This window comes from Atractosteus spatula, chromosome 4 (assembly GCF_055471065.1).
Source record: "Atractosteus spatula isolate fAtrSpa1 chromosome 4, fAtrSpa1.hap1, whole genome shotgun sequence".
Classification (NCBI taxonomy): Eukaryota; Metazoa; Chordata; class Actinopteri; order Semionotiformes; family Lepisosteidae; genus Atractosteus; species Atractosteus spatula.
Genome location: NC_142709.1, coordinates 18,498,066 through 18,750,731, shown reverse-complemented (window position 1 = coordinate 18,750,731; position 252,666 = coordinate 18,498,066). Strand labels below are relative to the sequence as shown.

The 252,666-nt window shown below is 40.0% G+C and overlaps 10 protein-coding genes and 2 non-coding genes across 14 annotated transcripts; 7 read left to right on the top strand and 5 right to left on the bottom strand.

Annotated features, from left to right (window-relative positions):
* Nucleotides 1-15,620: 15,620 nt before the first annotated feature.
* LOC148835998 (glutamate-rich protein 6-like) lies at nucleotides 15,621-29,347 on the top strand. Its single transcript, XM_088914905.1, has 14 exons — nucleotides 15,621-15,673; nucleotides 17,806-18,168; nucleotides 18,530-18,611; nucleotides 19,081-19,268; nucleotides 19,576-19,697; nucleotides 20,951-21,073; nucleotides 22,687-22,773; nucleotides 23,620-23,780; nucleotides 24,567-24,628; nucleotides 25,331-25,470; nucleotides 26,382-26,461; nucleotides 26,919-27,074; nucleotides 28,290-28,518; nucleotides 28,947-29,347. Exons 2-14 carry the CDS (start codon nucleotides 17,847-17,849, stop codon nucleotides 29,202-29,204), a joined length of 2,010 nt encoding a protein of 669 aa, XP_088771031.1. The 5' UTR covers nucleotides 15,621-15,673; nucleotides 17,806-17,846; the 3' UTR covers nucleotides 29,205-29,347.
* Nucleotides 29,348-29,409: 62 nt separating this feature from the next.
* Nucleotides 29,410-51,474, bottom strand: cog3 (component of oligomeric golgi complex 3). The gene is made up of 23 exons (XM_088914904.1): nucleotides 51,298-51,474; nucleotides 50,363-50,509; nucleotides 49,905-49,966; nucleotides 49,166-49,331; nucleotides 48,269-48,343; nucleotides 47,713-47,805; nucleotides 46,997-47,122; nucleotides 46,483-46,563; nucleotides 45,883-45,926; nucleotides 45,081-45,207; nucleotides 44,457-44,548; nucleotides 43,213-43,352; nucleotides 42,623-42,783; nucleotides 42,260-42,368; nucleotides 41,993-42,117; nucleotides 41,749-41,838; nucleotides 38,746-38,866; nucleotides 37,798-37,886; nucleotides 36,263-36,397; nucleotides 35,828-35,903; nucleotides 35,305-35,432; nucleotides 34,950-35,048; nucleotides 29,410-34,224 (listed from the first exon to the last, which is right to left on the bottom strand). Exons 1-23 carry the CDS (start codon nucleotides 51,472-51,474, stop codon nucleotides 34,195-34,197), a joined length of 2,493 nt encoding a protein of 830 aa, XP_088771030.1. The 3' UTR covers nucleotides 29,410-34,194.
* A 2,594-nt stretch (nucleotides 51,475-54,068) lies between these two features.
* On the bottom strand, nucleotides 54,069-67,927 carry LOC148835996 (kidney mitochondrial carrier protein 1). The gene is made up of 9 exons (XM_088914864.1): nucleotides 67,846-67,927; nucleotides 66,863-67,010; nucleotides 65,767-65,861; nucleotides 63,878-63,963; nucleotides 59,104-59,199; nucleotides 58,564-58,688; nucleotides 57,997-58,135; nucleotides 57,571-57,651; nucleotides 54,069-57,298 (listed from the first exon to the last, which is right to left on the bottom strand). Exons 1-9 carry the CDS (start codon nucleotides 67,907-67,909, stop codon nucleotides 57,257-57,259), a joined length of 876 nt encoding a protein of 291 aa, XP_088770990.1. The 5' UTR covers nucleotides 67,910-67,927; the 3' UTR covers nucleotides 54,069-57,256.
* Nucleotides 67,928-74,913: 6,986 nt separating this feature from the next.
* On the top strand, nucleotides 74,914-79,851 carry tpt1 (tumor protein, translationally-controlled 1). The gene is made up of 6 exons (XM_088914863.1): nucleotides 74,914-75,096; nucleotides 75,780-75,853; nucleotides 76,418-76,602; nucleotides 78,363-78,468; nucleotides 78,654-78,770; nucleotides 79,407-79,851. The coding sequence occupies exons 1-6, from the start codon at nucleotides 75,069-75,071 to the stop codon at nucleotides 79,407-79,409; spliced, it is 513 nt and encodes a 170-aa protein (XP_088770989.1). The 5' UTR covers nucleotides 74,914-75,068; the 3' UTR covers nucleotides 79,410-79,851.
* On the top strand, nucleotides 78,514-78,586 carry LOC148835995 (small nucleolar RNA SNORD58). Its single transcript, XR_016091027.1, has one exon. It is a non-coding gene; the product is annotated as a small nucleolar RNA SNORD58 (small nucleolar RNA).
* LOC148835994 (small nucleolar RNA SNORA31) lies at nucleotides 78,934-79,061 on the top strand. The gene has a single exon (XR_016091029.1). It is a non-coding gene; the product is annotated as a small nucleolar RNA SNORA31 (small nucleolar RNA).
* Nucleotides 79,852-81,029: 1,178 nt separating the features above from the next.
* LOC148835991 (general transcription factor IIF subunit 2) lies at nucleotides 81,030-108,713 on the bottom strand. Of its 2 annotated transcripts, XM_088914860.1 has the most exons (9): nucleotides 108,540-108,712; nucleotides 107,740-107,813; nucleotides 106,544-106,562; nucleotides 105,055-105,199; nucleotides 99,593-99,628; nucleotides 85,583-85,664; nucleotides 84,597-84,696; nucleotides 84,163-84,306; nucleotides 81,030-81,765 (listed from the first exon to the last, which is right to left on the bottom strand). In XM_088914860.1, the coding sequence occupies exons 1-9, from the start codon at nucleotides 108,603-108,605 to the stop codon at nucleotides 81,646-81,648; spliced, it is 786 nt and encodes a 261-aa protein (XP_088770986.1). In that variant the 5' UTR covers nucleotides 108,606-108,712; the 3' UTR covers nucleotides 81,030-81,645. The 2 variants fall into 2 exon arrangements, with proteins under 2 accessions (XP_088770986.1, XP_088770987.1); XM_088914861.1 differs by lacking the exon at nucleotides 99,593-99,628 and having other exon boundaries at nucleotides 108,540-108,713.
* Nucleotides 95,419-97,661, top strand: kctd4 (potassium channel tetramerization domain containing 4). The gene has a single exon (XM_088914862.1). It carries the CDS (start codon nucleotides 95,561-95,563, stop codon nucleotides 96,335-96,337), a length of 777 nt encoding a protein of 258 aa, XP_088770988.1. The 5' UTR covers nucleotides 95,419-95,560; the 3' UTR covers nucleotides 96,338-97,661.
* A 528-nt stretch (nucleotides 108,714-109,241) lies between the features above and the next one.
* gpalpp1 (GPALPP motifs containing 1) lies at nucleotides 109,242-118,613 on the bottom strand. The gene is made up of 8 exons (XM_088914348.1): nucleotides 118,418-118,613; nucleotides 117,359-117,524; nucleotides 116,532-116,645; nucleotides 115,386-115,503; nucleotides 113,010-113,144; nucleotides 112,515-112,679; nucleotides 111,623-111,718; nucleotides 109,242-110,895 (listed from the first exon to the last, which is right to left on the bottom strand). The coding sequence occupies exons 1-8, from the start codon at nucleotides 118,500-118,502 to the stop codon at nucleotides 110,677-110,679; spliced, it is 1,098 nt and encodes a 365-aa protein (XP_088770474.1). The 5' UTR covers nucleotides 118,503-118,613; the 3' UTR covers nucleotides 109,242-110,676.
* Nucleotides 118,614-119,057: 444 nt separating this feature from the next.
* nufip1 (nuclear FMR1 interacting protein 1) lies at nucleotides 119,058-134,496 on the top strand. The gene is made up of 10 exons (XM_088914110.1): nucleotides 119,058-119,388; nucleotides 122,114-122,187; nucleotides 122,357-122,458; nucleotides 122,721-122,783; nucleotides 123,148-123,224; nucleotides 124,284-124,376; nucleotides 125,543-125,742; nucleotides 126,937-127,074; nucleotides 127,462-127,697; nucleotides 133,867-134,496. Exons 1-10 carry the CDS (start codon nucleotides 119,151-119,153, stop codon nucleotides 134,188-134,190), a joined length of 1,545 nt encoding a protein of 514 aa, XP_088770236.1. The 5' UTR covers nucleotides 119,058-119,150; the 3' UTR covers nucleotides 134,191-134,496.
* A 17,259-nt stretch (nucleotides 134,497-151,755) lies between these two features.
* Nucleotides 151,756-222,173, top strand: tsc22d1 (TSC22 domain family, member 1). Of its 2 annotated transcripts, XM_088915124.1 has the most exons (4): nucleotides 151,758-151,969; nucleotides 152,596-155,240; nucleotides 219,385-219,436; nucleotides 220,563-222,173. In XM_088915124.1, the coding sequence occupies exons 2-4, from the start codon at nucleotides 152,638-152,640 to the stop codon at nucleotides 220,830-220,832; spliced, it is 2,925 nt and encodes a 974-aa protein (XP_088771250.1). In that variant the 5' UTR covers nucleotides 151,758-151,969; nucleotides 152,596-152,637; the 3' UTR covers nucleotides 220,833-222,173. The 2 variants fall into 2 exon arrangements, with proteins under 2 accessions (XP_088771249.1, XP_088771250.1); XM_088915123.1 differs by having other exon boundaries at nucleotides 151,756-155,240.
* A 4,223-nt stretch (nucleotides 222,174-226,396) lies between these two features.
* serp2 (stress-associated endoplasmic reticulum protein family member 2) lies at nucleotides 226,397-233,001 on the bottom strand. The gene is made up of 3 exons (XM_088915026.1): nucleotides 232,028-233,001; nucleotides 227,582-227,654; nucleotides 226,397-227,138 (listed from the first exon to the last, which is right to left on the bottom strand). Exons 1-3 carry the CDS (start codon nucleotides 232,109-232,111, stop codon nucleotides 227,098-227,100), a joined length of 198 nt encoding a protein of 65 aa, XP_088771152.1. The 5' UTR covers nucleotides 232,112-233,001; the 3' UTR covers nucleotides 226,397-227,097.
* Nucleotides 233,002-252,666: the final 19,665 nt, after the last annotated feature.

Below are 252,666 nucleotides of genomic sequence, written 5' to 3'. Positions count from 1 at the left end.
TGATTTTGGCGTAACTATAAGAACTGTAGTATGATCTGCCAATTGGTAAATTTAGTTTTTTGAAGCGCATCAATAAATTTGTCCAATATTATGTAACTAACACTTTGACATTCTTTATTTTTTTACAGGGAAGGTGGCTTCTTTGCTCAGATGTATTAAATGACAATCCCTTTACCATTTTTTATCCTTGACTATATTTTATGCACCCCTTTAAGAGCAAATATATAAACTTGTAGCCGCAAGATTAAGTGTGATTTGAACTGCTACAAGCCAAGACAAGAGATAATCAGCCTTTTGTATGGAGAATCTGTTTTCCAGCATTACCACTGATGTCCAATTATGCCCTCCAGCAATACTTACAAAGACCTCAAGTTGTAAATGTGATGAATGCTGTGTTAGTCAATTAATACACAGATCAAGCTGCTGTGGCAACAATAGGTCCTTTACATAAGTCATTTTGGAAAAAAGAATCTGTTGTATTGAGTGGTCATGCCCTAGTTTCATAAACCAAAAGTTAATGCAGGTAACACAGATGCATCTGTTGAAAGATGATTAGGACAAATAATCAGTCAGATCTCTGTCAGCACACTAAGTTTGATTCAATAATGTAGATTCTTTGAACAAAGATCACAAAATTCAAGACATTCAACAAGCGCCTTGCACAAATATTGCTTGAGCTAATAGGTGTTTGACAAAATATCATTTCACCCTGTTTTCTAAATTGTGCTTATGTTGTACAGTATCTTGTATGTGAACGGAAATGGAAAGAAAGGAGAAAGAGAAAATACAGAATCCATGTTTGTTTATAACATTTATAAATACTCGTGGATTGACTTGATAATGGTAGTTTTGATTTAAGCTGACATGATAAACTATTGAACCAAGTTGTGCAAACATTTCCCAGTATGCCAAATAATTACATTGTCAAAAATAAACATAATAAGGTCATTCATTTCTCATGCTCAAACTACACGCTTGAGGTATCCATCCATTATCAGAAAGCCGTTTATTTCTTGATGTCATCTTGGAGTTTATCTCCAAAGTATGGAGAAGAGGTCAGAAATATGGTCTGGATAGGTCACCAGTCTATGCAGTCATACAGTACGTCCTTTCATCCATTTTCTCATCATTTTGTCTCATTAAGTTTTTAGGGTAGAGTGGTGGCTCTGTGGCTAAGGATCTGCGCCTGTGGCTGGAAGGTTGCCGGTTCAAATCCTGTGGCTGGCAGAGGAATCCTACTCTGTTGGGCCCCTGAGCAAGGCCCTTAACCCCAGCTGCTCCAGGGGCACCGTATGAATGGCTGACCCTGTGCTCTGACCCCAAGCTTCTCTCTGCTTGTCTATGTGTCTCATGCAGAGCAAGCTGGGGAATGCGAAAAGACAAATTCCTAATGCAAGAAAATGTAAATGGCTTATAAAGTGATCTTATCTGAAGTGACACGTGCAAACACTGGGCTCTTGAGGCAACCCTGGAAAGGACACCAGTCCATCGCAGATTTAAAGTAGACATAAATGCTATGTAAAAATGGTATGCTTTACCCCATTAATTAGGGTAAAAAGGCAGAGTAATGTACAGTACATTCATTATTACTAACAGCCGACAGGTGATGGCAAAACTATTACTGCTATTTTTCCAGCTGTGCTGCTGATTTCAGAGACCGTGGTGATTCTACTGTAAATAGGATTAAATATGGCAGAACCCACCGCAATGAATGTTTATTAATCATCCCTTCACTCCTCCTAGCATTCAGTTTCACTTCATTACCATAGACTTAAAAGGAATTACAGAGGAGATCCCTGGGACAAAGGAATTGGTTTTCTTTTAAACAGAGTTTTTCAAAACATCTACAACCGGATATTCAAAACATGTAAGTACTCAAATTCCATGTAGGACTGCAATGGGAACTTAAGTATTTTGAATTTACAGACTCTACTATCTAAATATATCTTCCTACTTTAGGCTGTATATTTTCAACACACACAAAGATTTTGATTATTAAGCTCCCTGAATGTTTTGAAGTATATTTCAACCAACATAAATTAATTTCTGTAGTTGTTTTTTCTTACATAATCATAAAATCTTGTGAGATACACATGCTAACTACAACACACACAGACTTTGCTGTTTTTCCCTTTTGTGTTTTTTTCAAGCATGAGCATTTTTTTTTTAATTCTTGACACACAAGGACCTTTTGTAAATCAGGCAAGTTTCCTGGTTTCTACAGATACATTAGCCTTTCTCCTCAAGGTTTGTGAAGTAAGTTCCAAACAAGATTTAAATGTGATAAAAAAACAAGCTCTCAAAAAAGGAGTTTAGAGAAAGGGTTTTACCTTTTGTGAACAAATGAAACTTGCCCAAGACATGAGACGCATATGCCCCAGCTGAGATATCGGTGTTACCACTGCCAATCCTGTAAAAATAGGTCACCCTCTTGTTTCATTTATTTCAAATGAACAGTGCCATTAATAGATTTCCCTTGTCTGTACATTGAAACACTTCTTAACTCTAAGAAGTGATAGTGTTACAGACATCATCTTAAAGATATTATAACTTGCAACCACAGCATGTCCTAATTTGAAACCATATACACAGTTTGTCTATAATACCAAAACTTAATTATTATAGGAACATCATTTAAAATTGTATTTTTATGTATTATTATATTATTTTTATTATATTATATTATTATATAAAATTGTATTTAAATTATAGAGTATATGATGATATCCTGATAATTATATACATAGGTAATATACCATAAAACATAGTGTCAGTCTGCCTGTGTAACATTGTTCATTTAAGGCTCTTGCTCTGTCTAGCCAAAATATTGATGCATGCCTTAATCAGGATTAGATTTCTGTAACACTTCACTTTACTAAGGTCCTAAACAGGTCATGAATTCAGCTGCTTTTGTGCTAACTAAAAGTACTCTGCATCATGACATAACTCTAGTCTTTAGCGAATTGCACTGACTCCCTGAAAATGAATGGACTGAAAGGGTTCAACTGGTTCTCAGATCACTGATATTCCCACCTCATCCTGAAGGGATTTCATGCCACCCTGGATTCTTAACAATATGATTGAACCAATCATTTTAATGTTAACCTACTGTAGTTGGCCTACATTATCACTGTTTCCAGGTCTTTACTCAGTAGCCTGTTGCTTTTAAGAGCCTGGTGAATTAGAGTGAATACCATTGGTCACCTCTTAATCCAAGAACTGATGATTCAGGATTTTTTTACATTGCCTAAGAGGGCCACAAAAAGGGCAATAGAGCCTTCTCTTGTGAAAAATTAGGGACACTGCAACTGTTGACCTTTTCAAAACCTGCTTACGGAGATATCTTTTCACTAAATCTTTCTTTGTATGATTGATTTTTACTCTTTTACTCTTCTGATTTTCACAAAATCAGTTTGCATCCTGATTGCTTTTTCCTGCTGTTGTGTATTCCATGTGCACTATTGTACAGCATTTGATGTTTGTTGAGAAACACAAATAAATTCTAATATAAATATAAAAGAATCTTATAGGTGATTTGTATATTCTTGTTCTTTAGGAAATATTAACAATTGTACTTATAAAAAATCAATTCAGATGTGTCTGACAATTACATTGTAGCATGTCACCATTAAACACTTTAAGGTTAAATTTGTAGGTTACAGGTTTCATTTTTTACAAATACAATTACTAATTTTAGTGTAGAATTTGCATTAAAAACAAACGTTTTTAATTTGTTTCCATAATTATATCCAATGTAATACTGTATATAAACATATTTTTTAACTTTATACTTCATACACTGATGGCTGGTCACGTTAATGCATATTTTATTTGGCTATTGGAAGATTGCTTGAATTAGACCTAAATTATAGCCAATGTTACTTTATTATAATTAATCTCAGCCTTCCTGTTATCTTTAAAAAATGTTTCCAGACTTTTCTGCTTCAATGCTTGGTGTCCATGGATCAGTTTTTTTAGCTTTTATGAACTTGTTCTTTTACACTGTTCATTGACCCATGTGTTCTCCCACAGGAATTCAAAATGTGCTATTTTAGGTTCTTTCTTTCTACAACAGACAAGTAATTAATTTAGTGTATTATAGTTACAGCTTCTAAACTTCAGTATGTGGTGTGAAATTAATGTATGCTGTGGTTGTAGGTTATAACCCTCTTCATTCAACACATTTCAGTTCAATTTTTGTGGTTCACTGTTAATAGTTTGGTAAAGTAAAAGGAAGATTTTGAAAGTCTCTATTCTGGACTCTGTGCAGCCAAGTGGTTTCCACAACTATTCCATGTATACGAAAGGTTTTGTTTGTATTTGCTTTGCAGAGTATCTCATTCACGAGCTGACTGTTCGATGGCCTTTGAAGAATTTTCACCCTGTGTACTTTTAAGAAAACCTTTCTGTTGGTGCAGTCCAGCTCCCAGAAGCAGACACAACCCTGATTTGTTCCCATGAAAAAATACTTTCAGGATGCTACCTGATTCCCACAATGGAAATCAATAGCTACTAAAGGAGTCATTACACATTTAATATATATGCACAAATGACCATTCATTTCTTCTTTAAAAAATAAAGACCAAAAAGCTAAAAAAACAGAAATAGAAGCCCATTTGGGAGATGTTGTGAAGATGAGCTTGCCTCATTGGTAAAGGTACCATGTTTTTACCCTGTCTCTGAAATCACAAGTTGGCACTGAGACAAGTACATTTTCGTGCAGGCAGCCGAATTTGTTTCTGGTCCAAGGATTTCGCAGGATGCACAGTGAAATTAGATTCCTTTTAGCATTCCTTTAGAAAAGTGTTTAACAGGTTTTAGTGGTTAGAGTGCTAAGAGCACATGCGACTTTTGGTCTGTCGGGTTTTATATAATGCATCTTTCCTTTATGTCAAGTTGTTATCTTGCTTTTTTGTTTCTGCACGAATTTATTCAAGCTGAGAAGGCAGTTTTTTGGGTAACCACTGAATGAAAACAAGATTGTGAGAATGCTGGGCAGTGTACTGCAGCTGACTAATTGCCTGTGACTGATTTCTAATGACCTGCAGATCCTCTGTGAAAAGAAGTCACTGTTTGTTCTAACTAGTAGCTCCTCAGACAGCTCGAGAGACAAAGGAGCTGTTCCTTCAACTAGAAGACCCTTTTGTTCCTGTGTCGATTTTCCCTTTGCAATAAAAGGTTTTTTGCAGTGTTCCACAAGTAATTTTCTGGACCTGTTTTGCTGTGATAAATAAGGATTCTTTGTGCGCAGTTAATGCTGGACCATTCACGCTTCTCTTGAGTAAACATTCAAAAAGTTTCATTTTGACAAATGTTCTTAAATATAACTTGAAAAGACCTCAAAGGAACATCTCGAGTTTGCACGAAATACAGTACTGGGAGACTGACTTTTCCTCTTTAAGTAACACATACAGTATCGCTTGTGTTATTCAAATCCAAAATACAATGGCAGTTTAAAAATAGTAAATCTGAATATACGTAGGATGTAATATGCAATTCACAGTTTCACTTAGTGTGTTTTAAGCCACTGTGCACAAACATAGAACTGTCAAATATGCCTATGATGCTTACTATACACATTTAAAAAAATAAAAATGAAAAGCAGTAAACCCAGTTAGGCTGTTTGTTTTGTTTTTACCGAATTGCTTTTCAAATTTTAAATAAGGAAAACTACAGAGGGAGAAAACACACTTTTTATTTTACTTTTCTCATCATTGCCCTGTGATGGACTGGTGTCTCCCGGTCAGAGTGTACCCTGCCTTGCGCCCGCTGTTTGACAGGCTCCAGCTCCCCCACAACCCTCAACTGGCTGAAGCACTTCGAAAATGGATGGATTTTGCATCATTGAGAACTATTATATTAAAAGATTTTAGAATAACTGTAATTGAGATACTTGTACAGAAAGTATTTATACATTGAGAAATGATCAAAATGTCTTTTTATTCCATTGCAAATATTCTGTTTAGTCTTTTGAGAACTATATCAGTTTTATCAACATGTTAACTGTTAATTATACAATGTCCTTGGTTTTCATCTCAGTAGACCACAGTTTCCCATACTGTAAAGGAAGTGGTGTAATCCCTTGTTTATACATTACCTGTTCCATAACTCATATTTCCAAAGCATTATCTCTATATAAATATTTTTTAAAAAAAGACTATCATGAATACTTCAGCTGGCTTAATCAGTTGCTTCTATATTAATTTTAGTTATGCTGTACTAATGCAATATATATATATATGCACTATTTTCAGTCTGATTTACCCTAGCTGTTGTGAACATACCTCTTGACCTTGTTTTGAATTATTAATTAGCATGCTTTTAAAGCTTACATCATAGCAAACAGTATACATGTATATGAAGACTTCTAATCTTTCTAGATTTTCTTAAGTATCTTGCCTCAGTGATGTTTTTAGATTTCTGTCCTGCTTTGCACCTGATGCTTGCTGACGTAGGCTCCAGCTCCCCAACGACCCTGAATTGGATTAAGTGGTTAGAAAATGGATGAAAAAATAGATTGTATTTCTTTTAAGAGATACTTTACCCTAATGGAAGCTAGGTAGTAAAGAAAAAGGGACTTAGCATTAACCTGTCAGTTTTTGTTTTGAATTACATCAAAGAATATTTACAAAGTATTTACACAGTTCTTATCTCACACTTAATCTGTGTTTTCCCATTATCTGTACAAAATTTTACCGACAGTTTTTGCTGAAATATTTTATCGTCATATCCTGTGTGTACACATATTTGTTACTGATAGCATATTTTTTTAAGTAAAACCTACAGTACATCAATATCTTAGTTCAACTGGGACGCTTCACTGCTCTAGATTAAATTCTAGACTGGGTTGTCTTTCAGTTGGGCCTTTCTGAGTTGCAACAGAGTACATTATCCTAGCTAACTTCACACTGGCAAAAGAAGTACTTATCTTGGGACCAGACCGTTCTGTTACCATAGTTGGGGCACTCACCAGCTAACCTTGTCCGCTGAAACACTCAGACGGAAAGAGAACACCATTAAAAAAGCAAAGTAAAAAAAAACTTGCACATGTATTGAAACATATGCAACTGCTGAATCAATTTTCCCTCAAATGCAACGTATTATTACATGTAGAAACAACATTTCATTCTTCTGTGAAGAGTTAATTGATTTCTGAAGGCCATAGCTAAGGAGCCTGGTCTAGTCATGTGAGTGCCCCTTGGCTGTTATGGGAAGCAAACAGCTGTCTCGTTGACATTTAATTTGGTTGGTTTCATTCTATACAGATAAGAGAAGACTAATGCCCTCATACATGATAATCCATTTACTATCCTGCATCATCTAAACAGAGGATATCCAACCTACCTTTATCAAAGGGAACAAAAAAAATGCACTAATTTTGTTCCTCCGATTCCCTACCTGTAGAAAACCAAAACAAGCTCAGTCCAACAATAGCATTTACAAACAGTAAACAAACTGGATTTAAAAATGGTTGTCCCTTTAGAGTTAAAATTCATTTATACAAAACATGCATCCATAAAAAATAGTATCTAAGAATTGAGCTGCAAAATGTTTTTTGCTCTGTAGTGCGGTGATATATTTCATGCATTTGGTACTGTTCTTATAATACCATGACACATTGTTTAGCAAACACTATATACTTTATGTCACCACACAGGTTAGCATAATGTCAGTGATCAGTGGCAAAGCCATGACTTATTTACAGGATAGACAAAGACAATGGAAAACAGAAAAGCGTAGCGTGCTGGTCTTGTGACAACATACCACATGTCATCCCCACAGCTTTCTGGGTGACACAGAATATAGTGTTGCATTATTTGGTTTAGAGAAAAGGTTCTCATAGTTTAGCATTAGTTTTAGACAGGAAACTATCCTGCAGGCTCTTTGGTTGTGTAGAAGCCAGAATCACCTCACTAAACTTTGCCACTAAACTAGCCAGCAGCCATATCACCCCGCACCTCACAACTGGCAGCCTGCTGAAGCTCAGCAGGTGTGAGCCTGGTCAATACCTGCAGGGGAGACCTCCTGGAGAAAAACTAAGATTTATGCTGGAAAAGGTATTAGAGGGGCCAGTAGAGAAAACTCACCCCGCAGTCTGTCAGTCCTCTCTGTGGTCATTAAAAATCCTAGGGTGTTTCTCGAAAATTGAATAGTGGTGTTACTACAGTGTCATGGCCAAATTTCCCATTCACCTTTACCAATAATGGCCTCCTAATAATAACCCCTCTATGAATTGGCTTCATCACTCTGTTCTCCTCCCCACTGATAGCTGGTGTGTGGTGAGCGTACTGGCACACTCTGGCTGCCGTCACATCATCCAGGTGGATGCTGCACATTGGTGGTGGTGGAGGGGAGTAAGTGTAAGGAATTCTAATTATTTAGCTACTGCATCTTGGTTGGATATCTTAGCCCATCTTTGAGGTGAATGGCCTGCACGCAGGGGCTCCCAGTAATTGTAAAACACTTGTAAACTGTAGGTTCAGGTTTTAGTTATTGAAATGAAATATTCATTTGTCTTTTAAATTTGTGTCTCCTCATAACGCTGTTAGCACGCAGTGCTGGGCAAACAAGAAGAGAGCACGTAATGACCTTGGTTGGATTTCAGTCCTGATTATAGAGGACATTTTGTCCTGTATTTTATCAAAGATTTTTACCTTCAAATCGTTGCAACACCTTCTAGTTTATAATTTGACTATTGTTGTGACCATGAACATCGTTATCTTCACCATATATCCGTTTTCTCAGCATAAGGGGCATTAGGATTAGCTTCCTTCTCTTGTCGGATAATGGCTTCATCTTCAGCATCAGCTTTAATTGCATCATCAGAGTAGGGCCTGATTCAAATTAAAATATATTTCTCTAGTCCTCTATTCAGTAACTAGAATGGCCATCCTTGTTCTACGAGGAGACAGCCTTATTTTTATTAGTTGCATGCATTCCTAATCGCTTTCCATTAACATTAAATTCCAGTCTTAAAGTGGTTTAACAAATCCCTATGTAATTTTGTTTTGAAGAGAGGTTTCATTTTCACTTATCTAAGGCTTACGGAGAATAATTAATAGTGTCTTTTTATTTAAGTATTTAAATGCTGTCTAAATGTAAAGTCACTTGAATATTCAAACGTGAACAGCCGTTAAAATCTTGTATTTGTAAAACTGTGCATTCAGATGATCTTTGTTGCAGTTTCCATCAGTTAAGAAAAGAGTAAGCACACTGGTAATTCCTGGCGCCTTGTCCTGGCACGTTGATAATTCCTTGTGGAAAGTTCAGTTCCCTTAGGCCAAGAGGGAACAGGATTAAGGTGAGTTTCAGTCCCAGTTTCACAGAAAACATTTTACCTGTAACAGCACTGGTGTTCATGGGAGACTGTACTCCCAAAGAAGGATTTTCTTGGAATACAGCTTCAGATTTGCTAGCCAAGGCATTCTGTTTTTAAAAAGAAAGGCTTTGATCCCAAGATCATTGACTTAGGATTTTGATTTCCACCAAACCTTATTGTATACATATATACGGTATATAGTTGTATTGCCAGAATGTACATATTGCATAAGCCTGGTGTGCTAAAATCATTTAAGGGTAACTAGACCATTGCTAGTTGGCCTTTGTTTTTCTTACTTCATACCTATATTTATAACCACTAAAGCTGAACAATTTTCAGAGTTTCGGGGAACAAGTGTATTTTACTGTTTGACATTGTGACAGAGAGCCTATTTTGGTACTGGAAATTGCACAAAGACCCTTTTTCGTTTCTCGATTTACGTTTGGTATTTCTGGACATACGAAGACATTCTAAATATAAATGTGTTGTATCTTAATAGTAACTGCCTTTGGCCATTTTCTAATTTGCTGATTATGCAGCACTGTAATGACCATCCCATTAGTTTCACTCTGAACTGTGTATAGTCTATGTGCATACAGTATAATCCTTTTGCTCTGTTTTGATCCATTGAGACCCATGTGAGAAAAGATCATTTCCACATAGCAGGTTTGCAGTAAAAGAACAATATACTTGGAGGCAACACTATTTGGAATACGTTAAAATCTACTGACACAGTCAAAAGCTCATCCAATTCTACAAACTTGTTTCAAACTATAACTGAACCTACTAGAATTCCCATTAAGTCACCAAATACAGTAAATCATCCTTGCTTAACATGAAGTTTTAATTAACACTTTTTTATACATGATCTATATGAATAATAGGGGCAGAATTTCCCTCATCCAATCAACTGAAAATGTTTGGACCATTTTAATGATTCTATTAGCATTACTGTTAATAAGCAAGCACAAATTATGACATTCATAGTTAGACATCACAGCAGTCCTTGGTTTAGAGCCCAAGCTAGCTTTAATTAAGCAGAAGAACCTGGGTTGGCGAACTACTAAGGCTGCGTAGAACCCCTTTGGTCAGCTTTTCTTCAAACAAATTAGAAATAAATAAGCACAAGCCTCAGACGTTTAAAATAAGATATAACAACCAAGAATTTCCTAATCTCTCAAATCATCTAAAAGAAAATTCAGAACACATTTCAGTTAAATTTACGGAGGACAAATCATTATACTCCCCTTTAGCCTTTTCAGTTATTTCCAGAAGTAATATGTGACAGGCAAAAAGTTGTTTTTTTGATTTAATGAAAATGATAGGTTTGAAGTTAACAGTAATGCTGAATCAGTTGAGTTTGATGTGTGCAAAGTTCAGAGTCCCTTCGGTTTAAAAGGAAAGTCAGTTGCTGAATCAAAGTTCTAGCTTAGCTTTGTAAAATTAACAGCATTAAGTTTTCTGGTCATTATGTATTGGTGTTGACTGATTTCCAAAATCACTAAAAATTAACTAGCAGATCTCGTCGGCAACTGTATTTTTTCTATGATAGCTTTTGTTAAAACATCATATAAATGGACATGCTACATTGAGAAATTTAAAATTTCTCTCTGATTATTATAATAGGCCTCACTCTTGTGCGACTATCTTTATAAATTTATCTTAGGCGTAACCTTAACCTGTCCATAATCTGCTGGCCTTCCTATTTGACTGGAGTCTGGACCCTGTTTTACAAGCTGATCCTGTTTGATCAGTGATGTTCAAACAAATAAGATTAATGCTTCTGACACAGTAGCAATTTGTTATTTATACAATCTCCCCACAAGATTTAACCTCTTTTTAACAGTGCTGTCTGCTCATGAGACAAAACCGTTTCTCTACTGTAGACGGCTGGAGCTTATTCCTCTTATAACCATGTGTGAATGGTACTTGTCTCTGGTTTGTCCCTATAATGCCCCCTAGTGGTCTAACCAATGTTGACATTTCAGATTCAACTGCTCCTTTGCTTGGGGTATAGCAGTTATGCCAATATGGGCTAAGCTTAGCTCTTGAATAATACCTTCACTGCTCTATTTAGTTAGAACTAAACATTTGACTTCTACCTTGGAAAAGAATATTAGAGTTGATGGACCAGCTTAGCCACATATACTGTACCAATCTTCTTTCCTTTAATGGGACGAAGAATTAGGAGGAGACCTGAGTGAAAAATGATCAAATATACTGACGAAACAGCAAGCTAAGAGGTGCACAGACTGTTTAGACCAGCTCAGTATATCAGAATTTCAGCCATTATTATTCTTCCATCCTAAAGAGCTGAAGAAGCCAGAGTGTCACAGGGGAACTGCACCTTACTGTAGGCCAAACCTTCTGCAGCTCAGGCTACTCTGAGCCCTGAAGAGATCAACTGGAAATTTAGAGGAAAGAGCTGTGTTTTACATGTAAGAGAAAATGTAATTTACTTTTTGTATCCATCCAGCTGAGATTGTGTCTTACAGTTGCATAGTCTAATCTAGAGAATTGGTTTGCATCAGTTTTAGAGATCAGAGTCCTGCAGAGAGTTTCTTATTGTGTAGAAACCATCTACCAAGTCTGTAAACAACTGTGTCTTGGTGAAAACACAGCTTTTTAATTATTGTAAATAAATTGATGTTTATTGTTCTTTACTCTCAAATCATGAGAGCCCCTTGACCACAGTTATCTTTCCCTCACTGTAGGTTTGGTATTTTTCATAAACTTGGTTGTTAAGTAAGCTGGTGTCAAGACCTCATTTCTCAGTTAAATTCTGCCTCATTCATCTACTTCCCTTAGTTTGTTACAGTATGAGAATGTCTGAGAGCATCAGAGCAAGAGCTCTGTGATTCACTGTCATCAGTTCCCACCAGGATGAGGCAACTGTATTTCAAGGCAAAGTGAGATTTAACATCGACATAAATTGTGTTTGATAAAATTACTATATTGCATGATTAAATCCTATTTGCCTGACTTTTGGGCATGTTAACACTTCCATGTCCCACTGAGGCAGTTTCTGTTCTGTTACTTAGTCTTACTGATTGTTCTCCCTTTTGTCTTTTGTGTAACATTGGTGTCAGTATCATTGTCAGAGCGTCGTAGTGAATAAGAATCTGTTCTCTACTGATAATTTGTTTAAATTTAGAAGTATGGCGAATGAAAGTATTTCTTGAACAATAGTTTTACATATTACACAATACACCTTGTTGGGAATCGGGCAACGTTTATTCAGATCCTGCTAAATCCTAAAATGGCACCTTAACTTTTAATATCCAAAGGGTTTATTTTGTCCACATTGTGACAAAACAGCACAGAACCCAATGATCATCTGTACACTCCAAAATCTAAGAATTGTTTAGCCCTCCAAGAACAAAGGTATACCAAATTAAAATTAATAAAAAGATTAATTAAACACCAACGTTTAATATGACATCAGATAAAACATATTTTTGTCTACAATATTTGTTTTCCAGTTAGTCTGTTTTCTGGGAAGGATTTTATATTTTAAAGGCTTCAGTTTCCATGTAAGTAGTCTGTTCATCTTGAGATCATGCTACTAATCCATTAGCTATAGTTTCAACTGGGGTTCTTAATCCCTTAAGGCTTGAACTGATCTCAGTTATTGCCTCTAGCATAATGTTAAGAGAGTCATCCTTTGAATAGAGCATTATATAGTACTTAACACATATCAAAAAAAGACCTGAGATGTACTTGGTTTACTTCAGAGATCTAAATTATGTGAAAACAGGACTTTTGTGAAGGAACATTTTACTAACATTCAAAACACGAGATAATAAAAGGTTTCACTAAAGGGAGGGATTTACATTATAGGTAAAAACATTACATACCTGTACACAGATTCTTTTCACGGGCTATTATTGGCTCACTCTATGATTAGCCTACTATTGTATTGGTTTCTTCAATCTATGCATGTTGCAAATAAAAAAACAGCACAATTATTGAGTTCACTGGCATAAATCTGTATATGGTGACTCACACTATAAAACACAATAGACTATGTTTCGCTCATTTGGCATAGTAAATATAATGTTATTTATGTTTTATATAGTGGTAGATAGGTGTGTTGATTGTATAACAATGAACCCCTTTTCAGGTTAAAGGGCCACAATCATAATCTATTATAGGTATGAATCTTAGGTCTTTGTCAAATGATAATGCTACAGATCACAGAAATGTCTATTTCGCTGTTTATGCTATATAATATCATGTTTCTGAATACCCTGCTTCTGTCTTCTGTAGATCTAGATTAATCTCCTGTAGCATAGCGATTGGACAAAGATATAATTATTCATATTAAGAATCATGTTATGTTGTCTTCTTTCTAACCATTCTGTATCACTCTACACTGAGTCTGTTAAACTGACTGGGAAACATTTACAGGTTAAGATGGACTTAACTTACAGACGGTGACAGATTAGTTTTTGGGGAAATTAGATTTCAATATGCTCAGGCAGGAAGCCCATGTGAAAAGAGGAGGATTTCACGACAGAGTAGCAGGCGAAGGTATCAGTTTTCCAGATACCTAGAGTTTAGCCTATGAGAGAAGAAAAGTGTTAGGCTGACATTTTGTCTGTTTTGCTTTGAATTTGTATCGATTTTGACTGTTTGAGTTGTGACCGTTTTCTAAATTTAATTTATAAATATACTTGAACTAGAATGCACAGAACAAGGTCATCATAGGTTCACTACACAGACTTTTGACGCATCTGTTACATACTCTAATGAGGACAGAAGATGCTGAGCCGGGAAGAGTTTTATCATGTTCAATTTGTTTACAGTGCTTTTTGGATTCCTGCCTCTCAGAATGCAAAACTTCATATCCATATAGTCTGGTCTTAAATAAGCCTTTTCACTATTTTAATAACCACATTCTAGTTAAAATTCATTTCCACCATATAATGCAATGGTTATGTAGAGTACACCAGTACACATCAGAAATCAGTTTTTAAGCTTTCATTCCCCTGGATTCAGTAATTCCATACTGTATAACGCTGACAAGAAATAGTACTGTAAATGGAATGGTGGGTGAATGATAAACATACTGTAAGTCAGCAGTAATTTGCAGTCCAATGCTGTCTAGTAACAGAGGTTGGGGAACCCAGAACCAAAATATAATAAGGATTTTCTACAGCAATGTATCTGGCTTTGGGGCTAATTCTTCAGCAGGCACAAAGTTTGTATATCGGAATATTTATCGGAATATTGAATATCGGAATAATTTCAATATTTGGTTTGGCTGAATAGGAAGTTGTGCTATACTACCTAAGATTCTTTATTTCTTATTCTGAGTCTATATTGTTATTGTTTTAGATGTATTATTATTTATTTATAGTTTTCTTCCTAGATTATTCACAGGTTTCTCCTCATAAAAAAAGCTGTGTTGAAAATCTCCTTAAAGAATTCATGAAGAAATATCCATAAACATAATTATCTACACTTCAATGCTTCTCGAATCATTTTATAAAACAGAGGGTATTAGTGTTTAAAATAGAATTTATTTCACCCCATTTCCAACAGTCATACAAAAAGGAGAGCTTCGTCTTGACAAAAAAATTTACATTCATCCAGACTGCCTATAAAAATTCGGAGGAGTGCTGATTCCGGGTGATACTTTTTTTTTTTTAAAAAAAAGTAGTGCAGTTCTTTAACTGCAATTATAAAATGCTGTCAGACAGCTACTTCAGCACAGAAGAATGCTGTTGGGAGTGTGATTTGTGTGCCAACAACCTCCATACAATAGTGCATCAGTCTCTCCAAGGGCGGAAAATATGCGCTGTGAATATCCATTAAAATCATACAAACTTTTAGTTTCGTAACTGACTAAAACCTTAGTAGCTAAAGAATAAGTCGGTCATATTACATTTGTTGTATACAATACTCACATAACGTATTTTGTATTCAAGACAAAGAAAACAAAAACAACACTGACAACACACATTGAGAACAAGAGACAGAAAGGCATAAGGCATAAGGCATAACTCTAGGGTAGGTCCGCGTGCACGGGTTCAGCTGCAGATAACGAATTTAACTGCGTCTAATTAGGAGATTTATTTTAAAATTTTGACGAATGAGCTGAGCTATTTTAAAAAAACATTAAATAACTGCAGTTAGGTAAACATTTCTTGTTACTGACCGTATTACTACCGCAAATGAGCGCACGGTGTTTTATCAGTTTCTGTTGCTGTTTTAATTGTGAAATGATGACATCCTGGTGACGTAATAATACAAATTATTCTTTCATTGTCACATCAATCCAAACCAACAAACTTAACAAAAGCAATAGTAGCATTTCACTGAATATGAAACCACGTTAGGAAGAACGCTGTAAGTAAACGCCTGTAACACCGTATTATCTGAACGAGAAAGGCTTTGAAATAGGCAAGTTCCACTTCGTTAATTGGTATACTTAACAATGAAGACCTTAGACTGTTAATCTCGCTGTAATTTCTGCCTGAATGAAGGAATGGGACAAACATTTAAACAAATTCGCTGCTCAAAACAGGACAAGGGTCCTTATAAGGCATCCGTGGTAGAGATGACCTCTTCTGGTCCTTTTTTTTAAAAGATGGAAGTTAAGGAACGCTGAGATTTTCCGAAAAAAAAGTTTTAATCCTTCATAGCTATATTAATAGTTTCAGAACTTGATAATCACTTTCGAACTGCACGCGTAAAAGGGTAAAAATGAGCAAAGTAATGCAGCTTTTTAGACTAAAAGACCGATATTTTATGATATTGTACATAATCGATAAAACGTGAATTGAATTGAATGGCATATTAAATAAGGAAAACAACATTGTAAATGTTAACATTTTACATAACATTTTTTGGGTAAAGCAGGTTTGTGGGAACATAGGATTTCTTGCTATCGTTATGTATAACATGATAGTTTAGATTATATTTGTGTGTATATTTATACACGTGTGTCTTGGTTCCTTATTTTCTGTACCTCATCACCTCCAGTACTTTTATCAGGAGATGCCTGGCTACAAGCAGAAATGTCAGTGCTAACGTTCCTTCTCTCTTAGTATTTGTACATCTGCAATGAAGTAGCATTATGAGATTGCATGAGAATACATGATTATCATAGATCTGTTACCTTTCTGTTCTGTTTGTCCATATTGCAACATGGTGGTGCTGACTACTGCTTTGAATCGCACATCATATGAAACAACCTTGTTACACATATAAGTAATGCAGTACATATCAAAGCTAAAGTTTTCAAGACAACATTAAAAAAAATTACAAGAAAAAAGTGAAAACATTATGGAAAACTGCATAATTTTATATCACACTTTACCCTAGCTCACAGACTATATAATGCTAAAGTCATGAGTAAACAGAGATCTTAGAGGCTTATAAGTGTCATATCTCAGAAACCAAAGGAGCCCAAATTCTGGTTTTCTTGACAGAAGAAAGATGAATTGGGAGCTGTTTGGAGGGGTGCAAACTTCATGGGCTGAGTCACGTCGTTCCCCTGAAAGGAATTCCTAATATTTTAGAATCTTAAGCAGTACAAACTCTCATAAAGGAATGAGATCAGTTTGGTTCTCTTGCAGTCTTCTAAGAGTGTGGGAGCTGTCACTGTCTGACATAGAGTATGTTATATCTCAGAAACTAAAGTAGCACAAATGCTACTTTAACTGGCACAAACCAACACAACTGTAGCACAAGCGAGTGATTAGGATGAAATTGTTTGTGCTAGTTGTAGGGGGGGTAACTTCATGGGCTGAGTGACATCACTCCTGAAAAAAGAATGTCTTGTATCTCAGAAAGCAAAGCATATAAATGCTACATTTTATGGCTGAAGTCGGCACAAATGTAACACAAATGAATGAGACCAGTTTGATTCTCCTGCACCGATGTAGGAGGGTTAAGTGATGTCACTACCTGAAAAAAGAATGTGTTATATCTCAAAAATAAAAACTTTATAACGGGAGACTAACCTCACGGATCTGTCTATATGCAACTCATCTTTCATGTAGGCTACACTAAAACAAGTGCGTGTGTTAAAAATAAGGTGCTCATTTCTACTGGAAATACGCTGTGGTTGTGCACTGTAACTAATTTCTTCAGTAAGAACATAGTAAAGCTTAAAAACAATCTGAGGCCATCTGCCCCATGTGGCTATCTAATTATTTAAAGATCTCGTCCAGCCATTTCTCGAAAGAAGCCAGGGTATGGGCTTCAAATACATGTTAGAGTAGCTTGTTCCATACTCTCACGATGTGAGTATCTCACCATGGTAAGTTCCAACACAAGGTGTCTAAGAGACTGACAAACCAGACAGGTGCCTTCTGAATGGTTATTGCTTGGGATCACGTGTTTTCAATTGAGTTTTTTGGACCTAAATGTGATTTGTATCATGTTAGATCTTCTCACATCCTGTAAGATGGGTTCTAGAACCTCTCTGGAAATAATATTGATTTCTGAACTTCTGACTTTATTCGATATTGCAGATAAGAAGATGCCAGTTTAACACATCAGTCCTGAGCCACAGATGTCCCAAGAATCAGTGCAGATTAGTGATGGATGGGAACAAAATGCTACTCTGTCAGCTGGGTTAAGACTTACTGTGGAAAATGTGAAGAGGCTGGAGCAGCAGTTTGAGGAAGATCGGCAGGACAGTGCTTTCGAGAGAATGGAGCGGTACGTCAAGGAGGCTCAACGCTATTGCCCACAGCAAAAGTCCATGGAGAGCTGGAGGGCCGATGGCCCAGCAGTCAGTGAGGACCAGTTAGGTGATGGCTCTACAGCTTTTCTGGTCCCAGGGGCTGCTGGGAAACCAGCCGGGCAAGCAGAAAGTTGTGACTATGTGCTGTGTAAGTCTCTCCTCAGAATGATGCCGCTTTTATGACATTATGTTGCGTCCTTTTGTTGTTGTCTGTTAATCTTCTAAGCCTAATAGCTTTGCAACTGTTTCCAAAAGAGGGTAGCTGTGATGAGGTTGTGTGGGGAAGAAGGTAGGGTTCTGGACTCATATCTGGGTGGTTGTGGGTTCAAATCCCAGCTCACTGCAGCTGGCATATGTATGAGTAAGGTCCTCAAAATATACTGGTAGAAAACAGCAGCAGAATGAGAGCAAAATGCTAAAAACATCAGCCTTGGAATTAATAAAACCACATTAAATCAAGTTTAAATCATAATGGTAACAATTCTAACAGTATTTCTGTTTGATTTCAGCGGTTGAGGAACAATTTGCACAGAGCAGCTTATATGGGTCAGTGTTTAATATGAGCAAAGGATACAGTGACAAGACAACAATGTAAGAAGGCACAGTGGCACTTGACTTACTTCTGTAGCTTCAAAGATGTTTTTCTGAATGTACAGGATTTTACAACAATACTGCTTAATTGTACCAACAGATGAGAAATTACTTCCACTACGGGAATGCAGGGAGTGATGTTTTTCATATACTGTATATGATAGTTTGTTCTATTCAGTATGTTTATATTTATTTGTTCTAATGACAGTTTTATTCTTAGTCACAGTAATGTCACTATCAGTTTCTTGTTTCTGATGGCGATGCATTCATGAGTTAAGTCTTCTTGGGTTTTGTGCTGTTAGACAAGATCATCTTTCACAGAGAGAGTCTTGTGTTTATGTGATCACAGTACATACTGTGAAAAACAGAATACCACCATTCCGAGGAAGCATTTCTGTTGTGGGTATTTGCTTCTTCTAGTTGATCAGATGAGCATTTGACTTGAAGAGATAGTTTTGCTTCTTTACAGAACACCACGCAGAAGCGTGTCCACATCACCTCAGTATATTCAGGGCTGCACTCTGGATGGCAGAACGTTCACTGCTGTGTGTGCAAAAACTCAGACTGACTGGGACTGGGTAGTGAAATCCAGGTCTGAATGGAGCAGAAGAGGACCTCAGGCTGTTTCTTCTGCTGCTCTTACAGATGCAGCTGAAGGTGAAGGTTAATCAGCAATTGAGACCTGTGTAGTTATCAATGGCTTTAATAGCCCCCATCATGTATAACTGGACTTACACTGGAATCCACGCTCAAGAAACTTGCTTTTACCTTTTAAAAAAATGTCAGCTATGTAATTGAAAAGTTTATTAACTACTGATTTTTTATGCACGTACCCAATGTAAAATAAGTAACTTCTTTAAAGGCCTTTTAAAACATAAATCTCCATGAAAGATTTGAGGGGAAGGGGGGCTGGGCTTATCTTCTCAAGAGCAACATATTTGGTGACATTCATTATTTTTGCCAGGGGCACCTGAAACAGAGGATGATTTTCAGTTTGTTCAATTTGGGGAGGTTGAGTCCGAATCGCACCTCACAAAAGACTCACAGAGCTGTCCTGAAGGACTAGTTGTGAACTCATTATCAGAGGTAAGGAAACAGAGCTAGTATCTGCTACCTTGACATTAAACACTTTATGCAGACAGTTAGGCAGGTGGCTGAGAATTAAGCCATGGGCCTGGAAGTACAGTTGGCCAATGGGTTAACTACACTGCTGTGGTGTTTTTATGAACATGCACATTTTAATGTAGCCTCCTCTTGTGTTACTGGATTATTCAGTGAGTTTTGCTGTAATTATTGGAGGCATAAAATCAGATAAATTGAAGCGCTGAAAGCTCATACACTTTTATTGTTTTTATCTTTTTCATGTTTCTCTGAAGTTGCTCTCTGTGATCAGACCTGAACAGATTTAATGAACTCAGCAGTACTTTGCGATTAGAACTTCACTCAAAACATTTTTTGCATGCCAAAGTCTTACTTCAAAGGATTGCTTTTTCCCCTCTCACTGAAAAACAGGTCAATAGAAAAAGAAAATGAACAAAAAGTCCAGATGGAAGTTCTTCCTTAATGTTATATTTCTGTTTAAAATCCTGTTTTGGCAACAGGATTACAATTACCTTCTGCTGTATGTTAAATCAGTAGTTCTCCATCTCATGGCCTGCTAAGATACAGTAAATATACAGTGAAAAATCAGAAGCACACCACCCCCTATCACCGGCCCCAACACATTATCATTGGGGTAACAATACATCTGTTTTTTCCAAGACAAGTCCTTCTTCATGCCCGTAACTCTCCAACTGGGAGATTTTCAAAAAATGTGAAAACATTCCAGATTTTTCCATTAAAAATATTGTTTAATAGATACCGATACAAATACCAAATACCACCACCATCCTTTGACAAAGCATCCTCGCTTCTGAGTGTTCAAACCTGGTAACCTTCAATATTTATTTTGAGTTTGCTTCAAATTGCATAGTCACGTTATCCTGACTGAAATTTATAGCAGTGAAACACAGACCTCAGTTGCTCAGTTATTCTCTGTTCTCTGTTTTTGTATTTTATATACTTCAAACATTATTCACACCATGTGTGATTCCCACGTGTGCACTCTTACAGCATGGATGCTGACTTTTCCAAAATTCCAAGGCACACAGGTTGAGAAATGTTGGATTGGTGAAAGATATACAGTAAATGAACATGGATGAGGTTGACAGGATATGTGAATATTTACAGTCTTAATGTGAGCTGTATTTAGCTTCTTAAACATGGCACTGTTCATTTGCTCTTCCACGTTGTCCCTTTCCGTCAGAGGAGAAACCAGTGTCGCTGTCCCTCTTTTTAAGAGTGAAGACACAGAAATCCGAAACCTGCTAGATGGTGGATTGTATATTTTTCCTGAAGTTGGACCTCCTTGTCTTCTCGCATACAAACCAGAGTCCAAACAGCCTCCACCTAATTTTGATCTGGTAACTATCAACCTGCAAGAACCTACATGAACACACAGCTCAGAATCATCCATGTGTTCTGTGTAGTGTATGGTCCTACTATATGGGCAGATCTCATGTTTCTGACTGCACCCTCTCTTTTCCATTTTCCCCTTAAGCTTTCTACAGAAGGGTATATTATCATGTTCTGAATGAACCACAAAACTTTTCTCTCCCGCACCCTCAAGGTCAAGCTAAATTTCTTCCTTCTCCCTGGCCCTGTCCTCTACGTCCCTCATTGTCTCAGAAATAGTATCAAGTAAAATCGTTTTTAAAAAATCCTCATCTACCACCAGAAAGTTCTCTCTGTTTTTTATAGCCCAGGGGAAAAGTATTTTCTGTCCTTGATATGTAGCTAGATAAGCCACTGAGATGTCTCGATCGTTTGTCCAAGCTGGCTCCAGTATATTTTTCTTTGTTCATTCAAAAACAAACCTCCCTCATGTTGTCACCATCAGTAATTATAGTGTGCTACCCCCAAGACCCCAGGCTACTGCTAGATTCTCTGCCATGTGTGATACTGCCTAGGAAAAGTAGTTGGGGACCCCCTTTTAAAATAGCCATGTCTCAGGAATTAGACACAGCAGCCAAGCACATTCAGCAAAGAATGATCAAAAGTGATGCCTTTATTTCCAATGCAGAGAGGAAATACAAAACAGAACCAAACGACTGATAGCAAGGCAGATAAGCAGCTTAGTGATACTGCCATACAGTATAATAACTTTACCTTGTCTGTATCGCAGTCAAGACTTACACATTCCATAGCACAAGACCTCACTCAGCAATGCAGGACATTTCAGAGTATATTCCTCCTTTTCTCAGAAGGTAGATGCAGAACAGGGGATGTCTTCAGGTCCTGCTTTTTAAGTCATCAACTGGTCAGGTGAAGGTGGAGGAACAGTAGATCATCTACCACAATGTCTCACACAGGACTGCTACATCCTTTGGTGTAAAAATCTGCTTCCTGTTCTTGATTTTAAATGTACACTGCTGTAGTTCCCACTTGTGTCTTCTGGTTTGGGTTTCACTGTTGATTCTGAAGAAGCCCGTTGGATGGACTTTGTTACAGCCTTTGAGAGTTTTGAATCAGGTCCCCTCATAGTCATCAGTGTTCAAGATTAAGAAGATTCAGTTCTTTTAAGCTGTCAGAGTAGGGTGTTCCTTTAAGCCTGGATGTACTGTATCTGGTCTCTCTGAACTGATTCCAGAACAGTAATATGTTATATTATATAATATGAACTGGACTAGTTTGATAGCTATACCAGAATCTAGATACACTGATAGAAATAGTCCCAATACACATGCCTGTAGTACACACACAAATTTTCTCCCCCATATTGAGCACTTACCCAAATAATTATCTGCGCTCTCCATTTTCCCTTTATTGGCCAGTTTTTAATCCACAAATATGCAATACCCTGAATAACTACCATTCAAAATTTGGAGAATTAAGTTTTTCTAAGGGACTTTGTCCCTCGTGTGTTGTGCTTGTGTGCATTGCTGTTGCTTCTTCAAGAATACTTATCAGATTAGTTTAGCAAGACCTGCCTTTTCTAAATCCACGTTGCCTGTCTCTCCTCATGTGTGGCTGCCAGGACGTCGGGTGGTCAGAAAGTGAGGAGGAGCTCCCCGCCTGCGAGTTTTGCCAGCAAGTGACGGCGCCCGTCGTGCCAGGGGAGCAGGTGAACACTCAGCCTGACCCGAGCCGATTGAGAATGCCCCCCCCGTCAGTGTGAAAAACCGTCTAGACGAGCAGAATCACATTAAAGCAGTTTGGTGGGCATGTCTCACACAAACCTTTAGTGAGAATGTGAGGTGTGTTGATTTATTTTTGGGCATGGCATCCCATCATTGAACCTCAGGCACATTTAAGTGTAGAAGCTTCCAGCATTGTGTGGGTGTGTATGTAATGAGAAGACTGTAAGGGATATAAAACATGTATTAAGAAACAAGCAGTAACTAACAGTATTCTATGCCACAATTAAAGAACAATCTGAACTGGCGCAGTAAAACAATTTTTCAAATGACTACACATGACAGATTTGCTGTTCCCAGCTTCATTACACCAGCTTAACGCAGCGTGTTCAGCTGTGATCTGTGATAAAATCTCTGGTCATGGAAACTGCATTTGAACCGCCTTACACCAGAAACAGCTTGAGAGACCCATGCTTAACTAGTTTGCACAAAAGTGGTTGGACATTGGGCTTTCAAGTAAAATGACTTTAGAACAATGGAAAACAGACAGGATACAGGGACTTTGACTTGAGCAACAGGTCTGAAGTAAAATTGACATACTCATGGAAACTCCACTATTGTGACCACAGAGAATACCTTTCTGTTGGTAGAACCATTAATCAGTTTAATTGAAGATGAAAATAGGGTAAGAAGAGAACAAATATTTCAAATATATCAGTACATTTTGAAACCCATCAATTCCTTTCTTAAAGCTAAGACCATGCGTCAGTTCTCAGCTGTTCACCATATGTGAACTGGCACTCAAACCAGTCTCCCTGCTGGTCTGTATTCAGTTGTTCTGCTGTGAAGCACATCAGAAGTTATGTGAATTCATCTTGGAAGAGGAGGAGGCTCTCTCTGCTGCCCAAGCAAAGAGGAAGATTGATGTCTCTCCTCACCCTCCCTTTAAGAGCAAGCAGGAGAAGAAGGCAGCCAAGGAAAAAGCAGCTCAGAAGTGAGGCTCTGAGTTTTTCAACTGTTTGACTTTCTTATTTTTATTTCTAATAATTACTCATAAGCAGTTGATTTACACACTGCAATCGCAACTGACCCTAATTTGCACATGCATTTAGTGCTGTACTTTATAGTTACGCCTGACAATAGATTTCCATGTTCTACGTTTTTATAGAGGCCTTTTTTAAGATTTTGTTCTTTTTGTTTGCATATACTGTAGCTAACTTATTTTTGTTGGATGCAGCTATTTGTATGCTTGAGCTCTTATCTTGTCACATTAATGGTGCAAACAAATAGTGTTGTGTTATTGTTATTGTGTCCTTCTCTACAGGTATGTCGGTTTTCTGTGTAACATTAGTTTATGTCCTTTCTTGGCCAAATTGACATTGTAAATGAGAATCTGTTCTCAACTGGCGTATCTTATTAAATAAAGGATTATTAACAATACAGTTGGAATTGAGCACTGAGAGCGGAAGGTAGTTCTAGACTCAACTATTGATAGGCAAACAGAACAGTCTCCCAAGCTACAATAACGGATTCAGTTCCTTGGGATCGTGCAAGAAATGACTTGACAACGTTCTTGAATCATTAGCTACTCGCAAGCAAAAGAAGAAAGTAAGATGAACAGACTGCATGCTGACCCACTGATCCCACACAAACCGATGACTGGCTGGGTACAGAATGCACAGACACAGCTGGGGAGGGACTGAAGAGGTTTTCATGTTTCATGCTTGTGTAGATGTGCTTTGTCTGTGGCCCTCGGGTGTCAGCTCTGTGTTGTTTTCAGGCTGAGAGAGTGGGAGCTCCAGAGGTTTAAGAACTCCATGACCCAGACGCGCTTCTTTACAAGTCAGTTTTGCTTTGTTCCCCTTTAAGCACCTGGATTTAATTCACCCTTCAGGAATGTTGGTTTCCACAGCCAAGTATTTAAAGATAAAAAAACTAACAGAAAGTTAGAAGCCACTTACAGAATCTGGCTGATTTACAGATTGATTTTTTGTAATGTGATCGTTCTGGGTAAGAGACACACCTGAAGAATGCAAACATTTGTTTTTTTTTGTTTCTTCTTTTACATTTTTTAAGGAATTAACCTCACCTTGTGCCTTTGCATTTACAACTGTCAACAAAACAATGCTCTAGACATAAATTGATGTGCTGAAGATACCACATCAGTTAGAAATGATTATATTTCTAATAATCATTAAATATTATTTATTTATGTAATGTGTTACATAAAGTAAAATACATTTAATTAGTGTATGTCAAGTTGAAATTAAGTTAAAGAAATGTCTTATGACTGAATGAAAAAATCTTTTTTTACCATTATGTTCTGTTGTAAGTAGTTTTCTCTTTTTTCTTTAATTTTGTCAACATGATCTGTTCTGGCCCACTTTGCCTTCAGTATTCATATATAATTAGCACATTTCAGTAATTAAGGATTAACATTTCTTTTGCTTCAGCGCTGACGCAAAATGTTATCCTGAGGAAATGTTTTATTTTGTTAATACTCTATTGGTGTTTTTGTTGAGCACTGTATCCTGTTCAATACAGAAGGTCTCCAGACCAAGACCATAGCCTTCAGGCTGTCTTCTGAGAATCCGGCTGAACAAAAACAGTCCCATTTCCCCACAGAAGAGGTCAAAGACTACAGTCAGCTATTTACTCTCCAACCAGGAGAAGAAATGAGAAAGGTAAAATGCTATTTTTCACTTCAGTCACTCGTATAATGATAAAACTAGCCATTGAGCACTTTCATGTGCAACACATGCACACACAATGTTTTATACATTGCCTGACTGCATACAATCACACAATACGTGTGTTACATGAAAAAGCTTAATGGCTAGTTTTATTATTATATTAATAATGTAATTACTCTTAAGTTGTGACATTATAGAACTTTTGAAGTTGAAAATATTGTGTAAATAATTAGGTAGGAGATTTTTCCTTGGACCTCAAAGGAAAAGGTCCAATTTTGCTGGAGCCAAGAAAAGAAAATTGCCTGTTACAATTTTAATATTGGTAGATGATACAAGTCAGCAAAAACAATTTTTTAGGATTTTTTTTAAAACATAAAGGATTTATGTGTAATATTAACAAAATAGACTGTATGAGCGACACTAATGAAAATAGTTGGATTGGGTCAGAATTGAAGTTATTGAGGCAATATCAATCAATATTGAGGCAATATTGAGGCTGATCAATCAATAAATCGAAGTGCGAAGGGTTATTGAAAATATCCACAAAACTCACAGTATCATCAAAAAGAAAGGCATTTACTCTCCTTTATTTTTACCTAACCATAGCAGGAGACAGAAAAAAGGTGCTTTAATTATATAGGATTGTGTCTTTGAATGAATAAAAAAAAAACATATGGTGTTGGGGGAAAAAGATGTTCTGAACTAGGTTGCTGTGTGAACATCCTGTAATAACTCATCTACAAAACAAACTCGTGTTCCACAATATAACATTCTTCATCCAGCATGTGAGCAGTATTCAATATTTATTCATATCCACCCTATGTGCCTCATCCAACAAGTAGCTGGTGTTAGTATTTATGGATTTTTCAGTTTTCAAATTGCAGTTTCTTCTTGTTTTACAGAGCACGCACGCAGTTAGAAAATTCTACCCCGGAGGCCAAACGTTTCTCACAATGTTCCCAGATGGCACAGGCCAAGCTTTGTATCCATTTATGCCAGGATGTAAACGGCTATGAAATTACTGTTGACATGTTAGTGGACTAAGGAGTGCAGGACAGCAGGGAGGAGGAGATTCACTGCTTGTCTGGTGTTCACTGTGCAGGATTGGCACAGTGGCCTTGCTGCTAATTTTCCTCCTTCCGGCCATTAAAACAGCATTAGCACACTTAATTTCCAACAAGGTCACATAACACCAAAGAGCTCCTGGCATCCTGCCCGTCTTCTCCGCCACATTATGTGCCCAGATATACAGTACACGCCGTTTTAACTGGCTAACAGTTAAAACATACTGGGAGCATAGTCCTTCTTCGTGGCTTGAGTTTCCTTTGTTTAATTTCTTCTCGTATGGCAAAAATGGTGATCATCAGCTGTTATCAGTATAGCTTCTTTTTTATAACTTGTCTCAAGAATTGTAATTATATTCCTTAAAATCACGCAAGCTATCCATCAGGAAGGGTGGCTATCATGATCTCTTCCGTGAATCCAGCGGATTTTACATATATAATTCTTGAAGATTGTGCCATTAAGCCACAAATACAAGCAATCTTCAGTACCAGGGGACAGTCAACATGCTATCGCCCTAATGGAATGATTTGGTATGTCATTTATTAATCGTCGTTCTTTATAAAGTCACTGGTGGATAAAGGCCTCCACGTGATTCAGCTACGGACATCCCTTCCAGGGAGTATTCTTGATTGATTTTAGACTCTTGGGTTCCATGTCAGTATTTCTTTAGTACAACAACAATCTGTTCTTCTTGCTGCGTGTTGATGGTGATCAATTGTCATTTATGTCTCTCTTTGTTATTCCTAATGTACATCATCTCTCCATTCTTTTTTGGGTCATCTGTAGTTTCTGTATCTTTGTTCCACATCCATATACCAGTCAAAGGAGCAAAGCTATTTTTTTTCCTTTAAAATCTCTATACAGTATACTGTAGGTGCAAACAGTAACATGGTTAAAATGAGCACTGAATCTGTGATGTCACTCCTGCAGGCCGTGGACAGCACTGAATTCTTTGGTCGTAGGAGGCCGAATTACTTTAGCAAAGTGGAATTCTCCACTGCTTGAGAGCTGAAGTTGCCCATAAGCAGCAGTGTTCATATAGCAGTGGGGGCTGCACTATTTTAAAATATCCAAATTCCAATTTATATATACAATCTTTAAAACAATTTTTAAACTTTCAGACATTTATATTATGTTAGAAGCATGTTATTAGTAGATGTTAAAGTTACCAATCTTGATTGTTAAAGTTAAAATATAAAATGTTCCCACTGGTCAAAGAATACCAAGGAGAATCATGCAGCTTCTGTACTTCTGTGGACTAATCATTTTAAAAGACAAGTACTTACACTACTGGAGTGAGATCTAAAGCATTTTTAAGATAAGGTGACAGTCAATACAGGCATTTGAGCTGGTGTGGCATAATCTTGGAGAGATATTGCACTTGAATCACAGTGAAGTCTCACCAGTTTTGAATGCAGCTGCCGTATTAGCAGTTTCAGTGGCTGGTGGTAGACATGGACATGTGCATTTAATCAGCTTGTCCCACTAGTGCTCGACTGGGCTGAGAGTGATGCATCTTGTCTTTGGGTAATGTAAATAGTGTTTGCAACTGTTTCACTCATTTCTGCTTTTTTGTACTAACTCTGATGGTCATTCTTCTGGTACTGTATATGGAGTTTTAAACAAATGTGGGAGGAGGTCAAACCCCTAATCTCACCCAGTGTCTACCTATGAATAAATATAACGATTCTCGCTTACCCACGTTTTCACTGATAGGGTGTAACGGAAGAGTGATGTCTTCCCAGGGTGAACCTGAACCAGCTTGGTGGCGTGTGCTGCAGCGAGACAGGAGTCCCGAAGAGGCGCTGGAAGTGGTTGGACTGGGATCCCCATGTTCATGCGCCTCCTTTCCAGCCCATCTGCATGGCTCTGAACCCCCACACGGGCATACGCATCCTCTCGCAGGAACAGATCTACATCACCTTCGCCTTCCGGAGGAACAGCGTCAGGTTTAACGTTGGGGCCAGGCTAAGGGTAAAGTTAAATTCTTCTTCTGAATTAATATTCTCTGTCGAACAGAAAACCTAATGTTCAGACACGGAATCTTCTTGAAACGCTGGTCACTGACCACTTTCTTTCATTTACACAAGATATAGCACCAAATCTAATAATCTTGGAAGCTCAAGAAATGCGATAGTTACTTGCATGTTCTTAATTTAGCATCATAGCCTCACTGCTCTGTTCACAATAACTAATTACAGCTCGACTGCTGTAAGGAGGTTGTGGTTTGGCTTCTGAACAGAAACCCATCAAAATTAAAGTACTGCAGGAACTATGCTGATTTTGTAATTAAACTGTTTGAATGACAAATTCTGTTTTTAACACAAAGAACAAATCCTGACAGAGAATATACATTGGCTCCCTCTGAAGGAAATGGCAACATCTGATGCTTCCTTTGCTAGGTTGAAGACCCCAGGGGACTGAAAAGGTCCACGCCCGATATCCTTAACGAAGACCTTCGAACAAGAACGCTGGAGATCTACGCCCTATTAGAAAAGATCCAAAATTCTGTGAAAGACCCACACTGCGCCCGTTCAGAGAAGATCCCGCCTCAGTTCAGCCTCTCTGGTCAGCTCCACAGGCTGAAGGAACAGCTGGGGAAAGCAGAATGTAAGAAGACGACAAAGATTTGCTCCTCTGCCAAGGAAGAAGAAGAGTGATCAAATGCTGCTCAGCCTTGTGCTCCTCTTTGGTTGTTTCTCAAGTAGCCTTCCACCAATAAAGCAAGGGATTGCTCAATTCGGGTTTTATTTTCTAAAATTACATTTCCAGTGATGCAGCATAATGAATTCCCAATGTAAACAGTAATGAAAATACAGTATTAAGACCCTGCTACCCTAATACAAGGAGTCAAGCAGTAGACAGGGGAGAAAAAAAACCCTTTATTTGAAGGTGATCAGAATCAGCATTCTTCATAGATAAATACAGTATTTCCATTTTATGTACACTGCTTTACATTTTGCGTTTATAAAAATGTTACATATTTAAAAGTTAATATAAACCTTTTTTTAAAATTTACTGCTTCAATCATTTCTGAAGGATAAGGAACACCCAATGCAATCCCTTGCTATTCATAGAAATATTTCTCCTTGAAATCAGCAAATTAGACCAGACAACTGCTGTGTGTGACCAGACAAAGGACAACTGTGACAGACAGAATCACAGTCCAATATTACTTATTTGCAACTTTAGCTCTAATCTTTAATAAAAAATATACAGTTATTTTACAAGTATACAGCAAACCAGTTGTCATGGAGTCTTGCACACACAGAGAAGACTTATTTTACATCATTGACCAATGATTTAGTTACAAACCCTAACACTAGAAGATGAAACAATCAGTTACAGCACAAGCTTTGTACAATTCAGTAATGAAATTTCATACCATAGTCTCTGTCCACTAATGATCATAGTTTAGCTTTGTTTTCATTTTTACCTATTATACCCATCTCGGAACAAGGTAAAGGGTCTTGTCCCAGTAAAGACGCAATAAAACTGACTTAAATAAAGCAGGGGTGGAATGATAAGAGTATGGAAACTTGAGGGTCAAAAAGAGAGCTTCTCAGTGGGCTCAAATATTGCATCTGGGGACGGAAAGTACTTGTGAGTCTTAATTTTTACAGAACCAAGATGCTCTCCCACAGAGCCTGAGGTACTGTTTGGATCAGTGAATGTCATGAATAGAGATATCCATTTAGCTTTTGTATTTTGTAAAATAATATTTCGAAAGCATCTAAGATGCTTTTCATTACCCCTATCAAGCAAGACTCTAGTATAGAGGTTTAAACTCAGGTTTAGAGGATTAACATAAGTTATGTTAACCGCTTATCCAGAGTGGATATTTTTATGCAATAATAAATCTGCACAACATCTTTAATTTGGTGGAAAAATAATGCATTCCTAAATACAACTGTTTTTGAAAGACCATGAACCTCTGCTTTTAGAAAATCTATACATTACAAAGCTGTACAAAAAAAAACAGAGGCAATTTGTCCTACAAATAAAAGACAGAGCACAGAAGTACTAAATTATTTTGTTTCCTCTTCTCACATCTGGACTGAAATCATACTATGTATACCAAAGACTAAATATTCCAATAGAGAAGAATAAAAATAACTAAACAAAAAATACCCACCGTTATTAATCAAAGCAAACGTCGCCCACCCCTGCAATCCACCAGCCACTCTTACTTGATGACCTTTCGAAAGGAACAGCAATGCCTCCACATAATGAATGTGGGTCAATACGTTCAGAAAACACTGTACATAATTTCTGGAAACAATCTCTCCGTATCACTTTAGGGTATAGTTCATCCTTTACTTTCACTCTCTCTCATCAGCCAACATCACACCAGACATCCACAATGACAGGGGTCCCCAGTTCTGGCTGTGGAGGGCCAGTGTGACTGCAGGCTTTCTGTAGAGCCAAGAAAAGTAAAGCTGTTCCAATTAAGGCAAAGCTAGATGAGTGAGGTCATTAGGAGCTGGAATGAAGACCTATCTGCAGACACACTGGCCCACCGGTATCACGACTCCACACCACTGCTCAGAATCCGCAACCCAACAGGCGAATTAAGTACCCTTACATCAGCAACGACTTCAGACCACCACAACACTATTAAATTGGACCAATTAACCCGCAGCCTCAGCTAACTGAATTCTCTGTCTGAGGTCTTGTCTTTTAGAAATTTAAAGAGATCAATACGACCTGCTGGACCACCTGTAGTGCACAATATCAAATCTATGGCCCTTTCTGTTCTTCTTGTTTGGTACATTCATCAGGAACCCAGTCAATAGCTGCCATGATCTCACCTGCCTACCTTGTCCCAGTCTAAAGATGTCCTCTAACTGTGAGAGACAAGAAACTGTTTTTGTTCAGAATCTGATTCCTAAGCTGACAGATTGAAGGAACTGAACTTTTTCGAACCTTTATCATCTTGAATAGAGAAAAAATACAGGGGAACTGTTATTCAGAATCGGCGGATGTCTTCAGAATGAAGACTGAAGCATGAACCAAAAGGACACAAGTAGAAACTACGTAGAAGTGCATTTAAAACTGGGACCAGTAGGCACTTCTTTACCCAAACAGCTGAGGAAGTCTGTGACAAGCTTCTCAGCCATGTTGCTGAAGCCAATACCATGGGTTCCTTCAAGAAAAAGAATTTGGATGACATCCTTGGATCCATTAACTACTAACTACTGAATAGGCTACTGCATGTGGGCTAGATCCTATGTTTCTTAAGAAATCATGTTCCTCAGTTCTAAAGCAATCTTTTAAATGGGTTGTGAAACAAAGGGCCATCTGAACAGCCTGTTCTATGATCATTTGACTCATTAGATGACAGGATCTCAAATGCCACTCTGAAGTTAAGATCTGGTGATGTTATAGTATCAGTCTCGTCTTCCTTGGGTTCTCTACCTCTGTCCAACTGCACAGCTCTAGTTCAACAAGGGCACAGCTTTGCATAAAAACACAGATAAAGAAATAACACCCCAAAATCTGTACATGCTTCCCACTTCCTCGAGAATCCTCCAAATTCTGAAGCAACGCTGAAACTAATGTATTTTTGAGACTCTTGTTATTATTTTACTGAAGAACAGAAAATAAAATGGTATGGTTCAAGTAGGGAAAAGGATATTTCTTCGTAGAAGTGAATGGAAAGTCTGCGTGCTCGATTTGTACAGATAGCTGTTGCCAAAGATCTATAGTACATTTGTAGATGTTTGGCATTTTGTACGGCTGATATCTAGCAAATAGTGTCCCGCTTTTTGATGTTTATTTTCCACCACAGATCGTCCCTTGAACCCTGACTTTTGCCTGTTTCCCAGGTATAGACTAAAACTCTACTAATTACAAGAGATGAGAGGTTTCACACTTATCACAGGCTCTGGGTTATCATTCCCGTATGTCTGTAACTGTAGTTTACCAGTTGATAAACATGTAAGCATCACATCTCGGCTTGTGAAGATATAATGTGTTTCTCAAGTGTAACACATCCTCCCTTTACTCTTTTACTCATGATTCTTTCCCAAGGTCTAGAAAATCACCCAATATTATTCACTGTTCCTACCTTAAGACTACTGGATTGTCAAAATATGAACACTGTTGCATGTTTATGATAATTAACCTATTTAACTTAATATAGTACTTAGTACAAAATATAAAAATATAAAAAATAAACTTTTGAAAACATGGATAACAGGTGACTATAGGCAACACAACCACTTGTCCTTTTCAGCTATTTCCACACTTCATGTCTTACAGCCAGAGGAATGGCTTTCCTCAATTTCTGTGCCTCAGAAGCAATATGTTTTGCTGAAATTATGTTAAAAAATAAGGAGGATGTTCAATAATAAAAATTCCTAATAAATGAGAGCTGTCAAAAGGGAAGCATCTTCAGTTGAAAAAATATGACCTCAGACTGAGAAAACAAGTATTAAAAATACATGCTTCATTGTAGCAAAAATTCAATTACATCGGGATTTCGGATAGCTTGGGGTGGATGTGTTCTCCAGTTCTTGAACGAAATATCTTGACACTTTTCTTCTCAGGATAACAGATAAAACAATCACAGTTATGATATTTTAAATATGGATAATTATGATTAAAACATTCCCATATGTAGAGGGTCATCCAACGACTGTTAAATGCATTTTAAAGGGAGGTATTTCACTGTAAAATAAACACCAAAAATGCAGGACACTACAAATAAAAATATTATCTATTGCTTATGCCTAGTATCTTGAGAATTTGTTATATACAGTCATCCTGTAGTACTTTTAAATACATTTCACAACAAATAAGTTTGACCACCCTTCCATAAATGAGTCTCTTTCAGTAATGTTACCTTTGACAAAGGAAACCCTCTGAATTTTACTCCTAAAGTACAAAACAAAACCGATATGCATATTCCTACCAGTTACTTGAGAGTACTAGAAGAAAATTTTGTGATTCTAAGTGATTATGCCATTTCACCTCAGCTTTCTGTTAGAAAACCAACCTTCCTGGGCCCTATGTGATTACCGACACATTTCTACTTCCTGAATTCATACAAGTGCAGGATATATATTTATTGAAAAACCTGCTTCTGCCAATATCGTCTCCAGAAAAGCACATAAAAGAAGGTGGGCAGGTATTTTCTTCAGATGTTAGTTAAATAAGAGTAACCACACCACTCCAACAAATATACAACTGTGGCTGCAAGCTTATCAACTTATGTCAGCAAAAAAAAACTTGGTAACAGAAAATGGTGCCAAATCAAACTAAGGGGAAGAGGTGCCATTTACATGTCAATAACCACCCAGCTTCACAGAGAAGCTCATCTATAACAAATACTTTCTTCCTGTTTTTCATATTATAACCTGTTTTACAATGTCTAAGAACTTTTAAACAAATGGAAAAACCACAAAATGCGTATGAAATGTTGGCAAACCCAGCATTTTCCTTTGTCAGCATGACATCGTCTTTGGTTTAACTACTGTGCAACGTGTCCCATTCTCACAAGTCCTGGAAAAAAAACCTGCACCTCGAGTTCTTTGAATGAATCTGCAAGAAGAGGTGGCGAAAGTGGAAAACCCGACACCTGCATCCCGACAGCACCTCCAGAGTTAAGGCCAGTGGCTGCCTCTTCAGGACTTTCGCGGCTGGTCGTTATTTGTTTACTGACAGCAGCAAATTGATCTGCAACAGAAAACAGAGCTTCAGATCTGGCGCACTGCTCCCTGAGGCTGTTCAGCTCCATTCAAATCATGTGTCAAAATTAGCATCGCTCAAGTACAATTAACACACAGTACACCAGACAAATGGGTATATTTTGCAAATGTTGTCTAAATACATTTTGAATGCCATCAAAACACGAGATAAAGCATAGCTTGTTTCAAACTTCTGCTGACTTCTCTTCTGACATGTGCTTTGGGGTTTATGGATTCCACATGTTTTCCACACACACACACACACACCAGAAAAAGAAGGGCAAGACTTTGGAGTATAACAGATTTTAAAATATTTTTTTTTCAGCTGAGAAGGTGAGATTGAAGAATCAAAACCTACAGTTTATTTTATAGGGAGGGTAACCCATACCTATCCTATTTTTCCAATCCTTGAATCCAAAGCAGCACAGTGAGTGCACATTGTTACAAAAAAGTATCATCACTGCAGCACTGGACTAAGGCAGTTTCATTAATACACACTCAAGACTTCCAAAAAATTCGTAACAGGTTCACTGTTGTTGCCACTGATGTCCTATGATGTTGCTGTCCTTTCCTAACGTCCTGTCATTCTAGGTGATGGAGTGGGTCTGTCCTAATATTTGGTGTATGGGAACCTCATCATCTGGGAATTTAAAGTCTCCTCCTTACTTGATGCCCAATATTCAAAATGCTAGCAAACTGCATTATAATTAGTACCTGCTCCATAGAGGGACAGGCAATGATCTGCAGATCCTCCCCGCTGTATTCCTCTTGGAGAACTGTGTGGAGCTTCTGGAACACTTGTTGAATATTGTTCTACAAATGACAAAACACCAACAGAAATTTCAGGCTCTGAGATTTTTTCTTGTGTTGAAATGGACCCGGTCCAAGTACAAAACCGAATATGAGAATACAAACAAGTTCAAAGGTGCCATCCGGAGCTCTATTGCGTTTTGACACAACCATCATACTTTATAACCATTTTAATACACAGCTGAGGTATCTGCCCCGGTTAAGCATTCCAGGTGGACTGATGCTTAATTCACAGAGACCCCTCACTCTGGTTACTCACCCGGACTGGCTTGAAAAGGATGAACTCTGTGTCTCTGTTGGCCAGGTACAAAGACATGCTTTGCGAGGTTGTTGGTAGTTTCGTTTTCATGGTTCTGTATGTGGCCGTCACAAGCTCATTGATCTTGGCTGTGAAAGAAAGAAAGGCCCAGGAGCAACATGAGCAGCGCAAACAAGCTTTACAGCTTAAATTTACAGCGTCAATTAGCAATGTATTTATGCAACATGCCAATGTCTTTGTAACACTGGCGTTTCTTGCAATAAGACAAAAAAGCCCTATTTTGACTACTTGACAGGAGGAGGGATTTGGACACATTTGATTTAGGCTTCTGATGTTTCATCCTCTAGAATGTTGTTTTTGCCAGCACCCTTGACATCCTCTCTTGTAACAAAAGTTATGTAATGCTTGCTTTAGTTTTATCATCAGTGGCGGATGAACAGGAATCGTGCTTTGCATCAAACGTTTTAACAGACATGTTTACAAGCCTCATTCCCTCCTGTCTGTGAGCAAGCGGTGGTCTCACCAGGCTGCGCCCATGGCTGCTGAGGAAGATTATAGCTTGGGCCCCCTTGGTTGGCCATTGTCTTTAGTGCCGTCACCTGAAAAACAGCACACCGGTAACCAGACTACGTACTAATGTAAGGCTCCATCAAATTCAGATGCAGCTTCTACAGAGAAGCATACATCCAAAACCTGTACAAATAATTGCAGAAAGCAACACGTGCTGTACAATGTGTCTGCCCACATGAAGACGCTTGTTTAAGGTCATCACACTCAGAAGCTGACTATAATAATTCTGAGTTAAAACTTAGAAAGTGTGATTCTGCTGCATTAAATCAGCAAACCTGCTAAGGTAAAATGTATTACAGTATGTATTACTGGATCTGCATAACATTCTTAAACACTTCTAACATACTGTAGAAAGAATGATTTCTTTTTCTTTTCCGACTTTCCTCACCTTGGTTAGAAATTCCTCCAAGTTTCCCACAAAAAGCCTGGTCTGCTGCTGGATAAACTGTTCGCAGCTGGATTTCAGATGGCGATCGACATCTTTCTTGGAGTCTATATAATGCTCTTTTATCTCGGGCGTCCCCTGTAGCAGAGATAATAGTCTACAGCTTTAAAACGTCTTTGCAAACTCTGTATAACACCTTAAATGTCAAAAATGTAATACCATTACAGAGAGAAGCCAGAATAATCGTAGAGACATTATGGATCTATATAAAGGAAGACGGACAGGTTAATTTTTATTCTGAAAAGCAAGAAGAAAAAACTTTCATCTGTGGAGTCATCTTTGTGTGCAAGTATACCCACTTCATACCTATGAAGGTTCCACAGCTGAACTGTTGTGTTTTATCTATCCTTCTACTTTTCAGCATGGAAATAACCTCTTCATATTCCTTTTCAAGCTCCACTTACTGAGCTACTCATTCTGACACTATACGCATATATTGGGACTATTCCTCTGGACTCTGTCTGTCTGACAGGTCTTGGGTGTGAGCTCCAGCTGCACACACTGCTGGTGTACCTTCGAGTGAGGTACTTTACCCCAGTTGGTCACCCAGCTCTACCAGTGTGGACCAGAATTACTGGGTGGGGGTGGTCATCCCTGTGATGGACAGCTGTCCCACCCAGGGGAGGGGAGTCCTATGCTCAGAAACCAGGATGAGCCTGATGAGCTGCTATGACCCTGGTACACATTTATAACTACGTTAACACTAAAAGACACTGAAAAAGCAACAAGTGCTACAAATGCTGTTCTCACTTTTGTATTTTTGAAGCCTCTGAGTATGTATTTGACAAGCAGCACTGCTGCCTTTTAGCCTGATCTCAGAAGCTAGGCAGGGCAGAGCCCCGTCAGTGACAGGCTGGGAGACCCCCAGGGAAATCCAAGAGATGAAAGTGGTACAATTCCCTCTGAGCCACAGCTTCCAAAACAATGTCCCAATACAAAGGCAGAAACACTGAGTTCTTATGTTAGACAGGGATCCTAATTATTTCTGGTTGTTGGCAAATGCAGGGGTACTAATTCCAGTGTCCTGGCTAAATTCCACTCTGGAACAGGCCACAGTCTGGCCTCTGTAAAGTTTCCTCATAATTCAGCTGGTAAAGTAATTTTTCACAGCTTCTAAGCTGTTGCGCTGTGAGGTAGCTGTCATATAATGGCTCGCTTGCTTCACCCTGTTCGCTTAAGTGGTGAATGAATCGGGTCCACTCTGATACGTAAAGTGCTAAATAAATGCAAGGAGTGATCGTTATTATATACATGCTCATATGAACAGGTAATGGGTTTCCATGCTGAAAAGAAAAGAAAGGAAACACAACGTTTTGGCCGTGGAGCCTTCTTCAGGTGTGTTTCCTTTCTTTTTAGCATGGAATAAACCCATTACCTGTTCCTTTGCAGCCTATGCATGCTGACGCAGCTCCCTACTTGAACTACATGCACATACAGTATGTAATCCAGATCACAAAACACACTGAATCACTCTTTACCTCAAGCAGAAATTGAAGGATAGCATTGTGACTGTTCAGTCGAAAAAACTTAGGAACTGTCCTAGGATTAAAAATTTTAAAAGCAGCATCTGAAAGAAAAATAAGAGCAAATAAAAGCAAGAGTAAAAAAATATAACATCTTACCCTTCCATATTAAAAGGGATGGGGGCTCCCTCTTCTGGATATAGTCTAATACTGCATGTCAATAAACCATCTTGTTCTTTGTACCCACCCACAACTGGAATACAGCTGCATTGTATGTTTCTAATTTTTTTTAATCAAACTTGATCTTTGCTGTGGCATGATGTTTGTATCCCAATTTCTAATCAGTAAATATGAAAATATTTAAAATAATTAAATGTATGAAAATAGGAGGGTCTTCCTTTTTTATACAAAGAGAAATTACTTTCAGCCAAGTTGTTGAGAGTTGGCTTCCTTCAAAAAAAGCCGGATAAGATCCTTGAATTAATTAGCTACTAATTAATACCAAACAAGCAGCATGAACTGAAAGATCTCTTCTCATTTGTATTTTTTTTGTTCAGTATCTATTGTACATTGTACATGTTGTACATACAGCTTTAATTGTAAGAACTAGCACTCTGTATGTAAAAAGGGGGATTTATTAATTACCAGATCTAATACTGTGACATAAACTACACTGCAACGTAAATGACAGATCATTTACATTTACTGTCCACTCCATCACGCCAGCAAGTCCTATTTCAGGCACTGACATGAATTAGAAGAACATGCAAGTGAAACTACAGCATCTAATCACTCTACCATGACCAAGAAAGATGGGCAAAACATACATTTAGAAATCTAAAATAAACATACCAAATTCAAAAGTACCAGTGTTGAAAGGAGTTCTTAAGTAAAGCCAATTGAGAAATTACACGGATCATGTTATGAAGCAGGACCTAGCTACCCAGATCTGGCAGTACATACCTTTAGTTTTTTTGAGATCCAGAGAAATTTCCTTAATGGCAAAGTCAGTGTGGAAGGGAGCAATCTGTTCCCTCATGATCAGCAGGTGCTTGATGAGAAACAGCTGGCCATCGATCTGAGTCTGCACAAGAACAGAGAACATAGTCAAACCCATGCTGCATTATTAACACCCATTGCATACTTTGTTTTTAAACAGACTGTGACCTTACATTGCTGGCATAAGAACAAAAGAAAGGCTGCTGTCCATGAGGGAAAGCTATTTAACCCACCTTTCTCATCTGGTGGTGATAGGAGTCAAGTGAAACTAAAATTTCACCCAGCCATTTCTTGAATGATCCTCCAGTTTGAGACTCAGACACTTGCTTATTAACCCTGTTCCTGACATCCGCAACTCTTTATGTAAACAAGGGCTTCACATTTTTCATCTCGAATGGATTCTCCTTTAGTTTCCAAGTACAACCCTATGTACTGGCGTTCCACTGGTGAGTATAAATAATTCAGCCCTAGGACGACCCTATCTATGCTCTTTACGATTTTATATACTGGTTACAAGTTTGATCTCAATCTCATTCGTTCTACATTAAACAGGTCCAACTCCTTTAACACATCTATATGTAACAATCCACAGAGACCAGGAATATTTCTTGTTGCTCTTATTTTACTTTTAAGGCTATGCTTACCTGTTTATTGTGCGTTCCCCAAAATGGAGCAATTTTTTAAACGAGGTCCTACTAATACTTTCCAAATCTTGAACAATACTTCCCCAGTTTTAAATTGCACACTATTTGCTAAATATGCTAGCAAACTTGCTTAAAATACCACACATGAAATATGTACAGCACAGTGTATTTCCTGTTACCAGTGTGGAGCACTTTGCATTTATTGATGTAAAATTTAATTTCCAAAGGGCCTGCCCAGTCCAGGTCTTTTTCCACAGTTTATGTGTTAACAGACTGCTTTATTTTCACATCATCTGTAAATCTAACTAGTTTTCTAAATATACCAGAACATAAATCACTGAAATAGCTCACGAAAGGTCAAAGAGCCTGAAAACGATGAACAGCTTAGATCGGACTAATCAGAGACTGTGCCCCATAAAATGCTGTGCTGATTCCTGTTTGTTAAGCAGTTCTTCATCACGGTGCACACACTAACTTGGATTCCTATAGCTTTTCATTTCTAAATTAATCTTTTATAAGGGCCTTTATTAAAAGCTTCAATTAAAAAAAACATTTCAAAGTTTTAAAAATATATCCTGGCATATGCTTTATCAACTATCCTCATGGCTTAAAGAATTCTAGCTGTCTCTGAAAATGCCACCGTTTTGGAAGTATTCTTTGAGTTTATCATCTGTAATTGTATCAGTAACAGAAGACATACTGTAATAACTGGCCTGTGGTTTCCCTTTGCAGTTTTGCCCTCTTTTACCAACAAGCTTTACATTTGCAGTGATCTCCACTGTGGGAGCTGATCCCACCCGCACTGCGGGCGGAACAAGGGTGTCAGGGTGTTTGACCGGCATACCACTGGAAAGATATTCAGAGCAGGGAATCCTATCTATTACCCATCCTTCTGTAACCAATTCCACTGGTTGCTTGTGTTTCAGAAGCTGAGTCACCAGTCAAACTCCTCACTAAGCTACACGGCACCAATTCGCTCTGCCACAATCACCGTATATCACTCTTTGATCGCAGGCCAGGGAAAAGCTCCTGCAGAGACACACACAGGACGTCCCAGAGAGCATTCCCAACCGGCAGGGGTCTGGCTCCACTGGCTGAGACACATCTGATAAATGTCTTACAGCCCTAACCTGAGGCAATGCAACTGACGGCCCTTCAGACCTCAGCCCCCACACACCAGAACTAAAGAGCCCTGATTAACACAAAGGAGCCAGGCAGGCGTGACAAACATGCCTCAGCCTGAGGAGGGAACATACAACCTCCAAAGAGAAAAAACTCTTTGCCACTCTGTACCTTTCACAGATGTTACAAAGTGAAATTAACTGATGAAGGATGCCCACACGCATTCTGCTGCCTTGACACATATCTGCTCTAAATCAGCATTTGATAAACAAGTGACAAACCTTTAATTAACATTAAATGTAAACCATGAAAATAATCGCTGTTCAGGCTTTGATGTACAGAGGTCATGTTTCAAATTAGATAAAAGAGCTCTCTGTTACACAAATGAAACAAGTTGTATTTTCATTATAATATGCCACACAAATTAATCGGAAATGAAAAATGCTTGAATCTCAAAACACTAGGACTGCAGTGCACTGGAATTCCAAAAGGATTCCCCCAGTGGCAGGATAAACCAGGACACTTTGCTCCGCTGACACAGCGGCCGATATCCAGCAACACGAATTGAACAGGAACTGCTCTTGTGGTGAAAGTAAAGGGTTGAACTCTGTCATGTAAACTACCGAAGTACCAAGTGGGCCACCATATCAGTTAAGTTACCAAAATACAAAGATGTGAAATCGACTAAATTAAATTAAATACAACACAGACCAGTAAATAATGTTCAAATTAAAAATACAAAAACACTCCCATGCAAAAAACTCATCTCTGTAAATTCAGGATACTTTCTCAAACCATTCAGTGGGTTAAGGAGAAAGCGAGTAGGTGACTACCCACTGCATATGGATGGTATTCTGATTTAATGTGGCATAAACAACCAGTTTCAGTTTTTCCAGTAAAAGAAATGCATTCTTCAGGGTAGTATGAAAAGATGAAGTACATGCTATGGCACAGATCAACCAAAAGCTGCAGCATTTTCCCTGAAGCATGAAGTCCTGCATAACCTTCAAGTCAGAAAATCAACAAACACAATCGAACTCCCAGCTCAAACCTGTGGGTAGGTGAATACTCCATGGGTACTGACTGAGCGGTTTGTAAAATTATTATTCCCAGGTGAGGAATGAACTAGAATTTAAATACCTAAGGAACTAAATCACAGGATAATGACTGAGGCATCATCTTCATTACAGCCACCACTCACCTTGTTCTTAGTGATGGCATCTGTGGCTTTCAGTAGCGACTGGATACATGAAGACAAGGCCTCTTGTGATAAGCCTTGAAAAACTGCTCTCTAGAAGGAGATTAAAACAATCACATCAATGCAACCTCACCGACCGCGGCTTGACAGCCGTCCGACAAAACAGTCCTCTTCGCTTCCACCCTGGCAGTGGGAGAGGTGTTCGATTTCTGCCTCCAGACAGGTTTACCGAAGGGCGACATCTTACATCAATACACCTGTACAGCTTGGACAGGCACACCAAGGTCCTCCTCAGGGTGGGGTACCACATGCCGTGCAAGTCCGCCGGAGAGACGGAGGCGTGCAGCCGAGCTCCGGGAGCTTCTGCGGTACCTGCAGTCGCAGAAAGGGCAAGCCGTCACACACCAGCTCAGGGGGAGAGCTCCCCTCCTCAGGGAGCCAACAAGCCTAATGATGGCCACTGTACAGGGCCAACCGGAGGAGGCTCCCCATGGACCCCTTTCATCCGTTTCACCTGATTTGATGACATTTTTAGAGTCGGCGTCTTCTAGCTGGACATCTGAAAATGAAGAATCCAAGGAAAGATGTTTCTTCTGCTCTTCCTGTAAGCTCTGGGCGATTTTCTGAGCAAAATGGGAAAAAAAAGGGGGCAAAACGCAAGTCAGGTATTTGAAATCGGAGGGGGGGGGATCCTTTCACAAACATAGGCGTTTTCAAAGTAGGCAAACTGTATATTAGCTTACGGAATATTGCCTGAAGACCACTAATCACGCCTATTGAAAGGATTTTGGCCTGAAACTACAACACCTGCAATCCCAGATCATTTGGGTCCGTTCACCGCGATGTGAACTCGAGGGAATGGCAGTATTTTCCGCACCTCCATCATTTCCAGCTTATCAGGGTACGCCAGGTCTCCCGGGGCAGGGTTATACCCAATGATGTCAGTCTGGATGTAGATGTGGGTTCTGTACACAAGTCGCTCTTGAACGTCCTCCAACATCTGCTTAACCACAGCTTCGAAGGCTCCCAGCTGTTGCACTGAAAGGACAAATTTCACACAGTCACAGAGGTGCATGCTACTCTTAAAGGCTCTTCTTTAAGATATAGAGATTACAGGAACACAATCAGAATTAGCCACATTAGTGAATAAGTGCAAACAGTGCCCTGCACGGTTTCCTGAAGAGGCAGAATATACAGAACATGTACTACAAGCCCTACAAGTACCACAAGATTTTGCAAACACAGACTAATGTAATTGAACTGGAATTAACTTTGTGAACTTAGTGAACTTCCTGTTCCACTGCAGGAGTAGTTCTGCACAGTCCAGCCCCCTGCACTGACTGATGAAAAAAAACACTGACAATCATCTGTGATTGTGCAAAGAGCTGAGCTGCCTTTACAAACAAGCAGAATGAATTTCCCCCCGTGAAGAGAAACGGGTCGCATGGCCTTCTGATCTGATCTTACTGTTGTTCTGAACGTGGTCCTCCAGCATCTCATTCTTGAGGATGCCACAGAGCTCTGACAGGGTCTCCAGATGAATGACGTGGATGATGAGCGGCCTTAAGACGTCGTACAGCGACAGGCACAGCCTCTCTAGCAGTTCACTGTGAAAGGAACAGCTCAGCATGACAGTGTGAACCCTGCCTACCTCACCAAGGAGATCGCACAAGATACAGGAAGAGATCGTACAAAAGTAAACTGCAAGACCCATGTAACATCCCAGAACAAGTTCAGCAATACCTCGCCCAATGCGGTTTCTATTAGAGCTAATGCTCCATAGTGCCCATTGTCCTGGTAATTACTGTACTTTAAGTACTCCAAAAAATATAAAACCTTCATGAAATATAAAAGCAGAATGTCTGCGACATGCGTACTGACTAGATGGAATTACTACAGCAAAGTAGTGTGCTACTTTTTTGTGCTAAACAACAAAAAAAACAATCTAGCTCTCAGCCAATCGGTATGAGTGTGGCATAACACTCTTGTTTATAATATGCAATACAGCCTCATGCCAGCTGTAAACGTTCTGTGTCTCTGTGTGTGCACAACTCCACCGTGGTCACGCCTGTTTTTGCATATTAATATTCATGAGAGCCACAGCCTGACCCAGCTGGCTAATGTAGCTCCTCCCCTCAGTCTCTGCCAAGCTGGAGGAGTGAAGGCAGACAGTGGTTAATCCGAGCGAGCTCTGACCTGTATGTATGAATGCATGGCCAATTCTGTTGTTCAAAAACTCTGTTCTTCATAAAATGGACCTACATATTCTGTGATAAAACACCAGCAACTGTGCTCACGGCAACACACCCCTATTAAACACATGATACATTTGTCTCTATTAGCACACATTCCCACAGTGCTCCTTTCTCTGGACACATCTTCAGTGCTAAGTGAGATACTGCTGTGCTGATTTAGATATACTGCATGACTTTCACCTTACAGAAAACAACTTAAATCCAAGTGAAATGTAAAAAGCTAAGAATCCAAGAATGGTCATTTGTAACCTCTCTCCTGGATTAGAGTACAAGTGGTGCAGTGATCAGGGCTCTGGAGAGCCACCAAAATAAATTAATATTTATAAATACTGGATTATCATGGCACTACACTTTGTAGGTATGAACTACAGTACATTTCCTTTTTAACTGCTAAAATGAGGTTTGCAGCAAGACACGATAAAAACTGCGCTAACGATCCACAACAGGTATACTTACTCTAGCTTGACTGTTGGCTTAGAGAAGAACTCGTTGTAGAGCTGGTGCTCGTCCTGACACACATGGACCATGAAGGCACAACCACTGCGCACCTGAATAGCGACAGATGGATGTTAGAGGTTTATTTTTCTCTACTTGATTGACCCTTGTCACAGCTACCCCAGAAACATTGCACCACTCATTTCAAATCCACATGGTTTGCTGGATATCCCCAATAAATCTGTATGACACTCTGGTTATTTATCCACTGTTATGTTGCTTGTGTTTCTTATCCAGGCAGTGAAGGAAAGGATATACGACAAGGTCAGAGGATGACAAGGTTTCTAACCAACATGCACTCAGTCATAGTCCATTCCTTCCTTAAACAATCACTCAATTTCTCCAGGCAATCGGATAAATGAACAAACCAACAAGAGGGCATCAAGACCAAGAAGTTAAGGAAAATCCGAATGAAAACCACCACAGCGAACATGAGTCTACAACGTATACTGTACTACCTGGTGCAATGTATTTATACCCAGCAATGAAGCACCAGATACTGAAGTAGATGCCATGATGAAACTGTAGCAGAGGAACTCGGACAGTGGGAACCATATAAGCCAATGTAAGAGTGAAGGCTCGTACCAGTGCACAGTGGTCCCTGTTATTCTGGCTGGTCAGGTCTGTAATGGTGGACGTTATGCTGGGACTGAGTAACTGCTCTCTCTGATCTAGGTAACACTGGTGAATTTCTCCTAATAGCTGCTGATACCTGCAAATAGAAAAAGGAAATAGAGGTGATTTATCCAGATGCCTCTGTCCCATCGCTGTCTTTTCCAAGAAAAGTGTAGCAGAAACAAAAGTGTCTTTTGCAATGGCTCAGTAATATACTGTACTTCATGAAAAGAAAAGGAACCCAATACCATGTAACATTGGATGCCGTATCAGGAAACATGTGCTGATTGATAGATGTACCAAAATGTAAAAAACCACAGTTACCACAACCACAACCATAGTTATCTTTGTTTTATCTTTATTAAAAGGAATGAATAAGCCCCATCTCAAATAAAAGTACAAACCCCATCTTGCAGGGTCAACAGTCTTAATATGTTTTCTGTATGTTTTTATCTAGAAATTAGAATAACTACATAGATCTTAAATATACATATATGTTAAATGTAAAGAATAATAAAGTTCACTAAACTATTAAATTAAATGTTGAATTTTCACCCCATAACTGTAATAAAATAATGTGTACACCTGGAATTTAAGAATTCATCATTTATATACACACATTTTACAATCTTCATTATACAAAAATCACATAAAAATCTACGTTAACTTTGTAAGTGGTTGAGATACACCCACAACTTGACAAAACATGCAGGCATTCACACAGAAGGGAACACAGCACTAGATCTGTACGTCTTACAGACAGGGGACTTACTCAGGTATCTTCTCAGATCTCTGCTCTATCTGCTCTATGAGTGTCTGCAACAGAGCAAGAAATTATAAGATGCCAGCAAGAAAAACACATTGAAGAAGAGTCAAGGATGTAAGGCATGAGGAAGTCTTTAAGAATAAAGAAACTTTTAATATAAAGAGGAGGTGAGTCTTGCTCAGGAGAAATTGTGAGCTTACATTACATAAGCATCTGTTCACTAACTTCTGAGAAGCAACTGGCTCTCAACATGACCAGAAAAGTCCTTAGGCTTGCATACAGAAAACTGACTGACGTTTCAAAAACAACAATACCAAATGCAGGACACCAGCAATGTGTAGAAAACTACAAAATGATTAGTCTGCTACAATACTGAAAGAGAAATTCAGTTTAAATTTCCAGAATAACACATGACCAGTGAGAAGCAGTTTTCTAAACTCAGTAATAAATTGTTACCCCTTACTCCAAATAATTTCTTGTAATACTCCCATTAGATTCAAATTGTTAAGACTAAAATTATAAAAGCTATGAGACTGGAGTAGAACAGTAAGTGGCTGAATGTAAAGAGAACAAGGTTCACACATCAGAAAAAAAAATCATACTTACTCTAACTTTAGGGGCAGATGCTCTGAACTTCACATAATACAATGTAAAAGCATTTTCAGAACTAGGCACACCCGATGGATCCTACAACATATGGAACACTTATGAATTTGTAAATACATAAAGAAGAAAAATAAATTAAATTATAGGTTTAGCCTTATAGGAGCCTTATTTCTTTAGTCTGAAAACAAGATATAATGATTAGCAAACATGTTTCCTCTGTTTTGTGTTAAAATGCCTTACTCAAAGAAAACAAAAAGAGCTTAATGGTTTTACAATATCTTGTTATCTTGTTTTAAAGGTCTGTTTAAGGCTTTTCTTCAAGCCCAGTAAGTACCTGACATTCTGCAAGGAACTGTCTCACACAAAATGGGTACTGGACATAAACCAATCACTGAAAGTGACCAATCTTCACTTTTCTTTAATCAAGCTGTGTTGTTGTTTTAGGAGGGGTCCCGGGTTCTGAAGTCAAACAAAATAATCATAAACCTTCCAAGTAATTTGTGTGCCCCCTTACCCTTTTTGTTAGCTGGGTGGTGAGGTTCTGTAGCGTGTTCACAGTGTGAGTCTTCATTAAATGCATAGCTTTGGAAAGGCATTGTTTAAACTTGGCTAAGTAAACAGGATAGTCTTTAAAATGTGGCTGGAAAAGAAAAATAAATCAGTTAGGTGTAGAATATACAGTAACATTCATAATATAAACACATAACTATTAAACCTTGAAAGACAAATACCAAATCGACTATTACTCAGGAAAGTGTAATCTTTTACATATTTCCTGATAAAAAGTTTTTTTCTCCACTATACTATGCAGGGAAACAGCTTCCAAATGGATTCATACCTTTGACAAACTAGAACAAAATACTGATTTAACTAAGGAAATAATGTTGTACATTCATACTTTTCAACATTTATGAATTAATGTTTTTATGTATGAAAATGTCTATAGCATGAATGTAATAAAGAATTACTGCATGTAGAAATAAATTCATTAGAAAATGCCCTACCCATACATACCCATACATACTAAATATTTTTTATTTAGATGAGAAATGTATTTCAAAATGTCCTACTGAATGTACTGTATACATACAGTAGGTTTTCATACTAAATCGGTTTTAAGTTATTGTTCATTAAGGGTATAATTAGGTTTAAAGGCAAATGTAAGTACAGTGTGATCACCTCAGTTCAATGCCATTTCTGATTAAAAAAAAGTTTAGGATCACTACTTACATGTGAGGAAACATATTCGATACAGTCGTCCAGTTTAGAGAGCATGGGTATAAATCCGTCACTATTCACAGACAATGTAGGAGAATTCAACTTCTGTAAACAGGAAAAAAATATATATTTTTGCCTTTATAAGAAAATAATCTGTCAAATTTAGAACACTATTGAGTTGATGTAGCCCCAGTTTCCTTATACATGAAGGTCTCTTGCCTTAATGTTTGTAGCGACACATTTCTAATGTCTTCCAACACAACAATCTTTTTTCTACAGCCATATCAGTGGCAGTTCACTAAATCTTCTTTTATTCAAGACTGTCGTCTTTGGATTTCTAACATGGAATCCATCAAAGAAGAATGAGTACTAATACTGCCTTTGGTGATGAGCCTCTCCAACTTTCCTTTAATTAGATAGAACCCTAACCTTTAAAGAAAAAGTAAATCTTTACTTTTAATACCTTCATTAAACAGCTCCACTAGCTCTTTAACTGTTAAATGTTTTTCATACTCTAACGTACACCATGTGAAAGCTGTAACATACTAGTACCTCAAAAGGAACTTACCGCGTTTATATTTTCTAATTCATTAAAATAAGACAGCTTCTGTTGTATGCTCTGTGCCAGGTCAACCAGTTCTGACTGTTGAAAGACAATAAAACATATAAAATAATTCATTTTCTTTGTTACTCATCATTCTATACCTTTGCATCATTCTTACGGCAAAAAGTAAATGTTGCAGTATTTTGAAAAAAACAATCTGTGTGCTGTTTGTAGTGGACAATCCCACACAAACTGCAGGGAAATGCATGTTTTTTCAAACTGTAAATCTCTGCTCTTTTTAAGTGACAACTCCTGCTTCAATTTTGTCTTCACCTACTAGCTGCTTGTCTTCTACAGTACGTGGCTAAAGATGCCCAACAGTGATAGTGCGGTCTTCCACGCTACACTATGAACTGCACTGTTGGGAACTGACTCACTCTGAGTAGGCATCCTGAAACAGCCACTTTGTGAACTTTCACACCCTCCATTTCTAAATCCACTTCCCTGACCACTTCTGTCATATCCCTTTCTTTCTAACAAAGTTGGGGACCCACTTTTCTACCACAACCCCAATTTTAACAAGAGCCCGTGTCTTCACAAAACAGGTCACTTCCTGCGAAGTCAAAACAGAAGTCTCTCTTTCCACTTTTCCCAGGTAAAACAAATCATTTACTTCCAAGGGGATAACCCCCATTGATTGAGATTCCCTCGTTAAAAAATTAACCTGGTTGTTTTTGGTTCCAAGCTGAACAGAGAAAATGAGGTAAGCCACTTCACTGAACACCAGAACTGACTTCTAGAAGCTACCTCTGAGTAACCGCGGCCTACTGAGATCATTTCTTCCAGCTGAGACCATCAGCCACAATACAGCTGATGTTAAATTTAATTCCTGCATAAAATGTTTGAGCTGAGAGACAATACCTGCTCTTTCAGGAGCTGTTCACAGGCCTCGTGCAGCGTTCCTGTCTTGGTAGATACGAACAGGTACTGCTTCTGCAGAGAGTCCAGGTGCTGCAGGGCAGTGTTCACATCATTCAGGATAGCATCGCACTGGTCCTGAAAACCACTCAGGTGATCTCTGGTCAGTCTGCAGGAAAACAATACAGCACTCAGTGGACCAGTGTCACAGCTTTTATTGTACAAAACTGCACTCTGGATTCTGAGCACTAAGTCTGAAAGTCTTCAAGTACAGTTAGGATGGCCATCTGGGTAGCAGTAGTTCAAGTAGGTAGCTGCATCAGCATGCGTAGGCTGCAAAGGAACAAGTAAAGGTTTATTCCATGCTGAAAAGAGAAGAAAAGAAACACCTGAAGAAGGCTTCACAACCGAAACGTTGTGTTTGTTTTTGTCTCTTTTCAGCATGGAATAAACCTTTACTCGTTCCTTCTGGGTAGCAGATTACTGTACTGTTGGTCTGTGCTATGAGTCTCAGGTACTAGGAGATGCTAAAAATGGTCATCTCTCTTTTTAAGCACTGAGAATGTTCCCCCATGTTTGGTTAACTGGCGTTCAGACAGCATATAAAACAGATGACTCTACATTTCTCAGACAAAACCATCTCCAACTGTGGAACATGCTGCATTCATCAATTAGCAGAGACATACTTGCCTAACTTCAGTTCAGACATTTCCAAAATGCATATTTACTTATTCCCACAAACCTGTTCTTTGCACCTTCATCTTGGTCCACCCGTGTCTGCAACTTGGAAAACCAAGAGAAGAACTGAAAAGCAAAGAGGAAAAAAATAAGTAATATTTTACAAACTCTTAGCAGATCCTAGAAAGCACAAATGATCATGGAATAATCAAATTTCAATTCAATTTTGAACTTCTGTGTTTATTTTTAGGACTCTGTCCTGCTTTCTACATGAGACATTATCTGTTTTGATGGTATTCTGTCACCTAGTAGGAAAGCAAAACAGTGCCAGGGGCTGTTTCAGGCCCTGTTCAAGCCCTGTGATGGCAATTAAAAGAAGAAAATGTCATTTTGCCCCCTTGTCAGCTTTGCTGCGTTCCTAGCTAAGAAGATGATACAGTGGAGATTCTCTGGCTTCTCCAAACACTGTTATCAGGACTAAGGATGCCAGCAGTGTCAGAGGCCGTGCGCTCTGGTCAGTACCTGCTGTGCGGTCTCTATCCGCTCATTCTCCATGCCCAGCGACTGGAAGCCCTTGAACAGGACGTCCTCTGTGGAAGCCGGCACCGTCGTGGACAGCGGGGCACAGAGCGAGCGCGACGTCAGGCTGCACAGGTCTTCAATGGGCAACTGGTTCAGGAAACATCCGGCACAAAGCGTTACCCTTTCAGGGTGGGTGCTGAACAGGAAGGCTCACCATCACACTACGTCACTGTGCTGGTTCAAGACAAAATCCCTGGCAACCCAAGCCTGAGTTTAAACAAGTCACACAGTGACACCTTTTACCCTGCCCACCTAAAATTATATACACTCATAGTTCCACAATATTATACGTCAAAATCAAAACGACAAACTGAAGCACAGAGAGTAATTTCTGAGATACAGACACACATGCATTTCAGTCCTTTGATATGCTTATATGTTATCAATGTACAGATGCACTTTTTCCAAGGAAACGTCGGGGACAGAAAAGTTGGTCCGCAGACCGCAGCATACAGGCAAACTGACAGAGCGCATCCAGAGACACTGGTTAGGACCTGACCTCAGACAAGACAGGTCATGCTCCTCTTGTAAGTCGCCTTGTAAGATCTGTCGCCCGTGAACTACATACTAGAAAATCCAACTTCTCAACACAAAAACCGAACGTCCCATTTTGAAAAACAGCCGATACATTTAAATGCATTAAATCAGCGCGAATTGTGCAGTAGAGAGCCTCAGAACTGCCCTATCAGTCCAGGATGTGTTCGAGGACACTACGCACACTACTACGACTCCCCTTCCACCTCTATAGCACGTTCTCATTTAACTACAAAAGCCTTCAAATCACTGAAAATCGCCGTAGACAACTCTTATGATAAGACACTCCTGAGTATCCAGGGCCACGGTGCCGTTTAAATAGCCACTGTATTGGACCTCACCTCAGAAGGGATTGGGAGATTCTCAGCGGCTGCTCGGACCTCCAGAATGGAGTCCGTCTGCCGCTCCGTCAGAGGCGCCATGGGGTCCGATCTGCGGTCCCAGAGAGACAGCTTCTCCCGGGTTTCTTTCTCACTCTGGTCCAAGACGGACACATCCACCGCCGCCATCTCCAACATCAAACGTCAGCACTGACAGGAGATCCTGTTCCGGGGGGCTGGGAGTTCAGAGTCAGACGCCAGCCAATCCATAAGGCACCCCTGTAGCCACGCATCCAGGAAGCGTGCCTTCTTAAAGGGGAAAGCGAGCACAGAGCTTGTAGTGACAAGCTGTCTCAGCTACTGTACGTTGACCTGCACATTTAGCCCACGAGAGATAAGAACGCCAGGATATATTTTTGGTAATTATACATATTGTTTTAGAGCAATCTGAACACTAAGGTGCTGTCTTTTTATTATTGTAATATTAACAAGAACAATAACAACAATAAAATGATTGCTGTCACGTTATAATTATTTTTACAGTTTAACCAATGCAAAGAATTTTAGCTGCAATTTTATGAAAAGAGCCACCAACTATTAAAATATTCCAGTTCAGTGTATGGTTTGGGGAGACAAAGACATTTTAATAGCAACATGATGAGCTAGTGGCAGTAGTGTAATAAAGTTACTGTATTCATTCTCTTTTTCAAGCAACAGAGAGAAGATGAATAAATTATCAGAAATTATGCATGCTTGTTCAAACACCGCAAAGTATGATTCTTATACACAGTACCAACAGTTCAAAACAGGTCATAGTATTTTCATGCAAAGTGTAGTTGCCGTACAGATTTCAAGAAGCTGAGCCAGGCAGTAATTCAGACACAGACAGTCCTGTGAGAATGCTAACAGTGTGACATGCTAGAAACAGCGCTGGGGGAATGTCACCTGAAATTCTTTTGACCAAAATGAGAGGAACACTTTGCGATAGAGCAGAAGGTCACTGGATCTCTTGCCCTTAAACCAACTCAAAAAGACACAACAGACCACATTTACACCGACAAGCTGGTTTTTGGTTAAGGTAGGCCTATACAGTATGATATACCACAAAATAAGTAAATCTAGTAAAGCATTCCTGTCACAGAGTATGGCCCTCCTTCATGCGCCTCTTCGAAATCTGTGACTCCCAAAGACAGACAAGTCACAAATTCTGGAACTTGTGTGAAGATTCTAGCACTTGTGCAATGCTTTATCATAGCTTCTCCTTTTACCACAGTGCTTTTTTACCTATTCATGCTTTTTCCTTGCCCTTAGTCTGTTATAAAAGCTCTTTCACCGGGGTGGTAAGGGCACCTTTTACTTGTTTTGAGATTGTCCAGATGTGGTTGTGTTTTGGAAACAGATCTGCTTTTTTTTTGCCATCATTTTAAACAAGAGTGCTGTTTGCTCTCAGCTAGTGCTTTTCCTAAACAATTACTACATAGCTCATCTCCTCTCGGCAGCAGATGAAAAGATACTGGCACTGCACTCAGAGCCTCTCATTTCCTCCCATGGAATCTTTGAACGCTGTTCTATCTTTGACATTATTTATATGGAGCTCTTATGGCTTATATCCAGGGAGCTGGACACTTACTTCTGTCTAGCCTCACAATTTCATTTTAGGAGTCATTTGATAGGTTATGTACCTCTAATGTAGACTTGGGGATCATAGATGGGGGGAGGGGTATATTTAATTCATTTCATTCTGATTTTGCAAAGTTTGAAAGGAAAAAAAAATGGTTCACCAAAAATAATTTTATTTCTAAAAATGCTTTGTTTAGAAAAAAAAAGATATCTTCCTTTAGACATTTGACCAGAAAGAATAGACTGCGTTAAACGATGTTTTCATTTTAAACAAAAAAAACTGTGCGCATGCCTAGGTAAACCTTCCGACATTTAAGAAGGTAGGATATTTCACATTTCAAGAAGAAAATTAGTATAGTCTTAGTCATACCTTATCCATTAACTTTTATGTTCTTACAACACTTATAGTTATATTTGGATAAGTCAGAGGGAGTTCAATATTTGTCTGGGACAAACAACTAAGAAAACATCCAGCTGCAACACTGATTAAGGTAAGAAAAGAGGACATTTTAGAGAATCAGCCAGAAACCAGAGCAAACCCATGTTTCAATATGCTTTTTTATTTACTGCTCTTTTGTGATCTTGGCAAATGCTAAATAATATCATGAAATGCTTTATAAAACATATTACAGTGTACACTATGCAAATACATAAGACCAGTCCATTCATCACATGTTCACAACAGCAGTACTTATATTACTGAATGCAAAACTGCACATTTCATTGAGATTCTCATCTTCCTACTCTGAATTCCAGAGAATGTGCAGCTTAGAGACAATTCATTCTATGGAACACTTTCACAAAGACAACTATGAAATATCCCCCTTTTTCCACACCACAATCCAGGTAAATAAATACCCCCCTCCCAATTTACAGCTTATCTAAAAGAGTGGGAGTATATATAAAAGAATATCATAGAGAAGGCATACTCATTGTGCATATATTGAAGGCAGTGCAGGAGAAGTGTACCTGGAGTGTTAGTACAAAAATAAAACCTCTCACAGGACTAGTTTAAATTTTTGGTCCTTTCACAGTGCAATGTTTAGATTTCTGTTTTTTTCAGTTCCCCACTGTTTTAATAGTAAACAGCAAATTCTGTTGTCAATGGCAATAATCTTGAAAAAGCTTAGTTATAAAACAAACACTATACATTGTTATCAATAATAAATGTAGGTGAAATGAGATACTGCTTTATTAAAATATATTTTTACATTTTCAGAGGTTTAGAGGAATTACATGAAGTATACTCATAAAAGAACTGCTGTGAATTTGTTCATTACTGCCAAATACACCGCGAGATACACCAAATGCCATAATTCTCTCTGGCCACACTTTTACAACGGCAAACCAAGAAAACAACAGGTTTTTATAAACTCACAAAGCATGAAGAGAAAAACGTTTGAGCGTGCACAGTTTGTCTGTAGGAATAATTCCACTAAGTAAACAAGCTTTACAAACTTGAAAGCTTTCAGAGGTCAAAGCGGAGAAAAATGCTTTACTTGTTTGCCTGACTACAATAATTTCCTTTGGTAACCATTAAATGAAAGCGGCAGGAGGGAAGTTCATTGGCTGAATCCCATTTTGTAAGTTATGTTTGATCAGCTGGTTCATGTCACATTTCAGGTGCACACTCCTGGTACTATAACAGTGTGGAAAAAAAGAAGTATCGTTATATCATTCCAGGTGTTTATCAAACAATACACCTCACTTATAATTGTGATTATTTTTAGGGGGCAAAAGTAACAGTCTGACAACACAATAACCCTTTTCTTCTTTTCATCCGCCTTGAGATATTTTACTTTGTCATGATTTTAACAAAAAAAATGCCTGCCTAGAATTGGCGATTATCTATACTCATTTTTATATATACCGTAGGTATGTTTGATATACTGAGTGTAATATCTACAACATCAGCTGCTCTCCTAGCATTGCCTTAATACATAACTCACCCTCTCCTAACAACTTCCAGAAGAAATTGTGCAGCTTATTCATAAATGTGAACATGACAACATACAGTATGCATAAACAGTTTATGCAACACTGTAGTGAATGATATATGCACAAAAATATAGTGCATGTTGTACTTAAGTTCAACGTCTTTCCTAAACATAGCCCTCAATGGTGTAATGCTTGTAACAGCTTTTAAAAAAAAACAGAAAAAAAATCCTTTGTTCATATGTATGTTTTACAGGAACTTTTTATAATTAAAAAAGTTAGATTAGTTTTTGTAAAAAAATATTTCTTGTTGAAAAACCTACTACTTACTGAATAAATTTCCTTTGTAGTTTCTCCTTAGGTTCCAACTCTGCATGACAGCTATTCAAGTAAAAATGACTTTAGGATGGACATCCGAAGTCTAAATGACTCCGTGACAGATGGGTGGTGGACCATAAGCGAATCACATCTGTGGCCCAATGCCCCATTTACAACCAGCAAACAAGTTGTCCAGGTCTTTTCATAACCTCTCTCTGCTGGAACACTTCAAAATTCATAACACTAGGTAATCATCATGAGCGATAAAGCAAGTCCAATATAGAGTCACCAATACAAAAAGTAAATAAACTAAAAATACTGATATAAACTACATCTTTTTGGCACCACATTCCTTTACCTATGTGTCGCTAACTTAAAATAAAAATAGGTGTCTGCGGACACTAGCAGGTTCTTTTCTCTAAAAAGCTAGTTGGAAATAATAACACTATGCAATCAAAAGACATTAATACACATTGGACTTCCATACATATAAAGATGAACCCACTCGCCAGATTATAAATATTTAACTCAATTATTATTGAATTAACACAGCTACCTGAAGAAGACCAGCCAGATATACAATGTGTCAATTCCAGAATTATTACACAGTGAATGTTTGAAAAGGTTTTAGCTTGGCGTTTTTGCTGGCTCAAATTAACTGAAAAATGAATCGTCATACACCTGATATTATTACACTGTGCTGCAAAGTCATTACAGCAAACCAAAATGAAGAAAGCCCTTCTCTATGGTCATTAACATGAATACAGTTTAATGTCATTGTAAGAAAGCAGCCAAAGAAAGGCAAACACTAGTCCTCTTCTAATAGTCTGCTGCCAGTGTCACTAACGTACACGTACACAGGCAAAAGAAAAGCTAAGATATCACCAGCTCTGACTACTAGTCAGTACAGGGACACTAACCAGCCCTTGTATGATGTATAACTAGCTAGGGCAGATATTATGCATTAAAAGTGTCTGGTGCTTTTGAGGTACAGGATTGATTCAAAATGATTCAGCAGATTACTTTTTCAGACCTGTCAACTCTTAGTGCAAATTAGATTTGGATGGCAGCCATTTATGATCCTAAACTAGATTAAACTTCCAAAAAACCTTTCCCTGCAATTCCTCTAGGGACAAAAAGGTCACTTCTACTTGTCCTGGCTTTAAACAGTCAACAGAATAATTCCTAATTCCTTTTCAATAATTGAAAGGTCCATCTTGGGTCCCAATTCAGAATTCAAGCCTGGGATAAATCCTATATGGTTAGCAGTCTTTAAATATTTATAATAGTTACAAAATTTGACACTTACACATCTGCATACCACCCACATTATAACATATTTTGAACAGTTTTGTTTTTCCTTATGAGCACAGAATAAACATGATGAAAAATGAATCATATCCACATCTACTATGGCAAATGTGTGCTGAAGTTTTGAAAATAAATGCCTTGAATTGCAAAGGAACCTGTTAACTGAATACAAAAACTGTATATATTGCCCTAGGTAACCCTTAGTATCCTTTCCTAACATGAAACATGTACCATATAAACTAAAAGAAGATCAATTAAAATAAAATAAAAAGTATGTTCCCAGAGATACGGGTATTGAGAGATACGGGCCTGAATTATCATATATTTATGTGTAACACAATTAATACATTACAATTCATTTTGTGATCCACATAGTGGGCTGTTACGTTGCCAAGGACTTTTTTAGGACAACCTTACTTTCATTTACCATGTTTCCATATGGTAAATTACAACACATTTAAGGGATTTACCTCTTCACGCATCTCTTTACAAATACTGTATATACAAATGTTCAAAACTGCATTCTCTGCGTCTACATTTCACCACAATCCAGCTTTCCAAATAACATCTCTTAAGGCGACTGAATGAATTGACCCATGTTTTGGCCCCAAGAAGGCACCATCACTTCCAACCATTTCCATCTGTTCAGAGACAATCCATCCATGTTGGGCAACATACAGTAACATGGTCAGAGGTACATACATCCAGGTGCGGAAGTCCAGACAAGACGGAAAAAGCAAAATCTTTGGCATCAGGAGCCAACAGTTTTGAGGTGTTATTCAAACTCAGTATAAACTCAGACCTCAATCTTCTTCAGCTGCTCATATGTTATGAAGAACTGAGACAATAACGTTAAGGGAAAAAAAATGAGAGAGCTGTAAAAAAAAATGCATGCTTTGTGTTTGTTACTTTACAATTTGATTTTTGGACTAATGTTCATTGTCAGCTACAAAACAAAAAATAATCAGCAAAGAAACTTAAGGAAGAAGTAAAATATAACTAGTGTAAATAAAGGGAAATGTCAAAGCAATTGCAACAGAAATAGAAACACTTGAGTATAATGTGCATATACAGTATCTGATGTGCAAATAATGCAAGGAAAAAGGATACAATGATATTCCAAGGACCCAGTCTCAGCCAGTTAGGAAAAAATCCTTTATATAGTGCAAAGAAACCTTCTGACCTCCATGTCTGAAAAAGAAAAAAAACAAAATTCTTAATCTTCTAGACATTTTCTTTTGTATTATAAACTACACTACTCATGCAAAAATAAAATAATAGGCTACCTACAATCTCAACCGTAAAAATATGTATAAATATAAGTCACTATGAATGAAAGCATTGGCTTTATTATTATTATAGTATAAAAAACTTTTTTTTAACAAATTCAGAACTCAAGTGGCAAATATGGACTCTCTGGATACCAGAATCAATCCTTGGAGAAAAACTACCTTAAACAGCACACACCAAAAGGCCACCCAACCATACAAACACTGGGCACCCATGGGCCCAGTGGGCAGTGCCCCCCTGAGGTACCTGCACTAGGCAGTCCAGTGTGCCCTTGTAGCCTGAACACGTTCTGTCAAGAAGCACTCGCTGGTTCATCATGCGGGTCCGTACAACATCGACAGGATTGGACGCCAGGGCTCCTGCCAGCCCACACACAAAGCTTGACCTGGAATGGAGGCATTGTTAGATAGGTGGGATCAGGAACCTTCCGTCTTCAGCCAACTAGGACAGACAGGATCCAATGAGAAAGGCAGTAGTGAAAAAGGAAGCTTGTAGCACAGAGACTTTGATCATAGGCACAAAGAGGCCTGGTGCCCTGCCGGAGCACTGCAGAACAAGCTAGCATTTCCACGGCAGCCAGCCACACCTATACTCTGTCAGTCAGGCCGGTTGCCCTGTATACCTTATTAGATAGCAACCTTGATGAAAGAAACCTCGACCAGTTTTCTTTGCTGGTCACCAGGCTGATTTTGCAAGTTCATTTTGATTACACACTGATATTGAACTCCACGTACAGCCCAGAGCTGAGCTTCAAGAACTTCTGCTCTCTTTCCATCCAGCCACACAGCTCCCTCTCTTATTCAGATCACTCACACAAAGTGCGTGTAGACGGTGTCCCCCATGTAGCCAGACAGGATCAGGTGCTTCTTGGTGAGGTCGTACACTGGCAGCTCCACACCCACCACAATAGCAGCTCTCTGAGCGGTCAAGGAAACCCCCTAAAGCAGAGCAGCACATCTTCAATAGGCACTCATTTACATCCCTCTTCTTCCAGTGATAACAGGAACTTTTTAAACCCATGTATATGTCCTTCGTGAAGTCAAAGTTTACATTGTTCATGCATCTCCTTTACAAATGATAAAATGACATGTACTTACGAAGGACAAAATTAGGGACCCTCACCAAAATAGGGAGCTGGGCCCCTAAAATATGGTCATTATTTTGGGCAGAGAAAGTGACGGAGGTCTCTCTCATGCTCTTCAGGTCAACCTTCCACTGCAAGAGTCTATTCACTTGGACTGTGGCTCCCTAATGTTTTTGCCAGTTTTGAAGGTTACAACGCACGTTGCTTTTACAAAGTGGCCCAGAGTAATGTTAAGCCTAAGATGAGCCATCACAGTGGAGAAAACTTACTTTCCAGAGACCTCGGGTTCCTTCCTGCTGATAGATATTGATAAAGTTTCCGATCATTCCTCCCTGGACCACGCTTCCTTGGGCTTGCATTCGGATCTAGTGAATGAAAAGGCACAGAAAAACACCCTGTAAAAGCCCTGCACAGCATATAGATTCTACAGTGAAGTATGAATCATAATGAAACAATTGAAAACACCAAAAAAATAATATACCCCCTTATAACTGGCTAACACAGAAGGCTTGCCAGCATTTGAAAGTGATTTCTTAATATTTCTGAGATACTATTTACTGTTTCACGACCTACTGTACATGTCAGCCCAGCAGTTCTCAAACGGGGACCCCTTGTGGTCCAGACAGCTAGTACATTGGTCCATGGAAAAGAAAAATCAGATTTAGGGCTGAAACTATCATCGCTCCAACCTGACTTCCTGCCATTGAAGTCAGTGGAACTGCACCAGTTGTCTCGTGAACTTACCCAAGACACACACCTTCACTCCCAAGAACTGCTATGCATCAGAAATACATTTCATGAGGCCCAGATGTTTAGGTGTGTAAATTACAAATGTAAACTGAGCACAGATTATTTCTTTGTTCCGTTAGATTTCTATATATACTGGAGCGTAAAAAAAATAGTAGTGTGTAGTGATCAGCAAAATGTTTGGAAATTGAAAAGGGGTCCACACACTCAAAAAAGTTAAAAAAGCACTGTCAGAGGCTATAAAATGCACAGAAATGTTCTATATTTTAAAATATTTTAAAACATAAAACAGTTAACAAAAGAGAGCAGACTGTTCTGTCAATTTAGTGTGGTTGGTGCCTAGTAACAGACAGATTTGAGAATCCCTTCCAGCTGTTTCCTGAAAGAAATGACGACATAGACATCACACCTTTGAAGGATACTGGAAGCACTGGCATTACTCTGTGCTTGGTGTTCCCTTGCAATAATATTTGAACACATTTTCAAAGCATAACAAAGTCATATTCTGCCACCTGTATAACAGTGCTGGGTAAAGATCCTTGCTCTGCTAACCTGATACTGAAATACTCATACATGCCTTTATTTAATCATGATTGGACTATTGTAACACCAATGTTATGGAGCTATCTTCTAGGTTTCTATTGTCATTGTATTAAGTAAACATACATGGCATTAGCACAGAACTCCCATCCTTAGGGCGCCTTTATAAGGTACAGACAGGTCTTGATCAAGATTTTATTTAGACATGCACGGGTATAATCTCACAACTGATTCAAATTCAAATTCAAATTGATCTACATTCACAAAAATCAAATCACACAACCATCACACACAACATCATTTTTCATAGAGCACTTGCTCTGTTCTGAGACACTTCTCTCATGGTCAGTCACTGATATTGAAAACAATGCATGAAGTAAAGATGACGGTAAAAGCAGAGCATATCACCTTGCATATTAACAAATACTGGACCAGACCTTCACCATTTTAGTGGTATCTGACAGCCTGAACATGTTTGAAGGGGTCAAAATCTGGAAAGCGCTCAACTGTTTCTAGACTCGTTATATTACTATTACTCCTCATAAGACATGAGTATAAGTATTATGTGATGTAGTTCCAGAATAGGTCAATCCAGAATAAGAAGTGAAAGTTCCCATTTCCTTCAGTTTCTGAACCAATAGAACCTTGAAGCCTTGTGGTTTAGCTTTTCCTTATTCCTTAAAGCCGTTATGACATTGACTACTTACATCGCTCCATTCACTTTAAACTAGCTTGCTATTTTTGTATCTTCTGCTGAGATTTCAAACTATTTGGAATGCCAGTGACCCTTCTGTGTCACAGACAAAGCAAATTTGACTAAGGTTGATTTTTAATTGCTGAATCTATCTTTTAAACGCACCAATACATGTGTTTGTGGTTTAGTAAAAGGCAGGGGGAACAGCAGTAGCCATGAGTTCTGCCAAGCATGTCCACATTCCTGTCAGAGCCCTGCAGGTTTTATTGATAGTAGCTGCAGCTGACACTGGCAGCAGACAGTGTGCTGGTTTGCCCTGTGATCTTTACAAGGAACCTTCAAGAGTGAAACATTCCATCACCATTTCGGCTCTGTGTGCCATCAAGTCTTTGAATGACTGACAAGATCTTTTTGCATTTGCCCACTGGAGTCAATATGGCATTTCATTTCCACACTAGCTGGGATCCCAATTTAAACTGCCACTTTAAGGCCAACACACGTGCACACTTGGGTAAGCATTCTAAACACATAAAATTATACTACAACAAGCAAAACTGCATATGCTACAATTGCAACGCACGGCCTTAGTGTTCTCTTCAGATGCAGCTATAGGCCACAGATGAGTTTGGCTTCAGTGGAGTGCATATCCTAGATTGCGCTCTTTCTCTATTATAGTCACAAGACCCTAGGAGAAGCTGCTGTGTGCCAATACATTGCGCCTAGGGCAGGAGTACAGTAATATACACAGATCATAAGTGGTCTGAGCGGGGATCTGTGTCAGTTTACAGGCTACAATGGAGCAAATACTGGTTAATTCCATGCTGAATAGTCAAAAGAAGGGGAAAAAAACAATTTCGGAAACCAGAACTTTGTGTTCTTCCTTTTCACTTTCTTTCAAATGTCTTCAGACCACCTCCACTGTGATCTAAAAAAAAACACTGCAAAATTTCCCTTTACTTTGCAAGCATGGAGTTCACTTCTGCTTGTTCCTTTAAACATCACGGTAAATACAAGCTGCACCGGTTATGCCAAGAATCTCATTGACAAAAAGAAAGAACATCTTAACAGATAGACTGGATATTTGAATCAGAGTCACCAATTCAAAACAAAGTTTCACAAACGTGAAACTAGCATTACAATACAGGTCTAAATGAAGTCTGATTGGGAACAACATGTTTTCTACGCAATGACGAGCGATTCAAAAAAGAAGTACCTCCATGTAAGCGTAACAAATACTGGCGTTCCTTCAAAACTATAGCCATGGTCACTGTGTCTATTTTAATCCATTACCAGACGCACAGTACGAAGTCACAGCGTGACACAGGACAAGCTGTTCCTTTCTGTTCTGAACTCGTTCAACTACTGAACTCCTGGCACGATTAAAAAAAATAACTGACCTAGAAGAAAGTGAAAGCTTTTACTTTCAAAGAAACAAAGGACAAAATCCTGACTTTCAATATTTCTAAATTAATTACGTTTTGCTCTAATAAAATCTAGCACTTAGTGCTACCATGGGGAAGAAAAGGTAATCCTTTTTTTGCTACAGTAATCAAATATTCTGCAGAAATAAAACTTTTAAGCTCCAGAATAACTTTTGCCCAGGAATTTAAAAAATTGCCGAATGGTTTTCAACAATTTACTCTTGCACCACAACTGCATAAACATCTAACACAACCAGAAACTAAAACACCATATTAGCATAATAGTTATTAGCTGTAGGGCTGTAACACACATGCATTTAATTTATTCAGCCCAGAACTACTGCTTTCAACTGAGCACTGCCGTTCAAACATGTGACATACAGTAAGAAAATCTAAAGTCTTTGTTTGTGGGTCATGAAGTTTTTCTTGGTTTATGCACTTGATATCAGGTACTCAGTAAAACAAAGCAGCTAAAATAAATATTTTACAGACTCATTGTTTCCCAACATAATATCGCCATGGTATTTCTCTAATTAAATGGTCAAATAAAATATTCACCCACGACAGTTCATTCTTCCTAACTACAAAGTCACTTATTGCAACATAAGACTTTCTCACACTGAAGGATAGTGGATTTTACAGTTTCAACGTCCCATTTAATGATCTATAAATCCTAAAGTTTGGTTTGGTTTGACTATTGTATTGCTTTCACACTGTGTCAAGAAGAAATAAAACATCAACATAAACACCCTCAGTCTTTTTCAAAATTTGCTTCTTCAAGCTCATGTTCTTCCCATTTTGAATTTTTAGTTCATGTTTTTACTACCTACAGTACAAGAAACATTCAGGACTATCTACATGCCATCTATCATGTTATTTCCCATTTCTACCAGAATACTGCCTAAAACGTTCTGGATTTTCTTTGTATCTCCTGAATTTCCTTTTCTGGACTGTAGGCATCTCAACTATTCACCCTTCTTACCTTGAGCACGTCAGTGGGGTTAGCAATTGAGGATGAGATCACTCCAGACAGAACGCCACACAGCATGTTCATCACCAGTGTCTTTGTTTGTGGGTCATGAAGTTTTTCTTGGTTTATGCACTTGATATCAGGTACTCAGTAAAACAAAGCAGCTAAAATAAATATTTTACAGACTCATTGATTCCCAACATAATATCGCCATGGTATTTCTCTAATTAAATGGTCAAATAAAATATTCACCCACGACAGTTCATTCTTCCTAACTACAAAGTCACTTATTGCAACATAAGACTTTCTCACACTGAAGGATAGTGGATTTTACAGTTTCAACGTCCCATTTAATGATCTATAAATCCTAAAGTTTGGTTTGACTGTTGTATTGCTTTCACACTGTGTCAAGAAGAAATAAAACATCAACATAAACACCCTCAGTCTTTTTCAAAATTTGCTTCTTCAAGCTCATGTTCTTCCCATTTTGAATTTTTAGTTCATGTTTTTACTACCTACAGTACAAGAAACATTCAGGACTATCTACATGCCATCTATCATGTTATTTCCCATTTCTACCAGAATACTGCCTAAAACGTTCTGGATTTTCTTTGTATCTCCTGAATTTCCTTTTCTGGACTGAAGGCATCTCAACTATTCACCCTTCTTACCTTGAGCACGTCAGTGGGGTTAGCAATTGAGGATGAGATCACTCCAGACAGAACGCCACACAGCATGTTCATCACCAGTGTCTCATCTGCACAATACAAAACACTGCATTTAAGATGTGGTACTAAAAATGCACACCTGCTCCCGCAAATCTCAGAATCCGCTCCCCCAAAGATATCACATTTCATCAAGTAACCAATCTCCAACCTCAAACCTTTTCCTTTTAAGCTTTTTGTGAGCATTATTTTCTATGCTCTTTTAAATCCTCTATACTCTCTCCTTTCCCTCCTTTTAAAAGACCATCTTATTACCAATTAGTTTGGATGACAAAATCTTTGCACAGAAGGTTCTTATTAAGATACTTTTTATTTCTTTTGTCTTACAAATCAAAAGATGATATATAATGAATATTTGCTCTGACCTCTCCAAAGAAAAATACCTAATACTTTTCTAAAATGCAGTTCTGGGCAACCTGCTGGCAAAGCAACAAACAGAAACTGGGTTAAAAGTCAGAATACACAGGGAACATCTTACTGGCGGCAGTCTCCTTTGGATTTCCCGGCTACTATCCTATTGCTATTCTTTAACAATTAGAAAAGACTACAGACTGCTTGTACTCATTTGTACAAGTTGCCTGGTTAAGTGCTGTTCTGTCTGATGTTAATAATTCAGTTCTTCACCGAATTTCACAATTTAAGTGATTACTTATTTTCTGCCATATATGTAATCATAACATCCCAGATAACAAGATCAAAAAAGTAATGGAGAACTGCAAACTCATCAATAGAAAATGCAATTTAGTTAAACAATTGGAATAACAGCTTAGCTCTGCACCTACAAGTTAAATATGACTGCATTCTCTAATACATAAATGAAGTCATATTTAAAGTACAGGAGCATCCAACCATCTGATTTTGATTGTTATAATGGTTCAACATTAGCTTGTTTCTCCAGGGCTCAAACATGATTCTTTGTCAAAATGTTGTAATTTCTAAATATTCCTTTCAAACCAATGAAAAAGGCACCTTGCCTTGTGCATGAGAAATGTTATTCTGCCCAAGATCCAAAAAAAGGCCTTTAGTGGTCATGGCACCCTGAAGGTTTTAACATCTGGAAGCTTTATAAACGGTACTGGGTAAATATTTAACTAAATTACTCATTTTCAAAGGGTGTGCACTGTGCATTTGCAAATAAATAATCCTGGTTGTTACTGGCTAAATTTTATCAACCTCTTACAAAGTGAGACTTTGGGTTCCCATCTACAAACTACAGAATTTGCATATTTACATTCTCTGTGGGATAAAAATATTTTTTAAAAAGACTCATTACAAGGTTCCAGATTACATGTCTTAAAGGCTCCCAAACAAGATAAGACTACTGTACATATAAGACCCAAGACCAGCCATCTTATGTCATTTAAAATGTCATAAACTAAAAAAGTAAACTCATACCATAGAACAACATGACTACTTTTTAGGAAAGCAGGTAGGAAGCACATTTAAACAAGAACACAATTTTATGTCTACCAATGCTCACACTGTGTGCTTTAGCACACAAAATGGAGTAAATTAGGTGAGAAAATAGGACAAATTGAGTACATTATTTAAAATAAATGTATAAACAAACATATAAACTACACTTGATAAAAGCGTTTTTCAACCCATTATTCATGCACATATTATTCCATAAAAAAACACAAAACACATAGACTACCATTATTAAAATGTAAAAATATTCCAAGGATTCCAGCCGATGTAGGCAGACCTAGAAGCAAATGAACCAGCAGGCTGAGAAGACTTAGAAGAACACAAGTCCTACTGACTACAGTAAGGCAGCAGCTACTGAGGGTTGAGAAAGAGAGCACTGCTGGTGAGGGGCTTCTCTCACTCACCTTCTGGCCTGTCCACAAACAATCGTTTGAAGCTCTGGTACGTGCCAATCTTGATGGTGCCATAGGAAGCCTGCCGGAGCATCGCAGGAGCAATCCTGGAATGTGCCACACAACCGTGAGAAACCAGGAAAATAACTAGACAGGAGTTAGAAGGACGGTATCTGTATTTTTCCTTTACTGGACACCGTTCCGAATGCTTAATTGTTGTTTTGGAAATGGTAACATGAGACGGGGCTCTTGTCATCTCTTGGCTCGAGAGGACATCCTGCTTTAGGTGACACAGAGTTCAGCACTTAAAAGAAGAAAAGTATTTGTGGAGTAAGTGGGTTTCAACAGCTAGAGGAAAAATACTGAAGCCTAGGGACTCTTCCAATCAGCACTCATCCTGACTTCTACAGCATCCAGCAGTCTGAGAATATGTGACTCTGCACTGGATGAGGGAGTCCACCTCACCAAAGCCGATAGCCATTTGTACAGCTGGGCAGACTGGAGAACTGAGGTGAAGTACCCTGTACCTCACTTACATCTACAGAACCCTCAGGAGAAGACTTGTTATTGCTTGAAAATGGTAAAATCATTAACAAGTAATAAGTAATCATACCTCAAAAGGTACAGAGACTTGAACCCACAGCCTTCCACTAACGAGTCCAGAGTCATAATCACAACTCTACGCATCCTTTTTTGCAAATAGCTAATCACAAATTATACAATACGACTGGCACAATTTTACCATTTTCAATCAATAACAAGACTCATTCTGGGGTTTCTGTAGATGTAAATGAGCTCAAAAAGGGAATCGAGTTCTATCTCACCTCAAATGACCTTACATTTAATAAACTTCTAGAAACTAAAGGGAATAGCTTAAGGAAGCCTCCTATCCAGCAAAAAAGCCAAAGTACAGACTTCAGCTCACAACAAAACAAATGCACAAGGCAGTAGATGTAAATCTAAAGTGTGGTTTTAACAACCAGAATAAAACAAAAACTGTATTAAATAAAAGCAGTTCAACACTCCTTGGATTAGCATCCTTTACAATCCTCATGACATTTGAGTTCTTCTGATCTGCCAGTACCAGTTAAGGCTCTGTCTTGCTTACCCTGAGTATAGTGCCCTGAGGCCTTCCTCTCGGCATATCCGGACAAAAGCATGGAGCATTCCTCGGTACCGAATCTCTCGGTACTTACTGTCGCTGACCTGGCCTTGGACCTGCAAGCGCGTTTTAGTGAGGTCAATGGGGAAGGTTCCTGGAAGAAAAAACAGAAACTGTGGTTATAACAAAATCTAAGCGCTCTGCCAGGCAGTGAGGTAACATGGAAAAAAACTAAACTTAATAAATAAGTGCTAGAGTATGTGTAGAAATATATTTACCCCCCTGAAAATAATTATTCTCTGGTAACACTATACAACATGTATTCTGCTACCCATTTTTCTACATCACCAATCAATTTTATAACCGATTTAAATCAAGACCTCTACAAATTTTGCTAGAATTTGTTCTGTGAACAAGTGATTTCTGCAGCAATGTCTATTTCACATGTATAGTTACAGTTACTGCAATTTAATTGATTAATGACAGCAGTTTTACAACGGTACTTTCAAAAAGCTGTGCCATGTGGCATCATTTAGAACCTTGTACTGGGTAGATCCTGATTAATAACTACTTCCATGTAATATGACCCTATTTTAATTCATAAAAAAGTAAAAAATAACACATTCTGTTTAGAATTAAATTATTTTCTGCGCTCATAATCAAACAGACCCTTAAAAGATGCAACCTAACAGAACAGTTGTGTCCATGAAAACAGTCACAGGAAGCAATAATGAATGCTTTGATATACAAATTCTTGACATGCCTGAAACGCACACTAGTCCCTCCTGAGTACTTTAGCTTCTTGCAAAACTTACTGCTTGCCGGCAGTTCTCCTACCTTCACGGGCCATCAGAGTTTTAAAAACCGTTCCCCATTTTGTGTTTTAATGCAGTCAATGCAGCTTTCCCACTTTAAAAGCCTTGTCTTCAGAAGGATAACTATGCGCATAACATTGATTTTAAGCTTACAAATAAAATACAAACACTTACCACACTCTGCAGTCACAGAAGCCAAGCCTCCATACACAAAAGGCTTCCAGTTCAAATTAGACATTGTGTACGCATATGCTTCCTCACGGACTCTGTAAGAAAAAAGGGTTTGAGCTATAGGCCGTCCCAGCTAACAAGCACTTCGGTACCATGTGTAATTCGAAACAAAGCAAGCCAGTGGCCTTATCTCCAGAGGGTTCGGAGATAAGACACAGTTGTCAGGACAGGAATTCGACTCCTTGTTCCAGGCTAAAACACATCAAGAAACTTGTCAGACCCCACCTACCCCTGCTGTTCCCCTCCTGGCCTCTGTCCAACCTCTTGCATTGCTCAACACTACTGGATGGAAAGACAGAAATGTTCACTCGTGAGATGGGTTTGTTTGTAAAAACAGATGTTTTCTTTGTTTTTGAGCAACACGTGTTGCATTTTTGTGGGCCTTTTTTATCTAGAGATCATATTTGCCCTTTTTTGTTTGGAACTCATTTTGAATTTTTTTGTTTTTTTGTTGGATTTTTTTCAACTTTAAGTTTAAGTAAAACAAAGTTCAAGTTTAAAAATGGTTGGAGGAGTGGTGTCAGTAAGTGACTGGTGCTGGCCATATCAGTTGGTCATTATTATTTTAGTGTCCTCTTACCCTTTTCATTTGAGACCCACTTAGTGCAACTGAATTGAACTAATAAGGTTTGAAAATTAAGGAATGTGCAAATGTAATAATTTCACTTCGTAATTTGGGTTGGACTTGTTTTCAATGGCAGTGTCAGTCTTTCTGTTAACACTGAAACTACAACAACACACATCTATTCTTCTGTGTTTTCTCTTCAAATGTGAGAGCTGCCTTTCCGAAATATTCCAAAAATCCAAACGTCATTTAAGATATTGTCAGCATGTCAGTAGTGTGTCAGTCCTAAACGTAAAAAAAAAAACTTGTATGAAAAAAGGCAGCTAAAGAGAGACCTGCAAGTTTTCATTCTAAATATATTATGCTAAATCACGTAGTTTGGAGTAAAGTGAAGTTTCACTGCTTCAATGACCACTTATTGCTGAGCTTTGCAAAACTCAAAACAAGAAGAACTTGTTTAAGACACAGTGTAAACTTATTTTACTTTCAATAGGTTGTATTTGCATAACTATTTCAAACTCAGCTGTCTCAACTGTAACCATTCGTGGAACTGGCTCCATACAGTTGAAATAGGATGGGGCTGTAAAATCAATGTGAATTCACCACGCCTAAAACAAATGTTCGCAATACTAAGTGGGGGAAAACAGATCGGGGGAAAATTGGGGAATAGCTAAGACAATACCCAATGTGCCTAACAAAAACTTCTACACATTACACACTTAAGAAGTCCCGAAAGAAAAATAAATTAACCTTAATTACCAAAGCTATGTTTTATTCTTGATGGATCAAAACATACCAATTTATGGGACTTTCTGCTAGTTCACGCACAGGCATTCTGTGCACAGACTATTATCACAAAGACTCATGTATACACTTGGTGCATGGCACTTATTAACATAGTGAGAAGTCTTCCCTAAAGAAACCTTAATTAGTCCAAGAACAAACACCGTCTGATTTTATCTATCAAAGAGACTAATAAAGATGAAGTCTAACACAAGTCAGGGCAGATAAGGTTTTGACTGGTCATGAAGGCTAGTGGAATTATTTCATAGAAACAGCACACTGATCTGATCTTCTGTTTAAAGAAAGACAAAAAATTGGTTTGCAACTCTTTAAATCAGCATCACAGCTTCTAGTCCCAGTCAGATAAGAAAAATAATAAAGTCTTAGTATACTATAACTAAATATAATGTGATTTAATACTTGGTTATATCTAAAGTCCATCTATTGTTGCAGAGCTGCTTCACCTAAAGGAAAATTTCAGCAAAATGAGTTCAATCCTGAAAAACCCAATCTGTGACCAACTTTTCTTGGAAAGAGTCCTCAACAGTGTTAAACACAGACCCATCAAAACCCATCAAGAACTCAGTTTTATTTTGGGATAAAATTTTCCGAGAAGCCAGTTAACTCACCAGAATGTGAGGGGAAACTGGAGCACCCAGGGGAAACCGAGGTGAAAAACAGGGAGAACTTACAAACTCCAGATAGATAGCACCCTAGAAATTGAACCCAGGGCCCCAGTTCTTGCAAGGCAGTAACCACTGTATTGCTCCATTATGATACATATGAAAACACAAACTTATATTAATTTAAAGGGCAAAAAGAAGTCTTGACTGCTTCTCCCTTATACTCATAGAAATCAGAAAATTCTGTTCGACTGCAGTGGATGAGGCCTACAGAGGAACAAATGGGGCCAGCCAATTTCCTGTTCCTGTCAACTGAAGAGCTGAGGTCTAACAAGATCTATTCATTCCGGACAGGAATAATAAAATATTTTGTACACTAAAACACTGAGAATTTGCTTTTCTCTGTACATGGAATACATTAATATTTAATATTTGGACAATAACACGCTAGGAATTTGCTTTTCTCTGTACATTCCAATATTGTTGTGGGTTCATGCATGATATAGACAAACAGCCTAGATGTAACTGCCTGTGTTGCTCTGTGTGCAAACAATGAACAGTTTATCTTCTTAAAGTATACAATTTGTGGTTCTCCTTTGTTGCTATTTCTTCCTCTAACAGTCCCGCTTCTGAGAGAATGTCACAAAGACGAGGCGCAAGACTTTATGAAGTAAAAACACATCAGCATTGTACCAGCCTGGTGCACAAGCAATTTAAGGTTTTTCATGCAACTGGAAAACAAGTACCTATCGAATGTAGAGCTACAGTACACCCACATACCATTCACTCTCCTTCACCTTTCAAACAAGTCTTTTCAAGTTCCCCCTTCCCCCAATTGGCCATTATGAAGAATTACGAAGAAAAGCAGTGCGTGCAAAAGCAACAACATGAAAAGATGTGAAACACTAAACAGCAGATATAAACTACTACTTTAAAAATGAGAATCATGACCGGCACAGAGGAAAGCACATGAAAAGCCAATGCAGGATTTTGGAAACTACATGACCTTCTGTGTCCTCTGCCACAAATAAGTATTAATGTGCCCTCCAGAGTCCAACAGACGACAAGAGATTTCATTTGTCTTCACTGTAATCCCTAGTAGACACTGACAGGACTCTCCTCTTTCACCAGCCACTGGAAACTAAGTGAGGCAAAAGCCCTTGAAGTCCGAACATTATACATACAGTATGTGGGTTTCTCTGAACACACAGTTACCTTTATTTAATGATTGCACAGATCTTATTGTAAATGGAATGTTTCCTAAATTTAAGCAGCAGTTTAATTGTACCCAAACGTAAATTTATCAGCAAGGCACACACATTCACAGCTGCTTTCCTAATTATACGGACAAAATATATGTCTGCCATCACTCTTCATCTTTATACTACTGTATATAGAACGAGGGGACACTGGGCTGTTGTCACATTTGGGCAACTTCCTCTGTGTGGTACAATTTAAAAACGACACCATTGAGTCCTAAGGGATGCAAAAGTATTAGAACAAAAGCAGAAACGATAAACTCCCGCTCAATCTTTTTGGTCATGATGTTTCCAGACACTTAAAAGAAGACATATTACCTTAAACTAATCATATTAATAATTTTATCTTATCTTAACAATTAAAAAAAAACATGTTTTGCATTGCACTGATAGCTACGCCTTTATGGGTTGGGGATTTGCCGTTTCTTACAAAAGCTTTCTGAAAATGGAAATTTTTAACATGGAATAAGAAGAAATTAAGCTTCGCATATCAATTAATGCACACAAAGCAGTATGTTTTTAGCTCCATCCATACCAAAGCGTCCACGAATTGTGGGCTTTGCCTTTTAGTGTCAAATAAAAAAAAAAGTTCCATATTATCACACTTACATAAATAGTAAAAACGAGTGTTTGAGCAGTGAAACTGCGTAGCACTTTTAGGATTGTATTATACCTGGAATTTATATCCCCCAAAATTTCAACACGATTGCTACATTCATTAAACAGCTTGTTTATACCGTCTTTCGTTGAAGTTGACAAATAAACACTTCCTGTAAATGTTTTGATGCTGAACAACGCACGCGATACAAAACTACCTCAAACGCAGAACAGTAATACGGGATAAAAACTACTTAGCAAGAGAATACAGGAGAACAGCGGATATAGAAAAGCTACTTACTTGCAATGCAGGAGCTTGCTTTAAAAACCGCGTTTCTTGCCGAAATCGACTGATTCTCCACGTTCCTTCACTCCGAGAAATACGAAAATTCAATAAAGGCACTGACGAGTTATGGCAGAAATAATGAACCATACGTGTCGTTTATTCGAAACGCTTAAAAGCCCTTGCTGCGGTTTGGTTCTACTTAAGTCTGTGTGAAAACCAAGGCTTAATTGTTTTCATGCGTTCACCTTCAAGCACATTTTATGGTCTTTTAGAGCTAACGGATCGGATTAAGGAAGAGACAAGTTCATTTCACTCGTGGTGCGGTGGCATCATAAGCGCTTCTTCCGTCAAGTTCTTACAAATGACATCCAGACGCTCTGCAACAAACCCGCCCAGTAGTTCTGCTCACACACCCCCATCCGCTCAGACCGACAGCCTTTCCCTTGCACAACGAAGTAAATCGATGTCAGATAGCAGGGTGCTGTCTTTGAGTTTTATTTCACGCTTATTATTGTATTAATATTAGAATTATGATAATAAACCGTTGTTTACAGATCGTTGTTTAGGAACTGTAAACAGAAGGCATTGTTCTGTACGCCGGTTACAGCCCGTTTTCAACAAAATACGCCATCCCTTTTCCAGTTTGCAGGCAAAGATACACGGATTCCTCCTTCTGTCACACCGCTTTACCAATGCTGCCATCAGCTTTGTCCACCCCGTCCTGGTCACCTCTCTCAGAGAACATTCTTGATGTTTCCTGAATGTTCCCGTCTGCGGGCCCGCCAAGCTCATTACACTACACTTCACATTCATGTAAGGCCAAGGCACTCGTAAAACTGGCATACTTAATGAAAAACTGTTTTTCTTTCCGATTTCTGGCTATTTAGTCAAGTCTAGTTGTTTGGCGTGGTTAGGATCCTCGTTATCCTGATGACACAGAGGGTTTCACTCGAAAGTTATTCTACTGAGCGGTACAACCCGAGTGCCTAACATCGAACAACACAATGCTTCTCTGTTGCTTAATATTTCCAAAGAAAATGTACACTCAAGGACGAGCAGAAGGCACAATTGCGTAAAGATACAAATAAATTAAATAATGACAATGAATCAGTTGAGTTAAGGTAATTGTAAGACACTTTCAGACACGTACCCCCTAATTTCCACTGGCTCCACTGTCTGCAAACGCATAACCAAGTCGACTACAAGAAACCCCTCCAACGAGCTCTACAGCTGCAGCAAAAGCCTTCGGGCTCTCGGCGTATCTGGTTTTGACCGTAGTTTCAGAGCCAGGACAGGGAAAACAGACATGGACAAGTGACTTATTATGCAAATCCTGCCACAACAAGTGAAACAGTGAAACGATTGAAAGTGCACAATTCTCCCTTTAAGAATGTGTATAACTTAGTAGAAGATTGCATGATGTTTTAGAGTGTGTACTCGTTGTACGATTAGAATACACTGTGGAATAAAGTTTATTTTGCTAAACAAAATCGGGGTCTGACCGATTCTCACTGACTTCACGCTGACTTGGTCGCGGTTTCACCCATTTTGTGACGGGTATGAATCGGGTTCTGTAGGCTAGGCTTTGCAGTTATCAGAGCGGTACTTGAGAAAAACAAAAGTTTGACATGCATACAACACGGGAGCACTTTTGTCTTTAAAACTGCCTCTGAGAGTTTGTGCTTAACTCCTGTACAGGAGACCATGGCAAACCATGCTATTTTATGGGCCTTAATTTTTTTTCAGTCTGTTCGATTGTTTATATCAATATTATTTGCGGAGGTGCGAAAACGGCAAGAGATTTGTTTCTTTACATGAATGCAAGTACATACTTTACAAAATAGTTAAGTGAAGCCTTCAGGTGGTAGGATTTGCCAAATGCGCGCAAAGCGGCAAACAGGTTATGCAGGTCTGCGTTTTGAAAGTACCGTCCGCCCTCTAACTGCTTTAGCCAGTACAGGGTGGAGCCGGAGCCTTATCCTGGCAAGCAAGAGACGCAAGGCAAGATATCACCCTGGACGGGACGCAGGGTACAAACACGGACACACGTACACTAATGTCAGTTTTCCCAGGAGACAATTAACTTACCAGTATGTATGTGAACTGTGGGGGGAAACCGGAGCAAACCCACATGAATACGAGGAGAACATGCAAACTCCTCATAGACAGCACCCCAGGAGCTGAACCCAGGGCTGCGAGGCAGCAATGCTAACCACTGTGCCACCGTGTCTCCTATTTGAAGTACTAATTAGGACTGTGTTTTTGTACAGAAGAAAACATAAAAATTGATAGCATTTAGGGCTTGTCAGGCATCATGCACATAAAAGAAACGAAATAATGAGCATAACACATAGGCAGCGATTAAAACTATAGGCTATCACACAAGGTCATCCGAATATCGGTACTTTGCAAGTTGCCTGCAATATGAAAGCCATAATGTCACAGGTAATTACCTAAAACAAACACCTTTCCCTTTTAATTTAACCTAGACCGTTATTAACGATCGATTTTTGTATGGGTTTGGTCAATACATAAGGGCTTGATATTTAGAAGTAAAAAGGAGACACCGAGCACACGGGCGAAGTGGGAACTTCGAAAAATCTTTCACTATTTTTACCATAATAGCATGATAGTTTTAAAGCTTTACAGCCCGATTAATTTAAGGTGGTCTGTATTAAGAACGAGAATCGCTCGATTTGAGCACTTTTCGAAATGTTGCATAAAGTATTTTAAGGCTAATAACAATTTGGTTATGCAAACCAGGTTTCAGAAATCCGCTCCAGCCTTAGATCTTATTTTGCCGATTAAAAAAAAAGTTTGTTGGTTCTTCGCTTCGCACTTCAAAGACCGTAGAAGACAAGCGATACATTTTAACCCCTCTATATTACCACCAGGGGGCAAATTTGTTTCAAAGCTTGTGGCTCAATGACGTCAACGATGCTGCCAGTATCTAAGCTGGGAAAAAAAGTATATCGCTCCTTTTCAGCCAGATCCGCTAGTGGGGAGAGTAGGAGCCATATTTGAATCAAACCCTTAAAACACAATCCAGCAGAATGATCATCTACAAGGATATCATCACCGGTAAGAAAGCGATGTATTCAGAAGCAGCAGTTTTTAAGATTTAGATTCTGTGTCTATTTCTTACCGTGGAAAGAATTAATTCGTAATATTTCACTTTTTTTATGCCCGTGTTTTATGAGGCCTAGTAGCGTAGGCCCCGGCTTGATACTGAACTCGCAGGATGCTGAATGACCATGATTTTGTTCTTTTTCGTTTAAAAATATTGTCGTGTTATAGGTTTTTAACCAGTCTCGCTAAAGAAAGACAAAAGCGAGTGATTTAATACAATTTCTTAGCTAAGCGGTATTTACGACAGAAGTAAACTTCGGGGGCCGGTTTGTACCCCCCCCCATAAAGGCTTTATTCATGAAATTCCATTAGTATTTTACTTGTATGTGGCAGACTGAAATATTTCTAAATCGAATAGTGAAATCGGTTGCTTATGTATCTTTGTCTTTGTAAAGTAATTCAAAACGCGAAAGAGATTTTTATTACCTTTTTCCCCCAGTTAGGACGCATTTTACGCTTTAAGAGGGGCCGAAGTATTTCTGCTTTTGTTTGTCGGAATGTGGCGGGACCTCTTTTAGAAATATTCAGGCGGGGTGTGAAAATAGCGGAGCTCGGTGGCATCCCGCACTGGAGCCGAGAAGTTCAGTGAGGGCTGCTGGAAGTCGGATTCACGTCACTGATTTTCTTTCCTGCAGGAGATGAGATGTTCTCTGACATTTACAAAATCATGGAGTCGCCCAACGGAATCTTAATCGAAGTCGAAGGAAGGGTAAGGGATTTTCGCAAGAGGCCGAGGTGTGCAGAAACTGTGGTGCTGGGTGTGGGGGGTGAATCAGCCTTGTTCACTGCAAGTGTGTTTAGTGGGGCGCATCTCTGACGTGATCGTGACGAATGAGGGAACGTTTCCGGGTTGAATGGGAGCTTTAGAAATCGGCAGATGCTTCGATTTCCACACGCACACAAAAAGTGCGATGTTAAAAGAATAAAGTAAATCATTTCAGGCTTCTAGGTTATAGTGAAGTAATGGGAAATGGAAGCACATCTTCCATTCTGAAATAACTGAATGCTCCAGATGTGGATTTATAGCTACTAGTCATCCTTTCACTTTTTCCTTTCAATGAAGAGCTTGTATGACTGAAAGGATTCCAACTCTGTTCTGTAGCTGCTGGGGTCAGTGGGAGAGAGTGAAATTGTGCCACGAGGAGGGAGACCGGCATGCCTAGTGGGCAGCCTAGGCTGAAGCTGTGGCCTTTTGAGAACCCCGAGTGAGATGGGTGTCCGCATAGAGTTTGTGTGGCTCCTGTAGGTCCCCCTCCTTTGTTCTTTGTTTTAGGTGGTCAGCAGGTCAGAGGACATTGACGACTCTCTCATCGGCGCCAATGCGTCAGCTGAACTCCAGGATGAAGGCACAGAAGCCAGCACCGTCAGCGGCGTGGACATCGTCTTGAACCACAAGCTGCAGGAGACGGGCTTCACCAAGGACACGTACAAGTCATACATCAAAGACTACATGAAGACGTAAGTGAGCGCCGGAGAGCGGATCGCCGTCCTTGGCTGGCTGCATCGCTTGACAGGCCCAGAGCCCTGGGAAAGTGGCTTGAAGGGTTTTTTGTGTCGATGCAAGAGAAATTTCCTCGCGCTTTCTGTGCATCTTTGTCCGTAGCTGCTCAGATTGAAGAGGGGAAGACACGCCTTTTTTTTCATTTTGATAAGAATTGTTTTATCCCTTATTGGGGGGAAAAGCCCAACACTTTAAGTGTCCATTCACAAAGAGTTTGCATTCATCTGGCTTTGAACAGAAGAACCTTTTAAGATCATAATGTCGTTTCTTGTTTTGGGAAGTAGCTGTTTGTATAACTTTCTATGTTATACTGAAATTCTAATGTGGTAAAAGATTTCAGGTGCTGTGAGGGGTATTTGGACTGTTTTTAGAAGACAGTTTAAGTACAGATTTTCAAGTTGTCATGGTGTTTTGGTATTGGAGTAAAATGGACAGCTGGAGAGCATATATAAAAGTACCGTTAACCTGTTAAATTCAATAACTTCCAAAGATTGTGGTTGGGGCTGGAAGACCAGATGATATTATCCTGAAATACTGTAAATAGAAGGTAAATTGTAGAATATATTTGGAGACCCCTGTTAACCTACCTTATGTTGAAACCTGAGAACTGAAAAGATTTTTCAAAGGTCATTTAGATGCTCCCAGATATGGTTAAAGAATTGCACATTTCCAGATCCAAGCAGAAGGCAGAACAGGACAGTGTTTTGTCTTAAATACATAAACACCTGAATCCCTAGATTTTAGATGATGAAATGGAGACTTTCGGTAAAAAAAGTCCTTGATATGTGCTGGAGCCAGATCATTCAAACCCATTTTGGTTATTGTCTTAATCCTAATCAGCTAACCAGTGCTGGGAAGCGAATACAGGAATAGTACTTTTAGCTGACTCAGACTTGAGCTATTGACAGACTGAATGTCTGTAATGTCACGCTGCAGTGTTCTCATTAATTTTCTAGATGCTGTATCACATACACCACATCAGATAGACTGGTTTTCATAAATAAGAAAAATGATTACTGGTATTTATGAAAAAACCTCTGCCTTAAGACTAATCTTGAATTTTATAGATGCTTTGTTCACTAAACGTCATGTACATTATTCATGCAGACAATGTGGAGGAGTAGTAATACAATCCCATGCTACTGTTTAACGAAAATGCTGACGCTTCCATAATTAATATCTAACCAATCGTTTAACGGTAGGCATGGCAAATGCAGTATTAGATTTAGCCTGGAAGAATAGTTGAATGTTTTCAATATTAAAAACTGATTCCTTAAGAATCGGGATCTGGCTTGAGGATAACCCATAAATACTAGTTTATAAACAACTGGAATCGACCAAGCTTACTTAGAGGCACCAAAGGGAATCAACTGCTCTTCCAGACAGGACCTTAACCACTGGAGCACAATGTAGCAAAGAGCTTTCTCAACCAATTGAGAAGAATATTGTCACTGGTTCATATGCCCCTTTAAGATCCAGAAGAACAAGTTTCACTGAGCACGATTCATTAACATAGCAAGAAGAATGAACAAATGTAGGCAAATATTTTTACTGTAAAATGTCTGGGGCCTGCTCTCTATCTTGTATAAGGTGGATGACAACTGCTGAAAATGGTTAGCAAACTCAAAAGTTAACTTGGGGAAATTACATTGGATTGGACACTTGTTCAATGTTCTGTTGTGTTTAACTGGTCATGTTTCTGCATTCTTTCTGACAGACTCAAAGTAAAACTAGAGGAGACTAATCCTGAAAGGGTAAAACCCTTTATGGCTGGAGCGCAGGAGGAAATCAAGAAAATTATGGCAAATGTCAAGAACTATCAGGTACGGGAGCAGAAAAGGTTGCTCAGCAGCAAAGAACTTAGCAGTGTGCCATGATGACTATCTTAGGACACCTTTGGAGGGTTATATCCTATGAAACGAATGCATTTCTCTGAGCACTTCACCAAGGGAATGTATGTGGAGCATGTCTGCTTTCAATTGTGATCTGAAACCTTTTCCTGTGTCAGTTTTTCACAGGTGAATCCATGAACCCAGAAGGAATGGTTGGATTACTAGACTACCGCGAAGATGGCATCACTCCATTCATGACTTTTTTCAAGGATGGCCTGGAAATTGAAAAATGTGTAAGTACTCATCATTTGCCAGACAAGTGCAATTAGTCCCCAATTCAAAAATACATTTAAAACAGCTTTATTATTGTGATAATAATTGTAGGACAAATTTAATTATTGGTAAACATCCATGTTCACTTTTAATACCTACCTACATCACTCTGTCTCATCACTTTGGCATCCACTGATAGACCTAAAGCAAAATGTATTGGCTTTTTGGTTTGCACTCGGATGCAATATCAAATTCCTTGCACTTTCTGGCTGTCACATTTGGCAGATTGGATTGAATAAAGGAAGACATGATGTTAGAAAAAAAACTTTTGACTTTGAATTCTATCCATGTCACTATTTAAGATCCTTTAGCTTTTGAAAGATTGCATAAATTGCATTTGGTTTTGGTGCTAGAGGTATACTTGACTGCTAGTTATAAGGTGTTGGCCTTAGCTTGGATTACATGGGGCTTACGTTTTGTAGATTGAAATGCAACATTTGTACCAAACAAAATGTACTGATTAAAGTATTGCTGTGATGTGGTTTAAATGCAGATCAGAAGTGCATTTGAATTAACTGTACCCTACCTGTGTTAATTAAAAAAAAGTTTGTATTTCAGGTGATTTTTAAACAGTATTTTGTATCCTTTGTTTTCAGTAATGCTTCAGGATCTAAATCTTCATCATAACCGGCTGCTGCTTCTCATCACAAATTTAACGAACGTGGACTGGACTTCATTTGCTGTTTATTTGGAATGGAAGCATTATTTTAGACTGTAATATCAAAATAAAAATAAAACTTACTTGGTCTATTGATGGCCTGAATCACAGATGTTGGAGAGCATCAGAGGAAGAATTTACATCACCTAATCCCACAACAAAGTCTGAAGTGAATGGTGCGGTATGAAACAGTTTTGTCAAGGGATTATCGTTATGAGCAGGGAAATTTCAATTGGATCTATTTTTTCAGCTCATTAAAACAAATTCTCAGCCTCACCGCTTGCCCCATGTATGCAGCTATATGAGACATGAACTCCCTCTCCCCCAGGATTGATCAGCCCCTGACTTGAGTTGTAAGAAAATAAACCACTGGATACAATTTCTCATTCATTGTTTGGTATCTTAAATGTTCTTGCTTGGCTTCAATGTTCTGGCTTTTTGTACAAAAATGCAAGAGAAGTGAGAGTACGGGAGCCATGAGGTGTTTTGAAGGCCGCTTTGTTGACATTTGGAAGGCAGGTAGCTGAGTTCCAGGATTCCGATTACAAGTGAAGGTTAATGGTGACAGTAGGGACACCGGTGAGCTCTGCTTCTAATGGGTGCTAAATCACCTGTCAGATATACTCCCAAATGGTGGGAGTCAAGTAACACGTCAACAGATCACTATTTCTGCAGGAAAGAACATTGATTACCACCATTAAAAATTGGTGATTCCAAAAATTGGAATACAAATAATTGGTATTTATCACAAACGACGGTTAGAGAACACGGTATAAATTTGAGAAAAATGTAGTAGAACAGAATGTTCACATTCAACATGCTATTCTGACTTCTAAGAAATTATTTTAATGGGTGTTGCTTAACCTTAAAGGAGCACAGCAGAAGTACGGGTAGATGGATGGATTGTGCCACGGGTGCATTTTGTCTGTTGAGAACATAGTCAAGCATCAAGGTGAAGGATGATTCATCTGGATCCATCACATTTCTCTGCGTGGTAGTCCCACCAGATTTTCAGACATTAGTAAAGTGTGATGAGCATTTAGTGCACTGCAGCCCCACTGTGGAGTTCTTGGGTTGAGTGTTTCTCATTAACTGCTTGCTGCCCAAAAATGTTACAAATTGCAATCAATTGATCTGCTGTTACTCTTGGATTTGCCCGACACTTCTAATGAACACTCTTATGATCCTAGGGTATTCTCTTCTGTTCCCTGGTGTCTTTTGACACCGAATCTTTGCTTGGGAATTTCCATGCTGACACTAGCGAAACACCACTCTCACTAAAGCTCCTGCCAAAAGTGTCCCCACAGCCACTCCTCTCAAAGTCACTGAGGTCTCTTCTTACAATGATCGTCATAATGATGAGCAACCAGGCCTGTCCAAAATTTATATACAGGACCCTCAGCATTCTGGGATGTTAGGTGCCGCAAGGAAGAGTAACAGCTGTGTGAAGGCCCCAGGTTTCAATATACAGTAATTTCAGTGGTGTCCCTCATTTTCCGGTTTATACTTTTTTGTCCACTATCTGTATGTGTGATTCTGTGCAAAGAACTGGTTACGTTGATTTTTTTTAATATTCCAATTTATTATTGAGCAGTCCAACCCTGAATTAAAACATGAAAACATTTGACATTTTCACATTTAAATGTACAAAATATGATTCTGTTTACGGGTACAGAACCGGATAAAAATATTTTTCTGACTAGTTCCAGGCAATACATACTGTTCCTCTCAACTGCAAATTCTGCTTGTAGTAGACCATCTATTAAACGGGGGAAATAGTTAAAAGGTATATAACATTAGAATTGACAGACTCAGACTGAATTTGAAAGACTCAAAACTTGAGTAAGCCGATACATATTTTCTCCCATCTAAAAGCACAAATAAACTCATGGTTTTAATCAATATTTTTTCAGACCCTTGGTAAATGGTTACATGGTTGTATATGCATACTGATTGAGCCACTTTGTTTGGCTCCTGGAAACTAGAACAGAAGAAGCTGCTTTGTGAATAGCAGACTTCTAAATCCTTACTCTGGACGGTCGACAGCCCTTCATAAGAAACTACCAGCATTTTTCTTCGGAGCGCTCGTCTGTACCAGAAATATTGGCATAAATAGAAGGAATGCAGCTGTGCCAGGGGGTGTGATGAGGCATCAGTGGCACAGTCCCGTTGCTGTGCTAGTCGCTCTTGTCCTCTCCCTGGTAGTGCCGGTACTCGGGCTTCAGCTCCCACGTGTTCTTGTGGGTGCCTTTCACGTTGTAGATCCCGATCCCACGAAGAATCTCCTTCAGGTAAATCTGCAGCAGGGAGGAAACAAGAGCGTGCAAGCCTGTGGCCCATGGTGGTAATACTGGGAGCAAACCTGCCCTAGGTCATAATCTCCTGAAGGCTTGAGCTGTCCAAAACATGGACAGATAACACTATACACACCCAAAGCCATGGGCTCAACAACTACATGTAGCCTATCCAGAACATCAAACTTGTATGTGGTATGCACACACAAGAAAACAATTGTATAAATGTTTTGGGCCCACTTCTTAAGCACTGGTGTCATGACACTGTTCCACTTAGATTTCTTTAAAAATGATCTGAAAGGAAAAATGAAACAGCTGTGATATTTACAAGCTGTTACCCCTACACACACAATGAATCCCTTCAGCATGTGGGCATTCAGACATACTTAGCATGAGATGTATTCTGAAAACTAGCATTTGGAAGCACAAAATCCAACCATGGATAACAATAACCTGCATTGGAGTCAAGTAACAGCTATTGTGATATATTTTGTATTTTTCCAGCAGAACTGCAAATGTTCATGAACACAACCAAGACTATTAACAGTATTGAACCAGTTAATGGATTAACTAAACCTTACAAACTTAATCATGAAAAAACAAAAGCAAAACCTTATGCTTTTTTGATTCTAATAGCAGACCTGCTTTTCCTCAAAATATTACCGGATTATGTTGACACAAAAATCCATGGAAAACAACACAATGACCACTAGGTGTCTATAGCTGACAGTATTTTAACAGTCAATATATATTTCAGATGACAAAAGATGAGTTTGGCATTTTGCAATGAAGAAGTCTGCACAGGTACTTCTCCAGGTATATCATAGGGGTAGTTAAAACTCTTGACCCAGAGAATCACAATTAATCAGACTGTAAATGCCTAAACACATAAAGCTCTTGTGAGCTCTGATTTAAATTGATTTAAAGTTTAAATTAAGTCAGGAAATGTCACCTATAGTCCTTGAGACCTACACTGTGTCAATATTTTCATTCAAGTTCTCTCTCTATGCTACCTAACACTACAAAATAAGTGGCCAAAACATAGTGAAAAAATCATTTCAAGCCCTTATAAAGTATTGATTTAAATGAGATTCATTGAAGCTGCTGAATTGTTTTTCCAAGGCCAAGGCTGAAATTCTATTTTCCCATGATGATGTGAAGAATATGATAAATGTAGAAAATGGGTTCAGATTCCTCAATCTTAGTAAGATATATTAAAACTGTGTAAAGATGCTGAAAGCTATTGGCAGCTAATGCTGTCCCAAATATATCATTTATGGCATTAGAATAGAACTATGATTAAAAAAGGAGAAGTAACATAAACCAGGAATTAAGTGCAGTCCACTGAGAATAGAAAATAAAAATGAAAAGAACGGGATGCACACTCTACTACATAATAAATGTATCATCTTGAGAGCTAATACATTCTCTGGAGTACAGCATGTGGATTCTGCTCATTTTATTGTTTCCAATATAAAACTTTGACGAAGTATAAGATAAGATCACTTTATTAGCCATATACAATTTCTTGCATTAGGAATTTGTCTTTCGCATACCCCAACGTGCTCTCCATGAGACACACAGGCACACAGACGGGGAGAGAGAAGCTTGGGGTCAGAGCGCAGGGTCAGCCATTTATACGGTGCCCCTGGAGTAGCTGGGGTTAAGGGCCTTCCTCAGGGGCCCAACGTTTATTCCTCTGCCGGCAGCGGGATTTGAACCGGCAACATTCCAGCCACAGGCGCAGATCCTTAGCCACAGTGCCACTGCTCCGCCACATACCATAAGTATGCTTAAGATACCAGTTTACTTTTCAAATCGTTTGATTTATACATTTATCCTAAAAGCAAAATCATTCTGGTGATCAACAGCAGGTCATTATTTACTGAATAAGCTAGAAAGAAATAGACTGTACATGGAAATCACAAATAGGACTAAAAAAAGCTGTTTCCAGGAAATCCGCCTACATTGAAGGTGTTACACTTAAATTCCAATCTAACTCTACAATTGATAAAACACATACTCTGTCTTGCATAATGTCAAATACATGTTTCACACTAAAGTGTTTTAAAGCTTACTGAATACTCAATAGTGAGTAAAGAGGTTGATTACATAACCAAAGTGCTGACAAAACCATTGTTTTACTGAGGGTTTTAAACCATTGTTAGGAAACCAATTCTCACTTTAATACATCTGTGGTAATCCCAGGTATATTTACAACTGAACTGCATTTTTCATCTGTTTATCCTTTAAACAACACCCCAGTGTTCTACCAATGGGTTTGAGTGCCTTCACTGCTATCAGAAGTGACATGCAGTGCTTGATGTCATACTTCAGGGACTGGCCTGTTATTTTATCATGAGCTGTGAGTTGCGTCTGGAGCGGCGGTGCAGGTCTCACCACGGGCTGCTTGGTAATGTCCACCAGATCCTTGATGTTGTAATACTGATGCTTCTCAAAGGCAGAGAACAGCATGTCCAAGACCTGCTGCTTGTCGGCTCGCGCACGCTTCCCTTCCTCCTTCTTCTTCTTCTCATACTCCACCTGCACCACAGAGCGACACACACAGGCAGTGTGAGACACCAGGACCCCAGCGTGAGACACGTCACACATCTCGCAACACGCGTCAGGCAACACACGTCACAGGTCTCACGACACGCGTCAGGCAACGCGCGTCACACGTCTCACGACACGCGTCAGGCGACGCGCGTCACACGTCTCACGACACGCGTCAGGCGACGCACGTCACACGTCACTTGTTAGGAGAGACGAGACACAGGTCAGACGTCACACACTGCACGACAAACAACCCACAGAGGTCTCCAGCGACTCACATTGTACGTGTGATTCGCCACTGGCTTATAGTTGGTGGTGACTGCCTTCTCCAGCTGCTGTGACAAGCGGGCAGGTTTAGATGATTCTTCAATCTGTAGTCTAGGAAAGGAGAAAAGCAATTGTTACAAGGATGCTGTAATAAATTTAAAGCAAGGAAAAACTTGATGGGATGACATCTGCTTTCTCCATGTGACGTTAATTATATGGTTTCCCTGGTACAGGCTAATTCAAGAGTTTCTAATGTAATTATGAAGTATACCGATTCATGTCTATTCTAAAAGCTGAACCGGTGTCTTGTCATTATTATGAAAGCAATTTAGAGGCATATGATAAGAACAACAAACATGCCAATTGCTCTTTTTGTTCTTTATGTTCTACAGCAATTAAGTAAACAGCATAGTGAGGGACCTTAGGGTCTTGTTTCTCTTCTAGTAGAAGGTTTTGAGATGTACCGACTACGGATAGTTCATTCAAATCCAGGTAATACTAGAGGTGCCCAAGGGGGCACTACTTTGAAATGAGCACTGGGGGACTGAGTGGGAAGGAACTGCCCAGGCAAATGCACACACCTCAGAGCATTCATGACTCAGAATGAATATCATCTGTCAATTCTAGATTAAAATGGTGGTAATAGCTGGTCCTGCATTTACAAAATGTCAACTGTAGGAATACCAAAAGTATTTCCTTTCTTAAAAAAAAGGCTGCTGAGCTCTGACAATAACTCAAGTCATGGTTTCCTGAATATACCAGTTCACACTTAGTGATCCGTTTTCTGCATTGTTCAAATACACAATGTTTTGCGAGTGGGGCTTAAGCAAACAATCCCAGCTGCGATCTGGAGCAGCTTGGTACATTTCAGAGGTGCCTTTTCACAAAACTACTGTATTAATTCATGGATCTGAAATGGCGAATGAGATAGCTGCCATCATAAGTTAAAAATAAAACAACAACTCAATAAAACATCCTGTCATCTAATGATACCTACTTTTTTAACTTCATGTAATTCTCATTGACTGCAGGTCTGCATTCAGCTCGTTGCACCACTACTCCTTCCAGTGCAATTTTGTCTTCAAAAGAGAGGGGAGAGAATAACACTTCATTAATTTTCCATTCATCCCAAAGGGCTGCAGAACACCTTCAGTGCTTTCAGCGTAGCTTCATACTGTCATTTTATGCGATGTGCATACAACAGTTATATCCACAACCACAGTCTTTTAAATGTACTCAATACCCATCATGGATGGCAAACATCCCATTTAACCTTCTTAATTGCAGCAAACTCATGTTACCATATGACACGACTGAGACAGAAATTGTGCCCGATCCTTTCAAACATAATTTAGTTGCTCATGCACTTGGCAGGAATATACGCTCATCACTGTTGCTTAGCTTCTGTTCCTGTTTTAATGCCCGAGAGGTCTGGAAAACTTGTTCTCATTTGTGAAGGATGTTGCTAAACACATCATATAAGTAAGTAAAATGCGTTGAACAGCTAAAATAGTGTGAAAAGGTTCATATTTCAGATTTGTTATGACTGTATTTTAGGTTTCTCTACTCTAAGAAATGAAACTTAGCATTCAAAATTCTGTAATCGCTTCAAATTAAGGATTTCTTTTTCCAAAAAAAGAAAGATCTAAAGCATGGAATGTGTACGTTCTCCCCATGTTCACAGGAATTTCCTCCAGGTGCTCCAATTTATTCCTACAGTCCAAAGATATACTAGCAGGTAAACTGCATTCTGGGAAAACTGGCCCTGCCGTGAGTGTGTGCCCTGAAAGATCCAAAGATTTAATTATTAGTTGATAACAAAGCTACTTTTCAAATATAGATGCAATTGCAGATGGCTGGTTACAGTTTACATATTTGTCAAGCATTTCTTGGTTATTTATTAAGTGCCAACATCCTCTAGGTCTGCAGAACAATTACAGTGGACCAAGCCATCCCTTTCTTTAACATCTAAATGCATTATTTAACACTATCCTTTAACACACAATCAACCTTTGCTCTCCTATCAAAGAACCAAACAGTCTGAGTGCCTTTGAGATTTGACAAGCGCAGGCTTCAAGTTAGCGTAGCTATAAGACCTACTGCCAGCCATGCACTGTTTCAGAATAACAAGCTTTAACTTTCAGCCCGTCTTTCAAACAGATCAGCTTCACTTTCTACATATATCCATATATGTCCATTAAAACGGCATACTTCATTAACATCACAAACAATTTCCATAAAGTATTTTAAAGTTAAGAGGCACCTCTCACTCACGAAATTCATCACAACAATTCTGGTAATGGACAAAATTGCTTAGAATCACTAAGTGCTCTGGTACTTGTTTTAATAACCCAGTAAACACTTGTATTCAATCATGTTAATAGAACAAATGGAGGCAGGCATTCATGACGCCTACACATGCATTTCAAATCATGCAAAGTTATCGGCACAAGTGAAACATCGATTTGCAGTTAAACATCACATGGCACGTTGGCTGAGTTGTTGGCCTAACCCTGATTACGCTTCTGAAACCCTGCAGGCCAGGTTTAAGAGGCTTACTCTCCAACAGGAACTTTTTTTTTCTATTGTCCATTGTCAGTGCTCATATTTCGGCAAGAGTCAGAAGGCTTCCTGCCTGACGAAATGCTTAGAAAGTGGAAATGAAACTTTTTAGAGGTCTTGTTCTGCTGGGCAGATTGCTAAAAACAACAAATAATTACCATCCTCACGATTTGAAATCACTTAAGAAACGTGAAAAGCACCAAAAAAGTTTAAGCTTCAAGTTTGCTCTCCAGAGCCATTCTAGAAGCTCTGCTGGCAAATGGTTATGTAACATGAAGCTGTCCAAGGGAAGTAGGAGTTGATTGACTTTCACAAATCCATTTAAGGGGAGAAAGTGACAAGGGCCAAGCCAGCCTGAGGCTGCAGAGTTGGAAGAAGAAAGATACAACTGCCACAGGGAGGGTGACGAGGTGGGCTGGCCACCCCCTCATTTGAGTCGAGCATCTCTGCTTCACTGCTCCCTGCCCCTTGCTGCTGCACCTCTCTCATTGTGAATGCGAGTCTGCTTTCATTCTGGCTGGTAGAATCACAAAGCTGCTCAGCCTTCTGTATCGTCAGGTGGACTGGAACGCCGATGCATCTCCTCCCCGCCCGATCCTTGAGCCCCGCGGCCACACAGACCAGCCAAATCTGCTGCACTCTGTTCTCCCAGGCTACCAGCATCACTTGGATAGTGAGAAAGAGCATTTGAACTTTGTTTTATTGTTAATCAGTAAACCAATAAATTATTTATTAAGCCGAAATCAAAGAAGTCCCAAATCCAAATGGTGAAACTGGGATCTCTTTCATTTCTATGACCTGTATTCTCTAAACAATATTTGATGAGGGAGAGTTATTGTGTCCCATTTTACAAAATTGACCTGTTGTTAAAGATTTTCATTTTCTGAGGATACACATGGCATTTTCCAAAATTTGGGCACTTCAAAATATGTGCCCAAATCTTTAATTCCACCCTTTTGCTTTACACGATTCTATGTTTCTAAAGCAAATAACTTTTTTCAGTAAGCAATGTTGCTGCTCTTTACATCAGAAACCATAAGCCATTAACCACGGTTCGGTCCGACGTCTCTCAATGATCACAAGTTAAAGATATTTTTTTCCTGATAGCAGGAGGATAAAGTGTCTTTGTTGGAATAGCCAATTAATGGTATTCACTAGAGCCGTGTTAAAACAGCAGTAATTACTGAACTTTTTCATTATAAAAAAAGAGTTGCAAAATATATCGGTTTCTACTGGATGACAAAAATTCATTGGAAGTGAATTACAATGACAGGTTTTTTTTCTGCTCCATATTCTATAAAACTGTTCTACAGCCTGGATGCTATGTTTAGAAGCATTCTCTACATATTAGAAAAAAAAACTGAGATACCATGAACACAGAATGGAAAAAAAAAAAGAAGAAAGAAACCTTGTTCTAGTAACCACAATGAGATGAACATTTCCTTCCTTCCATTTTCTATCCACTTTATCCAATACAGTGTTGCAGGGGAGCTGGAGCCTATCCCAGCACTCAAAAGGGCGCAAGGCAGGATACAGCCTGCACAGGATGCCAGTCCATCACACCGGTACACACAGACACTGACATACACACACTCAAACCAGGGCCTACTTTCCCAGAAGCCCATTAATCTACCAGTTAGTCTTTGGACTGTGCGAGGAAACCAAAGCACATGGAGGAAACCCACACGAACACAGTTTGTATGAGATCATACAAACTCTAAGGAGAAAGCACCCCATTGAACTGAATTGAACCTGGGGCTCCAGCACTGTGTCACCATGCCGCCACAATACACAAATGAATGTATGAAACTGCCCCATAATTTTACTATCATCACTGTGTTAAATAAGATAAATAAGAGCTGTAGAAAAAGTACACAGTTTCCAACACACATAAAATATTTTATTGCTAAGGAATTCTTTAACAGCTGACCCTGTTATTTTAACTGTGAAAGAGATAAGCAATACAAAGAAATGTTCAAAGTGTAATTCATTAGCCCTATCCTTCTGAAATTATTCTTGTTCCAATACTCTTTTTTGTGTTTTTAAAAGCCTCTCAGCACAGAAGTCTGGTACAGTCTATGCACTGATAAATGTTTTGTGCTTAAACATTATAGAACAAAAAGTGTCATTTAAAAGTAAAAGTTAACCAATCGATCAACCACATTCATACAGTCATATTCCCCATATTGAATGTGTGTGTTCTTGGAGCTGTCTGCCAAACCCATCCACAAAATGCCTACCAGTGTACTGTATGTGGATTTCTTGGATTATTCACCGTTATTAGTTTTCTCTCACATGTAGCATAAACTCGAGAGGGGCACATGATTCATTTACTCCCACATGCACTGATAAGAAAAACAAAAGGCTATTTTTTACCCAGGGAAAACAGCATTAATGTTGACTTGTCCCAGGGTCTCATAATATGCATTAGCCTTATATAGAAATAAAAAAAAATATGTATCTGAAAGGTATTGCTCTGTATCTCCAAACTTGAACTGGTGCAGCCTTAAAGATTTCTTCCTCGGATACTGTCAGCAGCACCACAGTGTCTTTTGGTTTCAAATAATGGAGGGAAATTCACCATGACTCAGTGGTAATGCTCAAATTGCTTAACTTTCTTGAGTACATCACATACTGCTCTTACAGTGCTAAACTGTGCCAAGGTAAACCATTAACAAAATAAGACAAAAAATGTGACTAATACTTTATAATTAAATAAGACTTAGACATTTTAACTTGAATTACCATTGTACTTCTGGACATGTTTATTAGATGTTTGATTTGACAAAAAACACCCTAGTATTATCTTGCTTCCTGAACAGCATGTTTTATTATATATTTGCTATTAAAGAAAAGAGGAACCTCTGCAAATGTGATCACACTGAGCCCAGAGAAGGTTTTTGGAAGAAATCTGCGATAAATACTCAACGCGAAACACGCAATTTTAATGAATAGGAAGTCAGATTCATTCTTCCTTTGCCAAACAACTCAATTCTTTTAGTCAAGTGTTCCATCTTTATTTTCCTAACTTCCCATGGGTTGAGCCTGTAGCAGAAAGTACTTGCACAAATCCCTCACAAGCGCTTCAGTGTGGTAAATCAAGGTACATCTTTAATTCACTTTCCATACCTTTCTCTTTGAGTTCATGCATTAGCTCTCGATCGACCTCAGTAATCTTGTGCTCAAGTACAATATTCCAGTTCCCATATCTTGAAACGCTCATCCATTTTCTAACCACTTCTTCCGGTTCAGGGCCACAGGGTAGCTGGAGCCTATCTTGCCAAGCAACGGGCACAATGCCATTCCATCACAGGGCAGACACATCTCACACACACACACAACGGCCAATTTTCACAGAAGCTAATTAACCTACCAGTGTGTTTTTAGACTGCGGAAGGAAACCGGAGCACCCAGAGGAAACTCATGTAAACAACACGCAAACTCCACAGAGACAGCACCCCAGGTCTGAAAGGATCCCAGGGCTCCTGCATTAGTTCCCCAAAGCGCTAACCACTGTGCCACCATGCTGCCCTGAAACATCACATTTCACAGAAAACAAGCCCTGAACATATATGCAGAGACACTGAACGCAGTAACAGATTTCAGCTTTAGCAGCACACAAGTACCAATGACTGATATCAGACTTCAATCAAAACACTGTTACAAGCTGTAATTAATCTGCCTTCACAGATCTACATGAAAGTGAAGAGTCCTTTTATTCCTTACTGGAGATCTTCGGTATTGAAAATATAACTCAGATTTCCTGAAAACCCAAGGCATGAATTATAAATGACCAGGAAATGCTCAGAATGATAACCTCAGAATGATGCGTTTTAGTTCATACAGTCTTCATTCTGCAACTAGAGATGAAGAAGCAGCCCTGCTTCATTTTCACAAACCTTACTGCAAACGTACAGCTGCAATAATGGCACCAAACATTAATCTTGCATTATTTAAAACTCATTATTGCATTTTTCTTAGTAACACCCTTTTTTAAAGCTATGCTGGACTGCTCCTGCTTGACAATGAATCTGCATCTCTATAACAAAAAATACATGTGCCAAACTTAACTTTAAGTAAAGCCAAAATAGTATTAATACTATTATTAAACAGTAGCAATATATTACTCATTCTTGAAATACTACATCACCATAGACTATTTTTACATAATTCATTCTTTGCAATGGTGTCAGGTTCTCATTTTCTATACCTCAGTCATATATGTCATTCATCTCACACCTAAACATTTATACAAAATACCATTATATAAATATCTATTTCAATCTATATATAGTGTTCAGGTAGCACTAAAGAGAATTTAAGCCTACAATGTGCCATTTTTGAGTAGCTGGTACATTAGCAATGCATGATAGCTAGCAAATGTTATTAAGCAATATTTCCCTTTAATATCAGAGCAGCCATATTACAAATGTGACAAGTTCTGCATTCAGAACCATTCAGGCTCTGGCGAATTGAGGCAAGGGCTCTGGAGAATAAGACATTAGCAGGGAATAGCCTTCAGAGAGACAACAATATTGTTATTGGAAGATATTATTAATACATGATGGGTTCTTGGAATATTGCTTTTATAAGTAATATCTGTCAAACTGTAATTTCACCTTTCTTGAATATTTCAAGATTAATTCACACTACAAAATATAGGAAACAAGCGTATATGTACTGTATATGAACATTCGTGCTCTGAATTTTAAAAAGCTTCAATGTGAAGACAATATATAGGTTCATTCAAAATATATCACAGGTTCAAAGAAATGCATAAAGAAAATCTTGCTCCTTGCCTACTCTCAAGAACAACAGTAACTGTTTTTTTCACCCATATGGCTTCTGCTGTAAAATCTGGCTTCTCATTTTATTGTTCAAGTAGAATGTTCATATCAGCTCACAAATAAACTTGCATTACAATACACTGCTTTAAATCTTGATTCTAATCAGACAGCTTTTGCCGATACTGTGACACTGCAATTAGGGTCAATTCTCTGGTAAAATTCTGGAAACAATACAGCTAGTACAAAGGATGTTTTTGAGCCCTGCAATATTAAAATGAGCACATATAATGGAAATGCCCAGTTTCCCACAACACTTACTACAATTGCGGAGAATTGTGGTGTTTTGGGCTTGCAGTGAGGCACAACAACAATCCCACAAACCATGCTATGTGCTTTTTTGTGTTGTAAGTCTCACATTATTGCTGTATCGAGACTGCTTGTCTCGTAAAGATCACAATCTTATACTACCTCATCACATTCTCATGAAATGCCGTAGGACCTTTACCAATCAAAGAGTTCCTTTCCAGCCTTGCTCTCCTAGTTTCTAATTAGGTCTTTTCTACCTTATAATGCCTCGGAAGGATAAAAAGGCAGCTACACACACACGCACTATGGAAGAAAAGAGAAAAACACGACTATCTTTTAATTAAACAGCAGAGATCACTTTCCTGGTTTCTCCTGACCAGCTGGAAAGTCAGGTGCCTTATTTAACCAGGTAAGTCAAGAAGTAACATGCATGACAACAAACGCCTATTAATACCACTGTTACTGTTACATGTTCTGCTAACAATACAATTAAATTAATAATATTTATGTTAGCAGGAACAGACCACAGCAGACTGCCTGACAACTAAAAGCATCTGTCAGACGTTGCAGGTGGCTGCTGAAAACCCATGCAAGTGACAAATACGACACTACCCGATATAAATCTTAAAGATATAAATATCTCATATCTATATCCATTCATAAGTTGTAGCATAACTCCAGACATTTTGGTTCTCAACTTGTAATCTTTGACCTTTTTTCTAATACAGATTAAATTATTGTTTTGTCAGCATTTATCAAAAACGTCCCAGTTCACTAATTGTAAATAAAGCCATGTTAAGCACACAGAACACAAGGAAGTGTTAAATACATGATTATATTGTCAACAGCCAGATTAAATATTTGCTTGCTACATGGATTACATTGTTCATTTAAACATGTATAGAAAAAAATAACTGGTTGCAGGACAGAACCTTGAGGTACTCCTTTTATGATTGAGAATAAAGGAGTACGAAATCAAATTTTTATACACTGCAGTGGAAATAGAGGAAATCCTGAAACCAAGTCAAAAGTCATTAAAATTAACAAGAAAAGCTGAATAACCAAAGGCAACAAAAGTCTGTGATCAGACTAATCTTATTTAATAAGGTCTGTCCCTCATGGTTTTCTTTTTTCAAATAGGTCCATCAAACAGTTGATACTTAAAAAGGCAGAATTTTACAAACTGTCAAATGATTTTCTCAATTAGGTATCGTTTAATTAACCAGAATTAACTAAAATAAAAAAACATAAGAGAATTGGGTCCTGAGGACCAGCAGTAAGAACATCTACAATAAATAAATCTATAAACCTAGAAAAATAGGTCTGATTTTCTCATGGGTGTTTAAAATGTGACAGCAGCTGTAAGAGCACCGTGCCCATTTCCAAAACCAGACTGCGTAGCGCAAACATTATCATTGCCGTCTGAGAAATAGTTTAACTGCTTAACAATTAGGCTGTGCATTAGCTTTCACAGGTATGGCAGAGCTGTCATGGACCCAAAACAGATTTGATAAGACCTGTTACCACCTTAAAAAAAAGACAAAGGTGTTTAAAAGCAGAAAATAACACAGATGACAATATCTGCAAGAAACGGTTAAATTCGACCGCATCTTTGCATCGTTTTAGGACCTACTTTAAATAAAATATTTCCGCTTCTGTGAGAGGTTAAAAAACCCAGCCTAAAACAACGAGGAATAGAATCCTCTTGGGTGCAAATAAAGCAGAACCAGCACAATGAATAATTAAGATATTAAGTTAAAAAGTAAATTGTTGATCAATTCACTTATTTTTTGTCACCAATGTAATGCATTATCAGCGATTTAAAATTTTCCACTCCTGGTGGGAAAACATTCAGGATCTACTGTACATGTCAGTTAGCCAATTTCATGGTCTTTTACCTGGCACTCTTTTAGTGCCGAGAATTCCTGATTAAACTTGGAGCTATCCTACACTTTTTTTCCTTTAAAAGCTATGGCATGTTCCTTAAGAGCATGAAAACAACTGTCTTCCTAACAGCATCTTCAATGTCCTAAAGATATTTGATTACCTCAGAGTTATATCTGCCTCGCCAGCAAATATGAAATAAGCCAATAGCATACTGTACCTTTGACTCCAAGAAGTTTGCAAGAAGAAAAATATGGATGACATTTGAGGTACATATATTACCATGTCAAACATAAAATATGCTGTATTTACTACCTATTATTTGTTGCACTTGAATGGTGCAGGAGGAGGGTGGAGCAGAACAGGCAAAGGGATCAGGAATTTCTTTATTATGGCTTGTATGTCTTTCTTAATTAATATTGCTGTTAACATTTTCAACAAAGAGTTAATTTCACATTTTTGTACAATAAATGGCTCACTAAATCCCTTTAACCTTTCCTCAAAAAGATTTCCATTAAGCCAAAAATGCCATTTTGTCATTTATACTGACAGGAAACAATCTGCATTGTCCACCTCTTTTGTTTTTTATTCTCAAGATTCATTCAGTACTGACTGCTCAGGTTACTGAAAATACATTGACAGAAATACCAGCATGTCTTAACTGCTCTCTGCAAACTGACTTTTTACATAATTTAACACATTCCGGGCACAGCTTGGGAAAGCAGAAATTGACACTGAAGAATCGTAGGTAGCGATGCACAGAATCCCAACAAGCAAATAAGACAAACAGCAAGAGGAAGACATTTAAAAACATTCACCACAGAGGCCACCACAAAAAAACTGTATTGATATATTTTTAAATACACAAACCCCCTTTTGCCTTTTACATATCAGAGTCATGTTTACCAAAAAATGAGTCTGGAAATTAGCTATGGCTCTCTGTTGCTCCTATTATTCATTGTGGCCATTTTGCACTGAAAAAGAAGCCCAAGGGCAACATGACAACTTTAAAAGAAGTGGATCACGCTCATTATGGCTTTAACAGTTTAATTCTCTGTGATTTTTCATCTCCACAAGAGGCATACGTAGTTCTTACAGGCTGCAACTCACCTTTCATCACTGAGAGAATGTTAATTGCCCGAAACACTGCTGCAGCACACTGGAGTAATGAAGTGATTAAATCATCCTTTTTGAATGGAGGGTTAAAAGCTCTTCTCCCCATCCCCCGCCTCCTCATCAAGCCCACCTCACAGCACAGTCGATACACCTCCTACAGCGTAGCTGTGCTGAAAGCTTAAGAAATGTAAGCAGCATTTGCATATCTCTTTCACAGCCAGCACTGCACAGCTCAGCACAGACAAACGCGCACACAGGTGCTCCAGCTTCACAAAGGGAGACGAGGCACAGCCTGACAGGGGAAAGCACATTGCTCTGGAATGGAATGGAATCTCAGAAGAATGGACAGTGAACTGAAGCACATGAATCCTGATCTGCTTCAACCAAGCAAAAGCTTTAAGAAGCCGTCGTCGTTCACCATTACCCTCAATATAGGGGGCTACCTCTATGTCACCCAAAAGCAGACTTTATCGAAATACCCGGGCTCTTTGCTGGAAGAGATCATAAGTGGAAAAAAGCCCGTTTTGCATGTGGATGCAGTCGGCAACACCTTTATTGACAGAGATGGTCCTCTCTTTCGCCACATCTTGAACTTCCTGCGGATTGGGGAGCTCCTCCTGCCCGAAGACTTTAAAGAGTTCAGCCTGTTGATTCGTGAGGCAGAGTTCTACCGGTTAGGGGAGCTTGCCGAAGCCGTGAAAGACTGCGAGCAGCAGCAGGCGACGCTGAGAGAGCCAGCCTTCCTGGAGGTGACGGACAGCCACGAGCGCTCCCAGGGCCTCAAAGTCTTCTGCAGCGATTCGCATTTCATTGACAAGGTCAAGAGCCGCCTGGTGCAGGTCTCCAAAAGCAGACTGGACGGCTTTCCCGAAGAGTTCATAGTGTCTTCCAACGTGATCCAGTTCCGGCACTTCATCAAGTCGGAGATGGGGTCTCGGCTGGTGCTGAAGGAGGACAACACGTTCCTGTGCACCCTGGAGACCCTCAAGCTGGAGACTGTCATGCTGGCCCTCCGAGGCGGCTACCGCCTGCTCACCAGCCTCGACAGCTCCCGCGGCTCCGTCGTGCACTGCGAGGCGCTGCACTTCGTCAAGTGACTGCGCGCCGAGGAACGCCAGCCTGCGTCGGCGAGAGCACACAGCCCCTTAGCAGGATCCCTTCTTAGCTCGCAGATTCTGGTTCATCGCTACCAACGAGCTGTCTTCACACCACAGTTCAGGATGACATGGAACTGGTGTGCATTTCTGTCTCTGTTTCATTTCTTTCACGTCACCCAAGGCTTTCAGTTGCTGGTATCTTAGTGAATGACGCTGTTTTGTGCTACATGAGGCTGTTCAACGACTTGGATTAACTATCTCCTTGCCAGGCATACACAGTACTTCTTCCAACTATGGCAGAACAGAACGAGAAAATGATTCAAGGATTGTCGTATACTTCTTATCCCCCACCTAAATGGCTTGATAATCATTCAATTCTCTGAAACAAGCAATGACGTTCTTCCCTGAAGAATTAAATCATTTGGACATTTGAATGCTTTACTTAAATAGGTGTGAAATGTATCAGATCTTGTGCTGTGTAAAGAAAAAAAATGACATACTGGAAGCGTTTTGGAAGATGTTTGTAACTGCAATATGAAGTAATATTTGCCATATCAAAATGTTGTTACATATCTGAAGTAATGCAAATGCTGTATTAGATAGAATGAATGATTTTGTTTTTCGTGAAATTATAGATTATTGCATGCAAAAAGCTCATTTATGATTTGTATCTAAAGCTTACTGCTTATGTTGTTACACTGAATTACAAAATTGATATTAATCTGTGTAGAGATCAGTTAACTTATAATGAAAAAGTGACAGTCACATCAATTAATTAAAACATCTCCCATTCAAGAAACGCCAGGTAACATTTTTTGAGGAATGCAGGATGTATTAATACCATGGAGTACCGATACACTGGTTTCTACGAAGTGTTTAAAGCATTTTTGAAGTTGTTCAGGCAGATGCTGGGACGGGTTATTCATCTGGGTTTTCAAATGTAATCAACAGTACAGACACAGGAATGAAATGGATTACATTTTCATCTAATTATGATTTCTGCTCTCATGAGCCTGAAAAAAATATTTTAACTTTTTTATATGATCATTAGAGCCAGCTGGATCTTTTGAGGGACCAATCAGTTTTTTCAGGTGGTGTTTTTTTCTTCTTTAGAAGGAATGTGTTTGTAAGGATAAAGAAAAAATGCATTTCTGAGGTTAGTTCTGCATAATTATAGTTACTTGCCAGAAGTGTACCTTACTTTACAATAAAGCTGTACATGGCTCCCTGCAGCTCTAACGAGATCATTACCAAGTTAAACTGGAAAATGAAAATGTTCTTTTGTGTAAGCCTACAATGAAGAATAAATATCTGTCAAAGCAGATCTTAAAATAGACTGTCATTACTGTACTGTCCTCCTACCAAATTCCTACATAGTTTGCATTTTAGACAGCCTTTTACCATACTTGAAGAAATCATAAAACTGAAATTACTGCAAGTATAAAAGTAATAACTGCTGGCTACTGTACAGTGCTTTAACCATGAAGGAGCCCCAAATGCTTCACCTACAAGAGGAGACCCTCTTCATCCACCCCTGCGGTGCAGTGCCCACCTGACATGTGGTGGCTGTTATGTGCCAGCAGCTCCACGACTTCACCAGAAGAAACAAGGGAGAGCCTGAGGTAGGCCAGGCTGAACGAGTGCACAATTTAGGCATGACGCCTGGGTGATTACTCCTGCTCTTACAAATACTGCAAAAACATTTTGCTGCAACGAAGTTTTAATGAGCAAGCAACCACTACCCCGCAAGGGATGGTGCCTCCTACAGTACAGCGGCCCCGGTCTCCGTACGGGGGCATTGGTTTGGCAATTCATGCCCAGAGGGAGCAACTACACCAAATAAAGCAGCAAACAGGTTTTCCTTAGTGGTCTCCCATCCCAGTACTAATTAGGTTGAGCCTTGCTTATCTTCTGAGATCTGCTGGTGGCGAGATCACTGCTTTTAGTTTGCATATATTGATATGTGCATAGCTTATATGATACATTACCATATAATCTAAGCAATCTCCAAAATCCGATGACATTTGTTGTTGCTTTACCTATGCCTGCCGAGGGATGGGTTGGAGCATGTTCCCTACTGTGAATTGTTTGTATAGAACATCATCATCAATAAGTCCTGTAACAAACACCATCCTTACTGTGGATCTCTACTGTTCACTGACAATTTTGTCACTCACAGCAACAGTCTCCCGGCTAGATATCAGGTGACAAGGAAAATACGAATTATTCATGGAGATAAATGTTTTTTTTTTTAAAAAAAGGGTGAGAGATGGGGGGCATAGAGTCACAAGTATTAAATTTTACAACACAGGTGTTGGTACTCTACATAAGCTTAACTATTTTCACTTCAGCTGCACATCTCATTAGAATCAAGAGATTGGTTGCCATAGATACTTGACTGAATCAAGGACTTAAAGCTTCTTTGAACAATACACTGGCCAAGAACCACCACCAAAATTTCTGGCGTGCTAAATGGCAAAGATGTTTGCTAAACTATTGATGCCTCTAAATTCTGCTGCATGCTCTGCAAAAATAATTTTATCAACCACAATACAGGCGTCGATTTCACAAAACCCGCAATGACTTCTAAAAAAATCACGGATCTTCAGATGGGTGTCAGACCTTTTTCTGTTATGGAAATCACAATAAAAAAGCAATCTATGAAACAACATGACTGCTAGTCTTTGCTATCTTACCTGTAAACAGTTGGAGCAATATAATAAATTCAAACTAGAGAGCGCTTTTTTTCCTAATTGCAGATCGGGGCCATTAATTTTTTATGAAGATTCAGCAAGTAACCTTAGCTGCTTATTAAGCTACTGCTCTAGCTTATATGGTTCTAACCTACAGGCAGCGTGAAACAAGCACCATGGAGCCACAGAACTGGGAGCCTTCCTTTAAAACTGTGATTAGACTGAAAAAATTAAATCCAAAGACTCCTTTTGCTGACAATAGCTGGAATACCATCCCTACCCTTTGTGCTTCAGAAGATCTTGCGAGAATGCAAATTGTTAAGTACAGGCGGGCTCTTGATTTAATAATCTTTGCAAGAAAATCTCAAAAGCTGAAAGAGATTAAAAGACACTGGGGTGAGGATTATGTTCTTAAGATTTGCACTGAGGAAACAACCAGGAGTTTGGACAGAAAATGCAATTCTGTTGAAATGAGGATACACTTAAAGAGAAAAGAACTTAAATCTCAGCAAAAGCAATGACCTCCCGATAGAACAGACAAGACGGCTGTCAGTACACTTACCTGGACTGCTGCTGTCAGATTTTTCTTCTGACTGTCCTACAGAAGAAGAATGTGCTGCTGTCATTGGATGATCACAACAAAGTCATTGACAAAATGGACATATTTCAGGTTTAACTACTGTAAATGAAGCCCATCCTAGTTATTAAACATAAGGAACCTTAAGAAGCATTATCCAAAATGTGTTAGCATTAATTGCAAGGATTATAAATAGAACAAAAACATATGCAAATTCTTAACACAGAGATGTCATCTCCAATCAATTGAGACTGATTTTAAGTGTAGAGGCATTATGTCATGTTATTAGATTCAGTTTTCTAGGAATTTTGGTAAAAAAAACACAAGACTCAGACCAGCTCTGCCTGATTGATCAAAATGACAAAGCTGTATGTCAAACATTTTAAAAATGATATATTGCTGTTGAAGAATGTGTTTTCATATTTTGACAAATGATCATGGCTCAGGATGTGTATGATACAGCAGCGTGCTAACTTTGCATGCCTTAGTCTTAACAGATGCAGGGCTTGTACAGCCGAGCTCTCCTGAAGCCCAGATATGGGCATCGGCAAAGTCTTCGTGTAGGATGAAAAGTGCAGAAGCCAGTTATGAAGGGATTAGGAATCAGGGAACAGGCCCCTGCAGGCTGGATCTGGGGTGGCTAGTATACACCCCTATGGCAAGGAGCAAGGAAATCTCTCCTTGCAGAAAATCAATGAGCTAAATACAGATGTACTGTATATAATGTATAGATTCACACCCATTGCTACATGACACTCACTCTGTTTTCAAATATCATACTTCCCTATTTAAACTGTGCTGAAGTTTAACCCTTTGTCATGTCACAAATAGAGACACGAAACAGCTACAACTGCAGTTGCTGACACCTAACAAAAGGCATAAAAATAACTTCTTAATTTCCATTCTGCAAAAATGTCTCAGTTGCCAAAGGGTTAAGTTGTATTACACGTGGGAGTGAAGATGTGTTTCTGTCTCTTTCAGAGACCATATGGTAATATGTAGAACAGCAAAAATGCCAAATATTTTTATGTAACCTAAATAAATACATACATGCGCTCTGGCTTACTGCTAAAAGACAGGTAACTGAAAAAGATCACATTCAAACAACTCAAAAACCATTTATATACAATGTTTAAAATGAGCTTTAAAAATTATCTTTCAAAGTCTCTTAAACATGTATTCTATAAAGACACCTAAACTGACCAAAAAGGTCATGTTACTTAAGCAAAATTTTGAATCACTTTACAGGAGCTGTATTATGCAGAGCCAAGATCTGAAGCTCAGTGTGAAATGTAGAAAAGGTGTTTGAAAATAGAGTCCACAAATAAGCACAAATACTGGAAGAAACAGATCCAGTGAAAAGGAAAGCCAGCAACTTTGACTTGACAAATAGAAGCTTCACTAATATGACAGAATCAAGACATGATTAAAAGCAAAGGACAATGGTGATTAAGTTGTCACTTTCCCTTGTTTCAAGTCATAGTTTTTCTTCAATAATTTTAATTAACTTTCATTAACGTACTAATACATCACTATGCATTTCTATCACATTTGCCTGGTGATTGGGTTGTCTATAAATATAATTAGAATAGAAAAATATTTTAAAATATGCATGTAATGTGTAGCACCCATAGCATTAAAAATAATTTAGCATGATATTTTTTAAGCACTGCACAGAGAAATAAGTAAAATAGGTAGATGTGATTCAATCAGATTATTATAACATGGCTTGGTGTCAGTGTTGGTTCTGAACCTGAAAAAAAGCCTAATCAAAAAAGTACTACATTTCATCTGAATTAACACATTTTATTAGATCTATGTGCTTATTTGTTAGTAGAAAACATTTGGAAAAAAAAATAAAGCTGGAGATCACAACACGGAGAAAATGTTTTAAAGAAAAAGTGAAAAATAAATCACCATTACTTTGAGCCCTGTTAATGGAACATGCCTCTGGCATCCATATGCAATGAGTAAAGCAACATTTTAGAGAATCATTCAAGATATTTCTGCAGTTTTATAATAACGGGTTTTAGAGAGGACATACATATTCTTTAGTATTAATTATCGAATTGTTTGACTTCCATAAGATACACATAAAATATAAATCCTGACTTTGAGACCCTGTAAATTTCCTGACAGATGGCGCAGGTAGCAATCTCTTGAAAGTATTAATATAGAATGCTGTAATTGCAATCACAACTTGCTATATACACTAGAGATTTCCCACTGGTTACTATACATTTTCTCCAGTTCCACTTCTTAAAACCATTGGCTTTATTTAGATCTTTATCTAGATTCTTTTCTTAGCCAACTTCAAAGGATAATTATAAAGTGTGAACATTTGTGGTTTTTGAAAAAGTGTTTTAGATTTGTAATCATGGCTCCCTCCATCTCAGGGAAAGGTTTTCAGCGGAGTAGAATGATCACTGAATATAACTTCACAAACCTAAGTCATGAAGTCATGCAATTTCTTGCTGGCTCTCAAAATATCAAAACATCCCAAGATGGCATCTGTCATAAACTGGGAACGATAGGATTTTTTGGGATCCCAAAATCTTTTGGGGAAAACAAATCTTTCCCTTCTTTTGCCATTATGCACCCTGCCCTGTTACTACAACACAACCGACCTATAAAAAGATTAGAGAAGGAAGCCTAGTTTCCACTTTGCAAAAAGTTACAGCACGATGCAAGATCATTGATGCAAGAATACCACCACCTCACCACACATTTTACAAAGGAAAGTACAGAGCCTTTTATTCAGCAGGTTTCTCCTTTAAGTTAATATAATGGGGATGTATTTAATAGGGTAATGATTAAGGGAGACTAAAGATGTTAAAGGTAGAAAACAAAACTGAATACAACTTGCATTGACCACTCTTCTGGTATGAAGAGAAGGGTATACAGTAATAAGAAATGTAGATTTGTTAATTAACTACAGTAATGAAGATGCACTTGTGCAGGGCAACAGAAAAGCGATATGCAAAATATGAAGACTTGCAAACATTTTTCTTGATTCCCATTAGACCTGATTATAAGCCCAGTCAAAAGCAGAGAGAAATGCAAGCAAAACACACCAAGCTGAGAAGCACAATAACCTGTGAAGAACTAAATAAAAACTGAGCAGTACTTACCAAAGATACCAGTTCACTTAAAATATTGCTTCATTAAAAAAGGTATACTACTCACTCATGTTACACTCATACAGGAAACAGGAAAAGGATGGCATTCACCCAAAGAAATGTCAAAACCTGTATCAAAAGAAACTGCAGCTCTTCCTTGCTGATGTGTTTGATGACCTACATCCATTTTACATGAGAATTTCTCAGCTGAAGGTATAGACCTCACTGATTTTTACAATTCCTAAAGCACAAAAATTAAATGAGGATAATAATTAAAACAGCATTTTTAAATAACCTGCAATAAATGTGTGGTATAACATCTGTGTTTAAAGGATATAGATAAGAATGCTAAAAAACTGACAGTATACCAACCTACATTGAGCATCTTAAACTGCCTACTAAAAGCTAAATTTCAAGAACCTGTAGCTATGGTCCCATAAGTAAGAATAAAAGGTGTAATTCCCATTTTACTCTGAACTCTTGCCACTACAGGAGGAGCAACTAAATAAATTCTTCATCAAAGGATAACTAGTAATTCTCTCCTTTGGCTCAGGGTCAAATCACACGAACACAAGTCTGTAATCTGGTAAGAAAGATCTTTTGTGTTAGGTTTATCACAGTATTGTTTACAGTCAAGTGACTGACGCATTCAAAGGAGAGCTTTTCACCTTTAAACACTTTCAATCCACAACTCTAAGAAAAATATCTTTATTGCGGGCAGAATTGGAATTGGACTCAAAACCATAAAAAATAAATTCTGAAGCGCTATTCATTACAAAATTCTATGGCAAAACTAGTTGCTTAGCAACCGCTTAATCAATACCTGCAGTAAGCTAACTTCAATTGCCATTTTCAACGTTAGGGCTACATAGAGAAATCCAAGCCACAGCTGAATGCTTGCTTTTTCAGTGAAATTGTCATTCTGCTCATGTTTCTGGATGAATAAAGTCACCAATTGGCATAATTAGCATGACTGTTACAAACACGTGGTTAAAATTAAGATCAGTAATCCTAATGCAAATGAGATTGTAAAACAGCTGTTGGTCTTTGGAAAAAAAACTTTTTTTTAATCATGTCTAAAATTACAGCACAACCAACTTAAAGCTCAATCAATTTCTATCAACTAATGAGAATGCAACGGCATACAAAATTAAATGTTTGGCATCAGTGGTCACTCCGAAAAGACTCTGATAAGTCCCATTTCTGTCAACCCAACTGAAGTGTCATCGATTTCAGGCCAAAAAAGCACAATTTATCTCATTACTCTAATGCCAAAGAGTACAATTCCTGCAAAAACTAAGCCAGAAATAGCCTCAAGTATTACTACCATACAAATCTCCAAAATAACTTTTTTGTTTGTAGTCCTTTTAATAATTTGTAAATTAAAAATTTTAATTTTTAAAGTTTTAAACTGTACTTGATGGTTATTTTACTTACTGTAAATATTCTCACATAACTTGCATTCTGCTTTAACTGAATCTGAATATTATTATTAAGCAGCAGTGTGGAAATAACCACAAGGATGCAGGTTCAAAACTGCTGTTGTACACTTCAGCAATGTACTTTCACCTGAATCATTACAGTAAATTACCCAGCTGTCTTTAATGGGTACTAATGTAAGTCACTTTACACTAAAAGTGTCAGCCAATAATCAGCCTCAATTAGTACTGATAATCCACCAAAGCAATATTAAATTAAAAATCTTAAACAATACAGATTAGGTTACTTTACTACAACTGCTGCTTTTGGGCAACTTTTCCAGGTGAATTTGCTACCGGTCAGAATTATTACACACAATCTATTGTCTACTGGGACAGCCTTGTAATCTCTAATGCACCAATCAAAATATTGAGCTAACATTGTCCAGGTTATCACTTCTGGACTTCAGCCCTATCTGTGTTTTATTGACTTCTGTTAGCTAGTTTTTGCATATTTACAAAATCGTCTCTTTCATTTTTCAATGTTGGAGTGCACTTATATGATGCCATTTGTCACTCATTCATAAGGTTGGGGGCTAAAACATCTGACCAACATCTAATCTCTGTGGTCTGCCCGGTTTTACAGTAACAAAACACTAGACAACAAAAGCGTCATCTAGGGCATACTGGGGGTGTGAACACAGGTTTTAAAAAAATCTAAAAGTGGAGGAATTTTCCATGACAGAAACTACTCTCCTTCTTGTGACCCCAGAAAATTCTGAAATGAAAGGAGTCCCAGAGACCAAGCGACCCTGACTGCATCTGCAGTGACCGTAGACGTTCATGAATTAACTACCTTCATGCGGAGACCTGCCACTTACAGATTTTGTAAGAACTTGTCAAGACTCACCGGAGGAGCTCTCTGTGAAGACTGCCAGGGTCTGTCCTCCAACGCTCTGCATGGTGAAAGGGTGATCCCGAGGTGCTTTCACAGAGGACGACTTGTCCCCGATGTCCGTAATGGTTGCCAGCTCTTCATTAAGAGTGAAGGACACCTGACAAAATCAAGATCACCATATGAACCAATCAACAGTGAAACAGTTGTTCTGAGCCACGTTCAGCATTCTCGTGTTTTTTTACCTGCTTGAGACTAGCTCAGATTGCCAGTTGCCTTTCAGAAGCTGTTACAAGATAAAGTTAAGCCAGCTCTTCTATCTGAAGTCCGAGTAGAGCCAGACGATGCCAAAGCCAGAATATAACTGACTGAGGAAGGACTTTAGACCTCCAGGACCTAAGCAAACTGCTACCACAAGACTCCGGACATATTACTTCCTTTATAAAGGAAAAGACATTTATAGAAAATGTTATTTCACCTATGAAAATATTTCTATTTATATGCCAACATGTGCAGGAAGATAAAGTTTACAAAACAAGAGAAGGCAGCTCCTCTTTCTCAACTGGGATTTAAAGTAGAACTTTTACAGTCTACCACTCTTTTAATGGCACTGCTGCTCTGTAACAGGTGCTGATTGCTGGCCCTTGAAGTATCTTTTAAACATCAACAGCCTAATCTCTTGAGAAGGCCTTGACATTTAGTGTGACCTCTCAGGAGTAAATCTACTTTAACATTACAGAGAAACAAACTGAAGAACTGGACCTCTCAGGAGTCCCCTGCTCTATGCCTTATGCAAAAACATAGATGGACTAGGTTTTTTTTATAAATCACTCACATTTAAATAACTAATCAAACTTTTGTGGAATATGAGCAAACCCACCAGAAGGTAATGTTAATTATAATCCAACCCCCGAGTTCAAACACCACTGCAGTAATATTGCCACAGCTCCACTACAAGCTATTTCACTAAACCCTAAAATTAATCCCAGTGTTATACTATAGTCAATTAAATCTAAATTTAATCACAATCCTAACCCATTGGAGGTCACTACAGAAGAAAAGCAAAATAGATTCTGGGGTGCATTTTCTTGATCTGCTTCAGCACACTATTGGGTTTATTATCGAGGGGCACCAAGAAGGCTTCAAGCTCAACCCATGCTCATTTACACTAAATTGATCTGTCAAGGATCACCATGTCTGTGAAAGATGAAACGTGATTCACAAAACTGCACCATGCCAGAATCAAAAGTGTTCAAACAGGACAAATGCCCCAGAAACACTCAAGCTGAAGTGAAATTTTACACAGTTACCACATAAATGCAAATCCCATCTGGATGTACCTGTTGCTAAACTGCAATATTATTAATAAAGTGGAACCAACAAAGAGGATATAAAATGTCATCCTGCAACACTGACACCCAGTGGCACACAGAACACCTCCAGCACTAAAGCGATTCTTACATAATGGCAGTTATTACTTTTTTTAATTAGATGTCATGCTTACCTCTGCTTTTCCATGATTCCTTTTAAAAAAAGAAGAAAAATGTGTTAACGAGTTCTATTAATGTACATTAAAGTACTTCTTTATGAAGAGATACAAATGGTATGTCTGTGAAAGTTAATATACACCCTACTGACCACCTATTAAGTATAATACTGTAATCATTAGAATGACTGTATATATGATGTCTGGATAATATCTGGATCTACTCCACACTCCAACTCTTTTGGCAGGGACTCATGCATGCAATGTGTCATGAACAAGTGTTGAATGGATAAATGATCCTATCATTTCTAACATTGCATTACTGCAAAAAAAAGATGGATGTTACTTTGATGAAGTTACAGAATATCAGGGCTGCCCAGTCTTTCCTAGAGGGTCAGATTGTCTGTAGAGACTGGCATGATTGGAGTGCTACAGCTTTAAAACAAACTAGAAAACGTACAGACACAGTTACCTTCCAGAACCAGGACTGAACAGACCTGCAGTACATCCAACCATAACTATTTTCTAAACCATAGAACATAAAAACAGAAGTCTACCACTGCATAAAGCTCTAAAGATAAAGGTGGGATTTACATAGCTGCTCGCATTTGTATTGCAGTTTTCATCCCAAAGTGCTACACACATATCAAGCGAAACACATCATCCACAGCTCCAGTGCAGCACCTGACTGGGCAACACATGGGGGCCATTTTGTGCCAGCAGCCCCTCTAAACAGCAGAGTAGTGAGGAAACACTAAGTGAACTTGAATTATGGGGAGAATGTTAAGGAGGCCAGCTTGAACAAGCCTAAAGTGAACTTTATCCAGAACACTAGAGTTACTCTGGGCTAGTCAGAGTCTCAGCAAGTCTCAGCTGAGGGACAGCATTTCTTATAGCACAGTGTTGCCAGTCACTGTACTGGGACAATGGTTGGAAAATTTTGATTTGGGGAGGCAATAACACCACCGCCTGGTCGAGCAACAGCGCTTAAAGCAGCACCCCATGTTCCTGACAAGGCCCAGCCTTGCTTAGAGTAGCATGAAGCTAGCAACATTGAGCAATGTGAATTAATTGGAAGTGTTTGTAAACAGCTGAATTTTCAATCAAAGTAAAAGTCCACACTGCTCTTGCTCGTGCAGAGATCTGGGCACAAGGAAGTCTAGTGCTTTAAGTGCCTTAAGAAATTACTACATGGGTGAAACAGGTGCACTCACTTGCAAATTTTGAGCTTTCCCACTTCACCCCTGCCTGTTGCTTTGGCCCACTGCTGTGAAAGGTACTTTGGAACCTGTAAGGAAGAAGATTAGAACATGATGCAAGACCTCTATATGTTTTCTCTCTCAAGACAAACCTTTGTCCATTTAATTTAACAACTCTAACAAGAGGCAAACAAGACTGGGTCACAAGCCCCATCACACACTACAATGAGTGGGTAGGCAGACCTTTTACTTCATTTTAGGTAAAACTTTCATTAAAGCATTTTCCACGATTCCCATTAAGTGAACGACATCCATATACAGTCGCTGATGTGATTAGATCATCTATCTTGACACAAAAACGAATCATTCATCAATTCTGGCGTGTACTACGTCGTCGTCACATTAAACTGCTTAGGGTCGGTGTCTTTTTCCCCCACAACTAAGGAGGCCTCTTAAAGGGTAAAATATTGAGACTTTTTCCACCCCGCGATCTCTACCCACGCTGCACGAACAGAATACAATAACAGCTAAACTAATTTCCCAAAAGACAGGAGACACTAAATTTAAAATGATGATAAAAACACACAGAAGAGAGTGGAAGAATGGGGATATTCTTATGAAATTAATGTAATTAATTCAAATTTTAATGTCACAGTTGAAGCACTGCACACGGCTTTATTACCAGGCAAACTACAATTTTCATTTCGTGTCTTTTACTAAGGGATTTAACTTTTTGCGACCCGATGCCTGTATCAGTAGCCAGCAACGAGACAAAAAAAAACATTTTCAAACGTCTGGGTTCCCGAAAAACTTACCTTTACCAACCAAACGCCAGTATTTTGTTTGGCTCCTGTTAAATCGACTTCTCCCTTCTCAGACATTATTATAGTGGTTGTTATTATTATTATTTTATTATACAGTATTTATCACACAAGCCACCATTCGGTTTTTGTTCATGCACTAAGTCTCAGAACACAAACACTAGTGCAACTGCGCACGATAATACGGCGGCCCTAAGGGAACAAACTTCATGACTCACCATTACAAAACGCGATTCACTACAGTGATTTCGGAAGAAGTTGGTAACATCGTTCTCTTAACGTTAAAGAACGTATTATATGTGCAAATAAAATTACGAAATCTGTTGGCTAAGTTTGGAACTTAATACAAATCTGGCGCAAGCTCATACCTAACTAAAGGGTACATACTAAGATGTAGTTACACTACCACATTTTACACCTGTTTTATTCAAAATCATATTTTTTCAAATGTTAATCAGATTTATTTTTTAATTTTAGATATATATTTATACAGAAAAGAAAAAATTGTTTCACAACATTGTTTTCCCTTGAACATTATGATGATATTGGTAAATAACTCCTTAACAAATGCAAAGCATTACATTTAAAATTCAAGACACAAAACAACTACTTCAAAAACGGGTTTTCTAAACTGACTTAAGGTCATTTATAATTATTTTAAAGGCACAGCATACTTTCAAATAAATACTAAAGACACATTTTCAAAAACTTTTAATTAAAAAAAACATGTAAAATGTGATGGACTGAAAAACTACATTCATTGTATTAACAGAAACGAGCAGAAATACATTTCAAGGATAATTTTAAGATACAATACATTGTATACGTAAACATCTTAAAATAGCTATTTTGAAAGAATTACCCAGAAAAATAATCCACTTAAACATATTTACATTAAACACTAACAATGTTCTGTGATGCAATATTTATAGGTTTTTTCTCCACAACAGGCAATACCTTATTTGAAAAACATTAATTTTTTTATCACAGTAATTGCTGTTTTGGTCTTTATGCTTCAGGATTTAATGTAAGACCGAAATGGCCTGGTCATTGCAGACGTTTGCCTTTTTTTACACTGCAGTCAGTGGTGTTCTTTCCAAACCTGTGATGAACTGCGGTGCGTCTTATCCCAACTGGATTCAGAATCTATCTGGCTGTGCTAGATTTCCTGACATGAAAATGCTAAGTGAAGAGGGGAGCAGAAAACCTTGTGCAAGGTTTCTTCTGTAACATTTGATTCGGATTAGAAAATAAATATAAAGATGGTCCTCTTTGCATGATCCAGATCTGTTATGGCTTGTAAAACAGCTTCTCTTAGAAAATACAATTTGAAAGTCAAATGTTCCTAAAATAACAATGTTCTACCCACCAATCTATAATGAACTAAGAACCTTGTAGAACTGGAATGAATCCTAAGAGATTGTATAGATCAGGAGTCCTCACTCTCCAAGTCCTGAAGAGGCACTGCTTATCCCTGTGGGCTTTCTAAGGAACTTCCAAAACTCTTCATCGATTACAGAACTAACAGCTGTAATATTAACAGATTAAATCAATAGCGGACTGAATTAAATAATTAAGAGCTCTGGTAGACTGGAAAGCATGAAGAGCATGGCATGTGGCTCACCAAGATCAGAAGTTTGGATCACTGCTCTAAACTAACAAATTCCAGATGACATTTCTGGACATGCCTGAACACGCATAAACATGTGTTTCGTGAATGGTCAAACGTAGATCTGGCAAAGAGAGATTTCAGTAGGATGATACATCTAAATCCGACATCACTGTGTCTAAATTTTAAAGAGGTCCACAGGGATGATATTTGATACTACCCGTCTTTAAAAATCTGTCTGAAATTCATTATTCCCACCTACGGACCTCACAAAGACTTTCCCTAATAGATTCCCTCTCTTTTTGTTCAAACTGCCTTCTTCAGAAGTCACATTTACAAACCCCCCTTACACACAAGAAACAAATCACACATGATTTTATATGGTATCTTCATGTAAAACTCTGCCCTCCAATTAATCGTCTGCAACATCCTTCTAAATCCTACTAATACTCCCATCCTAAAGGAAGTAGGGAACACCAGTTCTGGTTGAGTCAGGCCTGCAGCCTGGAGCAGAGCAGACAGCTAGAGGAACATGCTGCCTTTGCTATGTGAGAACCGGGTGTTGAGTTCCTGAGACTTCTTGATAAGAGCCTTCTTCTGGGCCTGGTCAAAGCGATTCACTTGCAGGTCCTGGTCCCTGTCAAAAGGCCGTCTCTCCTGGGGCTTGGTGACTTCCTCCTCCGTCTTCCTCTTCAACTTCTTTGTGTGCATGTTGAGGAGAGACTCGGACCGCTTGGAATCCTGTGTTATTAGGGAAGAGGCATTGATTTTAATGCAGAGCTGCATCAGAACCTAGCTTCACAGATAATCCACAAAACGCATTTTACTTCATAAACATGCAGGGGAGAGGGGAGCACAATGATACCGAGGTTTATTTTCTTCATTGAAACCACGTTTTACAGGGCTTTCTTGCTAACTAGTATGTACAGGATGGTATTCCCCCCTTTGTGACAATAAGACACCTACTGTAACAAAGCCAGTGGATACTATAACAGAAAACATGACCATGTTCAATACACATCTCTTTGTCTGTGGCAAATGTGAAATCAAGTGCAAATCTTTGTTTTTTTGGATAAAACAAATCTGAAAAAATTAACATCTTTCCAACTGTGTATACTGTAAATAACTAGTTCCAAGGGCATACTTTAATAAGATCTAAGATGCAACAGAACTGTTATCACCATAACCAACTGGCCTGTATTTGATAAGACAAGCCTACGGAGAGCATGTACTGTTTTACGTGGTGGGGAAAATGTATTGTCATTTCTACAAAGTCCTTTTAGCTGTTAGGTAAGCAGGATGTCTTCGGGTTGCTTTCTATAAAAAAAACCTATCTTGTATTAAATATAACAGTGAAAAACTTACTCCGAATACAAAACCAAAAAAGATCTGGTAAATCAACTCTCTTACTCTCTTAAGCTGCAATTACGATTTTTACTATTTTTGTACATGCTATTAAGGTACTCACATTGTACTTGGACACCTTCTCCGCCATCTCCTGATCCCTCTCCGACAGCTGTGGGATCTCCTCCTTCTCCGGACTCCTTTTCCCTTCCAGGCGCTCCTATGGAAAAAATACCCCCAGAAAGGTTACAAATGAGAAGGAGAAGAGACCACAAGGAGCCTTCCTCATTTTAAATGATAAACCCGAGAAAAAGAAATGATCACGACACACATGATGCGAATGTTCATTTTACAAAGATGTACAGTGATGTGACTCTGCAGTTTTGGTGGGGGTGGGCTGTATTGTTTTCAACAGGAAGCCGTGGTTCCAGTACTTTACAAGAGTTGTAAACAGATCTCCGTCCATCCATTTTCTAATCCACTTGTCCAAGGTACACGCTGGTCAGAATACCAGTCATTCGCAGGGCAGACACAGTCACAGACAAACACACTCCCACAGACTGGAACAATGTTCCCAGAAGCATGTCCTTAAATAGATGTATTAGCTACCAATATGCCTATGATTAGCTATTAATGCCAGATATGTCTTAAACTACAAATATTAAAAGACTGGAATACTGTAACTGCATCGGCAATGAGCAATGAGTACGGAAAGGAGAATTTAGATTTCCTTTCAGCTGTCACGCACTGAGCTGAGTGTAAGGAATATTCTGACAAAGGCTTTGTCATGGGGAAAGAACACCATGGGTTCATAAGTTACAGGCTCTTTCAAAAATAGTCCATAAGAAGCAGAAAAGCAGTACCAATTACTTTTAAGATTCATTTGATTTCCCACGCCTCTCTATGCAAGAGCTCCCCAGATCAGTAATCTCTCGCTTGTTTATGCATGAGGCACGGTTACTTTGAATTGCTTTTACTTGTTTCCCTCTTGAGTGAAAGGAAACTCGTTAGCCCACCCTGGCTTTTCTCTCCTTGTCAGCTGGGGTGTCAGTCCACAGGGAGCGATCTTTACACTCCGGCCCTGATCTCTTCTTAAAGGTCCTGGGGCCGAGGCCAAAGTGCTGCATCTCAGGGGGGAGTTCAGTCATCCACGTTTCCCGAGCGAGCTCTTTTGGATCATCCTGAGGACAGAAACATATGCCATAAGGTTACTGTAAATTCAAATAATTACTATGATTGCAATGATCATTTTAAGTGGTTTATTATATTCGCATACTGCAGAAAGAAATAACGACCCATATTAGGTTACTTTTATAAGGAAAAAAACTTACATGTTTATGTACGCTATATACAAAATTTGGTGGCGATTTAACTCAACCATCCCTAACTCTAGATGTAAATTCTGCGAATCACTTTAAAAAAAAACAACAGATGCCATCAGCTTCAGCGAGGCATGATTTTTATTTTGAAAGCGATCTTGACCTTATAGGAGAATGAAACCTCTTCCTTACATTGCCTCCAGAAATCAGCTTTTCCTTCATTTTCTGTGCTCGGCGCTCAAACTCCATGGCAACAGTGCTTTCCACCGGTCTCTTTGGGGGCAAGGGCCCTATGACTCCACCTTCTTCCTCTTCACTGCTGGAGGCCTGCAGCAGAAACACACAGTTTGTAACAAGCCAGGCTGGGGGGAATAGCAGGATGATAAGCACTGCAGCAGCCAGGATACTGAAGACACTGTGGACAAGGCATAAGCAGCTTTTCAGGTTAAGCCGTTTAGAAGTGCAAAATGTATGAAAAATGTTGCATGGGAACTGAACTTCAGATATTAGAACCAGAAAATAATGGCTAGGTTGTCTTTACAATGCACTCGAATCTAAAAAGCAAAACGACTGAAGCAAACACTACAATAGTGACAACTAAAAACAACAAGACGCCAAGGTGAGGTAAAGGGGAGTACGATGTACGATATTATTATTATTAATTGCTTACACTTATATAATGCTTTTCTGGACACTCCACTCAAAGCGCTCTACAGGTAATAGGGACTCCCCTCCACCACCACCAATATGCAGCATCCACCTGGATGATGTGACAGCAGCCATAGTGCACCAGTATGCTCACCACACATCAGCCATCAGTGGGAAGGAGAACAGACTTATGAAGCCAATTCACAGATGGGGATTATTAGGAAACTATGATTGGTAAAGACCAATGGGTCTGCATGCCAGGGTAACACCCCTACTCTTTTCGAGAAACACCCCAGGATTTTTAATGACCACAGAGAGTCAGGACCTCGGTTTTACGTCTCATCCGAAAGACCGCCTTTTTACAGTATAGTGTCCCCGTCACCATACTGGTGCATTAGGACCCACACAGACTGGGTGAGCGCCCCCTGCTGGCTCCACTAACACCACTTCCAGCAGCAACCTTAGTTTTTCCCAGGAGGTCTCCCATCCAGGTACTGACCAGGTTACACCTGCTGAGCTTCAGTGGGTTGTCAGTTGCAGGGTGATATGGCTGCTGGAGATAAGTCTATCCATGCTCCTGCCCCTGCTTAGATTCAATCCCTATCCCTGTCGCTTGCAGTAGAGATTTCAGAGGGGCTGACATCGCTTCTGTGTCTCTCAGAGCACTCAGCCCTGTTACACACACAAATTAACACCTTCCTCCGATGCACAGATCACAATCACACTACCACCTAAAAACAAAACACTCATACTGCAGTTTGCTCTGACAAGCAGTTTATGGTCTGCTGACTCCAAACTGGCTCTCAACCCTGATTCATGCACCTGCACACACCTTTATGTTTAAAAATGCCCAGTCAAATAAACAGAGACTGAGAACTAAGGGAAAAAACTAAAGTTGCTGCTGGATGAGGTGTTAGTGGGGCCAGCAAGGGGTACTCACCCTGCAGTCTATGTGGGTCCTAATGCCCCAGTATAGTGACAGGGACACTATACTATAAAAAGGCGCGTTCTCAGGATGAGATGTAAAACCGAGATCCTGACTCTCTGTGGTCATTAAAAATCCCAGGGTGTTTCTCGTCAAGAGTAGGGGTGTTACCCCAGCATCCTAGCCAAATTTCCAATTGGCCTTTACCAATCCCAATCTGTGAATTGGCTTCATCACTCTGTTCTCCTCCCCACTGAGATCTTGTGTGGGGAGCGTTCTGGTGCACTATGGCTGCCGTCGCATCATCCAGGTGCACATTGGTGGTGGTGGAGGGGAGTCCCCATTACCTGTAAAGCGCCATGAGTGGTGTTTCCAGAAAGGCATTAAAATCAGTGTAAGCAATTATTAATAAGTATTATTATTATTATTATTATTATTAACACCACACAAGACCACACGCAGACCCTGAATTGGCAGAAACTCTGGATCATTGAAGCAGAGATGCACACACACACACAACAGGGAGAAACAGAGAGGGAACACAGACAACACACTGTACTGGCCAGTAACACTGGAGGATACCAGGTAATTCCACACACAGATTTAATGAACCAGAACATTACAAGTACGGTTCAAGCCGGTGCCGCAAAACCTGGCTCAGTGCCTGTTAGCTAATGAAATGTGTGCTTTTCTCTTGCTCTAAATGTCCCATTTGCAGCTGCAACTCTTCATGACCCTGACAGGAGGGATTCTGGAATCAGCTAAGATTTTTGTTGGGTTTTCCCCATACAGGTATATATGCATTGTGCAACTTCAGCTTCACAAACCCATACCCTCACATAGCTAGAATGATCAGATTAAAGGAAAAACATCTCCTGTATTGCTAATACATTATGAATTGTACGTTTATCCTTCCATGTTTAATCTGCATGTCAAAGTTAAAGTCTAGAATCATCATTCCCTTCTAAATGAGAACATGGCCACCGTCTCCTCACCGGTGCGCTGTAGCCTGGTGGCAATGCAGGCCCAGGGCCGTCTTGACTGTCATCATCATCTTCATCATCATCAGCAGGTCTCTTAAACCCAGGGGGCAGCGCTGGCCCGATCACAGGCCTCGAGGAAAACCGACAGAGGACAGGTCACAACGACAGGAGGCCATGCAGCTTGTCTAGCCTGTTTGGTAGTTAATAGTTAATCGATCCAAGGTTCTCATCCAGTCGTTTCTCAAAAGAAGCCAGGGTTTCGGTTTCTACACCATCGCTGGCCAGCTTGTTCCATTCTCCCACAACCCTCTGGATAAAGACCTTTGTTTTAAAAGCACATTAAAACTGTTGATTCTGTACTGTGCGGACTTGTCAGTGCCTTGCAGACTTCTGAATACTCCCCACACAGTCTTCTCTGTTCAAAACTAAAATTAAGGCTGGAATGTATCTAGTGCCTATTCTCTGGACTGATTCCTGAAAAACAATATCTTTTTTTGTAGAATGACGACTGAAATATACACAATATTCTAAATCCATTGAACAATTATAACATCCCTTAATTTAATACAATACATCTCTTGATCCTTGATTTTTTACATTTAAACTACATAATCCCAACATTGTTTGCCTTTTTATTCTAACATTGCTTTGGGTTAAAAAGTGCTTCATGTTAGAAATTCCTTATTAGGTTGCCTGCTTGTCTTACATAATTATCTTTGTCTAAAGAAGCCAGCAAATGTACACAGTAACCCTGGTTTTAATGACAGAATTCATGGTAGAGTGGGATTTCACAGTATTGAAAGATCTGAAAGCTCCCTTTATATAATTTATACAGTAGAAATATAGTTACTTCAATGTAGCATATCCGTTTGCATCTTGCACTGCTTTTTTATTTAGGATAAATGTTATCATGCTGAAGAACGTTCTCAACAGAGTCAGAATCAAATCAATGCCAATTAGGTGTCAAATCCAATCCAAAAGGCTCTGGGAGTTCAGACTCCATTAAAAAGAACACTACTGAACAACTATAATATTGTTAATTCAGAATGTAATGGAAATACGCAATCGACATTTGATCATTTCTCTGGAGCATTTTTAACATTCAAAGTTTGAGGACAGGTTGGTAGCATTGTTTTTTTGCTTAAGAGCTGCTCTTACCTCTCAGGAGAGTCCTGTGGTTTCTGATATCCAGGAGGAAGAGCTGGTCCAAAAAAGCCATCTTCCTCCTCCTCCTCCGGCCTTTTCTCTGTTCCCTGTGTCTTGCGCATTTTGCTGTGAATTCAAAAGAGCATAAGCGTCTCAGAAATTGTTCTAACCAGTTAGCTGCTCTCACTTAATTTATTTATTGGTTAACCACCTGCAACTTGACTAAACATATTTAATCATTACATTATGCACTGTTGACACAAAAGCAAGTACTGGACTATATTTTCTGGCCTTTGAGTAAGGGAGTCATTTGTGTCAGAGAAAACAAACACACAGCGACCTATGGTCTTCATGAGAATCCCGTTCCAAAATGACAAAATAATTCGGCGTGATACTGCAGAATTGCGAGAAAAATCAATTAAATCAAACAGATGAATATCCATCCACTTTCTAACTGCTTGATCCAATACAGGACCACAGGAGGACTGAAGCCTGTCTTGACAAGCAATGGGCACAGGGCAGGGTGCACCTGGGTTGGGATGCCAGTCCATCGCAGGCTAGACACAGACACACCAGGACAATTTTTCCCAGAAGCCAATTTACCTACCAGTATGTTTTTGGACTGGGGGAGGACACCATACAAAAAGAACATACAAACTCCCTGCAGACAGCATCCCAGGAATTGAACTCAGGGCCTCAGCGCTGAAAGGCAGAGATGCCGACCAATGCATCACTGTGCCACCAATGGATGTATAGGATTTTAAATATGGAAATATGGAAACTAAGAATCTTCCCGAACTACAACGCCTTCATTCAAATAACTTGTTTAAATGGTTTACCTTGGTTTACAGCCATCATCTGTGTCATCCTGTGTCATGCCACGTGGAGGCTGAGCAGGACCACTTAGTCTGCCTCTTTTAAATCCCGGGTCCTCAGGCTCACTGTCCTCTGAGGAGCTGGAGCTGTCCCTCGGCCTGTAGCCTGGAGGCAGAGCTGGCCCTGCAACTGTTTAGGAGCCGGTGAATTGCTCATGTATGCAACACATAGAAATGGCAGAGACGATAACATCGCCTTGGCCTCATCTCTGATGAACAACAGAATTTGGCAGCCAGACTCCTGACCGGGCCGCAGGCAAGCAATCACGTTACGCCCGTCTTTGAGTCCTTGTACTGGCTCCCTATCAGGTTTCGAATCAACTTCAAAATCCTCATCCTCATTCAGGACCTATCTGGCTTATTATCTGTCTACTCCCCACCTTGCAACCTTCGTTCGTCTGACTCAGGGTTATGTTTCTTGTCTTCTCTTTTCAGCATGGCACCCAAACAAGGCTCCACAGCCTAAACGTTGTGTTTCTTTTCTTCTCTTTTCAGCATGGAATAAATCTTTTACTTGTTCCTCTGCAGCCTACGCATGCTGATGCATCTCCCTACTTGGTAGGTACCTACTTGAACTACTATAAATGGAAAAGACGGTAATAAGCCTAGCAGCCTATCATTCCTGAATAAACCTTCGTCTGTCGATTTTCCTATAGTTGAAGTTTGAATAATGAACTACACAACTAAGGGTGCATAAGGTAACGTCTGTTGCAAAATGTTACGTCGATGTTAAATTCTGTTGTTCATCAGAGATGAGGCCAAGGCACTGTGCGGCATACAACAACTATATTTACGCACCATAATGTACAAGCACAGGTCCAGCTGCTTAATGTCTAAAGTAATTTTATATTGTAGAAACGTTTCTGGATTACTAGCTTGAGAGCTACTATGTATGATAAATTACTGATTTAGTTTAAATGCTAACATTTGTGTTTACGTATATGATTTTGTTTTGCGATTAGTTGCTTATAATGAACATACTGCCTCACATTTTGCGTTTATCTCACAGAGACCACACATTACCTTCTTCCTCAGAGTCGCTTTTTCTGTTGTCTCGGAACCCCGGAGGAAGGGCCGGACCAATAATGTCATCAGACATAACACTCATATTTCTCAGTTCGCCCAAGTGCTTTTGCTATTATTTCACAAGACACCCAGAAATCACACAATACACAAGCTCAAGCACTCCACATACACTCACACACAAGGAAATAACCCCGGAAGTAAACAATCAAGTAAAGGATTAAAAAAACACCTACTGCCTCCTAGTGGAGTAAAATGAATAGAACCGCCTTTAAAGTACATCCGTACGCAAGCTTCACGGACTTATAAATAATAAACACAAAAGTCCGTTTTTTCACTGGGGTTTAATATTTTATGTTTTTCCAGAGGCACAAGTATGTAAAACACATAACGTATAACCAAATACGTTATAGTTTTCTGTGTTTGCAACACCCTTCACGCTTCTCATTCTGTCAACATGCTACATAAAATATTTATAGATGCAATTCAAATACAAATCATTGTCGTTTTATTTTTATGACTAATTCAGTGAAAACTCTCCTGATTATTATATTTTTTCTCTCGCGGTCGCCCTCTGGTGTTTATTCCGAGTGTTGGTTCCCGGAAATGACGTTCTTACGGAACTTGCACATGGCTGTGTGTTTGCAGAAAAACATGTGAGGCACAGCTAGGAAATCCTGATCGTGAGTTTTTGTAACAAGTGTGGTTTAACCGTACTACGAAGGCTATTATAATGAATAATTTCGGAAATTATCCTGCACCAGAGGTCAACTGTTTGCCTCCGAAACCGATGCTTAGACCTCCAGTATTTCACGGGCCACCTCCGGGCCATCCCGGCAACTTTCACCCGGGGTTCGGCACCTGGTTTGGACCCCCTCCCGGGCCTGGGGCTTACCCACCTCCAGGACACTGGTACGGAGGTCCCCGTCACCCAAACCCTTGGTTTGATAACCGTCAGCAGAACACGTTCGGTGAGTTGTACGAATTGGTCCACCCGTTTAGTCAAATTGATGATAATATATATGTTAGAGAACGTTATACTGTACACGGATATAGAAACAGTACGCTCATTGATGATGTATGATTTTACATGCTGCTGGTCGTACGTGGCGAACGGGTACCGTCTGCTCATGTCTGTTTATTTCTTGTAAATTTGCGTAGATCCATTTAATATTGGTGTTTTCGCAACCCGCACTCCACCCCGTTAATAATACTCCTAGATCGGTTTATAACATAACATCAAGTGGTGTAGTAGGTGGTCATGGCGATGTGTGAAACCAGAATTGATATAATATAAAGTGTGCATTTTCTTTTGTAATGCTCTAAAATCGGTGAAGCAATATGAATTCACATTTTTGCCGCTTTGTGTTATAATGTGCAGATTTTATTAAAATCTGACATAAAGGCTTTCTTGTGTGGAATCTTGTCTTCAGGTGTTTAAGATAATAATATAAAACTCTATTTTATATAGCGCCTTTAAAGGTGGCTTCTCAAAGTGCTTTATAGAATGAGAACAATAAATAGAAAGAATACACAAGATAAAACATGATTACAATATACAGAGGAGACCGTGGATGGTGGTGCTGGGAAAAGCAGAGGGGTGAAGAGGTAAAGGCTCTTCTAAAGAAGGTTTTGAGTTTGGATTTGAAGAAGTTTAGAGAAGTTGACTCTCTGTTATTCTTGGGCAGAGAGTTCCAGAGTTTGGGGGCATAACAGGAGGAGGCCCTGTCACCCATACAATGCAGACGGGCTTGGGGGACAGTAAGGAGAGCAGAATTAGAAGAGCGAAGGTTGCGAGGTGGGGAGTAGGGCGATAATAGTTCAGACAGGTACAGAGGTGCCAAGCCATGCAGAGTCTTATAGGTGATCATGAGGATTTTAAAGTCCACACAGAATTTGACAGGAAGCCAGTGCAAGGACTCCAGGATAGACGTAATGTGATCACTTGCACTAGACCTGGTCAGGATCCTGGCTGCTGAGTTTTGGACATACTGTAGTTTGTTCAAAGTAGATTTAGATACCCCAGCGAGTAGAGCATTACAGTAGTCAATTTGAGAGAACACAAATGTGTTGATCAGCTTTTCAGCCACAGTTAGTGATAGCATAGGGCGTAGTCTAGCGATATTTCTGAGGTGGAAAAAAAGATGTTTTGACAATATGCTGCACTTGTGTGTTGAATGTTAAGCCAGAATCGAATATCACCCCAAGATTTTTCCATTTAGACTGAAGCTCAAGTACAGCACCATCTACAGATAGGTTTACAGGATTGGCTTTACGAAGTTGATAGGGGTGCCAATAAGCATGACTTCAGTCTTGTCACAGTTAAGATGAAAGAAATTTTGAGTCATCCAAATTTTTTATGTCAGTGTTGCAGTTAGAATAAAGACAGCCACATCAGTGTCAGGTTTGGTATGGATGTGTATTTGAGTATCATCAGCATAGAAATGATAGCTGAGGCCATGTGATCTTAAAAGCTGACCAAGTGGAAGCATGTAATTGCTGAAGAGCAAGGGGCCCACTATTGAGCCCCGAGGAACACCAGACTTAACAAGACCAATTTCTGACCTATACACATTAAGAGAGACCAAGTGACAGCGATCAGTGAGGTAGGACTTGAACCATTTGAGAGCAGTGGCAGAAACTCCAAACATAATCTCAAGACGAGAAAGTAACATGTCATGGTCAGCAGCACTGAGATCAAGAAGGTTGAGTATAGAAAGAGAACCAGAATCAGAAGCTATTAGAAGATCGTTAGTAACTTTAACCAGGGCAGTTTCTGTGCTGTGAAGTTGATGGAAGCCAGATTGGAGGGGTTCGAAAAGGTTATTTGTCATGAGGTGGTTATGTAACTGGAATGTGACAGTACGTTCTAGAATTTTTGCAAGAAAGGGTAAGTTAGAGATGGGGCGAAAATTTTTAAGATTGTCGAGAGCCATGTTAGGCTTTTGTGGCACGGGGGTAATGGCAGCAGTTTTGAGGACTTTAGGAACAACAGTAGTGCTCAAGGATTCATTTATAACATTGAGGACAATGGGACAGAGAGAAGAGGAACAGGACTGAAATAAAGTGGTGGGTTCATGTTGTCGAAGAAAACTCAGTCTTCACTCAGGTTAGGAGATTGTCAAACAGATCTTTAATACAATCAGCTGAAGGGGAGCATATCACAGAGAAAGGGTTTCCCCTAGCATTCAAGACATGCTCACTGGACTGAAGTTATACTTTCCTTTTTATACATTAAAGGTAGGCAAGACTTTAACATATCAAAGGAACATACAGGGAAAGGGGCAGTGTCAGAAGTCAAACAAACAGGACAGGGGGCATCCTACAATCTGTTTCATTTCTCTCTGGTTGAATGGGTGTGAGGAATCACAGGCTTTAGTTTGCACCTAAGACAGTGGTCTTAGGCGCGAACAGAAAACCTTTCCCGCGCATAGTCACTGTCCTGACCTTTTGACTCGGTCTTCCACAATGTGTGTAACTTGTTTATTGAGGGATGCTGAGTCAAGGGCTCACTATTTTCATGTAGCTTTTATAAAAGACTGAATTGTCATCTTGTGTTTTCAGACTAATCTTTTTCTAGGATGTGTTTTTGTTCTTATAAAGGATGTTCTATCATTAACAGGAGCTTGTCTAAACAAACACTCAAAATTGATCAAATATGATTCCCTTTTTTTTCACTACACCTGGTTTTTGCAGGTCCGCAGAACCATTTCAGCCATCAGAGAGAGACTCAACAAGGTGGACAGAATCAGAACAGTGAGGGAAAAAAGGTACCAATTGCCTAGCGTTAGCTGTACCTTCAAACATCAGTATGTGTGTTGGGGGGATCCCTTATTTCACTGTTCAAGACAACGTCTACAAACAATAGAGGTGAGGGAAATCAGACAGGACTTTGAAAGTGCTGTGTAAGCTTTATATTGAGCTTTTTTGTTTTTGCAGAAGAAGAAAAAGGAGCCAGAGTATTCACACTTCTGTGATACATGTGACCGAGGCTTTAAAAACGAAGAGAAATATCACGAACACGTATCACAACATGTAAAGGTAAACTGTATTTTCTATTAAAAGGTCTGTTGCTACTGTCTGTAGCATGTTTAACTTAAGAAGCTTTCTGTAGTAGAGAATGGAAGAATAGAATATACTTGAACTCCAACTGTTTTTGCATAACGCAGAGAAAATCCAGGACACAATAAAGTAATGCATTTGAAGGTTAAATATGTATTTAGGTAAATAAATATGTCTGAGCAAGTTTTAAACCTTCCAAAAACAACACTACAGAAAAGGAAAATAGTGTTTGTTTTTCCAGTGCTCTGCGAAGGACTGCAGTTTCACTGCCCATGAAAAGCTCGTCCATATTCACTGGAAAAACGTAAGTAATTTTGATTTGAACTACTGGATTTTAAAAGCTTCTTCTGATAGGTCTTCCCTATCAGACTGTTGGATGAGTTTTGGGTGTCTCTGAAATTTGTGTCATTTTTAAAGGCTTTTTTATGATACTTATGTTTTTTTTTTCAAGGTTTATTTTATAAGGGACATTGAGATCTTCATTTCTTTATTTGGATACCCCTTTTTTCAATAAATAAATTCTGCAGTGGTAAATGTGTAACTTTGATAAAAGTGCTTTTCTTTGACTTGTAACAGTGGCTTCCAGACAACTGCAGTATGGTAAAAAAAAAGCTGCAGAACTACAGATATCCTCATTCCTTAAAAATATCCTTCTCTCTTTTATTAAGATGCATGGACCAGGAGCAAAAAAGATCAAACTTGATACTCCTGAGGAAATTGCAAGATGGAGAGAAGAAAGAAAAAAGTGAGCTTCCAGCTTTTTATTTTTTAGTAACGGCAGTGTTTGTTAGTTTATATTTTGTTTAATATACTGTTGTGCTCCATCCATTAAATTTGCACAATTTGATTGGCTCAACCATGTTCCTCTCACAGCACCAAGAGAAATCCTTTAATTACATCTATTTTGAAGTGTACTTTATATTCCTAAGTATTTAAAACAGACACAGTTATCATGTTGCAGCAAGGGGACTGGGTGTATCAGGTTTGAGGGGTACTTATTTGAGCCCGCCAAAACAGATCATACTATTGCGATGTTTTATTGTTATTCAGGTAAACGTGTTCACAGCACAATGACATGACTGGTAGGCATGGGGTTTTTCATTTAGACTAAATTCCACTAGGTGGAGCAGTTCTGTGCCTTTCTCGGTCAATCTACAGTCATTATCAATCTTTTTTCATAGGGTTTCTAGACAAGGTTTTCAATTCTCTTTCACTGAGTGTAGTATTTTGCTTATGAACACAGTGGTAACACTGCAGTCAGCATTGCTGCCTCACAGATTTCTGATCCTGTGTTCAATTCCAGATCAGGCAACCTTTTGTGTGGAGTTAGCATGTTCTCCCTCCTTCTTCTGAAGATATGTAGGCTAATTGGCATTTCTGAATTGACCCCCCAAGGGCTTGTGCGAGGCCTGCGATGGCATGGCGAGTTGTCTAGGGTTACCCTGGACATTCGCTGTGCTTACAGGATGGGTTGGTCATTGTCGTGACCCTTACCAGGAATAAGCAGCGTTCTGATAATGGACGATTATCTCCTTTCACACATTATTTTAAGTGATTTATGACTTTGTGAATGTAGCAGTCGTTTCCTGTAACAAACAGGAAGACAACTTCAAGCTTTGCTGTGGCACCTTAGACTACAGTACTTCAGATCCAGTTGACTTTTGTGTGCAACTGGTATTTATAAGACAAAACCTTTGTCTTTGTGATATCCCATTTCCCTCTGCATGTCTGTGCAGTGTTTGTTTCTCCAGACCCTTTTGGAATTACCTTACTTTGTTTGTTTTTTTTGTACTGTTTGTTGCAGAAACTACCCCACTCTGTCCAACATCGAAAGAAAGAAAAAGATGAGGCAAGACAAGCAAGAAAGAGGAGACGTGCTGGAGACGGCACAGTTTGGGTATGTAGCAGCGAAAGTCCCCTTTTGAAAAGCCCTTGCAGAGTGGTTACTCTGTGAAAATACACTGTACGCGTTTCTGTCAACTGCTTTGTCCTCTTGGTGTTTATTGCCTTTATGAAATGAGAATTACTTCAATCTTTTTATTTAAGTAGCAGTTCTACAATGTAAATTTTAAGGTTAGGTTTAGATTTGTTTTGTTGGGGGGGAATTTCTTTAGGATTACAAACCTGCTGTTGGTCACTTTGGAGAGTCAAAGTGTGACTAGTTAAGCGATTCTTGTTTATGACTGCATCAGTAGGCACATGAACAAAAATTATTTTCTTCAGAAAGAAGGAGAGCCAAATAAGGAACGGTGATTTTAAAGGTTTATATAGATCTAAATGATCCTTTAGAGCAAACTCTAAATTTTTTTTAAATAGTGTTCATTTGGAGTATCTGATCTTATACAATAGATTTGATCTTCCTTATCAGAGAATACACATATATTTGTAAGAAGGTCTGTTTGCTTCTCAGTAGTTTTTAAAGACGTCCCAAAGAATCAGCTTTACCAACATGGCTGTGTTGCTCTTTCTAGACACCGACATCACTTTGTGAAAACATGTCCTGTATTTTCAGTGTTGAGACTTCTTATCCTGGTTGTCTGCTTGTGTTCCTGCATAATTGTTTCATTGTTGTCTGTTGCCCTGGATCTGTCCATCCCACACTAGAGGGTTTTGAAATTGTACATCAAAATCAAATGTAGATTCATATCCTGTAAGTTTTCTTTGTCCAAGACCTTTGAGTTGAGGAGCAAAGCTAGTCTTTGAACTCTTTCCAGAGCAGCGATGTCCCTTTTGGAGTTAGATGACCAAATCTTCTCCCAGTGCATGCATTATAAACGAGATCCTAGGCATGCTTTCTTTAACTTAAACATTACTTCTCCTGATGAAGTTGTACAATTTTCATTGTGCGCATATGCATTTTGTTGGTCTTGTTAACCCGTCCCCTTGTAGTTTTTCTGGGCCATGTGAACACCTAAATCATTTTGCTACTTCTTCAAATTCAGGGGTCTCCCAAACTGTAATGTGCTGTCCGATTTTCTTGCGTTTAAAACTGTGCACTCGTCCAACTCGGCTAAAGCTGTTTTAAAGCTTCGCTCACTCTGGCGTGTGATGTGTTCTGCACAGGCGGATGAAGAGCAAAGGACAATGCGCAGTGCCTAAACGGGAGCCCGAGGGGCGCAGGCACCAGGGGCCAGGTGGAACGTTCCAGAAAAATCCCTGGGGCAGAAAAGAGTGGAATGCGAGGGCTCCGGAGCCAGAGGGCCGAGAGGCAGAAAGGCCTCAGGAGGGAGACCCCCTGGGAGCCCTGGCCAACAGTGATGCAGGTGAAGCTTCACAGGGCTTTGATGGGCGGGTGAAACCTAGGCCCACGTGAAATAGGAACTTTGCCCCACGGGCCTGTTGCAGGTTTCGGACCCAGTACACAAGAATGGGATGCACTTAGAAGGAAGTAGCCTTCGAAGGCTTGGTAAAACCAAAAGCAGCCATCTGTTACAGGCTCTTCCAGATCTTGGGTATTTTTCTAAAGGGGCAGATGGGTTAAAGTTGTGATTGAATTGGGGAAAAAGTTTTCTGTTCCAGTTTCTTCAGCATTCCATGTCCGAATACGGCCTGTAGGCACACTTGTCACCTGTCCTGGTTTGTCTTTATTATTCCACGATACCGAAGGTGGACTGTTTTTTGTTTCTGGGTGAATGTAATCATAGCTCTTCTTACGTCCACTGGGTGCTCATGTCGACGTCGTGGAAACTTTTTGAAAGTAAAAATAGTCTTAAGAAGGGCCTTATGTTGATAGGCCACTTCCTTTCACAAAATCAGCAAAACTGTGTGCTTTTATGATTGTTTTACTTGGCAGTAAAATTGTACTTACCTACGGGGATAGAACGGTTTATGGACAGACGTTGTTGGAGGACTGGAATTCTTCAAAGCCTCTTTTTCAGATTTTCAGTATAGTCTGAGAAACAAATAGGGGAGAGCAGAAGGCTGTGGTACATTTTAACACAACTTGTAAGTTAACCTAGGTGAACTTTTCTCTAGTGAAAACATTTGTTGATTAGTCAGCTGCACGTGCATTGAAAGCATTACCTCAGTATTGAATACATCTGTTAGTGCTTTGTGCAAACGTGTAATGTGTAATTCTCTTTTATTATCGCATTATATCAGAATTCTTGCGGGAATCAAGTATTATTGTGAAGCATGAAGAGTTCATAAGCTGCCTTTCATAAGGAGTATATGGAAATTTCAGGCAGTGTGAAGCAGAGTTAACTCCTTTTTCTTGGCATGCTGTGTTCACCAGCTAAAGTTCAGGAAGATAGGAGTGCCAACTGCACAAAGAGTGTCTTTCACTGCCTTTCAGCACCTCTTTCATTATGCTTGATAAGACTCAGAGCTGTCCCAGGCAATTAAGTGCCCATGAGTCAGTGGTTTTTTTTTTTCTAGGTTAGTTTCTTTTGCTCCATATCTCAGGGTAAGTCTCATTATGGAAATGTGATGAAAAGTTGGACATTTTCTCCTTGTAGATTCAGACAAGGACGAAACAGCTGCCAATGGCAAGGGGGGTCTGACTGTGGTCCCCAAACAGATAACCTCAAGTCTGGCAGCGCTTGTCGCAAGCTATGGCAGCACATCCGACAGTGACAGTGACCAGGGGCCTGAGGGTAGGTCATACGCTGATTTGTTTTAATGCCCATCTTCACCCTTTTTTTCTGTTTTTTAAGTTTTTTAAGGGATTACATTACTTTCCAGTGAAAGTAGCAAAAACAAATTGACGTCAATTCCAGACAGAGCCTGTAGAAAGAGTTCATTTCTCTTTATATCGTTTTAAGATTAAATCTGGAGTTTATGTAATTAGTTGTTTTCTTTGCATTATGTCCTGACATTATTTTCTTTTCAGAACTATATTTTGCACGCTGTTACGCGTGTGACTGTTGACTCTGGTATCTTAGGCAAATAAAAAGCAAAAATAAAAATATATAACTGACACCATAGATGTTGGTAGATATAATTTCCTTCATACCGTTTTTTTGTTTGCGGTTTTCCCTAAGAAACACCTCTGCTGAAAGTCTCTGCGGCTCTGGAAGAAAACGTGGCCCTCCTGAGAAATTGTCCAGAGAGAGCAGATTGCAGGATTTCCCAGGCAGCTAAGCGAGACCACTCTGAAGACGGGAGGCAGCCCCTCCAGCCGCCAGCCAAAATGGCCAGACGCAAGAGCGCGCGGCTCAAGGAAGGGAAGGGCAGCAGTGGGAGTCAGCAGCGGCATCGATGGACCCTGCTGGAAATGGTAAGCCTGTTCCCAGGCCTCCACACTGCCTTTGAGCCTCCCAGAAATTCGGTCATAAGAATATCAGAAAGGTTACAAACTCGAGGAGGTCATTTGGTCCATCCTCGTTAATGCCTTTGAGGATTCTGGATTCGTGTAGCGTCTCTGCTGAAGTCTTACCTCATAAGGTTCATTTCATTCAGCCTGTCAGTGTGAAATATGTCTTTAAGCCCCAGAATACATCTGGCTGTTCATCTGTAGACTGGTTGCAGTCCAGCAGTATTTTATTCTATAAAAATGGGGCACAGTATTCTAAATTAGATCTCGCTGGTGCATTTTAGCATTTTAACTTCTCTTGATTTGTTAACGTTTTGTTCTCCTTTTTGATTTCCTCCCCACATTGGCTGGGAGACGTATGCATGGGGTTTTCTAGCTCTCTGTTTCCCATTTAAAATGTATAGTTTGTTTATTGTTTATAAATATAGTTTGTTTTTACCGTCAGCGTGCAACTCTCTCCAATCGTCGGGATGAAATGTCGTCTGCCAGGTGTTTGGTCAGGCTTGAACGTTTTCTAAATCTTAATTCACTTCTCTTGCTGTTTCTGCAGGGTTTGTGAATCCTGCTACTTTGAAATCATCAGTAGATTTGACTAGTTTACTAGCTATACCTGAATCTTGATTATTGATATAAAAGTAAAGAGTAGTAGTTGTACTAGTACAGTTTCCTGTGGCACTCCAGTTTGATCATTCACCCCTTGAATGTCCATTCTCATACTGGATATTTTAAGTATTTTGAAAATAGAACTTACTTTTTGTGTGAAAAGTACTTATTAACTAGACGGAATTATATTGGGACTTTCATGTTACTTAAATCCAGATGCCATGGTCATCGTATGGACAAATTACGACTAGATAATTTCTCGTTGCTTAGTTTTTTAGCACTTGAAATATCTAAACTCCTCGTCAGTTGTAAACACATTGTAAACACCTGTTACAGGTTTTAGGTGAAATGATTGATGTAAAGCCATGGTTTGGTTTCCCGCAGTGGTATACAGGCCCGGTGAGCCAAAAATCAGAACCAGCCAGCTGGCAAAACCAATGTGTGAACACTGGCAAAATGTACACAGGAGTCCATGTTGAAACTCTGTTTCTTAGTAATAGACTGCAAGATCATTTGCCAGTCAGCGGTACACACAGTAATTGCCTAGGTCTCAAGGCATGAGACTAAATCTTGGTCTGAAAGTCTCACATCAATCACATCAGTCTCTTGCATCAAGCCTAGAGTGAATAGAAACAATGAAGTAATTAAGTAAAGTAATGAACAAAAAGTTCTGAAATTGTTGTAGACATTCGTGATTAACCAATGAGTTTTTGTACGCGAAGAGAAGAAACTATCAATATGAATAGTGCAGTCACAATGTTTTGTTGTCATTTGCGAAAGCTGGTGAGAAATATAATTTTTGTAGAGTAGTAAAGGAAGCCACTTAATTTAAGTAAAAAAAGACCTCAATATTGCCTCAATAAGGATAAATAATAAATATTGCCTCAGAAGCCAAGTGAACACAATGGTGGCTTGATGCATACAGAATAAAGCAATGTGTTTCAAGCGCAAAGTTCTTCCTTGGACATCATCGTGGGCCGCCTGTATATATTAAAAACTAGTTTTTGTGGTCAAATAATGTCTAGGTCAGATAATCCTGTTAAGGTAACAACAGTTAGATAGCTAGTTAGTTTACAAGTTAGTACAGTAATCTAGCTGTTAGATAGCTAGATGAGGGGGGGCTAACATTAAGGAGCCACTTAGCCACTTGTCGTTTGCGGGAGTTTACCACCTGGCCAAAGCCTTTTCCCACGCAAAACCTTAAAAGCTGTTTAATTTCTGTTAGAATATAATCAGCTCTGAAATGGAAATGATGGACCTTGAAGTAGAATACGTCATCCATTTATATTTCTCGTTTATCCCAAGCGGAAACGCAGCTTTGCATAGTCAGCTTGCTGGTGTCGCAAGAACAGAACGGTTTCATAATAATAAAAAAGTGGATACAAGCAGCCTGCACCTTCGGCTGATGGATGCCAAAAGTGATTTCATAGAGAAGGCTGTTCAGCTCAATTCTGCTGAAACCCCTTTTGTATGAGGTTTTGTGTTACTGAAGTTTCTCCAGTGGCCGAGTAGTTTCAGAAAAGATCTTGAGGGGCTCTGTGAAATTTTGTGATTCAAACCTGTTGCTAGGCGACAGACCCCTTTGGGCTTTGGACCAGGGCCAGGAGAAAAGGCATCTCTAAATTATTTACCTAATGAGTCTGCACAGGCTTGGGAAAAGAATTTGTATTCACATATGAAGATTGATTAGTGAATGGAGGAATAATGTGATTTGCAGCCATTAATGACACACTTGTTGCCTTAATTGATAAACCCCACATAATAGCTGTTGTTCAGACAGAAGACAGAAGAGGCCCACAACTTTTAGGCTGATAAGCAAAAATTGGTAAAATTATGGATTGCTGTATTTAGCATTTATACGCTGTCAATAGCAAGAACACATAAAAATGGCTTTCTGTTGTTTGTAACCCTGTCTCATGTAGTTTGTCAGGCTGCGAGTACCTAATTGATTAAACTAGTGGTTCTGGTACCAAGTACCACCCCTCATCAAACCAAAGCATCCAAGTACCACCTACAAGTCATCTTCTCATAAGAACCACAGAAGATCTCAATGACCAACATGAGCGCACACACACACACTCACACTCACACACACATATAACAAAAATAGCCCCTAAGCACTTACCATTTCAGAGAGAGGGGTGAGCCTGTTTAGTGGAGCAAAGCAGATGCGAGTTCATTGGTTGAGCCTTGATACAATTCCCAACTTTTACAGCAGAGTCTAACAGATTTTAAATTCTCAGGCATTTTCTTGACTGCCAAGGCCTTGTGGTGGATGCTGCAGTGCGTCCACTTTATATCTGGAGCAACCTCTCCAATTCATGCAACTACACCGCTGTGTCTGCCTCTGTCTGTACAAACTCCGACGCATTTTTTCCAGTCGATGCCATTCTCTTCGATCAGTTCATTCAGAAGCTGAAATATGTGCTCTCCTGTAGTTTGTGTTGGTAGCGGCTTACGGAACAGAAAGTCCTCATGGGACGTGCCCTCAAAGTCATATGAAACGTAAACAAGCAAATTGGCCAAATCAACGGCATTTACAGACTCATCTATTTGCAGTGAAAAGCATCTGCTCATCTTAACGAGCTCTATCAGCATACTTTTGACATCAGCTGCCATATCAATAATTCTACGAGTGACTGTGTCATTCGAAAGGGGCAGCAGGTCGAAGTGTTTAGCAGCATTTTCTCCACGCATAATACGTGTCAGCTCTTTTGCCAACAGTAAACAACGTTCTGCACAATTAGTGTGAGGTTTACCTGCTTTAGCAATCCGCAAGCTTGTATTTTCCCCTGTTTCCATTTCAGGAGTCTGTCTCAGAAGTTAAAATAAGTTTTTATTTCATGCGCATAGGAGCGAAACACAGAGACGCTCTGTATTTTTCTCAAATTAACCTAGAACAGTCCTTAAATATTTTTCCGTTATCTATCACGCTTTCTCGTGCTCATGAGATTGGCATTGTTCTAAAATCACGCACATTCTCCTACCTCCCTATTTGCTGGAGATAACTTTTTGTAAATACAATTGGTCTCTTACGTTCGTAGCACGCATTCCTATACAATGGTATACAATTACATAGTAGCTCTTGTGTTCGCTCAGGTATTAGCATGCGCTGTATCGTAGTACGTAGGCTGCATATTTGACACATAAATATGAAAACCCTTCCCAATTTTTCAGTGCACACAACAAATTTCCAGGGTCATCACCACATGGGGGCACTCTGCGTACCAGCAGTGGTACACGTACCACAGTTTGAGAACCAAAAGATCTCATCCAGCCATTCCAGTGCATCTGTGTCAACAACATTGCTGGATAGCTTGTTCCTCACTCACACAGCCCTTGTGTGAAAAAGTAATTCCAGTTCTTGTTTAAATGCAGTTCCCCCTGGTTCAGGTTCCCTTGTTAATTCTAAAGACGACCATTGGTTCTGTGGATTTTGAATCCCCAAGTTCTCTTGCGGTCTCCTCTGTTCAGGACTAAAAAGATGGAGTTTTTTTTTAGCTTCTCACTGGCAAGTGACCTTGTTCCTGGGTAGCTTTAGTAGGTCTTACAGGTCATCCAACAGTTTGGCCCACATGCACTTTGATCAGTTGAGTAAATACATTGGTTCGTCTAAGTCAGGAATGGCCATCTGTGGTAATTGAGTACCTTAGCTTGAAGCTTTACCTTTGCTATTAATTATTTACTAATTTCTTATCCCATACTCATTTCTCTTTCTTGTAATTCCTTAATAGTCTGCTTTCCTGAAACTGGAACCATTCATTTGGACTCTACCTGTCTGTCAGCCTTTAGCACAGAAAGGTTTCTTGAGTCAAGATTGCTGAAGCCTGCTTCGCCGCAGAACATCCTCAGCCATGTGTTCACAGATTCTCATTTCCAGTTGTTCACGTCTATGTAGTGCCAAATCCCCGAGAAACCATTGATTTTGCTCCTGCTCTTCAGTTTGTTGAAATAGTGTTTGTTAAATAAACCAGGGCTTGCAGCACATAGCTGTTCATTCAGGGTCCTTGATGAATATCGCACCTGCAGTGTCCCTTAGAATAGTCTCCAGCATCCACAACCTTTTTTTTTTAAATGCTATTTCTCTATGGCCGTATAAATGTGATCAACCTATCCTATCAGTATCAGTTGTATATACTCATTCACAAAGGAACAAAGGTGATATTTATCTTATCTTTCTGAAAATCAGAAGTACAGTGCCTGAAAAAAGCAGAATTCTCTTTAAAGAAAAATAACTTGATATTTAAAATCCTCCCATTCACTCACCATACAATTAAAGTATACACTCTGTGTTTTGTGCTATATTAGTATCAATACAGAGAAGCATTAAAGATATAACTTGATTTTTTGGCAACAGCTGTGTTTGAAAAGTGGTGTCCGCAGATGGCTTGGCAGTGAGTCATTTAGAATAGACTGTATAAACCTCAAAGTGGACAGCAGGACTTATGATAGCTTCCTAAAAGCTTTTCATTTGATTTTGTTTTCCTTGGCTTGCTTTTGTAACTAAGTAAAAATTGAATGCAGAAAAATAAGATAAACCAGAGCACTGCAAGCGTCTTTGAAGTTTGTACGCTGTGTGAGTGCACAGTGAGTATACTAAGTAAACAAGTAGAAAGATACCTGCCACGTTTGGATTTTAGTTTGCCAGTTGGTTTCTGAAGAAGAGCAGGAGGCGTAATGAGGCGCATTGCACCACGCGCTTGATCCACTGATGGGGGTGTGTAAAGTGTCGTTTCAGCCTGTGAAGTGCCGTTTCAAGGCACGTCTGGGTGTGATGAAGCTGCCAAATGTCAAGTCAATCCATGCAGCATTTCCCAAGACAATTGCAGTTAGAATTTTGCAAACAAATTGGCAGTTAGGCGGCCATTGTAGTTTGTTTCATGTCACCACATTAATGATAAAGTCATCAAAATGTGGGTAAAATTGTGGGTAGCAGAATTATCAGAGCCGCTTGTGAGGAGCAAATCGGAAAGGAGCTCTTGTTTTTCATGAGCGCTGCCAAGCTTTGAATCGATCTGTGCAGTGGTTCCCAAGACATGTTGAGGCATTTTGAGTTGTGACAACCGAATGCCAGGTCATCTCGATATTTGCAGGAGTAGTAATGTGTCCAGCGTTTGTGGTATGCTTACAAGAATGACACTTAATACTCCTGAGTTAAGCAGAGCAAATGATTTTTAAAGGACAGCAACCCAAGGTGCTGTGGGAGTAATGGAAAGGCTGCCCAGCCGTGTCTGTGAAGCTGATAGGCAGGCTTCAGTTTGGACATGGATGGATGAGATCCTTGGTTCAATTAGCTACTAACTTGCAGATGGGTTAGATGAGCCAAGTCGTCTCCTTTCCTTTGTGACCTTTCTTGTCTTTATGTTATGAAATGCTAAGTGTGCAGTTGGCACAGGGCACCTTAAAAAAAAAAAATCACGCGCCTTTTCAAAATCTGTCTGAAAGTGCATTTTTAGCCAAACAAACCAGAAGAAGTCATAACTATGTATCCGATTCTGCAGTTTTTCTCAATGTTTTTCTTTCTCCCCAGTTGCTGGCGAAAGAGATTCGTCACGAGCGAAACGTCATTTTGCAGTGCGTCCGCTACATTGTTCGGAAGAATTTCTTTGGACTGGACACAAAGACCAAAGAAGCCAGCGTGGGGCAGACTGACGATGACGCTGGCGTGGCTGCTTTGCCTGCAGCCTCCAAGGAGACTGATGAAAAGAAGGAGAAGCCGCCAGTGGCGGCTCTCTGCTCCCCGCTGTCAGGAGACACAGACAGTAGCCAACACCAGCACCCTGGAGCTAATCCCCCTGTGCCGGTGGACGATGAGATCTGGGAGCTTCCGGTACTCCACCCCAACGTTTGCTGATATTTGGTTCTTTCAACAACTCCGTTCAAAGAGTTGCTGCGGGTTTAGGGCTTTTTAATCCTGGTTCAGAAGGACAGGTGTGTCTGCAGTTCATTCCTGCTCAGATCTTAACGATCTCTCATCAGCTCATCCTTACAATATTGCTGATTAGACCAATTGAACACAGCCTTTTCCCAGTTCTTCAGATGCTGTTGCTGTAAACCTACAGACACCCTCCTTGACCCAGATTGGACACCCCTTGTATATCCTTTCTTCTTGACATTTGTACACAAAGTTTTGATCTGAAATTAAACTTTCACATCTAAAGCTGATACATTCCTTTCTTTTTTGAAGCTAACTTTAGAAGACTGTTTTCAGTGGGAGCATAAGAGGCAGTGGTGCTTGTAACCTGAGAGTAGAGCATAGTCACATTGAGCCTTGCAGAGAGCTACAATGTTCTAGTTTGGCTGCAATGTCAGCAAATAAGTAGCAGGATTGTCCCCCCACCACGAACCATTCTCTTTTCTAACCTTAGGTCACCTTCAGATGATATTTTCCTGGATGGGCAGATGAAAAGCCTTCTAGTATTTATGTTTGCATTTTCAGATGTTTACTTATTATAGAGTGTCCTGCTAGAAAATTAGAGATCTGTGATCTCATATGACAGACATATGGTCTGTCATGGATACTGTTTCATACAGCTGGAGAACACACTAAAGAGCTTTCATTGTTCTTGCAATGTCAGGTTTAAGTACCTTATTAAGACAGGAATGCGGGGGTGACATAAAATTCTACATTCTTGGATTCTGTCGGCCCATTTTAAGTGGCTAAAATGCAAAGCCTCATAGATTTGTTCCAGTCTCCAGGTTATGAAACCCACCACAAAGGTTGAATTGTTTGCACGCTGGGCTTTTGGATTTATTGCTAGTGCTCACATTGGTCATTTCTCAAGTAGCTTTATCTGCACGTTTTGGCGAGAGCTTTTGGAATTTTTCTCCCCAAAAGTGGTTCTTGGAAAAACCACTGGATTACCACTTGAGCCAGAGGATTTAGTTCTGTCACTAGGGTTTTACCAGTACTTACCTGAGCTAGGTGTGCTGTATCTTGATAACTGAATGATTTTGATTCAGCCACATTCTTCAGTTTCATCAATAGGTGACATTTAAGCCTAGCTAGGCAAGTTTTATTGGTAAGTCTTGTGTGTTATCTAGTTAAAAGGTTTGGTTAGTGGATCCAAAGGATTACCCAAGTGTAAATATAAAGAGAAGAAAAATAAATACATTTAGATACATGGCAGGTAGTGTGAAGTTAAATTAGTTAAGTGAATGCTTTATATAAAAAAAAATAAGAGCAGTTCCCTCCGGTTTGTAATCTTTTGGCCTCTGTAGCCCATTTGGTTGATAGTAGCTATTTAATCTCAGGATCTGATCCAGCCATGTATTGAAAGGAGTCAGGATACTAGTTTCAACAACACGGCTGGGTCACTTGTGCTGGACTCCCACAACCATTTGTGTGAAGAACAATCTCCTGTTATCGGATTTAACCGCATTTGCACATAGTGTGTGCTTGTGTCTTCTGGTTCATGTTTTGCTGTAGATTCTGTAGAGGTTGGTGGTTTGGCTTTGTCAGTGTTTATTTAGATTTAGTTGCCAGGAAAAAAGCTCCATATTGAAAGTGTTATAGATTATTATTAAGATGTCATTTTACTTTAATAGGAAGTTGTGGCCCCATCATTTTACCCATTCAAGAAGCACATTAAATAAAAAATAAAATATAAGCAGAAAGGCATGTTTGCCTCGGTTCTTGGCTTACTGTGTTAACCTACACAAGTACAGTAGATGAACAAACCTGGGCTCCAGCCTTTAGGTGAGACCTGAAAGTGGGATTCAGTTGCTAGTGTCTCTATAGCAGTGGACGCTTTTGCCTGCTTCACCCTCTAGTGTTTGCCTGTTGTTTCAGCTGTATGCCTAACTGAATGTGTACCAGGATCAAGCTGAGAGAGATTTCTTCACAAATGAAACCTCTGGTGCCTCTATGGTAATAATGGTGAGACAACTTGGGAAAGAAAACGTTTTTATTAAGCTTTCTGTGCTCTCCTCCACCCTTCCTCTGGTTTATCTCTGCATTGTGACTTCATGGTCATATTGGAAACTGTTGTTTTCTGTTAGTGTAGGTTTCAAAACATACTTGTCTGGATGTTCAAGCTTTCAGAACTTGAATACATTCATTACAAATCCCATTTTCTATATTTGTTTTGAAAAACATGACTTTTCCCAAACCTATTTTAGGAGAAATATGAAAAAGCCTCAATATGTAAACTGACATGCTGTCTCACAGTAATAAAACTGAATCTCACAGGCTGAAGGCATATTCAAAAATCATTAAATTATAGCATTTCTTGTGTGACACAGGATCTCGGTAACTTTAAAATCTGCCTGTTTTTAAAAACATGAGGAAGAATCTTCTATTAGAAGAGAAGGTTACTCAGTATTTACCCGTTTTCTTCTCTTATTTTTGAGATCTACAGTTTAACCAAATATCAAGTTAACTGCAGGGTGTTGTCAATAGTTCTTCTCAGATTTCGTGCTAACTCAGAGCTTATGTGAGAAAATCAAACAACCAATAACCATAAGATTTTTTGATGAGGTAGTTGAACTTTTCTGAGTCTCATTCGTGCTAGAAACTGAGGATTCAGAGGACATCAAAGTCATTTTGTGATGCCCCAATGCACAATCATTTCTGTTGACTCATAATCATTCTCTTTACAGGATAATGTTATTATTATTGTGTTATTATAAATAGTAGTGTTCATTGCTGTGTGCAGTATCATATACCAAAGTACAAGCCCAGAGAAAGGCCTTGAATCACAATTAAACCTGCAAGCAAGTAAAAAATAAGATGTGTATAAAACACAGTAAATCATGTGAGATAGAGGACTGAATTCACAACATGGTGAAAGATGTTTTCTATTCTAATATATTAAAGAATTCTAAGATTCCTGTAACTCTTAGTGAGTCTGTAGGATCTGTGGATCTTGATCTTTAGTTTTTGTATTTAAAAAATCCTTTTTATGCATGTTCTACTAAGGACTAAAAATGCAGATGCATTAAAAATACTGAAATGTGCAATGAAACTTACTTGTGATTAAGACTTAAATTGAAAGATTAAAAAATTAGCAAGGTCAAAGAACCAGTTCATATGAAGATGATGTTGAGCTAAAGGGGTAATTTTCATCAAGACAATTCTACTGAAATAAGCAGAGGGGGAAGTGATTGCCTGTGTTATTTCACACTCTTGCACTGTCTCTCAGTTATACTCCCACCAAAAAAGAGACTTTGACATGCAAGGTTGTGTTGTATTGAAATCTTGCCTGTTCTCTGCTATCTATGCTATGTCTTTCACTCTTTCTCACCTCCAGAAAGTGTTAGTGGTCTCTACTTTTGCGGTAAACATGAAGGTAGATCTGGGTGTTCTTGAAAGGTTTTTTGGTGAAGCAAAGAACACCTGTTCTGCAGTATATATTTCCTTTTCTTGTATTCCCATATGTGGAAAAGAGCACACTGAACAAACCTGTGTGAAACACCTCAGGGCAGTAGAAAATACTGAACAACTGCAGTTGTTAACAATGGTTATTCAGCAGTGATATTTGGTGAGTCATTATAAGTGTACAGGACAACGTTTATCTCATTTGATATTGAGCTGTCTAAGGTTTTCAGCCATTATACTTTATTTATAAAGTAACCATAGAATCTCCAGGAACTACTTTAAAACGGTTTAAATGAATAGATAGTATGGAATTTGTGTAAAAAAAGTTTTAAGGAATCACATTGTGGAAGAGCTAGACATCCAGGTTCTCTTCATAATGCCAAAAGCAAATTCCAGTTTGGTATAAAATTAAGCATGCATGTCACGTTTGGTCATTGTAGAATATGTGGATAACATTTCATCTCTTTTTGGTTGAAAAGCATGTCTTAAGAATGTAAAACTTTAATTTTCTCTGTTTCATAACGTTTTAAAGTCCTTTAAAAATTACAACCAAGAGCGGTTGGCACAGCTTTAGCTGAAGGCTTGTGGGATTGCAGAATCAGCTACCCAGCCATGTTGTTGAAGCCAATACCTTGGCATCTTTCAGGAAATGGCTGAATGAGATCTTTGGATCAATTAACTACAAAACAAGATAGATGGATAGAATTGTCTCCTCTTAATTGTAACCTTTGTTATGTTCTTGTGTCAGCAAGTTGAATTTCTTTGACAAGATTTACATACTGCCTTGACGTGATCTTTAACACCCAGTGAAGAGACAAGACCTTTCTATTATGCCCAGTTGAAAACTGTCCCTTAGGCAAAAAAAATTTCTTCTGAGGGCCACAGTATTTTAAGAAAGATGCTCCGTTTCTTTAAATCAAGCTAGTACCTTAAAGTAACCGTCTATACTAATGTTTTGCAACAGAATGGTTTGAGATCATTGTAAAAGCAGGGTTTAGTGAGGAATCCTTTGATATGTTTTTTGGAATGCTTGTGTAATAGGAGACTAGTGGCATTTGGACAGGACCACAGGGTCTGAAGGACCCTTTGTAATAAGTAAAAACTACAGTTCCCATGTGACTAGAGCAGCTCACCCAAGGAAACTTTCCTGTGTATATTACCTTCAGAACACAACATCCTCAACCATGAGAGTTTTTTTAAACAACCTACTAATGTGTTAGTTATGACAGACATTGATGACAGATTCACATTCTGGCTTGACAGAACTATAAACAACAAACTCCTTGGAAACATCTGTGACAAGATGACAAGAAATACTTTTATCAATGCAGTGTAACAGAGGGATTAGCCATGCCATGTTGCAGCACTGGGGCCCTAGATTCATTTTGTATGGGTGCTGTCTGTGTTCATGTGGTTTTCCTCTGGGTGCTCCAGGTTCCTCCAGCAATCCAGAGACATGGATGGATGTTTGCCCGTTATGCCTTTCTGCGTGTGGGGACAGCAACATCCTGTTGCAGTTACCATAACATTAGTTTTTTACGGGACAGGGTTGTTAGCCTTGTGTCACACTTTCAACATGGAAGACCTGGTGCCCGATGTGGGACATGAACCCACTACCCTGAGCTTATGAGTCTTGTGCTTTATCAACAGAGCTAGTCGGGGCCTAATCCAGCGACATGCCAGTAGTTTAATTGCCTTCTGGGAAAACTGGCCCTGGTGTGAGTGTGTGTGTGTTTGGTATGTGTGTGCCATGAGATGGACTGGCATCTCGTCCATCGTCCAGGGTGTATCCTGCCTTGCGCCTGTTTCTTGCCAAGATGGCTTCACTGAATCTAGAAGGATATATATATATATTAATACTAAACTCATCTCATTGTGGAACTTACTGTATATAACAGTATATAACATATAACTGTATATAACAGTGTTCCTTTTTTTACATTACTTCTGTCTTCATGGTTTCTCAACCGTTTTTTTTTCTAAATACAGTATGTAAGAAATAAATGGGTTTTCTACTAGGACATAGCTGATATGTCAATTACAGATTGTAATTGGTCCTCGTTACCAAATACGTTTGTGAACACACAAACATTCAGAAGAGTTTAATGCTATTTTGTGTGAGCAGTTTTCTAAAGCCCTCTACTATATGTTCTTATTACCTTTCAATTAATGTGTAAATATAAAGAGTTCTTAAATAGTCACTAGTGACGAAGAACACATTGATTTATGTCCTGGTGTTTTACAGTGGATTTGCTCATTAAATATGGCTCAGAGTATTCTGAGCAATGGTTTAATATTAGTTGTTCTGGTTAGCTCACATGTAACAAATTATATCTATTCATCCATCCATTTTCTAACCTCTTCATTCAGTTCAGGTTCCTGGGGGAGCTAGAGCCTAATAACAAATTATATGTAAAACAGAAATGATAGTTTTTTACTTGTCTGTTGTTATTTGATCCGTGTATGTAGATAGTTTTGGTTCTTATTGCTTTAAATGCAAAAAATAATCTAATGTGTATTCTATTTCATGCCTCAGTTGGCAAACTCGAGTTGTTATTCTACTCTGAAGACAAACACAACATCCTTCAAGGTCATATGATTAAGCCAGTTGTCTCTGAGCGACGTCAAACAGAACACAAACACAAGGTCACATGCAAACTGGAGGTCACACACGGATCACACAAATTCTGGTTATCCTGGTTCTGACCTACCAAGGTTTTACCCAGCTGTTCTTCGGGTGGATCCAGGCCAAAGTTGAGCAACTCCAGCTCACAGTGTACAGCTGACGCTGGACACCATTTTATTAAGGAGACCGTATACTTCCAAATACACTCAGTGTGATGAACCTTCTTGGTTGTGACCTGGAAGCCTTCACTTTCTGGCCCCAGAGCAGATAGGGACCATCTTACCAAGGAGAAGGAAGTGATGAGAAATTAATTCTCCTCAGGATGTTAGGTAATTTCTTTTATTTTGAGTCGCAAACCTCATTGGCCCAAGCTTAGCCTGGCATCCATGGTGTTAAGCAAACAGCAAGCACTTGACTTCTACCCTGGATAGGATGCCAGACATTGCAGATCCTACACCCAGCAAACACCAGTCTCATTCACACCGAGTGGACTCAAGCAACTGGTGTAAAGTACCTCACACAAGGTATAACAGCTCAAGGTCTGCAGTGGATGAGTCCAGTTATAGCAAACTAGCACGAAATGACGGGAGCCTGGGTGTTCGGGTGGACGTAAGTTACAAGAAGTGAATTTTGGATTGAGAAAAAGAGAAGCTGAAGAAAAAAAACTTAGAGCAGTTTCCTGTCTTGTTTTAGAGAGGTTATATTTAAAACATTAGGAACGGGAATAACCATGTGATACTCTCCTCGAGCTGTTCTTCAATAGGAAGGGCAAACAGGATGGGGTTCAGCTGAGACGAGAGGGCAGTGTTTGACTTGGATGAGGCAGACCGCACTGAGGGTCTGGTTATGACAGTCAGCCTCATCGCTACATTAACTACAAAGTCTTTGGAACTGTGAAAAAGGAAGCTCTTTGGGATTTAAGGAACAGTAAAGGAGATAATTGTAGGTTTGTAATACTGTACAGAGAAACATATATCCAGGAAAGCAAGAATGGTGGAAGATGCATTAGTAAGCTTTGTAACTTAGTCTTTGTTTACAGCTGTCACCCTGGTGTAGTTCCCCTCTTTAAATTCTTCAACGGGGGCTTCTATCAGAGACAACAGTGAATTCTCTAACTGCATGACTCCCATGCAGTGTCTCAAAATTCAATTCAAAAAGAGCGATTTTTTTTAAGTGTGAATGGTACTAAAGAAACGATTAATGAATAGTTTTCATTACCCAATGTAAACTGTATAATTATTATACATCTTCCCCTTAAATATGAGATAGAAGGATGAGAAAATAAATGAGGCATATACTGTACAGAATACAGAGAAAATGGCAAATAAATGTATCAATGTTTTGCTTTACTTCATTTTTACTAGGAGTTGTCGAAGAAGATGAAGTCTCAGAACTTTCCAATAATTGTAAAACTTTTTCATATCAGGATAATGTTTGCACACTTTGGATCATTTTATTTTGTGTACAACCATGGTGAAATGTTGATATAACACTAGTGGAATTTTCCTATGCCAAGGTGAACTGCCTATATTTTTAAGGTCTAAGGTGAAAGTTAGAACAACGTTTTTAAATGGACAGTGATGTAATCCCTTTCCTTTCCCCAGGACACAAAGAACGTGAAGTTCTACCTATTTCTTTACAGTTCGCATGCTGAAAAGTTTACCCTGTCACAACCTTTCAAAATCCAAAGCAAGTCCTTACCTCAGGCTTAGGTGGGAATATTGAAACCCCATGAGGCATAACGTGTATGAAATCTGGTTTCCATAACTACAGTGCTTTGGATCCCTTTAAGTATAAACATGTTCAGCTTGTCCTTTTTTCTGGAGGGTGAGGGGTAGTGGTTAAAGGACATTGGCTTTATTGCCTCACTGACAAATTACTGGAGAATTACTGTTAAGTTGTCGCTTATCCAAAGTGAATTGTTTTTTTTTTTCAGATAAATGCATTCAAAAGAAAAAAAGTTTCTGGAAGTCTTTTGTATTTTTTAACCTTACATGGTAAATCCATGATACACCCATTATCAGTCACAGTTACTCATCATGCTGACTTTAATGTGTGTGGAAGCAGTATAAGGTCTTTAATACTAAACCTGCTGAACTGTGGGTTCCTAGGAAGCCAATGAGTTACAGTATAACAACCAACAAACTGTTGAATAGAAGTCCTGGGGTCTGACCAATATGACTGACCAATATGCTGTTGAGCAAGTCAATGTTGTGAATATGGTATAGAGGAGAGATGTTTTAAGGTGTGATACTTTTTAGTTCTCTGGTATTCTTTTTCTGTCATTATCCTTTAAATTGTTTTGTGCAATGATCCACTACTGTTTCTGCTTGGATGACAACACAATCTGCTATTAAAATATTCCAGGAAAAATGCTTCTGAACAAAATTAATCAAAATTAGTCAAGAATTCAACGAAACGAGCTGTTACAGAATGTGACACTGGCTGGAGTGTGCACTCCTTCACCACACAGCTTGAGGACTCTGTTCATTTGCCTCAAAACCAAATTTAATTAAAATGAAGCAAACAAAAACGTTAATGAAAGCAATAAATGGCACATCGGGACTTCCTGTTATGAAGGTTAAGTTTCTATTGTTTTTCTGAATCTATTTGTGTAGATCCAGACACATGAGATACAGTCCAGACAAAGCCTTCTATATTCAGAGTGACATCGAATTGTCATCATGGATAAATGAGCAAGTAGAGCACACTACAAAACACATACTGGAAGCCTAAAACTGTGATGTTGTAATAACAGCAAGATTTTTCACTCTTCTAGAAAATGATATCTTAAGAAGGGCAAAATATTAGTCTTTCAAAATGGAAATAAAGCCTAAGACAAAACTTCTTCCCTCAAGGTCCTGGTGTTCTCAAGCACAGATATACAGTAGATTTCAAGCTAATTGGTATTACTGAGCATTCCACCTCAATCTTTCTAAATCCTATTTTGATTCCTGGCATGTTTATGTATACCTCAGAGGTTTATAAGAGCTTTGGCAACAATATTTTTATTTGATTAACATTACCCATCTCAGTGTTTTTTTTTTATTATTTTGTTTAGCTTATCAAATTTTAGCCTGATTAGCACAATCCTGTACAGACCTTAGGCTTGTCTCCACATTAACATTTTCAGCAAAAGGCTTTTGCAGTGGCTCTGCAGACATTTCAATTTTATCCATTTACAGATGGGTGGATGGACACAACTGGTTTTTAATTAGTTCTTAGATTTCCATTAATATGATTTATTGACTTTGGCTCTCCCTAAGTTAAAGCTTAAATTGCATAATATAAGCGGAATTGAGAGAATAAAATAATCATGGCCTGGGGTATACGCCATAATGGATTGTATACAGTGCTCTGGTACTAAATTCCAGGCAGACGTTACATGGATTCTTCAATTTAAAGAAAAATACATTATACAGCTCTAGCAAAATGAGCCTTACAGATGACACAATCCTGAATGGAAGTGTTATATATTACTCTCTTCCTATTTTCCCCTACAATGTAATGCTTCCAAAAAAGTTGTTTTGGGTTCTTATGAAACTGCCCTGTGTCAACAGCCCTAGTTAACCAGTCTTGGGTAATGATGAGCTTCTGTGACGACAATTTTTTTTTTCCATTTTGTATACAACTGTCTCATGTAATCACAAAACTCGATAATAAACAAGGTGTCAAAAGGATTCCTGATTCTTTTCTATTCTTTTAATATCCCCAGACTGTTAGCTGAGCACAAAAGCCATTAACAGCTAACCCAGAAGTGAAGAAAACACTAGGCTCATAACTGGTTTGTTTCTAATTGATTATGCTTATTTCAATCGCTTCATTATATTTTGAAACCATGCCTTACATAGATTCACCAAGACGTTTCCAGATTGATGTTTTTAAACGCAGATCTTATAAACACCGTGACTGATCCTCAGGACAGGAAAAAAATGAACACAGAGCAAGCCGTGGACAACTGGAAGTATCTGTAACAAAAATGAAACAATCATAACGTTTTTTTTCTGTTCATTAAATGTCAGTTTGAAAGTGTTTACAAAATGAAAGCAGGCTTTAGTGTATAAATTTAACATTATTGTTCCCAAACACAATAGCGCTCTGTGCTTGTTGTTGTCGAGTGCCAGTGTGATTTAAAGCTGCTGACAGCACCAGACGCTTACATTGCAATCAGCTCTCGCTGGCTCTCACACAGCGTCATTTGTATGGATGGGTACAGTCTGTCTGCCTAGCCTGGCCAAAGACTCCCAGGGACAAAGGGCACATGTTAATTACCGTGTGGCAGCATGCTTTCATTTAATATTGATTACCATGGCACACCTGCTTATTCAAGACTTCTGGAGCCCTTAACATTTAATTAAGCAAATATAAGAGTCGCCCTTAATTACCTACACAGGAATAACTATAAATGTCACCGAACATGTAGTAATTTGCAAATAGACCACCCATGGATTTCCCATTTTTAACTGTTATAAAATCAATCTAACTGTACCTATAGTCAATCCAGAGAAGTTGAGCAGTTAAAAGGACGGATTATACAGATTATGCAAAATTATTTATCTAAAATTCCACTTAGGCTATTGATAGATGTAAATTACATGAGAGATTTATCTTTACAATCAAACACAAATATAAATACACATTCACAGAATACAAACATATAGAAGTAAATTTAACAATTTGACAAAAGTATTTGGAAACCCTTACTTTAGCGTTTCTGGTGCTGAATTTTGCATCCTTTATGATTTGCAGTCCTGTTCTGGATTTTGAAACCAAATCCTGGCATGTTTCTTGAGAAACATGTTCAATCTTCTGCTACAGTTTGAAGTTCTGCAATTGATGTTGACTTCATTTGTGAAACAGCTGCCGTCAAATCAAACCACACTAATTCTGTAGGATTCAGGTCTGGGCTTCTGAGACACACAATCCATAGCTTAAATGTGCCTTCTTTCTGGAATTCAGAATAGAATGGTTAGGTTTATCATGGTGCCCGAATACACTGAATGTCTGTTCAGTTAGCATTTTTTTCAGTTTCCATTTCACGATCCACTTCAAGACCCACATCATGATCCCCTGAAGTGCAACACCAACCTGGGTGACATGCAGCCACCAGATGAGGTCTGGCAGTGAGAAATTGCTCCAGTAGTTGAGTTACGGGAGATCTTTTTTTTTAAAAATCATTTTATTGGCCATATACAATTTCTTGTATTAATTTGATTTTCGCATATCCCAACTTGCTCTCCATGAGACACAGAGTCAGGGAGAGAGAAGCTTGGGTCAGAGCGCAAGGTCAGCCATTTATACGGCGCCTCTGGAGCAGTTGGGGTTAAGGGCCTTGCTCAGGCGCCCAGCGGAGTGGGATTCTTCTGTTGGACACGGGATACGAACCGGCAACCTTCCAGCCACAGGCGCAGATCCTTAGCCACAGAGCCACCGCACCACCCCAAGACCAGTGTGTGGAAGCCCAGAGGGGAGTCTAACCATGGCCTTGGATCTGACACACCTACCTATGCTGACCAACAGTACCTTCAGATCTTGACCTATTAGTTAGGACCCTGGTATAATGTCTCTTGAGAAGGATGGTACCTAATGCAGCACAGTGTACCCCGTCACCACACAGAGGAATTGGTGTGGCAATTTTCTTCCAATTAGTCTCCCATCCTAGTACTAACCAAATCCACAGGAACAAGTAATAGGTTTATTCCACGCTGGAAAGAGAAGAAAGGAAACACAACGTTTCGGCTGTTGAGCCTTCCACAGCTGAAATGTTGTGTTTCCTTTCTTCTCTTTTCAGCATGGAATAAACCTTTACTTGTTCCTTTGCAGCCTACGCATGCTGACACAACTACCTGCTTGAACTATTCTAAACAACTCCAGCCTTGTTTAGCTTCTAAGTGCTGAAATGAGACGGAAAAGGTGGAAATCAACCTTAATATGTGTCCATAAAATGTGGTTGAACTTCCAAGCAAATCAAGCTTCTTCAAGTATTCAGTGGAAAACTCTAACCACTTTGCTCACTTTTTACCTATGAACATCCTTGGTTTTGATAAGGAAATGTTGAATTATTCACTTGTGACCATTTTTCCTCAATTATTTCAAACCATTTGCAGTTATTGCAAATTTGGCAGGATGATCCAACAGTTCTTTTTTATTTTCTTAAACATCTTGCCCACTGGGAGCTAATTGTGGTATCTGTGGTGACTGTTCGTATGTTTATCATTTATAATTTACATAGAGATTTTTGATAAACAAGTCATTTTGCTGTTTTTCTGTCATTTTTCACTGTTTAGCTTATTTATTTAATGTTAAGCATTTGTGACATTTTTGCTATATATAGTAGGTACAGTGGTATATAGACTGTATAAACAAATTTCCCCAATGGGACAATAAACCTTGAATTAAATAGCATTTTTCAATACTACACTACATGTTCTAGATTCTAAAATTATCAAGTGATGGTTTTCCATCATGATAATTGTTCATGACTAGCAGTGAATAGGTTTCATGCGAAATATGTTTAGTTTCCCAAACATTCGTGTCAATGTAGCAAATTTGTACTTGTTAGTTTCTATTTTATAAACATTATGGAATAATATATTCTTTTTTATAAAGCTCAATGTTTAATTTATTGGTTGTCTTCCAGCACAGCCATCTGAAATTATAGAAAATGATGCTGTTTTTTCTGTGTTTTAAAGAACAATAATTGCTTACACTTACATAGTGCTTTTCTGGATACTCCACTCAAAGCCCTTTACAAGTATTGTGGACTCCTCTCCACCACCACCAGTGTATTGCACCCATCTAGATGATGCAACGGCAGCCAAAGTGCACCAATACACTCACCACACATCAACGGGGAGGAGAACAGAGTAATGAAGACAATTTGTAGATGGGGATTATTAGAGACAAATCTGGCCAGGACACTGGAGTAGCACCCCTACTCTTTTCGAGAAACACCCTGCAATTTTTAATGATCACAGAGAATCAGGACCTCGGTTTTACATGTCATCTGAAGGACGGCACCTTTTCTACAGCATAATAACCCCATGGGGATGGGGATTATTAGGAGGCCATGATTGGTAAGGGCCAATGGGAAATTTGGCCAGGACACCGGGGTTACACCCCTACTCTTTTCAAGAAACTCCCTGGGATTTTTAATGACCACAGAGAGTCAGGACCTCAGTTTTACATCTCATCCAAAGGACGGCGCCTGTTTACAGTATAGTGTCCCCCTCACTACACTGGGGCATTAGGACCCACATGGACTGCAGGGTGAGCGCCCCCTACTGGCCCCACTAACACCACTTCCAGCAGCAACCTTAGTTTTCCCAGGAGGTTTCTCATCAGGTACTGACCAGGCTCACACCTGCTGAGCTTCAGTGGGTTGCCAGTTGAGAGTTGCAAGGTGATATAACTGCTGGCTAGCGTTTACTAGCTAAACTGCTTTTAGCTATGTGTGCCTTTGCTTGACTGTATAATACTGTGCAGTATACAAGCCTGTAAATCACTTTATCCAAATTCATCACACAAGGATAACTTTTGCAACAGACTTCAAAGTCAGAAGAAAAACCTAAAAGATCCAATGTAAAAAAGTTGTTGAAGAAGTTATGATAGTGACCCCTAAATGCAGGAACAACTCTTGCTTATGTAGGCAACTACAAAGATGAGTAGCAATTATAACTTTACTTGATATTACTTTTACTATTATTAGTAATATTAATATGATTTATTAACAAGTATATTTCTCAAGGTGGATTTCATTCATTTCAAAAACACTTACTGTTATTGTGTAATTCTGCTGCCTCCTCTCATTGTGTGCTTTTTTCCTGTAAAGCACTTTGAGAAATCACTTCTAAAGGTGCCATAACAAAATCTATTATTATTATTACAGAGATTTTTCTGGCCAGGAGAGGAGGCGTTTTCAGTTCTCAAATTCTTAAAAATAAACGGCCTCATAACCACCGCTTTCTGCTCCTTGGAAGAACTCACCTCTCTTTGATCTCTTCGGAAACCCTCCTCTGTCTCCCCAGCCGGGATGACAGCCAGCGGTTAAAGAAGCCTGTGCTCTGGGGTAGCTCAGAGTAGCCTGGCCATGGGACATCGGCCACCAGCACTGGTGACTTTGCCCTGCAGTGGGACAAACCACAGACAGCAAACACGCAGTGAAGATTGTCTACATGCCAATTAAGAGGAATGTATCTAAGATCGAATTTGGATCTTTCACACCATTTCCAGCAATTTAAAGGTTTTTCAAGAAGTCATGCAGCTCTGCTCCTCTAATCATATGTGAGACAGAGTGGTAGCAGTGCCCAGCAAGTGTGGCAAGGTTCCGCGGCCAGTTTCATACAATATTAATGAGAGGCTCATTCACCCAGCAAGACTTGCAAGTCCAGGAGGACTAACTGGCAGGCACTGTCCGTCCTTATCATATCAACCTGCTGTACAGTACTTCTGTGTCACACTCAAGTTCATATTTGGCCACATTGTTTTCTCAAGAAGCACCGGCGAGGATGTGTTGGTTTTAGATGTATCTGATTTTTTTTGGTTTTCAGTCTGAAAACAGCAATCAACAGCAATAAAAGTAAGCATTAATACACCTAACAAATCCTGAGATGAAAGTAAACTTTGTGTGGGGGGGGAAAATTGGAGTGGCTCTGAAAGTACCACAATTAGATCACGTTATTTTTTATGTTTTGAATGGCAACAGCTGAGTAAGTACAGCGAAGCTATATCCTTTTTATCACCGTCTGAGAGCCTTGTTTACCTGTTTTGACAGCTCATTCGGTGATCATATGAAACCCACTCAGTGACCCCGGCTTCCATGTCACGTCACAATAGCAACAATAAAAGCGAAAGCTCTGGAAAGTGGGGTTCCCTAGGTGTCCACAGAACAGGTACTGCAGAAGCAGCAGGAAAAAGAGAATGCCCCACTGTATTAGTTAAGCAAACAGTGGCGCAGAATACAGACACAAGGCCGACACAATTACTCTTCTTCACTGTCGGGCCCATGACACTGCACACAACATTTCTCTGAAAACATATGGTCTCTACTTACTCTAGATTTTACCACAAAGCTGGAAATTTAAAATAATATGATATTAAAATCATGAAAAAAAGCAATTTAGTAATGATGTCGGCACACACTGAGGTGAATTTCATTATTTGCTTGTGTTAAATGTGCTCTTAATAATACATTTCTCTTAGTGTCAGAGTGCAAAATAAGTTAACAGCTTACTCCCATTAATATAGTGGAAACTGAGACTTAAATGTCCTAACTGAAATACAAGAACAGGTAAAGGTTCAGTCCATGCTGAAAAGTAAAGAAAAGAAACACAACGTTTCGGCTGTGAAACCTTCTTCAAGTGTGAGGGCAGCTGAGAAATAACTTGAACTTTAAACTAATTCTTAGAAAATAATACAATTGTGTTGGATAGGACACAATGGTGCAGTTCAAATTTGTTCTAAATATATTTTCTGCTGTTTTAAGAGGACCAAAGTACCAGGCAGCATTGATCTTCGGAGGTATCTGGGTCATCTGTGGAGTTGTAGCTTCTACTCACATCACAAACTCTCCAGCACTGCTTGAGAAAGAACTAAAGCATTCTGGTTGACAGATCTGAGAAGCTACGCAAGGCTGGAACACATCAGTACTGGGATGGGAAACCTCCAGGGAAAATCGAGTCGTTTCAGAGTTTCAGAAATGATCGATGCACCAGTGACCAGAGACACTCTGCAGTAGGAGGTCCCATACATGAGACCACACAGTAACCTGAAGCCCTGATTGCTTGGTAATTAAAGATCTCATGGGCACTGTGGGCAAGAGTGGGGTGGGATAATTCTGGTGCCCTGGCAGATCTACCTAAAGACCCTCATTAATTCAGTTAGAGAAGCAATTTCTCACATCTCAACCTAACCTGTGGTAATGGTGCAGAATGGATGACATGTCTCTCCCAGGTGGGTGCAGTACTTCAGTGGTGGATGAAGTAGGTCCCCTCCTATGTGCAAAATGCTTTGGGATCTTTCTGGAAGAAAACACTATAGAAATCCATCAGTCGTTGTACTGTTAATTTCAAATAGAAAAAAAAAGTATTTTCTAGTGGGACTGACATACATAATAGGTTATAGCTTTAATAGACTAGGAAATTAAAAAAATCTGTCCTGGTTAAGTTTTGTCAAGCAATTATTTTTTCTGGGGGGGAGCAGTGCTGCAAGGCTTCAGGAAATTGTGCATTTAAAATTAAATCAACAACAGGGACCCTAGCAGGAGAAACACTTCTACTCTGACAATTGAAGGAAGGAAGAGAGAATATTGGTAACAATGTTGAAATCAAATTATTCTATCACACAAGATGAAGAGTCTCATGTATCTACTATTTATTCATCTGCTTTGCTAAGAATGAAAACACATCATTTTACATATTTTAATGTGATATTTATAAATACTGCTCTTATACACATTAGGAAATTGAATTAATCTTTGTAGAAAAAAAACTTTTTCTCTCGAGTTATTAGCCAAGAATGGGCTGGGGGAATGACCCGAACTAAAAATCTCTAGAGATACATTATTCAGTTTTTAAGAATGATGTGTATTGTAACCCTGCTTGTATAAAAATAGAAACAGACTTTGTATTTGACCTGTGCTCATTGTTTACCGTCTTCTAAGTGCTTGTGACAGTAGTATCCTTCGCCTTGCAAGATTGCTTTTAACTGTAAACAATGAGTACTGACATTTGTTCGAAATGCCAGAAATCTGCGTTGTCATTTTCGAAAGTTCTCCTCATTCAGGAAAAAAAATCCCCATCTTTTTCCTCAGTTTAGCCAGATACATCATATTTTAAATAAAACATTCAATGAATGAAATGTATATTTTATCCGAACGATGCATCTTTAAGACTTGCCCACAGGTGTACATTACAGTACAGAACCCAGTAAGACAGCACTGGTGTCTGCATACAGGGAGGGGGTTCCAATGTGAAATTAAGAGACGTTGATGATGCGAGTGAGGACAACGCCCATGCAGTCGTAAAGAGATATGGTTAATTTCGCCGTTTGATTGTCCTACTGTGCCCTTTTGATTTCCGGTGAATAAACGTCCAGCACAGTTTGAATTTCTTTTAACTATCTGTCCCCATCACCTTGTCCCTCACCCCTTCTCGTCCTAACACACCCACCTTTTATTTCTCAACACACGGTATAAAGCTGTCAGAATCTGTGTCGAACAATGCTGTGTACATTCGGCACCTTTCGTTGGAGCCTCGTTTTTTTTCGACAGTTGCCGTCACTGGCTCTCGGTACTTTCCGGGTCAACTGCCCGAAGCTCTTTTTTTGTTCGCTCTACCGCTTCCCCCCTCCCCTCCGCCTCTCCCAGACTGGCTTTATGTCTGGCTGCTGTGCGGCTGCACTGCGCATGCGTCTTCGCCATGTTAGCAAGCCCTCCTCCCCCTTAGTCTCGTCATAGTCGAGAGAGAAACAGTGCAAGAGGGCTGCTGGTGAAGAGAATCGGCGAGTGAGGGGTGATACAGCAATCATTGGATAAAAACAGAAAGATGAAAGCATGGATTAAACAACTGCCGTGACAGACAAAAAGGGAAACCTCTGTCCAGCACATTTTTGCACCGGCTGCGGACTGTTTCGTTTCATTTTTTTTTAAAAAAAGGGCAGTGATGGAGGTGATCTCATGGTGCACTATTGGTAGATATACATTATTTTCTCATTGCCATACGGATTGAAATTAAGAATATAAATACGCACATATCTGAAAAGGCTGAGAGATGTTGAACTGCGCCTAACAACGTTCACAGCCACCGCGTCTGGATAATATAACGTTGCGGGCGCACCGCCGACTTTGTTTAGCAGTATATCTCGCAGGGGAAATATTTAAATAAGGAAAAAAAAGTTGAATGGCGGCGGCTTGAATTTACATTAGAAACGGTTTGGGCATTTCTTCGGTTTCATTATTTTGCGTAGTAAAACCTACCGCCTGTTCAGCACGTATACACACACGTACTTGCTACCTGTATTTACAACACTGAAAGGAACTACCCCTGGAATTTTACAAAATGCATCATCCTGAATCTGCAGGAGATTCTGCTAGCACTAGGAAGATGGCGCACCCGGCAATATTTCCAAGAAGGGGCAGTAGCACCGGCAGCGGCAATATCTCGGCTTTGGCAGCGGCAGCAGGTTCCAGCATTAGCAATAATGTCATTCCGCCTGATGATTACCAATCGCCCTTGTTAATACAGCCTCCACCCCCGGCTGGGTCTTCCTCCCCGGTGCCCCAGCATCCTCCCCAGAGCCTTAATCTCCTGTCCCAGTCCCAGCTGCAGGCTCAGCCTCTCCAGTCGGCCGGGGCGCAGATGAAAAAGAAAAGTGGCTTCCAGATCACCAGTGTCACGCCGGCCCAGATCTCCGTCAGCACCAACAATAGCATTGCAGAGGACACCGAGAGCTACGATGACCTGGATGAGTCGCACACGGAGGACTTGTCGTCCTCGGAGATCCTGGACGTGTCCCTCTCGCGGGCCACGGACCTGGGGGGTCCCGAGAGGAGCTCGTCGGAGGAGACCCTGAACAACTTCCACGAGGCCGAGACCCCTGGGGCCGTCTCGCCCAACCAGCCTCACCTCCCCAGCGCCCCGCCGCATCACCAGCTCCTTTCCCAGCAGCAGCAGCAGCAGCAACAGCAGCAGCAGCAGCAGCACGGGGCCATGGTGAACGGGACGCACCACCACCATCACCCCGGTCACCATCACCACGGCCACCAGCATCACCACCCTCACGCCGCCGCCGCCACCCCCCCAGGAGCCCTGCCTTCTGCCCTGTCCACCCCAGGGGCAGGGGGCCCTCTTCCTGCCGCGCCGGCGGCGGGCCCCTCTGTCACGGCCGCCGCCGCCACGCCTCTGCTCGGCTCGGCCCAGAAGCTGCCCGTCGGCGCTGGAGCGGCTCTCGAGAACGCCTCCGTCGTCTTGCCCCAGCCCTTGCCCGCGAGTGGCCTGGGCGCTGCTGCCGGCATGCTCCCTGCTCCGGCCGCCACTGCGGTCAGCATGAGTCCTCTGGCCAGCATCGCCAGCAGTGCCGGCGCGGGAGTCGGGAGCTCTGCCGGCGCGCCAAGCCTGGGGGGCTCCGGAGCCGTGGGCACGTGTAGCAGCAGCAGTGGCCTTCCGCCCGGGATGATGAGCTTGAATGCCAGCGGGCAAAACGTCGGTGTGATGCAGCCTCCAGGCGGCAGTGGTGTCGCGATGGGGGCCGCCCCGGCTTCAAGCACGATGGCCGCCGCAGGTGGTGGCCCGGGCAGCCTGGCAGCCCTGGTTCAGGCCTCGGCCCCTGCCGTGGCCCCCCAGGGCCAACCCCAGCAGACGCAAGCGGCGCCACCCGCTGCCGCCAGCTCCCGCTTCCGTGTGGTGAAGCTGGACTCCAGCTCCGAGCCCTTCAGGAAGGGCCGGTGGACTTGCACGGAGTACTACGACAAGGAGGCCGCGGCGCCGGCGGCCCCTCCCTCTGACGGCCCCCCGGGCCACAGGCTGGTGGAGAGCCTGCGGCAGACGGCGCCCGAGAGCGCGGCGGGGTCCGAGCGGGAGAGCACCAGCGGCAGCTCGGTCAGCAGCACGGTCAGCACGCTGAGCCACTACACCGAGAGCGTGGGCAGCGGGGAGGTGGGAGCCCCCTGCGTGCTGCAGGCCTTTCAGCAGCAGCCTCCTCAGCCCGCCGACTACAGCAGCCCTCAAGGGATGCAGTCTTCCCTGCCGGGCCTGCCCCAGAGTGGATCTCAGCAGCAGCTGGCTCAGGCTCACATGCACGCCCAGGACGTGGTGCACTCGCTCCTGAAGACGAGCGGGGCCCCCTCCATCCCCGTCAGCATCGGCGCCATTCAGCAGCAGGCCCCGATCGGCTTGGCCACCGTGCAGGCCTCCGTAGGACATCCTGGGGCCGTCCTCTCCCAGCAGCAGTTGCCATATTCTCAGAAGGCTGGCCAGCCTGCCCCTGCGGGCGTAGCTCCGCAGCAGATGGGATTCCCTGCGCCGCAGCCATCGGCAGCTCCTACCCAGATGCCCCCGGCGCACGCCATGCCCGTGAGTCAAGGAGCCGGCCTGCCACCCGATTTCATGCCCCACCAGCCCATCCTCCAGACTCCTGTGCCGCCTGGGCCGCAGCAGCAGCAGCCTCCGATGCCTCCTCTTCCTCATGTTTCGGGCGCGATGCCCCCTCCGGCGGTGGCCGGGAACAGTCAGATGATGGCGGCGGGGCAGCAGCCGGGGGGGAGCGGCAGTGGTGGCACCGTCCCCACTGTGGTCGGCCAGCCTCCCCCGCAGGGAATCCTGCAGCAGTCGACGCCGTCGCCGCCCCAGATGACCCAGACTGCCCAGGGCGGCATTTTGCCGCAGGTGGTGCCCGCCGGCGTGTCGGGGCTGGCGCAGCAGCTGGCGAAGGCCCATCCGCAGCCGCCGGGACTGCTGCAGCCCCAGACCCAGCTGTCGGTCGAGCAGCAGCAGCAGCCGCCACCTCTGGCTCCGGGGCTGGCCGGCCAGCAGCCTGCTGGGATCGCCGTGAGCCAGGTCACCGCTAACGTGCCTCCCAGCCTCCCTCAGCCCAGCATGGCCCAGAGCGCCGCCCAGCCTGTCCAGAACGGCAGTGTGCTAGCCAGCCTGAGCCAGGCCACCGTAATGCCCGCCGGCGTTGGACTTCCCGTAGGGCAGGGAGCCCTGCCGCCCGCTACTTCCCAGTACCCAAACCTGCCACCTCTGACCGCCACGCAGCTGGAAGATGCCCGTCGCTTTCTCCTCCAGGAGCAGTCCCTGCTCTCTCTACCCAAGCTGGCAGCTGGGGAGTGTGCCTCTGAGGCCGGCACCTCCCTGGCGCACGATCCAAGCGGGGGTATCAATGCCTTAGCGGCCTCGGCCACCCTGTTACCCCTGAAGACCCTGCCCCTCGCCACGCACGTAGTGGATGGCGAAGACGACAGGTAAGATTCCTCAGTGAGACCCCCCGTTTGGGTACAGAGGGGTGTTCGGCTGCATATCGTAACAGCCGGTTTTGCTTTACAGCAGGTGAGGATGGGGATGCGTGCAAATGGCATCAGTCCTTGAGAGTCGGTTTCCAGCTGGAAGCTCTGTGGTGCAGTCCTGCTGCTGCCTCTTCAGAAATGCGCATCTGTGCTCGAGCTGAAATTTTAACTGGTTATGCGCCTGTACCTCGTTTTGTCCTTAAGAACCTGTCTTTTTTTTCCTCAGCCGATCAAGATTACAATGCTCTAATTCAGTGTTTGGAAATCTGTCAGGGTTCTGATTTTCAGTGCTTTGATTCTAAATTCGGAATAACATGCTCAGGCCTGCCTGAAAATTTGAGGTTGTGTATAGTTTATATTATTGCTTTGTATGCGGTTGCATGGTTGAGATTTTAGGTGGTGTAGCCCTTCCTAGTGAACCTAATGAACCTAGTGAACAGCTAAATGCCTAAACTAAACAGTAAATTCTGAACACTTTTTACTCCTTTGAAAGTTTTTTTTCCCTATATATATATCTCTCTCACTATCCTAAGTGAAGCAGAAACAATGGGATTCACATGTAGCTTAACTGCTATATGTATAAGGCAAAGCTATATTGCACACAAATTGAGTTTAGGAATGCAGGATAGGTTTGTAGATAAATGAGTAAAGTTTTGCTTTGAGTAAAATAAGGCTAGCTAAGGACCTTACCAAACAAATTTTTCATCTACTGCTTATCACCCATGCTTCACTAAATCTGTGTGTAGATATCTTTTAATTGCATCCTTAGCCAGTACCTTAAAAGCTAAATTTCATATCTTTAATTTTTGCATTTGAAAGATCTGTTTTGAGTCTTATGTACTGCAGAAAGTCTTACTGTAATTTGGAGTCTGATAGTGCCTTGACTGGTATGGGGTGCTTGCCAGTCTGTATCGCTTTCCCTGGTGCCAGGGATGAGCACCATGGAGGCTCAGGTCTAAGTGACAGCAGAACCCCTAAATGGTTAACAGCCATCAAGTCACAATAACATAAGGACGTAATAAAAATTGTGTCGAGAGGAGGCCATTTGGCCTGCCTGGCATGTTTTGTATTGGTCGCTGAATCATGCCAGGATCTCCTCCTGCTGTTTCTCGATGAGGTGGCTGGGTAGCTTGTTCCAGACTCCCACAGCTCTTAGAGTAAAAAAAACAAAACAAAAAAAACAACCACCTCCTGTTTACAGTTCTGCATGTACACCCCCTTAGTTTCCATATTTTCCTCTGCTTCTTGTTTTGCTGCTGATTATGGAGCAGTCCACTGGGCTGAGTATGCCTGTACTGTATCAGTGTTGGATTTGACGACCTGGCAGTCTCCAGTAAATAATTTAAGGCAGCACAGGCAGGAGCCTACGTGGTTTCTGTGAGACCAGCACATAGGAGCTGCATCCTGAAGGTTGCTTTCATCATTTGCCCCCCCTGACAGCTGCTGAAGAAACGCAGGCCCGAGCAGGAAGTGACGGTTGTGCGTTTGAATCTTGTGCCTTTATGTGTGGTGCTGTGTGCCGCGCTGGCGCGTGAATGCACACTTGCCAGAATGCCAGGCCTCAGTGTTGTATGTTGTGTGTACTCACTCTGTAGCGGAGTTACTGTGTTTAAGCAATCATTTTTCTCATTCTGTCGACACAGAAGTGTAAGCTTTTCTATTAGGGGAAAGCTAATGGTGCACAATACGTTTTGCTTCTTTTTCTGGGTAGGTCATATCTACTTTATTGCTGTAACAGGGGGAAAATTACTGTACCAGGAAGATGTTCCCGATTCGATTATCCGTGTACTTTTTGCAGTTGGTGATTCAGAATTGTTTCTACTACATGGCTATCTAGTAGCGGAGTCCTACAGTACTGGCATCCAGTGACGGTGTGACCCTTATTTGGTCTTTGACTTTCCGTTCTATGAAGCTGCTCTTACGAAGCTCCTTTGTAGGACTGTAGTTCAGGCTCTGGATCTTTTCCAGTTCATTCTGGCAAAGTGTTTTAGATTTCTCTTCACCATGCTGAAGAGCATTTCTTCGGCAACGAGACAGCAGTATTTTACCCTGATGTCTACTCGGAGTGTTGGGTAAAACATTGCGCTGCTTTTGACTGTTTTATCTCTTTTGGGTTTGGTTTCTGAATAAGATTAGCTAGGAAACCCTGTTCTTTATATCAGTTTTTTTTTGATACAAGAGCTTATTCAAGGCTTAAACAGAAGGTCTGTGTATTGGAACCAGCTGTGATTTCGTTTTTTGGGGGGTAAGAAAGTCCTTGACACAAACATGACAGGGTCCTTTTTTAATAATACGGTCAGGTGAGCTCAACCAACATGATTCTGTACGTCTCGCAATGTGCTGGAATAAACGTTTTCAACAAGGCGGCTGTGATGGGGAAACGCAATAGAATTTGCTCACATAATCTCCTTCTAATGCTTGCCGCAAGAGTGCTGGAGAAAGAATTTTAATCACTTTGTTACCGTTGCAGGGCCTACATATTTAATAATGCTTTATTTTGCCCTTTCTCCAGATTAGCACTTAACCTGTACAGGTATTTGAAATGTTTTTTATTTTCAGGGTACTGTACCTAAAAGCGTACTCCGAGCTTTAGATGGGCTTTCTTCCTTTGAGGTGCAACCATGGATAGTGATTGTCGTCTCAGGCCTGAGACCTGGTGAGAGGTGCACTTCAGGTTGCAGATGCTTTCTGTTGTTGCAGAATACATCATAGTTGAATATGAGTTTAGTTCCAGATGGTGCATTCAGAGTTTATCAGTCTACATGTGTTACATATTAAAGAATATATTTGCACAATATATATATATATATTGCTTAATATGAATACAGAGTATGTATTTATATATTTATGTTTTTACTCCTTGATAGTTGTCTACAGTAGTGGTTTTTAATCCTGGTCCAGGTGGATCACTGTCTTCTAGTTTTTGCTGACTGATTTTTTTGTGTGTGCTTGGAGCATATTTTTAGGTTTCCGGTAAGTTCTTTCTTAAAAACATTGAGTGGGAGTTGAAGCTGGATCGATACCAGCGAGATGGTTCTATGAACCACAACCATTCGGACCTGAGGAGAAAGATAAAAAAACACTCATTGGAGGCTTATTCGACACAGTCATTCTTAACTGTATCTGCTCTGGCTGAATACATCTCCTGTTTAGTGCTTTAGTGTTAAATCTGGAATTAAGGGTAAGCAAGTTGCAGAGAGACTGCTGGATGCTCTGTAAGCTGATGCTGTTGGAAATGTCTGCTGTAGTGTAAATTCAGCATATCGTTTGAATGTCAGAGTGGAGAGCACATTAATCAAAAGTCTTAACACAGCGCTTCTCCAGAACCAGGGTTTGGGCCCAGAGCTGAACAGGTTATGACAGTATCTTCCATGGAAGAGACTATTGTGTACATTTTCTTTACTCTTTCTGAATGTAGTGGCAGGGGTTTGGAATCTTACAGCTCTATCACTGTGTCTGACTTAACTTCCCTTTTCCAAAATTTTCTACTGGGCTTGAAGAAAAACATTTACTTTGCAGCAATTTCAAATACTATAAATAGCTAAAGGAAAACATCAGATTGGTCACAACTAAATTCATATACTTTTTGCCAAGAGAATGTGTAACCTCTGGGAGTAATGTAGATAATTTGCTTATAAATTGTATGTTTCTCTTTGTAACATAAAGCTTTTAGTTAGTGAAAAAGTCTATACCTTAAATAATGTTATAGTCATAATTTTCCCCTTTAACTTGCAGGGAAGCAGTGAGTCGTTCCAGTGGAATTTCCCTATTGATGAACTGAGATTCTCAAAGTTAAAGGCTCTAAAAGACAATAAATGCTTGTTTGGAAATATTAAGTCCCCAAATTGTAATACAAAAGACTCCATTGTTATGGAACACCTGGTTCTGTTCGGTTTATTTTATTTTTCCCGTTCTTCTACAAGTATTAGAGCTTTGACATTGTTAAATACCGCAGACTTACTCTCGGGTACTAAGATGTACCATAATAATGGGTTGGTTGTCAGGCATTGCTTAATATCTCTTTGTCATTTGATCTTTTTTTTTTAGTGTTCACATAAGCCTGGATTTTTAGTTTATATAACTGGATCGCTATTTAAATTCAGTGAAAATATTTAAACATCTTGCAAAGGCTTTGGCACAAGTCTGATGACCCTTATACTTTCGGTATAGTTCCCTTCAATCCAAATGATTCCTTGCATTTACGTACTCCTCAGACTTATTCCTACCCCAGATGAAATAGGAACAAAACCATTATATAAGAGAAAGATTTACAGATTGCTTAATGTTCTGCTGAAAAAATCTAAAAAATGTCCTTAAGTAATCCTAATAGTATTACATAGAGCAAAGTCATATTTGTCATAAATACAGTCTAGACAACATGTGGGCCATATTTATCCACACCCCTGTAGTTATTTTGCAAGTCTGCTTCTAGCATGGATTCCTCTTGTAGTAGATGCCTACAGAGCAGTTTTGGGTTTTTTTTTGTCCAGTGTTCTAGGCAGAATTGTTCTAGGTCCTGGAGAAACTTTGATTTGTACTTGTGTTTGAACTGCGAATGTTTGATTGAGTTGAGGTCTGGAGATTGAGGGGTTCAGGTTTAGAACATTTATTATGTGGGTACGTATCTGTCTCTTTCTGGATTGGATTTCTGAGCTTCTTGGCACCAGCTGCTTGGTGAGAATGTTCTGGTTGAATTCAGGATTCCTCCTCTTTCACAAGGGCTGTAAAATCCAAAAGTGCAGAACAACCCCAAAACGTAACACTCTCCCAGTCATACTTCACAGGAGGATAGACTGTCTTTTTAAAATCAGCTTCATCTTCTTATGCTGATCGTGTTGATGTTGATGCACATCAATACGGCTTCCATTGTACTTCCAAAGAGCAGAATGTTATTTCTGTTTGTTGGAATTTAAAGGTGTGCTTAGAAGTGTGACTAACTGTTGCCCTTGTGTTTTCTGGAATTCAATGAATGATTTATGGCAAATATGACCTTGATCTGTGAAGTGCTATTGCAATTCTGGTCATGTATAACAGTTTACCCTTGTCTGTAAGTCTTTCTGTCATTTGATGATTTTTGTCCCCCATTTTAATTTGGGAGGTCACTGTATGGTGTCCACCTTGGTGATGCGTGGCAGCCAGAGAAGTAAGGATTTGAGGGGAAAATTCAGAAAGGCGTGATTGTTCGAATTCAGAGTGGAATTTAGCTAAGAGGTGAGTTTTAACACCCCTGTTCTTTCAGAAGGTGCCACAGTATGTTTCATGATCACAGAGCAGAGACCTAGGTTTAATATCTCATCCATGTGGTGGCGTCTCCTATACAGCGCAGTATCCCAGGGTGCCATGGGGCACTGATGATGAGCTGTGTCCAATAAGAGGAAAAGCACCAGACAGAACAGCCACTGACTAAAAGGTGTCTGATTGAGGACTCATTGAGTTAGGACAGTAAGAGAATTGGCTACTTAATACCTAACTGTATAGCAGGACATCTGAAGCTCAAGACCATCTAATGTAATGAAATGGTAAGCATCCTAACCTCTCAGTCAGCCAAATCTGTCATGACACCATTTTTGTTCTAAAAGTCATTAAGCCTTAAAGGATTTCTGAAGATTGGGTTTGGTCCAAAACTCTGGGTTTTCTGGGTGTTTTTTGGATTGGAGGCTTTCACTGGAAGACTGACCTGTCCCTTGCTGGCTGACACATCTTCTTTCCACAACTTATCACTTGTCATCGTGGTCCTTTATTTAGACTTAGAAGATTTTTTTTCACCAGATGAAACAACTATTATAAATATCTCTACATTATTTTTTTTTACCAGTTTATAGTATGGTGGCTTTTGCCTTTCCTGTACTTTATTCCTAACTGTAGAAATTCCATGAGACTAAAGGACTTGGATAAGCAAATCGACTATGTGATCATTTTGATTGTCACATGGCTGAGGTCAGCTGTAAAGCTGTTATTGATCTTTTCTGGATTCTAATTATGTTCTGCTAGATTCTTGTTGAGACTAAAAGAGTAGGAGTTTTTGTCTTGAAAGTAACATTTATGGTTTTGAGGGTTATGTGGGAGATTTGATTACAGTGCCATATAAATGGAGCAGTGAGAATAATTTAGCAGTGACATAGCTGTAAACAGCTAGATTCTTCTGAGTATTAGATGGTTCTTCACAGAAGGACAGGCGTCAGAAGTGACCTTGGTTCTGTGTCAGCTTCAAGTAGCATCGTCGTTGATTTGCTGTGCTGACTGCCAAGAAAGAGCAGTTTTTTTTGGGCTGGATCCTGTGCAGAGGACATTGGATTTCAAAGATTTAGCAGCTTTTGTTGCAGCCATTTAATTTACGTGAGCTTTTGTGGATAGAAGTTTTGTTCCGTTTTCCAGTGCCTCATGAAATGTGCATTTTACCTGTCCAGAATATGCTGTTAAGTTATGGATTACACCACATTTGTTCTTAAGGCTCCATAATTTCCTTACTATGAAGGGTATTGTTGATCCAAACTGCACTAGAAACAGCTGTTAGTTTGTATTGTAAAAATGATTCTGCTCAAGTGCAAGTTCGGAGAACTCAAAAATAAGGCTGTGCTCTTACTTTCCATTGAATCTAACCATCAACTATGTAGCCATTGTATAGACCTTTACTATAACGTAAGTGAAATACAGATGGAGGGTGTTCAGCAAGGAATCTTTTTCAACATTCAAAGATGTTTTATAAAAGCTAGATACAAGTGTATCTGTAAGTGCAGAGGACTCTCTTTCAGGTCTGGCATATTTAGTGTCAGGTGGTTTTTTTAAAAAGAAATGAAAACCTACATTTAGTTCTAAACTCTTTTTTTTTGTTCTTAAATCCAAGATGAATTGCACTGATGAACACCTCGGCAAGGCTTAGTGCTCAGAACAATATACTGTACAGACGACTTAACCAAGGAGATTACCATGCCTTAAATTATAGGCTCTACGCAGTCTTTTGAGAAGTTGTCATAGTGCACATGGTGTGAACAGCCGTCTTGGAATGCATCAGTGCTAATCTGTGAAATAAAGTCCATGTGTGTCCACAGTTTGAATGAATCATTCAGTGAATCCGGTAGTCTGCCCATTTGAAGGAAACAACCAACTTGCTTGGAAGATAAGATCCACAAATTGCTCCCTAGTATCGCAAGGGGATACCGCTCAAGCCTAACGTATACAGCGAGTCGCATGCTTAACTGTAGTGTGGTTTCGTTTAGAATAGTTCTGTGATTTTGTGGTGACAGTTTTGGGGTATTTTGAGTGTTAATAACTATTAAATTGCCTGAGAAAAGGAAAAGTGATAAAAACGTATCAAATCTTAAAAAAAGAAGGGCTGTAACCTTTGAAATGAAAGTGGATAACACTTTTGGTCCAATTATTTAAATTATTAAACATAAGAGCAACTGGCGTTAGGAGTAGGGCATTAGAACTTAAAGTCTGGGTGTAATCAGAGCAGTGTTGTAATGTAGTCACTGATAACCGTGTTCTTGCGGTGGTAGAGGTAGGCCTGCCTGGGACCACTCTACATCCCTTTTCTAAACCACTTCATCCAGTACAGGGTCACGAGGGAGTCGGAGCCTATCCCAGCAATCAACAGACCCAAGACAGGATACACCCTGCACTGGATGCCAGTCTGTCGGAGGGCACACTCGCATACACGCACCACAGCCTATTTTCACAGAAGCCGATTGACCTACCAGCATGTCTTTGGGCTGTGGAAGGAAACCGGAGCACCCAGAGGAAACCCACGCAAAATGTGGGGAGAACATACAAACTCCATGCAGATATCCGCTCTGGATTTGAACTCAGGGCTCCAATAGCACTGTCAACCACTGTGCCACTGTGCTGCCCTTCTCTTGTTTCCTGAGGTAAAAATAAGTTTTTGTGTCCACTTGGACTGCACTGTTAATCAGTAGCGTCTCTGTGCTGACATCAAGCATGCTCTTCTAAGATGCATCAAGTCTCTGAGGTTTCTTCCCTCTGAAGATGTTCTGCTGTGTGTTGCTCTTAAACCTCTGCTTGATCACTTGTATGAAAAGCTCTATGTTTTCTACAAAGTACTTCATGCCAGAGCTGTGGATTCAGTCACAGCCACTGTTTTATTGTCATGATTTGGTTTTGTTTCAGGGCTAGTTTTGGATCACCTTGGCTATAGGTTTTATGACTTTTAACTAACACTACACAATAAAAGTTATTCTAAATTCTATTCTAAAAGAATAGACACAGAATAGACCTGGCACATTGACACTTTGATATTAGTTACTTTCCCTAAAGAGTAAGCTAATGTTTTAGTCTTTATATTATAGTACTGAAATTCTTTCTTTTCTCCAGTTGGGATTATAACATGGCAGTTTATAACTTGTTATAACATGCAGTTCAATTAGCAAGTCGTGTTTAAATGGGTTCGGGATGGAAATGGAAGTCATGCTATTTACAAGCTGTTTAAATCGATCTCTAGGTTAGCAGAGGCCTGGGGGAGGATCTGGAGCACTGGAGTGCCATATGCTCTGGGGGTATCTGCTCAGCAGTGGTCCCTTTTCCCCTCACTAAAGTGAGGCTACCGGAAAGCTTGTTGAAGGATGCTGTATTCCATCATCACCGATGGGTGGAAATAATTCATGAAAACCCAGACAGCCAGTTGTAGTTTCCTCCCTGGAATCCTGAGCCCCCTGCTGTGCGCTGTGTGGCTTGTGTCCCTCCGTGTGTGTGTGTGTGTGTGTGTGTGCGCGTGCGCCGTTGTGCTGTATGCTGTGTCCCACAAGCAGGTCACTCATTTGCAGACCATATTTATTCTGGGCTAGTGAATTTCCTGCATTGTGCTGCAGGTTGGGACATGCGATATCTCCGGTTGCTTAATTATTTTCCGATTCTTTTGTCTGTTCACGGTCAGTTCTTTGCTGATGGAATATCAGGCAGTAATGCACACTTTTATTTTTTAGACGGCCTGATGTCAGGCTACCAACTGGATGGACTATAGAAAGATTATCTCATTTTCTTTAATGTAATCTGCTTTTGGCACTGATAGAGCTGCACACGAGGATCTCAATGAATCATTCTTTGTGTTGAGATCAACTAGATTATATTTCCAATTAACAGGGCCCGTGGAATTAGTGCAGAAAAGGTAACGCTGAAGTTTTCCAGACGGCTTTTGCCGTACGGAAAATCAAATATCACGGTGTGAGACAGAAGGTACCTGGCCAATATGTTTGTTGTCATCTTGAACTCATTGAACTGGGCTACTGTTAAAAGGCTTCACTCATTCATATTTGAGCAAAATTCTCATCTTTTTCCAGCTCACTGTTATTCTCCTGGCAGATGAATTGTGCTGGTAAAGATGATGCAAACAATTTCACCTCGGCTTCTGTGAGCGGTTACAGTATGGCAGTATTTGTTAAATATTTACCATGCCTACGGATCTTGGACATTTCTGTTTCTAACACTTCTTAGACCTGCAGGGATCACTAATGTCATCTGTGCATGTGCCAGCATGGACAACCCTGTTAAATATGAGGAATCTGGAGTCCTGTGCTCATCTTTCCAAGACTACAACACTGGTGACCTCTTTACATAGTTTAAAGTAGACTCTGGACTTTTTAAAAATGACTTTTTAAATAAATTCCTTGCTTAAAAGAATAATTAGGCAAGAAATGAAGGTGTGAGTAACTGATCAGGTTTTAGAATTTCTAGCACAATCATAATTTCTCCTGCGTAAACATGGGTTATATGAGCCTCACAAGGTTCAAGGCACTTCAAAGTAAAAATGTTTTAAAAAACAATATCAGAAATGATGAAAAGCACAGTTAACAGAACCTAAAGAATTACACTAATAAGTGAAACTGTATTAGTATGTCAATGTTAGTAAAATCAGCAAGTATAAAGTTAGGTCTTAAATCTAATGGGAGTTAAATTTAAAGTACCTGCTGTGGGTGATCCATAAGTAATTCCTCACCTGCAGAGTCTGAACACAAAAAGTAACTCCTTTCTTCATCTCTGAACTTGAACTTGATTGCCATATGTAACTGGTACATGTACTGGTACAATGGATTACTCGCAGAAAGTCTCTTGATTGTTAAAAAAGTGTAAATACAGGGAAGGCCACAAGCAATTAATCTCAACATGCACTGAGGTATTGGGGTATTAGAAGTTACGACTGATGCTCTGGTGTCTTTCCAGTCAGCAAATGGATTCTAAAAGAGTGCAGAGATGCCAGCACAAGAGTTATTTTGTATTCCTAAGAATGGCCCTCACAGCCACATTTTGTACATACTGGTGATGGAGAACTCCAGCAAAGAGAGCATTGCAGTTGTCCATAAATAAAAGCATGGAGGTTTTCTCAGAGTGAGATAGAAATGTCAAATTCCGATTGTTTCTTGGAAGCTAGAAATTATTTTATAATAGTTCAAGTAGGTAGCTGCGTCAGCTTGCGTAGGCTTCAAAGGAACAGGTAATGGGTTTATTCCATGCTGAAAAGAAAGGAAACATTGAGAGACGGGGGACGGTGTGAACCTAGTTTCAGTTTGATTTCTGTTGTCTTTCTGCTGTGGGAGTTGAGAAACCCTTCTTCGAGAACAGAGACAGATGGATCAGTGTGAGGTGTCACCCTCTGAGGTGAAATGAGAAACTATGGGCTCAGAGAAATCTTTAATCTTCACAGCTCTAACATGTTCTCTGAAGCGGTCTCCTAGTCTCCTTCCGGTATCCCTAACATTAGACAGCTGGGCATTTTTTGCAAGAGATACAGTAAATGAGGAGATACAGGATGTCGTCTGGATGATCTGGACCTGACGGGCCCTGAATGAGCGTGTTGTTACATATGTATTTGCAGGTGATGCAGCAAGTTCTGATTTTGAGTGACATTATACAATCATTATAAACTTAAGATGCAAAAAATAACTGCTCATTTAGGATACTAGATCAGGAGCAAAGACACCAATGTTACACCAAGAATCTGCAGTTAAAATGTCTGTCTTATCAGATTTGAGTGATTTGCAGAACAGTTTGGAACATCCAGTGTAATACATGAAATTAAGACTGTCAGGGTAATTGAATCACTGCATAGCTTTTAAAAAACACTGAATATGTAAAACAGAAGTTAAAAAAGTGCTAAAGCCTTAGGAGGCTGAATTATTTATCTGACATGGCACCTTTAATGTGAGAGCAGCACTTTTTGATTAATCATTTTGATGTCCCAAGCACAGTGAAACTGAATTAGAAGATGCAGGTTCAATGGGTTATTGTAAGACATACTCTTTATTGCAGATCAGCATTGTAAAGCAAAGTCTGAACAGGAACTATTGAAATTCTTTCACATCTGTCTTCCTCGGCAGCACACATTTTAATTTTATAAAGATTTCTACATTTATTTTTTCAATGAAGGAACACTGATTTCCTTTTGCCCTGAATAGCTTTGTGAGCTTGCTGTAAAAATGCCTACTTTCAGTACCCGTTTCCAAGAAACCGGTAGACTGATTTACGTCTGCAAGGAAAGGTTTGATTAATGTAGCAGGAGCTAGTTGTGCACACTTAATAACCAAATGATCTGCATATCACAAGTCAGCACACCTGTACACATTAACCCATTCCTACAATATACACTTGCATAGGAATTTCGGCTTTTAAAGTTGAACTTTGTCAGGGTCTTTCTGCAGTGCACATTTATGACGTGGGTTGCAGTAAATTATTTGAAAATCTCTTCTAGAACACTTCAGGAATCCATCCACCCATTTTGTTTATCCCCTTTATCACATTCAGGGTTGTGGTGGTCCCCACAAGGAACAGGCACAAGGGTGGATACACCCTGGATGGGACGCCAGTCATCATAGTGCCACGCACACGCACAGCTTTCCCCAGAAGTCAATAAACATACCAGTATTTTTGGACTATGGAAGGAAACCAGACCGACTGGTGAAAAACTGTTGCTGCAAGGCAGCCTCTGTGCGATCATGCCGCCCCACTTCAGAAATGTATTCCCATAATCCTAAGAACATAAGAAAGGTTACAAATGAGAGGAGATCATTTGACCCAACTAGCCCGTTTCGTAGCTAGTAGATAATTGAACAGATGATCTTATCTTGCTGTTTCTTGGAAGAAGCTAGGGCATCAATGGTGATTAAATGCACCTGGGCAACTTGTTCAATATTTCCACAATGCTTTGCATAAGGAAATGTCTCCTATTCAAGATTATGGTAGGGTGAAGTCAGGTTTATTTTTTAGCTTTAGGTGGCAAGCTTTCATCATTTGTAAACGAGAGATTAAGGTCTAGAGTTATGCGGGTGACACTGCATTCAAGTACAGTATCCCTGTGTAAGTGATCAGGAACTAACAACGTATTCAGGATTGCACTAGATGTGCAAGAACCATCGACCAGATGTTGCTCAATTCAAAGTGTAAAGCAATGCAAGATGAGTGAGTGTACTAACATACAATATCTATCCATCTGGTCCCTCTGGTGCTTGGTTGGGTGAGATCCAGCAGTGCAGTTGGCTGGTGCACGATGCTTCCAGATTGGAATTCTTGTGTCACCCTTGACTTGAGAGTGCGGTGACTATCGTGTCGAACTCTAGAGATGATGTTTGCGCATGTGTTGGACGTAGGTCGCAAAATGTGGTCAGTAAAACACAGTGAAGTGAGGTTAGTTTTAATATGACCAATTTCCCAAAGTTTACATTGATTTAACTTGTCTTATTCCTTCAGGGTTTCTCCTGTGTACAAAAATGCCCAGTGGATTCATCTGAATGTGTGACTTCTGCAAGTATCTGGGGGGGGTCTTCGTCCATGTTAAAGTTACTGGGCTGCAGTCTGTGCAGCAAGTCATGCTATTACCAATCTGGGAGTGCTGATGTAATGCAATACATTTAAGTCCCTTTTTTCTGTAGTTCTGCTTACTGTGTATACACACTTAAAAAACTGACACCCCCTCTTCAGGTGAGCTTCTTTAATTCCGCTTTTCTCCAATTGATCTAAACTGTGTTAAGTAGGCACCAAAACATCCAAAAATGTTCAATATTTCTTGATATCACATTTATGAATTTGTAGTGCCATTTTCTTTTGGAATTCTACATCAAAACATGTCATAAAAAAACAAAACTGCATGCTGGAGAAAGTTTTGACTTTTTTTTTGTTGATCTTTAAATTTAATGTGCTTTACCTCGCTTTATCACGTAACTATCAAGTATCTGTTCATGAACCTTGTTTTAAAAAAGTTGCATCATCCATTCATTATTTTTGTTGTACCCAAACGATTTTGTAATCCCCGGTTGTACTTCTCTTGCTTCTCAACTCGCGTCTACCAACCCCACAACCGCACGCAGAGGAAAGTAAGGAAGTGCATATTTAGTCACGCCATGGGTGACGCGGCCCCCATACCGCAGGATGAGTGTCGATTGGAAGAGAATAGCGTCCTTCACTGACGGCACCGCATGCCTACATGCCCAAGGGAGGCCTGAGGGATCTCTGTGTTTGCCTGGAGCCCAGACTGGTCCACCCTACCGTTAGTGGTGCTCAGCCAACTGTAGGCCCCCACTGGGAGAATCCCAGTCACAGTTGGCTAGGAACGTGACCCAGGGTCATACCCATGATGCTTGCATCGTAGAGCTCCTCAACGCCTTGGGAGGCCACTGTTTTATACTTTTTTATTTAAAAAATCTCCTTCAGAGCTGGAAATGTTGGTAGTAAAATGCGGTATGTTGCTGCTCTGGCTTTAAGGATACTGACCCAGTTTGCGTATCCGCTGCTGTTTTTGAAGAGCTTTTTAATGTAAACAGCTGCCATTATTCCCAAGCTTCCCTCTTTGGTTGTCCACACAAAGCAGTCCGGAGAGAGCCAGAATCCCCCGCGTTTTATTAGCAATAAACTTTCACGTAATTTCATTTATCCCTTTCATGGAAACCAATTGAATCGACCTGTGGAACCGAAAAGAGGGCAAGTGCAAAACAACTTGAAACCTATCGCTTCATATTTTGTGAAGCGCTCCCATTGTTCTCAAAGGTTAATACAATCAGTCCTAGCTAAATGAACAATTAAAACATGGCTTTGTGTAGTTTAATAATAGGAGACAGCTGAGACACAGGGACACGAAGGGTTTTTTGCACACAAATCTTTTTCAGATCCTGTTTTGTGTCTTTTGTGCCTCTTGTGTTGTACCAACAAGGCTCTAATGATGAAAATAATTGCATAAAATCGTATAGTTACTGCATTGGAGCTTTGGTAACAAATGAAAGCTAGACCAGATCTAAATGTGGGGATGTTTTCTGTGTTTGGTAGCTTCATGCTGTAGAGGCTAGTTTGATTTATGTACCATTTTTTGTGGTTAAAACTTAAAACCTGGAAATTCATAAAGTTGGATACACATTGAGTACCTTATCTGTAATTGCAAACATTTTCCAGATATTCTGCTAATTAAGTGTAATATGCAAGATAATAGCACTGTGCCAAATTTTGTTCTTGGGCAGGCTGATTTTGCATGAGAAGAGGTGGATTGGTTTAGTGGCATCACTGCCGCTGTATCGTCACGCCCAAATCGGAGCTTTCGTTGTCCGTCCCTGACCTGACCTCGCTCAGGTTTGTTAGCTCTGTTGCTTCAGGATCATTACGATCAGACTCTCTGACTTCGAATGGTTAGGGGTGCGCCGTTGAATGGTTAAAAGCAGAAATGTTTAAATTCCGGGCGTCAACGGAGCAAGTTTATTCTGATTTTTTTTTTCACAGTTAAATCAAATGTAAACAATGAGGCCTGTCTAAAAGCAGCAGTGTTATTCACGGTGTGTCCTGTCAGCTCATTATGCGTGTAATGTTAGTTGACATCCACATAGCACGTACATGTTTTTAAACGTATGTGTGGTAGTTGGAGGCTAACAGGACTACTAAGCACTGTTGAGTCTCTTGGGAAATATATTTTGAGACTAAATTGCCTTCTGGGGTACAGGAGGTGGAATCCACTGTGACTTCAGCTCTTTCCTGAGTGACTGAATGATGCTAATTGCATGATGAGGAACCACAGTGCTGTGTGCCAGCAGTGCCTGTCCTTCTGTAGTTTAAAAACAGTCGAAGTTACAAGGGTGTGTTTGGTTGCTGACTAGGCCCTGGGCAGGAAGAATGCAATTTAATTAGTGAGGAAACTTCTGGAGTAGCTGTGCTTGTATTGTTTTTGATTTATCTTTGTTTTGAGCTGCACAGTATGGGTTAAAACATTCTTGTCTGATATGTTAAAATATATAGGGCACTTATCCACATTATTTGTGAAATGTATGCTCCAGTGTGCTAACAGTCTCGTAATGGGATGTGAAGTATCTATAATTGTACAAATCATGTAAGCATTGCTATAGTTTGTTGCAGGCCGTTTGAAAAAAAAAAGACATTAAAATGTCTGGAATTGTTTAAATTCTAAATGGTGGGGCATTAATTTCTGTGTCAGCTACCAGGAGTGCTGTGTATGCTTTCTTGCAGTTTCAAAATAAACAGAAATAACTTGAATAAGAATTTGAGACAGTGAAGAGAGAACAAATTGTGTATGAATTGTGCCACAAAAGGGCTGTCCTATATTTGATTTCACAGCAAGTAGAAAGTTTGAATCCCCTGAAAAGTTAGCTGCTGTTATGCTTAAAACAAGTTTTTCCTCTGTAATATGCTCTGCTGTAGCTTTGGAATGGCCTGGTGATGGGTTGTGACAGGAGCTAAAGTGAGATTACGACTTGAGGCTTTTTGCTCTGCTTCTTCTACTCTTTAAAATTCCTCTCTTTTAAAATCCGCATGAAGGTTTTTTTAGGTATATAGGCTATTTCCTTCACTAAGTCCAGTTTGTCAGGTTTAAGTGGGGCTTTGTGGGGAGTTTGAAATCAGGCACTGAATGTGTGATTCTGAATCATTGAAAGCAGTCAATTAAACAGGAATAAACATTTGCGATGAGGGCAGAGAGCAATCCACTGCTGCTCAAAGAAAGCATCTTTGATCTTATGTCTTAGATCAGTGTTCATGATTGTGCAGCTCCCCCCATCTTTGGATTTGACCTTTCAGACCTTCCTAGGTTTTGAAAGAGTTGGTAAACTTAGTGGTGTCTTAGACAGGTGAGCAAGAAACTCAGTCTGAGTTTAATCTCTGGGAGTATGGCGCCTGTGGGAATTGTGGGAGGTACAGTTCATCGAGATCACTTCGGGTTCCGCTACTCCTCATCCAGCTTTGCAAGGCACCAGGGTTTCAGTAAGCAAAAACGAATTGGCTTTTTGTCCCCTTGAAGAAAATATCAAGAATTTGACAAAAAAAACCATGAGAGGCCATGGTCAGGAAAATGCAGCAACTGTGAGTGTATCAGATGCTTGGAAATTAAGAATCTGCAAATGCAGCTGAAAACTACTGTGGAACAAAGTTTCATACCTTTCAGGAGATATGGAGGTGATTATTTTCATGTGTTTAAAGTGTTTGCTTTGGAGCCCATTAGCTTGATGAACCAGGTGACGGTTTATTTAAAAAGCAGCACTTTGGAGTGGCATTTTTCAACAGTACATATTAACAGTGTGGAGAAATATACATTTGACAATTCTGTTTGGTAACAAAACCCTCCTCTCACTGAGGAAAATCAATGAAATAACAATGTTTATCATTTACTTTAAAAGTATTTTGTGTTAAATATCTAGGACAGCAATTAACTGCATCACTTTGGGAGAGTGTCTCTGTTAAAAATACAGCTTCTTTGTGGTGTTCCTAATTTACAATACGATGTCAAACCCAGATGTCCGCTTGTTACCTTTGGTCTGTTATGTAGCCTATAATGTCAAGGTTATAGCATACTTTTAGTAGATTGTGGTGTTAAATGGCATTCTATAGACATTATAGGCACAAGAAGGATGTTTCATTGCATTGGAGAAAGGTGCATAACTCAGAAAATTGGTTTCAGATAAGACTTCTACCAAAGTTAATTATAAGGTGTACAACTTCCTTCCTGATCTTTCTGATACAGCTGTTTCTTACTAGTTAAAAGTGAATCGATGGGCAAATAATGCCGTGGAACGCCTTACCAGCAGATAACCAAGCCTTTACATCAAATATCTATTTTTCTTAAATGTTAAATACCTTAGTACTTTGCTCATGTTAGAGAACATTTAAAGCCAACCACCATATGCACATGAAAGCCACTCATTAAAGACAGAATGTGAGATTTGTGAAGAAGATATGGATTTGGTAGTTTGCTACTATTTGGTAGATTAGAATTGATATGAGAAAATTGGGGCATGGTGTACAAATAGTGTTTGACTAGCAATGTAGCAGCATTCTTGCACAACACGATTTCATGTAACTAAAATAACATTACTTCCCTTTCAGTAATTTAAAATATTTTACAAAATGGCTGTTTTTATCTGTTTTCAGTTAGTGCACAAATGTGCGTTAAAGATTATCTTGAAGAAGAGGGCAAGACAGAGCCCTACTTATGAGTCTGTTTTATCTACAGCTTCCCTGCTGCCCAGCTGGCTGATACAGACATGCTTGTTACATGGTTGATGTCCCCTGTAAATTGTGCAGATGGAGTGGACATAATATGTTTGCTCATGTTTACCATATAATACTCAGTTTAGTGTAGTTTTCTTTGTGATATTATTTGTATTTCCAGAAGTTCTCATTAAAATGTAGAAATGTTCATCTCTCTGTTACATTTTATTTGCCTCTGTCAGTGCAAATCTGGGAAAGAAAAGGTCAAAACCAGCGATGAGTTTATAGCAGTTCTGTGACTGCTGGTGTCTTCCTCGCTGTGAAGTCTTTTTTCGACAGATGACAAATAGCATAGGAATTTTTTTCTCTATATTTATCGACTGTTTTGTCCTCTCTGGTGTATACCTCATATGTACATTTTCCTATGTGAATGTCAGTGTTGAACAACAGCTGCCTCTCAGACTACAGTAGGTAGTGGTGCACCTCATTCATCACTGAAGTGCAGCCCCGTCTCAGAGACATACACCTGCTACTATGAGCCAGTACCTCCCCCCTATAGTCCATCAGTGTAGAAGTGAGAAATTGCTTCACCATTAGCAGAAAGACCTGATTGTACAAGGCTGGAATGGAGTTTAACAAAGACTTTGGGATTAACCCCATTAATCCTTCAAAAAATTGCTGTGGGATCTTTAATGACCAATTAGTCGAGGCCTCGGTTTAGTGCAGGGACACTGCCGCAGGATTTAGGATTTGTGCTCAGTCTCATCCAAAGGACAGGACCTTTGTTCCCAGTCACCGTACTGAGGCGTCGGTTAAGAAATTCAGGTCCAGAGGGGAGATCACCACCTGCTGGTCCACCAGCACTGCTTGCAGCACCCTTTTCATTTTCTTGGAGCTCCCATCCTGGTACTAACCAGGCCCAGCCTGGCTAACCTGGCTCCATTTCCGTTACAGAACCGCCACAGCAAACACAGTATTAACTTGTAATTATGCCATTAACAAAAACTGAACTTACAGTTCGCAGGACAGATCTTTGTAAAGATGCCACAGGAAGAAATGAGCTCTGAAAATGGAAAAACTGCCTTTTTTGTCTTGATATAGTCTTAAACTGTACTGCACAGTCAACTAAAAGGTCATTTGCTTTTTCAAGTCTTTTCATATCTGCTATCTCTTAGATTATTTTTATCCTGCTGCTCTTTTATTTGCAGCGTCCCTTTTCCTCTTGGTGCTCGGGCTTCATTCTGATTTTGCCGAAGCTGTGTTTGCTCGCCATTTCTTGTTTTTTTTTCATGCACCTATTAAGCAAGCAGTGAGGATTCAATCCCAGTACAGGGTCTGTTGCTATAGTGCTAGACCTTTGGTAACTGTAGCTTAGACGCGCCTGCCAACTAAAGCCAGATGCATGACAGCGCTGAGTTGGGATTCGATGCAGGATCTGCTGGCTCAGACTTCTCCTTCTTGGTGTAAGCCTGAGACGTAGTGTCTCAGGCTCTGCCACAGTCTGCCATTGCCGAGCGCAATTGGCCATTGAAAGCCTATCTATTAGAGTGTAGAGATGCCCTTCCTGAAGGGCATCTGCAACAGTTGCTGCTGAGCTTTATTTTCGATTGTGTGATTAATGCCCCCATGGATTACTAAGACAAAAGTCTCACAAGCCCAAAAAATATATCAAGTATCTCTATTGTCGAGCCCCATCCTGCAGAGTTTGAATATTTAGGCTTCAGGGTTTGGTGCTGCAGCTGGTCTTGGTTTGAGTCACTGATGGGATGGTGTAGTGTTCCGTTCACTTGTGCTTGATGTTTTATGGTCTAGCATCAAAGCATTTCTCAAAGCCCAGGACTTTTAACAAGGCTGCCCGCTATTGGTAAGTTCATGGACAACCAGTAATTGCGCTTGTAAAGCATAACGTCTCATGGGCTTAGGTCTAAAGCTTCTTTTATGAACTCATCCCCATGGTGAACTTCTGAGGGGCAGCAGCACGGTACAAGAACGTTCAAGTCGGATGTTGTCGATTTTTTTTTTTTCTGCTGCCTGAAACTACCTTTTCAACTGCAGTATCTTAACCAAAACACCTGCAGTGCCATCCGTTGTATTTTAATGGTATAAAAGGTAAAAATGCTGTTTGATGATGGAGGCACGTCCCCAGTGTCTGTGGATGTAGCATTGCAAGTCCATAGGCTTTGCCATCCTACTTAACCCTTAAGCCTTCTCCTGGACATGCTCAGTCCATCTGTAACTGCATCCTGTCCTATGAGTGGTTTGAAAAGGATGGCTGTTCAAGGAACTTGTGGATTCCTCTTACAACAGCTGTTGACCTGTGTAGAGACATTGTTTTGGTTCCAGGTATACCCAGGCTTCACCGCAGTGGTTACAGATTTAGCACTACAAGTCTTGTGCTCCATTTCCAATTGGCTTATTTCAGCTGTAATTGGGCTGCCTGAGATGTAGCTAGAAAGTATTTCCACTGTAGGTCAGATACATCTTGTTCAGCACTGTTCTGTGTCTCATAATAGCTAGCCCAGCATTCCAAGACACGTTGTGCTCACTTGCATGCTAATCCAAGCAACAAAGTGTTGTTGATATTTTGTTCCTGAATTTAATTGCTTAGCTACCACGCCTTGTGACGTTTGAAATATGTGTTGACCGATTCATAATTGAATACGTCTTCTAGCACTTTTTTCAATATATATTTACTGATTAAACTTCTATATGACAGTATGAATTGCAAAAAAAGTGGGGCACCACTTCAACCTTCCTTGCTAATTTGTATTTTGCTGCTTTGTATTTCCTTAATTTATTGAAATTTAACGGGTACTTCCTTTTATCTGATGTACAAACGGGAATTAGAATTTTTTTAATGTAGGCGGACATATGTAACCACAGCCCAGCCGGCATACCTGGAGCTGAAAGTAAGCCATTGGAAACGGGCTGTTGACTAGCAACAAGAAAACCAAGTGAATCAAATTAGTGGCTGACCTCTTTTGACTCCATGAATCAGCCTGTTGCTCCTCCTGCTACAGCCTTGCATCAAGTGATACGGTGACCCACTGCAATACTGTAAAATCATAATATCTGTGCCTAGCACAGCTTGCCTCTAATAGCTTGACCACCCTCCTTCTGTGCTCTACAGGATCTGCTTCCTGAACAGCACTGCTTTGCTAATGTCTATTACACGCAGTGGGATATGGCTTGGGTGATGCATGTTTCTGCCAGGTGTGTGCCCTGTCTTGAACTTTGTCTAAGTTCTTTTGAATATCTCTGTCTGCTTTTTGCCATCACCCACAAACCTGCCCGGTTTTCTGAACTACACCCCTTCCTTCTCATCTGTGGTTTCACATACTCATGGTGTACAGGTCATCACATTTGCCACAAGGTTATTGCACTCAGTAACTGTAAAGGTACGGGCTTTATGTTCATTTTTATAATCTGTTTTATAACAGAAAACTGTGCAGTACTGTTTTTTTTCCTCTATTTGGCACATTTATGTTGATTTGCATGGTGTTTTAAGCATATCCATGGTATATATGTGGTATAGGGCAGTTTTTTTCCCCTGTATTTGGGTTTGTCATTATCTGCAGAAAATTTAGTGTATCTAGCGTGTCCCCCACAATTAAGGATGTCATCAAAATCTCGAAATCAGGAAGATCAGAGCTCTTATCTTCTTCATGTGGCGTCCCGCCTATGACATTACCCAACCTTGAGCTTTCAGCATTTATCTTATACATGTATTCTTTCCTGTGCATTAACTTGTTCTTAACCCAAAGAAATGCCTTAACATATGTTCTCCCAATCCATGCTCTTTCATTTTAAGAAAACATTTTTTCTGACTAATTTTTTTCAAGGCCTTCTGAATACACCACGTCTCAACCTCTGTTGCATTTACCCCTGCTGTCGCTCATTCAAAGAAGTGTTGCACATATCTGGAATCGGATTTGATTGGTGGGTGTGCTTTTCTCTGATGAGAAGTTGAGAGATGAGATGAGACTCGATTGACCGATTGGTGGTTTTTGAAAGCAGTCGCACACTTTGCAGAATTTGCTGGCTCTTCAAGGCTGGACTCGAGCTCTTATGACCTCAATGAGTGGACATACCAGGTATTGAAAGGGCCTGTTGTTAACATTCATTGAAGTCTGATGAAAGGACTGGTTACGTTCGACAGTTTTATTACTTTGGGTTTCGAAAACCACTGCTTTCCTCTGCTGACTGCTGACGAGTTTTCATTTTTAGCCTTTTGCCAAGGCCCACTGCTTAATTGGTAGATTGCCCTTTTTTTCTCGCACAGTAAGCCTTTCTAACCCAGTCAGGTTTGGTGTTTTAGCTCATATGCTCAATTCTTAAAATCAGCTGCTCTGGAGAATGCGGTGATCCGAGAGCTTGTTTTTCAGTAGGTTCATAGTGAACTGCGCTGACGGCTCCTTCTTCCAGAAACAGGATTCTTTAGTTCTGTTCTTCAGTGCAACAACTGCATTTAAAAACTTGATCTTACAGTTCTGGCTCGGCATTTATTTTCTCGACAGAGTCCAAAGACGATGTCTTTGAAATCTAGAGTTTTGCCCCCTTTGTTTGGTCAGATCTTTCCATCCATTTATGATCTTGAATTCTTGTTTGGTTCATGTGTCAGCATGTTTTTCCTCATTACTATGACATTTGTTCTAATGCCCAAGCTTCTTATCTTGTTTAAGAAAAGCTTGTTTATGACATCTTTTATAACTTAAGAAAAGGTTATTTGTAGCTTATCACCGCCCGTTATGAAGGTTTGTGTAGTCTAAGTGAAATCCAGGACATAATCTCTTCTTCTGTGTAACTTCTCTCAGGTTTTGAATGTAGGAGTCCTAAACTATGTGCTGAAAAACCTGAGTGCATTATAAATGAGTGGAGAGCAGAACGACTAAACGTGCATGCCTTTTGTCTGGCTGACAGGCTTCCAGCAGGCATGTTTATTCCTGACGATTTTGCCGTCACGGGGTAGACGTCCTGAGGTTATAATATTTTCAGTATATTACAGTTCCTGTGGAATTAGATTTGGGGGTTCCAGCTATATAACCCAGGTATTATGTTTGTTCTGCAAGAGCTACAGTAAGTCACCCAGTCTTTCAAAGCGTGTTGTAGCCACTCTCCGTGTGGCACACTGCCTCTCAGCCCTGTGAACCAGAAGCCGCGGAGAGAGAAACAGTAATTCACCAGCTGTAAAGATGGGTTGTGTTTAGCTTCAGACTGTGAGACGCGTGGGGTGGTGTAGCAGAAATGTTCAGCATATACCTCATGGAGACCACAGCACAAAAGCACCAGAATATGTATTTTAAATGCACCGATTTATCATCGGCAGATTTAAATGAGTTGAATGATGAAATTAAAGGCTAATCTTATGGGTTTAATTTCTCTGGGGGGATCAGCGACACCTTATTGATTGTGTTGGTGAGAGTCTTCCTCACGGTTCTTGCATCTCTATTTCCTAGCTCAGTTGATGGGCTCCAGGCCTGAGACTCTAGCTAGGGTGAGCTGGGGGCTTTACCTTGGCTCTTTGAGTGTCTGAGGAATTGGTGTCCGTATATGGCTTACTAGGTTGTACACCATTTCTGTTTTTCATCATACTGAGTGTGTCGCATGTTTACAAGTTCAGTGACAGTTTATACACACCGGACTTCTGCATTCTCTTTGTTTCCTCGTAAATAAGGCAAGTCACCCTTTGTCTGAAGAGGCGCCGTCTTCTGATTGACAGCATGAGGTCACTGCTTTTGCAGCTGTTATTTTTGTTCGGACTTGTAGGAAGACCATGAATCTTGACTGTGAATTTATTCTGTTGTATCATATGGTAAAAATTTTGTAATGCTTGAATCCTGTTTCTTGGAGATTTTTTTCAGTTTTTTTTTGTAAGAGTTTCCAGTTATGGTTTGGAATCGGCAGCAGTGTGCTTTTTGTGTCTTGGCTCCCAGCTGCTAATGGCACAGTGGCACACGAGTTTGAGAATAAGGAAGCGTAGGCAGACTGCTCCAACCCTCCCACCATTGTGCCACTCGGTTTTTAAAAGGGCTCAGCTTCACGCGGCATTAATTGGAGGAGGGGGCACATTCCTCGTGCCTTTGAAGCTGAAGGGGGTCTCTGTGTTGCCCCGACCCAAGAGGGCGCTGGTGGGTCAATCCATACTCTAGTCTAGATAGAGCCCAGCCATTTAAACACTGTTGCTGGGGGAGTCCCGGTCTCAGTCATGTAGTGACATGATCCAGACTGGAGTCCCCCACTCCTGGATCATGAGAGTTCATCCTTTCTTCCAGGACTGTCTACCTGGGGAATTTCCCCAAAACTGTGCTTTCTGCAGATTTGCTTGTCTGCTGCACAAAATGTGGATGCTACTTATTTCTGCTACATCCTAAAAGTAGGTTACTGTTCTGGCTTTAGAATAGTTTTCATAGATGTAATACATGTGTAGCATATTAAAGCATACAATTTTCAAAGTATGGTAATACGGAATAAGTTCTTTTAGTGCCTTTCATTGTATTTTGTCCTAGAGAATAATGGGTTACCGCAGTCAGCTCGGCTCCTTTTGTTGTCTCTAATCTATGTCATTAAAAGAATTTATATTGCAAAGTTTTACAGTTGCCAGCACTCTAAAACTGTTAATTATAATCTGCATGAATGCATAACATGAAAAACAGTTGCAGCTACTTGGAGAAATTATTGTAATTCACTTGGATTTTTTTGTAGAGGTAGAATAGGTTTCCAGAATCTGTTTTTACAAAGTCCTGAGCTGATGCACTAATGCAGGGATCTAGGCAAACATGTCAGTTTTATTGCAGAGGGATATTCTCCAGAGGTTTGCCAGAACAGACCGGTCATGATGGTCCTCCAGCTGCCCCGCAGCACATTCCACAGTTGCTCCTATCTTCTGTTCATAATCGTGAACACGCTTCAGGTGATGGTGCGGACAGGCCTCAAAGACGTCAATCCATTCGTGAAAGCATTCTGTCTGCTGGCTTTATCTGGCGGTCTTAACTGCTGTGGACTTTGGAATGCTGTTCGGTTTCAAAATAAAACCGCCACACAGTAATGGATTATTTCCTTCTAAGTATAACCGATGAATGTTTTACAAAAAATTCTGGTTACTCGCATATGAAAATTCCAGTTGTCAGGATGTGTGTTTTCACACACTTCGTGTGTCTGGCAGTTTTTCAGTGGAAACTCCCAGTCTGATACAAGCAAAATCATCTGGCATCGTGCAGACTGAGGTAATTGGTTTACCAGTGCAGCATCCCAGAACCTTCAGTGTTTCATCTACATGCAGAGCAGTCCTGTGCTGCAGTTGCTCTTTGCACCATGAGCTCTCTGGCGTCCCTTTGTTACGGTCAGGGCTCCCTGGTGCGGGCAAGTCTAGAGCCGCTTCCGAGTCGTGCAGGGGGGCCTCACATGGGTCCAGGTTTCTTCCTGAAGGAGACCTGCAGTACCTTGATGCCCAGACCTGGGTTCACATGAGGTTTTCTTCCATTGTGGTGCTGCTTTCTCCATTGCGCCACATATATTTTCTGGAGTCCCAGGCGAACAGTTGTTTCCAGACGGTGCCCTTCTGGAATGCGAATCTTGCCTCACATCTGTGTCAATGAAATGAGACATTATATCCCTGTGAAGGTTTTACATATTCATTTTATACTGCAGTTTTGATTACCTGCATGCATGCAAATCTCTTCATTCATGTAAGGTATTGGGTAAACAATAACATTTTAGGTGCTGCTACTGCTTAATCTTCATGTGTAGTGTATTAGTTTTTTCAGCGACATGCTTCCCTTTAACATGACCTATTCATTGCACAGTGGGTATAAGATGTTCTTTAAGCGTTAACTCGATTGTTTTCATGGTTATAATTATTGTACAGTACATCTCTGTACAGCTTCTGTCTTCTGCCGGGATGAATATTGTTGAATACATCTCGCTGACCACCTTGTAAAAATTAAACGCGCATATCATTTGGTTAACTGCAAGAGTGATACGAGTAGAAAACAGGCTCTGGGATTAGTGATCAGCGTCACCTTTAAACTGCTTGAGAGATAGAACCAAAGGCTCCGCAGCTGAGATGTGCAAAGAGAAGTGGCTTTGCCGTGCATAATTAGCGGTTTTAGTGTCTGAATGAGTAACAGGATGGCCAAAGACCTGTGAGCAGGAATGTCACACCATCAAACTGAAAATCCATAACACTGTTCATGTAGATTTCAGAGGACAAATGATATAGGATTTTCAGAACATTTTTAGAAAAATGCACTTTATTCTAGAATCCCGTTTTCTCTTTTGTTTTGCATGTTCTGACAGGTAAAGGTCCCAAGCATCAATTTGACCTAGACTGGATCTTCTTTTAAAACTGCTTCTGTGAATCCACTGAGCTTCACTACAACTTCATTAGAGGCTTAAACCTTTAATAGTTCTTAAAGCTAATTTTGTACGCATAAATAACTTTAGATTGTGCAACAGCAGGGTTTGAATACTTACGCAATCATGCCTATTTTCATTGTTTTCAGATTAATTCATTTTTCTTGTGATTTTCTTTGATTAAGTGGAGTAGGATGTGAATATAACAAGTATTAATAACTATTTCAAAGTGTCATCACTGCAGGCTTCAAAGTAGCTGTGAAAACTGTGTAAGGGTCTGAATACTTTCGCAAGGCTCTTTGTGATAGCTAGCGGTGCTTTCCATTTGCGTGCTCTTCTGTCTTAAATCTACCTTAGAGTCTGTGACTGGGGTCTGCAACTTTTAAATCATGAGATTTATGATCCCAGCTCCGGAGTTTATAATCACTGTTTTAAAGTGTGCAATGTTATGTAAAACTCAGAATATAGACCTGGATGGTATAACATTTTCCTTCATCTTGTCTGAATGGCTTTGAATTGGTGTAGTTTATCTGCTACTCTGCCAAGACTTGGCCAATTGCTCACTGAAAGCCTGAAAAAGGCTTTTAAAAGAGGCTGCACTTTGTATAAATAATTCATATTAACACTGGTAGTGCTGAAGACATTCCAGACTTTTAATAGCTCTCGCAGAACTTCATCTACATTTCTGTCAAACAGAGGGAGACAGTCATAGGATACTAAAGCTCAATGTACAGTAAAGCCATTTGAAAATGGCATTTTGGAAAAATTCCAAGATCTTTTTGGGTTGCAGTAGTGAACTTCAGAGACAATGTATTATATTCTGTGTTACTGTGGTTAACCCAGAAGATTTATTGTAATTGTTCCAACTCGCTAGAAATGTCTTAATTTCTGTTAAAATAAAGAATTAAAATCAAAGATTCAGATTCTGTTCTGGAGGCGTTTATCCATTTCAGGTTTATTAACAAAAATTAAATTAGGTTTGTATAAACCTTGTTTTTAAAGTTTATCTTGGTGTGTTTGAGATCCATAAACATCATAGAGACGATAACTTTATTTCAGTTAACAATCTCATTTCTCACTTCTCTGTCTTGTCATCCTCAGTGTAGTAGGGCTGCTTGTGCATAATGGCTGCCGTGTGTCACCTGGGCGGCTGTCCTATACAGTGTCTTCCTACCAAACACATTGTTATCCAAACCACAATCTTTCCTTTACACATATCCTGTTGTAAAAATTCAAATTTGTGTCATACAGTAATCTCACTATCTTTGTAGAGCCAGTTCCAGTTGTCCTTCAGATACAGTTTCGAGTCGCCTCTTTCACATCACGAGAGGCTGTTTCTTTGGAACCCAGCTGGAATATCTATTCATGCAGGTGAAGCTGAAGTTGAATGGTAGTTTTTGAGACTTTGTATTCTGAAGGTATCCGTTTGTACAGGAGATCTCCATCTGTTACCTTTAGATTTATTGTTGCTTTCAGAAGTACTTGTATTGTGGAGGCACAATATATTTGAGTCTTCTTCCTGGCAGTGTCACCAGTATACCAGGAACCTTAACTTTCTTAAAATGGACACGACGGTGGATGGTGGTAGATTCATCTTCTTGTGGGTTGTTTTATTTCCATTCCCAACTTGTAGAGGTTAATTACCATTTGCTTTCAGTCTTTAGAGAGATCTCAGACCTTAATCATGATGATGCATGCTACTACCGAATTACATCTTTGTGGTACCTCAGGATACCACAGGAAACCGGGAACCTTTGGAGACCTTTGTGTAGTTCTGGATGATTCCATCGCCTTATATTGATATATTTAGAGGTGTGAGTAATTTAACCCAGTATGCACTGCAAAGACGAGATGAAAACGTAAGGCCAGTAATGGGTCTCTCTTTTACTGTCTCAGCCAACCAGGTGATTTGTAAAGAAAAGCTTTTAAATTTTAAACTGTGCCATAAGCAGTGTAGCATTTAAATGGGTGAATGCAAGCCACCCCTAAATACAGTATGTCATCTCCTGTGTGCGGTAACGCAGTTAGGAAGCAGAAATGAACTGGGCGCAACAGAATTTTTCCTCCTGGTAACCTGGCAGTAAAGTACTTTGTTCTTCCTATCTCAAGTGGTTAAGTTCCCTCAGGCAGAACAGCACGATGGTTCTTGACATACCACAAAGATGAGGTCTCATTTGTGCTCATGAACTTCAGTTTAGCTAAATGCTTGGGTCTTTTGCTCAGGGTATTATTATGAATGTCAGTGGTACCATTGTTTCCTAAAATTCTTTTAGTGTGAACTCAAGGCAGTGCATCGAACTATATAATTATAAAAGAAGCACTGCAGTTAGGTTACCTCTGTGATTTTGTGGCTTTGTTCTATTGTGATTAAAACCACCATTTTCAGCTTAAGGGGCTAACCCTTAAGGCCATTGATAGGGTGAGGGTTTTGAGGGCAACAAGCTTGAATTTATTTGGACTCTAAATCAGGCTTTTGGAAGAGTAAATGCATGACAAATACTGACATTTTGAAAGGCACTGCCAAAAAAGTTCTACGATAGACTTTTATGGCAATTCAGTACTGCGTTAAAAATTATTTTTGCACTTTAGATTTCCTTTCTTACCTGCTTAACGTGAGTTATATGTTCACTGTGAAGTGACCTTCTCAGATTTGTAACTTCGCCTCAGAAAACAAAAATCACCAGTCATCAGCTAAAAAAACCAAAAAAGTCAGCTAAAAAAAGTCCACAGCATCCCCCTTTTCTAGTAGTAAATTCTACATTAACGAATATTGGTTTTAAAATTGTTTCTTGTTAAATTTGCTTCAGAATTTTAGGTGATTAGAAAGCTTTAACAATCTTTGAAGCTTTAATCTTCACTATGCAATGTTTTTTGCTGTTAAGATTGTTAAGAAGTACTATTGTTTTGTTTTTCTGCATCAGGTTTTTTTGTGGGGGAAAAAGTGCCCACCAAGCAGCTTTCTGTCTGACATTCTACGAGAGGGATCACAACTCAGTAATGTCCTGTCCCTGCATCACATCTCAGCACTTATCAAGTGTGTGATTGTAATGCTTCTTAGTCCTGACCAGCCCAGTTTTTAAGGAAATCTGTAGTTAGCCAAGGGAGGAAATATGATCAAATCACCTCTGTTTCTGCAGTTATTAACATAGTTAAGTTGAGTTAATTTTGGTAAAAATTTAAATTATTATACTATAAATTATTTTGTACCTTTGACCTTCACGATGGTGAAATTACTTATGATCTACCCCCCACACACACCCCCTGCCATCCCATTAAACTGAACAAACTGGGTTGAGTGACAGACTCATACACTATTCATAGACACTTTCCTTTCAGACCACAGTCACTGCCACTCTGCACACCCTGTGCGCTGGCTACACGCAGGTAACTGGAGAGGCTGGTTTTGTGTCTGTTGTTTGGATCGTGGAGGAACTGCCGCTGGCGTGGAGTGGTGGTTTCCTCTCGTTTCACCAGGAGCGCTCCGCAGTGAAAGTGGCCTGTCAACGCTGCTCGGATAATCAGTACCGTGAGCTCAAGGTTACAGGGTATGAAACATCTAGAATGAATACAACCTGTTACACCAACCGCAAGATAGAATTCATGGCTTGTTTGTGCGCGTTTGGGTTTTTTAGGTGTTACATAGTGACAGGCCACTTGGAAAAAAACATCCTAGGTTTGATTAAAAAAATATATTTTTTTGAACAGTGCGTAGCAAAATGATAAATGGTGCATGCGGTCAGCTTTCTCAGTTTGCGAGATTGAAAACCACTCTGCCACCAAATCCGTGTGAGGGTTTCCCTGTTAGGGAATTTTACTGGGATGCCCATGTTCCCTTTGGGTTTTTGTTCATTTATTGGTCCCACTATTAACTGTTAACTTTGGGAATCCCCATCTCTTCGTCCTCCTTTGGGTTTGTTATGGAAGTGTTAAAATCTTCATAATGCGCTCTCCTCTCTGGGACAGGGGAAACAGTACTGTATTTTTAATTTAATTGGCGTAAATGTCCAAGACAGGTTACATTAAAAACAACGATGGTGAAATGTGTCAGTTTAGAGCACGGGTTGCAACAGTCCAATGCCTACAAGACAGACATGCAGAAGTGCCTCTGGGAGGATGTTTTTTTTGTGTTAAACAGAAATTACAGACCATCCGCAGGGACCCTACAGTGGCCCAAATCCCACTTTGCATAGCTAGTAATAAGACATGACATGGTATACACAGGCAGAAACCCAGGCTCTGTTATTGCATTGGTAGACTGCCTTAAAAGTACGAAAATAAAGCCTGAATGGTAATTTGGCAACAAGTTCTGCATGAACGGTTTAAGGTTGCCTTGTGCATTGTCAAACTCGTCAGTCTTTCAAAGGGTTTTGAAGTGCACCTGTGTTTTTTTTTTTAATTGTTGTACTGCTGATTAGTCTTTCATGTAGTCTTTGCTTTGCCCACCGTTCTTAGATTGTTGTTTAGAGTTTGTTTTCAGAGTTATCGGAATCTGCATGTCCTTTCAAGTTCCCGCTCCAGAAAGACCAGGTGTCTGTCGAGGGCGTTCTGATGATCACACGTCCTGACACAAAAACTGAGACCGTCTGAGTCGGCGAGAGTCTCCTCCTGGAGTGCAGGACAAGGGTCTTGGTCTTCTGTTGCAGACTTCTGGGTCCATGTCAGACTGTGCCAGGTGTGGTGGGGAATATGAACGTGGCAAAAGGTAAAGATTTAAGTATAGGCATATCACAAGATTTTATTTTAAAACCATTCCAGATCCAGAGAGCGTCACAGTATGGTGCTGTTGAAATGCTGTGTGCCCGATGCCGAAGGAGAATCGAAGTCCGCTTCCAAGCTGACTGGGGAAAAAAGCATTGCAGTTCTTCTGAAACTGGCAAATAAGTTGTGAAAACACCTTAGGCATGAATACTTTAGAAAATCAATCTTATGTTCTTCTAAAATTTGCCTTTTTAAAAATTCTTTACTGGTAATACCTGAACTCCCATGCTCTTTCGCTGTTAAGCCTCAGGGAGACACACAACCACACAGGACATAAAAGGGTTTAACCTTCTTTCTTTAATGCACATGCAACTAAAAGCAGAATAGTTTCTTTCAGTTGTTAGGTAGATAACATTCAAACATTCAAACATTTCCATTTAAAAAAGAAAGCATTACATTCATTTCCAGTTTTTATAAGACTATGACTTGAACAGGGTTTAGAGGGTTTCAAAATGCATTCAGAAGTCAGAAAATGAACTCCATATTCAGCTAGAATACATTCTTTTCTCAACTGAAAGCAGATAATGTAATTCTGTAAATTATCAACACTCACCACTGCTTGAATAATTCCATTTGCAGCAAAACATGTTTGTAGCTTCAATAACAGAGTGTTTTCTTTCTCCTAAGCAATTTATGATTTTTTTAATCCATATTGGTTTTCTTCTTCTTCCCCCAATCTTATTATAATAGGTCAATTTCTTGGAGAAAGTGTACAGCAAAATACAGGTTATTATCCATAAATCTGTTTATTCTCAGTTTCTATTTTAAACTTTTCTTTGAAGAATACACTAATACCCGGACATGTAACTTGGGCATTTTATGGTAAGGTTTTCGCTTCCTGGAAACTCTATACTGACACACCCCTAGGTCTCTGGTCATGCTCTGTACATCTAAACTGCGATTCTCAAGGGAACAAGCACATCTGGAAAAACTTCTCGCTTAGAACCAAAGCGAATCTTCAAAGGTTTTTTAACCCCTTACAGGAACAAAGGTTGTTTTTTATGGATCAGTTTAATTAGCTGTGTAAATACAGTGCCACTGCTGCATCTGTACACATAATCAACCTTGATTTTTTTTTCCCTCTGACTGCTGTGATTTAGTCATTAAGTTAAGGAGGATTGCGAACAGAGCAGCATAGTTTTTGAACAAAGTGAAACACTGTTTTAAGCAGATCTGTAATGAGTCCTCGCTCTCTGATGCTGAAAATCTGATTGCTGTCTCCCAGTTGTTAGTAGGTGTGATCTTCCATGCAGCACCTCATTAAAGTACTTTTTAAAACTGCAGGTGCTGGTTAAGGCTGAACTTAACCAACAGCCTCAGCTTCTTCAGGGTTCTATCCCAATAAACTGTTGTCCATTTCTGTTCTAACACAAAAAAAATTGTAGTGTTGGTGGTATTTTTGTGCTAAAGCAGTTATCTCACAGTAATGTCTTTTCAAAGTTCCTGGCAAAAAAATAAAGACAGTAATCAAGTCAGATCCAGGGTTGGTTAGAAATCCAGTGGCAGTAGAGTGAGGAAATAACATTCATTGGGTTTCAGATTACTAATGTGAATTGTAAATAATATCAGTTTATCAATTGGTCAGACTGTCATTTTTAGAAAATGCTGTGTTTGTGTCTCGGGGGAAACTGGCAAATCTGGTGATGAGGCATCACAGTAAAACATTGAGATATTAGGTATCATGTTTTTCCCAATGTTTAAAAACCAGCCAGCGATGTAGTATCTGGTGAATTCTGTTATTGTCTGCTTTGCAGAATTGATATGGTTGGAGTATTTTTTTTTTATCATTTTTGCTCCCATATTAGTCATTGCAGGGACAAGGTCATGAGATACTGCCAGAGAGTTATTCCCTCTTCATTACCGTTGGGGTGAGTCTGATGAGAGAGAGTTCCAGGCTTTTCATCAAACAGCACAATAAAAGCATATACCATCTTATTCTCCAGCATTACATCTGTCACTGCTGATTTCTTTATCACGACTGTAAAGGTAATGTTTCAGATCTTTGTGAAAAGCCTACAGGTCATAAAATGTATTGAGTTTAGAAGCGAATGTTGGAGTATATGGGCATAATTTATGTCATCATCATCAGTGCAGTGCTGGTGCCTGAACACGGAACAGTGGTTTATTAGTGGTGGTGGTTAACAGGCATAATTATGAAACAGTCATATATCACATTTTAAGTGTTCTTAGCTTGGGTTAAGGGCATCTTTTAGAAGGTGTCAGTATGTGTATGTATACTTCCCCTTTTACTAAGCATGCAGCTTGCTAGATTACTGGAAACTGGGCAGCCTTTAGCCATTCCACACAAGAACTAAATGCCTTTTATTTCCTAGCCCTTGTTGGCAGTTTCATTTATTGTCTTCCAAAAAAAAAATCAGAAGCATTTGTCTTTTCATTTGCATGCATAACTTGTCGGTGATGGCAGTTACTTATTGTGCATAATGAGGTCCTGGAATGAATGCACCAGTTGTCTGTTGAGCTCTTGATGCCTGCTTGTGCCTTTCAAGTCGACAGAAGCGGAGCCGTCAGCCGGTGTTGATACTTCAGTTTTGCAGCCCCCAGCTTCCCCTCATTTTAACTACAGAACAGCTGCCACTGGAAGAACTTCCATATCATTTCCTTCTGTGGAACATCAAATGCAGCGTTTTATCTTAAGTGCAGGAAACGAGTCAATTTGCTGTTTAAGGAAGTTTTAACTGGATGATCAGCATCCGCATCAGCTCACATCTCCCATGAGCTCCAGAAATGGAAGGATGTGAAATAGGACTGACCTGGACATGGCCTAGTCATTCATTTCTTGTTTTGTGTCTTGAATGGAATCTTGTGTCTCGGCACATAATCGTTCATTATACTGCAAGTGCCTGCTAAACCAGCTCTTTCTACTCCTTGAATTATGCCCAGGGAGTACCGGTCAGGCCTAGCCTATCCTGTTGAAAGTGTACAGTGAAATGCATTTGAATTCCTCTTCTCTACATGGACTCCTTTCAGTTTAACTCTTATTGCATGCCACGGAGGGACAACATGGGCATGGGTGTAGAATTATCTAGGTGAAATATCTAAAAGTCAAGAGACTTTTAAACATTTTGTTTCTAAAACTTGGACTCCAGTTTAGGGTGTTTCTCTATGTTCAGTCAGGAATGTAAATTCATTATGTCATCTGTTAAGGCCATAAATTCCACGTTCCTCGGTGCTGGGACAGTGTGCTACCACTGGTTCGAGCTGCTTGAGGGAATATAAGGGTTCCGATTGTTGTGTTCATCAGGTTTTTTTCTTTTTTTGCTCCTGCTTACGAATCCAGAAATAACTAACAACAGCGAATGTTGTTTTGGATATTTTGAGGTTCTCAGAAACCTATAATCCTTAATATTGGGAAGACAATTGGATTTCTGTGTTGAACTTGGCTTTCCGGACTGGAATAGGAGGTGCGAAACCGAGTGGGAGGGCTTTAAAAAGCTGACAAGAAGGAGAAATGGGGATTGGAGCTTTTATTTTCCTTTTTGATATTAAGACATTTATTCAGGCAGTCACACTTGCTTGCTGCCAGACCAGCCTTTATTGAGCAAAGATGGTGTCTTTTGCCAACACAAGCTTATTGTTGCAGTGTCAACAGGCTCTTTGTCAGACCATTTAGATCTCTGGAACAAAAAAAAACCCCAATGTGGTGACATCACCGCTTTTTTTCTTGAAGCTCTCTGTTGTATTTGATCGACGACTTCATGGGAGGGAATACCAGACATTAAAGGCAAAGAACAGGTTCTTGGCTGGGTCTAGATTTTGCATGGACTGCGGTTCATCCTCTCCACCTAACACACACCATATTGAGAGTCTCTTAGTATGTATATCTAGTACAGTGTATAGTATTTTTGAGATTCAATTAAGGTTTCTGTAATAGAAAATAGGTATTTATGAAGTATATTAGTCAACTGTTTTTATAATATACAGTTAAGTTACAATACAGTTAACAATTACACCTAAAAGCTGATGTTTTTTTCTTCTGCCTTGTCTGGACAAACAGCAAAAAAAAGTTTTGCTAAGATGAGAAATAAGAAATTTAAGGCAATTATAAATGAATAAAAGCTACAGTATTATCCATATGGTTGGTGTGTGACCCATTTTGCACGATAGCTGTTTTTGCGTAGTAGTGAGATCTATTTGACTGTAGGACTTGACTTCTACTGAAGGCACAACGTGAAATGTGAACACAGCACCGACTCCTGCAATCAGAAGTGCTTGTGGAGAGCCCAAGATCTCTGTCTGGTAGAGATCAGTTTGCTGTATCACTGAAGCACGAGAAAAAATGTGTCAAAGATGTGACTGCAGCATCAGTTCCTGAAAACAATAGTGAGGTTTAGCCTATGTGATGCAAGATAAAACCTGACTGACCAGACATTTGGCTACTTCTGCAGTTCTTCTGCAGAACACAGTGGTTACAGTAGGTTAGTCTCTAAGCATTGTGGAAAAGGAGCTGTGCGAGAAGTACTGTAAAAAACCTTAATCCTGTCAAAATGAGCTAAAGCTGCTGAATAAATGACTGTCTGTTGTTGTTGGCATTGTTCCGTTGTTGCGATATGTTTTTCTGGCCATGTGCTCCCATGCTTTCTAGCAATCCAACACTCAAAGGAGAGAAAGGCCAAAACTCTCGCCCCACAGTTAATTTGGATAGGAATTTCTGGTGCCTCTGATAGTGCCTTCTAAATCCTGCAAGAAAAATGGGCAACTGGTTTATTCATTATCCCAGAAAAAAATTTGCCTTTATAGCTTCATTATCTTGCTGAATACAGATTCCGATGCTGGAGAGCTAAGCTTGTACTTTTCTGTTTCCAATCTGAAAAGCCAGGGAGTTTGTGGTTTTGAAACTCGTGTCTCAAGTTACAGCATTATTCCAAAATAAGTTTTTCGTTCAGTTGCTTCTGGGAAGAGGCCCAAAGGTCTAATGTCAGCATGGGGTTGACTGTCGTTTTGTGTAGATTTCAACCTCAAGCCATCTCTTCTTGACAGGCTAGAGTCTAAGCAGATGCCCCGTGTGTCCTTTTGTTTTTTGAAAATGGTGAATCTCCAGCCTGAGAGGCTGGCAGTTTAATATGTAGTGTACCGGTATATTAGCCTCTGACTTCGACACGCTCTGCTGCTGAGCAGAGCAGGCTTTATGGTAATGCTTTGGTATGCTTTAAAGTTGTATGAGAATGAAGCATTTGACACCAGCATGTTTCCGTTTAAAACGATTGAAGATGTCAGCTGTACAGTTGACTCCCCTTTCCCACCCATTTTCCCAGTTGTTGCTGGTAACTCACAAGGGAACTCTGTTCAGAATTCTTTAATTAATCCAAAATTCCTGCCAGACAAAGAACCGTTGGCCAGAGCTTTCTGGCATGCCGAACACATAATAACTGCACAACGAAGAAACTCCCTACAGTGATGCATGTGTCCCTAGCAAAGTTCATCCACCATTTTGTGTGCACAAATCCAGTACAGGCAGCAAAATCTTTGCAAAAGCTTCAAGTAGGAACCAGGAAAATTGGGCTTAGAACCTTTCAGGACGGTATTATTTCTATAAACCCTTATTGAGGACGTAGGTGTGTTTTTCTTGTTTAACTTTTGGGTGTAGGTTTTATTAACCTGGTTGTAGACCTGGGTTAGATTCAAACAAGGGAGTGGATTGAGGTCAGAGCACCAAACACACAGCAGATGAAAGGAAAGGGAAGAGCTTAAAGGTCATTGGATGAGGAGATAATTTCCTGGTCTGTTTTAACTCCTGGAGGAGGGTAGAGTCTGTTGCCCAGCATTCCCTTTCTGCAGAAAGAGATGCATCACTCTGGGTGCTTCTTGTTGTCCACAGCATAGGCTCTGCACTGGAATAATGTAAATGTCACCCTGAGGCCAGTTCTGTTCTCTCAGCTCTTTCCTTTCAAAGCTATTTGGCTGTATTAATGCTTATTAAATAAAAGGTACACTGTGGTTTCTCACATTTTTGAGTCACATTGTACTAAGAGGGCTGCTCTGGTACGTTATGATGATGCTGAAACCTGCTTTGTTTTGAAGAGGCAGGAGGAACTGCTTGAGTTGTACCTTCCCAGACCATCTGACCATGTTGTGCAAGCGTAGGATCTCTCTCTTGCAGAGGAAACTGTTGTCACAAACGTTTTGCAATCTGGTTTTTATCTGGACACCTGGGTGTGAGCTCTGACAGTGCTGTTTGTTCGAATATTGTTTCTGATCTTTCAGATATGTGAAACCACCAGAGTCCTATGCTGTCGTGCACTGTAATGTTTGACGTGTTTGACATGCGTGACAGGGACTGATGAATTATAAAACTGACAGTGTCTGAGGAGATGCTTTTTAAGTTTTTTTACCCCGTTAATGTAGCCTCCATGTGAGTTTCATTAGCTGGAATTTAGTAATGGTTTCTTATATGCTGTTAGAGACGAATAAACCCGAGGAAATAAAACACTAGCCCTTTAAAGGCCCGTCTCCTGCGTGAGTGAGCGCCCCCTTTTGGTTCCAGTCTGGAAGGTGGTTTGTACAGGTGTGGTGTCTGCTGCCCTCTAGTGGCTGCCTGCTTTTTTTTTTAGTGTTTCCATTGTCGTAGAGTTGAAATAGTTTAGCGAGCACAGCGCTGGCAGATCACTAGTAAGAAGCTTAAATCAAAGCCATTATAATCATTTACATAACCGTCACAGTGGTTTTCTTCTGATACATCAGGTACCTTACAGATGGTAGTGTCACTACTGAATGTATTCCTGTGTGCTCTTAGATAGATAGATACTTTATTGATCCCGTGAGGGAAATTGCAGTGCAACAGCAGCTTAACACACACAACACAGCCACAGTGTAACGAATTATATAATAGTACAATACATACAATACAATACAAGAGTTACTCACAGTCCGGACGCACAAGAACAAACTAGAACAGAACAGTACACAGAAAATCGTATCACACTCATATCACACATATGAATATAAATATAGATGTAACTATAGATATAAATATAAATGTATTGCACAGGTCCCTGGCATATATTGCACAAAAAGTGGTTGTAAACGAGAAAAAGAAAACGAAAGAGAACAGATGTAGCAGTAGATGTGTAGATGGGTTTAGTCCAGAAACAGGTCACTGTCGATGTTGCCTCTGCCAAGACGCAAGGTGGATGCGTTGTACAGTCTTATGGCAGACGGCAAGAATGACCTCCTGTAGCGCTCCCTGTCGCACCGTGGATGAATCAGTCTATTGCTGAACGTGCTCTTCATTCCTGCAAGCCTGTCATAGAGGGGATGGGAGAAGTTGTCCATGATGGCCTCTAGTTTGGACATCATTGTGAATAGTGGCAGGCATTACTACTTTTACTGTCCCAGATGAGAGATTTGCTTTGCACATAATTAAAAAAAATGTACGCGATACATAAACCATTTAACACAGCACGAGCCATTAACAAATAGAATTCATGCATGCGTAAAATTAAGAAAGCTGTAAGTCCTCACAGTTTGAAAAATAAAGTTGGGTCATCAGTGAGTGATGCGTAAGATACATTCTGAAGACAAAATCTAACAATGAATTACCTGTGCAAATGTAGCTGGTTAATAGCTGTGGAAATAAAAGATAACTTGGTTGTGTTGCAATTAAATCGAGGTAGTCTGAATTGACTCCGTGATGGTAGGAGCTCAGATTCACTACGCAAGGGGTGGTCATGACAGTCAGTGATTATGCAGACCTTCTGCAGTATTTGTTTGATATAGATGTCTGAAAACTGTAACTGTTGTGCACAGATAATGTTGCTGACTATCCACATTATCCCTACTCAAAGTGGGAACTCCAGGCTTTGGCCTTCTGTGTTGTTTTCAAACATGGTTGCCTTACAATATAATTATTGACATCCAGTTCTTCCTGGTATCCCCCACGAACAGTGCTTGATTGGCCAAAATAAGTTTGATATTTATGCAGTGCTTGTTTGAATAATTCTCCTTTTGTGTTTTTAAGCAGTACTGACTTTTTAAGGTTTTGAAAATGAAAGTGAATCTACGGGGACTTATTGTAATTAAATCTAGAAATAACTGGATTGGCTTTGTTGCTGAAGCTGTACAGTAGGGTTTGTACTTGTGAAGTTTCAGTGCATGCTTTGGCCTTCTGTGTTTGCAAACATGATTCCCTTTGGTGAATAGCTGAATAGCTTGGTTGCGTATAATCAAGTCCACCCTGAACTGCAACAGGCTGAATTACAGTAGATAGTATGTATGGTGAAAAAAAAAGTACAGTAAGTGACCCTCCCATATATGATCATTAAAGTACTAATGTTAATGTACTAATGTAGTAAAGTTCTAAAACTAGCGCATTGACTTTGGCTTAATGAACATAACATTAGTCAACTAACACAAACAGTAATCACAACCTCATGGTAATCAGTTCAAATAAATCCCTCCTCTGCCTCCTGCGGATGCCTGCACTTTCTCTCTCCATCTCCCCTGCTCCCCTGCTATAAAACGGTTCCGTGGCTAATCTGAAAGTCACATTTCAGAGCCTTCGTCATGGTTACATCTGGCTGTGCTCTTCTTCCATCCAAGTCCCTCGTCGGCCAGACCGAATTCCCAATAAGCGAATTTGCGAATGTTAAGAACACAGATGTCGAGACCCTGCAGTATTGTGTTCACCTTGGCCTTCAGTAGTGTTTGGATCCAGAGAATGTGCTGCCTCATGCTTGTTCAGTGCATGATGTGGAAGTGGAGTGCCATCTGCTGGCGAGACAGCAGGGTTTCAGTCTACTTCAAATATCAAATTAAGCTTTAGAAATTCCTTGAGAATTTGGAACTTTTATAATACTATAAAAATATAAAAATACTATTAAAAGATGCTATATACGCTCAAAATCTTTATTATAGTACTCTTGAAGCATCTAAGGATTTGCTTTTGGTGAATTCACCCATCAAAGTCTAAAGAGTCTAAATCTTTTTAAATTCCCCCCAATTATTCCCCATCTTGTCAGGAAAAATAAACTTTACAGGAATTGTATCAATATAAACATGTTGAACACTAGTATAGTGCAGAATTTTAAGAGTTATAAGTGACACACATTGAGATAAATAACATATTTGCTAGATGTGTAAATTACTCAGCTTTATATTCTATTCATTTTTGCGTATACATAATATACACAAAATCTAATACTAAATGACTAATAGAGAACACCAGTTCCATAATTTAAAAGAAGGCAATGCTGATACATTATCAAGTAAAAAGTGAGAGGGAAGTGTCTGTGACATGCACGTTAGAATATTGTTAATATGTCAAAATGCAGTGTATTGGTGAATGAATTGCATAAAAATGTCTCTGACGGACCTCCAGAAAGATTTTTTAGAAGGCAAACCTACTATTCAGGTAGGTCTAAGATTGATAAAGTAGTTCAGGTGGGTAGCTGCATTAGCATGTGTAGGCTGCAAAGGAACAAGTAATAGGTTTATTCCATGCTGAAAAGAGAAGAAAGGAAACACGTTTCGGCTGTGGAGCCTTCTTCAGTTGTGAAGAAGGCTCCACAGCTGAAATGCTGTTTTTCCTTTCTTTTCTTTTCAGCATGGAATAAAGCTATTACTTGTTCCTAAGACTGATAAATTGTCTCCAAGTATGAATGCGTGGTAGATTGTCAATATTTGGTTTGACAAACCATCATTTACAATAGCCTAAGTTTGAATAGGATTTGGAGGTTAATCTATTCAAATTGGTAAGGTTAAAATGTTTTTTTGTATATCTGAATAAATTCCTCAAACATTCTATTGATTGAGGTTGGCCTACCAGTTTTAGGAGATTCTTTTATTAGATATTGACTTGTATTTTAGTTTGGTCATGAGAAAGTGGAAATTTTAAAATTATGCAAATACACCTGCAAATACATATGTAACAACACGCTTATTCAGGGCCCCTCAGGTCCGGATCACCCAGACAACATCCTGTATCTCCTCATTTACTGTATCCCTTGCAAAAAATGCCCAGCTGTCTAACGTTAGGGATACCGGAAGGAGACTAGGAGACCGCTTCAGAGAACATGTTAGGGCTGTGAAGATTAAATGTTTCTCCAAGCCCATAGTTTCTCATTTCACCTCAGACAGCCATGATCACACTGATCTCTGTTCTCAAAGAAGGGTTTCTCATCTCCCACAGCAGAAGGACAACAGAAACCAAACTCATCCTGAAACTAGGTTCACACCCCCCCCATAACAGACTTATTTTCATGTAGTCTTCTCTATTCTCATGTAGGTTTTGACTTCACACCTTTCTCCACCCTCTCCACTTTGCACTTCCTGAGCAGCCTCTCTTCCTTTTCCCTCTCCCTCCTCCTCCACTTTTTGTTCTCCTGTGCTATTTAATCTTTGCCACCTACCCTGTCTTTCTCACACCTGAAGTGTTGTTTCCTTTCTTTTCTTTTAAGCGTGGAATAAACCCGTGTGTTACCTGTTCCTTTGCATGCTGACTCAGCTACCTACTTGAACTATTTTAAAATTGTTTAATACATTTGAAAGTGATCTACAGTCTGGCTTCAGTTTTCCTTTGCAGAAGTGACTCAGGCTGAGAATGCAGATTGTTTTTCGCACACTGAGGTTGTTCTGGTCAATACAAGTAGTTCCTGTGAGCATCCACAGGGTGGTGCCATTGAAGCATATTTTACTTTGTTATGAATTCATTTAAAGTGTTAATAAATGATAAAGTATTGCAATGTAAGCAGTGCTTAAGAACATATTTCTTCATTTTAGTTGTTCCTAATCCTATACTGGGCCCTGGGGGTGAGAGGACACTGTTTTTGGATGCCTGAAAAACTGCAATTCCCTGTCTTGAGGCCATTACAGATCCGGAGTCTGTTAGAACTTACAAGTGTCATTTAAAAGTGATTTATCATCATTCAGTGTTTCCTTTGAGGCCATTTAGCTTCATTTAACAAATTACAGCTCATTAAAATCTTGGTATATATGTTTATTTTCTCTGCTTGATGTGTTTTAATGCATATATAAAGCTCCATGAGAGACTGGGCTGTACAGTTTAAAGCTGGCAGTTCTTGGTTATAAGTTAGTGCCATGAGCCAAAGACCTCAATGGATAGAAACGCACAGGAAAAAAGTTGAGCAATAAATTTGATGTTTGGGGTCTTTCAATAGAGTCGTTGGATTACAATTAAAAATAAAACTACATCACCTGCTCATGCCCGTCACCTGACTAGCATGGTGCCTGGTCCCCATCCTTCTCCTGGTGGGTGGTGAGCCCACATGAGGGCTCCATGTAGCCGTTTAAGGCTGAGCCTGGCTGGGTAACGAGGGCGTCCCAAGCACACCTCCCTCCGACCAGACCCCACAGGTGTGGGTTTGCCAAGAGTTACCCTACCAGGACAACACAGCTCCAAGACTCCCTGGGGCGCTCAAGCCCCTCCACCATGACAAAACCACCATCCCAGGGGACGGAGGAGTACTAGACACAGCCTACTGGGAAGAAGAGACGCTGGGGCAGATACTGGACATGCTGGAGGGATTATACCTCTCAGCTGAGAATCCCCCAGGAGGAGCTGGGGAAAGAGAAGTCTGGTCTCACCCTGCTCAGCCTGCTACCACCACAGCCCTCACCAGGACTCGGCAGTTAGGAAAGGAGATGAGATGAAAATTGTAAGGCATCGCAGACATTGTTAAGACTTCTAACATATGAGTCCCAGCTAGAACTTAAATGTTCCAGGCTGCTTTAATAAGTTTGGTAGGATTGTTTTTTTTTCTATTACAAAATATTGTAAAACCTTAATGTAGTAGAAAATAAAAATACTAACACCTAGGGCATTGCTTGATTTCAGTGTTTAGTAAGTAGTTATTGATAGTTATGTTTGTAGAAATATTTCTCAGTGTCCATTTCAAACTGAAAATTGATCAGATGCCCATCAGTGCCTAAGCTTAGGTTTATTAAATGTCTTGTAAGACATCCAATTCCTGTCAGAACCGCAGTGCGCTTCTCCTTCAAGAATGAGCCGCCATTTGAATTCTTTCCTTAACATTTAATGCATGGCATGACTTGGAGCACTTTTCTGGACAGGCACCATGAAAAGGATTTAGAGATGCTTGGTTTTTGATGTTGAAGTATTAATTTCTTTACTGCAGGTCTTGTGACCGCACAGAGAGCTCTGAAGATTTGGAACTGTTGCTGAGCCAGTGCCAGTTGATTTTTATTATTTTTAATAGTTCTTTGCTGGTCGGCGGGTGGAAAAACCAAGGGAGAGGAAATGACTTGCAGTGCGTCAAGACTTAGTCTGGGAAAATTAACAATTGGCAAGAGCACAGCGAGCTGTGGAATAGGGTTTTCCACGAGTTCTGCGTAATACACGCATCAAATCCTGTCTGACGTTTGTAGTAGTTTGTTGTTGTGATTATTTTCTGTGTTCATGTTGGCGTAGTTGCGATCAAAGAGAGGCTGGAGAGCACAGATTAAGTTGTTGTTGTTGTTGTTTTTTTTTATTTTGCTTGTTTTAGAAAGGGCAGCATGGCGGCGCAGTGATGGGCACTGCTGTCTTGTGGTTCGGGGACCCTGGGTCCCATTCCTGAGGTGCTATATGTGTGGAGTTTGCACGTCATCCTCGCGTTTGCATGGATCTCCTCCAGGTGCTCCAGTTTCCTGCCACAGTACAAAGACATACTGGCAGGTTGAATTGGCTTCTGAGAAAAAAGGACCCTGGTGTGAGTGTGTGTGATTGTGTCTCTCTGTGCCCTGTGATGGACTGGCATCCCATTCAGGGTGTACTCTGCTTTGCTCTCGTTAATTTGCTAGGTTATGCTCCAGATCCCCCCCGACCCTGCATTAGATCAAGCTGTTAAAAAATAGACCAGTAAATGTTTTTGAAACTAATGTCATCCCTTGAATGTTATTTAATAAATGTAGCACTAAATTGTACAAAGTATTTAGACATGCATGCATTTATCAGACAGGAGGGGGGTCTTGGGCTGTAGAAAACATTACATTTATAAGGTGATAGGATTTGAAGTTCAGAAGATAGCATTGTTCAGTAAGTAGTTTACAATAAGCTATACATTCTATTGAAGACAGAGGTGTAGCTGTTTTCCTAGCTTATGGGTTGGAATATTTCAAGACTAGAGCTTAGAAGAGTTGAAAACGTCCTCCTGCAGACATTTCAAATTCGTAGTGATTCTAACAACGGAAATATAGAAGCAGAAGCAGATTACGTTTTTGTGGATGTTCTTGAATCGCCAAACGTTTGCAAAATTATTGATTTAGCAGTACGGCTGTTTCCCTGATTTATTAGGAACTGATTAAAATGTTGAATTTCTATGAGCTTAGATGTCCCTTTTTGAATTTTGAAAAAATGAATCCACTTTGGCCCCTCTTGGCATGTGTTGCCTTTTTTCCTTTCGAAAGTTGGCACTTCTGCAGAAAAAGAATTTGGGCTGACCGTTTTTACCAGCGGTTTAAAGGCTCTGAAGACTTGGAAGTCCAAGCGCACTTATTTGGTGTTTTTGAACTGATCAGATTTGAATTTCCTACGAGAGCCCCTCTGGTGCTAAAGAAACATCTGAGGTGTTAACTGTGCAGTAGGAAGACGTTCGCCAAAAGTTCTGGGTCATCGCGTTTGTGCACCCCTCCCTCCGGAGCCACTGCTTCAGTTAACCGATGACGGAAAAGCAACTGAAAGTTGTTTGGAGCTTCGGAAAGAAAGAAGCCGGAATAAAGAGGTCTTTGTGGAGTTTCCCTCGACTGGCTTCAGAGATGGCACGCCGAGGAAGGCCAGCCGCAGAGGGCTCCGTGGCAACAATGGCTAGAGCGCTGCTGTGACTGGTTCAGACCAGATCCGCTCGCTCGCACGCCGGCCTGTAGCTGAAGGAGGAGGAAGTCGAGGTCCTGGGACTTGAATCCCTGCGTTGAAAAGTGGCCGTGAGGGCAGTGCAGTAAAGTAGGGTCAGAAAAAGCTCTGAATAGCAACGACTCACCAGCATTCACTGGTGTAGTCGTTTAAGCGCAGTCTTTCAAGTGCATTTCTATTCAACTTAATGTAGTGCTCAGTTTTTTTGTTTCCTCAGTAAACAGTCCTCAGTCTACTGGCAAACGTTATTCAGTGCTTTAGGTGTCTCAATGTAGAGGTTAAAAATGATTTTTGAATGATGTATACAGTTTGAAACCTATCATTTCTACTCCTGTAAATTCCACATTGGTTTTTTCCTGAACCTTGTTGTACATACTGTACGGCAGTCCTTCTGTATCAGAGAAGGGCTGGGGGTGTGTGGAACAAGCTGCCCAGTCATGTTCTTGAAAGCCAGGGTATCCACACCAAGAAGCAGCTGGATGAGATTGTTGGATATGTTAGCAACCAGCTACCAAAGGGATGAGAATGGCCACGTCTCCTTGGTAACTGTTGCTTTCAGAAAAACACTGTGAGGGAAAAATGTACAAGCACATCATTTCTCTGGTGTACGCAGACTAAGACTATTGTAAAAAAAACAGGAAAAGGAATGGCTCAACTCCATAAATTTTATCACAACTAAACAGCATTCTGCTTTTCTACTCGGTTCCATTAGAATAATTTGTAGGGAGACTGTGGCTGACATTTTTAAATCAGGGCATCGTACTGCCTTTCCCCAGTACTGTTCTGGAGCACGTCATTGAAGATGTATACAGCCGAAAATCACTTCCAACTAAGAAAAAATAAAAATAACGCCTAGGACAGAGATCCAGCTCCATAGCTAAACCCGAGACACTTATATTTGAACAAAATCCAGCTTATACTAAATACCTCGGCGTCACAGCTTTAATGTTGACGTACTCTCTAATCTAGGACATTTGTGACCCTGCCATTGAACATTTAATTGGATGTGGAACTGATCAGGGAGAGAAAAGCACAAGGCCGCATCAGAGTAAGAAAGGGAGTGCTGATCTACAAATGCTACTGTGGCATTTCTGATCCAGAAAGTCACATCTTTCCTTGTTCTGCTTCCATGATGCATGTAGTCATACTGGAGGCTTATTTCCTGCTGGTTGGAAATTAAAGAATGGTTTAGCTGCTCTATAAGGGGAGCAGGTTGTCCAATACAATCTATAGTGTTCTTGGAGTTTGATGTTGTATAAAGTGACAGTTGATGTTAAAGTCACAGGGCTGAATTCACAGTGTAAATTAGTGGGCACGTTACAGAGATCTTGTTAATGACACTGTGTCATCTCCGAGTGTTGGGGCTAGTTCTGTTCTGTGTGGGGATTATCAGACTCCTGAACATTTTCGTTTTCTACGTCTTGTTAAATTTAGCTTGCGTTGTGAATGGTGTAGGAGCCGTGTTTCCCTATGAACCTTGCAGTACATCACAGTAAGGCCTGACAGTTTCAATATGAAGATAAGGTAAAGCAATACTGAGGAATGAAAGCAATTCTTGTCTCCTAAATATTAAATGAATAACTATTTTAAAACATGAATTAGTCCTCTTTAAATAATTTGCTACTTATCTTTTAGTGGTGTCTACATCCAAAGAAATAGAGAGCCCATCAGTCATGATGGAGGAAGAGTCTGTTGCAAATTCAGTGCAGTTTTTCACACTGAAGGAGTACTATCTGATGCAGAGTTAGCTATCTCGGTTCCAAAAATCTAACCAAGTCTAGCTACTGTAATTCTAAAACTAATGTAGGGATGCCTGTTATATTTGGTTTATTTCAAGAAAGCTTTAGTATAACTATGCAAATGTACTTCCAGTCAATCCTACACAACTGGCAACGTCAGATACCAGAGAGCTTAACAGAAATCTGAAAGCAAGAAGACATAGGACTGGGCAGGAGAGCGTTACTAAAAGGCTTTCTTATTGCCAGTTATTTGGATTCTATGTCGATTTTATTTGTTTAATAAATTCTCAGGATTACTCTGTGATATCCTCAGACTTTGGCTGCAACTTTCTCTAAGAGGTGAAATTATTATTTAGGCAGATATTTAAGACTGTTGTGATAACACAGATGTGTTGCAGTTAAATTCTGCAAAAAGTGGATAAAAAGAAGGCACTTCTCGGTTAGAGGGGAGGCTGTGTGACTGTGTGATCTTCCAGAAGTCTGAGGTGAATGGGGTCACGCCAGTGAACACAGCGTTTGTTCTTGTGCCAGAGTGAGGGATTGTGGTCTGTAGGAACGGAAGGAGGCTTTCTACAGGTCTGAAATCTTTGTTAATGGCCCTTTTCTGTCTTTTCGTCTTGTCTAGGGAGTCATTAAGATCCGTTATCTGTGTTTCAGACATTTGAAGATAATCATTGCCCCATATTTGTCTGGAAAAGTTTGAATAATTTACGTATTTCTGATAATATGAAATGCTTGTTATGTAACTTCTCAGGCTGTAGAGAAAGCAGATTCTTCAAAACTGATTTCGGCCTGCTGAGCACGAAACATTTTTGGCACTTCAACCAAACTCAAATTGTAAAAAACGTTTTGCAGAACCAGTTAGGACATGGTGGAGACAAGGTTTCTGTCTGTATCGCTTGTTCAGATAGTACTTTCTGATCACATTTTGAAAGCATTTGACCAAAAGAAAATGATACTCGTCATCACAGTGGAAGCGAGCTATTATAATCTGAAGGTTTAATCTCATATGTTCCATCACCGTGCACATTATGAAGAACGGGGCTCTACCATGATTAGAAATATTTGTTTCTCGTGTGGTGTTGCGTATCGTATGAAGTTTTAACAGTATAAAAACTTGGCAGTAAGTCGAGGTATTCATACACTTCTGTGTGGTTAAGGCCTCACGAAAGAATTCCTCTGAAACAAAGCCAGTTGTTTCATTTGGAGACTGGGCAGTGCTCGTGATTTCCGTGCTTACGCTGGGGACGTGATGAAGTGGCACGGCGGATAAGCCCTCCGAGGCTGAGGAGCTGCGAACCCCCTCTGTGGGCTGCCCGGACGAGCGCCGAAGCCCTGTGCTAAGCAAACTGGATTCCGCCGGTCTGCACGCTGCAGATGGCCTCCCGGAATTAGGGCAGCCAGCAAGCGCCGCGACTGCGGACCTGACAGGTGCACATACTGTAGAGCCTTGCGAATGGAGCTCCCAGACGAGCGTCGCTCAAATACATTTTAAAAAATCAGATTGCATCACAACGTTACTCCCTCTGTGTTGAAAAGCCGTCTGCTCTTTTTGTCATATGGCAACTCTTGGCTTTTCTGCACTGGGATTGATATTGTGACCCAATATTGCAGTCTTCTGTTCCAGAAGTGTGCTAATACTCTATTGTGAAAAGCATTAAAAAAAAAACAAACAACCATCTCAATGTTTAAACTAATACTGTCGGTTGGGTTAGAAATTTAAATCGTTTTAGACATTGTTAAAATTATGTGCTGTATAAAAAAAGTTGAGGTGTTTTTTTTTCGGTACTCGTTTTGTGCCAGCTATGGCGAGGCTGAAGCCAGAGTAATTGCAACACTGGTATCTAAACACAACAGTCCCATTGAGCACAAGAAAGGAAACATTTGCTTTTAGACTTACCTGAGACTCATCTGACTTCACCTGTTTGTTTGGTAACTCGATTAAAATGATCTTAACCACCAAACACCACCTCACAAGGCAGTTGGTTGGGAGAAGGAAAAAGTTATTCATCTGCCATGAGATTGCTTATGTTTTAAGGGGAAGGAAGCCATTGAAGAAAGTAAATCCCAAGAAACTGCCCATCTTTGTTGATCTTTCTTTTATTGTATCTCTTTTTAGAGATGCTATCAGCCATTTCCACACGGGTAGACTTGCAGTTTGAAAACCACTTCCGGTCAGAAAGGTTTATGTAAACTCGGAAGCATGCGTAATGTAGCCATGTTCACGTCATATCGCAGTCTTTATTTTTGCCACTTAAGTGTTATAGGTGTCTCATAATGGATGCTTTGTAAGTTAAATGAAGTAACAACTGTAACAGCAGTCCTTTGATATCCATAGTGAAGTAGGAACAGCTCTTGATCAAAATGCTGTCTAAAAGCTGCAGGAGGTTGTGTCAAATGTCAGTTTGGAAAAGAGGAGCTGTGTTGTAATCTCAGATTTTTTATGATTATATGCACTCTGCACTTCCATTTTACAGTTTGTGTCCAATATGCATACATACACAGGGTCTCAGTCTTGATTGTCTTCATTGCATTTTTCTATATGGTGTATTTCATTCTCAAGATATCGTAAATTGTGATTTTTGAAAGGATTGTTTAACTCGTGGGTAGTAGCAACTCATGAATAGTAGCAGGCTAAGGTGGTGGTCAGACATTCTCTTCCATGTACCCTGCTTGTATTTGCTCTTTTCTGTTCTTGTTGATACAGTTAGTGAATACCGTGGACACGAAGCCTGCAGACTTCCATAATTCTAGGTTATCTGCTAAGTCTTTCATGGCACAGGAATTAATTTCAAGTACTTCTAAATGTATGTGACGTTAATCAGTGAACTGTATGTTGGCAACAGGAAGGTGCAGCACAAGTGAACGAGGTCAGTGGTTGCAGACGGACAGAGAGCCTTCATTTCTTGAAACTGGCTGAGGGCACGTCACTCCTCATTAATCTCCAAACTCCTTGTAGTTTCTGTACTTATGGGATCCCGCAGAAACCCTGTGTTTCAAAGAAAACACTAGTAAAGAGTCAACTGTCAGTCTCCATATTCATCAGTTGTTGTTTGGGGTGGGAGGTGGGCAGGGGATTTATATGGTTTTAAGTTCCCATATGTGCTGGGATAGGAAGTGAGTTTTAACATGTTCTGTTTGATCAGGGTTATCGGAAATCATAAAATGTCCCTAGATGTTGAGTTGTGTAATTGTTTGATATCTTTATGTTAAAACAAGCCATAAGTGATGTTCGAAGCAGTTCAGGAAATGACAAAAGGTAGATTTGGTGGCACCCCTCCTGAAATTGATGAGACTTTTTGAGCTCTTGTATTTGTGGGAGTCATTGGTACCTCCCACTGATCTGCTTGGGCACCAAACAGTGTGTGAAGATGCATATCGCATCACTATCGCCAGATTAGACGACCATGATCTGACAGGCTTTGTTGAAGGATGTCTGGCCTCCACTAACATTTGCAGTCTGCTCTGTATTGTACGTGTTTCTCTGCCTGGGCCTTTCTTTCAATAGTTGTGGCGAAGGCATTTGATCAGCCTGGGTGGGAATGGCTTCTTGTTGGGATCAGGTGTCATCCGTATGGTCCGGATTTTCTTTGCTAACCCTTTGGCTGGTGTTATCAGGCAACAAGTGTTCTTTCCAATGATCGGATTCTAGGGGTTCTCTCTGCTTTCTTATTTACCCTGTCTCTGGATCCCCAGCTGAGGCTGTTCGTCCGTGCGCTGCTGTCACCCTCATGGCACAGGTAGTGCTCAGTGTGGGCAGTCCCGCGTGGGTCATGCGGTGAAGGCGCTCACTCAAGCACAGTCGGGGCTCTGTGAATGCAGGTTTGAGCCGGTGGTAGGCTGCTGGTCGTTGATGACTAAGGCTCCCCAAGGGGCTTGGCGAGATTAGTCGGCCAGGTCTCTCTTAGCCCTTATCCACACCGCAACCGCTGGCAACCGATCGAGGCTCTTGTAAGCACGTGGGGCTGTTGGTGAAAACCTATCCTGTTGTGGAAACTAAACGTCCAGTATGGGACTGCTTAGCCAGTGAGGATTTAAAACAGTGTGGCTCTAAGGCAGGCGGATCGGAGGATTCGGCCTACACTTTCTCACTCTCTCCTGTGTGCGGTTGTGGGGTTTGTAGCTTTCAGAGACATTGAAAATAGGCAATTGGCAGTTCCCTGTGGTTCTGATAAATATATTGGTAATTTTACGTTTATTAAAAAAAACAATAAATAATTAAAAAAACAACAAACACAAAAATCTCAACCTTGTGTCTTACTTTTTACAGATCTATAGTATATATCTTTCAATCTACTTCATCTTCTAACTTGTGGTGCTTCTGGTGTTTAATGAACTGACAGAAGAATCATTAATTGTGTTAATACACAAGTTTTGATAAAGCAAGAAATAGATGAACGACCTTTTGAGCCAAAGCTACTTTCCTAAAGCAAAAACGTAAATGTTGCTGGACTACAAATCGGTGCTACGTCTCAATAGCTTTTTCCCTGTTTTTTTAAAAAAACGTTTAAGTCTTTGGTTGTGAACTCTAGGGCAGCCTTTCTCAATTGGTGTGCCTTCATATGAGCAGGTGTAGGTGGAATTTGGGAAAAGTCGCATTACACAAATCCAAACAATATCAAGTAATTGTTTTTATTTATATATTACATTTGTAAAGTAAACAAAGTGTCGTGCTGTGCGTTTGGTGAACAAGATAGAGACCACTTTAAGACTGTACTCATGGAAACAGTCTGTGGTATGAACCCTGTTTTTCAAGTTTGATGGATATAGAAAACAGTCTGAGAGCAGTTGTTAGAGCAGTTGTGTGTTTAACTCTGATTAAATGTTGAAGTAAGTGTTGTATTGAATGTTAATATTAATGTGCTCAGACTGGTGATGTGTGGAGGGAGGCGGTGTGGTGCATTTTTTATGTAAGCTTGCCATAGGATGGAAAAGATTGAGAAACACCGCCATTAATTCCAAGCTGAGAAAGATCTATCATTCCAGCAGTAGAGGCTTCCTCAGGTATGACAGTAGAGTCGTTAATTAAAGGCTCTGTAGCCATAATGTGGTGGATTTGTTTTTTGCCCCCACTTTTCAGAGCGAAATGAACCTCTATTTGTTCTTGTGCAGCTCACGTGCTGATCCAGATCCTTGCTTTGACCTCTGTAGTTGTAAACTGGTGTAAAATCAAGTAATCCTCCAGCAGTGCATTGCAATTTCTGTTTTAACCTAATTCAGTGTAGCCTGTTAACTGTGTATTAGCCTTTATATAGGCCTTGTACTATAGCGTAATTAAGGTATGCTTTCCTTCAGGTTTGCACGTGTAGGTAATTTTTGTGAGCATCCTTGTACATTAGGAGGTACTGTAGCAGGTCTTAAGCTAATTTCATAGGTCTGTGTCTTTTTGATCATAAGTCCTTGAATTTGTGCTCATCACTCTAACGCAGCTAATGGGAATGTGGATTGAATGAATAATAACGTTTGAAAATGCTGGGGGAAATTTCCCGATCTGCAGTGTGTTCTTGGTCTCTCAGGTTGAGCACAGTTAATTCAGATCAGCTACGTCTGAGCCATTTTCAGATCTTGTCAGGCGTGACTAGTGGAAATGCCTCTGTAAATATGAATAACATATTCCAGATATCTACTGAGCTGCTGTTTGTGGGGGGGGGGAGGGGCAGGTGTGATGCACCATTTTGTTTTCCTCAGCCGCACAAATTCGACCTGAAATTTTTTTTTTTTGAATTGCAGACAAAAGGCGATTCGGCAATCAATACACACCCCAGCTCCCTCCGTGCAGAAGCTGTGGCGGCTTGACTTTATTACAGTAAAAGGGCCAGGGCTCGCCTGCTTCTTCCATCGTAACGATGATTCATCTGTCACTTTCTATAAAGGTCGCGATGATCCCACACAAAAGAGGGGAAGGCACAAACTGGTGTGGATATGGTGACTAGGACAGCGCAAGAGAGAGCAGCCCTCGGCACGCTCGAAGCCTTTTCTTCTCCTGTAGCTGTGGGCACTCTTTGATGCTCCATGCTGTAAAATGTATTTGGAGCAATTTGTTCTACGTTTTCTGCACATTTTTTGGTTAATCCTGTTAATGCCTGATTTCTTTTCACATTATTTCACCCACTGCTTTCATAATTACCACTGTTCACTATTACATAAGATGCAGCGTGGATACACCATAAGGGAGGGGCATTCAAGGGTAATGATGATTTTTTCTTCTTTCCTGGAAGTGTTTTAACTTTAAGTGTTCTTTTACCTGCTGGACTTCAGTTTTTTTTCTTAGAAACCTGTCCATAATTATATTGTTTACTGTGGTACACGTAGAAAGAAGTATAACTGAAAAGGGTCCAAAAAAGTCATACGTTATTTCATATTTATTGTCTATACACGTTTAATTAAGCCTTTTACGTCATTATAACAATGATTCTGTACCTACAGTAAATCGAAATTATATACAAAAAGATCAAGTAAATTCCAAACGTTTTTGACACAGTCCCAGTACTGAACCATGTGGCTCATTTCTGGACACCGTTTTTTATGCTAATTCTTGATGGTGGTGCAATTTTTAGAATTGCTTTGAATGTTAAAAGCAACAACTTTTCTTTAGTGCTTTTTAGTGCTGTTATAGAAGCAATTCAAGAGGATAATTACATGACCTTCCATATACCAAAAGGTAAAGCAGTTATTTCATGTACAAGAAGAAAGTAATTAGTCCATGTCCTTGTGCTGTGTGCAGTCTGTGGTTTATTTGTTTCCTTTCTACCAAACCAGTCTTCAAGCCAGCAGAATTTTACAGTGCAAGAGCTACAGTGTCTTGCTCGATAGAACAGCACAAGGAAACCACAGGGACCGAGATAGAGAAGTGCAAGGAAACAGGAAAGCTGGGGTCGTGAATCATATGGACTCGATTGGCGGCACAGCAGTAACGGTGAATTATTCACAAGTACAATTTTTGAGCATACGTCACAAGTTCTGAATAAAACAGGATACATTGGGCTCTCTTGAGAAGTCTGTGCTCTTGACATTTCAGGACTGTGTGTGTGTGTCACGCAGTGGTGGTGTGATAGTCACGTGCATTGCGTGTGCGTGTGTGTGTTGGGTGCCCAGTGGGTTAAGGCACAGCGCTGCTGCAGGGGTGGGGGGAGCTTATATCCACAGAGCCACATGTCTAATCTGTTTCTGTTTTGATGGCGCTTTCTAGCGTGATGGGAATGGGAATCGGATTGCACAGTCCAGACTTCACCCTGTGCTGCTTGTTAGTATGATGCAACTGAGCCTGCTTCACCACACATTCCCTTTCACTGATTTCACACCACCTCTGAACAAGAGCTATTACATTATTGTGAAGTAAAACAAAGTGTACAGTCTAGAGTGACATTAACATATAATTGCAAGAAAAAGCCACTAACACAAAGTCTAATATCCTTTAGCCTAAAGCCGGTAACATTTATATCAATGTTCAACTGAGTCTTTAACTTGCATGTGAGCCCTTTTCTATGTGATTTCTTTCTCCATGAATCGTATTGGAGCAGTGCTATCCTACATACAGTATTAAAAGGAACCTTTGCTCTTTACTTTAGATATGAACAGCTGATTAAAGAAATGTTCTTTACGGTGTTCAGTACTTCAGACGTGGAAGACATGTGCTTTGCTCTAGATCTGGATCCGTTAAGCCCTTAGTTCATAAGCGTAGTGTAAGAGGGTGATGAGAAGTGACAAGATACCTTGAACACAAAATTAAACCAGAGGGACCTGTCTCGAAGGAAATAATGTGACGAGCACCCAGTGTTCAGCAGGGAGGCAGCCTGTACTCAGTGAGCTGTAAAATCACTAATCATCATGAAGATTTTAATCTCTGTTGATGGTTTATGTAACAGCTCGTCACGTGACACGAGAACTGCGTGACATCACGGCTCGTCCTGCTTTCTGTTTTCATGCAGTCACTAGCAACCTGCCCCGAAGCAGCTCAGTGAGCACTGCACACGAAGACAATTGAAGAAATAACCACTCTGCTTTGACAAGCCTGCCCTGGACCCTCGTCCTGTATGCAGCTGCACGGAATATACTGCACTGGTGGGGAGGGGGGTGTGGAGAATGCAGGCTTTTAGTTTCCCAGAAAGGAAACCCTAACCGAAAAAGATTGGTCTTTTGGTAACGTGAGGTGAACGTCAAATTAACATATCAATGAGAGATCCAGTTCTCCAGGTACAAGGCCGGGACAGAATGGCCCTGAAACTGTTGTTTTGGGAGCTGGAACAGCACTTGAAAAGGTAAAAGAAATGAACAGCATGAATTGAAACACGACCCATGTGAGCTTGATAAAAGTGCCTTTATGATCTTTGTTTGGTTCGGTGTCACTTTGGTTCTTGTAGGTAGGGGGTATCCGAGTTTTGCAGGGATCAGATCTGCTGCAAAAGAAGCTTATCTGTTTTTTTTTTCCATTTTAGGAATTCTTGCAAAAGTGTGTGCTTTGGGGCGTGGAATAGTGTTTGTGTAATCCAGTGGAGTAATTGAAATCTTGAGAGTACGTAATTCTTGTAGGTGCAGTGCACTTGCGAAACCTTTGATTTGTTGGATAATATTTTTCGATTTGTAATTGTGTAAATATTACTTATTGTGCTTTTATAAATCACTGGTATATGGAGGAGGCTGAAGTGGAAAGAACAGATAGAGGGATTTCTGACACGTTTTGTAGATGAAGTAGCTTTAGTTTCTGTGCGATGGTTGTTGTTTTTTTTTTAAATGTAGATACGTTTGTGGCTGCTGTTCGAGTCATCAGGTGATTGGTTATCTTTTAGATATTTTGATTTTGTACAGTTGCAAGGGTGGTATTTATTTACAGAATTTCATCTAAAATGCCTGCTGGTTTGAAGAATAAAAATTGTGTAATCTTCTTTGCCGTTCACTAATCCGAGCATGTTCCTTTACAATGCACTCATCTGTGTTATGTTTCTAGCTTGAAATACTTGTGTGTATGGATTAAGGTTTCTCTATTTTAAAATATAATGTTAATCGCATTATTTAACATCAGTATCATGGTGAAGTTTGGTCGTTTCATGTAGCAAGTCTATTTGTAATGTGGCAGTCGAGAGAGCTTGTACTTGAGAATTACATTCTTTATAATTTCCTTTTTTTAAACACAGTCCAGTGCTTACTGTGACCAAAATTTAAAGGTCTAAAGTCTAAAGGTCCAAAAATGGGAGGGAATTTTGAGATTTGTTCAGGTTAAATATTATCTACTTTTAATCTTTCATCATCTAGGCTCTTTAGAAGCGAAGTCTGATAATTAACAATACTGAGGAATATGGATTTTATTAATTGCTTATTTTAATGTGTGAAATGGCTGGTGCTAATTTGGCATTTTTCTATTATTTTTGAAGTTTTGAAGAGTTTGAACACACGCATTTTGTACCTGTACTAGAAAATTAGATTTTGATTCCTTCTCTCCTTGCTTTGTCCACTCGTTTGCTTGTTAGTCTGCACTAGCTGCCTTGCTTAGTGATGTTTTTTTTATTTCAATTTAAAATAAATTTCAGTGCTGAACCAGAACTTTGCTGTAATGAGGAAGGTCTGAGTTTCATTTTTTTTAAAATGAGCTCTGTTCGTATATTTCAACTAATAATGCTGATTTAGACAAATTCCCATTGCACTTTGCCTGGCAGCTACACATATGCATTTAGTGTGCGTTCAGTGAAAATGTGTTTGAGCTAGGCAGACAGCAGAGTGTGGAGGAGAATCACATTTCCTTGCAGTGTCTCACGGGACCTGCTCCAACAGTGTGTATTATACAGTGGTATGTTCATGCTGCCTGGGCTCCACATGGGCAGCAGCACTGCTGAGCATCACCTAGAAGCAAGCTGGTATCCACAGGATCACTGTGGTACAGACACGTAGTGTCATTTAGCAAAGTTAGAATTACAGCGGAATGGTAACAGTTGTGGCTTTCTCCTGCATTGCTTGGAAAAAAGAATTCTTCACATTTCCCTTGGTCATAAATAATCCTTAATCAAAGGCAGCTTTGAAGTAACAATGAATTAAGACCTAAGCACAGTGAGATACATAATTAAAAACTTTTGTATTCATGATAAAAGTATGAAATAAACTTTATTAGGCTACAGAAATTAAGTCCAGCAAGTGTTCAGCATGGCTTTTAATATAGACAAAAAAGATCTTTGACTTTCTAAAATCAATTCATTGCTTTATTGCATTTACATTAATCCATAGGCTACGGTTAGGAATGTTAAGTGCAAGTCTTGTCGTTGTATTTTTGTATTAAGTGCCTCTATATTGTTTGAATATATATAATGTCACAGAAATGCACCAGTTTGCAGTTTTTAAATAGTGGAGGTGATAGTATGACTGTTTATACCTCCATCTACCCTAAGCGGTCCATTTGCTTTTTAAGGTACATCATAGTACATGAAACGTCAGATAGAATTTAATGGGGTCATCAGCAAGGAAAGTGCTTTGCATAGCTACAGACAGTGCCTACTAGATATCAACCAAACTGATGTCCTGGCTTGGCAAATTGGGCAAGAAGGGGTAACCAAATTAACAAAAGCATTGAAAATGTTTGAATGAGAGGAAAAGTTGTGCTTTCAGGAGTGCTTATACCAGTTTAGCTGTGACACCCAGTCAGTGGATCTCTGGAAGGATTACAATATATGACACAGAATTGCTACTCAACATCGAAATAGTCCCTGTTTCGGTGGCTTGGGTAGAACAGCTTATAATTGTTAATGTTTGCCTGTGTGCTCTTGTCCAGTGTGCCCCATGCATGTTACAGGTAGAGCTATGGCGAGTTGTGACTTTGTTGGAAGTCATTAGTGGGGCAAGCTGAGAAATTAGGGTCCTCTTTTCCTAATCTATCTGAGAAGTTTCCGGAGGCATCCATAGTCTCTTGTCAGCTGACGTATAATCGCCTCTTTTAGCAGAGTATCCCTTAATGCGGTGTTTCTCTGGGCTACTCAATTCCACAGCACATTCACATGAATGTAAAGATCGCGCAGCCCATCTCAGCCCTCCTCTCGAGCACGTTGCCAACCCAAGTACATCGCTATTCAAGTTGTCAACAAAACATTTTTCAACTCTTTAAAGGGGAACTGCAACACTATTTTTGTATTTCGTAGTGAGAAAGAATCAGCAATGTTGAGCGCATTTCAAACCACAATAAAAGTAAAATGTACACAGTAACGTGTAAAACATACTAATTTACATCACAAAATAGAATAAAGTTCCAATGCACAGTGCCATATTCTGGGTTGCGGCCCTATTACATTGTAAACAATTAGGCATATGAACATCTCTTTTAATCCAATTGAAATCTTGCTGTCGATTTCGACAAATACTGACAAATACTACTGTTAACTCTGTATGCAGATCATGTTGGAACACTTCTGCGCTGAAGTGTCTGCTGCACAACCTGTACTTATTCTCTTGTACGTCACATTACATTGGTCGTTATGGTGACTAGTGAGCAGGAAGGGCCACATCACATTGCAGTTCATGGGAGCTCAAATACGAGTTTGCATCAACATGGTGACCTACAGTACTTTCACAAAGTTTACAATTTTATGCTTAATTTGAAATGGTTGTTTTTTTGTGTAACATCAATGAATTTATTTTGTTACTGAACTTAAATTATTGGTCTGAGAAATTGGGACTGCAGTTCCCCTTTAATCTGAGTTCGCCCTGAAGTGCTTAGTCGCCTTGCCTTATCCTGGCAAAAATTGGTGACTGTGAAACATAACAGCACTTGCTCAGATGCTCTCAGATGTTCCGTTTTTGTTTTTTTTTCCCCGTCAATCTTTAAAAACTTGACTCTTGCCACCCGCAATTCCCATGTGCTTTTTTTGAGTGTGGAATCTGTCTCATGTTTTCATGTAGACAGTGAATGTGCTGCACAACACTTTGGTTATTCCACAGAACTTACAGTATATATAAACAATATTGTTTTTTAATTTTTCCTCATTTGAGGCTTTTCAAATTTCTGGAGGCACATCGGTTGAGAAACTCTACAACGCTAAATTTTTAAATGTCTGTCTTACACCGAGGTCTTGAACTGATAATTCGGTGATCCATTACTTTTGATAACGTGATAATTGTTTCAGTAATCACCTCATCTTGAAAGTCCTGTTTCCAATGAGATTGTGAACAATCTCAAGAAAATGGATCTATATTCTTTGCCAGTTCTGTGTTTGACCTAATCGCTGTGTGAAGGAAATACAGAGGATTAAATAAAAGGTAATTCCACATTGGAAAAATCCATGTTTCAGCTCTGGCGCAAATTAAATACTTCTGTCTCTAAAGTGCAGTAATATGCTGAGGTGCATTAAAAATGCAGCAGCTATTGGTTCCAATAGCATTTATGTTTTTTAGTTCTTTTGGTATAGGTACAAAATGTTTCTTTTTGCATTCAAAGCAGTTTTATATCAAATCCAGTTTTTTTATGTCATGAATGATTGTCATAGGTAATCACTGTACCATTCAGACGTTTACTTTTGATCACGGCCTAGTAGGGTGTTATTGCATACTATGAATGTCTAATAGTGGTCTTATTTGCTAACCACATAGGCTTTACATACCAGATGCCTGTCTAAAATGAAGGCCTTGGGGGACCAAAATAACCATGATAAGCTTCTTAGGGAAAGTCACAATGACACCAACGCTAATACAGTAAGGTCAGCCTGCGTGTTCCAGGAGTATATTTGGATTCTGTAATTGCCTAAACCAGCTTCCAGTCAAAGAACTCCGGAAGAGATGGGAATTTATCTTGAGCAGCTTACTCTTCTTCTTGGCGTGCAGTGGAAAGTGTCTACTTTTAAACAGGGACCAGTCGGTTGCGTTTAATTCTCTCTTCAGTATTGGCCCGGGTTGGTCTTTTGACACTTCTTTTTACACCTTTTGGCCTCTTAATCATGAATTAAAACTGTAAGGTTCTGAAGCCGGTGTATGAACTCGGGGAGTTTACTCCGTGTGTGGGCTGCAAAAGGAACCAGTAAATGTTAATTCTGCAGTGAAAGAAAGAAGTAAAAAAATGCTTTACAGCTCAAATTGTGGATTTCACTTTTTCAGTGTATAACTCGCCTTTTAGTCCCCATTATATGGACCTGTTTTCCTGCTTATTTAACAGGATTTTCTGTTTTACTTTAACACTTCTGTGCATTCACCATTGCAGAGCGTGATTAGCAAACAAAATGGTGTTTTGCTTGTTTTGGTGGTAGTAGCTGTGTGGAAATTGTACTGTATTCTAAGTGGAACAGTGGAACAGTGGTAGAGTGTGGATGTGTGGCAGGTGTATCATAGCAGGAGCTAGAAAGTAGGCCTTTTCTTTTCCGCAGAAACGTGCAGCCGAACCGTCTTGTGCTTTTCACAGGAGAGGAGTTCCAAAGAAGGAAGACGTTTCTCGCGGGAATATTTTAAAGGCATAGTGGCACTTTTGAAACGGTACCTAGCTGATCCCCAGTCATTACTGTCTGCACAGTAAGCTCTTTTCAGCAGCAGTCAACTGCCCTCTGGTGGGTGTGGTGAACACATCAAAGACGTTCATCTCTAAAAGCCTACGGCTTCATTCCACGTCGCGTCCTATTCGGATCAAACCCATATTGCCACTTGTCTTACAGTCTTCATAACAGTCTGCATGCACTCTGGAACTGGAGACGTCTGGTCTATAGAGACGATGTTATGGACTGAACATGAATAAGCCGCATTATTGCTTGAGCTATTTGGTTGCTTCTTTACATGAATGTTTTAAATGACCGGCAGCCTTTATAGCTTTATACAGCAGATGTGTTATGCAGTGTTTTAGTTGCAGTACTGATATATTTTAGTAACTGCAACTTTATATGTAGCTTCTTTGTGTGTTTCATTGTCGGTTAGTTACCCAACGTTGCAGTTAAGATGTGGCTCCTCATAAACAACCTTCAGAGTGATGTAGAACAGTAGAAATTCTTGGAAATCAAATGTAAAAAGCTTTTCTTTTTTTTTCTGGCAAATGGAAAGGTCCTGGTAAAAATAAAGTACGTTTCAAAGTATAATTAAATAACAATTGTTTCTTTTCCCATTATGTAAATATACTTTTATAAAAAGGACAGTTTCCTCATTAAAGACTTATCTAAAACTGATGGATGGATTTTTGTTTTATAATTTTTCATTACAGTTGCGGACATGTGTGTGACATAAGTTTAGCATTATCCTTGGAAATAAATGAGAAAAGACTTGTCTAATTCACAAATGTTCTTCTCGGTATTAGTGATAATTGTAGAAGCTTCCTCCTGACTTTTGATGACTAATACTTATTACTACACGTATTGTTACAAAATAAACTCAATACGTATTTACATTTGTGTATGACTGTTTAACCAAAATTAATTTTAGTAGGCCTATTGTTAGTATTACAAGCCTTCTCGAAAATTTCTCTAATAAGTTAGATCACATCACATTCTGCCCACATGATCGTATCCTACATGAGAGCAAATGGTTCTTCACTAACCTGATTACATTGTGCTGAGCCCAAGGAGTTGAGTATTGGCAGGAGTATGCAGTTTGCTAGCAGCCTAGCAAGAAGTCATTATTTATTGTGCTGACTCTGGCGAGTCATGTGGGCTTCATTTGGAGACATCAGGGCTCTAATGTTTTATAATTAAAGAGGAGCGCCGTTTCAGTATTACAAATCCCAGTCTCCGCTTGACGTTTCTAGGATGAATACCTATTTCATGTATTGGTTTTAATTTAGCTCCAACCCATTAACAACTATCTCGGCATTCAGTATGACTTGCTCATTACAATGACAACTTGAAAAGGAACTCGTAATATTGAAATGCATTTGGAAGCAGCGTGAGACTGAAGTAAAGGAAGATTCTTCACAGTTTTGAGAAGGGAGCTGCATCCATGTGCAAACTGCGAAGGAAAAAGCTGAGGTTAATTCCACACTGGAAGAAAGAGGAAACGCCACTTCTGTTTTTCAGCATGGAATTCACCCCCTGCTTATTCTAGTCAGCTTATTAGATGTCCACCACCTTCCCCGCAGCAACATCGTAGGAGGGAAAGTGCCATTCCCTTAATCCTGGCCTAAGATGGAGACTCAATAAAAAGTAACCTTTGGGGTCCAGACAGGGCTGTTCCAGTGGCGTGCTAAAGAAAACCTCCCTCTGCCGACAGAGGTGCAATAAAGATGAGATGCCCTTTGAAACCAATAGACGTTGAAATGAGGAGCAAAACTGGCCAGTCTGCAATATCCCGAGTACTGCACTCCTGTCTGTCCACACTGTTACTACACAGGCTGGGGAAAACAAGGCCCAGAGACAACAAACCTCTGAAAGCAGTGGAGCCACGAGCACAATGGAAGCAAGAACTGGTGGGGAAATCCTTTTCTGATAGCTGGTGGCAAGTCTGTAGCTGTGCACAGAAGCCATCAGTGATTCATTCCCAGGTCACACGCAAGACTCAGACTACTTCTTATCCCACAGTACTGCCAATCTACCATTACAGTGGTAGCAGATACTATCGTTCCTTACTCCCTTTTGGCATAGTCTTATTTCCCGACGGGCACAGGTTTCCTTGTACAGTTCTCGGAAAATTGTCGATGTTTCTTTGAATATCATCCAGCCTGAGAATTATACCTGACCCCACTCGCAAGCGCAACACATATAGTGGCCCGACGCTGTCTGGAACGGGATGATATTGGTGGTTTTATTTGTTCTCTGTACGTGGAAGATCATCTCCGCCATTTTGTGCCGGTGCTTACCTGTGTTGAAGAGGGCAATGACGTGACGGAAGAAGGAAGGGTTTCTCACCTGCAGTGTAGGTGGACGATGTGGGGCATGAGTCCTCTGCTGTGGCCAGCCTGTCACCTGACAGAGAAGCTTGCTTGGCACATAGGTGTTGACAGTCCACATGAAAGCATACTAAAATTCCAAGACTGCTCATCTTGCACATGAAACAAGTTATTTTATTGCCTTGACTAACGAAACATACATTTTTTTATTGTGTTGTACATGATTTGAGTATAGTCAGGAATGCATATGAAGCTCAGTAGTTAAGACAGGCTGTTGATGGACGTCATACAGTGTACTCATAATGCAGCTAGGGTAGAATTAGTTCAAGCAGGCACCCGAAGAAGGCTCCATAGCCAAAACATTGTCTCTCTTCTTTTCAGCATGAGATAAACCTTTACTTGTTCCTTTACAGTACAATTACTCAATTGTTATTTACATGAAATGTGTTGATATAATACATGCAATATTACAACGTGCCTTTTTGCGAAACAAAGATGCAGCTTCAAATGATTTGATTACTATCGAACAGATAAATCCTTAGAACAACAATTATCCTGCATATGGCTGTTTTGATGGATTATCTGATTATCCCCTTGCACGTCCTTAAAATATAATCTTAAGGTTTGAGACTGTTCTCTTAGTGCATTATTCCTTAACATGATGACTTTGTATATCTGGATCTCTTTGCATATACAGTATTTTAATAATGAAGTAGTACATAGAGTAATGAAATGAACAGGCATTGTTAATCTAGTGACATATTAGGTTATGTACTGCCATTCTGAGCACTACACAAACACGAGTCGTCACAATGGCATCTTCTTTCTAGAAATTTGCACGTTGATGCCCGAGATTCAGCCAGTAGGTGGCAGCGCTGATGCGCTGTAGTACTGTACTTATGTAAACGTCAAGCTCTGCACCTGCACAGCGCTGACGGAGGTATGCTTCTTTCCGTACGATCGATTTAACATTGCCATCTAATACCGTAAGGCAGCGAAAAACGTGAATATTCTGAATTATGAAATGTTTTTTTTAATAAATCAAAGTAACCGCAGTATTCTGTTGTTGATCTGAAAAAAAATAGCAAGCTTCGAGTTGGCAAAAATAAATCGTGCTTGGGAATTGTTCCTTTTTTTTTCCAACTCGTTTTTCCCAGTTGGAAATGTGCCCTGCGAATATGCTAAAGAAGTCGGCCGAGAACCAGGTGGGGGCGTTTCTGCATACATTACTGGAATTTTTTAGCACTCAGCCAATGGGATAGCGCAGGGTGCTGTTTTTCTTACATAAATTATGCAAATACACTGGAGCCTGCAGATTTTCATCGAGGCAGAGATGAGCTGACCTTGGAGATTTCCTTTGTGCCGCGTTAGAAGCGAGTCGAGCTCACGGAGCTGCGACAGTTGCTATAAGGATATAACTTTTTTTCCCCCTCTCCGATAAACGCCTTTTTTTTAAGCGTCGATAATGTGAATTTTAACAATCGAGGAGGCATTTTTTTTGTTTGGCTGCAATTTGATGTATGTGGATGGAATAGCATGAATGCCCCGTGCTGTACAGTGGCGATGGATCTTGGTGTTTGCCAGCTGAGAAATTTTTCTATATCTTTTTTGTCATCACTGTTGGGTGCAGAGAGTTCGGCTGTCAAGCTTGATAATAGGTAAATGTCAATACGGTGTCGCCTTTTGCAGGGAGTCTGCAAATCGTTAGGGAAAGGAGCGGCGGTGATGCTGCATATCTTTTTTTTGTGCTAGTGTGCACAACATTCAATTCTTCTAGATCTGAATTTTTCTTAGCTCTTAACGGGGGAAGCACGCCTGGTTTTTCTAGCAGTTCTTGCTGTATTTGTGCGAAATGCTTTCCGAAAACTGTCGGCTCCCAGTGATGTACGTGACAGGGGATATCAGCTGGGCAGTGAAAGATGCTGTACTGAACAGCCTCGTTTCTTGCGGTTGTCATGGACTTCACCTAAGCAGTACATCCACGTTAATTCTTTGGGTAAAGTAAGGGATTCGTTCTGAATAGAAGGTATTCGTTAGATCAGGGTTTTTCAAACATGCTTTGGTGGTTGAAGTCCTAGTTAGCAGCAAATGTGTCTTCTATGTGTATCCAGTGGAATACTGCTGAGGTACAGGGCGGGAGGTATTTGCATAAAGCAGGTATTGTCCGGTTTGATGCTGTTCGAACTGTGCTGGAAGCAGTACAGTTTTGTCAGATCATTAAATAAGGTTGTGTTTTTTTTTTCTTTTCAGTTCTTCGGGTGCCAGTGTGGTGGCCATCGACAACAAAATTGAACAAGCAATGGTAAGTTTTTTCCCCCCCCTCTGGAAGAAAAAACACGGGCACGGTATGTTCCGTGCATAGTCAGTGATTTTGTGGAATGTTTGTACAGTATGCAAGTCTTCGGTGTGTGCACGTCACACATCCCTCAAGTCTGTGCTGAAGACGTTCCTTTTACATTTTAAATATGCTGAATCAAAATAGGACATCTCTACATGTTTGCATTATTTACACTTTTTAATTGATGGATCGTATTTTCTGATGTAAGCCTTACGTGAACAGCAATAAAAATTATTAATTCCTTTAACATGCTAAGAAAATAGTAAACAAGATACATATATAGGTGAATAGCGTTTTTGTGTCTTATTTATATCTAGCATTCGAAGTAGTAAGGACTTTTTCGATTACGTAATTGCAACACTACTGTAATAAATGTAACATCCACTCGGCAGAAAAATACAAGGACATTGTCAAAACAACCTATTGTATTATTTGTATAACTTTGGAGTTCTAGTAAAAACAACATTATATAAGGGCGGCCTCTTGTCCCTCCAGTTTTAGTTGCTGTAATTGTAGTGTTTGTATTGAAGATTTCGGTTTCCTTCTTGGCTGTTCTTTTGTTATTGGATCCGTGCCTCTACAGACTCTCACGCGATTCTCTCGACTGACTGTTGCTAGGCAAACTCGGAATCTTTAACGCACGGTTATAAATAACTCGCCGGCTGATTGGCTCCTCTGGCTGGAGGCCGGCCATTTTGTTCTTTATGACGACTCTTGTGGTCACGTTAAGGAAGAAGGAGTGGCGTGGTGCTGCAGGGCGCTGTTTTGTTGGAATGGTTTCGGGCTTCATTAGCCGTGTTTTGCAGCGCTCCGTGGACAACGGCAAACACAGATGTTGGGCGAACGATCTATTTGTGTAGGTTTCCGTTACCTAATTTTAAAAGCGGAGTGCCAGTACAGCAAGGCTCCCACTGTACCATGACACCTAATATCAAAAAAAATATACAAGATTTCTTGTGTGATGGCTTTGCATTGAGGAACCAGTTCAAGTGTAATGCACCGATTATAACTACGGCACATATGTAAAAGCACAGTTTGTGTGAGATTTCTTTTTTTCTAACGGGCCCTCTCTCTTCTCTTCCTCGCTTAGGACCTGGTGAAGAGTCACTTGATGTACGCAGTGCGGGAGGAGGTGGAGGTTTTGAAGGAGCAGATAAAGGAACTGATCGAGAGGAACTCGCAGCTGGAGCAGGAGAACAACCTGCTCAAAAACCTGGCCAGCCCGGAGCAGCTCGCACAGTTCCAGGCACAGCTACAGAGCGGCTCCCCGCCCGCTTCCTCCCAGCCCCCGGGGACGGCGGCTCAGCAGGCTGGGGCGCCAGCCCAGCCCGCCTCGCAGAGCGCCGGGCCCTCGGCGTAGCGCCGCCGAAACCCCGCGGCAGGGCCGGGCAGGGCTGCGCCGATGGGGGCGCTAATAAAACTCAAGAACAAACACGCCGCAATCACAGGAATAGTCCGTTTCCAAATTTGCACATATTTAAAAATGTCAAAACCTTGACGCGACAAAGATATAGCTATATACATATATTTGTGTTACGATACCTTATAAAGACGCTCGATACACTTTAAAAGACAATCGTCTTGACGCAAAAGACCTTATTCCGTGGCCGGCTGAGCTTTTAACTGCAAACCGGGGCGTCTGGCAGCGGGAGGCGCATCTGTCGTGCCCGAATCTAGATGGATATCAAGCGACGTCCATTTCATCGGCGGCCCTGGAGTTGTACGGCTTGTTGGCTGCGCTCATCTTTTAAGACTTGTCGTGTGGCGGCTCTGCTCGGGGCAGCGGCCGAGCAGAAAAGGGGGAGAAACAACAAAAAAATGCACTTTCTGGGGGTGGCGAATGTGAAGGAATCCGGACAGCCACCCTGACGGCGGGCACCCCCATCTGGAATGCGGGGCGCCTGGGGGACAGGAGGCGAGTTACAGTCGCGTCCGCAGCTGGGTCGTGTGGTCCTTTGGATGCTGGGGGCGGGGGTGGATGGGGAATCTCTTTGCTGGAGGTGGCGTGCAGACGTTTTCAGTATTTAACTTCGGAAGCTATCTTCACGTTTTTGCCTCCACCCCTTCAAATTGACGCTATGCCACCACCACCCCCTCGCTCCTACCAACCCCCTTGCAAAAAAAACCAACAACAACTGATTTTGTTAGCTGCGGGAAGCTGAAAATTTGTTTTGGGGTTCAGCTGAATTTCACTGAGGGTTAGCCTCATGTATATTTGTGTATTTAGTGTAAGTACTCTGTAATATAGTGTGACCTGTAAGTATTTAGGTTGTACAGATTGAAATTTAGCTGTTTCATTGACCTGAGCAGGTTTGGACAGTCCTTTTTATGCTGTAACACAGATGTGCAGCCTACACCTGTTTAATAATGAAGCTGACAGTGACTTGTATTTGGAGTTTCTAGACTGCATCAGTTCAAACAGCAAGCCGTTGTACTCTCGGAAATTATTTGAAGTAAACCACCGTTGTGATTTTTTTTTATTTTCGCTTTATTTTTTTTTGACAGTGAAGCACTCCGGATGTTCAACAATTACTCTTGGTGACATAACAAATCTGATATGAACTTCGCATATACGTACAAGTTGTATGCTTATGTTTTGTGCATGTTCCTCTGAAACGGGGGGGAAAAAAGTTGTAACATGAATCAGTTGACTTGACTGTTGCACCTCTCAACTTTAAATAAAAAAGAACCATGTAAAACCGAACGTAGTTTATTTGTGATTTAAACGTGAGGTTTGCTCCTTCTCCTTCGCTGTTGGCCGGTGTGTGCTTCCCTGCTGCCCGCCTGCCTGCCTCCGCTTTGACAGTGAACCTGCCTCGGTTCAGGAGGCGGAGCGGCGTGTAACACGGTGACCAGTCTGTGAACTTTGACAGGCGCGGCGGCGGCTGTGGAGCTCAGCCCCGGCCTCGCCCCTCCCTCTTCCCCGCCTCCTCACACGGCGAGGCACGCCGGGGGTTCCCTGGCGAGAGCTGCCTGGCGGGCAGGAAAGCGCGCTGAGCTACGTAAATGTGGTGAGGGAGCCGTAGAGGATTACAGCTCTGAGCTGTGGCGGTGTTGCACCGGGAGAGCTGAGGCCTTAGCGATCAAGCCGAACATCAGAACGTGGGATTTTGAACACCGGACGGGTCCGAATATTGAATGATAAGAGCACTTGGATCGAGTTTACTTGGGAACATAAGAATATTGACAAATGAGAAGAGACCGTTCTGCCTACCTAGCCTTTTTTGGGGTTAGTAGCTGATCCAAGGACAACCGTTTCTTCCGTTTCTTGGAATAAACAGGGTATGGGTTTCAACAACATGGCTGGGTAGCTTTTTCTACGCTCCCAAAACCCTTTTGGTTAAAGAAGTACCTTCCCGTTCTCAGAATTTAATGCATTTCTGTGTACTTTCACTGCTCTGCTCCCTGGTTTGTCTTTCATCATTCTTTCTGAAAGACGTCTGCTGGGATGACTGCCACAGCCCTTGAGGAGTTTGAACACTTGTCTGAGGTCTGCTTCTAATGTTCTGTTCAAGACTGAAGAGACTCAGTTTGGCCAGGCAGTGCAGGATTCCCTTAAGCCCCTGAATGTATCTGGTTCCTCTTCTCTGGACTGATTCCAGAGCTGGAATTTGTTTTCTATAACATAGTGACCACAACTGTACACAATAATCTAAATGCAGGCATTTTAGCGCATTATACAATTTTTACATAACATCCTTTGATCTGAGAGCTCTGCTTTTAACTGCACTGTACGTTCTGTCATTGTTCTTAATCGATTCCCACATTCCTGTTTAATTAATCCGTGACAAGAAGATGTATATGATGTGTCAACCTAAATGCCTAAGTCTGTTTCATAAGCAGCTCTTAGCTCTCCCTGGCACGCAGAGGAAGCCTGGAGAACAGCCAAGACAACACCCATGGAATTTGCCACAAAAGTTTCATAGCATTGATGTCGTTAGCGTGAGCAGTAGGGAGAGTTTTCTCCTGCTCTTTCCCTGTGTGTGCATTTCCTCATAGATTTCAATGTTTACCTTGATATGTTAACTTGCTATTATTCAAGTTTGATTAAGAAAAAAAGAGTATCAACATGAATTCAAATTCAAGATGTATTGCACCTGGTTTTTGCACACTTTAAATAGTGCCTTTTAGATTTGTTTTTCAGTGTGCTGGGTTAATCTTATGCAGTAGGATACCCATTTACAGTAGGAGTGTAAACCTCCGAATGTAATATGCCAGTATTATATATATGCTGTGAAATAACACTGTTAAAGTCTCCAACATATCATAAGTGCAGGCAATCAATATAGTATTTCAAATCTCACTGTCTTGAGGTTGAATGAAACCTCATTTCTGGTCAGAAATGACTTAAAGCACCACAAAATTCACATGAACTTCAAAATGTTAAACGTATCTGTACATGATATGGTGTTTTCCAATCCTTTTGAAACAGGATTTCAGTATAGAGGAGTGGTCAGCGATCTGGACTCTCCATTGGCAAGTTTTGGGGTTAAACCCTTGGTGTCCTGTATTCCTGAGCAAGATACCCACTGCAAACTGCTCCATTAAGAAGCTGTGTGATTGGGTGCAAATGGTAGTTGCTTTGAATAAGCCTGTCTTCCCAAGAAATGGTTAAAAATGTCTTTTATATACAGAGGCAATAAAAACAACAAATTATACCTCTGAACCAATATTGTTGTTTTTAATGCCTCCCAGCATATATTTTCTTTTTAAGCAAAGAACTTGAATTTGATTTGACTGTAATGTAGGGTATTCAAACCTTTTGTGCTGAATGCAGTGAATATTGGATCAAATGAACCAAAGCAGGACTCCCCAGGGTTGCACTGGTCTCCTTTACTAGTATCATTGGGTTAAATGCCCTCTGCTCTTTTCCCTCATGGAACGGTAGAATTTATCAGTTTGTTTTTTAAACAGTGCATTGGCTTTGCATTGCATTCTAAAGTAAATACTAAAAGATGAATTAAGACTTCCCAATGTCTTCTTTATACTAACTGCTCCGATGGTTTGTTTCTGACGTACGCGCAATGAAACTAAACTTCTGAATCTCACCGTTTCGGTGCCTGAGAGAAAATCAGCTTTGAAATCTGCTCCCTCTAGTGAAGCCGAGTTCTTGATCATACTGCTTTTGGCTGGTTGCTAATATAGCAAAGCTATTCTTCTGTCACTGTCCATGACTCCTATTGCAGGAGCACTGTTATCAAGGTTTCTGTGATGTCTTGAATCTAAACATTTGAGAATAAGACGTGATTTATGACTCAGTCTCTAGTGCCAGCACTAACGTTGCTTTGAAATCCTCCATCTAAAGCGACCCACCGTTGGACAGTTCAACTTCTTTACTGCAGGAAGTGAAACATTTTCTTGTTTTTTTTTTATCTCTAGACAATTTAGGCTGATTGGTCCTTTGCCATCATTTCACAGCGAATATTGAACCTGTTTAACAGTTTATAAAGCGGTGTAATTTTACCATTAAATTACGTGTTCAGCTTTTTTTCAAACAAAATCATCCTTATACTATGATGATGTGTCATTATATTTATGCAAGCAGAGGTTAATTCCATGCTGAAAAGTGGAAAGTAAAAATGTTAAATTTGTTTTATTGTTTAAATGTTATTAAAATGCACCTGAAGAAGGCTCAACACAGAGGTACTGACTTTTACTTTCTTTGTATGCAAGGCACACTGACTTCCCTCTCATACATAATTTACTATTTTATTAAAACATATCAACGCTATAGACATTAAATACTATTTTGAATTACTGTGCTTGTGAGACTGGGGATTTTAGCAGTATAATTTCAAAATATATGGAGTACAGGCTTATGTACATTAAGGAACTGATTGATTACCACGAGTATCCTGCTGCAAAGGCAAAACCCAGCATTTTAGTCAATTGAAAAATCCCAGCAAATGAAAAGGTGTCATTTACAGTGTTTTATTGCCATTTTCTGAGATCAATAATAATGACCAAAAAGTTGAAATGACCATGAAAATGTGCGTAATGTTCAATTTGTGGGAAAACTACGTGTAGCACTGATTCCTCATACTTTTTCCAGAGTTGAGGAGAATGAGCTGTGCTCTAATGACGTGTCAGTACAGGAGCGCTGAAGAATCCTAGGCAGCAATAATGAATTACATTTTGAGCACGGATAACAAAAAGACAGTAAGCTGCTGTCAAGTGATGTGCAAGTAAAGTGACCTCAGATGAGACTATTTGTAATATTTTATTGATTTTTCATAGTTTTGCTCATCTTGCTTATCTGATTTGTAAGAGCATATTGATCCAACAAAAAAACTACTTATTAAAGGAACAATGAGAATAATTACCCACAAGAGGTTGATCATGACATGTAATTTGTGAACCCAAATTCAGAACTCAGAAACTATTTTTTTAAGGCTTCCTAATCCATGCATTGGGCTCTTAGAGCTGGCAGAGGATTGAAGTGACAAGTACATTTTTTTAAATTATTAATTCATTCTGGTAATTATCGCTGGTTTAAGGACTAATCTGTGTGGTGCAGGTGTGGAGTTAAAATTTGCTTTCTCCTTGATTTTAAGATCTCATCTGTTAATTACAATTTCTACCTGAAACAGCATTTGGTATATTCAGGAAGCTCCTGAATTGCGTTTATACACTAAAAGGACTATCATTATGACTTGTGTAAAGTGAGCTTTGCTGTCTACTACCAAGCAACATCAGAAATATGACAGCTACAAAGAAACCAACAAAGCTATATCATAGGGGTACATTGTCCATTGGTGCTTTTAACACAAAACTGTGAACAATTTATAAGATGTCATATTGAGCTGCCAAACAGGACAGATTTATCATGTTATTTTAAAAACGTTATGGCTGCTTATACAGATGATTCTGTAAAATACAATCACTCCTTCTGCTATGAATTTCATCTGCAGTTAATTACAGTCATGTTTGTTCAGGAGTCTGTTCTTTTTTCCAGCAGTTTGGGCATCCTGCATCTCTAATAAGTGCGAAAGATCACGTCAGAAGTACAGCTTTAAACTGTTGCAGTGGAGATGAACGAAGAACATTCCCAGGGGGAGAATTTATTGTAATTTTTTTTTTCTTTCTCATGAAAACATGAAGTTATTGATCTCTCCATTTCATTTAAATGGACGTGTTTTTAAGCTGTAGTTTAAAAAAATAATAGGAAGTGTACCGTATAGTACCTTAAAAGGGCAATAGTTGAAGAGTAAGGATTATGAAGGACAATATCGGATATCACGGTAGTGCAGTTTGTTGAACATTTATTTGTAAAAGGTAATTAGTAGTGTGTAGGAGATAAACATACATAATTAAAGTATGGTACACATATTCAGCGATCACGTCTCTACACTAAATACAACAATAAGGGTGAATGGAATGGAAAAAAAGATGGGTACCAAAGCCAACCAATATGGTTAAATCACAGAGTCAGTATAAAAGCCCTGCGTCCCCTTTGTTGAGGATGTTTTTGACAGACTAACGTAGATGTTGGGGACAAAAAGGGGTTCACGTGGTCTTCTCTTCGGTGCTTCATGAGCAGACGAAAGCCAGTGAGCATGTCCGGTGTCCCCTCAGACGACACCGGGCTCGGCGTGAGGAGGGAAGGGTCAGCAGAGGCCAGGGGTCTACATTCCCATTCTTATGCTCTGTATGATCTGAAAGATTGCTGCAAGAGAGAGCACAGGACCAAGTGAGAGAGACAACGTCATCACGGAGCCTTTTTAATCAGCCGCAATTGATACAAAGTAATAAAGAAAGAAGAAACTCAGATCCTGGGGAACAGCACGGTATGTAAAGACATGTGGATTTCCTATCAAACTATACTGTATACAGATCCTCAAACGCAAAATTGTTTACAGTTTCAAAGTGCATCAGAAAAGAAGGTGTTAAAGAGCTCAACAGCGATCATCTACGTATTTTTGTCCTTGTCAAACACAATTATCCAATTCTTTTCGGAAAAGGTTTTCCCTCATCAAATAGACTAACAGACAACAAAGAAGCAATTGGAAAGTGGAAAAAATGGCAAACCCTGTCCTGTGAATTCAGGAAACTCGCTGCTCGATTAGTTTGGTAAACGTGCAGCTGTGATGTGTAAAATGGTGTTTTTACCTGAACCACATACAACAAATACAAACAGAGCCAGGAGCCAGGGTCCCACTGGATATTTTTCTTCTTGTGGTCGCTGGAATGCAAACGCATATCAATTAAAAAACGTCTTATTTTCATAAAGAAAAAGGCTACTTTTGTAATGAAGTGGCAGTGATAATGACAGCATTGTCATTGCAAAACAATTTGATGTATACTTCAATTTTACTTTGATTTCTCGGTTTATTGTTGTTCCTAATGTGCCAGGTTAACGTGTTTTGCCATGTTTTATTTTTCCATGCATTTATAGACAACTAACGAGCATCCTAAATGTGCCCATGTGAATCCGGCTTTCTGATAACAGATGTTTCATTTTTCCATTGATGTTCCATAGTAACACCAATATTATCACCCACTATTTCACCAGATACAAGACTCTTCCAGGTGGCACAGCCTCTGAGTCACCAGGGACATTTTTAGATTTAAAATGTCAGCATATTAACAGTCTCAGACAGCTTAAGGCAACATAATGTAGAGCCTTTTTGGGTGGAGCCCAGAAGCCTTATTCACAGGATTCAGCACTTTGTGACAAAGACCAGCAGAGAGGCCCTCTGCATACTGGCAAAATCTTCACAAGAATGGAAGAAAGGGCTACAAATCAGAGGATGCCTTTTAGCCCACCTAACCCAGTTGTTATTTAGTAGCTAATTGATCCCAGGATCGTATCCAGCTGATTCCTGAAAGGACTCAGGGTGTCAGCATCAACAACATAGCTGAGTTCCACACTCCTACTGTACATTACACTCTTTTGGTGTGGCAAACCTCAATTGAGGTCCACAAAATGACCTTAATGAGTCAGATAATTTGGTTGATTTGCCTCTGCCTGTGTGCAATAATAGTGGTACAATGGTTTTAGAATAAATACGTCTGTCTCTGTAAATCTGTAGTCTCTTGTCAAATAAAATGGCAGGTGGACTTTACAGAGACAGATGTATTTATTCTACAACTGTGCACCAAGCTGTACTGAGGAGCTGGTAGGCACTTCCCCCCAAAATGTCTTGTGGCTTCAACTGCTGCCAAAGGTGCTTGCACCGAACACTGAGTTCACAGGACTCAGTACTAATGCAATCAACATATTTCAATCTTTTCTCTTTAGATTTTGCTGACATTTGCTGTAACTTACCTTACCCTCAGAAGAAGGTTTTGAATCAAATATTAGGTGTAAAAAATGCATTTTGTAACTTCACAAAATGGGATATCGTAGGAAGGGTTTGACTAGTTATATAATGTAGTGTAAATGCACTTCAAATATCTTCCACTTGAGTAATCGGTTTTATGTTTCACTGGTTTAAGTTCATCAGGAGACCTTCAGTTTGGAAAAAACACCTTAATATCCTGGAAAAATTAGGTCTTTTTGCTGTACCATCCTGGAATTTAAGATTAACTACTGACTTTGAGTGCAAATCTCTTCCATTTGTTATTGCCAGTGACTGGAAATAGCTGCAGAGCTCCATCCATTTCTAACCACTTCATCCAGCTCAGGGTTGCAGAGCAGCTGGAGCCTATCCTGGCAAGCAGTGGGTGCAAGGCAGGGTGCAACCCAGACGGGATGCCGGTCCATCGCAGGGTACATACACACACTCGGGAAACCCACACGAACACGGGGAGAGCATACAAACTCCACACAGAAAGCACTCCAGGGCTGGATTTGAACCCAGGACCCCAGCGCTATGAGGTGTTGCTACAATGCTAACCATTACACTACCATGTTGCCTCTCTCTAAAGGCTAATCTAAAAAACAAAATCAACTTTGCAACTATGGGAGTTTTTAAGATGCAGGACTATTAGTTATTTCACTGCTGTTCCCTGTGCCACAATGATGTGAGCCTCTTGTCCAAGCAGTCATTAGAAATGGTTAAGGAAAGCACTATAAGCAGAAGACCTGCAACCTGCAACACACTAAGGTCATTGAGAATAAAGAGTCCTCCTGCCGTGTACAGTAAAACACTGCAGTTCCCAGTCATTTCTAACTTTCTAGGAAACTACTCAGACACTAAAACCTGGTACCTGAGAGACAACCAAAAAGCTGCTCTATCAGCAGTCATGAGTGTCTTTCTTTGCTCCGCCTAAATTGTTACAATTAAGTCACAGATACGCACTTCTAGTGGAGAAGGAAGTTTGTAAAACAAATATCCCCACATGCCATTTAAAGTCTACATGTTACAAGCATAATGTTAACACCAACTTTATTTATTTATAAATAAAGTTTATACATATTTATTTTTATTTAATAAATATTTATGTATTTATTGTTGTTATCATCCTGTAAAGCGCTTTGAGAAGCCACCTTTAAAGGTGCTATATAAAATAAAGTTTATTATTATTATTATTATTATTATTATTATTATTATTATTATTACCAACTGTCAACTATCAAAATGTGCTCATGCAGGGGTAATGGAACTGTGTTAGTGTTAGTCTAATCTTAGTGCTGAGAGTTAGCTGACTCTGCGACACAAAGTGTGCGAAGTAAACAGTAGCCTGATTTCAAGTCGAGCAGTTTCTTTCTTGCTGGATAATTAAAATCACGTCAGCGTTTTTAAAGGGCTAATTTTGTGGTAGCCCTGGCAAATGTTAAAGAGCTGGGCAAAGAAGACTCAGGAATTCTTCAAGGAGAGGTGCGGGAGCTGTGAGGTGTTGGGAGTTGTGCCGGCATGCGTTGGCGGCAAAGGAACACAGGTTAATTCCAGGTTGAAGAGTAGAAGGAAGAAACACAACATTTCAGCTGTGGAGCTCACTTCAGACGTGCGTTACTCATGTTTTGCAGCCTCCTTCACTTCACTTGCTTGTTGCTTTGCGAGAGTACTCTCTCACTCTCATGAGAAGAGGCGTCAGAGAAACAGTCTGATGAAATCTAATGCAATAAGACAGATTTGCAATTACAATTATTGGCAGATAAATGAATGCATTTTTTGAATAATGGCGGGATTGAAAAAAGAATTCTATCTCTATCACTGAGAGCTGACGGAATTTGAAGAATAATCCTGATTTCTGATGTCTTTCTGGAATAAGGCCCCTGAATCCCTAGAAATAGTACACAGACAGAAATGTCGGTGTAAACATGGCTGGAAGAGGTCAGTTAAAAGAACAAATTACTAATCTCAAAGGAAAATGCAGAGGAGGGTATGTATTGTACTGGAATGTCAATGCAAATTTTCTAATCTTGTCAGATGTAACAGTTGCACAATTGGCTTTATAGTCTCTTCATGCCCAATCTGTCTAAAGAGCATATACTGTATATATACACAGAAATACACAAAAACTCTAAACAAAAGCACGCACGCACACACACACACACACACACACTGGTGCATAATATGTTGTCCATATCAAGATCATCATTTAGCACCTCAATGGCATTAAAGTTAGAAATGTAGGAGTTGCCACTGCAATTCAGTCTAAGTCCCCTCACATATTAGAAGATCCACCTATGAGTAATTATTACAAGATAATTTTATCTCCTGCCTTCAGAGCCTTTGTAACCTCATTATAATACACTTGCCTACAACACCTTGTCAGGACTGCAATACCAGGGTTCACATGGACCTCTGGTCCCATCTATTTCAAGTTCACTTTGCATTAATAGTGAAAACAGGAGTCATGTCTTTACGCAAAGAGGGGTGGAAGTACGGAACAAGCTGCCCAGCCATGTTGTCGAAGCCCATAACCTGGCTTCTTTCAAGAAACTGCTGGAAGAGATCCTGGGATCATTTAGCTACTACCTACCCAATGGTCTAGATGAAATGGTTGTAACCGTTCTTATGTTATTTTCTGAAAACTGTCTTCAGGCTCCCGATTGATAAAAGATACACTCCACCACATGAGGTGATGCAATTCCAAGAGATTAAGGTAAAATGCCAGAAAAACATACTTACTGTTAGCTTCTCTTTTGAAATGGATAATATACTTTTGCCTAAAACAAAAGAATATATCTAGCTTTTCTTTCTTTAATACTTGTACAGAATAGAATCTTAATATTCTAGTGTCCATTATGTTGACTGTCAATCCAAACTCTGATTCGTTTTAAATCCAGTTCACATGCACAATACACCACCTCATTTCGATATACTCTATAGACATGACATCCACATTTTGCAGCATGAAGATCATCCCGTTTCTTTATAACTACAAACTCACGATGTCTGAATACATACCATACGTTAGCTAAATAACACTGTATTAATAAATACGATTAAACAAAATTATGTCACACCAGACTGACAGCATCTGAGGCACAGTGTTATCTTCATGGAAATCTTTAGACGGCTCGTTAAGAAAAAAAAATATGCCTCCGCCTGTGGCGATTCCATTATAAATTATTATAAACCCAGTTCAGGATCCAAAATTTATTCCCTTCACGCTAGTCAAGAAGTCAGGGAGACATTCATTCTCTGAAGAATCACGTCTTACCAGGGTCTTTGCAACGTTTCCCCTCTGAGTGATATTTTTGCTGTGTTTCTCATTGGCCATTCGGATCCTCTGTTTTGCTACCATCTTCCGAGGAATTTCAGATTTTGGCGTCCTATAAAAATTGCCAATTATTTGTGAAGATGGTGACGGGTGCCAAGAAGACCGCTATCCCTCAGCACCTGTAGTCGATCACGTAACATGTAATGGACGGAAGTACGTCTCCCTAACCAGCGTCAGTTGTAAAGACGGTTTTATATTGTGTTTCTAAGGAGGGTAATGAATCCCCATCTCTGCGTCTTTCATTGTTATTTACTCCGTTTCCTAAGCCTGTATATGCATTTGTGTCCGTTCTAGTTACAAAACGCTAATTGTAAATTTAAGTTAGCCACTTTTATTCTGTGGAGGGGGGCATTTAGATCGAACTTGAATTTTAAGCCACATTTTGGGGTTAACGACTTAAATACACCAGCTCGTGTATCTCAGGCTTCTACTCTTTGTTCAGAAGGAACTCGGATTTGTGCGGTTGGGGATGCTTAATACATGATCAGTTACGCTTTCAAGACTGGCATAGCAAGGTTTTGAAACTTCGAGTGACATCCCAGCTGTGTAAGAAAAAAAGGTGGAATATTGGCTACATAGAACAATCTACTGTTCACATTTCCAGTTATTTTGTGACCAAAAGCTTGAGTGTGTGTCAGTGAAAAATGTACCCAGACGCCCAGACGGGAACTAACCGTGGGACCTCAATTAATTGGCATGCACATTTATTTTAATATTTTTTGTAGGCTTTTTTTTCCAAATAATTATTGCAATCTTGTGATTTACAGTTTTTATGGAGGCTTCTTCGGAGCGTTTTTTATATTTCAATAAAAATCGAGTCCTGTTGTTGAGCGCATTTCTTTTCTTTAGACCTTAGATTTTGTTCGTTAGTTGTTGTTTGTATTGAAACTTCCTACAATTGAATGTAACTTCTTGGTTTTTGGGTTTAATATTTTTTTGAATTTATTTCACTAAGGGATCGTAGAGGGACCGGTGTATTTATTCTGAAATCTTGTGAACCAGTATTGTTGCACACAGAGGTTATCCAGCTAATTGTGTGACTTGACAAAGTAATTTTGTGTGCCTGAGCTATTTTCGCACTTCAGAAACAACACGTGTGTATATCATTTCTTATTCAACAAAAAGGGATATCATTGAAAGAAGGTAAACACTTTTGCAACAAGGTACTTTCCACACATCTGACATCATCTCCTTCTCCTTACAATGCAAATTTAAAGCCCGTCACTGTCATTTCAAAAACTAAATACTTAAATGCATTAAAAGTGTATCTTGATGTGTGCACAGTAATAGAGCACACAACTCTTTTCTTAGATTAGAAGTTGTCTTTCACTCACTTTGACTTGCTTTTCTTTTAATGCAAGTTTTTACACTCAAATTAGAGGTGTCAGCGTAAGAAATAAAATGGATTGTCATACACCAGGTGAAAACGTTTTTACAGAAATACAAACATCACATCTAAGCCCTATCTTAGATACGTTGACGATACCTTTTGTATTTCTACAAACTCTCATTGAAACCTGAAGCAGATTTCCATTCAGATTTGAAATATACATGAATTATTTCAGCAACAGGCAAACGTATAACATTCTTAAACATTTCCATGTCAATTTCAGGTTCCCGTATTAACACCACTGTCCACTGTAAACCTACTGACTGTCATTCTTATCTACGGTACAGCGTCTCTCACCCAAAAGCGTGTGGAGATTAAATTCTCAATCGTTAATTTTTGAGTCTTGGATTTAAGATCCATTTGCAGCAATGACCGAGTTTGTTATATCAAAAGCGAGAACACGTGACTTCTTTGAAAATGTGATCTTCCAAGAAATACTTTGTCCAGCTAAACTGAAAGAAACTCGCAGACAACAGAACCTTTAGTCATCTATTCTCACCTTGCCAAGACAACAGTACGGCTCATTACGCGGAAGAACTTTAAAATTCTACAGCACCGATTTTTAAAACTCCAATCAAGATTTTTTTTTAAATGGAAGGAACAGAACTTCAAAAGAATGCGTGGTCCACAGTGAAGTTCCTCCCTCTGGTAATGTTTTAAAAATACCTTTTTCGTGTAACAGACAAAAATGTTCCATCTGCGAATACATCAATCACTGCATATTGATTAGAATCCATAATCATCACTTGCCATTCACACAGCTGTATATGCACGTCTAAAGCAGTAGTTTATCGCACTACCTTTAGAAAATGTAACCAATAATGCACTTGAGAGACTAAAGGACAATTATCTGACTGCTTTGTGGAGCATATACAACGCATTCAAATTAATACCACAGCATCCCCAGTTGCCTCACATCTCAGTAGCTATAATCACACATCTAAAAACATCACCATCTGAGGAGTTAGTGTTATGGAACAAGTTCTTCCTGTAAACAAATGGAGAAACCTCTTGAAATGACTATTCTGTTCTGATGTTGTGTCAGCGTTACCCACAAAATGTTGTGAACAACAACTAATTCTGAAACTAATGTTTGTTTTTACGTTATACCTTGTGTTCTTTTTATCTGTCCACATTATGTCCTTCTGGCTTTCTAAGAATCATTTTTTATACGTTTTTAGTACACTTAATAGAAAGAATAGAATAATAGCCATACTAATGCAACATTTTAATATAACTGAGTTGGGAAACTCAAAGCACTGTAAGGTAGTACAGTCAACACAAAATTGGAGCAAAAAGCAAAGCAAATTTACTTCTGAAAGTAATAGTAAGACTCAATTACACATTGCATGCTAAAGTAAAAAGATGGGTCTTCAAGTGAGATTTGAAAATAAGTTTCACTTGAAGATTTGAAGAATGATACCAATGAGAGGAGGTAATTGATGTGAGCCACTAATTGTGAGATGATTTGAGGCTGGTTGGACTGGAAGGGCATTGCTCCAGTTCACGCAGAAATACTAATAGGTCCCATTACTGCTGAGGTTAACCTTGTGATAGCCCTCATTCGGGGTTCTGTCACCTACTCCCAGTCTGCTGAACACCTTAGGAACTGGGATATTTTTTCTGGACTGATGAACCTCTAAGCTGTTGTGTATAATTAAACCACTTGAAAGTAATCAAATCCTCCTACAAGATAAGGTATCCTTGAAGGTTTTGTTTCTTGACCATTTTTTCTCAATTCTTGGGTGAAACTATTTGCAGTAATCCAGGAATTTTGCTGGGCTGCTCAGGCAAACAGAGTTTCATCTGCATTTTTTCTGGTAGATTCTCCTTTGTCAGGCCATATTTTAAACTGAATCTTTGACCTATCTTCCAAGGCAACAGTTAGAAATGATTTCTTATTAAATTAGAACGGTGTCTTGAGAATTTATTAGTGAGCTGTTCATTCAAAACTAGCTGATCCAGTCATCCAAGGAGAAGAGAGCTTGAAGTGTCGGTTTTAAACCAGCATGCTTTGTAACAAAGCTCTGAGAAGGCTGCACTCTGCTATTGCGATGGTTTTACCACATCAAAGGTTCCCTCAGAGCTCTACAATACAGGCTGCTGTCGAAGAGCCACACCATGTTGATCCTGCTTGTCTCTGTGTAGGCTGCAGTGCCGGCATAATGTTGTCATTAACCTGAGCTGTTGATTGGAAAATACTCAAAAAGGCTGAAGAAAAAGAAGGGCTCTGAATGTTCTCATGGTAATATGGGTTCCTCACAGATACAAGTGGTGCGTGACTGAAACACCCACATACAGGTCACAGGCCGCTTTCACATATTAACCAGCTCCTAGTTGATGCACAGGACAGGTTTTCTAAGAGTAAGCTTGTTGTCTCTTGAATTCTTATTTCTGATATCTTAAAATGCTAGTCCTGAGCAAGCTCGGATACATTTGAAAGCCATATCGTTTCTTCAGCCATTGTCTTTCCTCCTGGCAAATTGCAAACATTCAAAAAGTGGCTGGACTGGACTGGAAAACTGGAATACACTAGGAAGTGGCATGATGTTTCCATCTTCTAAATTAAATTCTACTGTTTCTAGCATACTCATATTCTTCAGATTGTTTTTGATCTTTATTGTCCAGTAACCTGAACAGTACTTTCAACCATTGTACAGAGCCTACTGCTAGTTCACATAAGATTCTTGGAAAAATAAATTGCATTCATGAACCACAAACATCTGTAAAATCATTATCACAACAAGAGAGACGCTAGAATTTTTCCCTATTAAGTGTATTCATGCTGCGATGAGTCATGGTGTTTTACTGAGAGGGGAGAAGGGAAGGCGAGAGACTGGTCAAGCAAGTCAGGGTTAAGAGCCTGGAATGGACTCATCGGTCCAGAAAATATACCAAAGTATTCTGTGTAGGAAAAGGGATGATTTGTAGAAACATTAGCATTACTTCTATGTCAGACTAAGGCCTGGGCAAAATAAATACTTTCTGCTACCTGCTAGTCAGGATGTGACAGCAATTTTACAACTTTCAAAGCATGTACCCTTTGCTCACTTAAAAACACTAACTTGATATTGGGCTTAACATTCTGATTCAAATGTACAATTCAAAGGGAACCCGTGTGACAAACTAAACTACTTGTTGTCCAAATTGGTACAGGCAGTAAAGCTAGTTCCTCATATAGAAATTTGTTTTACTTTCAGTGACAAATTGTGCATAGAAGATGACATAATCTCAGAAATCTCTGACAGAATGGAAACTCTGCTGGTCCTCTTAATTTCCCTACATGAAACTGTTCTGTAAAATCAACAATACAACAAATGAAGTAAATATGTGATGGGCCTTATCCAACATCATTTTGGGAACATTTGACTGTGCAAATATGTACAAATATTGTTCCTCTAGTAAAAGAACAACAGACCTTTTTAAAAGCAGTTGTTTTACCTAATTTGTGATATGACTTCACACATCTTTGATCAGGTTAAATATAGAACTGTTTTGCTGAACACATTCATACCACAACTTTGACTCACTTGACTGGAGGCTAGGACTTAATGAACCAGTCTTAACTGGGAAAAAATGACACTAGAACCTGTGTTTACACAGAGCTAATAGTTACCAGGAGTGGCTGTTCTCACCACATTTCTCCAGGCGTAGAGCATTCCAAAACATCAGACTGGATTAGTGGTTAAGGCTTCGGCCTTCCAGCCGGAGAGCTGTGAGTTTAGATTCTGGGTGGGATTCTGATGTATCTTTGAGCACTGCACACCACTCCATAGATTAAAGCTATAAATCCCAGTCCCGCTGTATAGATGGGTACTCTTGATTCTGAATCCTAAATCTGAATGTGCCCTTAATTGACTTTACTTGGTTAAACAAAAAAAGGAGTAACAATACACCAGATTAGAACACACACACACACACAAAAACACTGAAACAACTGAAAAAATCAGAATGTTGTTCCAGAAAGCAGGGCTGGGGCTCAAAAATGCTAGTATCCCTCACTATTTCTCCAGCCAATATAAGTATTGACTTTTGAGTACAGTGACTGAAACACTATATGGTTGGATTTTCTTTTTATTACGATAGGTTTTTTTATTATTAACTTTACTTTAAACTAATACAAAGTAAAAAATCCTATTTATCAAATAACTACAATTAAATTATGTATCCTGTTTAATCTCTAGATAATAATCTGTAACCATTATCTATATAGCCATTTTTGTTTTTCTGGCCATAGTTCCTTTAGAATGATTACTCCCATGGCTTGTTTTTTTACACATTCAAGTGTAACCTTCAAGCAATTCACACTTCATTGGTAAATGTCACTTCACTTTGCATTGTCTAGCAACAACAGATCTGGTAAACAATGGAAGTCCTTATGTTTAAATCTGAACGTACTAACAAGAGTTAACATTTCCATCACAATGTTAATATTCATCTAGAAAATGAAACTTTCTGCTTTTACAGTCTTCATCAGGGAGACTCCGTGTTCATTGACCTCCAGTTCAACAGAACGCTAAAGTAAGTTTTGGTTTCATCTACATTCTGTCTGCATATTTGTGGTTTAGACGTTTGTCTCAGCGCAGTTAATAACATAACCACAAAGTAATGTACAGCTCGTATACAGTTTTTAGAGTTCAGTTCTTGTCTGAATTGTGTTTAACCTCCTTTCAGTGTAGGGGTGGGATTTGTGATGATGGACACTTTACAAACAAAACAAAAGACATTTTGACATCCTCAGTTAAAAACAACTACACGCTACTTTGTGCAATGTTTATTTGCTGAGGCCAAAATTTAAATGAAATTCAGCCTATACTCTTTTTAACTTGTGAATTAGATTACAATAGTATGTTGTTTTAAAAAAAGCAGTGGCAAGAACTATTGGAAGTGTGGAACAAGCTACCCAGCCATGTTGTTGAAGCCCATATCCTGGCTTTTTGCAAGAAACAGGGCTACTAACTACCAAATGGGCTAGAGAGGCCAAATGGTCCGCTGTCATTTTCATTTTGTATCTAGGATACAAATTGAGGACCCACAAACAATTTCATCCAGCCTGCCATTTTCCAACCATTTTATTCAATAAAGAGTCACGGGTGAGCTGGGGCCTTTCCAAGCAAACAGTGGGCACAAAGCAGGATACTCCCTGGACAGGAGACTGGTCCATCGCAGGGCACACGCACACACAAACTCACACAAGGGCCAGTTATCCCAGGAACCAATTAACCTACCAGTAGGTCTTTGGACTGTCTGAGGAAAATGGAGCACCCAGAGGAAACTCAGGCAGACTAGGGGAAAACAAACAAACTTCACTCAGACAACACCCCAGGTCGGGAATTGAATCTAGGGCCCCAAATTAGATTCCATTGCAGTAATGAGAGAGACTGAGTGTCTCAGTGGTTTGGTTAAGGGTTTTTACTTGACCCTGGCGACGATACCCACAGGGAGGCTATGAAGGAACTGGTAATGAAAATAAGGACATTCACCTGCCTTTCATTCACCGTCTGTCAAATAATTTAATCAGTATGCTTCAGAGACTTTCTAATCCACCTAAACCGAACATCCAAAGATAATGTTTTCAGGTAGCAGTCACGTTCTCCAACTCACCTGTGTATTTTCACTTCCTATGGCACGATTTCTGAATTTAGAGTAAGAATCCTTGAAAGGACACTTATTTTATATCTGACGTTATGCTAATACATCGTCACAGTTTTAACAGTTATGAAAAAGGTTGTAACAAATGACTTGCGTTTAAGTTCATTAAGGCAAAAAAAAAAGTTTTTCCACATTGTAATCTTCTTAGAAGGATTAAGATTGGCTTTCATTTCAGTTGAGAATGATACATGATTGATTCACAAACTACAGACCCAGAGGGCGTTTAAGTATCTTCAAATAATAACCTTACATATATAACATTAATTGGAACAGCATAACCTTTGTGCACATAACAAGAATACAACTTTTGATTATTTGAACTTGCCATTGTGGCTGTTGAAGACCAGGACTGGGGACTCCTGATAATAATAATGATAATTGTTTACACTTATATGGCACTTTTCTCGACACTCCACTCAAAGTGCTTTATAGGTAATGGGGGCTCCCTTCCACCACCAATGTGTAGCACCCATCTGGATGATGCGATGGCAGCCATAGTGCACACAGTACACACTCCAGCTCTCAGTGGGAAGGAGAGCAGAGTGATGAAGCCAATTCATAGGTGGGGATTATTTATTCTTTTCGAGAAACACCATGGGCTTCTTAATGACCAAAGAGAGACAGGACCTCGGTTTTACGTCTCATCTGAAGGATGATATCTTTTTACAGTATAGTGTCCTTGTCACTATACTAAGGCATTAGGACCCACATAGACCACAGGGTGAGCTCCCCCCCCCCCCAGACTCACTTACACCTCTTCCAGCAGCAACCTTAGTTTTTCCCAGGAGGTCTCCCATCCAGGTACTGACCAGGCTCACACCTGCTGAGCTTCAGTGGGTTGCCAGTTGTGAGCTGCAGGGGGATATAGCTGGTGATCTGGGAGAGTTGAGGGCCCCATTACTTAAAAAAGGCCAGCCTGGTGCCAAACATCAACCACTCAGGTAGAACTGAGATAGGAGCTGTCAAGATGAGGGTGTCAGTTCACACCTGGATGTCAGTTTTGAAAGGAACTTCTTATTAACAAAACAAAAGAGAGAAATAACCTGCTGAATCTGACAAGAGAAGTAGGTTTTACAAGAAGTGCCTATAGAAATAATTATCCAGTGTATCCTATAATGCATTAACCCTTTTTTGCTTGTCAGTGATCTCACTTGAACTGCCTTTCAGGTCAAACCCTGTTTACATGCATGCATTTAATTTGCATTCAGATCAGCATGTCACCCTCAGTCGGCATCATGATCACCATATCGCAGCAGAATTACCAAGCAATTTTGTGTGCGTGTGTGGGTTATCATGTTCAATTCCTGTGGAGGAAATAGGGTACTCCCTTAGCTTTACTATCAGCAGAGGGCCTGGAACACTGATAAGGATGGTTGCCTAGCAACTACATGTAGGGAGCTATGATGACAGCATTGCAAAAGAGTCCAGTCCTTACGATGGCTTGCAGTAATGTTCCCTGCTATTTCTTTGTGTTTCATTAAAGGTAAATCATTCATTTATTAGAAGTCTTTTGAATGAGACCGTTTTCTATAAAAGGTCACTGATGTTATTATGCAGTTTAATCTTGCTTTGGAAGATAACAATTGTGAAGTGTTTTTCATGTGAATGATAAGGGAAACCCTTCATTTCTCTTGTGTTTTTCATCTCAAGGGATACCAAAGAATTTGATCTACTGGGGGGAATCTCACTGTTTCACCACTGAAGTACAGCACACACCTGGGTGAAATGTAGCAGCCATTAAGCACTGGAAGTCCTAGCGCACAACAGATCAGGCTCAGGAGTGAGAAATCCTACTGGGGTGTTTAATGGCCAAGTATTCAGGCTCATGTGTGTCTCATGGAGAGCAAGCTGGGGAATGCGAAAAGACACACTCCTAATGCAAGAAATTGTATATGGCTAATAAAGTGATCTCTTGGTTCAACATGAGAAGCATCTCCTACTGAGCAGAGTGCCCTGTCACCATATGGGTATGATATAGATATTCTCGTCTAGAGGGAAGAGCACCATCTACTGGTCTACCAACATCTCTTACAGCAGCAAGTTCATTTAGAGTCCTTCCATCCCAGTACGCATCTGGCTCAGCGTTGCTTAGCTTCTGAGATCTGATAAGATGAGGCTGCTGGATGGAAATACTGCTGTAATGTTTAAAGCATGCTAATCGGACAATTTAAAAGAGGGTAGTGCAGTCCTATGCTGTGCAGCGGTACCGCTCAGAGCTCCAAGTTTCACTGAACAGGCCTGTGCTACAACAACATTTTAAAAGGACCAAAACATTTGTCATCGGGTCTTCAGATTAACTTAATAGTATTTAAAAGTGAGTGTCCTGTGTTGAGTGAAATACAACAACCCAGTCTAAAATTAGGCTGCTCTTTGAATTGTAGAAGTCAAAAGAACACAACAGTCACAATTCAAATCCTAGCCAAGAACAATAAAACACGCCCACACTTTTCTTCACAACAAAGAAAGAACAAATGTGCTTCCTAAGAACATTTATGTAAAGAGCCTTGATTCAATTGTGCTGTTTGCTTTTCTGTAAACAGGAAGACGAGCTCAATATCAAACCATAACAGAGAGACTCAGACAAGTACTGTGCAGAATGAGATCAGCTGATTTAGCTCACTCACACGCTTGTGTGTTTATTTTAAGGAGGAAGCACACAAAAAAGTTTTTATACCAATATTTTAATAATTTTTATCATTTTTTAATCAGTAATATGCTTTCAATTACAAAATCCAATTGAATTGAATATCGGTATTCAAGACACCTAATTGTGAAATTGTGCACAGATGTTTGTACAAAGAACACCAATGAAAATAGTGTGGAATGCTTTTAGTCTGAGATTCTTTACCATAAATATACAAAGAAACTGAAGCTGTTTGATTATCTTGGCATTGAAAAGGCAACAGTCTATCTAGCATGAAAAACAGAAGGCTATGTGGGGGGCTGGTTCAGGTATACAAAATAAAAAAGGACATTGATCAGGTCATCTCAGCAGTCCTCCTCAACATCAGCGACAATACAAGGACAGAGATAAAAGAAGAAGATAAGCAAAGGGGAATTCAGGACAGAAGCCTTTTTGTTTTTTTTAATTTTAAAAGCTTTTATGTAGAGGATTGTAGGAGCAGGGATCCATCTAAAACTTACTCAATGGCATCTTTTAAAGAAATGGCTTAATTAATGGAATTCTTGGAACATTCAGTTACCAGCACATACATTTACATATATCTTTGTATATTTATGGTAAAGAATCAAACTACAAGAACAAAACAAGCCTTGTAAGTGCTACTGACCCCTCTCTCCAAACAAGCTTAACACCTTCTACGCACGCTTCGAAGCTCAAAACCCTGAACCAACCACCTGGACCACTGACTCCCCTGCCACCCCACCCCCCACACTATCCAAGCTAGATGTGTGGAAATCACTAAGTAGAGTGAACACACATAAAGCTGCTGGACCTGATGGTATCCCTGGCCTGGTACTTAGAACATGTGCCTGGCAGATAGCTGATGTCTGTACCGACATCTTCAACCTGTCCTTGGCCCAGGCCACTGTACCTAGCTGCTTCAAGACGACCACCATTGTGCCAGTACCAAAAATATCAGCACCCACATGCCTGAATGACTACCGTCCTATTGCACTCACTCCCATCATAATGAAGTGCTTTGAAAAACTACTTATTCCACAGATTAAAGTCAGCATTCCAAAAACACTTGATCCTCTCCAGTTTGCCTATCGCACAAACCACTCCACGGAGGATGCAATCTCTATAGCTTTACACACCACAGTAACCCACCTGGATAAAAGGAACACCTATACAAGAATGCTGTTCATTGACTTTAACTCAGCATTTAACACCATCATGCCCATAAAACTTGCTACCAAACTCAGGGCTCTAGGTCTAGATACCACCCTCTGTAGCTGGATCCTGGACTTCCTCACCAGCAGACCCCAGACTGCCAGGATTGGCAACCTCAACTCCAACACGCCCACCCTTAACACCGGTGCCCCTCAAGCCTGTGTGCTCAGCCCATTGCTTTACTCCCTGTTCACCCACGACTGTACTGCCAAGTTCAGCACAAACACCATCATCAAGTATGCTGACGATACCACAGTCGTGGGCCTGATCACTGACAACAATGAGACTGTCTACAGGGAGGAGATAAAACAACTTGCAGACTGGTGCCAAACCAACAACCTATGCCTCAACATCAGCAAAACCAAACAGCTGATCGTTGACTTCAGGAGACAAGGAAAAGTCCACTCCCCCATCTACTTCGAAGGGTCTGCCTTTGTGATGGTGAATAACTTCAAATTACTAAGGTTCACATCTCTAAGGACCTCACATGGGCACTCAACACCTCCAGTCTCATCAAGAAGGCACAACAGCGGCTGTACTTCCTGAGAAGGCTGAAGAAAATATGCCTGCATCCACAGATCCTCACCAACTTCTACAGATGTACGGTGGAGAGCATACTGACCAGCTGCATCACAGTCTGATACGGCAACTGCACCACCTCCGACCACAAGGCCCTGCAGCGGGTGGTCAAAACTACCCAACACATCATCGGCAATGCCTTACCATCCATCCAGGAAATCTACAACACCAGGTGTCTGAAAAAAGCCACCAAAATTATTTCTGATCCCACTCACCCCAGTCATAACTTGGTTGTCACCCTACCATCTGGTAGAAGGTTCTGGACGCACCGGTCGCACACAACTAGACTCCAAAATAGCTTATTTCCCAGAGCTGTCAAGCTGGTGACACCCCTACTCCCTCGCATCATATCGGATCTCTCCTCACTTCTTCCTGTACCCACAATGACTGTACTCCAACACCACTACATACACAACAACTGAATGTAAGCCGAAATTGTTCTTAAAACTGTACTAGTTGTACCATTTACTAATCGCCTTATTATTTTTGCACTGTTCGCCGAATACTTTTGCACTCTTTGTGTCCTGTTTGTATACTTTTCTCTGTTTGTGTATTTGCACAGTTTTTGACAACTTTGCACTGGCACCATACTGTTGTTTACAGTGTTATTGTTATTGTATTAATGTCTATTGTCTTGTCTTCTGTTCTATTTATATACTGCACCTGAGAGACTAATGAGAAACACTTTTCATTATACAATGCACCCGTATAAGTATAATGACAAATAAAGTTGAACTGAACATCTTGGCCAGCAGCCATATCACCCTGCAACTCACAACTGCCAACCCACTGAAGCTCAACAGGTGTGAGCCCGGTCAGTACCTGGATGGGAGGCCACCTGGGAAAGACTAAGGTTGCTGCTGGAAGTAATAACAATAATTAATAATTGCATACACTTATATAGTGCTTTTCTGGACACTCCACTCGAAACACTTTACAGGTAATGGGGACTCCCCTCCACCACCAACAATGTGCAGCCCCACCTGGATGATGCGATGGCAGCCATAGTGCGCCAGAATGCTCACCACACATTAGCTATTAGTGGGGAGTAGAACAGAGTAATGAAGCCAATTCATAGACAGGGATTATTAGGAGGCCATGATTGGTAAGGGCCAATGGTAAATTTTGCACCCCTACTCTTTTCGAGAAACGCCCTGGGATTTTTAATGACCACAGAAAGTGAGGACCTCGGTTTCACATCTCATCCAGAGAATGGTGCCTTTTTTTTTTGTCCCTGTCACTATACTGTGGCAATAGGACCCACATAGACCACAGGGTGAGCGCCCCCCTGCAGATCCCACTAACACCTCTTCCAGCAGCAACCATAGTTTTTCCCAGGAGGTCTACATCCAGGTAGTGACCAGGCTCATACCTGCTTAGCTTCAGTGGGTTACCGCAATCTTTGTGAGTCCTAATGCCCCAGTACAGCGATGGGGACACTATACTGTAAAAAGGCACCATCCTTCAGATGAGACATAAAATCCGGGTCCTGACTCTCTGTAGTCATTAAAAATGGAAGAGCATTTCTCGAAAACATTTGGGGTGTTACCCTGGTGTCCTGGCCAAATTTCCCATTGGCCTTTACCAATCATGGCCTCCTAATAATCCCCATCTACAAACTGGCTTCATCACTCTCCTCCCCACTGATAGCTAGTGCATGGTGAGTGTACTGGCGCACTGCGTTTGCTGTCGAATCATCCAGGTGGGTCTACACATTGGTGGTGGTGGAGGAGAGTCCCCATTCCCTGTAAAGCGCTGTGAGTGGAGTGTCCAGAAAAGCACTATATAGTATAAGTGTGAGGATCTCGTCAATAACCATCTCTTGATAGTTTATCCCCATCAATGCACTCCTTTTCAAATAACTTTGCTACACACAGCTACTAATCCAGGCCCTGCTGTTTTCCCAGCAAAACCACTGTAGCTCTGTCACGGGTGGACCCCCTCCTTCAGCTAACGCCTCATTTCAGCTCATCCTAAACTCTGAAGCTTGATTTGTTTTTTTCTCTGCCACCTCACTACTCCTCTCCCTCCATTGGCTACCTCAGCCTGTTCCTTCACTCGCTTTGCCCCTCGCTGGTGGAAGGATCTACAGAGATCACCACTGCTCAGGGCCTGCCATAATTGTGATTGTCTCCTCTTGAGCTGAAGTCAGCCTTAGCCTTCCCATCAGCATTTGCTTCCAATTATTGCACCAAGTCCCCCTTACCTGTTGCACCACTGGGGAGCGAGGGAGCTGGGGGAGAGGATGAAGTGCGACGTCGCCAATGGGGCGTCTCCACAGCGAGGGAGCACTGGAAGGGACTGTGGGCCCTGTACAGGGACTAAAGGGGAAATCTCTGTTCCCTGAGCTCCTGCGGAGGACTGGACAACTGCAGTTTCAGAGCCGGGACAGGGAAATGGCAGGGACAAAAGCAAGTGGGAGGGTTTGGAGGGACTCTTTCATTGTGCAAATCCGGCCCCAACATCCACTTGCACTGATTGATAATGGACAATCACCTGATTTAGAAAGTTTTTAATTGATGTGAGATTGATAAACTGTTAGAGTGTGTACTTATTGTGACGTGTTTTTTTTCCGTGAAATACAGTTAATTGTGATAGAAATTTTGATAGAAAGCACCACTTGTGTTGTTTGCTGTATGTGCACTTAGCCTTTTCGAAGTTTGTTCTGCAATGTGGAATTATCCCTCCTTTCAGATTTGCATTTGTAATTTCCTCACTACTAGGCTCTTGAGCGTGCTTGTTCCTGCATGGAGCTATCTTTGTGCTGATTTATGACATTTAGTGTATTTTCTTTGCATTATTATGAAACCTGTTTTGTTTACCCACTTTTGTGTTTTGTGTTGATTATATTCCATTATACATCATCCAGGATAGGGATATCAATTCATTTTTTAACCTCTTTATCCAATACAGGGTCACAGGAAGCCAGATCCTGTGCCAGTAAGCAACAGTCACAAGACAGGATACACTCTGGATGGGAAGCCAGCCCACGAAATGGCACACACACACCAGGGCCAATTTTCCCAGGAGCCAATTAACGAACTAGTATGTCTTTGTAGTGAGGAAGGAAACCAGAGCACCCGGAAAAAAACCCACGCAAACACACGGAGAACATCCAAACACCATGCAAATTGCAGAGGTCCGGAATTGAACCCAGGGCCACAGTGCTGCGAGACAGCAGTACCAATCACCCTACCATCGTACTGCCCCAAATAAGGATATATGATCAGCAAATAATCAGAAAATAATAGAAACCATATGAGTAGCAAAGGTGCTCAATGACCTCCTCACATTTACTATTTTCTTATGTTTTTAAACCAAGCAAGATTATTGTTTTCATGTTGCAGAAAGGTCTTATACTGCTCGTACAGCTACTCTTATAAAAGCAAAGGCAAGCACTGCTCACGTGACTGGAATATGTTGCCATGTACAACTGCTCCTCCATGAAAGATCACTGCCCTCAGAGAATTCTGCTCTCTTGTCCTCAGAACTGCACTGTGTGTTTGGCTCTCTGCTGCGGCCACTCAGCTTGGACGGTTTTCACGCAGCAGTGCATGCGTTCAGCTAGCGCTGCTCTTTATACTTGCTGCTGGATACTGGAGTATGTCAGAAACAGCCATTTTTCTACAGCAATAAAGTAAACCACATGTCGCAAACAAAATGCAGATGGCAAAGATATATTACTATAAATGGCAAAAGCATCCCGTTGCGGCCTTGGGAATGTTCTGAATGTGACCTTTTGTTTTAACATTTTCTGCTAGGAAAATCTCTCCTAGCTCTCTGCACCCCTCTCGAGCCCCTGTGTCCTCTTCCAAACGATGTCCTGGCTCTCTGAACTCTCTCCTCCTGTGCAGTGCTCTTGTGCACAAACTTCACTTGTGCAGAACGATGAGCAAGGATGTGTAGTAGAAGAGGTTACTGTTACTCTGCCAAAAACTAAAACTTTATAACGTACAATCTGTTGAAGCCAAACCAGATAAAAAGTAATAATATAATAACAACTTTTGAGTACTGAACCAGGGTGGTGAGTGTGACCTTAATGAACTGTTGTTTTACAATCTTTTTAAATTACTGCACAAGCTGATACTACTATAAACAAACAGGTGGCTCTTCACAAGAATCCCAATCATTTTTGCTTAATTCTAAGTATTTATAAAGGACTATGGTAATTTGTTTTCACTAGACGATTGCTTTGAGAGGAAGAGATGAATTTGTTGATGAACTTGTTAAGATGCTTGAAAAAGAAAGTAAACCCGCTGAAAATTTTCCACACCAGGTTTATTTAAAGAAAGATGCATCATACATCAAGTAATCTATGCTATATATACACTATACGTGTGCGTTTTTCTAATAGCACCGTAATGTGTCTCTTCCATTGGGGAATTAATTATAATTATGAATCCTGGGGATAAAAATGATCCTGTTACTCTCTTCTCCTGACTTCCCACAATTCCCTGTTTAATTAGATTCTCTTACCTCACTCGCTTGTTAGTTATAAATAGATACAGATGATGGCAGTTAACCTGACATTAAAATTTGCAGGGCAGAACATGAGACGCACTGTATCAGGTTATTTTATGTGCAGGTTGCCTGCTGTTTATTTCACTGTACCTCTGGCAGTAAGAGGAATGTGTGGTGCAGGTGACATGGCTCACTACTGCAGACCTTTGTGTAATCCTAGTTAATGGTATACTGTCTTGATAGTTTATCGTCATTCATTTATATGGCTGACAATAAATGTTTTGATAAAACTTTATAATGCTTTTATAAAAACAGGGGTTATAATGACCTATTTTTAGATACAATATTGCCAATAGTTGGGGTTGTTGGAGCAATCAGGTGAATAAACCTTTGCTCAAGAGTACAGCAGTGTCCCCACCTTTGAACCATCAGTTCTCCAGAGAAAGCATTATCCTCCTCATCAGTATTTGGTTTTATTGTTCACTTTAATAAAAATGGACTACTTTAGCTCTTTAAAAAAACATTTTTTTCTCCAAAATGTTAAAATAGTGAAACACATTTGATTGAGTGAGGTCAATAAGCAGCACAACAAAGACCTGCGCAGTCAAAAATAGCCTGTGGCAGTGTGGCAGAGTTAGATCCAAACAAAGGCTGAAAGCAGACATTATGATCACCGTTTAAAATTCTGTCATAATTTCTCAGCAGTTCTGTCTACAGTAATATTTCCAGTGAATAATCTGCCTCCATCCTCCGGGGTCCCATTGTAGCCAGTTTCCAGACATACAAGTAGGGACCCATGTCAGCATGCGTAGGCTGCAGAGGAACAGATAAAGGTTTGTTCCATCATGTTGAAAGATGTGAAGATGTGAAGACACCTAACACGCCTGAAGAAGGCTCCACGGCCAAAACGTTATGTCTCTTTTCTTTTCCCTTCAGCATGATGGAATAAACCCTTAACCCGTTCCTTTGCAGTTCATAGACATAGCCTAGCTAATTTGCCCTGACTCTGAATGCTCACAGAGTGCCTGGTAATGACTATGTGCTCGGCATTCCCTGAAGAAGCAACCTCATTTCCAGCCCCCCTCCCACCGCCAGCAGGTCCCTGCACTGCTATGGAACACTGCAGCTCTACATATGGAGGAAGACAAGAACAGCACCTGGGGCCCACAGATCTTGGACAGCCCCCTTCCTCACCAGCAATTGCTCATGGTTCCCAAATCGTCTTTACACAAAGAAAAACCTGCGTGATTTACCAGGTGAAACGGGTATATATATTTTAAAAGTCAGGAGGCCCCTGCCCTGTGGATAATGATGCTGTGATCGGTGGGGTGGAGCGGCGAGGGCACAAGCTGGGCAACACCTGGTCACGAACCCGGGTCTCTGGCGTAACGCACCAGGGAACCAGGCAAGTGAGCTAAAGGAGACCAGGTCTCTGTTACGCGCAGGGAGGGCAATGACGTCACTGTGCCCAAACTAGCTCTGCTAGAATGCACACTCAATGGTTAAGCTTTTCCTGGACTCCATCTCTTCTTCATATTCTCACAGTTTCTAATACTCATTATTGTTTACTTCCAAACCTTTCTTTCCCTGTTTGGATTTTGAATTGCGATTGACTTTGGAATGTTCTTTATTTATGATCTTTGTACTTTCCTCCAGTACACAATTTGCCCCTCTTTTCCTAACACAAATATTATCATCTATGTTATCAGTATATCAGAGAAGGCTGAGCCATGACACTCTTATCAGTTTTGAGAATGCAGTCATTTGCATGTTAGACAGAGCTGAAACTTGCTAATTAAGCAAATGTACTTCAAAGGAGCAATGCACTGGACAGATTTTGTACTGAATTAATCCCGTGGGATTTATTTCTGATAGTTAGATGTACTTCAGGGACTGACATTGGGGCCATTGCTCTTTCTTATCTTAATATTTGTCCTAGTCAATGCTATAATTAGTAAACTTGCTACATTTTCACATAACATAAAGACAAAGTAATATCTGGTGTACATGTGCAATGCAGCCCAGGGAATCTGGGATGGTTCGGGCAAAAACAAAACTGAGCAAAAGTATTGCCGATGCACACAATTGGAAGTGGGGTGTTTGTGGAAATTTGAAATTCAATTGTTTTGAAACTTTCCGAAAAATAAACAATACGGCAACGCTCCATCATGTTTTGTTTTATGTTTGGATACTAAAATGTTTCCCGTACAGATTTTAAACAGTTCTAGGCAAGTGATTCAGATGTGTGGTTGGACAGTAGGCTTCCTTGGAAGTCTGGTCCTGTTTACAGTCAGTGGCACTTTTTTTCATTCTGGATTACGCATTTTTCTTGTGGTACATCTTCTACGCAGGCTGCTGTTATATTTAACCTCGTACTAAGAGCTGAGGAAATGTTAAGGTAAACTTGCAGTGGGATTTGGGTAAAACATAGAAGACTTTTTCTGGTTTGAATTCCCTTCCCAATGGAAGAGAATTTGTTTGTCTGCAGCAGTGTGTGAAAGGCAAATAAGGCTGCTTCCACCCGTCTGAAGTTTATTTTACAAATGAACTTTCTTGGCAAGTATACAAAATCCAAACTGCAAGAGCCCTTACTGGGCTTTGGTGATTTTTACGCTGATATTTATTTGCATGTCCGTGTGAAGGAAAAAGTCATACCAAATGATGTACACACCCTTTCATTCTTCAAATTCAACAAATATTTAGCAAGACCAATTATGTTTAAACATTATCTTGCGTGTTTCACAGTCAATTAAGTTAAAGACTTTAATCTCTTTTGGTTTTGCTGTTTATGAGATATTCCCCATCTTGTATTGTGTCTGGTAATTCTTACAAATAACAATAGTGTTATTGAATCCCTAAATTCAAATGCAATTTGCAACCTATTTAACAACAACAATTCTAGAAAATTAATTGTTTAAAAAGGGATTAGTTGACGATTTTGTTTTTTCCTTCTATGTCCACTGAAACAGAACACCTCTTTTACAAACAATGATAGGAGCAGAAATGGTGTTTTTGAGATGGAAAAAGGTTTTAAAAACCAAAACAACGAGGGAAAGAAAAACTGTGACGTGTTTTCCTACAGCTGGCCCTGGTCTAAGTTCATTTTTTTTTATCTGTGAAAGAAAGCTTTGAAACAGGGCACAGACCAGATTGTCTTATCCATCCTTTCATCATCCAATCATCCATTTTCTAACCACATTATCAAATACAGAGTCCTGGAGGAGCCAGAGTCTATCCCAGCAAGCAATGGGCACATGTCAGGATACACCCTGGACTGGACATTAGTCCAATTCAGGGCACAAACAGACACACACACACACCCTATATATTTATAAATCCTCACACTTATATAGCACTTTTCTGGTCACTGCACTCAAAGCTCTTTACAGGTAATGGGGTCTCCTCTTCACCACCACCAGTGTGTAGCCCAACCTGATGGGATGATGGGCCAATTTTCCTAGAAGTCAAATAATCTTCCAGTATGCAAGGCAGCAATGCTAACCACTGCACCACGCCAGATAGGGATGTTATCTTTTTAATCAGTACTCATTTTAAATATCAAAAAAGGGAATTTTTCAATAAAAATGTCCTGGAACATCAAGAAAAAAAGCTTGAGAATAAATCTCAAGGCACTCGGTCTGGGGGGAAATAGGTCACTAATCTGTGAGATTTTTTTTTGCACTATGAGGGCTATGTATTATGCAAGAGAAGAATGACATAGAAATGACCGTGGATAATCAGCGAAACCAGTAATGCATCTGCAGGGATACAATTAGAAAGGTTAGGAAAACAATCACAAAACATCCAACTGCTGTGTGAGCATCCCACTACTGTACTGCACAATTAAGCACTCTTTCTGTAAACACCAAACAGCTGCTGGCATAGCTAAAATGGGCCACAGCCAAGTGCAAGTCAGTGCAAATCCTATTTTGCTCTGTCTGTCAAAGGGATTTTTATGGTTCAGCCCCTATTTCACTAAGTCCTCTGGCCTGCAGACAAAGATTTCCTGGGCTTTTTGAATTTAAGATCGTGGGGAATAGTTGCAAGCCGGCATTTCGGTTGTACTGCTGTTCTGTGAATACATTCATTAAATGAAAATCAGGAAGTGGAACAATGTGAAGTGTGGAGTGATCCTGTCAAGAAGAGTGTCAGCGTTTGTCTTTCCCTTATCAGCAGTTGTTACCAAAGTAAATTGAGGCTGGTGTCAGCTAACAAGAAGAGTACAGTTTTGTTTGTGTTTTTGTCTTTATTGAATTAGAAGTTGGCTTTAAAAAAAAGTGAGACTGGATTTGTTAAGGCTTTTGTGAAGTGACTTATCTTATTTGCTCATCTCTGGTGTTTTGTTTAAAAAAACACTTCTTGAGACAGCAAACATACCATTATAGAGAATCTTTGTTCAGGGACAGAGGAACAGACAGCAGATGGCCTCATTTAAAACCAGGTTCGAGTGGGGAGCTAAGTCAGTATTCCTGGCTGCAAAGGAACAAGAAAAGGTAAATTCCATGCTAAAAAGTAGAGAGAAGAAACAGTGTTTTGGCTATTGAGATTTATTCACAAAACAGACAAAACACTGTGTTCTCCCTGTGGGTACATAAGTTTTTGCCAGATGCTAGTTTCCTCCTCCAGGCCAAAGACTTGCTG

What these genes read in the sequence shown, in the direction of transcription:
- LOC148835998 (XM_088914905.1), top strand. Translation starts at nt 17,847, where the DNA reads ATGTCCCAAGAATCAGTGCAGATTAGTGATGGATGGGAACAAAATGCT. An exon ending in AAGGAAAAAGCAGCTCAGAA is followed by an intron (nt 23,781 to 24,566) that starts GTGAGGCTCTGA and finishes TGTTGTTTTCAG; the next exon opens with GCTGAGAGAGTGGGAGCTCC. An exon ending in CCAGACGCGCTTCTTTACAA is followed by an intron (nt 24,629 to 25,330) that starts GTCAGTTTTGCT and finishes TGTTCAATACAG; the next exon opens with AAGGTCTCCAGACCAAGACC.
- cog3 (XM_088914904.1), bottom strand. Translation starts at nt 51,474, where the DNA reads ATGTTGGAGATGGCGGCGGTGGATGTGTCCGTCTTGGACCAGAGTGAG. An exon ending in AAGCCAACAGTCAAGCTAGA is followed by an intron (nt 43,353 to 44,456) that starts GTAAGTATACCT and finishes TTCCTTTCACAG; the next exon opens with TGAACTGCTAGAGAGGCTGT. An exon ending in AGCTGTACAGGTGTATTGAT is followed by an intron (nt 41,839 to 41,992) that starts GTAAGATGTCGC and finishes ATCTCCTTCTAG; the next exon opens with AGAGCAGTTTTTCAAGGCTT.
- LOC148835996 (XM_088914864.1), bottom strand. Translation starts at nt 67,909, where the DNA reads ATGTCTAATTTGAACTGGAAGCCTTTTGTGTATGGAGGCTTGGCTTCT. An exon ending in CTCAGGGCACTATACTCAGG is followed by an intron (nt 65,862 to 66,862) that starts GTAAGCAAGACA and finishes GGCACATTCCAG; the next exon opens with GATTGCTCCTGCGATGCTCC. An exon ending in ACCCCACTGACGTGCTCAAG is followed by an intron (nt 59,200 to 63,877) that starts GTAAGAAGGGTG and finishes TTCATTCACTAG; the next exon opens with ATCCGAATGCAAGCCCAAGG.
- tpt1 (XM_088914863.1), top strand. Translation starts at nt 75,069, where the DNA reads ATGATCATCTACAAGGATATCATCACCG. An exon ending in CTACAAGGATATCATCACCG is followed by an intron (nt 75,097 to 75,779) that starts GTAAGAAAGCGA and finishes TCTTTCCTGCAG; the next exon opens with GAGATGAGATGTTCTCTGAC. An exon ending in ATCAAAGACTACATGAAGAC is followed by an intron (nt 76,603 to 78,362) that starts GTAAGTGAGCGC and finishes TCTTTCTGACAG; the next exon opens with ACTCAAAGTAAAACTAGAGG.
- kctd4 (XM_088914862.1), top strand. Translation starts at nt 95,561, where the DNA reads ATGGAATGGAATCTCAGAAGAATGGACAGTGAACTGAAGCACATGAAT.
- LOC148835991 (XM_088914860.1), bottom strand. Translation starts at nt 108,605, where the DNA reads ATGTCTGAGAAGGGAGAAGTCGATTTAACAGGAGCCAAACAAAATACT. An exon ending in CTGGCGTTTGGTTGGTAAAG is followed by an intron (nt 107,814 to 108,539) that starts GTAAGTTTTTCG and finishes TCTTCCTTACAG; the next exon opens with GTTCCAAAGTACCTTTCACA. An exon ending in CTTCACAGAGAGCTCCTCCG is followed by an intron (nt 99,629 to 105,054) that starts GTGAGTCTTGAC and finishes CTTCTTCTGTAG; the next exon opens with GACAGTCAGAAGAAAAATCT.
- gpalpp1 (XM_088914348.1), bottom strand. Translation starts at nt 118,502, where the DNA reads ATGAGTGTTATGTCTGATGACATTATTGGTCCGGCCCTTCCTCCGGGG. An exon ending in GATGATGGCTGTAAACCAAG is followed by an intron (nt 116,646 to 117,358) that starts GTAAACCATTTA and finishes TTGAATTCACAG; the next exon opens with CAAAATGCGCAAGACACAGG. An exon ending in AGAAGGTGTCCAAGTACAAT is followed by an intron (nt 110,896 to 111,622) that starts GTGAGTACCTTA and finishes CTAATAACACAG; the next exon opens with GATTCCAAGCGGTCCGAGTC.
- nufip1 (XM_088914110.1), top strand. Translation starts at nt 119,151, where the DNA reads ATGAATAATTTCGGAAATTATCCTGCACCAGAGGTCAACTGTTTGCCT. An exon ending in TGGAGAGAAGAAAGAAAAAA is followed by an intron (nt 123,225 to 124,283) that starts GTGAGCTTCCAG and finishes TGTTTGTTGCAG; the next exon opens with AAACTACCCCACTCTGTCCA. An exon ending in CAGTGACCAGGGGCCTGAGG is followed by an intron (nt 127,075 to 127,461) that starts GTAGGTCATACG and finishes GTTTTCCCTAAG; the next exon opens with AAACACCTCTGCTGAAAGTC.
- tsc22d1 (XM_088915123.1), top strand. Translation starts at nt 152,338, where the DNA reads ATGCATCATCCTGAATCTGCAGGAGATTCTGCTAGCACTAGGAAGATG. An exon ending in GTGGATGGCGAAGACGACAG is followed by an intron (nt 155,241 to 219,384) that starts GTAAGATTCCTC and finishes TTTTCTTTTCAG; the next exon opens with TTCTTCGGGTGCCAGTGTGG. An exon ending in ACAAAATTGAACAAGCAATG is followed by an intron (nt 219,437 to 220,562) that starts GTAAGTTTTTTC and finishes TTCCTCGCTTAG; the next exon opens with GACCTGGTGAAGAGTCACTT.
- serp2 (XM_088915026.1), bottom strand. Translation starts at nt 232,111, where the DNA reads ATGGTAGCAAAACAGAGGATCCGAATGGCCAATGAGAAACACAGCAAA. An exon ending in GAAACGTTGCAAAGACCCTG is followed by an intron (nt 227,655 to 232,027) that starts GTAAGACGTGAT and finishes TTTGCATTCCAG; the next exon opens with CGACCACAAGAAGAAAAATA. An exon ending in ATTTGTTGTATGTGGTTCAG is followed by an intron (nt 227,139 to 227,581) that starts GTAAAAACACCA and finishes TCTCTCTTGCAG; the next exon opens with CAATCTTTCAGATCATACAG.